The sequence below is a fragment of the Orcinus orca genome, chromosome 2 (genome assembly GCF_937001465.1).
Source record: "Orcinus orca chromosome 2, mOrcOrc1.1, whole genome shotgun sequence".
Lineage (NCBI taxonomy): Eukaryota > Metazoa > Chordata > Mammalia > Artiodactyla > Delphinidae > Orcinus > Orcinus orca.
In genome coordinates, this window is record NC_064560.1 from 72,196,722 (window position 1) to 72,485,079 (window position 288,358).

Sequence of the window (288,358 nt, forward strand, 5' to 3'; positions counted from 1 at the left end):
GTGTGACGGACAAAAGACTGAAAACTGTGGCATAAAAGCATTGCTTTGTTTAATTTCTAATTGTTGTCCTTCTCTTATTCAGAAAATGAAGTCACCTTTGTCGTGGTTTCATGAACCGCTGGGTAATCAAAATTATTATGCCGCCACCTGTTGTCTGTTAATTATTCTGAGAAGATACTCATAAATCATAACACCGGACAATTAATCAAACTGTCAGCTCCCAGGTCAAAGGTTACCCATGAAAAGTTATAGGTCACCCACCGGGTGTGAAGGAGCAGGGTTTTAGAGCATCACTCATTGTCAAGCACTGTTGGGAGAAGTGCCATTGGAACAAAAGGAAAACTGAAGTACAGAAGAATTTCAGTGAGGGGGTGGGCTTTGGGCTCCAGATTCCAGCACAAGTGAAGTCAAACCTACATTACACATGAATTGACCAGCAAGCTAGTCTGGCCGTGCCCAGCTCAGAGACCTGCTGTTCTTTGAAATCTTGTTGCCAATAGTGTTCCTTTTGGAAAAGTCTGAAGAGCTACTAGTTGGGAACATTATCTTCTCTCTTTTCTCTTCATTAGTGAGTATATTGGAGAAATTCACGTCCTGCTGCATTATTCAAGGCAATCACAATACATCAAACTGTAGTTGATTGGAGGATGCTTTGGAATGTCTTACTTCCTAAATTAATTTGGCTTGAAATATGTTTTCCTTATAGTGTGACAGGAACTTGAACTGCATTTAACATTTTCAACTCATTTATTTTCAGTCCCCTGTATTTAAAATAACATCATCACTTCAAACCAGTGTGTGTTGATGGATATCCTTGATTTAAAACCTGGCTAGGGGTAAATTATTTCTGATGTGGTGGAAGCAACTTTAAGATAAGACATAATAAAGACATAATGATGAGGCAGCTGGGAAACAGAACTAATGTTCCAGTTGAGAGACGCATTGCCTGCTATTTGAATTAAATTCTGTAAAATGGATGTTATGCCTTCATTAAAAAATTCTCTCTAAAACATTAACTTTTTTCCTTTGTGTTGTTATTTCCTGCTCAAATAATCATGGCTTTCCTCATGAGGAATAAGAGTACCATCAGAGTGTCAACTGGGGTCAGATTGTTTTTCTTTGAAAGGACACACCACCGTTTCTGTTTAAATCATACATCTCAGAACTGACACTGAAAAAGGCTATGCTCCAAAACAGAATCTGCTCCACCTTTCTCTTTCAATCTAGCAAGCCATTTTTAATTGAGGCAAGTGAGTCATAAAAATGCGCCAGGTGACATTGGAGGTCAAAGCACGTTCACTGATCCAACTTTAACCACGACTGCAAATTTATACACATGGGTCACATAGTTTAATTCTAAAATCACAACAAAATGCCTTGTGGATGCTGGAGCCACCATGGAGTGAATGCATCAGTTAACCCACTAGCAAAACTTTCTACAGACTGAGCATGTCCTCAAGTATAAAAGTCATGTTATTTGGCAATTCTCTCATCAAAATGGGATTTGTTGAAGCTTTTCTGATCACCTTTAAAATTTCACTGTGTTGACATTTGGGCATGTTCTTCCATGTTGCTGAAACAGAAATTATGAGCAGTGACTTTCCTAGTTTCATCCCCAAGTAGAGTTGAGGGCTTCTGTTCATTCAATACAGATGGATTGAGGACCTGCTAGAAGTCAGGTGATACGGGGTATAGGGCTGGCGGGAGAACACAAGCTCCTCCTGGAGCATAGTGTCCAGTAAAATACTCTGCCCAGCAGATCCCCTAACTCCTTTCCTTTGGGAAAAGTGGAGGCTGATGGATTGTTCTTGGAAGGGGGCTGGCTATCCCTTGGAACACATGCTGAGGATGGGCACTCTGTGCCAGGTATGTGGGAAATCAGGGAGTCTGGTCATCCTCTACCCACTGAGGGTGTGTCCAATCATCAGAAAAGAGCATCCAAACTCTACCCAGAAAGTTTGGGTCATGAACCAAACCTCACGAACAGAAGCCTCTGTTATGGGCTTAACGGACCACCTTCAAAATTCATATATTGAGATCCTAATCTCCAGTGCCTCAGAATGGGACTATATTTGGAGATAAGGCCTTTATAGAGGTGATTAAGTTAAAGGAAGGCTGTTAGAGTGGGCCTTAATTCAATTTGACTGATGTCCTTATAAGAAGAGGAAACTTGGACACACAGAGGGACACCAGAGATGTGCAAACAGAGGAAAGACCACGTGAAGACACAGGAGGCGAAGGCAGTCATTTACAAGCCAAGAAGAGAGACTTCAGGGGAAATCAACCCTGCCGACACCTTGATTTTGGATTTCCAGCCTCCAGGACTATGAGGAAATAAGTGTCTGTTGTTTAAGCTAGCCAGCCTGTGGCATTTTTTATGGCTGCCCAGTAAGCCAATCCCTTTCTGATGCCAGGGAAAATGTCCCTGTGGATGAATATCCAGAGGAGGAAGTCCTGAGAGCCAGGGACAGTGGTGCTCCATGAGAACCCTGGAAGGCTGTACCATTTGGGGGAACCCATGATGTGCAGATGAGCCCGCAGCAGAAGGAACAACCAGTGTGGAGAGAGACTCGGGTCTGGAAGCCTGCTGCAGGAGTTGGGGAGGCCATCCCAAGGGCAGCTCAGAGAGGGGACACTCCAGCTTCCCAATGTGGGCACAGGCCTGAGCATCACTTTTGCTCACTGGTCTCAAGAGTCCTGGACATCCCTGCTGTTCCTCACACATGTCAAGCACCCTGCAACCTATGATCTCGGCATATACTCCTCCCTCTGCCTGGAAAGTGCTGCTCCAGGAGTGCTCCTAGCTTGCTCACTCACGTTATTCAGGCTCTGCTTTAAAGGAGATGACTTCCCTGGTCATCCTTTGAAAGAGCTCTCCTGTCACTGTGTCTCCTTACCTTGCTTTACTTTTTTATTTTTCATTACTTCTATATTTATTCATAGAAGTAATATTTATTTTGATACTTTTCTACGTTACAGTGATTTTACTAGACCCCAAATTTAAAATAATACCATTACATACTGGCCACGGTTGCAGGTTATTTATGTAGGTTGGGGTTATTTATAATTGATTCTTAGCTGGAGCAGGGGATTTGGTGGCACCTTCTAAACTTGAGCTGGTGTGCATCAGGCTGCCCTCCCCTCTTTTATAACAGCTTTACTGAGATAAAATTTACATACCATACCATTCACCATTTAAAGTATACAATTCAATTTGCTTTACTTTTCTTAATAACACTTATCAGCACCCAGAATTATATATGTAGTTATACAAGAAAGTAACACACAAGAATGGGAACCTTCTCAGTGTGGTTTCCTGCCATGTCCCAGTGCCTAGAAGAGTGTTTAATGCCTGAAGGAAGACCTCCTGGTGTGGTGTGAGCATTAAGTGAGCTCGTGTACATGAAGTTCTTGCACCAGTGCTTGATACACAGGGCTCCAGAAACCTTGGCCATCGTGGATGGAGACACCAGGCGAGGGGTGTCCATCTCAGAGCTGTCGGGTTCATCAACAAACCTGTCTAGGAAAGTTGGACATTTTACATTTGTCTACTGAATGATCTCTTGAGTTTTATCCTTTATATTATAATAAAACTTCAGCTTGATATTTTCTGGCCAAAATATGAAAAGCAAGGCAGTGAGTAGCTGTCAACAAAATATACAAATACCATTCCAAGATCTCTTTGCCCTTTGCACTAAGGCACTGTAGGTCCAAGTACCACTGACCCAGATTTCCATAAGCAGTCATCTCACATATATACACTCACACCTCTCTTTATGCAGCATCATTATGAGTGTGCCTGGTTTGTCCCTACACAGCGTTATATCAATATTCTGTGCCAAGAACACCTGCTACACAGTCATTGAGAATTTCCACTGTGCCAAACATTGTATGAGACGCAAGGTATTTTCTATCAGTATCATTATTCTCATTTTTTTCAATAAGGAACCTGAGAATGAGAGAGCTTTACTGAAATTAATTCTATTCTTTTCGAAATATGGGAGAGTTCCTCTAGTGAAGAGTGGACTATTAAGGCAACTTGACTGGTGACTGGATATTCTTGTACAAATCGTGATGGCTTTGTTTGCTTTGTCATATGTTCAGTGAGGAGTCTGAACCAGATCAGAGGTTGTCAGACAGGGAAACACATCTCATATGTTTCCCAATGTTTGCTTTTGTTAATAAAGTTTTATTGGATCATAACGAAGCACATTCATTTATGTATTGTCTATGGCAGCTTTTGTCCAATGACAGTAAGCTTAAGTGTTTATGGCAGAGACCACAAAGCCTAAAATATTTATTATCTGACCCATTACAAAAAAAGTTTGCAGAGTTCTAGACAGATAAATGCTAAGGTCTTTCATGGTATTACATTGTTCTATTGTAGAAAGTCACTGCTATGTTCTCAGAATTTAGTAAACAGTCTTGCTCTAATTTCACTGACCATACTTACAAATGCTACATTACAGTTTTTCAAAGGCCCTAACCAGCAATGAGTTAGGTAGCTCAGGTAATAGAATTATTTTCCTGAGTCAGTATTGCGTTTCTAGATTGAAAGCAGAGACAGCTAATATGCCTGTTCATATCAGGATAAAGCACTGTAAGGCATTGAATTTTGCCCCCCACCACTTCCATTTTTAAAGAATATCTCTGGTATCTATTTGAAACTGAATTGTGACTTTTAAATTATTTTAAACAGTTTTTAATTGAGATGCACTAAAGTAATACGCACTGAAAAATCTGATCTATTTTGATGTAGTTTTTCTCAAAGATAATTTACACTAAGAATATAATTTTCAAAACACTATTTGAAACCTTTTACTTTAATTTGTTGTTTTTCCTTGCAATTTATTTGGTTGTTGTTATACCTAGGCAACAATGATCTTTCATCTAGAAAGCTTAATATCGCAGTAACCACACAGATACTAATGCATGAAAACAATGGGCTTATATTGCAAAAGTTGTTAAGAAAATTTTTGCTAATAGGTCTCAATTACTTTTCCTGTCTGCTGTGGTAGCTCTGCAGTGGGCTAAGTGCTGCATGCTGCCCAGAGAGTGGTGCTTGGAGGTCCCTGTGTATAATGAGGCAAAAAGATGGCCTGTGAAGGGTCATACACAAGTCATCTTTACTTTGAGGACAGGATGCATCAGCATGACCTGGTAGGAGAAGGAAATGCGTTTCTTCGTTTTCATCTCTTCTCAGCTGTGTCGGAATGGTCAGTTTCTGTCTAACAAAGTTCTTGAGCCAATCCCAATAAGTCTTCCAGTTTATTCGTAGGTTCCCAGTTAAAGTGTTCTAAGGTTCTAGAATTGCAAGAGAAGTGATAAAAGTAATAATTTCTATTTCATCAAGTAAGTCAAAGATTTATATGGTAATATCTAGGGAACCCCTAAAAGAGGAATAAGAGGAATAAAATGATATATAACTAAGGAGCTAAGAGAGGAGAATGAATAGAATAATAATAATAATAATGAAATGATTAATCCCAAAGAAAGAAAGAAAGGGGAGAGTAAAGAAAATAACTAGGTCAAATAGCAAAGAAGTAGAAAGATGATAGATATAAATTCAAATATAACAGTAATTACTTTAAAGCTAAATGGGTTACATACTCCAATTTAAAGAGATAAAAACCAAAGGCAACATATATGCAACCTTCTGAGAGAAACATCTTAAATATAAGGACACAGAAATGTTGAAAGGAAAGGAAAGTAAAAAATATACCATATGTACCTTAATTGAAAGATAAATATACTACCAGACCAAGTAGACTCTAGGGCAGGAAACATTAGTAGAAACAAAGAGGAAATTTTTATAATAAAAAAGGAGTCAAGAAAATATAATAATTTTTAATATGTGTATATACAGTAACATAGCCTCAAAATTAAGCAAAATTGACAGGATTATGAGAAGTAAACAAATCCATGATAACAGTAGAGTTTAACACACCTCAATACCTAATAGAACAAGTAGATAAAAAATTAGTGAAGCCATAGAACATCTAAAGTATACAATTAATAAATACGACCAATTTACATATTTATTATGTATAGGCATATCTTGGAGATACTGCAGGTTTGGTTCTAGACCACTGCAATAAAACAAATACCACAACAAAGTAAGGTGCATGAATATTTTGGTTTCCCAGTGCATCTAAAAGTTATGCTTACATTATACTGAAGTCTATTAATTGTGAAATAACATTATGTCTAAAAAAATGTAGAAACCTTAATTAAAAAATAATGCTCTCAGATATACGGGACCAATAGATTTGCTTGACATAGGGTAGCCATAAACCTTCAATTTGTAAAAATGCAGTACCTGCGAGGTGCAATAAAGCAAAGTGCAATAAAACCAACATGTCTGTATTAATATAACATACATATATCTATTATATATTTTATATAAGCATAGTCATTGTATCCAGCAGCCATATAGAGCAGTAAACCTAAGTCTCATCATTTGCAAGTGTACAGAGCACATTATATGACCTTGTATTTCTGTTTTTGGTGATACAGGTATACCTCTCTTTACGTAGCAGATTTTTTTTTTTTTTTTGCGGTACGCGAGACTCTCACTGCTGTGGCCTCTCCCGTTGCGGAGCACAGGCTCCAGACGCACAGGCTCAGCGGCCATGGCTCAAATAATTCCAATAATTCCACATGCTCCACGGCATGTGGGATCTTCCCGGACAGGGACACGAACCTGTGTCCCCTGAATTGGCAGGCGGACTCTCAACCACTGCGCCACCAGGGAAGCCCAGATCTTAGTATCTTACACATTCATTCTGGTTTCCTCAAACTTTCCTTTATGCCAGTCATTCAGCATTGTCTGGTGTTTGCCTTAATTTCTCAGATTTATTTATTAGTTCATTAATGGTGTGACTTTAGTCTTCTGTTAGTTTTGTTAACTATGTTTTTATTATTTAAGATTTTTATTATTTAAGACTTTTTAAAGATTTTTAGTTTTTAATATTTTTATTATTTAAGATTTGAATGTTCATTGTATTGAATTTTTATTATTGTTGTTTTTCTATTGCTTTAAGCAGTAATGAAGAATTGTCTACTGTACCTTTTGTCAACTTTTTAATAGACTGGACTCTCCATTTGCCGTTTAAGTTTAATTTTTTTCTTTCCTTTTTTTAAAAATTAATTAATTTTTAAACATTTTTATTGGAGTCTAATTGCTTTACAGTGTTGTGTTAGTTTCTGCAGTATAACAAAGTGAATCAGCTATATGCATACGTATATCCCCATATCCCCTCCCTCTTGCATCTCCCTACCACCCTCCTTATTCCACCCCTCTAGGTGGTTGCAAAGCACCAAGCTGATCTCCCTGTGCTATGTAGCTGCTTCCCACTAGCTATTGATTTCACATTTGGTAGTGTATATACGTCAATGCTACTCTCTCAGTTTGTCCCAGCTTACCCTTCCCCCTCCCCATGTCCTCAAGTCCATTCTCTACGTCTGTGTCCTTATTCCTGTCTTGCCCTTATGGCCATGAGAACCATTTTTTTTTTTTTTAGATTCCATATATATGTGTTAATACATGGTACTGGATTTTCCCTTTCTTATATACTTCATTTTGTATGACAGACTCTAGGTACATGCACCTCACTACAAATAACTCAATTTCATTTCTTTTTATGGCTGAGTAATATTCCATTGTCTATATGTGCCACATCTTCTTTATCCATTCATCTCTTGATGGACACTTAGGTTGCTTCCATGTCCTGGCTATTGTAGATAGAGCTGCAATGAACATTGTGGTACATGACCCTTTTTGAATTATGGCTTTCTCAGAGTATATGCCCAGTAGGGGGACTGCTGGGTCATATGGTAGTTCGATCTGTAGTTTTTTAAGGAACCTTCATACTGGTCTCCATAATGGCTGTATCAATTTACATTCCCACCAACAACACAAGAGGGTTCCCTTTTCTCCACACCCTGTCCAGGATTTATTGTTTGTAGATTTTTTATGATGGCCATTTTGACTAGTGTGGGGTGACACCTCATTGTAGTTTTTATTTGCATTTCTCTAATGATTAGTGATGTTGCACATTCTTTCATATGTTTATTGGCAATCTGTTTATCTTCTTTGGAGAAATGTCTATTTATGTCTTCTGCCCATTTTTGGATTGGGTTGTTTGCTTTTTTGTTATTGAGCTGCATGAGCTGCTTGTATATTTTGAAGATCAACCCTTTGTCAGTTGCTTTGTTTGCAAATATTTTCTCCCATTCTGATGGCTGTCTTTTCATCTTATTTATGGTTACCTTTGCTGTGAAAAAGCTTTGAAGGTTCATTAGGTCCCATTTGTTTATTTTTTATTTTATTTTCATTTCTCTAGGAGGTGGGTCAAAAAGGATCTTGCTGTGATTTATGTCATAGAGTGTTCTGCCTATGTTTTCCTCTAAGAGTTTGATAGTGTCTGGCCTTACTTTTAGGTATTTAATCTATTTTGAGTTTATTTTTGTGTATGGTGTTAGGGAGTGTTCTAATTTCATTTTTTTACACGTAGCTGTCCAGTTTCCCCAGCACCACTTATTAAAGAGGCTCTCTTTTCTCCATTGTATTCTCTTGCCTCCTTTATCAAAGATAAGGTGACTATATGTGCATGGGTTTATCTCTGGGCTCTCTATCCTGTTCCAATGATCTATATTTCTGTTTGTGTGCCAGTACCATATTGTTTTATTACTGTAGATTTGTAGTATAGTCTGAAGTCAGGGAGCCTGATTCCTCCAGCTCTGTTTCTTTTTCTCAACATTGCTTTGGCTATTTGGGGTCCCTTGTGTTTCCATAAAAGTTGTGAAATTTTTTGTTCTAATTCTGTGAAAAATGCCATTGGTGGTTTGATAAGGATTGCATGGAATCTGTAGATTGCTTTGGGTCATATAGTCATTTTCACAACGTTGATTCTTCCAATCCAGGAACATGGTATATCTCTCCATCTATTTGTATCATCTCTAATTGCTTTCATCAGTGTCTTATAGTTTTCTGCATACAGGTCTTTTGTCTTCTTAGGTAGATTTATTCCTAGGTATTTTATTCTTTCTGTTGCAATGGTAAATGGGAGTGTTTCCTTAATTTCTCTTTCAGATTTTTCATCCTTAATGTATAGATGCAGGAGATATATGTGCATTAGTTTTGTATCCTGCTACTCTACCAAATTTATTGATTAGCTGTATTAGTTTTCTGGTAGCATCTTTAGGATTCTCTATGTAGAGTATCATGTCATCTGCAAACAGTGACAGCTTTACTTCTTCTTTTCTGATTTGGATTCCTTTTATTTCCTTTTCTTCTCTGATTGTTGTGGCTAAGACTTCCAAAACTATGTTGAATAAGAGTGGTGAGAGTGGGCAACCTTGTCTTGTTCCTGATCTTTTGGAAATGCTTTCAGTTTTTCACCATTGAGGATGATGTTGGCTGTGGGCTTGTCATATATGGACTTTATTATGTTGAGGAAAGTCCCTCTATGCCTACTTTCTGCAGGGTTTTTATCATAAATGGGTGTTGAATTTTGTCAAAAGCTTTCTCTGCATCTATTGAGATGATCATTTGGTTTTTCTCCTTCAATTTGTTAATATGGTTTATCACATTGATTATTTTGCATATATTGAAGAATCCTTGCACTCCTGGGATAAACACCACTTGACCATGGTGTATGATCTTTTAAATGTGCTGTTGGATTCTGTTTGCTAGTATTTTGTTGAGGATTTTTGCATCTATGTTCATCAGTGATATTGGCCTGTAGTTTTCTTTTTTTGTGACATCTTTGTCTGGTTTTGGTATCAGGGTGATGGTGGCCTTGTAGAATGAGTTTGGGAGTGTTCCTCCCTCTGCTATATTTTGGAAGAGTTTGAGAAGGATAGGTGCTATCTCTTCTCTAAATGTTAGATAGAATTCACCTGTGAAGCCATCTGGTCCTGAGCTTTTGTTTGTTGGAAGATTTTTAATCACAGTTTCTATTTCAGCATTTGTGAGTGGTCTGTTTATATATTCTCTTTCTTCCTAGTTCAGTCTCAGAAGGTTGTGCTTTTCTAAGAATTTTTCCATATCTTCCAGATTGTCCATTTTATTGGCATAGAGTTGCTTGTAGTAATCTCTCATGATCGTTTGTATTTCTGCAATGTCAGTTGCTACATCTCCTTTTTCATTTCTAATTCTATTGACTTGAGTCTTCTCCCGTTTTTTCTTGATGAGTCTGGCTAATGGTTTATTAATTTTGTTTATCCTCTCAAGAAACAGCTTTTAGTTGTATTGATCTTTGCTATCCTTTCATTCATTTCTTTTTCATTTATTTCTGATCTGATCTTTATGATTTCTTTCCTTCTGCTAACTTTGGGGTTTTTTTGTTCTTCTTTCTCTAATTGCTTTAGGTGTAAGGTTAGGTTGTTTATTTGAGATGTTTCTTGTTTCGTGAGGTAGGATCATATTGCTAAAATCTTCCCTCTTCGAACTGCTTTTGTGGCTTCCCATAGGTTTTGGGTCATCGTGTTTTCATTGCCATTTGTTTCTAGGTATTTTTTGATTTCCTCTTTGATTTCTTCAGTGATCTCTTGGTTATTGTGTAGCGTATTGTTTAGCCTCCATGTGTTTGTATTTTTTACAGATCTTTTCCTGTAATTGATATATAGTCTCATAGTGTTGTGATCAGAAGAGATACTTGGTACAATTTCAATTTTCTTAAATTTACCAAGGCTTGATTTGTGACCCATGATATGGTCTATCCTGGAGAATGTTCCATGAGCACTTGAGAAGAAAGTGTATTCTGTTGTTTTTGGATGGAATGTCCTATAAGTATCAGTCAATCCCTCTTCTTTAATGTGTCATTTCTAGCTTGTGTTTCCTTATTTATTCTCATTTTGGATGATCTTTCCAATGGTGAAATTGTGGTGTTAAAGTCCCCTACTATGATTGTGTTACTGTCAATTTTCCCCTTTTATGGCTGTTAGCATTTGCCTTATGTATTGAGGTGCTCCTATGTTGGGTGCATAAATATTTACAATTGTTATATCTTCTTCTCGCATTGTTCCCTTGATCATTATGTAGTGTCTTTGTCTCTTGTGATAGTCTTTATTTTAAAGTCTTTTGTCTGATATGAGAATTGCTACTCCAGTGTTCTTTTGATTTATATTTGCCTGAAATATCTTTTTCAAACACCTCACTTTCAGTCTGTATGTGTCTCTAGGTCTGAGGTGGGTGTCTTGTAAACAGCATATATATGGGTCTTGTTTTTGCATCCATTCAGCCAGTCTATGTCTTTTGGTTGGAACACTGAATCCATTTACATTTAAGGTAATTATCAATATGTGTGTTCCTGTTACCATTTTCTTAATTATTTTGGGGGGTTTTTTGTAGGTATTTTCCTTCTTTTGTGTTTCCTGCCTAGAGAACTTCCTTTGGCATTTGTTGCAGAGCTGGTTTGGTGATGCTGAATTCTCTTAACTTTTGCTTATCTGTAGAGGTTTTAATTTCTACATCAAATCTGAGTGAGATCCTTGCTGGGTAGAGTAATCTTGGTTGTAGGTTTTTCCGTTTCTTCACCTTAAATATGTCCTGCCACTCCCTTCTGGCTTCCAGAGTTTCTGCTGAGAGATCAGCTGTTAACCTTATGGGGATTCCCTTGTATGTTATTTGTTGTTTTTCCCTTACTGCTTTTAATATTTTTTCTTTGTATTTAATTTTTGATAGTTTGATTAATATGTGTCTCAGCGTGTTTCTCTTTGGGTTTATCCTGTATGGGACTCTCTTTGCTTTCTGGACTTGATTGACTATTTCCTTTTCCATGTTAGGGAAGTTTTTGACTATAATCTCTTCAAATATTTTCTCAGACCCTTTCTTTTTCTCTTCTTTTTCTAGAACCTGTTTCATTAGAAATTGTTGTGTTTAATGTTGTCTCAGAGGTCTCTGAGACTGTCCTCAGTTCTTTTCATTCATATTTCTTTATTCTGCTCCCTGGACGTTATTTCCACCATTTTATCTTCCAGGTCAGTTATCCATTCTTCTTCCTTAGTTATTCTGTTATTGATTTCTCTAAGGTATTTTTAATTTCATTTATTGTGTTTTTCATTATTGTTTGTTTGCTCTTTAATTCTTTTAGATCCTTGTTAAATGTTTCTTATATTTTTTCCATTATGTTTCCAGGATTTTGGATCATCTTTACTATCATTACTCTGAATTCTTTTTCAGGTAGCTTGCCTATTTTGTCTTCATTTATTTGGTCTTCTAGGTTTTTACCTTGCTCCTTCATCTGTACCATTTTTTTGTTGTTGTTGTTATTTCATTTTCTTTTTATGGGTTTTGCTGTATTCCTGTCTTAGTGGCTGTTTGGCCTGAGATGTCCAGTATTGGCATTTGCAGGCACTTGGATATAACTGGGTCTTGCTGCTGAGATGAGGACCTCCGGGAGGCCTCAGTCCTACTGATATTCCCTGGGGTCTGAGGTTCTCTGTTAGTCCAGTTGTTTGGACTTGGAGCTCCCACCACAGGAGCTTGGGCCCAACCTCCTGCCTGGGAAACAAGATCCTGCAAGCTTCATGTTGTGGTTTAAAAAAAAATAATAATAAAGGAAGAAAGAAAGAAAAAAAGGGGCAGTACAATATCAAAGAATAAAAAACAAAATAGAATTAGAAAGATAAAAATTATATTAGGAAAAATAAAACTATAATTGGGGGCTTCCTTGGTGGCACAGTGGTTGAGGGTCTGCCTGCCGATGCAGAGGACACGGGTTCGTGCCCCAGTCTGGGAGGATCCCACATGCCGCGGAGCGGCTGGGCCCGTGAGCCATGGCTGCTGGACCTGTGTGTCCGGAGCCTGTGCTCCGCAATGGGGGAGGCCACAACAGTGACAGGCCTGCATACCACAAAGAAAAAAAAAAAAGAAACTATAATTGGAACAACTGCAACAAGGTAAAATAAAACCACAACAGAAAAAGTAAAAAAAAAAAAAAAAAAAAAAATTGGGGCGAACAAGCCAAAAGGAGAGAACAATAATAAATTATTAAGAATAAAATAAAATTAGAAAAATAAAAGATTTATTAGGTAAAATAAAAATGTAAAAGAATCAACAACAATAAATCAACAAGGTAAAACAGAACCCCAATCTAAAAGAGGAAAAAAGAAAAAAAAAAGCTTTGTTTATGGGGGTGGAGTTTAGGCAGGGCGGGGGTGCAATTTAGTCAGGGGTGGGGTTTAGGTTGGGGCAGGACGTAGGCAGTGCGGGGGTGACGTTTGAGCGTGGGGCAGGGCCTAGGCTCGGGACCCACATAGCCAGAAAAGGCCTTGTGTGCAGGGCCTAGGCAGGGTAAAGTTTAAGCATGGGGCAGGGCCTCTGCTTAGGACCTGAGGAAGGGGAGAGGCAACACTTCCAAAGGAGGGCCTCCAGAGTGTGGAGTTCCAGAGTTTGGAGGCAGGCCCCTGAGTGAGGTTGTGTGGATGGCGTTTAGGCCCAGCACATTGGAGGGGGTCTCAGAGGGGGTCTCTGAGTGTAGAGGTAGGGGCCTGGGTGGGAGTCTAGGGGCAGGGCTTGGGCTCTGCATGGCAGGTGGGAGGCTCCGAGGGCAGAGGACTAGGCTTGGGAGCCCAACCGGCTCCCTGGTGCCTAAGTAGACAGGGAAAGCACTTGCCATGTTCCCTTCTGTTCCTCCATGCCCCACCCCCACCATCTCCCCAAGGGTCTCCTCCATTGCTGCTGGACCCCTAACCGTGGGTGGGTCCCACTGGGTGAAGGAACTCCTCCCCTCCCCCAGCCACATCTCAGGGGTGCCTGTCCCAGAGGTCCAGCCTTTACTTTTGCTCCCTCTTCCCTCCATCCAACTCCCTCAAGACCCGCACAGCTGGAGGGGATCTTGGTGGGCAGAGGATCAGTCCCAGGATCTCAGCAGGCTGCTGGGGGCCCAAGTGCACAGGGGAAGCCTGGCCATGCTCCATTTTGATCCTCTGCCCTCCCAATGGTTCCCCAATTTCCCTCTTTTCCCCTCCCCCAGCCGCCCCTCAGGGGTGCCAGTCCCTCCGGATTCCACTTCTCCTCCCCTTTCACTGCCCCCACACCCCATGTCCTACCTGGTCCCTGAGAGTTCCTCCCATCCCCTCTGGTGCCTGGTAGGTGCCCTTGTTGTCCCTTTTTTTAATAGAATGCTTGCATATTTTCCATGGTATTTCTTTTTATCATGTCTGTAGGATATCTCTCTGGATTACTGCTTGCACTGATCTAGTGTGAGTGATTTCTCCTTGACTCACATCTAACTATATGAGTCATGTTTACTTTTTGTGAACTAATTTTCCATGGACTCATGGAGGATAGGTTTAGGGAGAAGCAGAAGCCACAACCCTTAACTAAAGCCAAGTACTGGCTTTGTTTTGGAATGAGGCTCTGAACTCGCTTCTGAAATTTCTTGACTTTCGTGTACCAGGGTTACCTAGCAAGGTGGGCAGGGCTATGCTCAATATTCAGGTCCCTCTCCCAGGACAGTGTGGAGCCTGCATCTACTGACTTGTCAGAGTCAGTTCCAATTGTTCATTTGCTCTATTTCACTCATCTCTTCCAAGGAACTGCTTCCCCTTTTCAGGAAAATGGAATAGACGGGGAAGGGTATGCCTACAGTCCACAGTTTGTTCAATTTTTAGCATAAGTCCAAAATTGCAAAAGTCAACAATACTATATATTTTGGTAGCATTTCTGGGAGATGGGTTGGAGGTAAACACCACACCTACCTTTCTCAAGTTGCACTAGAATATTCTGCTTCTCGTCACTTCACCTTTTGAGTTTTTACTATAAATACATGTCCTTTTCCTGGTTTGTTTGCTTTTGGTAAGTGTTTTTATTATTGTTATTATTATTCCTGTCTTAGGAAGAGAAAAAGGCAGTCTCTTCTTCTTCATGTTGATGTTTGTGCTCAGAAATTGTGTCTCTGCCTTTACGCTATGAAAAGGAAATTTATCTTGTTGGAGCACTTGTTTCAATGTCTCAGAGTTGGAGAAAATGGAACCACTTGTGATTACTGTAAAATGGTTCTTTGGTTACTAATTTGTAGATATCACACAAATGAATAGACAAAACTGAAGAATGATGTACGGACTAGCTCAACAGCTTTATGGTAATGTATTGGCTTCTCTGGACAACTTACCTGAATAAGCAATATCCTGGGAAAAGACTCAACACCAAAGAAATCATAATGCTTTACAAAGGATGAGAGTGGGATTGATGTGAGTTGGGGCCATCATGCAGGTTTGGAATACCAAAAAGAGACCTTGAAAAACTGTAACTCAAAAAGATACATGCACCCCTATGTTCATAGCAGCACTATTCACAATAGCCAAGACATGGAAACAACCTAAATATCCATTGAGAGATGAGTGTATAAGGAAGATGTGGTATATATACCATGGAATACTACTCAGCCATAAAAAGAATGAAATAATGCCACTTGCAGCAACATGGATGGACCTAAGAGATTATCATACTAAGTGAAGTCAGAAAGAGAAACACAAATACCATATGATATCACTTATATGTGGAATCTAAAATATGATACAAGTGAACACATCTACGAAACAGAAACAGACTCACAGACATAGAGAACAGACTTGTGGTTGCCAAGGGGGAGGGCTGGTGGGGGAGAGATGGAGTGGGACTTTGGGTTTAGCAGATGCAAACTGTTATATATAGAAGGAAAAATAGCAAGGTCCTATCGCATAGCAGAGGGAACTATATTCAATATCCTGTGGTAAACCATAATGGAAAATAATATATAAAAGAATGTATAACTGAATTGCTTTGCTGTACAGCAGAAATTAACACAACATTGTACAGCAACCATACTTCAATAAAAAAAAAAAAGACCTGAGGATGATGAGTGGCAGGCACTTTAAGGGACAGGATGGGATGCTTCATGAGACCTATGCTTCAGGTTGTCCCTTTCCTGTGAAAGGACTCCTGGGTAGAAAACACTAAAACGTGAATTAGTGTGGAGGACATAAATATTAGGAAGACTAATTGGTGCAAATGCTACCAGATTGGGAGACACTGTCATAAAGTCTAAAATTCTAATGTATCAGTTTGGTTTGTAGAAGTTTAATAAGGCTGCGGTGGGACTTTTTCTGATTTTGTAAGTTACTTATATTTATCTTGCTAGATGAATGTTTGTGAACTGTCTTAAATCTTTACTGGCAGAGGTAAAGTGTAAATGAACATGCATTATAATGCCTTAATTATGTTATTGTTTTTACTATATTTTTAAGACCAAGTCCTCTAACTTTGGGTTAGTACTAGTGCTTTTGTGTTATCTAGGTAATTAGACACACCACCACCACTTCCAATGGCTAATCAGTTTGAATATCCATTGACATCATTGTGTTACTTCTGGTGATCCTTTTTAAAAGACGAAATTTGGACTCAACTTTGAAGAAGTTGTTAGTAAAATGTCATTTAATCTTGGTGGTGGGGCAATGAGGCAGAACATTTTGCATGTTTGCAAAATAAGCTTCATTTTGATGCATTTGACTTTGCTGATTATATTAATTAACTTAACAGCAAGTCTGAAGATAATTTATGATGCATTAAAAATGATTGGTTGTTAATTGCTTCTCTGGTAAAACAGGGACTTGAATTTCAGTGTAAGGTTTGTAAAAAATTTAGCTTGCTGGTATGCAAATTCAAATTTTAGAAATGGGCCTTTGCAAACAAATGAAATCTCATGATGAGATATAATTATGCATAATATTTCCCTCAGAAAGCAGAATTTAAATATTTTACCTAAATTGGAACTTTTTTCAGTTTATGCTTATAAAGCATCTTGATTTTGTTTTTTTAGATATTTATTTTATTTTAAGATAGTATTACATTTATTTACTAAAAATATACCAAAGTATATATTTTTGTTGCCTATAATATATAAGACCTAAGCATCATGGGAAGTATAAGTCACATGTTAAGTTACTGGTCTCCAAGATTTCTTCTCTTAGAACATCTTCAGTTAATTTTATTTCAAAACTTTAATATCTTTCTTGTGTTTTCAATTTAAATTTTATTCTAATGCCTTTGCAGATTTTCTTCTCTTCCAATACAAATTGAGGCCTGAGCACTTTTCTGTGAACCATTTTTCTTTTCTTTTTTTTCCTTGTTTGGGTATTTATGCACCATGGGCAGCAATGAATTTCTGGATGAAAGTTTATGTGGATTCTTCAAGTTCATTAACCCCATGGAACTTGCATTACCTGTTACCAACAGTCAATTTATCACATAGGGGAATGTGCAAATCTCCATGGAGAAATAAGCAAAGAATGTGTAATATTGAGTATGTCGCATGTAAAATGTAGCTGACTGGTAAAAGCTAGATTAATAATTTAGAGCAGTCTTTTAAACCTCACACATAATGTGTGTTGTTTTGTTTATTGCTCTGAACATTTTACTTCTCTTCGTAGGAAGCAGGTGTGTAGTAGATCAAAAGTTAGTGGGAACAGTTAAGTAATCTACATATCTTAACCAATATAGCTACTTCAGGGTATAATTGTTATAGCTGCACAGAACAGGTTCACACCTATGTTTTTGGTCCTTAATGCATCTTAAATAGAGTCTGAGGCTGCATAGTTTCTATGAATGCATGTGTAATGTCTGTTTGATAAGTGTCTTCTCACACCCTGAGGACTTTTATAGGCAATTTGCATTTCACAATGAGAGAAATCAGCTGGAGAGGGTTTATTGTTTTGTATAATAGAGAGGAGTGTGAAAATATCCCAGTTCTACAGATGGCACTTCTCGTTAGCCTTGAACATATACATGTGCAAGAATTGTTTTATCTTAACTAATACAGCAACCAAAAAGGCTATTTTTAGAGGTGAATTCACAGTTTGGTTGGATGGTAATAATTAGTAGAATTTCTTTCAAGATAGACATAGTACTTATTTGAACTCTAGGCTGGAGAGTGACTTTGTGATCCTGGAAAGGAAATTTCCCTTTGTGTTGATCTCTTCTAAATGGTGAATTGTAATAAGCCTATAATGCAATCAGCCTGATTTTTAAATAACTCAAAAGACAAATCAAGGAGTGTGGAGCCACTGCTGCTGTGTGTGAACTTCTCATTTGTGGCAGTCATATACAGATGAAAGCATATGCATATGTGAGCCCAAAAGCTGGGTAATAAAACAAAAGCCTATAAAGAAAACCATATGCACTTAAAAATGCTATCCGTGAGCAATGAAATATCAGAAAACTTCAAGATCCCCACAATTCATAAAGTTAGTTTGAGTCTTATACCATTCCATCTACAAGTTGAATATTAACTTCTAAATTTGACACAAATATAAATGAAAATGTGACTCCTATTGATTGATTGATAGTACTCCTGCCCAATTTAAATTAGTATTTACAATTTCATGGAGAAATAATCACATATCTCTGTAAATCTCAAACTTTCGGTCTCCCTACCCATTTTTACACTTAATATTGATTGACGATTCCAAAGGCCTTTTGGTTGTGAGGGTTGTATCAATGAATGTTTACCATATTAGAAATTAAAACTGATAATCATCTTTAAACATTTATTAAATATTAAAAAAACAATAATAAACCCATTTCATGCTAACATACATAGATAATATTTTTAATGGAAAAATAAAAAGTAAAAAGGTAGCACTGATTTTTATTTTTGTAAATCTTCTTAATGTTCAGTTTAACAGAAAAGGGCTGGGATTTCATATCTGCTTCTGAAAGCAATCTGTTGTGATATGTTCTTTTGGTTGAAGTATATGAATAATGCCTAGCTTTAAACTGACATTGAATTAGAAGAGGAAGTGTTTCAACAGCCCTTTTCGATAATTGTAAATGTTGTTCTCTGATATGACACCAGTTTGAAAAATGGTAGTTTTTAAAAGGTTAATTGAAAGTAGAATCTTAAATCATATTAATAAACTCAGTTACATTAAAATTTTTCTCGTGTCTTGCACTTTGAATGGATGTTTTAGTCACACATGATTTTATACCATCATGTTTTGATTATTGGTAAGATATTAGCTCACTAAATTATGTAGATATTACAAATGTTGACATAATTTATCATACTATATAAAAAAACTGCATGTTCATTAACATTACCATTGATATAAGAAATGCCTTTAAATTTTGGGAAGACATCACACTTGTGAAGGTGAATACAAATTCTCCAGAACTGCTGTATTTGCTTAAGAGCTCAAGTTTCGTCTTTGTCAACAAAAACGGGTCAATGACTTTTCCTGGAGGGATAAGTTCACACAGTTAAGTTCTGAAAAACCTGTCTGCCAAATACTTAAAACTAAATAACTATATTTTATCTGTCATTCTTTTAATTTAAAATAACGTTCTATGACAAAAAATAGTCACACTCACAATTCAACCTCTAGTGCCTTTCCTGGGGACCACCATTTGATATGCATAAGAAGTGCTTTATACAAATTTACCATTTTGTCAAAAAGAATATTTAAAACAAAAAGCAAAAACAATGTAAAGACCTGTACTCAAGGGTCAGGATTTAATAAAGTTTATCATCTTTACTGCTTTATCAAGGACACTCTCAAGTGCAATTGACACTTTTTTTTTTCTTCTTAAAACAGGTAGTGTGTAGTGGTGAAGAATACAGTATAGTACAGTTTGGTGTCATTTGCCTCGACTCAAGCAATGGCACCAGCACATTTTTCCCCCATTTCTTTTGTACCATCAGTACAAATGTAAACATTGTGAAAACAGCAAACAATGTCTCAATATTATTAAGAAAATAGTTTTAAGCTCAAGAACCCCCTTATGTCTCAGGGACTATCAGGCGTTCACAGACCACACCTTGGAAACCGTTGATCTCCAATCACATGTAGCACAATGCCATTTGTGTCTACACAGCCTTTCCTATTGCAAGAAAATTTTCTTAGTGCTCTAAATTTCATCACTTATCTAATTTGGATCTATGACTTCAACTTTAAACATTATTATGAGTGATTTAGTAGACCAAGAAAGGATCTTGTAAAGGCAATTTTAAAATACCACTAAATACTTTTATAAATAATCCCCAAAGCCAAATAATAACATGTTTTATTTGTTATTTTATGAGTCAAGGTCAAATAAGAGAGAAACCACCCTACATGTTTTAACAGATGTAATTTAATACAGTGAAGTGATTTTAATATCAGGAAGTATTTGAGGGCTGAAAGAGCAAAAAATAATGCTTCAGTATATCTGAAATTACAACTGCAGAGCCAGAGAACTTGAGATGTCCCAGGAATATGGCACTCAAAACTCTGAAGAGTTTATATGACCTGCTTCTGCTGCTACTTCCTTTGAAAAATGTGTGTTGAGGGGGAAGGAAGCTGGGTGATGATGGCAAGTGGCCAAAAAGAGAGAAGAAAAGTTTTTAAAAAGTGTTTTTAGTCCCTTTTCTTCTTCTCCCACTTTCCGTTCTTCTTCTAACATTTCCTGTTGTCTGAATCTAAGAGGAAGTCAGTTTCAAAGAAGTCTGCAAAATGCCATTTTCTCAGCCCTGATATCACAGAGTGGAATATAGAACAGCGATTTGTAGTTGAGTGATAATAGAAAAATAACTGGCATGTTCACCCCTTTGGATACTCAGAATCCATACTCACCCTTCTACATGTGTTTGAATTACCATGCAACAACAACTTTGTGTTTTGGTCTAAGAGGAAGACAGTCCCTCATACAAACAAAGGTGCTTCCATCCTCCCTCCTAAAAGGAGAGACTCAAAATCTCAATAGTCATGGTACCTAGCTCATGGAAAACATCACCAGGAAATATATTTCTCCTGCAGTGCAGTCTCAACCTTCCAACTGAATAATTTGTAACCTAAATATAAATTTGGACACAAAATTCATATACAATTATAAGAGAATAGGAGGAAAATAAAATTAGTTTATCCATATGAATGCCATATATATAATATAGGAGGGGTGGGGGGGGGAGAAATAGGTGAGGGAGACTAAGAGGTACAAATTTCCAGTTGCAAAAGAAATGAGTCACAGGTATGAAATAAAGTGTGAGTAATACAGTCAACAACTATGTAATATCTTTGTATGGTGACATATCGTAACTAGACTTAATATGGTGATCATTTTGAAATACATAGAAACACCAAATCACTATATTGTGTAACAGGAACTAACATAGTGTTGAAGGCCAATTATATTTCAAAACAAATAAACAAACAAACTAATAGAAAGAATAGGGAAGAGGAGAGAGGGGATTGGCTAAAGGCTGTCAAAAGGTACAAATGTCCAGTTATAAGATAAATAAGTACCAGGGATGTACTGATACATGATAAATATAATTAACACTGTGGTAGGTTATATATAAAAGTTGTTAAGAGATTAATTCTAAAAGTTCTTACCTCAAGAAAATTTTTTTTCTATTTCTTTAATTTTATATTTATATGAAATATGATGGATATTTACTAAACACTGTGATAATCATTTCATGATGTATATAAGTCAAATCATTATGCTGTACACTATAAACCTGTACAGTACTGTATGTGAATTACATCTCAGTAAAACTGGAAGAGAAAAAAAATATATATATAATTATGCAAGGAACAACCTGCTATAATAATTGGTCACAAAGCTGTGGTTGGTATTTGTAACGTCTTCTTGCACTACCCATTTCTTGCCCCCTTTTTCCTCAGTCAGCACTGAATCTTCATGGTACTGAATTTAATTGGTTAATTAAATAATTAACGTTTACTGGGGTGCTGGGAAGATGGTGGAAGAGTAAGACGCGGAGATCACCTTCCTCCCCACAGATACACCAGAAATACATCTACACATGGAACAACTCCTACAGAACACCTACTGAATGCTGGCAGAAGACCTCAGACCTCCCAAAAGGCAAGAAACTACCCACGTACCTGGGTAGGGCAAAAGAAAAAACAGAAAAAAACAGAGACAAAAGAATAGGGATGGGACCTGCACCAGTGGGAGGGAGCTGTGAAGGAGGAAAGGTTTCCACACACTAGGAAGCCCCTTCGCGGGCGGAGAATGTGGGAGGCGGAGCGGGGAGCTTCGAAGCCGCGGAGGAGAGCACAGCAAAAGGGGTGCGGAGGGCAAACTGGGAAGATTCCCGCACAGAGGATCGGTGCCGACCGGCACTCACCAGCCCGAGAGGCTTCTCTGCTCACCCGCCGGGTCGGGCAGGGCTGCGAGCTGAGGCTCGGGCTTCGGTCAGAGCATAGGGAGAGGACAGGGGTTGGTGGCTTGAACACAGCCTGAAGGGGTTAGTGCACCATGGCTAGCCGGGAGGGAGTCTGGGGAAAAGTCTGCACCTGCCGAAGAGGCAAGAGACTTTTTCTTCCCTCTTTGTTTCCTGGTGCGCCAGGAGAGGAGTTTAAGAGTGCTGCTTAAAGGAAATCCAGAGACAGGGGCGAGCCGCGGCTGAAAGCGCAGACCCCAGAGACGGGCGGGAGACGCTAAGGCTGCTGCTGCCGCCACCAAGGGGCCTGTGTGCGAGCACAGGTCACTATCCACACCCCTCTTCTGGGGAGCCTGTGCAGCACGCCACTGCTAGGTTCCCAGGACCCAGGGACAACTTCCCCGGTAAACGCACGGCGGGCCTCAGGCTGGTGCAACGTCATGCCAGCCTCTGCCGCCACAGGCCCGCCCCCGCACGGTGTGCCCCGCCCTCCCCACCAGCCTGAGTGCGCCAGAGCCCGCGAATCAGCGGCTCCTTTAACACTGTCCTGTCTGAGCAAAAAACAGACGCCCTCCGGCGACCTACACGCAGAGGCAGGGCCAAATCCAAAGCTGAGCCCCTGTGAGCTGTGAGAACAAAGAAGAGAAAGGGAAATCTCTCCCAGCAGCCTCAGAAACAGTGGATTAAAGCTCTAAAATCAACTTGATGTACCCGGCATCTGTGGAATACATGAAGAGACAATGAATCATCCCAAATTGAGGAGGTGGACTTCGAGAGCAAGATCTATGATTTTTTCCCCTTTCCTCTTTTTGTGAATGTGTATGTGTATGCTTCTGTGTGAGATCTTGTCTGTATAGCTTTGCTTCCACCATTCGTCCTAGGGTTCTATCCGTCCATTGTTTTTTTTTTTTTTTTTTTTTTTAATTTTTTTCCTTAATAATTAATTTTAATAACTTTATTATACTTTACCTTATTTCTTTCTTTCGCTCTTTCCCTCTTTCTTTCTTTCCCTCTTTCTTTCTTTCTTTCTTTCTTTCTTTCTTTCTTTCTTTCTTTCTTTCTTTCTTTCTTTCCTTCCTTCCTTCCTTCCCTCCTTTAGACAACGAATCATCCCAAATTGAGGAGGTGGACTTTGAGAGCAAGATTTATGATTTTTTCCCCTTTACCTCTTTTTGTGAGGGTGTATGTGTATGCTTCTGTGTAAGATTTTGTCTGTATAGCTTTGCTCCCACCATTTGTCCTAAGGTTCTATCTGTCCATTTTTTTATTCTAAGTAATTATTTTTTAATTCAATAACTTTATTATACTTTATTTTATTTTACTGTATCTTCTTTCTTTCTGTCTTTTTTCCTTTCTTCCCTCCTTCCATCCTTCCTTCCTCCCTCCCTCCCTCCTTTCTTTCCTTCTTGCCTTCTTTCCTTCTTTTCTTCTTTCTTTCTTTCTTTCTCTTTCTTTCTTTCTTTTTTCTTTCTTTCTTTCTTTCTTTGTTTCTTTCTTTCTATCTTTCTTTCTTTCTTTCTTTCTTTCTTTCTTTCTTCCTATTTCTATTAATTCTCTCTACATTCTCTCCCTTTTATTCTGAGCCATGTGGATGAAAGGCTCTTGGTGCTGCATCCAGGAGTCAGGGCTCTGCCTCTGAGGTGGGAGAGCCAACTTCAGGACACTGGTCAACAAGAGACCTCCTAGCTCCACATAATATCAAATGGCGAAAATCTCCCAGAGACCTCCATCTTAACACCAGCACCCAGCTTCACTCAAAGACCAGCAAGCTACAGTGCTGGACACCCTATGCCAAACAACTAGCAAAACAGGAACACAACCCCACCCATTAACAGAGAGGCTGCCTAAAATCATAATAAGGCCACAGACACCCCAAAACCCATCACCAGACATGGGCCTGCCCACTAGAGAGACAAGATCTAGCCTCATACACCACAACACAGGCACTAGTCCCCTCCACCAGGAAGCCTACACAACTCACTGAACCAACCTTAGCCACTGGAGGCAGACATCAAAAACAACGGGAACTACGAACCTGCAGCCTGCAAAAAGGAGACCCCAAACACAGTAAGATAAGCAAAATGAGAAGACAGGAAAGCACACAGCAGATGAAGGAGCAAGATAAAAATGCACCAGACCTAACAAATGAAGAGGAAATAGGCAGTCTACCTGAAAAATAATTCAGAATAATGATAGTAAAGATGATCCAAACTCTTGGAAATAGAATGGACAAAGTGCAAGAAACATTTAACAAGGACCTAGAAGAAATAAAGGTGAAAAAAGCAATGATGAACAACACAATAAATGAAATTAAAAGTACTCTAGATGGGATCAATAGCAGAATAACTGAGGCAGAAGAACGGATAAGTGACCTGGAAGATAAAATAGTGGAAATAACTATGGCAGAGCAGAATAAAGAAAAAAGAATGAAAAGAACTGAGGACAGTCTCAGAGACCTCTGGGACAACATTAAACACACCAACATTCGAATTATAGGGGTTCCAGAAGAAGAAGAGAAAAAGAAAGGGACTGAGAAAATATTTGAAGAGATTATAGTTGAAAACTTCCCTAATATGGGAAAGGAAATAGTTAAGTCCAGGAAGCACAGAGAGTCCCATACAGGATAAATCCAAGGAGAAATACACCAAGACACATATTAATCAAACTGTCAAAAATTAAATACAAAGAAAGCATATTAAAAGCAGCAAGGGAAAAACAACAAATAACACACAAGGGAATCCCATAAGGTTAACAGCTGATCTCTCAGCAGAAACTCTGCAAGCCAGAAGGGAGTGGCAGGACATACTGAAAGTAATGAAGGAGAAAAACCTGCAACCAAGATTACTCTACCCAGAAAGGATCTCATTCAGATTTGATGGAGAAATTAAAACCTTTACAGACAAGCAAAAGCTGAGAGAGTTCAACACCACCAAACCAGCATTACAACAAATGCTAAAGGAACTTCTCTAGACAAGAAACACAAGAGAAGGAAAAGACCTATAACCCCAAAACAATTTAGAAAATGGGAATAGGAACATACATATCGATAATTACCTTAAATGTAAATGGACTAAATGCTCCCACCAAAAGACACAGATTGGCTGAATGGATACAAAAACAAGACCCATATATATGCTGTCTACAAGAGACCCACTTCAGACCTAGAGACACATACAGACTGAAAGTAAGGGGATGGAAAAAGATATTCCATGTAAATGAAAACCTAAAGAAAGCTGGAGTAGCAATTCTCATAACAGACAAAATAAACTTTAAAACAAAGACTATTACAAGAGACAAAGAAGGACACTACATAATGATCAAGGGATTGATCCAAAGAGCATATAACAATTGTAAATATTTATGCACCCAACATAGGAGAACCTCAATGTATAAGGCAAAAACTAACAGCCATAAAAGGGGAAATCAACAGTAACACATTCATAATAGGGGTCTTTAACATCCCACTTTCAGCAATGGACAGATCATCCAAAATGAAAATAAATAAGGAAACACAAGCTTTAAATGATACATTAAACAAGATGGACTTAATTGACATTTATAGGACACTCCATCCAAAAACAACAGAATACACATTTTTCTCAAGTGCTCATGGAACATTCTCCAGGATAGATCATATCTTTGGTCACAAATCAAGCCTTGGTAAATTTAAGAAAAATGAAATTGTATCAAGTATCTTTTCTGACCACAATGCCATGAGACTAGATATCAATTACAGGAAAAGATCTGTGAAAAATACAAACACATGGAGGCTAAACAATACACTAATTAATAACGAAGTGATCACTGAAGAAATCAAAGAGGAAATAAAAAAATACCTAGAAACAAATGACAATGGAGACACAACGACCCAAAACCTATGGGATGCAGCAAAAGCAGTTCTAAGAGGGAAGTTTATAGCAATACAAGCCCACCTTAAGAAGCAGGAAACATCTCAAATAAACAACCTAACCTTGCACCTCAAGCAATTAGAGAAAGAAAAACAAAACAAAACAAAACCCAAAGTTAGCAGAAGGAAAGAAATCATAAAAATCAGATCAGAAATAAATGAAAAAGAAATGAAGGAAACAATAGCAAAGATCAATAAAACTAAAAGCTGGTTCTTTGAGAAGATAAACAAAATAGATAAACCATTAGCCAGACTCATCAAGAAAAAAAGAGAGAAGACTCAAATCAATAGAATTAGAAATGAAAAAGGAGAAGTAACAACTTATACTGCAAAAATAAAAAAAGATCATGAAAGATTACTACAAGCAACTCTATGCCAATAAAATGGACAATCTGGAAGAAATGTACCAATTCTTAGAAATGCACAACCTGCCAAGACTGAATCAGGAAGAAATAGAAAATATGAACAGACCAATCACAAGCACTGAAATTGAAACTGTGATTAAAAATCTTCCAACAAACAAAAGCCCAGGACCAGATGGCTTCACAGGCGAATTCTATCAAACATTTAGAGAAGAGCTAACACCTATCCTTCTCAAACTCTTCCAAAATATAGCAGAGGGAGGAACACTCACAAATTCCTTCTACGAGGCCACCATCACCTTGATACCAAAACCAGACAAGGATGTCACAAAGAAGGAAAACTACAGGCCAATATCACTGATGAACATAGATGAAAAAATCCTCAACAAAAAACTAGCAAACAGAATCCAACAGCACATTAAAAGGATCATACACCATGATCAAGTGGGATTTATTCCAGGAATGCAAGGATTCTTCAATATACACAAATTCATCAACGTGATAAACCATATTAACAAATTGAAGGAGAAAAACCATATGATCATCTCAATAGATGCAGAGAAAGCTTTTGACAAAATTCAACACCCATTTATGATAAAAACCCTGCAGAAAGTAGGCATAGAGGGAACTTTCCTCAACATAATAAAGTCCATATATGACAAGCCCACAGCCAACATCATCCTCAATGGTGAAAAACTGAAAGCATTTCCACTAAGATCAGGAATAAGACAAGGTTGCCCACTCTCACCACTCTTATTCAACATACTTTTGGAAGTTTTAGCCACAGCAATCAGAGAAGAGAAGGAAATAAAAGGAATCCAAATCAGAAAAGAAGAAGTAAAGCTGTCACTGTTTGCAGATGACATGATACTCTACATAGAGAATCCTAAAGATGCTACCAGAAAACTACTAGAGCTAATCAATGAATTTAGTAAAGTAGCAGGATACAAAATTAATGCATAGAAATCTCTGGCATTCCTATATATTAATGATGAAAAATCTGAAAGTGAAATCAAGAATACACTCCCATTTACCATTGCAACAAAAAGAATAAAATATCTGGGAATAAATTTACCTAAGGAGACAAAAGACCTGTATGCAGAAAATTGTAAGACACTGAGGAAAGAAATTAAAGATGATACAAATAGATGGAGAGGTATACCATGTTTTTGGATTGGAAGCATCAACATTGTGAAAATGACTCTACTACCCAAAGCAATCTACAGATTCAATGCAATCCCTATCAAACTACCACTGGCATTTTTCACAGAACTAGAACAAAAAATTTTACAATTTGTATGGAAACACAGAAGACCCCGAATAGCCAAAGCAATCTTGAGAACAAAAAACGGAGCTGGAGGAATCAGGCTCCCTGACTTCAGACTATACTACAAAGGTACAGTAATCAAGATAGTATGGTACTGGCACAAAAACAGAAATATAGATCAATGGAACAGGATAGAAAGCCCAGAGATAAACCCATGCACATATGGACGCCTTATCTTTGATAAAGGTGGCAGGAATGTACAGTGGAGAAAGGGCAGCCTCTTCAATAAGTGGTGCTGGGGAAACTGGACAGGTACATGTAAAAGTATGAGATTAGATCATTCCCTAACACCATACACAAAAATAAGCTCAAAATGGATTAAAGACCTAAATGTAAGGCCAGAAACTATCAAACCCTTAGAGGAAAACATAGGCAGAAATCTCTATGACATAAATCACAGCAAGATCCTTTTTGACCCACCTCCTAGAGAAATGGAAATAAAAACCAAAATAAACAAATGGGACCTAATGAAACTTCAAAGCTTTTGCACAGCAAAGGAAACCATAAACAAGACCAAAAGACAACCCTCAGAATGGGAGAAAGTATTTGTAAATGAAGCAACTGACCAAGGATTAATTTCCAAAATTTACAAGCAGCTCATGCAGCTCAATAACAAAAAAGCAAACAACCCAATCCAAAAATGGGCAGAAGACCTAAATCGACATTTCTCCAAAGAAGATATACAGACTGCCAACAAACACATGAAAGAATGCTCAACATCGTTAATCATTAGAGAAATGCAAATCAAAACTACAATGAGATATCATCTCACACCAGTCAGAATGGCCATCATCAAAAAATCTAGAAACAATAAATGCTGGAGAGGGTGTGGAGAAAAGGGAACACTCTTACACTGCTGGTGGGAATGTGAATTGGTCCAGCCACTATGGAGAACAGTATGGAGGTTCCTTAAAATACTACAAATAGAACTACCATATGACCCAGCAATCCCACTACTGGGCATATACCCTGAGAAAACCAAAATTCAAAAAGAGTCATGTACCAAAATGTTCATTGCAGCTCCATTTACAATAGCCCAGAGATGGAAACAACTTATGTGCCCATCATTGGATGAATGGATAAAGAAGATGTGGCACATATATATAATGGAATATTACTCAGCCATAAAAAGAAACAAAATTGAGCTATTTGTAATGAGGTGGATAGACCTAGAGTCTGTCATACAGAGTGAAGTAAGTCAGAAAGAAAAAGACAAATACCGTATGCTAACACATATATATGGAATTTAAGAAAAAAAAAATGTCATGAAGAACCTAGGGGTAAGAAAGGAATAAAAACACAGACCTACTGGAAAACGGACTTGAGTATATGGGGAGGGGGAAGGGTAAGCTCTGACAAAGCAAGAGAGAGGCATGGACATATATACGCTACCAAAAGTAAAATAGCTAGCTAGTGGGAAGTAGCCACATAGCACAGGGAGATCAGCTAGGTGCTTTGTGACCACCTAGAAGGGTGGAATAGGGAGGGTGGGAGGGAGGGAGATGCAAGAGGGAAGAGATATGGGAACATATGTATATGTATAACTGATTCACTTTGTTATAAAGCAGAAACTAACACACCATTGTAAAACCATTATACCCCAATAAAGATGTTAAAAAAAAAAAATTACTGCTGGATTTGGAAGTACCAAGAGGTAGGCCACAGGATTTCCTAGGTTCAGACAATATCCTGCCTCCTCCATTGCACTACAATAACCTAATTTTACCCTGACAATCAGGGAAATCGCCTCAGACAACAGAATCATGGTCTTATTTGATTCAGTCAAGTGAGAAACCCAAATTGGCCAGGTGGCAGTCTCATTCTAATTCAATGAAACTATGCTGTATCCCTTACTAAAAGCATACCTCTTTGGGGAATGAATACCTCTAAGCCAGCAAAGTTCAAAAGGAAGCAAAATTTCTGTGAGTGGATCATTTAGGGTTTCTAGAGAGAGAAATCATTCCCATTTCCATCCCTTGATTTTGCAAATTCTGAATTCAGGCTATGGGGGAAACCACATGTTATACTGGTCAAAAATATAAGGGCCCTCCAGTGAGATCTCCAATCTTTCAGGTTGTGGTCTCCCAACTGAGATTTCAATAGGTTACTTTGCCATTTTATCAGGCCTGCTGCTTCTGAGTAATGGGCTACATGGGAAGATTAGTAAATTATTTATGAGCTCACAACAGCTATTTTTGCTGTTGTTGTTGTTGACAAATGTGTTTCTTGTCAGAAGAACATATTGCCCCTCAGAAGCAATGTTAGCTGGGATACTGTGATAGCTAATAAGGCATTCCTGTTGTAAAGGGCTGGCTCTCATCTATAAAATTTGTAATCTTTTCTATTTGATGAGTGACAGCCTACCCTGCAATGAATGCCATTTGGCAAGCATTCACATGAGACAAAAATATCTCCAACTTCTGTGTTTGTTTGAAGAGAGTTTCATCTATAAATCTCTTCCCAGGCCTCCTTATCATCAATCTTTTTTCCTTCAAAGTCTCTAACTATTTAGTTTCTCTGACACCGGTGAATCAATATCCTTGATCATTTTTTTCAGTCCAGATAATGTGGACAACCAAACACATTGTTTAAACTTCTCTCCACTGTGCAGATTTTCCTTCACTACTTTCTTTCAGGAACTTTCCTGTTTGTGCCTGTAATATTAAAAGCACTTCCAGTTGGTACCAACATACTGCACAGGAACATCTGTAAACAAGGTCCAAGTTTTTTCTCCTCACTAATGATGAATTTCTCATGAGGTCATAGATGCGGGTTGAGCAAGAGGAGACCAACAGGTGTAGGTGATCAGGGAGAATGAGATACATGTGACTTCAGGATCTGCTCAAAGATGATCACTTACACACCATCTCAGTTGATCGTGGAGTTGCTGCTGTGAACATCCAACTTCATGGTCTAGTGGGCCATACAACACCAGTGTATGACAGAAGGCTAATGTTGCAAAGTCACCTGAAGTCTCATGATTAGGCTTTCAGACCCTATCAGCGCCCAGGAACAACAAAAGCGTTTTCTCAGAAGGAGATTTATCTGCCAAAATTCATGGCTTTATAAATTATTTCTTTTTCTTTCTTTTCTTTTTTTTTATTTTTTTCTAAGCAAACCTTTGTGGGACTGCACTGTGATTCCTCTAATGTGGTTTATAAGACGTTCTATACAACATGCCTACTTGCCTCAGATTCATAGTGTGCTAGTGGCTCTCCTGAGTCACAGGAATGAATTAACTGAGTAGTCTGCATTATAGAATGGATGATGAAGAGCTTTATTTTTCCCTAACAACTGGCCAGTTTATAGGTTACTCAAACCTTTATAGATTACTGGCTACTTTATAGGTTTTTCTTTAAAAACTGGCCACTTTATAGGTTACTTAATTAATGGGTTATATTAGCACACTCATTGTGACCTTCATTGCCTTTAAAATCCAAAGAGATCTACCATGCAGTGTGAGATGGAGCAACTGTTTTTTACTTAGAGGGATATTCTGTTGTTTTCCAAATCATTGGGTATCCAGAAACTTCACCAAGGTGGCAGGCTTGTGAGTTTTCATATGTATTTCTTACTCTCTGCCATGTGTGTCTCTTAATATGTTATTTAGGGTGCTAGCTACTTCCTGCTCATCAGGTCCAATCGGCAATGTTGCCGCCAGTGAGAAGGAGCCATATGACATTTTGTGGGATGCGTTTACCAGCAAGACCTCTGTGAACTATCTTATGTCAAAGAGCACCAGACCTGACATAGCCCTCAGGAAAGACAGTCAAGATGTGCTGTTGTTCCTGACAGACAGAGAAAAAAACTTCTAGTGTCTCCTTGCAAATCAGTACAGAGAAAAAAAGTGTGAGATAAATAGCTGTGTGTCAGGTACTAGGAGATATGCTGACTTGCTCCAGTAAATAATTCATATCTGGAACAGCTGCTGTAATTAGATCACCTTATAATGTTTATGAAAATCTATAGTCACTCTCCAAGATCCAGTGCCTTTTTCAAGAGCCCAATGGCAGAATTAAATAGAGCTATAGTAGGATTTTACCTGCATCTTTCAAGTCTTTGGTAATGACACTGACTCCTGTAATTCCTTTGGTGGTAATAATTTTGCTTTACCATTCTGATGGAGAAAAAGATTCCAAGGGATTTATCTTGGTTATTTTTACTACAATAACCAGCTTATTGTCTGGTTCTTATTTGAGCCTATAGTTTATAACACAACACTCTAATTTTCTTTCTGTTAACTCTTCCATGCATTTGAAAGCAGCCAACCTACCACATAATCCTTGTGACCAATATTAATACAGTAACAGTAGGTGTATCAGCTGCTTAATCTTCCAAAGCACCTGCTCTGAAAGGTACTTCATTCCAAGCAACCAAAGATGATAATTTAATTCATTATGATGCCACTGCATAGCATGGATTTGGTATCTCATTTTTCACTGGCAACCAGCTCAATACTGTGCTCACAGCTAAAGATGTAACCAAATCAATCCTTGAATACTTCCTCTGAGAGTCTTATTGATAGTACCAAGCACTGTGTTAGACAGGGTCTTGTAAGGAAAAAAAGAAACCATACCAGATATTCAATAAATCTGATTTAAATTGTCTCTACAGGTGTTGAGATAGTTAGAGGCAAAAAGAAAAGGAAGGAAAGAAGGAAGGAAGGAAGGAAGGAAGGAAGGAAGGAAGGGAGGGAGGGAGATGTGGAAGCAACCAAGATAACTGATGGAAGCAGCAATCACTTCTAGGTTTGGGGAAACAAAGAAATTAGCGGAACTTCAGGAACACAGGAGTGTGGATGGCACCACTGAGCATCTGACTGATTGCTGCTTGTACCTTGGGGAAAGTTTGACAAGGCTGGTTCTGAGAAGCTGGAGGCTGGGAATAACTGATGCTACTAAGCCTAACTGGCACTGCAGTTACTAGATGTCAAAGTCCCTCTGCTCTCCTCCTCATTCCAATTTTCCATAGTGCTCCTTATTGAGAGAATCCATCAAGGAGCCAGCAAGAAAAGGAATCTGGGAAACATAGTTTGCAAAGTCCCAACCTCAGCATCACAGAGCAAACCATAGAAGGAGCTAATACATAAATGATTGGCCCATAGGGATAGCTTTCATTTTGTCGTATCAGGGGTCTGGGTCACTTACAAAGTTAATAGTAGATATTGTGGGGAAGCTGTGTGAGAAGTGTTAAGGGTATAAGCTCAGAGATGTATTCACTTATCTTCTCTCTTGCTGGTCTCCGATCTTAAGCAAATTGTTTAGCCTCAATGATTTTTAGTTTCCTCTTATATGCAATAAATAAAATTTTACCTTGCATGCTTGAAGTAATGATTAAATAACAAAAATGAGAATAAAGTGCTTAGTATTGTGACTGGTACATGGAAAACACTGTTAAATGTGGGTTATTAATTGAAAAAAATAATTCCCTACCATTTTCTTGTTATTGGTACTCTTTCAGGTTGGTAAAAGTTATTTTATTTTCTCTTATTAAATAACTTACAACGCAAAAAGACTTCATCTTTAAAGCCCAAGCAAAGCAGATGAATAGAAAAGCTAAGGCTGAAACTATTGATCCATTACTGTCATTTATTCTCCCGAAATTTTCAGCATTTTAAAACCTTGGTTTCACTTTCCATGGTGAAAATATATACTGTTTTTAGATCTTCAATTCATTTTTTCTAACAAATGCTTAGCAATGAGAAGTCATTTGTGAAAGAACTTTGTGGACTTTAAAGTATATGCAAATTTATTATTATTGTTACAATCATTATTTGAGAAACTAGCCCAGAAAAGCTGGTATTTTTTAAATCCTCATGCATATCTGTCCTTTTTATAAGGTGGTTTAAATATAATTTTGAGTTGTCTTCAAGGCATTTGCTTAAGCCATTGTCATGATTCTTAATAATCTAAACATGATAATAACATGATCATGAACCTTAATCATTTTCATTTATAAAAGCCCTGTTAGACATCTGAAATGAAAAAAAGCTATCCATAGCAATCATTCAATTCACAGTCGACTCTGCTTCATCTTCCCTGAAGTTGTATGTTGATAAGAGTTTCTTTTCTCTTTCTAGAAGAATGTTAAGGAAAGACTGAGTGACTGATCTGGAATTCGGGTTATGATGTTGACCAGGGCAGTGGTTATGTTGGACTGGGATAATCAACCACAGTGAGTCAAAAAGCATTCACCTTCACTGGTCACCTAATATGTCCTCTGAGTCACCCTATGATCCAGTTAGAGAGGAAATTGTGTATTTAGTCTAGTGATTCAGGAGTTGGGCAAGCTAATGTATCTGCAGGCATACAAATTCATTCTCAGGTGAAATAAATGAGTTTCTAATGTCTTTGAATTTTGTCAAACCTTAGAGTTTGAGCTCAGGAACAAGAATGCCTCCAAATTTTGGTGGATGGATCTCTTTGACATTTGAATATGGATATGCAAAAAAATTAGCTTGTAGGACTGGTCAATGCCAAAACTCTAGCTGAAAAAAAGTACATCATTGCTCTTATCTTACGCTTCCCTCTGTTGTAATAAATGTTGGCAGTATCAAAGATTTGGGGGAACACTAAATGTGAGAGTCTATGAAAACATCCACATTTTAGGAAAAGCAAGGTCTATTTTTCCATGGATTTCAGGAAAAAATGAAACAGAAATTCTTAATTCACTTCTGGGATTACTGTGCAAATTAATAGGAAAATACCAAAGCAAAAAAGGAGTAATTTGTGTTCCTTGTCTTTTTTTTCATATAAGTAATATACATTCCTTCAGAAAAATACGAAACTGCAGATAAACAAACACACAAAAAAGTAATGTATGGGATATGTAGAAACTTTATAACCAAGTTCTACACTACATTTTTTAGAAATCCTACATTGTACCTTATTTTATTAGTGTTAATGTTTATTTTAGAAAATTTAAAAGTACATATAAACATTTTACCTGATACAGAATCCTACCACCCCAAAATAAACACAATTACTATTTTGGTGCATTTCTCTTCACACATATATGTACATTTTGCAGCAGTACTACATTTTATTAATATATGCTATTCTTTGGAATTTTGTTCAGCTTAATTCCCTGGTCTCACTCTCCTCCTGGGAGAAAAGGGCTCATCCAGGTGCTCTCCTCAGGGTGGTGGCAGAGGCATAAGAGAACAAGTCCAACTGCCCAGAAACACTTCAGTTTTCTGCTGCTCAGTCAGCTCTCGGCCAGCGCACGTAACACGGCCAAGTCAAAATGCAAGGGATGCAAAAGTGCCCTCTCTAACTGCCAGTAAGCCACATAGCCAAGCCTAACCTCAAATAAAGGGGGATTAGACTTCTCCATGGAGGTGGGGTGGGGAAAGGACATAGATATTTTTTTACAATGAGTCAATCTAGCATATTAGTCATTTGGATAGATGCTTTTGTGAAGTCTCAGTTCAATTGTTTTGCCCATTTTTTCTGTTGGGTTGTTTGAGCTTTTCTGTACACATATTTTAGATGAGTGCTAATACCTTTCTTGGAAAAGGTCTAAATATTTTCCACTATTGCAGAAGAAGGAGGAGTAGGAAGGAGGAGAAAGAAGGAAGGAAGCAGGAGAGAATAATGGGAGGAAAGGAGGAAGGTAGGAGAAGGAAAAAAATAAAGAAAAATCACTGCCAATAATTTTATTCAGGTGAGTAAACTTTTTGGTGGTCAAGAAATTACATTAACTTTTTTTTTGATATATAGTGTGTGGTCCATTGCCCTGGAGATTAGGGGGACCTCCCGACTTGCTGAGGGATCCAGGACAGAGGGCCTTATAGGTATCCCTGAGTTTACTTACCTGGTTCAACAAGATTCAGAAACTTTCTGAATCAGCTTTCTTGTGGGTCAAGGGGTTGAGGTTCCAGGGCAGTGCACTATCCTATCATCTCAACTCAAACCTGTACTGCTTTAAGGTTTACAAAGTCCGATCCCATGCATTATCTACATTTCTGTACCCATATTTTATATGAGTGCTAATATCTCTCTTTAAAAAGATCTCATTCTATCTACTATTGCAGAAGAAGAAGGAGGATCATGCTAAACATGATCTTCCCTACTGAATGCTATATATTTACATAAACCTGCATCCATGTATAAAAAGGCATGGATTAAATAGTTATTAGCACTTTAAAACACATTGCATTGAATAATACAGAACTCTATTAATTGTCAAGGAGTTTGTCTTATTTTTTTTGTTTGTTTCTGTAATGCTTGTCTGCCTTGAAATAACTAATTCACCTTAAGCCATTTTAATCTATTATCCATTGACTTGGTGAAATGTTGTCACTTGCTTTTATGCCTTCTAGTCAGCAAAGCAGCAAGTTCTCCATCATTTAGAAGAGGTGTTCTAATGATTCCACCATGTCCTGATCAAGATGGCAGCTTGCAGAGATGTTCCTCAGAGAAGCATCCTTGGATTGTCTCATCTTCTCTATATTGTTGACACTTTCACTACTTTCCCAATGCTGTTAGAAAGGGAAAATGCATCTATATTTGAAGGAAGAGGTGGGAAGTGATCAGAACAAGAACTGGATGGGAAGTATGGCTTCTGCATATATAGCCGTGCATCCCATTTTGCAATTCTTTCTTTGGTTTCATTTTTCCATAAAATGGGACAATTAAAAATAAAAGCCATGTGCAGAGAAAAGAAGGTCATCCACAGAATGCTTACAATGTCATTTGCCTTTATGAAATGCAAAATTTTCTAATGTATATAAACTTCACCTTCTGCATCTCAGTATATAATTTTGCTTTAGCATTTCTTCCACTATTCTTTTAAGACAGTTCCTCTGCAACCTTCCGTTTTAGTGTTAACCTTTATGGTTTGTTCAGGCTTTCAGTCTCTTTCATGGAAAATCCCCACAGGTAGGGCTGTTGCACCATCAGCTTGCAGAGTCCTGCCTCCTTTTTTATTTCAGCATCATCTGTGTAGGACAGATTATGGGCACTTCTTGATTCTCATTTGAAGGAATAGGAATAACTTAGATATGTTTTAGTAAATACATCAATAGGGCTTGCTTTGCTAAAGACAACCAGAAACCCACAAAGGACTAATGCACTTTCCTTTAACCTGAGTAAGTAAAGGGAAAAATCAGTCTACTTATTCCATGAACATACCTCTCTACCTGGACCTTCTTACACCTAATATCTCAGATCAATAATAATCTCTGATAATATTATTATATATTATATTATATTATATTATTAATATTATATTATTAGTATCTCAGATCAATAATATCTCTGATCAATGCAGCCCCAACCCTCTTACTTTCAAAGCACTTAACCCCTTTAAATATATGCATAACTTACTTATTTATCGGGTTTAATGTCGGTCCACTGGGTTACAAGTTTATACAGGCCTCCCACCTCTGCACTTGTTTTTGGTAAGTTTTGTTTTATGCTGTATCCCCAAGTACCTGGAACAGTGTTGGAGTCAGCACAGCCCTTTTCCAAATGTTGACACCTGAATGAGGAGTGTGGAAGGGAGGAGTAGTTGATACTTTCCCTTTAGGCTGCCTTGCTCTTCTGCTGGATGCTTATCATCCCAGCCCGCCGCTGTCAGATCTATCTCAGGGAGCACAGAAAGTATTAGACATCCCCAGTCTATCCCAGGTCCCACGGGAAGGTGTTGGTAGCCCTCTTGAACTGCCTCCAACAAAAATCAAGGACACCTTGCATGAATATCTGTTGAATGCTTATTTTATACAGAGAGCGGAGGAGGAAAGCAGATACACACACTGAGCATAGTCTCCTCTTTCTGAGAGTGTAGAAACTGGTGGGCAGGCACTAGGAATGTTTGAGGGCCTAAATATGGTCATCATTTCCCCCAGGCTCCATTAAATATGATTAGTGGAAACAGAATATATAGGGAAAAGAACTACTGAGAACATTCAGCCTGAAGTTCTAATTCATATCCATCCAAGGCTGATTTATCTTAATGACATAGATTAAAAACATTGTTAATAGATAGTCTCTTTACTTTACTGTTCATTTGCCTTTTATTTTTATCTTTGTAATTTTGTTTCCTGGATGTATTTCCTAGATAGATATTTCCCAGCTGTTCAGTCTCTTCACATTGTGCATTTTTCCCTACTAGGCTTTTCCTGTATGTCAATACCTAGACTTTATGCCACAGAATTATAGACAACAGTTAAAACAACATACTTTTTGGTGTTTTGCTAGTTCAAATCATAGTATTGCATCTGAAACATATCACTCTGGGGGGGAGTGATAATAATTTTTTTGTATTATATATTTTTAACATGTGTTAGTAGATTTTCTAATCATAGGCACAGATTCACTGTTTTCTGTTAAACATTGTGGCTATTTCTGTACTAAATTCAATATATTTCAGTTCTTACATTTCTTTTTGAACTGTGTATGTCCTATTTACATTTACAGTTTATAGAATTGTAATAGAGTTCAGCAAAATAAAGATTTATATTTGTATTACCTTCAGGTATTCTTAGTTGAAAACATGCATGGTTTTCTAAACTGTTTTTTTCACTGCCTCATCTAGTTTTCTGTCTTGACCAAATAGAGTATGTTATGTGGCCAGTTATCAAAATTGCATGACCTTTTCCTTTGGAAAACTGTCTGAGAAAATATGTACACATATATTTTGGGCAAGTTATTAAACCTGACAGTAAAAAAAAAAACCACATTATTTCTAAACAAATACCTTAGCCCACTACCATCTATATGCCACTCCAAGACACACCGATTTGTAAGACTTTCTATTTTCTATGCTTCAAATTACTCTTAAATTACAGTTTACACAACTGATTATCAGATGGAAACATTGAAACAGAGATAAAATGTCTTCCAAACTTGATGAACCAAGAATTTTTGTCTTAAATCTGTCATTTCTCTCAGATTAAACAGCTAAATTGAGCCACCTGTGAAGAAAACAATATGATTTATTTCCAGTAAAGGTAATTCCCATTTTGATAACCTCAGTCTAAAAGCAGAAACCTCTTAAGGCACTCTCTTCTGCTGAACAATTTCTGAATAGCTCTTTATTTTCAGAACTGCCCCTCACCTTTGAGTTTTAGGGATCATCAGTGAATTTTAAGGGTCCGCTTGGATGTTGCGTTTTTAGCTACTGTTAAATTTTATTAAACAGACAATATTCTTTTCTACTAGAAAATTTCTATCAGTGTTGGGATAACACCCTAAAAGATGATTTCCATGCTCCATCCACAGTGCACTAAAAAGGAAAACACTGATGGATTAATACACTCAAGAATTAAGAAAGTTAAAAATGTAGTTGGCTATCCAAACCATGAATAAAAGTGTCAAAATATTATCAAAAAACACCCTATTTGCAGACACTGGCAGGAAGACACATCCAAATTGAGAGAGAAAGGTTTGAATTAGGTGATTTCCAACAAAAAAAGCCCAGGACCAGATGGCTACACAGGCAAATTCTATCAAACATTTAGAGAAGAGTTAACACCTATCCTTCTCAAACTCTTCTAAAATATAGCAGAGGGATGAACACTCCCAAACTCATTCTATGAGGCCACCATCACCCTGATACCAAAACCAGACATAGATGTCACAAAAAAAAGAAAATTGCAGACCAATATCACTGATGAACATAGAGGCAAAAATCCTCAACAAAATACTAGCAAACAGAATCCAACAGCACATTAAAAAGATTATACACCATAATCAAGTGGGGTTTATCCCAGGAACACAAGGATTCTTCAATATACACAAATCAATCAATGTGATACACCATATTAACAAATTGAAGGATAAAAACCAAATGATCATCTCAATAGATGCAGAAAAAGCTTTTGATAAAATTCAACACCCATTTATGATAAAAACCCTCCAGAAAGTAGGCATAGAAGGAACTTACCTCAACATAATAAAGATCATATATGACAAAACCACAGGCAACATCGTCCTCAATGGTGAAAAACTGAAACAATTTCCACTAAGATCAGGAACAAGACAAGGTTGCCCACTCTCAGCACTATTATTCAAAATAGTTTTGGAAGTTTTAACCACAGCAATCAGAGAAGAAAAAGAAATAAAAGGAATCCAAATTGGAAAAGAAGAAGTATAGCTGTCACTGTTTGCAGATGACATGATACTATACGTAGAGTATCCTAAGGGTGCTACCAGAAAACTACAAGAGCTAATCAATGAATTTGGTAAAGTAGCAGGATACAAAATTAATGCACAGAAATCTCTTGCATTCCTATACACTAATGATGAAAAATCTGAAAGTGAAATTAAGAAAACACTCTCATTTGCCATTGCAACAAAAAGAATAAAATACCTAGGAATAAACCTACCTAAGGAGACAAAATACCTCTATGCAGAAAATTATAAGACACTGAGGAAAGAAATTAAACGTGACACAAATAGATGGAGAGATACACCATGTTATTGGATTGGAAGCATCAACATTGTGAAAAAGACTCTACTACCCAAAGCAATCTACAGATTCCATGCAATCCCTATCAAACGACCACTGGTGTTTTTCACAGAACTAGAACAAAAATTTTCACAATTTGAATGGAAACACAAAGACCCTGAATAGCCAAAGCAATCTTGAGGAAGAAAAACATCACTGGAGGAATCAGGCTCCTTGAATTTAGACTATACTACAAAGCTACAGTATTGAAGACAGTATGGTACTGACACAAAAACAGAAATATAGATCAATGGAAGAGGATAGAAAGCCCAGAGATAAACCCACGCACAGATGGTCACCTTATCTTTCATAAAGGAGGCAAGACTATACAGTGGAGAAAAGACAGCCTCTTCAATAAGTGGTGCTGGGGAAACTGGACAGCTACATGTAAAAGAATGCAATTAGAGCACTCCCTAACACCATACACAAAAATAAACTCAAAATGGATTAATGACATAAATGTAAGGCCAGACACTCTCAAACTCTTAGAGGAACACATAGGCAGAACACTCTATGACATAAATCACAGCAAGATCCTTTTTGACCCACCTCCTAGAGAAATGGAAATAAAAACAAAAATAAACAAATGGGACCTAATGAAACTTCAAAGCTTTTGCACAGCAAAGGAAACCATAAACAAGACCAAAAGACAACCCTCAGAATGGGAGAAAATATTTGCAAATGAAGCAACTGACAAAGGATTAATCTCCAAAATTTACAAGAAGCTCATGCAGCTCAATATCAAAAAATCAAACAACCCAATTGAAAAATGGGCTGAAGACCTAAATAGGCATTTCTCCAAAGAAGATATACAGATTGCCAACAAACACATGAAAGGATGCTCAACATCATTACTCATTAGAGAAATGCAAATCAAAACTACAATGAGATATCATCTCACACCAGTCAGAATGGCCATCATCAAAAAATCTGGAAACAATAAATGCTGGAGAGGGTGTGGAGAAAAGGGAGCCCTCTTGCACTGTTGATGGGAATTTAAATTGATACAGCCACTATGGAGAACAGTATGGAGGTTCCTTGGAAACCTAAAAATAGAACTACCATACGACCCAGCAATCCCACTACTTGGCATATACCCTGAGAAAACCATAATTCAGAAAGAGTCATGTATCACAATGTTCATTGCAGCTCTATTTACAATAGCCAGGACATGGAAGTAACCTAATGTCCATCAACAAATGAATGGATAAAGAAGATGTGGCACATATATACAACGGAATATTACTTACTCAGTGAAGTAAGTCAGAAAGAGAAAAACAAATGCCATATGCTAACACATATATATGGAATCTAAAATTCAAACAAAAAATGGTCATGAAAAACCTAGGGGCAAGATGGGAATAAAGACGTAGACCTACTAGAGAATGGACTTGAGCATATGGGGAGGGGGAAGCGTAAGCTGGGACAAAGTGAGAGAGTGGCATGGACATGTATACACTACCAAATGTAAAATAGATAGCTAGTGGGAAGCAGTCACATAGCACAGGGAGATCAGCTCAGTGCCTTGTGACCATCCAGAAGGGTGGAATAGGGAGGGTGGGAGGGAGGGAGATGCAAGAGGGAAGAGATATGGGGATATATGTATATGTATAACTGATTCATTTTGTTATAAAGCAGAAACTAACACACCATTGTAAAGCAATTATACTCCAATAAAAATATTAAAATAAAAAGAATTAAGAAAGTTAAAAATGCAGTAAGCTCTCCAAACCATGAATAAAAGGGTTAAAATATCATCAAAAAAACACCCTATTTGCAGACACTGGCAGGAAGACACATCCAAATTGAAAGAGAGAGGTTTGAATTAGGTGATTTTATAAAATAATAAAATTACTTATAAAAATTAATGATTTAAGGAGAATTTATTAAATGTATTAAATTGAGTTATCTAAGCGTTTTTGGTAACTCATTTTTAATTTAACTAAAGAGCTGTATTTGAATTATTAACTTTTTTTCTGTGTTTGGACAAACCTTAGCTGTTTTTCATTTGGGTTTGTTGGGTATGTTCTTTCAGATGATTAATAAAATGTTATTTTGAGGTTTATAGAATGGTGTAATATAACTTAAATTGAAATATTGGCAGTATAGTTTTGTGTAGTTAGCAAAACAGATGTGTGCGTGTGTATCTACACATATGCATATAATTCATATAATTAGAATTACAATATCCTTACAGTATTCCAGAAAGAGAAGGGAATAAAAAAATGTTTGTGGAAAAAAATGTACTTCACTGAAGCAAGTTTCATGAAAATTTAGTCATGCATACCGGTTAGAGTGGACTTTGGTACCCTGATTTCAATCCTGTCGTTACTAACCTTTTTTTTTAATGTCTATAGTAAAACAAAATTACATTACTTATCCTCAGATTTCAGGATGCCTAAAATTGCACAGTAGGTACTTTTCACATATAACTCATAATTCTTAAAACAGGTGGGCATTAATTACCTTCATTTAACAGTATATAAGGTGATAACACAAAACATTTCTAAAACTTTCATATACATAGATGTTCAGTTCAATATTGGAGACAATTTAAGTGTCTATCAATAGGAGGAATGTTTAATAAACTATGTTATAAGGGAACTTATGCAGCTTTCAAAATGACTTTTACAGAGATTTTCATTAACATGAGACAATACCGTTGTTTCATTAATAAAGAAATATACCAAAAAATATATGGACAATTGTCTCAGTTATGCCAAAACACATAGGCAGAAAAATAATCGGATGACACTTAATTGCTCATTGTGTTAAGCTCTAGGTAGTTTCTGATATTTCTAAGGCTTTTTATGTGTTTTCTAAATTTTCCCCATAATTATCCCATCACCTTTAAATAATATCTGTAAAAGTAGAATTTTGGTTACCTTTTCCAAAAGGAACTGCTGAGTTTTCAAAGGTTTTATGCCATTCAGATACCTGGGGGCTGTGATGAGTGATAGGACAGGGACAGTGATGGGCAGTTATTCTTAGATCCCTATGACAACATCAGCTAATTCTGTGATGTTTTCTAGCTGGCACTTCATCAGCATATTGATTTTAAAGTTTTATCGACTCTCCTAAGACACTTCTAGGCAAGCTGTAAGCTCTTTTTGTAAGCCATTGGTCCCTCTGCTCTTCACTTCTTGGCTTTGATCGAGCTAATGAGAATTTCTTATGTGAAGCCTGGTCCTATTAGTGAGATTTCTATCCTCTGAAGAATTTGATTGTCCAGCTATGTGTAGCTTCTTAAACTTTTGCAAAGCCCAATTATTTTGTGAAAATGTAAATTCCACAGGCGTTAACTTTGCTGACATTGTGTCTTCCTCTTCACCCCATACCTTGGCTCATGTCCTTCCTGTCTGCAAAGGCTTCTCCCTCTATCCATGAAGCAGACATTTCCTGGAGGTCTAAACATGCATCAGGCACAAGACTCACTGCTGAGGTTGCAAAGATGATGAAGCCAGTCTTCAAAGAGCTCACAGTCTCAAGAGGAAAATGACTCAACATTGATATCAGTAGAATAGAATAAAAATGCTCTAGGAAATAGAAGTGAGGGTGATTTATCTCTCTAAAGAAGTTGAACTGGAAGCAACATAAGGGTGGAGAGATTATGTCATTGGCACTGAAGATAGAGTAAGATTTAGGCAAGTGGAAAAGGAGGAGAAAGGCATTCAAGTCAGAGAAAACTATGTACAAAGATCAGAAGGTGATGGGGTTTAGAGTATGCAGAAAGGAAAGGATACCACCTGATAGCTCCAGAGAATATGGTGCCAGTGAGGGAGCAGACTGCAACAAAAGTAAACACGTTGGTTAGCCCTCAAAGCTGGTGAGTTTGAAGGCTGGCCTAGATTATACTTCTCAAGCTTGGGCAAATGGAGGTATGCTGGTGATTCTTAACTTGTCAGTTTGATGGACAATATAAAAGTGTTCCCATACATGAAAAAATGGCCACCATCACTTATCATTAGGGAAATGAAAGTCGAAGGCACAATGAGATGTCACCTCACATCCATTAGGATGGTTACTATAAAAAACAAACAAAAGTCATAGAAAATAATAAGTCAAGAGTTGGTGAGGATGTGCTGAAATTGGAACCTTTGTGCACTGTTGGTGAGATTGTAAAATGGTGCAGCCACTATGGAAAGCAATATGGTAGTTTCTCAAAAAATTAAAAATAGAACTCCCACATGATCCAGCAATTCCACTTTTGGGTACATACTCAAAAGATTTAAAAACCTTGACTTAAAACAGATATTTATACACCCATGTTGAAAGCAGCAATGTTCACAATGACCAAAAGATAAAAGCAACCCAAGTATTCATGGATGGATGAAAGGATAAACAAAATGTGATCTATACACAAATGGAATGTATTCAGTCTTAAAAAAAAAAAAGAAAATTCTGACACAGGCTACAACATGGATGAGTCTTGAGGACATTATGCTCAGTGAAATAAGCCACTCACAAAAAAAACAATTATCTTGTGATTCCATATATATATGAGGTACTTAGAATAGTCAAATCCATAGAGACAGAAAGAAGGCTGGTGGTTGCCAGAGCAGAGTGGGAAGCAGGAAGTGAGAAGTTATTGTTAAATAGGTACAGAGTTTCAGTTTTGCAAGATGAAAAGAGTTATGGAGATGGGATGCATGATAGTATAAATGTACTTAACCCTGTTGAACTGTCTGCTTAAGGATGGTTAAGATGGTACATTTTATGTTATGTGTTTTCTTCGATTATTACTTTTTTAAAAGTCTATGTATTTAAATAAATATGGACACATTACACAATAAAATGCCAACTTTGGTTGAATTTTTAACACAAAACTTGAAAATATGAAGAAATTTGTACCAAGCATCTCTCTGTGTATTCTCAAAACCCCTAGAGGTACTCATTTAATTCTGTCTACTACTAGGTTTTATTAGTGAACAGCTTTGAGAAACACTACTATGGGACTTAAATTTTATCCTATGTCAATTTGTCACCAATGATGGATCTTTAAAAAGAGTTTTAATATCTTTATTTTCATCCATGTTTCTATGTTAGTTATTGACAAATGGTTTCTAACTATACATTTTTTCATTCTTTTTAAAAATTTTCATTTTATTGTGGTAACAAAATGATATGAGATCTACCCTCTTAAATATTTCTAAGCGTACAAAACATTACTATTGACTATAGGCAAATGTATGATCAGATTTGTGTTTGGGGATGGGAAGGGTGGGGGGCAGGGGACGTATAAGAGGAAGATGTTGCTGGAAACCAGTCAGGAATGGGGCAAAAACCCAGAGATGGGAACTTATCTCATGTGCTTCAGGAATAGCAAGGAGGCCACAGTAGTGGGTATGCAGAGTAGACAAGAAGAATAGAAATTCAAGTTGTAGAGGGAGTCAGGAGCCAGCAGAGAGAGAGTGGAAGGCCCACATTAAAGCATTGAGTTTTTATTACCAGCATGATGGCAGGCACTTAAGGGGAGGCAGAGAAGGGGAGAAACTTGACTTTTTAAACCAGAAATCTGAGTCATTGTTACTGTCTTCACTTTCCCATCCCCTTACCCAATCACAGTTCCTGTTGATTTGACTCCCTAAATATCTCTCACATTTGTATATTTCCAGCAACCATCATCTCTTGCCTGGACTATTACAATAGCCTAATTTTAATAACTTTCTAATTCACTATTCACCCTGCAGTAAAAAGTTATTTATGTGTAAAATCTCTCAGTGGTTCCCCACTGCTATTAGAGGGATATTTGCATCCTTATCAGGACATAAAAACTCAAACTGCCTTGGGCTTTGCCTCTATCTTCAGCTCTTTCTCTTTCCTCTGTCTTTCTGTGCTTCAGCTGAATTGACCTTATTTCTATTTTTTTAAAGGAGAAAGAGACCTTTTTGTCTCAAGACTCTTATCCCTTGACTTGTTCTTCTTGTGTTGCTCCACTGATTCGTTCAAATCTCAGCTTGAATGTCTCTTCCTCAGAAGAATATCCTGGACTCTCCAGACAGACTCCAGACACCCCCCCCCCATACACTCAGAGCACCCAGCATTTCTTCTTCATGGAATGCATCAGAATTGTAATTAATAGGATAAAACATCTGTCTTTTCTAGTGCACTCCAAGTTTCCTGAGTGCAGAGACCACATCCATCTTCACCATTGTATTCTCACAGCCTTCCACAGAATCTGGTACATAGAAGGCACTCAACAATACTTAATGCGTACCCGTTTATTGAATGAATAAATCACTCAATGAATACATTGTTGGATTCTCATAGCACTCCTGGCACCAGCACATGGTAGCAGACTATTTTATTTTCTCTTTTATCTGACCACATTTTTGATTTATCAAAAGAAAGGACCTCTTGTGTTACCCACCACATATACCCCAGTGGTCGTAGACATGAAGCTTGAATTTGGTAGTCCTTTGGAAGAATCAAATCACCATATTAGACCCATCCTGACCAGATGTAGAATTTGGTTACTATTGACAGAAAAGTGAATGAATGAGGGCCAAAGAATGATCCCTTTTAGAACTCAGTTTGGTATTTGATGCCTGTTCTTTGCTCCTGAGTCTCAAAAATTTCCTGTCCTTCAGAGTTCTACTTCCTCTCTGACTGCTGAATCTCCATCTTCATCTTCTTCCTTCATTCTAAGAATGGGCATTTCCCAGGGGTTTCTCCTCAGATATCTCTTTTCTCCTCCCCTCAGGCTTTGGAACACTAGTGCTAAATAGGCAGGTGGCCATCAAACTTGTGTAGCGAGTCTATCTACTGAGGCCCAGGATGCTTCCGCTGGGTGCTCTGGGTGATGCAGAATTCAATGTATCCAGGCTTCTCCTTCCAGCAACACATCCCCAAATACAAAACACAGTAACAACAACTTGGGGATCATCTGTGACTCATCTTTTCCTTCTTTGCCAGTGTTTCCTAACTTCTTTCACATCTGTTTCTCTCTTGCCAGTTCCTGCTGCCACCTAAAGAAAAGCCTTTTTCATATGTCTCTGAGGCTCCTGAGGTAGTTTCCAAACAGATGTGCCTACTTCCTGTATCTACTCTCCGCAAACAGTCTTCAAAAATCTAATTTTAAGTTTCCTAAAGTGCACTTCTAATTCTAGGAAGACTTGCATTGGAAATAGCAATGTGTGTCCTCGCTAATAATGAGTTCTTACTATTGATATTAAGCACTAATCAAAGAGCTTAACATGATTTAAATCATCTAACCACACAACAACCCCATGAAGCACATATTGTTATCCACAATTAAAAATGAGGCATGTGTAGCTTTAGTACTTGTTCAAGGTCATACAGCTTCTAAGTGACAGAACTAGGATCCAAGACTAAGCATTCTGGTTCTCACATCATGCTCTAACGATGAAGCAGCCTGTCTCTCTGTTCTGGCAACTGTCTATTTGTCATTCAAATTCCTTCAGTAGCTCTCTTCTCGTCACCAAATAAGTAGACACTTTAAGAACCTTTATAAGTTGATGTTAACTCACCCTTCCCGCCTCATGTCTTACTGTTCCTTTAAGTGAACCTTGCACCCTAGACAAACTGGGCTACGTAGTGGCCCCTAAAAATGCTTTACTGTTTCCGAGTAATGATTTTTACAGCTCCTATGAGCCCCACTACTAGGTACCTATCTTCATATCTTAATTCTATTCATCTTTCAAAGCCAAATCAGCTGCAATGTTGTTGATGCTTTCCCCCAATCTTTCACACTCTTCTTTGCCTTAGTCAAGACTTCATAGCAATAATTGTCTTTCTAAATTATTCAAATAAACAGATACACAGTTTCCCCACCTTGTATAATCCCTGTCCTTATAAAATAAGATCCTCGAACTGGAGCAGTGCTATTTTTGGTTTTGCCAGCCACACAGAACCCAGCACAGTGCATTACACAGAAAACTGTGTCTTGTATTAAATAAATTCCTTGACTTGACTCCATCACATAGATGCAGCATGGGTCATGAATGCTATCTCATTAACGTATGGTCATATTTCCCTCCCCTCCCCTTTTCCCCAAGCTCAACCCTTAAAATGTTTTTATTCAAAACTTTTAAAAGGTTTTGAAAGAGTCTATTTTGATGTCACAAACTTTTAGGAGTCAAATGGCTTATTAAATTGGTGAGCAGATGATTGTGTCAAAAATGATGACTGAGGGCTTCCCTGGTGGCGCAGTGGTTGGGAGTCCGCCTGCCGATGCAGGGGACACGGGTTCGTGCCCCGGTCCGGGAGGATCCCACATACCGCGGAGCGGCTGGGCCCGTGAGCCATGGCCGCTGAGCCTGCGCGTCCGGAGCCTGTGCTCCGCAGCAGGAGAGGCCACAGCGGTGAGAGGCCCACGTACCACAAAACAAAAAACAAGCAAAAACAAAATAATGACTGATACTGAGAATTACACATATTGGATGAAATATATGCATTTCTAATGAACACAAAACTACCCTCAGGGTAAAAATAAGCCTCTTCTCTCACCATCAAAATCTTGACCTTATTCAATAAAGCAATCAGTGTTTAAAGGAGACAATGAAATGTGAGCGATAGGGACTTTTTTAACGTGCACTGTCTCGCTTTATACATTACGGTTTAAATAATTATGAAGTGATGCAGGCAAAGAAGCTGCTTGATGAAGGGGTCCAAAATTCTGAAAAATGACTTGTTGCCTAGTGGAAAGGTCCTATAATTCATGAGCACATTTTAGCTGCTAATGCAGTTTGCGATACTTTATAATCCTTACACATTCCAGAGCCCCGGCTCTCAGAAGGTTAGACCTAAGGGATACACTTCAGAAAAGTTACATAAACAACTGTGAACCTTAGGCAGGGAAAATGTACACTTTGAACACGTTGAAACTCTCCATATTAAGTCAGTTTAGCACTTTGATTAAAGAGTTTAATCAATCACCATCCTAAGCTGTTTATTAATCACTTTATCAAGCAGTTGATGCATTGCCGGTTTTAATAGAATCCATTTATTTTGATTTCTACCTACTTCATCTTTCCAAAGGGCTTTGCGAATCAGTTGCGATAAAAAGGAGAGGGAGAGGGAGAAGGGGAGAGCAAGAGAGTGGGAGAGGGCGGTTACATCGAAAACCCGGCAAGAAATCTCTAACTTCACCTATACATGCTGTATTATCAACACCCTACGAAGACTTGGCCAATTTATTATGGGTAAAAAAAAAAACGCTCTGGGAAGTGAATGTTTGGGTGAACCACACGGCTTAGCTCAGATAAACACAGGCCATTCGTCTGCTTTCACACCTGACACCCTCATGATACAAGAACCTAATAAGATTAATCTCCACCCACCCATCCCTGGCCGGCCCCTCTTTGTTCCAACCTATTTGAGATCTTCCACTTTTCTTCATGGACATTTTCCTCACCTTGGGTTACAATTTGTGGTTCGAGTTAAAGCCCTTGTTTCCTCACTACAAGGAAAACAAGATTTGTGGGAAGAAAACATTTGTTATATGGCTTAAATTTTACTTAGAGACTTTTACCTTCCTTATGCCTTTAGCATGAAAGGAAGTGGGTTTGTAAGACACCCATGAAGTCAGACACATCAGGTCTGAAGGCTGGATGCTCCCCAGGTGTTCAGAATACTGTTCCTATTCTCAACAAGCTATTCTTCTCAACCAATGCCAGGAATTTAGGGGGGATACTGGTTATCTGCATTTCTTTTTATTCTGTTCTTACCAGTTTAATTCATAGAGTTGACAAGTGTCATACAGATAGACATTTTAACTCTACATTTTCTCTTTCTCCAGTTTAAAAAATTCTGTAAATATCTTCCTCTTCCATAGATTTTTCCCAAGAGGAAAATAATGTCCTGGGGGAATATTACATTTTAATATTAGTATCATAGATAGTGAGAAATAAGCAAAAGTTTAGTACATCTTTATATGACAGTGCCTGTGCTAAGTATTTCCTATATATCATTGTTCCACATAATTTTGATAACAGTCTTAAGTATTATAATCCCTGTGATTTGGAGCTGTGTTGTTCAATACAGCAGTCACTAGACACATGAGGCTACTGAACACCTGAGATGTGGCAGATTCAAACTGAGATGTAATGTTATAGAGGATGAAAAATGTTGATTTAATTTAAAACCCCCAAAATGACTCTATCATAGAGACACTCTTTACTGAGGAGACCACATAGATTATGTAAACAATTTTACATCACTTTTTATTGTCATCCAAAAATATGGGAACATTTCATTCTCCTGACATTTATTAAGCAGATGCCCTGCTATGTGGCAGGTGTACAGAGATAAAAGAACAGTCCCTGCTGTCAAGGAACTACAATCCAGTTGAGAGAAAAGAGAGTGAGGGAAGAAAGAGGGCGAGAGAGAAAGAAAGTGCCATGTGGTACTTAAAATGACAAACAAATGCACAAGGTGTTATGGGACCAGAAAATTTAAAAAAAACCCTTCTGGAGGTGGAGGACAAGAAGCTGGAGAAAGTCAGGGATTTTCTTGTGGAGGGTATGACTAAGCAAGAAGTATCCATTGTAAGAATGTCTTGTACATTACCTTGTATATCTGGGGATGGAGATGGAAGATGGGTGGGGATTGCTGGGGGAGGAGAACTACCCCAGGTGGAGGCACAGTTTAGTCAGAGACGTGCAGGTAGAGAAGCAGCATGGAGTGTGAAGAGATTGCAAACATTTCAGAATAAGCTGAAAAAAATAACAGAAAACAGAGCTGGGGAATTAGCTCCAGCTCAGAGTTTCCTTTTGGGGAGCTCTGAATACCATATAAAGGATTTAGCCTTTCATCCTGTATCCCAAAATAAATTACTGCCAGACTATAAATGGAGAGAGGTGGTGAGACTTGTATTCAAAATTTATCTCTCTGGTGGGGGTATATGGAGGATGAATTTGAGGTGTACAGGCTGGCAGGAGACCCATAAAACCTCCGGCAGCAGTATAGGTGAGGAATGATGAGGATTTGGAAAGAGGCTTCAGATTCAAGACATGGCTGGATGAACAGCCGAGGTCTGGTCAGATGACAACCAGAGTGGGTCTACTGGCTTTGGCAAGAAAGAGGTCATTAAGTATTGGAAGGCAGGTCACATGGCATTAATGAGTCACTGGAGGTAGGGAAATTGAGAGCTTAAAAGAATTTCAGTTGAGAAGGGGGGAAAAGAAATCAATAGCAGCTGGAAAGGGGCAGAGGGCACAGGGAGATTTTTTTCAAATGCATTTGTTTTTTAACAAATGTCGCCGTTTCTGAAATAGAACAAAAGGAGGCAGAGGTGGATGTGGTTATAGCTGTGTTTGTAGGCAGCACAGAAGATTGGAGATGGCTGAAGAAAGAGGTATGATTGTCCATTGTGAAGTCAGGGGAACTGAAGATACTAGGGAAGGTTTGTACTGGTCAATATGGAGAAGGGGTTCCAAAAGAAGTTCAAGAATTGGTGGGAAGTGTTGAGAGACTGGCTGAATGGTTGTCCACGGAGCTCAGACATGGCTATAGGAGCAATGGGAGCAGAATGTAACATGGCCCTGGGTTGGCAGTTGGCTTGAAGGTTGGAACAGCCAGACCATAAAAAGGGCTGGCGAATGAATAATTTAGATGGCCATGGGATCCCAGCTGGGCTTGGAAGGAAGAGAAGCTAAACAGTGGTTAATGAGTTGAAGAAATGAGAGGGATAGAAGGACAGGGTATTCCAATGATTTTAAAGAACATGTATTGCTGATTTCTTTCACGTTAAATTCCATGAATGGTTACTCTTAGTTTTCCATAGGAGAAACTGAGTTACAAAGAGCTACCTCTAAAGGAGAGTGGCATTAACTTGTGGCAATCTAGAATTTAGGGATTATAACATTTGCTTTTCTGTATACCTAGTAAAACAAGTAGGTATTAAATAAATATAAATGAAGTAAAACTACACCTGTGTGTTTGGCTGCAGCTTATTCTGCGAGTTCATGCAGGTCATACTATTATAGATACAATGAGGAAAAATATTCATAGAAGTATGAAAATGCTGTGATAATTAATTTTATTACTTAAATGTCATATGAATCAATTATTTTCTACTAATATCTCAGATTTGACCTCTACTAATTCTAGGAATTGGACAAGGCAATTGACCTCTGTGAGCCTTTCTGGGACACTTGGAAGGAAGGAGACAATTTGTTCTTTTCTTTGTGGATTCACAGTGTATGGAGATGGTTACTGCAGCTCCTATTCCTTTGGTGTACTGATTGGTGTGTGCAGCAGTGATTGGGCTTTACTGATCCTTGTATACCAATAGGTACCTCTGGCTCCTTTGCACAAGAAATGCTCAATAAATCTTTATCAAATAAATGAGTCAAGGAGTATGAAATGAAATAATTACATTAGGTAATTTATGATAATCGTTCTAGCTCAGGTGTCTCTGGTGGACTTTCATGGCATCCTCAAACAGCTCTCTGATGGATCACAAAGATTACATTCATGCTCCTCAATCTGACCATCCTAACCTGTGGATCACTGAGAAATCCCAAACACCCTTAAGGATGGGATGTTAACCCTAGAAGACTTGACATCTTTCTGTCACCATTTTTTTGGTAAGCATCTAGCCCATCTCTATCATAATTCATCCTCCGTTCACCAAATTTTACTCTCCCCTCCCAAATAGATTGTGCTCACTCTTACATCAAGAGATACAACCCTAAGTCTCACCCACTTCTGCTTCCTGCTCAAAGACTAGGATGTCCCTGTGATGCATAGTCCCTCTCCATCAGGTCTAGAAATATCTCTGGTGGTCTAGTGACATATGAGTTAAGAAGAAGAGTGACCTGATCCCTTAAACTGTACACACATTACAAAATACAGAGCAGAGAAAGGATAACAAGCAGTCACTAGTCTAGAGCACCTCTGAAATCCCTCTGAGCAGACTTTGTGAGAACCCCCTACCCTGAAGCAAAGGGATTCCTTGACCAGGGCTGACTCTGCTGCCTGTGAGGAATTCCTTTTTCCATCATTCTCTGTGGTTTCTGCTCTGCCCTATGAAAACTTTCTCCTGTCTATTTTCCTCCTAGGTCATGTCTAAAATGGGCCTTGAGGAATTTCACCTTTTGAGGCTACATAGTTTTGTAGACCGCTTTTTGTCCAAGCATTGTTAGAAAGCTCTGTTAAACAAGTCCAGTCTTTTTAGACCAAACGTGGGGATTTCTGACAACACAGTTTCTTCAAAAACTTAGTATGTTATGATATATTTATTTTTAATCAGTTCTGTGCATCAATAACCAAACCCAACATTCCTTCTAGACTGTGCCTCATGTATGTCTCATTTCTTTGTGTGAGCTCTCAAATGTGTCTCTTAATTTACTCATGGCTGCTTTCATTAGAAAGACCACATTCTTCATCTGATCTATCCTCCAAGACTGACTCACTGTCACCTGGGAAATCTTACTAGGTCTTTGTCCCTGTAAGTAAGTCTTTCTCAATCCCAGAACTTACTCTTCAGGGTCTAGAAACTGTTGGCCTTTCTCACCCTGAAAGTCTCCCTATATTTACATTTTCTCTATTCCTTTTCACTTTTGCTTGCAAAGTAGTCAATACTTTGTAGAGTTATTTTATCAAACACCTTGCCAAATGCAGCCAGTAACAAACAACAAAGAGCAGTGATGTCCTGTTTTCCAATTTCTTCCATCAGAATCACAAGCTCAGTAAGCATACAGTCTACCTTCCAAGTTATAGAACCTAGGGTTTTACAAAATATTTTATCACAACCTAACATGGAATCTCAGCTACCCATCCAGTTATATCCCTTTCTTCACTAACTTCTTACTAAGCCAAGGTGATAAAATTTGAAGATTTTATTTGGCAATTCTGTAGTTCAACGTGACATATTCCATATTAGAATAGACTAAGCCAACAAAACCAAACAAAATAAAAAAAGCAAAAGCAAAAAAACCCTGAAGGCTCAATAGATTTTAAAACACTAAATTTTGATTGCTTTCTCATGTCAGTCCAGTATGGTTGGTTAAGGGGTGATTTCTCCATGAAATTTTTCAGAGACCCAAACCCCCTTCCATTTTATAACTTTGCCATTGTCAAATCATGGCTTCCAAATACCCATGGAAGAGAAAAATTTATCATGGAGAATCTCAGGTGGGTTGACATCAGACCTGGAAGTGGTGAACATCACTTCTGGTCTCATTTCATTGGCCAGAACTCTGTCATATTGTCTCAACCTAACCCAAGGAAGTCTGGAAAATGTAGTTTAACTTGTGCCCAGGAAGGGGAAATAAGCATTGTAGTCAGTCGTTGCCATACATAGGATTAACCAAATCTCTGCTTTGCCATAAATTGAATATACTTGCTAGCAAAAGGAGTCAAAAAAGTAAAAATTCCATATTATTTCCTTTTTAGGAGGTACAAATCATTCAGTGCCCTCCCTAAACTAAGTCAACCACTGTTTGGTAGCTCAGGGATTCACAAAACTTTTCTCTGTAACATTGTTGAGCTAAAAGTTGAAGATTTTTAAATGTTGATCACTTCTCTAATTAAACATATTTTTTTTTTTTTAAATTTGAAATGCTGGCTTGTAGGGGATGAAAATGTTGCATTGCTGTAGAGATGAAATATACCCTTGTTATCCACTCATTTATATTCACTTACTCATTTAATATATGTTTGTCAAATCCTTAAAATGTACAAGGCTTTGTGGTCAGTGCCTAGGTTGTATTCTTATTACGAGATTTGAGTTATTCAGTCTGCAGATATTTATGGAGCACTAAGCTCTGCTAGGGACCAGGGAGACCGAGATAAATGTTGCATTCCTGTCCTGAAAGGGCCCTAGTTTAGGCAGGTGATCAGCAGGTAAGCCAGGGTTCTCATCAGCTTGTAAGTGCTGTGACAGGGCCATAACCTGGGGCACAGCCCAGGAGGGACGTGGGGACATCTATAATGGGGAAGTCAGTGACAATCATGCTGAGTCTTAATAGGCAGCTATGTGTTCACTGAGGAAAAAAAAAGAGAGGAAAGGAATTTCAGAAAGAGGGCCCTGCATGTGAAAACACTGAGGGAAAGAGAAACTGGCAAGAGGGCAGGAGGTGAGTCAGCGGGTGAGAGTTCCCCAAAGGCTTGCCAAAATACAAGGCTGCAAACGGATGTGACAGCCAGGTCAGGAGGAAACATAGATGCCTACTTAAGGAATTTAAACTTGAACCTGAAGGTAAGTCATAAGTTAAAGCTTTATTATTGGAAACTCTGCTTTGGAAATGATATTAATATGGATAACAAAGTAGAAGACATTTATTGAAATCTTACTCTGTTTCAGGCACTGCTATAAGTTTTTGCATATTATGAGCATATTATGCTATACACACTTCACCATAACTTTGGGAGAACAGTGACTCTCTTGTATTTGTTTTATCATTTTGGGACTGAAACTCAAAGAGATTCCATAATGCATCTGAGTTCATGCAGCTCATAATCATTGGAGGTAACAATAATGACCCACGTAAAATACCAGCAAAGAATTATGACAGCTCCCAATTATGGATATATTGGTGTGTGTGTGTGTGTGTGTGTTTCTCCTTGAGAAAAATGATGCACAGAGATTAGGCTTCCTCCTCCAAAGACTTCACAACCCCTAGATGTTACAGAGGACATTTCAATCTAGGCCTGTGTCCCTGAGAAGCTGTCATATACATCCATCTCCTTGCCCATTCCAAGCCTTCTGTGGTGAAAGAATAGGTGATGAAATACAAATTAAGAGACGCTCCTTCCATTCTGTCTGTGTGACCACCCACTGTCCTGAACTCTAGCCATGGAGCGTCTCTGGACCTTGTTCTCTTCCTCTGTAAGTCTAAGGTGTTGAACAAAACCTTTGCCAGGTCCTTCTAGTTGTACAGTATTCCATTTTCTCTTTGGGAGCCCCAGCCCACAAGATAAAAGTCTGGTGCTTAGCATGTGCATATGGCCAGGGAGGAAAGGGGAAGCCCAGCCAGAAGTGCCAGTGGCCATCTTACTTTTATGCCCACAGCAGCCTGAGACCAGTATTCTCAGAACCAAGAGTTAAAGGCATGACTATGTACACCCACCTCTCCTCTCTGTGCTTTCCCTTCTCTCCATCACTCTCCCATCATAGTGGTGGTGGGTTATTGCCTCTGAGCTCTCTTATCACCCAGGCCTGGGTTCTGCACAGCAGGATTACTCACCTTCTAACAATAAATCCTCTTCCAGCCCACTCACAACCGGTGCAGCACAGTGACAGGGTCTCCCAGTGGCAGTTCCAGAAAAATTCATTATGGCTGAACAAGGCTGCTGAGCAGCCCCATTCCAGGCTCCCTGGGCGAGGGATCTGTGGCCCAGCTGTGAAAGCCACTTCCAGGCAACTACCAATTGTAAGAGAATGCGGTGGATCCAAAAATGCTAATTAAGCAGGGGACACCACTGTAAAGCAGCAGCCTTCTGCTTCCCTAGGAACTAGACACACAAGGCTCCAGAAGCTGGCAATGTGCGTCTGGTACAATGGTTTTTGCTTTCACTTTATATTTGGTATTCAGGGTTGATAAGACATTTCTGGTGCTTTCCTTTCCTTCCTTTCTTTCTTCCCTCCCTCCCTCCCTCCTTCCTTCCTTCTCTTTTCTTTTTCTTCCTCCTCCATTTCCCCCCTCCCTTCTTCCTCTCTCCTGCCTCTTTCCTTACTTCTTCTCTTTCATGTTATTTCAAGCCATCTGTGAAAGATGGCACCCTGACAGCATTCAGGGAGCATCTGAAGTTCTTTAAGATTTCCTGAGAAGACTCAAAGCTGAGATGGGGCTTCTGTCAAAACCCATCTTAGGCAGTATCTGCATATCTGAGTTCAAATTCATTTTCTGAGGTTTGTCGCTCCTGGAGCTAGCATCATCTTTGAAAATATAACCAATCCTGCTGGCTTAAGTAGAGGGCATGATTTCCCCAACCTCTGAATAGACTCTAATTCTATGTTGGCTTCATGAGGGCTGGAGTGTGGAGCCCTGGGCCCTGCCCTGCTCTTCTGCGAAGCTGCAGAATCTCTTGGTTCTGTATTCCCCAGCATCTGCTCCATTCTCTTGCTTCCCTTTATTGACTGGCTCCTCTGTTCCTCCTAACAGTGCTCTGCATGAAGCTTTGGTTGACCACACCTACTTTTGCAAATCAAGTTCCTCTTCAGTGCAGTCCAGCTTAATTGTTAAGAACACAGGCTCTTCATTTGCAACAACTTGTATGGACCTGGAGGGCATTATGCATTTACTTGTAGAATTTTAAAAATACAACAAATTAGTGACTAAAACAAAAAAGATGCAGACTCACAGACATAGAAAACAAACTAGTGGGTACCAGAGGGGAGAGGGAAGGGGGAGGGGCAATACAGGGGTAGGGGAGTAAGAGGTACAAACTATTAGGTATAAAATAAGCTACAAGGATATATTTTCCAGCACAGGGAATACTGCCAATATTTTATAGTAACTATAAATGCAGTATAACCTTTAAAAATTGTGAATCACTATATTGTACACTTGTAATATATAATATTGTATAGCAACTATATATTTCAATTAAAAAAAGAAAGTAATTATTGATAGGTAAAATAAATAAAAAGAACACAGTTTCTTGAGGCAACCTGCTTGAGTTCTGATCTTGCTTCTGTCACTTAATAGTTGTGTAACCTTGGGCAAAGTCATTTAAATTCTAGAAGCCTCATTTCACTAACTTGTAAAAGGGAGATAAATAGTACCTACTTTCTTAAGACTAAATGAAATAATTTCTGCAAAGACCTGGTATGTAGAAAGTGCTCTTCAGAGGTTGGCTGTCAGAGGCAAGTGTCCACTTTTCCTGAACTCATGTAGTTTATGTATCTCCTAGCTGTAATTGTTACTTTTTTTTCAGTTTAAGAAAAGTTTAATGACAGGTGAGCCATCCATCTTTGCATGAATGGAGGACTCCTCTTAGCTCCAATTCTTGACTGGGAATATATGATTGAGTCAACCTGGCCTGGGGGGTGGCTTTTTGGAGAGTTGGGGTCCTGGGAGGAAATGGTAGTTCATAGGGTATATTCTCTGAGAAGACAGTGTGGGTTGAGGCAATGACTGACAATTGACATCAATATTATTGTTTTTTTTTTTTTATTTTCTACCTGTTTGACTTCATTATCCTGTAACTAGCTTGCTAGCTTGCTACTTCTATTCACGTATTCATCTAATACATTCTGAAGAATGGCAGGAAGATAAAGGAGCCCCAAAAGGAGAGAAAACCAGGATGTTATTTAACTGTTAGCCACCAGTACAGCTGCACTGGTTGTTAAAATATTGTTTTATTTACTTATTTATTTAAATTAATTTTTATTGGAGTATAGTTGATTTACAATGTTGTGTTAGTTTCTGCTGCACAGCAAAGTGAATCAGTTATACATATACATATATCCACTCTTTTTTAGATTATTTTCCTATATAGGTCATTACAGAGTATTGAGTAGAGTTAACTGTGCTCTAGAGTAAGTTCTTATTAGTTATCTATTTTATATATAGTAGTATACATGTGTCAATACCAATCTCCTAATTTATCCCTCCTCCCCCTTTCCCCCTTGGTAACCATAATTTTGTTTTCTACAGCTGTGACTATTTTTTTAAATTTATTTTATTTTTATTTATTTTTGGTTGCATTGGGTCTTTGTTGCTGCGCTTGGGTTTTCTCTAGTTGCGGTGAACCGGGTCTACTCTTTATTGCAGTGTGTGGGTTTCTCATTGTGGTGGCTTCTCTTGTTGCAGAGCATGGGCTCTAGGTGCACGGGCTTCAGTAGTTGTGATGCATGGGCTCAGTAGTTGTGGCACATGGGCTTAGATGCTCCACAGCATGTGGTATCTCTCTGGATCAGGGCTCGAACCCATGTCTCCTGTATTGACAGGTGGATTCTTAACCACTGTGCCACCAGGGAAGCCCTGTGACTCTATTTTTGTTTTGTAATTGTTTTAAATTTTGTTTGTCAGTATAATACACCTATTCCTTGAATAAATGATTTCTCTTGCCCTGCAACCCTGGTTCCCCCACTAGGAACACTAGAACTCTCCATGACCTAAAACTAAAGAAGTCATGCCTGACAGAGCACGTGCCTCCAAGACATTATGCAAAGCTATAGCCAGCATTTCATACACCAGCTATATCCTCTGCTACTGCTCTCATTCTTCTTCCTTCCAATCTCTATCCATCCAGTGGGTTCTCATTATCCTCTCTGTACTGGTGGTTGGGAAATAATTGGACAAAACAGAGAGAAAGAAGTCCATATGATGTTTCCAATGACTAGAACTGGAGTGTTGGATTGGCATAAGGACAATGGCCTATGAAGTACTAATGCCTGATCTTAGGCTTCTAATCTATCACTTCACATGTGTGCAAGTGTCTGTTTCCCTACCTCCGTAGAAACAGTGACAATTATGGACCTCTAATATTTTTGGCCATCTGATGGACAAAAAAATGCTATCTCACTGTCTCAAGTTACATTTCCTGATTACTAACGAGGTTGAACAATTTCTGAAAGAATATATTGTAAGCCAGTTTTTCCTACGTATGTTTGACTAATATGCTGTGCTCATTTTTTTTCTGTGGAGTTGCACAAGAGTTTATTGGGGCAGGAGGAAACGTTGTACCATTTAGTTAATAGCATGAAGGAGGATGGTCTTGGAAAAAACTGTAGGAGAAGGGGGGAAACTGAAGGAAAATTGTATCAGGAGGCTTTCAAACTAATTCAGTTAAAGATCTCTGTTTGTTGGAGAATTGAGATTACCTGTGATGATGCAAATGTAGGATCACAGAAGCTTAAACAAATAGAAATCTATTTGTCTCACAAGAAGGTCAGGGTTAGATGGTTATGTTGGTGTTGTTTCAGTACTTCAGTGATACCGAAACCAGTATAAAGGCAATGATTTTGGTCTTCTAATCATGTTTATGGACTCATGAACACAAGTTTGAAGCTGAATCTCCAGCCATCACACCTTCATTCTAACAAGAGAAAGGAAAAAGAGGGGCCTATAGATGGAATGTGAAAACTTTCCTAGGAATCAAAAAATGGTGTTTTATGGATATACCTAGTTGAAAAGTTGTTAGGGAGAGTGAGTGTTGGGTGAATGCACAATACACAGGCAAGGAAAACAGACACCTCTAAGACAAATGAGGTTTCTAGGATTGGAGATCGGGTGCATTTTGTCCATTTAGGAAATGTGAGAGAAGAAATAAGTTGATGTATTTTGAGGGCCTTCATATGTACAGCAGTTGGAAATAGGTTGGGATAAAATAGACATGGGAATCATATGGGTTAGAGAGTAGAGAGTAGGGTGAAAAGAAAGGGCGAAAGGGTCAAGAACAAAATATGAAAAAAGTTTTGAAAACTCATACTTGTTAATTTCTTGAATTAAATTCTCAGAATTGAATACCAGATTTGAAACTGCATTTCAAATGCATTTTTTCAGCATTGTATTGCTTTTTACAGCTTATTAATTTGAGAACAATAGACTCAGCCAATTTTTGGATAGAGGATAAAACTTTCAGAGTTATGAAGTGAGTGCTTAGATCAATAGAAGACTCTAGTCTCCAGAACTATTTTTTTTCTTTTTCACTAGCTCTTCCATGGTAACTATTCTGATTATGTATTTAAATAAAAAGATAGTAATAATGAATTTCCTGTTACATTTAACTGCCTTGAAGGATAAGAATATGCAGCAGTGTGATATGTAAAGTGTCTCTTCCTGTGTGTCCGCACGTGTGAAGGTATACGCAGTCTCCCGCCATGGAGCCTTTGTACTGGGCTTCAAAGTCATCATGCTGGAGCTCAAAGGCCTGTGGGAGTGGTACCATCTTCCTCTTTTTTACTGAAACTCAAGTGTGAAACTTCTTTGATAGCTGAGTTGGTGTTTAAAAATGTTGGTTCTGGTAATGTACTCTTCTGAATGGCCTTTCCATTTCATAATCTCATACTCAGAATACAAATGGAAAACTCTATTTACATGAACATTAAAATGGGAAATTTGTTTTTGCTGAATTATGCATGCTGCAGAGGAAACGTTGAAGCTGTCAACTATGATGAGACAGGAAAAATATAAATAGCTAACAGGTATTAAGCATCTACTTTTGTGCTAAACACTTTATATGAATGACTTTTTGCAACCTCTATAGACATCCTACATAGCCAATACTCTTATTATACCCATTTAATACATCAAGAAAATAATGCTTAGATAAATTTAGTGTTGTATTCTGTGTGCTCACCACAGTAGTAAATAATGATCTACTTTGATTTGAGAGGTAGGTTTTGAAAAGAGGCAAGGACATAGAAGTTCCCAGGATAATAACAAAAGAGAAATGTCACTGACAGGACAGGCAAATGGTCACTTGACACAGACATTGTGACCAGTGGGCTGGGTAGCAATGCCTGAGTTGCATTTCTAGAATCTAACATGGGCCATGGCTGCTTCCAACTTCTATGAGGAAACATTAATAAAAAAAATTGGGGGCTGAGAGTTGGAAGTGAAAAAAAAGTTATTGTAAATTCAGGAAAAATAAATTACATAATTTCCAACATTTCCAATTTTGTTACAGTGAGGATAGGTAATAATGATTTTAAAATAACACAGTACCCTGTATATAACACTATTCAAAAACTGTTGCATAAAGCTTGTGGAACTTCTTTGGCAAATCTAGAGTAATTATATTTTAAGGAGTATTTGTAAACTCTAGTAATTACCTAAACAAAGACAAGGAAAAGACACATGAGCTATATTATTATAGAAAAGCAGGTGTGCCATTGAAATAAGGAAACTATTTGGAAAGTGTCTTAACATCCTCAGAAGAATTCTCTGTACAGAGACTCTGCCTCAACTCAGGGCAATATTTTACTTCTCATGTTTTGTACAATTTTTCTAAACAAATTGAATTTTCAGAATAGATTTAGGTTTTTTTCTCCCACCTAGGGCTAGTTGGGGGGGATTAGGGTCTACAGTGGGAGGTGGCACATAAAAAATAAAAATGAAATAAAAAAGAAAAGCTTCAATTTTGACTCAAAAAAGGCTGAATCTGGAACAACTGTGAAGAACTGGTTGGGTTTACATGTATATAGTCTGGAGATTTGAATCTACACTTTAGAGTGATAGAAACTCCTCCAAATTCAGGGACTTAACTTTTTCCTTGGGGTCCTAATATTTCTGATTCATTTTTTTCTGTCCACCATCTTTTATTAAGACCTCATTATGTGCCAGCCCTGTGCATGGTCCTGGAGATAGAATGATGATGAGGAAACAGTATGAATAATCAGATACAGATAAGAGGGGCTAAAGTGGGACCAAAAAAGAAGGAGTAATTTCTTCTACCTGAGGACATAGTGTGACACAGCTGTCTAGGGAATCTTAGTAAATGTTGGAGAAAGGCAGCGCATTTTAACACATTCACATTTATCAGAGACTGCTCTTTGGCCTTGTTCAAAACCACCATGGATGAAATTCTTTTCTATTTGCTTTCCCTGAAAGTTTCCTTTCAGCCAGAGCTCTCTGGCTACTTATTTCAAACCCTGGCGAATCAGGTTTCTATTCATATCAGCAAACTCCCTTAAATCTTGGTGAAAATGAGGGACTCTAGACTAATAGAGTGAGTAGGTGAAAGCTGATGGAAACCAATGTCTTCAGTACGTGACTTCTTTTCACTGGTGTTCAGTAACCATTCACAAGTCACAAGGCCAAAATTCACGGAAGATTTGTATTTTGCTAACCTAGACAGATGTTTTCTATCCTTGGGGAAGATGATAGGATGGAGGCTTCCCCCACAGGAGTATGTGGGGAGGAGGCTGAATTCAGAAATTGTCAGTAGATAACTATAGTATTCATTTATTATCAACTATCCATAAAATAACTGCTGATGTGTCAAGCCCCATGATGAGTGCTGAGGACATACTAGTTGTCAAAATGGGCTTGATTTGTCCTCATAAAGTTTGTATTCATCATTTTTCAATGATTTGGATTGCTTGAGGCAAACAATTTCTCTGTCCTTCTTACAGCACTTGTAATACTTCTAAAGACCTCATGGTCCATCCTTTAAATCCCATGAAGGGAAACTTAGACTCTCAACAGCTTGTTGACAACTAGACCCCATTAAGGAGCTTCTGCAGGATCTATTATCTACTATAACTTGATGCTGAAAATGTGGTTCTCGAGGTGATAGTAAAAATGATTTAGTGTGATTAGAAATATTTTCTACAGACAAGTACTATAATATTTTGATCAATAAAATGATTTCATTGATCATTTTATTGACAATTTTATAATTGTCAATGATTTTATAAAAATCATTGAAATAAATTGAACTGTCTTTCCAAAAGACAATGTGGGTGAGAAAGGTATTGAACTAAATATGTCCACACATTTGTATTAAGAAGTCATGTTTCAGGCTTCCCTGGTGGCGCAGTGGTTGAGAGTCCGCCTGCTGATACAGGGGACATGGGTTCGTGCCCTGGTCTGGGAAGATCCCACATGCCGTGGAGTGGCTGGGCCCATGAGCCATGGCCACTGAGCCTGTGCGTCCAGAGCCTGTGCTCTGCAACTGGAGAGGCCACAACAGTGAGACGCCCGCATACTGCCAAAAAAAAAAAGAAGAAGTCATGTTTCTTACATCATACAAAGAGAACAACTGGCAGAGGGCAGAGGGCAGACAGCAGAAGCAAGAAGAACTACAATTCTGCAGCCTGTGGAAGGAAAACCATAAAGACAGACAAAATGAAAACCATAAAGACAGACAAAATGAAAAGGCCGAACACTGTGGACCAGATGAAGGAACAAGATAAAACCCCAGAAAACCAACTAAATGAAGTGGAAATAGGCAACCTTCCAGTAAAAGAATTCAGAATAATGATAGTGAAGATGATCCAGGACCTTGGAAAAAGAATGGAGGCAAAGATCAAGAAGATGTAAGAAATGTTTAACAAAGACCTAGAAGAATAAAAGAACAAATACCTAGAAGAATTAAAGAACAAACAAACAGAGATGAACAATAAAATAACTGAAATGAAAAATACACTAGAAGGAATCAATAGCAGAATAACTGAGGGAGTAGAACAGTTAAGTGATGTTGAAGACAGAATGCTGGAATTCACAGCCACAGAAGAGAATAAAGAAAAAAGAATTAAAAGAAATGATGACAACCTAAGAGACTTCTGGGACAACATTAAAAGCAACAACATTCACATTATAGGGGTCTCAGAAGGAGAAGAGAGAGAGAAAGGACCTGAGAAAATATTTGAAGAGATTATAGATGAAGACTTCCCTAACATGGAAAAGGAAATAGCCACCCAAGTCCAGGAAGCACAGAGAGTCCCAGGCAGTAAAAACCTAAGGAGAAACACGCCGAGACACATAGTAATGAAATTGACAAAAATTAAAGACAAAGAAAAATTACTGAAAGCAACAAAGTATAAACAACAAATAACATACAAGGGAACTCCCATAAGGTTAACAGCTGAAAAAATTACTGAAAGCAACAAGGGATAAACAACAAATAACATACAAGGGAACTCCCATAAGGTTAACAGCTGATTTCTCAGCAGAAAATCTACAAGGCAGAAGGGAGTGGCACGATATATTTAAAGTGATGAAAGGGAGAAACCTAAAACCAAGATTACTCTACCTGGCAAGGATTTCATTCAGATTTGACAGAGAAATCAAAAGCTTTACAGACATGCAAAAGCTAAGAGAATTCAGCACCACCAAACCAGTTCTACAACAAATGCTAAAGGAACTTCTCCAAGTGGGAAACACAAGAGAAGAAAAGGACCTACAAAAACAAACCCATAACAATTAAGAAAATGGTAATAGGAACATACATATCAATAATTACCTTAAACGTGAATGGATTAAATGCTCCAACCAAAAGACAAAGGCTCGCTGAATGGATACAAAAACAAAACCCATATATATGCTGTCTACAAGAGACCCACTTCAGACCTAGGGACACATACAGACTGAAAGTGAAGGGATGGAAAAAGATATTCCATGCAAATGGAAATCAAAAGAAAGCTGGAGTAGCAGTACTTATGTAAGATAAAATGAGACTTTAAAATAAAGAATGTTATAAGAGACAAGGAAGGACAGTACATAATGATCAAAGAATCAATCCAAGAAGAAGATATAACAATTATAAATATACATGCACCCAATATAGGTGCACTTCAATACAGAAGGCAACTGCTAACAGCTATAAAAGAGGAAATACACAGTAACACAATAATAATGGGGGACTTTAACACCTCATTTACACCAATGGACACATCATCCAAACAGAAAATTAATAAGGAAACACAAGCTTTAAATTACATAATAGAGAAGATAGATTTAATTAATATTTATAGGACATTCCATCCAAAAACAGCAGATTACATTTTCTTCTCAAGTACACAGGGGACATTCTCCAGGACAGATCATATCTTGGGTCACAAATCAAGCCTCAGTAAATTTAAGAAAATTGAAATCATATCAAGGATCTTTTCTGACAACAATGCTATGAGATTAGAAATCAATTACAGGAAAAAAAAACAGTAAAAAACACAAATACGTGGAGACTAAAAAATATGTTACTAAATAACCAAGAGATCACTGAAGAAATCAAAGAGAAAATAAAAAAAATACCTAGAGAAAAATTACAATGAATACATGACGACCCAAAATCTATGGGATGCAGCAAAAGCAGTTCTAAGAGGGAAGTTTATAGCAATTCAAGCCTACCTCAAGAAACAAGAAAAATCTCAAATAAACAATCTAACCTTACACCTAAAGGAACTAGAGAAAGAACAAACAAAACACAAAGTTAGCAGAAGGAAAGGAAACATAAATATCAGAGCATAAATAAATGAAATAGAAACAAAGAAAACAATAGCAAAGATCAATAAAAGTAAAAGCTGGTTCTTTGAGAAGGTAGACAAAATTGATAAACCTTTAGCCAGACTCATTAAGAAAAAGAGGGAGAAGACTTAAATCAATAAAATTAGAAATGAAAAAGGAGACGTTACATTGGACACCGCAGAAATGGAAAGCATCCTAAGAGATTACTACAAGCAACTCTGTGCCAATAAAATTGACAACCTGGAGGAAATGGACAAATTCTTAGAAAGGTATAACTTTCCAAGACTGAACCAGGAAGAAAGAGAAAATATGAACAGACCAATCACAGGCAATGAAATTGAAACTATGATTAAAAATCTTCAAACAAATAGAAGTCCAGGATCAGACGGCTTCACAGGTGAATTCTATCAAACATTTAGAGAAAAGTTAACACCCATCCTTCTCAAACTCTTCCAAAAAAATTGCAGAGGAAGGAACATTCTCAAACTCATTCTATGAGGCCAACATCACCCTGATCCCAAAATCAGACAAAGATACTACAAAAAAAGAAAATTACACACCAATATCACTGATGAATACACATGCAAAATCCTCAACAAAATACTAGCAAACAGAATCCAACAACACATTAAAAGGATCATACACCATCATCAAGTGGAAATTATCCCAGGGATGCAAGGATTCTTCAATATAGGCAAATCAATCAGTGTGATACACCATATTAACAAATTGAAGAATAAAAACCATATAATCATCTCAATAGATGCAGAAAAAGCTTGCAACAAATTTCAACATCGATTTATGATAAAAATTCTCCAGAAAGTAGTCATAGAGGGAACCTACTTCAAGAAATCCAGAGCAAACATCATTCTCAATGGTGAAAAACTGAAAGCATTTCCTCTAAGATCAGGAGCAAGACAAGGATGTCCACTTTTGCCACTATTATTCAACATAGTTTTGGAAGTCCTAGCAACAGCAATCAGAGAAGAAAAAGAAATAAAAGGAATAAAAATTGGAAAAGAAGAAGAAAAACTGCCACTGTTTGCAGATGACATGATACTATACATAGCGTATTCTAAAGATGCCACCAGAAAACTACTAGAGGTAATCAATGAATTTGGTAAAGTTGCAGGATACAAAATTAATGCATAGAAATCTCTTGCATTCCTACTCATTAACAACAAAAGAACAGAAAGAGAAATTAAGGAAACAGTCCCATTTACCATTACAGCAGAAAGAATAAAATACCTAGGAATAAACCTACTTAAGGAGGTAACAGACCTGTACTCAGAAAACTATAAGACACTGATGAAAGAAATCAAAGATGACACAAACAGATGGAGAGATATACCATGTTCTTGGATTGGAAGAATCAATATTGTGAAAATGACTATACTACCCAAACCAATCTACAGATTCAATGCAATCCCTATCAAATTACCAGTGACATTTTTTACAGAACTAGAACAAAAACAATGTTAAAATTTGTATGGAAACCAAAAAAACCCTGAATAGCCAAAGCAGTCTTGAGAGAAAAAAATGGAGCTGGAGGAATCAGACTCCCTGACTTCAGACTATACTACAGAGCTACAGTAATCAAGGCAGTACAGTACTGGTACAAAAAAAGAAATATAGATCAATGCAACAGGATAGAAAGCCCAGAGATAAACCCACACACTTATGACACCTATGGTCAACTAATCTATGACAAAGAAGGCAAAGATATAAAGTGGAGAAAAGATAGTCTCTTCAATAATTGGTGATGGGAAAACTGGACAGCTATGTGTAAAAGAATGAAAGTAGAATGCTTCCTAACACCATACACAAAAATAAACTCAAACTGGATTAGAGACCTAAATGTAAGACCAGACACTGTAAAACTCTTAGAGGAAAACATAGGAAGAACACTCTTTGACATAAATCACAGCAAGATCTTTTTTCATCCACCTCCTAGAATAATGGAAAATAATCAAAAATAAACAAATGGGACCTAATGAAACTTAAAATCTTTTGCAAAGCAAAGGAAACTACAAACAAGACAAAAAGACAACCCTCAGAATGGGAGAAAATATTTGCCAGTGAAACAATGGACAAAGGATTAATCTAAAAAGTATATAAACAGCTCATGCAGCTCAATATTAAAAAAACAAGCAACCCCATCAAAAAATAGACAGACATTTTAAATAGACATTTCTCCAAAGAAGACATACAGATGACCAAGAAGCACATGAAAAGCTTCTCAACATCACTAATTATTAGAGAAATGCAAATCAAAACTACAATGAGGTATCACCTCACACCGGTCAGAATAGGCATCATCAGAAAATGTACAAACAACAAATGCTGGAGAGGGTGTGGAGAAAAGGGAACCCTCTTGCACTGTTGGTGGGAATGTAAATTCATACAGCCACTATGAAGAACAATATGGAGGTTCCTTAAAAAACTAAAAATAGAATTACCATATGACACTGCGATCCCACTACTGGGCATATACCCAGAGAAAACCATAATTCAAAAAGACACATGCACCCCCAATGTTCATTGCAACACTATTTACAATAGCTAGGTCATGGAAGCAACCTAAATGCCCATGGACAGAGGAATGAATAAAGAAGAAGTGGTACATATATACAATGGAATATTACTCAGCCATAAAAAGGAATGAAATTGGGTCATTTGTAGAGATGTGGATGGATCTAGAGACTGTCATGCAGAGTGAAGTTAGTCAGAAAGAGAAAAACAAATACCGTATATTAATGTATATATGTGGAACCTAGAAAAATGGTACAGATGAATCGATCTGCAGGGCAGAAATAGAGACACAGTTGTAGAGAACAAACATATGGACACCAAGTGGGGAAAGTGGTGGGTGGGGGTGAGATGAATTGGGATATTGAGATTGACATATGTACACTAATATGTATAAAATAGATAACTAATAAGAACCTGTTGTCTAAAAAAATAAATAAAATAAAATGCAAAAATTCAAAAAAAAAGAGAACAACTGCATGAAGGCTTAAGAATAATACAGAGATGTATGTTTGTGGTGGAGGAGTGGACATTTCTCAGAAGAAGGAGAAGAGAGGCTGAAGAAGTCAGATGCCATGTATTGGGTGATATTAAAGCAGAATTTTTTAAAGTGTGTTAAATAAAATTCTAGATGCTTTAGACCAGAGGTCCCCAACCCTCAGGCTGCGGACCTCTACTGTTCACGGCCTGTTAGAAACTCGGCCATACAGCAGGAATTGAGCAGCGGGAGAGCGAGTGAAGCTTCATCTGCCACTCCCCATCACTCCTCATTGCTTGCATTACTGCCTGACCCATCGCTCACATTACTGAACTCTCCGACCCCCTGCCCCCCTGCCTCATCCATATAAAAATTGTCTTCCATGAAATTGGTCCCTGGAGCCAAAATTTTGGGGACCACTGCTTTAGAAACTGAGGGAAGAAGGTTTTCTTTAATAAAATATGTTTGGAAAGCATTACTAATATACCATATACTTATAGAATAAATTTCAGATTGGCATATTGAAGACTCTGATAAGTCATCTAAGGGGGAAAAAATCTATCAATGTTGTTTTACCTCCATTTTTCAAATTTATTTGACAATAGAATACATTTTTATCTATTTCATCAGCTATTAAAAGTAGTCTCGCTGAACACACTTTCAAAAATACACATTTTGAGGTGTCCTGAGGGGGAGGTTAAGAATTAATTTCTAAAATAAAAGAAATGATGAATTAAGAAAACATCTATTTGGGAACAAAATTGAACAAATATACATGGTTTGAGCAGGAAAGTTGACATTTTCCTGCAAAAGTAGAGGGAACTGTGAGTGGGATAAAATAGTGTAGTTATTTATATTCCACTAGGGGTGTAAACAAAAGGCATAATAGGACTTAAATATAAGGTATACTGCTTACAAAATGACAGAGCATTTTTATAATGACAGAGTATTTCCACTGCTGATGATCTTGGAATGTGAAAATGTTTCTCCATCTTTTAAGAATTCCTATGGTTAAAAAGACTGAGAAGAGGCACAAAGTCCCACTCTGAACCAGCAACAGTGATGAAACCACTTGAGAAGTTTGGTACTTCCCTTCTGGTAGATCCTGATCCATGATCTTGCTAAGACTGAAGACAGCCTGTGGAACTTAGCCAAGAACTCCATGTACCAGTGGTATGACATTGGCTTATGTGAGTTTGGGCTCTATTGATTCAAGGCACCCAGAGACTTTGTTCTGCTTGAGTAGGAGGACTGACTGATGAATTTCAGCTCTGTGTTTCTGAAGACAATTAGACAGGGGCTGCTAAACAGATATTAAAAGCTTGATATCATAATAGTGACATGGATAGGTAATATTTATTGAACTCAGTATGTGTGAGACATTGTTCTGTATGTTGATTACCACCTTTTACTTTTATTGTTTTTACGGGCAAGTTCTATTGTTTCCATGTTATAGAAGAGACTACTGAGGCATAGAGTTGCTTGCCCAAGACCACACAGCACATTTGTGAGGGAGCTGTGATTTGAACCGTCTTCTGACTAGCTTTAGAGTAGATTTAGAAGTTCTGAGGAGAGCAATCATGATTTTAGTTATCACTTTGTAAATCTTTTATTGCAGTGGGGTGCTACTCTAACCTCAGTATAGCCTGTACTTTATCTCCTTGAGGAAAGCTAATGCTAACTCAGTTGCTATGAGATCAACTCACGGATGAAGAAGTTGGTCATAAGGATGGAGGCAAAGAGACACTGATCCTGAAACCAAGCAGGATCCTGTAGGGCTCCTGGGCACAAAAGCCTTTCTGTGTCCCCCATTTCTTGATTAGAGAAAATAGGTTTCATTCAGCCTCCATGACATTCCCTGAATTCCAAGGGGCAGGTTCAAAGAGTTGTTAATTAGGGAAGGGAGAGGATGGGGAGACAAGAGAGGAACAGTCAAGAAACAATAGTGCAGCCTTGGGGCAAGGTCCTGGTTCCCCCCTCAAGGGATATACATAACAATATCTTTGGGCTGTTTTGCTGATACTGAAACCCTCACCAGGTGGGAGAAGTTAACTGTATGCTGCTCACAAGCACATAGACCCCAGACCAGTTGTAACAAGAAGGTTGATGATGTTGACTCCTGATTACCTCACCACCAACCAGTCAGAAGAATGTCCATGAGCTGGTCACACCCTCTTTGAACCATTACTATAAAACTCCTCACTACCCCCTCCAGGTCGGGACACGCAGTTTTGAGGGCATTAGACCACTGTGTCCCCCTTTGCCTGGCAAGCAATAAAGCTATTCTTTTCTACTTCATCCAAAACTCCGTCTCCATGATTTAATTTGGTGTCAGGGTAAAGAGGCCAGATTTGGCTTCAATCCTAGAGATTTAATGTAGTCTTTGGAGATGCACTAAGTCAATGAAGCAAGTAGGTCCAAGGAAATATCTTGCTAATAGACTGGGGACCTGAAGAAATCTTAAATGTGTCAGAGAAAATGAAGAAGCCTCATTCCTTACTGGAAAAGGCCCATTTGAGTCAAGTTGTTTAGTCTCCGCTGTTTTGTGGGTTTGAGGAGGTGGTGGGGCTGGAGATAAATAAGACCCTCACAATTTCACAAGTGATTGGACCCAAGGTGAAGTGGAAGCTAACAGGCTTTTGGTTTAAATGAACCATCTCCTGTGCTGGAGTTTGGAATTGGTTTAAAGTTTTAGTTTTCTCTTCTCTGACTTTAGGCTAGACCGTATAGTAGTAGCAGAAGTAGAGCACAGGGTATGTTTTACAATTTAGACATAAATAAGCAAACCATCCAACATGTTATGGATGATATGCGGGATGAAGGGATGCTATGTGGAATCCTTGACTTTGGTTTCTTACAAGGCCTCAGATAAAATTGTTTATTGCACAACCCTAAGGGCACCATTCATAATCCATCCACTGTACAAGGTGGCCCTGGTACTGACATGGTCATAACAGCATTCTGGAACGGAACAGGACAAAGGAAACATGAGTCATTTCCTTCTCCTCTTATGGCTCTCATCTGGCCACAAAAAAGACTGTGTAGCAGCTGCCAAGTAATTTCCAGAATTCTGTAATCTCTCAAATGATTTTAATAACCTTCTTGGGGCAAGGGGAAGGAAAGATCCAGCTTTTAACAGCTTATCTTTTTTTGCATTAAAGATTACATGGCATCATGGGATGAACCAACAATTCAGCCTCAATAGTATGGCATTTGGGTAAATTCTATTTTACAAACGTCCTCCCTGGAAACCAGAATGCTAGGAAAAAGAGCCAATCCCAGAAAACTGATATGAATTATGTTTTGAATAAAATGTATCTATTTGGAAAAGAAATAATCAGAAAATTGTAGAATTCTAGTCTTGATTGACAAAGTTAAGTTTTATGTAGTATATACTTTATCTGAGAAGCTGTTGCTTAGAGCAAAACCAGAACTCTTTGAGAAACATTTAAAAGATAACTCGATTTGAGTCCGATTCTCTCTTTTCCCAGATTGATACATGTGGCCTCCTACATTTAAAATGAAAAGTCCTCAGACAATCCTAATCACATTGTCAGTCAGACAATCATCTCCTGAAAGGGCCTCCTTCACCTTTAAGGATGCATGTACAATAGTGATATGTAAGCAGCTCAAAGACTCAATACCCCTTTTTTCTGCAAAGCAAGGCTGGGTTAGGAAAAAATCAATATGTTGGAAGTAAAGGTCAGACTAGGAAAAGTGACATGAAACAGAACTAAGGGAACAATATCCTTCATGAAGACTGTTTGAAGTTTCCTTTACCCTTGTGCTAGCTTTGGCGCAAATATATTTTATCCTAGAATAGAAGGCTGAATTCTTGAGGAAAAGTCATATTTTAAATATTTATCTATTTGACAGCATCCTTATTGCATATTATCTTTGTCCTATTGACTAACACTGGAAAAGAATAGTATATACTTTGAAGCGCACATTGCATGTGAATTGGAGTTGCCAGATTTTTTTTTTTCCCTTGTAAGCAATGAGATTCGAACACACATATACATTTGCCTACCTTTTTGAACAGTTCTCAATTTACTTTTTCAAGTGGGCCAGATGTACTACTATAGTCCTTAAAAGGGTCAGGACCATCTCCTTATTTCCACACTCTCTATACTTATTGCTTGGGTATAGCTTTAAAATAGCCCATGAACCCTTTTCACTCTTGCAACACATTTACCCACAATTAACAATCAAGCCGTCTTCCCTTCATTCAGGCATCCATTCTTCATGGCCTCATTTTCCCTGCCTCTCTCTTGATCTACCATTGTGCCGAGAGCTGTTTGTGCCATATCAATCTGGCCCCCTCACCAGCCGCACAAGGACTGGGGGGCGGGGGGGGGGGGAAGAAAGCGCCCGGCATTCAGATGCTGAATAACAAATTGCTCTTGAGTGTCCTTGCTTCCCCCGGCTCCCCCCGCTTCCTCAGGAAGGACAAGGAGGGCGTTGAAAGCAACCATACATTTTGTTCAGCACTCTTGAAAACAAGCGTTTCACACCTGAAGCCTTTCACGGCAGCCCAGAAGCACCCCTTCAAACCACTTAATTGCCAATTGCTTCAGGGCTCCTTGTAAAAGTCCATTATGTCAGCCAGCTCCATGGCTGAGACAAAGTATGCGAAATGAAAGTCCTCCTTCTTCCAGGGCCAATGCGGCATTAAATATCCGCAGATCACTGTTTTTCTTGTTGTTACCAAGCCGTGATTGGCTCCCATTGGAGGTATGCATAGAAACCTTCTAGCATTATTTGAAAATGAAAGTTGCAATTTTCCTTGGTTCTTTGTCAAAATAAGGTAAAAATAAAGAGGCACCAGAGATATCTAAGAAAGGGATCTTTACACACTCATTTGTTGTGCTGGGCCTGGTGTGGGGATGGGAAGGGATGAGATGCACCTAGAATAGTCCACCTATCAAAACTGAGTAGGCTTCTGTTTTGCTTTAGTTTTTTTTGTTTGTTTGTTTGTTTCCATTGGGTTTAAAAAATTAAAGTGTGTGCAAATTCTCAAAGTTAAGAGCCCCTATCCTTGAAGTCCAAAGAAACTCACAGTAAGATATTCCACACAAGAATGCTCACCTTGAATGTGTTGAAACCGAAGGCTTATTCACTAGAACTGTCTCAAAGTTGCAGCTGTGGAAATTGATTTTCAAAAGACTTGGCTCTTTCGGAGTCCTCCCCCCACTCTCACTTCTGTCTTTACTACAATTAACAACACAATCAATTTGATGATGAAGAACCCCTGGTGAGCATTTGAGTAATGAACGAAATGTTCTTGGAGAAATGTATTTCTTGTTGTCAATGCTTCTCACTCACCGTTAGGGGAATAAGGCCTCCCAGGTGAGGGAGACATATCGATAAAATATGACCTAGTGAGAGGGCCACCAAGCCTGATGGTGGAGGTGTGGGTCGATTTGTTAGGATTATTCAAGGTATGTTTTTATTTTTTATTTTATTTTATTTATTTTATTTTTTGGGGGGTACGCGGGCCTCTTACTGTTGTGGTCTCTCCCGTTGAGGAGCACAGGCTCCAGACGCGCAGGCTCAGCAGCCTCGGCTCACGGGCCCAGCCGCTCCACGGCATGTGGGATCTTCCCGGACCAGGGCATGAACCTGTGTCCCCTGAATCGGCAGGCGGACTCTCAACCACTGCACCACCAGGGAAGCCCCCAAGGTATGTTTTTAGTATACATTCTGGGTTCCTGGGATCCCATGGTTGTTCCCCTGGCACTTGGTAAACCATGAGCCTGATAGTGGAAGAGTTTGAATAACATGTAAGCATGTCCTCCAGTTTCTAAGGTGGTGTGTACTTTTTTTAGATGTACCTGTGTTACCCTGCTTTGAAAGGGTTGCCATTTTCTCTGATACTTTTGAACTGAGATTCCTTGTAGAATTCGGTGTTTTCCTTCCTGGAAAGAGCCAAGTGGAAAGCGGAGTATGGGAGGGGAAAGAAATGTGTGTATTTATTCTAATGAAACTTATGTAAGAGTTGGCTTCTATCTGGAGCCAAAATACTCCTCTGACTGTGGTGATGGAAGGATTGTCTTCTTTATGTGTAAATTTCCTTTGAGTGAATGAACTTCCTTCTACTGAATGAGCACTTCCTGGACAACCTGATTATTCTGCTTTTTTTTAATTGATCCCTACTTCTTTCTTGGGATTGCCCTGCAACTCACACCTGCCGTGGCTTGTCAGAACATTTGGTCCAAGCTTGTTCTTGTGACTTCTGAGATTAAATCACCATGAATTCTCCTCTTCCTGCCATAATAAGTCTTTAACTGTTTTGGCCATGGCCCACAATACATACACAGTAACTGTGCCACGCTTCAGACTTGCAGTGATTTAGAACCTAGAGCAATGAAAGGTACATTGTGAAGTGAAGAATGCATTCTTGTTGGTCTGTCCATATCCAAGGATTATTATAAACTGTGAGGCTCATCTCAGAGCTCCTATACCTCATGTTCCAAGAAAGGTTCCCCAACTACTGTGCTTTATTAAGGACCATATATATGAAATCCATTCTCCAATAAGCATTCGACTTATGAAAAGTAAGTAGGGACTACCCTGGTGGTCCAGTGGTTAAGACTTTCCCTTCCAGTGCAGGGGGTGTGGGTTCAATCCCTGGGCAGGGAGCTAAGATCCCACATGCCTCACAGCCAAAAAACCAAAACACAAAACAGAAGCAATATTGTAACAAATTCAATATAGACTTTAAAAAAAAGAAAGTAGGAATAACTTTTCACTCATGGTTTTTGCTTTTCTTTCTGTTCTTCCTCTTGGCTTCTTTTCTTTGTTTGCTTGCTTAGGTTGCTTCTTTTCTCTTCCTATCACTTATCAGCTTGCTCTGCAGAAAAATTTCCAACAGATTAATTTATCCTCTTATCCATGTAGCAGACTTACTTATGTTGTAGGATGTACAATGCATTTTCATTAGACCTTGTGATAATTTTAATGCTTTGCACTAAAGTAGAAAATGACAGGAAAGCAACATTGGCAACCTCCTGCTCATCTGTCCCCCTCTCCCTCCAGTGCTCATGAAATAGGGAAGTGTGGATGATAAGACTGGGAGGGAAAGCTAGTGAATTCGGTCTTGTAAAAAGTTTCATCTTAGTAAAGAAAGCCTCAGGACAATCCCTAAGTATAGTAAGGTCAGCAGACCATGGTCGATGGGCCAATTCTGGGCCGCCACCTGCTTTTGTAAATAAAACACTATAAAACACGATAGGAATATAGCCACACCCATAAGTTTATGTATTGTCTATGGCTGAGTAATTGCAACGAAAACCATATGGCCCCCAAATCCTAAAATATGCACTATCTGGCTTTTTTACAGAAAACCGTTGCTAACCCTTAGTATATAGCAAAAAAACTGCCGAGACCTCCATATACATTTCACACAGAAGAACATGAAACATTTACTGAAGACTTAATCAGGTATACTTTTGTTGGGAGTCTGATCTTTTTGTGCTAGGAGGAAAACACTGAGGTAATATACATAATATATAAGCATGTATGCATGTTTAATTAAATTTTATTTAGTTAAGGACTCCTGGTAGATTGTGATCCTTGAAGACAAGGACGTGATCTTATTTGTTACCTGAGTGTGGCCATATTTGTCAAACAGTTGCTACTTAAATGTATTCGTCATGTGGATATCCTTTGAATGAATGTTCTTTGTGAAGAAAACCCATCTCATAAACCTTGAAGTCTTTAGGCCCAGCTCTTTGGAAATGGAGATGATGAAGCAGTGAGACAATGCACCGGTAGTTATTTTTTAGGTGTGTTATGATTTCACTCTACCTCTGGACATTTCAGAGGGATTTTGATTTTTTAGTAAACAACTGCATGCTTTTCTAATGCATTTTCTTCTCTTTGTCTTCACTTTATTCCACTTACTCCAACTTTCTGGCGTTTTTGAAAAGAAGGGAACAATTTCTCTTAAGCAGTAGGTTTTATATAATTGTGTTAACAACAAAAACAACTTTCATTACTCTACAAGCAATCCGTTTCCCATGATAGAGCCTTGCTTCCTCTTAGTCAACGTATTCAATATAACAGCTGCTTTCTCAGCTATCTCTTGGCACAGGTGTACTGGTCTTCTTTGCCACTTACCTGGCAACATTTGTTGACACATATAGTGGCAGGTTTAATCAGTCTTGCCAATACCTCCTGGTGCCAGATTTGTAATCTTGCATTATTTGGGGACTACTCTGGCCATTTTCAAAAAGGGAGAATAAAGGAGTTTTCTTTTCCTTGAAAGAATGACTATCCATTGGCAACCAGAAGGCAACTGAATCAGCCCCCATGGTAGAATGGAATTCACACCACTGGGAAATTTTAAACCAAGGAAGTTTAATCTGTCTAAAATTGTTTGAACCTCTTTCTGCAGTCCAAGGAAGTTTGCTTAAATATGTCTAGACTACAGCATGCTTTCACACATAACGTTGGTTTTGATCAATGCTTAGAATTTTAGCTATTGAAATAGAAGAGGTCCTAAGATTTTTGAGTGTTATTCTGAGTCCAGAACTCTGCCTGTATTATCTAATTTCATACTCATTTATGTGTGCTATTTGATTTACTGTTAATGATTGCTCTGGGGGAAGCTGTTATTGTCCGCAATTTACAGATGAGGAAACGGAGACACATCATGACCTACTGTGTTTACAGAGTTAGAATAAGGCCATCTTTCTTCCCACTCTTTCAAGCTGCTGCAAACCAACTGTTCTATACTCCCTAGGAACCCCAGGAAATTGTGGGTGATAGTAAACTGTGTGCCAGCCTGCACCTGCAACAATTGATATCTCCATGTAAGCAACACTTTAGCTGAGATAGGCTAGATGTGGTGAATCCACATATCACCAAATGAATAAGCCAGAGAATTTTCCAAAAGGACGATAAAATACACCTGCCTGAGACCAAAAGCCTTATGGTGGGTTGGGATGGGTGGCAGCAGTGGGTCTACGATAGAATCTACAAAATGGATTGATTACATACTTTCTCTGCTTCGCATTTACTAAAAACTCTGTTGGTATTGAGCTTCAACATGTGGTCATTGCTGGTGCTTAAATATTGATTGGTACCTAGGCTCCATGTCCTCTGATCATCATACTTATAGTAATAATAGAAATAATAACAAAAATTATAATGGTTTATTTACATTAACCACTTACTATGCACTGATATTTTATATAGATTAACTTATTTATTTCTCCTCAGAATCCTATGAGTGGATAATATTATATCTCCTAGTATAGAACAACTAATGCCCAGAATGTCAAATGACTGCTATAGTTATACAGCAAGCAAACATCGGAGTAGACATTTAAATATAAACCCTTGTCTGCCTGACGCTGAGGCTGTATCCTTTACCCTGAATGAACTCATCCACACCCATGGTTTCAATTATCCCTAAAATACAGTGATGATGTCCTATGTTATTGCTCAGGGATATTCTGCTAAAGACAAGGATATTATCCACACACGTGAGTAGACTTCTACTCATTTTAAACCTGTAATCTTCTCCTCAAACTTCCTTCTTTGTCTCTTGATAAATGACATCTTCCATCTAATTGTCTGAGCATAAAGCCTAGAAATGATCCCAGCCCCATCTCTCCCACTCTCTCTGAGAGATCTCTGACAATACCATTAAGCCTTCTCTTTTATTTCCTCTCAAATCTGTCTCTCCCTCTCCTTATCATTGTCCCCACTCATCCCTGATCAGTGACTGCCATCACTTTCTGTAGGCCTCCTGCTTCAGCCCAAGTACCTGGAAATCCATTGACTGCACTCTGAAACTGGAGTGATTTGTCTAAAGATGATTCTGACTGCATTCTCCACTGTTGAAATATATTCAACACTCCCATTGACTCAGGCTCTTCCTAACCAAACACACAGTGCTTCATGATCTGGATCTTCTTCCCTGGAATAATTATCTTCCTATGTTTCTCCCACGCTAGACAGCAAGCCTCTCAGAGATAGCAGCTGCACATTGCCAGCACCCAGACTGGTGCCTGGCATACAGCTGATGCAAAATAAATTGTTGTTTAGTACATGAGCATGCTCTTAGTTGAAAGATTTTTATCAAGAATGGTTATAACTTCATACTTAAGATCTAAAGTACAAAAAATTTTGAGCTACTTTTGGTTTTATGAGCCAAATAGAAAATTTTTGCAGGCCTATTGTTCTCTTAAACTGTTTGCATGTTAGCAATTAAGCTACTAATGCAAATTTTAATATTATTGTTCATACCCCACCAACTTTTCTTCTCCGACTTGAGTGAGTGATCACTTACAGAACACTAAGTTAAAATCATTTTAAGACACATGCCTGATTTTAAAGTGAATTATCTTTTTTATTATTTAAACAAAAGCCAAGCTGTTTTTGTTTTTGTTGTTGTTGTTGGGTTCTGAAGCAGCTTCACATTATCCCTGCTCTGCAGATAAAAGTTAAGTTTCCTTGTTCACAGGCAGGATTTGGCAGTAAGCATAGAGAATTGCTTTGGCAGACTTAGTTTAATTGACTTAAACTTGAGCACTGGCTGCCCCTACATAGGAATTCCCAAAGCTGTTCTTAACAGGCCTCACAAATCTAATAGTAAAAAGGATTTGCTGATGAAAAACATCTGCCTCAGGGCCTAGTGAAGATTCCATAGAAAGTTATACTTTCCATGCTGCAAACTTATACGGATTTCCCCTGCTAATCTTTATCATGGAGAAAAACCTCGAAACATTCTTTCCCAGTTTTATCATGAGATTTTCACATACCTTCTCTCCTTGGCAGGACCAATTACTACATTGTCTCATTGTTAGAAAGAACAGAAAGCCTATCGAAGATAATTGAGTTAACCCTTACTCCATCATTGCCCTAGGACCTGAAGCTTTGGGTTTGTTTAGAAGTGAATATGGAAAATGTCAAAAGGAGAACCTGTACATTATAAGACTATTTAAACACATGCTCAAGTATATTTTAAGATGTGAATATAGCATGTTTGATAGTTTTAGAATTGTTCTGATTTGTATAGAAAGGGATTTTTAAATGAAAGAAACTACTCTTCCAGCCGTATGTCCAGTCAAATACAAGACCACATATATTGGTGTTAAAGAACATCAACAAGGTCAACTAATATAAAGCCATTCAGTGTTAGGCAGAAAGAAACATGGATGTGTCCTCAACGAGTGTTAGGTTCCAAAGTCAGATTGAAATTTAGGATCCACATTTTCTAACTAAAATGGAGGATATGCATTTCACAAGGAATGAAGAATGAGGAACTATTAGTGAGGAAAGACAAATTATGCAGTTCAGAGAGTTTGAGTTAGATTTATGACACCTACTGAAGAAGTCCCGTGCTATACTGCATCTTGCAGACAGGAGTACTTCTCTCTGGTGATGCATATTTTACACCCCCACTCTCTTGATAGGAAAAGTCTAATTTTAATGTGTGCTTAGGCATGTGGTGTTTATAGGAAAAGTTGTGTGTGTGGGTGTGCACTTAACTACTCAGGAGGGATCTGAAATATGATTCAACTTTCAGAAGGCTTTCCTACTTCTGAATACCAAGAAACCAAAACAGTCAACTGGTTGAATCCACTTACAAGCCAAGAAAAGTAACAAGCCATTTTCATATCACAAAAGTAGGGTAAGTTTTTGCCATGAATTATTTAAGAAATGCTTTCCATACCCTGAGCAGATGATCTAGTTCCTGTCCTAAATTGGCAGTTTCCTTTTCAAGACTAAATGAAGCATATTTCGATTAAAAACAAATGAAAACCAATCAGTAATTTTTTTTAATCTGACAGCTCTTCTGTCTTGAAAGTCAGGGAGAGAGGTACAGTGTTTAATGAGTTGTGCTATTCATATATCTAATAAATGTTATAAAAGCTTCATTTTATATAATCTTGATTATCTATAAATATGGGAAATATATGAAAATTTACATTTTCATAACCATTTATAATCATTTACTATTTACGTAGTTCTGGTTTCTGTTGAATTTTGGAAAATGTAAGATTTCTAATTGCTAATGAATCAGAATCCAAAATAACTAAAGGCATAGCATCCTTTGGAGGCCAATTTCATGATCTCCCCTGGCCTCTGAATGCTGACCTGTTGCTCTGAGATGAGTGAGTTGACAGGACAAAGGAAGAAGGAAGAAAGAATCTAGCCCTGTGCAAAGTCATGGTCCCAATCCCCGGTTTTGGTAGTTGGCATGATGATTGAAAATTTCTTCCACGCCTTGAGGTTTGCAATAGAAATCCCTAGGGTAGAATATAGACATGCAAAACTCATATGCCCTTGATGAGAGTTGCTTCATAAGTTTTGGCCTCCACTAGTACTTTTTTCCCAGTCCAGGGATTTGGATAATTATCTTAGTTCATGGTGGGTGGTATCTCACTGCCAAATTGTTCTCTTGAGAGTACAATTGCCTCAGGTTTTTGCAGCTAATGGTCTGAAATTTTTGGACTACTTGATTTAGATTTGTAATGCGTCTTTGTTTTATGTAGAAACTATTGGTTTTAGTACTGCAAGACCATTGTAGCCTTGTAGCTTTAAATATTTTGGACTAATTGAATTAGATACAACTGAAGGACCACTATAGCCTGGCAGCTTCTTCCATGGAAATTAACCTCTTTGCTTTGCAAAGCTTCCCCAAAGATAATAAGTGTCATGAGGGTAGGGAGCAACTCTATTTTACTAGCTTTATGTGCTCTCCCCATGATCTAGAACAGTATTTGTCACATAGGCATTCAATAGGGGTTTGCTGAATTGATTCATGCATGTGTGTTCTTGCTTCATTTTTCACCTGTAAATGGGAGTTTTACAAGATACAGATGCTTAAGATACAGAGATATTATGACAATGAAGGGAGAAAATGTACATGTGAAAAAAGTGTCCATTATAAACATATTGTACTATAGAAATCCGAAGTATCATTAGATATATATATTACAGTGAGAATGTATTGAATCTCAGTTTTCTGTCTAATTCTCTGATTAGTGCCACTTTTGGCTCTGAAATGCTGAATCAGATGACTCCCCTGACCCTCATGTTGCTTAGGACCTATTTGTCTCACCTGACTTTAACCTGTTTCCAAGTTTTCTTCCAGATTTAAACATCTGATTTCAAGCCATGATTTTATGATTTGTTTAAATGAGAGATCATGAAATAGTCATTGGATTATATATTTAAATGTATAATATATTTAAATGTTATTAAATATTTTAAGTTATACCTAAAAATAAGGATCATATATACAGAAATTAAACAAAAGAGGCTGAACATGCAATTGAGTTCTAAGTATTTTTGTTTTATTGCAGTGATGCTCTGTTTCCTGTACTCATCCTGCAGAGATTCTTATCTATGGGGCTAAAATTCCACAAGCTCCAAATAATAAGGCGGTTAGAGGGATGTTTTAGTGGTGAGGCAGCGGTAATCAACCTGGGTAACGAAATTGCTTAGGAAGACAGTTTATGATTGTTTCAATGTCAAGATGGGAGAGATCTGCCCATCTTTCAACACTCAGCTCAAGTGACCCATTCTCCCCTGACCCTCCTTCCAAAAGGAAGTTGAAGTGACCACTGCCCGCTTTGTATGTCCACCCTGTGTCTTGCAAAATGTCTCTCAAATCTCATCCAGGGATCCTCATGTTTACTTCCTTTTACCTTACTTGCCCTTTACTACTTGGCCAGGACAAGTCTGTGTCAGTGGATAACATATAATGGTGATCGGTAAGGTTCAGTGGTTAAATGAATGGAGAAACAAAATGAGTAATCTGGAGTAAGAAGCATAGGCCAAGAAGAAATACTCTGCTGGCCTAGCTGAAAATAGTTGTAACCGCAAAAACAGAACCCAAAAGACAAGTTTGGGAGATGGTCTAGAAAAATCTTTGTATTTTATGATCTCATGAGAGCTCTATCAGGGTGGTGGTGGGCAGATCAAAATGGCTAAGATGGCCAAGACAACACCAAGGAGACTTCCAATGGCAATCAAAATTTTTGATATGAGAAGGTTATTTGGATTAGATGATTTACGTTATTTAATATATATTCTTATCCAGAGTAATGACAGTAGGTACATGTATGATGTGGAACATTATGAATCTAAGAAGGGCTACAAAGGTGGCTTCAGAACTTGGTTCATTCTGCTGCTGAAGAGCAGCGGGGCTGTGGGTTGAGAGAGATCTTGCTTGAGCCCTGATCCTCTCTAGCTCTGTGGCCTAAGACAAGTTACTTAAACTGTCTCAGCCTTATTTTCCTAATTTTTTTTTAACATCTTTATTGCGGTATAATTGCTTTACAATGGTGTGTTAGTTTCTGCTTTATAACAAACTGAATCAGTTATACATATACATATGTTCCCATATCTCTTCCCTCTTGCGTCTCCCTCCCTCCCACGCTCCCTATCCCACCCCTGCAGGCGGTCACAAAGCACCGAGCCGATATCCCTGTGCCATGCGGCTGCTTCCCACTAGCTATCTACCTTACGTTTGTTAGTGTATATATGTCCATGCCTCTCTCTCGCCCTGTCACAGCTCACCCTTCCCCCTCCCCATATCCTCAAGTCCATTCTCCAGTAGGTCTGTGTCATTATTCCTGTCTTGCCCCTAGGTTCTTCATGACATTTTTTTTTCTTAAATTCCATATATATGTGTTAGCATACGGTATTTGTCTTTCTCTTTCTGACTTACTTCACTTTGCATGACAGACTCTAGGTCTATCCACCTCATTACAAATAGCTCAATTTCATTTCTTTTTATGGCTGAGTAATATTCCATTGTATATATGTGCCACATCTTCTTTATCCATTCATCCGATGATGGACACTTAGGTTGTTTCCATCTCTGGGCTATTGTAAATAGAGCTGCAATGAACATTTTGGTACATGACTCTTTTTGAATTTTGGTTTTCTCAGGGTATATGCCCAGTAGTGGGATTGCTGGGTACTATGGTAGTTCTATTTGTAGTTTTTTAAGGAACTTCCATACTGTTCTCCATAGTGGCTGGACCAATTCACATCCCCACCAGCAGTGCAAGAGTGTTCCCTTTCCTCCACACCCTCTCCAGCATTTATTGTTTCTAGATATTTTGATGATGGCCATTCTGACTGGTGTGAGATGATATCTCATTGTAGTTTTGATTTGCATTTCTCTAATGATTAATGATGTTGAGCATTCTTTCATGTGTTTGTTGGCAGTCTGTATATCTTCTTTGGAGAAATGTCTATTTAGGTCTTCTGCCCATTTTTGGATTGGGTTGTTTGTTTTTTTGTTATTGAGCTGCATGAGCTGCTTGTAAATTTTGGAAATTAATCCTTTGTCAGTTGCTTCATTTGCAAATATTTTCTCCCATTCTGAGGGTTGTCTTTTGGTCTTGTTTATGGTTGCCTTTGCTGTGCAAAAGCTTTGAAGTTTCATTAGGTCCCATTTGTTTATTTTTATTTCCATTTCTCTAGGAGGTGGGTCAAAAAGGGTCTTGCTGTGATTTATGTCATAGAGTGTTCTGCCTATGTTTTCCTCTAAGGGTTTTATAGTTTCTGGCCTTACATTTAGGTCTTTAATCCATTTTGAGATTATTTTTGTGTATGGTGTTAGGGAGTGATCTAATCTCATACTTTTACATGTACCTGTCCAGTTTTCCCAGCACCACTTATTGAATAGGCTGTCCTTTCTCCACTGTACATTCCTGCCTCCTTTATCAAAGATAAGGTGTCCATATGTGCGTGGGTTTATCTCTGGGCTTTCTATCCTGTTCCATTGATCTATCTATCTGTTTTTGTGACACAATGACCCAAAACCTATGGGATGCAGCAAAAGCAGTTCTAAGAGGGAAGTTTATAGCAATACAAGCCCACCTTAAGAAGCAGGAAACATCTCAAATAAACAACCTAACCTTGCACCTCAAGCAATTAGAGAAAGAAGAACAAAAAACCCCCAAAGTTAGCAGAAGGAAAGAAATCATAAAAATCAGATCAGAAATAAATGAAAAAGAAATGAAGGAAACAATAGCAAAGATCATTAAAACTAAAAGCTGGTTCTTTGAGAAGATAAACAAAATAGATAAACTATTTTCCTAATTTTTAAATGGTGTTGACAATAATGGTAACTCCCTCAAAGCATTTTGAAGTTAAATAAGAGGATCCATTTAAAGCACTTACTAAATTCTTAATCTGTGTGCATTTGAAACATTGAAAAATCTTTGCATAAAGTAATTATGCTGTGAGCCCTTAAGTACCTGCTTGTGAGAAGTTGGGTCATGAAAAATTTCCTGCCTTTTTTTTTCTCCATTTATTCAAAACATTTATTGAATATTGCAAGGTGCAGGGCTAGGTTTTATAAGATACACAAGCATACGCATAAGATGCCATCCCTGGGTTTCAGCGGTTTGCAATTCAGTGAAGGAAGATAAAACAATGTAATTTAAAAAAAAAAAAAAACCCTGCACATAGTAATCTGAGAAACAGAAAGAAAGGCACTGGTGGGAGAGATCAGAGAGTCAGGTTTAAGTCCCATTCTTTTGTTCGTTCTCTGGCCTTGGGTTGGTCTTATTAACTTCTTGGCCTTTGGCTTCCTCACCTAGGACGTGAGAATGTTGGTTTCCAAGATATCAAATTTCCTGTTGGGCCTGAAGTTTCTAAGCCTCAAAGGGTTATTGCTGCCATTCAGACCTATGCTGGAGGTCATTGCCTCTTCAAAAATTCAGGTAATGATTTATGGAGAGAGAGTACAGTTAGGCCTGGTCTTGAAGAATGAGTAAGACTTCTCTGGGCAGAGAAGGGAGAGTGGTCTTAGAAGACATAGGAGCAAAAGTCCAGACGTGGACAATTACAGGACTTATTTGTAGTTAGTTACATCCTAGAATCAGAGGATGGATGTAATCAAGTGATTCAGGCTCAGATTTAACTGAGTTTTATGGAGAAGCTCTCCTTAACAAGCACCAGCCTGGGGATTTCACATGCATTACCTAATTTAACCCTCCAGCAATATGGTGTGACAGATATCATTACCTCTTTTTTTTACAGATGAGGTATGGGTACACATACTGGTGATCACAAAGCCATACAGATAATGCAAGAGTAAAGTAAGTTTTCTGGAGCAAAATATACATCTGGCCCCACATCTTTCCTATAGGCCACTAGCTGTCAGCCTTCTGTATGTGGAAACTGATGTTCAGAGAGGATAAGTGACTTACTCAACGGAACAGAGTGGCTATATATTAATCTGGGATTCAAATTTGGGTTTCCTGAATCTAAGTATGGTGCCTTTGCCACTATGTGATCTTCCTACTAGAAAAACTAAGTGAGGAACCTGGAATGATCGGTAGTGTCCAGACTGGAAATGGCCTTTAAAAGCCACCCAAGGATTTAGATTGTATTCCATGACCAGCTGAAGACTTTGAGCAGGGTGGTGAAAGAATCAACGTGGTACTTTCGGTCTGTTAGAAATGTAGAGACATGGTTAAGGAAGTACAATTTAGGAGTGGTGTTCTAAGGATAGAAGTAGCAAGGCAGGTTCATAATGGAACAAAACAGAAATGGAATGTGAACCATGATATGACTTGATATTCTTAGAGCAAGGAGAGAAAACAATCAAAGATGAGAGGTTCTTGCCCATCCTTTCTTCCTATTTGAAGCATTTGATGTATACAGAGAGTAGTTGAAATCATGTGAATGGTTCAAGGGAAAAAAAGTAAAATCCCACTATGGAAACCATGTTTGTGTCCTACGATTTACCAAATCACAAACTGGCTTCAGAGCTCTCTACGACCTGTCTTCTTAAGCAAAGCAGAGACCCCTTGTTGGTTAAGAAATGTATCAGCCTTTAAGATGGGCTGGGGCTCCAAATTTTAATGCCAAAAAGCTAGATAAGTTTGAAGGAGAAACTATCTTTTTGTGATCTCATCAGTTTCTCTGTTTCAGTGGGCTCTTTTTTGCAATTGCCTATCTGTCAGTGCCCTGATAATACAGTTGCTCTTCTAACTGCAAATGGATATATATATATATATATATATATATATATATATATTTTTTTTTTTTTTTTTTTTTCCTGAGGTAGAACTTCACAAATGCTGCTTTGAATAACTGGAGACTGGCAGATCCAATGGAAAAACAAATACCAAATGTTCAAGATATATCTGACATGGATAATTTGAAGCACTATGCATCTTAGTAATGAGAGGAAAAAGTACTAAACTTCAGTAAATTACTATTATTTTTTTAAAATCTATTGAATATAAAGGTAAATTGAGAATATAAAGTGACTAACCCTTTCTGTTAGCTTCAAATATTATCAATTCAAACTCTGTGTTGAGCAAAAATTGACAAAATTGAAATGATCAGTGTAGTTTTCAGCTTAATTTGAAAAAGTTTATCTACATGTCCATCTTATTAAAAGAGCAAACCTTTCAAAGCATGGTGGAAAGTAGATGACTGCTCTTTTATCTAATGGGATCCTTAATTATAAATGGTTCATATTTGATAAAACTAGAATATACCAAAGCAAAACTGAAGGTAATATAATATAATATAAAATGCAAATATATCTAGTCTATCAGGTCCTTCAAACATAATCTGAGCTGGATTGTGTGTATGTGTCAGAGACCTCTCTTATTTCTCTCAATAACAGAAAGTCCAGACAACATGTGGAAAACTATTGTAATGTGGGAAATTGTACCCAGTATTCAATATGCTATGAATCAATGAAGAGTGGTTTGCTTAAATACTAACAAATATGATGTTAACTTTATTGTGTAGATATTTTAAGGTTAAAAGTTGTCTGGTGTTATTTTCCAATATGAACCCTTAAAATCTGAATGTAAATGGGTTTTTCCTTTTCTTTCTTTTGTTTTTCTTTTTTGGGGGGGTACTGCACTACTTTGCCCTCTGTGAATACCTTTGACTTGAAGAAATAGCAGTCTAGTACAAGGTGCTGCCATGCAGAAGGACTGTGGGCATGGGAGAGATTGAAATTGGTGAGTAATGCGATTGCTTTCTTTATTGCATCACTGCAAAGCGAAGCACTAATCGCAGAGCCAGTCTGTGTGCTTACATAAGCTCCCTGTCGAGGTGGCAGGCCTGATGGGTCCCAGATCCCCCTGCTTTCCAGGTGGGTTACAGTCTGTGCATCCATCTTTTGTGCTCTGCACTTTGATTTGGTAAGAGTTTGAGTTAAAACTTAAAGTTACAGTAATATATTTTAGCCAGAGTTAAATCAGATAAACTTAAATATTCATCTTAATGTGTATCCACTGACTAACTCCAATTTAGCTATTTCTTTTTCTAAAGAATGCTAGGAATCTTTCCAAGCTGTGCACAATTAATCTCATTTGTATTTTTTTCCTACAAGGGACAATGCAAATATATTACATGGACCCCAAACTGTTTTTATCAGAGTAAGAAACACAAGTTTTGGATGATGTGATTTTAATATGATGCATGTGGGAAAAAATATCCCACAGCGACTACTTAGTACCATCTTTTATTTATTTTTTGCCTGGAATCCTGGGTGGGGTGGGTCGTTTTCTTCATGCACTGCTCCCGTTCACATTTTTTCCTTTCTTTAAAATTGCTGAAGCTTAGCTGTTGCTATTTGGTGTTGCTCAACCCTTCTGGTCAGCAATGACTCCCAAGGGTGGAAGACAGCATCCTAAAGTTCTGAAGGAGAAAATTTAATCAGCAAAGTAATCATTTCTGCTGTGATGGAAAAAAAAAAAAAAAGAGGCCAGTGTGAATGACAAAACAGCTGTGGACCACCAAAAAAGTCAACTGGAATTGGAAGGAGGTAGACCTGAAAAAAAAAAAAAATTGCTTGGAACGCATAGCTTTAAAGGGAAAATGAATCAGAAAAGAGTTCTGAAGTGTTAGAATGCACTGCCTAATAACTTTAAATAGTCCATTGAGTCTTCCGGAATTTTTTTTGTTCTTCTTCAAGAATAATCTGCTTACATCGTTAAGACCTCAGCTAAGCTCAGTAACACAAATTACCAGATGTTGTATCCCCTAGTTTTTCCATCAAAAGACCAACCACCAAGCTTGTTGAAAGAGAAAGGTCACTGTCCCTCCCTGGCTATAAAACTATTTTTGCAACTCCTAACAAATGAAACGAGAATACCTTTCAGCTGTCGAAGGAACCTATCTCCCGTTCCTTCGAAGTCTCCCTGTTTGGCTTTGTTATTTTCTAATAATGCACTCATGTGTAAGCTAATAATGTGAACAGAGGGAAAATGAAGAGACTTTAAAAAAAAAAAAAAAGGAAAAAAAGCAGAATGAATTAGGGCAATTGAGGTCGCTCTGTTTCATTTTTGCTGGAAGGATTTTAGCTCTCCTTTTTACCTTATCACTTATTACACAATTTACAATAAAATGAGATGTGATTCCATTCTTATTGTTGGGCTACAGCCTATTGAACATGCATATATAGAATTCATTTCAGATTTAAACACTATCTTAATTATAAACTGAACAAAATGGACAACCTATCGGGTTCCCTAAATTGCATTCTAACAAATAGTTTCATTTTTTTATCACATTTCTACTGATGATATATTGGGTGTAATAATGTTCAAGGAATATTCCTTTTTACGTACTGCCTTAAATGTACCAAAGTATTTCCCATGTGACAACTAATAGTTTGTTACTGACATACAAGCTTGAGAACTTTACACATGTGGCACGCCTCACAATATTTTTCATGATGTTCTACCTAAATAACATTATCAGGAAGTCTTCATATTTTAAAATCACCTACAAATGGCACACATGTTACATAATGAAAACATAATAATTATATTACACATAATTTTTGTAATGTGATTGTTGTTTGTATTTACGATCCACATTTAGAAACTTTTCCAACAAGCCAGGCGCCAAATTGGAACTATTGCAAGAAGTAGTCTCACTGTGTTTTAAAATACAATATACATTTAATAAGAGATTAAATGTGCTTTTAAAGAAAACACATATGTACATGAACCTAAAAAGTTTGTTTACATTTACTTGCTACAAACTGAAAATTGCTGTAAAGTTATGTACATGGTCAGACGTACAGTTTTATAGTTAGTGTAGTTTTTCCAAATATAATCTGAGTTAATATAATAATATAGTTCCTAATCATCAGAATATGATGCTGTGTAATCTATAAAATCATTGATTTATATTAATATGATTTAAAATATAAAATAATAATCATGTTTAGAAAAACTGATATTAGAAATTGTAGAAAATGTACAGTCTCATAATTACACATGTATTTTAACATGCATAGCATTTGGTGAAGAATTTCTAACTTCAAATTACTTAAATGTAATTTTACATATCAAATAAGGAACTCTTTCAATGACAACAGGTGAAGCAAAATAATTAGCACTCTAATGTTAATTGTTTATTAATGTATTAAGTTTACCAAACAGCCTCATTTGCTTACTAGATACTGCTACATTTTTGTATATTACTCAAATACAATTATATATATAAATACACACACCTAACTTTAGATTTTGTTTTCTTCTCTTTAAAGTTCCCATGCAGCATCTAAAGTGTAAACCTGGCCAACGGGTTGTAAAGAATAGAGGCTGGTGTTTTCTGAAATTTGCATCCAGACCGTTAAATAAAGCTATTGTCCTACAGGGCCTTGGAGGCACACTGCTGTCCACCAGGGTCGTCCTGCAGATACTTTTTCTGAACAGTGCAAATGAAAGTCGATTCATTTCTCTCTCTTTTACTTTAAGCAGGGGGTTGTCCAACACACACAGGCGCACACACACACAAATACAATTTTTAGTCATTTTTTTCAATTTAAATGATTTGCTATCACAGTTACTCCATCTTTTATCTCTAAAATAGTTTCAACCCTGTTAATGTGTGCATGTACTTTTTTCTTATCAGCCTCTCAGCAGCATTTGTGATTCATAGCAGCCATCAAAGTGATAATAAACTCATTCACAATACTAACAAACACGGGGCTCCCAGTTATTTACGAGGCAAATTCACTGCAAGGCTGGGCTGCGGAACAGGGGAGAATCAAGATGGTGTTGATTGATAAATTGACAGGTTAATTTACAAGTGGATAATAGGAGTTAGACCCAGAGGGAAAGAGGGAAGGTCTGGAGTCTAGCTTGGTTGCACTGCCATCTGTCTTATGCCCGGAAATCTGCAGGACTACTGGCTGTCAGGATCAAATATATGCACATTCTTCATAACTTAAAGACAAAGACCTCCATTTACTGCTGTTTGATGGGTTTGTTGTCTTGGTTCTTCACACAATTGACCCTCAATATGTCAAAAACAGTGCCACGTCCCAGTATGTTTTATAAGTACCACTTAGAACATGATGTAGAATAAGTTATTCTGCCAGTTTTACAAAATAAACAATGAACAAAATTGTTTTTGAGATGATATTTCACAAATATTAATTGTCATTTGACTGTTGATGGTTGAAATGTATCCTTTCGAGTTTCAGAGACCTCTGGTTTGTTCTTCTTCTAGGGTGTACACCTCTCTCATCCCTCTAAAAAACACACCTTTTTTTTTTCCTATGGTATTAGATGCTGGCTGGTCTAGCTGTTTACAAGGTACGTTAGAAACAAATTGTATGATCATATTAAACATTTGATCATTTCTTTCTCCTAGAGTTTTATTATTGTAAACTTTGAACATATTTGAGAGTTAAAAAATAATATTTACTAAGTACTTTCAAAAACAGAATATTTTAAAAATGTTTTTCTCTTCCAAGGAAACGTATTTTATAGGTCAGCCATTTATAATATTAGTTTTGGAGGAAAAAATCTTGAACAGTCAATATTTTTTAACCTTATAGATCTGGTATCACAGAAAAGTTTCATTGTAAGTTGTCAGGATAGTGCCTCTTTTTTGGGCTAATGCCACTGTTAGATAGCAAATCTGTAACTATTACCACTTTAGAAAGAACCTTTGGTCTTTTAAAATCAGCTGGTTGGAGACTGTTAGCAGCACTTGCAATGCCCAGGGTCTTCCAGACAGCAGGCATTTGGTTCTCCCTTGCCAGCACCTATAATCACGGGGCCTGAAATTCTGAATTCTTGATCTGAACCCTTTCTCACCATATCACCCATTGCAAGTGAACACTGTTCTCAGATTTGAAAGTTCATTTAATGGTTAGCTAATGTTAAAACCACGTAGATTTGACCAAATACTGGGGAGTTCAGCACATTTTGAAAGGAAATTCAAAAAGGCTCAAAAGAGCATGTCTGCTCAGCTTTTGTAATTCATTAAGAAATGCCAACACTAATATTATTTTTAAACAGATTGTCTCCTATTAATCAAGGGATTAAAATGAACTATTAAAACTATGCCTTTATATGAATAACATGATAAAACCCATGGAAAATATCTGATCAAGAATGAATGACAGAAAAATAAAAACAAATAACTGCATGCATGGAATTTTATGGTGTCACAAGGTTAAAAATGTCCCCTTAAAGGGTAAATATCCTTTGAAAAGGAAATGCATTTATGTGTGAATGGGAGTTTGAATGCCTTTTACTGCTTTGTTTAAAAATAGACAATCATCTTTGTAATATTTTTGGCACGTTGTATGTTTTTCAGAAAAAGACTCATAAAAGATCACAATATGTTTATATTTATGAATGCTAATTTTTCTTGATGTAGTAACTGCTTTGTTAAAAGTGTGTCAGAAAAGTGTCTAAGTAATTTTTAAACTTTATAATATACAGAGTAAACCTGTATATATAGACTAAAGCAAAGTATTTAATTTTCAGAGGACTATTTAAATCTTACATTTTATGTTCTCTATATAGAGACTTAGTGACAAGGAAAATGTTATATAAAATAGAGAAATAATAGTTTATAGAAATGTGTGATTTTATACCTTATTTTATAGAAAATTTAATAGAAGATAAATGTGTTCAAAATTCAGTCTAATATTAGTTTTCTCCTATCTATAAATTGCAACGGTAAAACTATCAGAGTTATAAAGCCATAATCTCCAATATGTTATGTTTTCATAACTTAAAATATATAAGTTAACTTTCTAGAGATTTATTTTAGTTAATATTTTTAAAAGCCCATGATCCCACTGTGATGTAACTGGATTGATTTTAATCACAAGCATGTTGATAGAGGAAAGACTAAAAACCCAATGCAAGAAGGGGCAGGTACAGAATATTTTGTGTGTTTATAATTTTGAATTCTTTCTAATAAGGCACACTCCCCTCTTTGCAAGCTAAAGAGAGGTTTTCTGCCTTTTTCTCCCTTCAGGTACTAAAAGAAATTCTGAAACAAACAAAACAAAACAAAACAAAAACAACAAAAAAAGATACCAGATCTAATATCCCACCCAATTTCTGAGTTAAGCCGGTGACAGGTATGTTTTGAAGCAAGACTATTTAGACACATTGATTTTTGTTGTCATTTTCTTCTTATTTCATATGTCACATCAAGGCTTGGAAATTAGATGAATGTAAGAAGGGTCTGCTGATCACTGCTCCTCAGAAGGAATTTTCAAAGTCAGCTAGCTGTGCTTGATAAAACTGGCCCTGCACAGAGCTCCACTCTGCCTACAGGGAAGTTTAGGCGAACTCAACTTTTGCCACTTCACTCATATTACTAAGATTCCTGGTTGTCAAGAAGGCATCTATTTAACTGAAGTCTGGTAAATCTCAAAAGTAAAGCATTAAGGAAAAGAAAAATCCTTGAATCATCTTTTCCCCTCTCACTTCAAAGTCCTTTGAAATGAACGTGCAAGTCCAGTTCTGGTAAACAAATTTTATAAAGTAAGTCATGCAGGTAATGCTTTCCTCAATTGTATGCTTCCAGAATGAAACATTGACATCCAATCTTTGTGTTTTTAAGAGTTTGTAATAATAAATAGAAATCAATGCTGCAGACTGAAAAATGCATCAATTATGTTTCTTTTATCTTACGGAGTTTTTCCATGTTATGTCTATCTGTCCCCCTGAACATTTTTTCACATTGTAAAACGTACTGTAGTCTAATTGGCAACATAGATTCTGAGTGCTGATTGAGCCTAAATTTTACTTGACAGAAATTTTAAAATGGCTTTATTTTATGTGAAATATAAAAAAGCTCATGGTCCTTGAGTTTGAATAGGAAGATTATTTTTTGGTGTGTATCATACTTTATTTCAGAACAGGTATGAAAAATTTTAAAATAAATTAAGAAAAGTCCTATATAACCATTTGTCCAGGAAAGGAGCAAAGAAAAAAAAGTGACCAAAATAGTTGAAATATAATAAGTGAAGTGGCTAAATATCAAAAAGTTTAAAACTGAAAATATTTAGAAAAAAAGTGGTTTATTTCAATCCACTACAGAAATATGCTCCCTCTATACCTCTCATTCACTGCAAAAAGGGACAGTTTCACAACAGACTGGTGAAGTTGCAGAGGAAGCTGGTTCTGAGCTCTGAGGGTGGGTACTCTGCATAGTTTTGAAGCAGACGGGATTCAGGGTTCCTGGACAGGGTTCCTGTGGATTTAATGGCCAGAATCTCAGTGATGAAACATTGCATGGAGATCTGGAGAGGAGGAAAGGATCATGAATGTCATCCTAGTGTAACAGAGAGATTTCCTTTTCATAGCATTTACAATTCCTTTCCTGCCTGTGGTCGATCTGGAGTCTTTAGGAAATTTTATTTGAGCCCACGGGGAGAGAGTGCTTCCTAAGCTGCAATTTCCTATGATTTGAAATACGGCATCTGCAGGCCTCCCGTGTAGGATCACTCCGGGGGGAGGGGGGAAAAGCAAAACAGGGTTTATCTTCAGTAAAACTTGGCTGAATACCCCATCATTTTTAACTCAAATTCCCCTTACCAATATATTTTCCTTTAAAAATATGTCCATGTAATTGTATGGATGTTTTTGGACAGTGGTATATTAGACTATGTTAATCGTTTATTAACATGATATTTTTAGCCTAAATGAAATATTTCTCCTAGTCATGTTATTTGAAATATTGAACTAAATTAGTAGAGGAGAATGTTAATGTATTAATATAAATGAACATTTATGAAAACTAGGATTGAGGTCAAAACAGTAAATCAGAGAACAAATAAAAAAAATTACAAAGAATATCCTGGAGTAAGTAAATCAGATAAATTTAAAATTCGAAGCATGGGTGATCCTGTAATCCTCCCTTCTCCCCAGTCTTTACAGAGGAGGAAGCTAAGACCCAGAAAGATAAAATGAGGTCTGAAATCCTCATGGGTAGTTCTTGCCAAAGCAGTGGCCAGGATCCAGGTCTGGGGATTCTCAGACTAGCTTGATTCCCACATCAGCCTGCTGGGGACAGTTCCCGTGGCTGTATAATTATAGTGGCTAGAAGGAGCAAAGAAATGTCAGCTTGCCACCGAATCTCAGTTTTTGCATCTTGAAAATGGAGGCAATTTCACTGTCTTTTATTTCTAAACGTTGAAAACAATGTTTTCAAATTTTAACTGAACATTGAATTCATGGAGAAAAAAACAAGAGAAGAATAATTAGATCTGATATAATTTATGATGAATGATGATTCTTTCATCTATCAGTAGGAATACATGGTGGGAATGCAGGTTGACCATGGCAATTATCATCCTAGAGCATATATTTGCAAAGTTATGGGATAATTATGGCCTACCATCTCTCTCACACATTCACACACACACACACACACCCCACAATCATGTGGGTTCTTCTTAAAAAGATCCTTCTGCCATGTAACTATTTTGAATTTCTTCAAATAGTACTAGAGTTTGTGGAATAAGGGCCACTTCTTGGTGAATTCTCAGGATGTTTGAATCTGTTCAGAGAATGAGGCAGTGTGTGTGTGTGTGTGTGTGTGTGTGTGTGTGTGTGTGTGCGCGTGCGTGTTTTGAGAAAAGAGGGTGGTAGGATGGCCATTGGACAGTTGAGAAAGGAACCAGCAAGTAGGTGGAATGAAATGAGAAGAGATTTAGAATAGTTCAATATAAGTTTTTAAAATACTTCTTAAAATTGGTATAGGGTCAATAGATAGAGTCATGATAAAAATACCCGTGAAACTGGGATTGAGTTTAAGTCACGTGTAATCCCAAGAACAACTGGAAGACAGAAACTTCTGTGCATGATTGGGCTGCTCTGGTAGGACTAGGTGGCCCCATGGTTCAAGAAGTAAATGGGTTCCATTAAAATGTCACCCAACGTGTAGTCAAAGTTATGTATTGATATTATTCATGGTGTTTTTCTGTAGCTCTGTTTGGTGATGGTGGTAATGATAAGGAAGATGATATCCTTGTTATGTTCTAAGCACTTTGTGATTTTGTTATCAGTTTGGATTCTCCAGAGAAACAGAATCAGTAGGAGTGAAAAATGTTTTATTACGTGGAGTCGGCTCATGTGATGCTGGAGACTGAGAAGTCCCACAGTCTGAAAGCTGGGGACCTAGGGAAGCTGGTGGTGTAATTCAGTCCAAGTCCAAAGGGTCAGAGGAGATGAGATGAGGTGTCCCAGCTCAAGCAGGCAAGCAAGAAGCTAAAAGGAGTGAATTCTGCCTTCTTCTATCTTTTGTTCTATTCAAGCCCCCAGTGGATTCAATGATGCCCACCCACACTGGGGAGGGCAATCTACTTTACTGTGTACACCAATTCAAATGCTAGTCTCATCTGAAAACACTGTCACAGACATAACCAGAAACAATGTTTAATCTGGGTACCCCATAGCCAGTCAAGTAGACACATAAAATGAACCGTCACACATTTCATCTTCACCATTTGTGATAGATTCTATTACCATTGACATTCCATAAATGAGCACATAGACCTTGAAGACATTGGATAAGTTACCCAAAGTCACCAAATGAGTAAGTGATGGCAGTGAAATTCAAACCCAGGGATCTGGTCTACAGACAAATGCTTAATCCTACAAAATACTCTCTCTGTCAGTGAAACAGAGATTTTTCTTTTTTTCTAATTATGGATTATTAGCAAAGAGAACTATGCTTTTGGCAAATTGCCAGGAAACCCTTTGTCTAATTGGCATGAGGTAAATTTAACTAGATAGTTTCCAGAATTGTTCACCTGATATTCTCTTCTCCCAACCTCATATCCTGCATTTTACTTACATTTTTACATTGTCTACCCCCACCCCACCCTCTGCTCCATGATAAGGTTAGGGAAGGAAACAGTTTATATTTCTTGATTTGGTTTGTTTCTTATTTATTTATTTCCTTATTTATTATTTTTTATTTATTTTTATTTTTTGGCCGTGCCACGTGGCTTGTGGGATCTTAGTTCCCAGACCAGGGATTGAACCTGTGACTTCAGTAGTGAAAGCATGGAGTCCTAACCACTGGACTGTCAGGGAATTCCTTTGGTATATTTCTTGATGAATTCCTCAGGATATATTTTTCTATTTGTTGTGACCACTAGAAAACTCAGAACTAAGTTTTGTGTCCATTTGCTATAGTTTTTTTCTCAGACAGCTCTTGATAAATAATGATGTGTGTTTTGGAAGATATTAACGTCTATGTAGGTAAATTTTTTTCTACCTCCAGTCCTCTGTGGAAGGAAGAGACATGGTTGAAGAAATATTTAAATAAATGAACTTCAAAATACCCAGGAAAATATTCCAAGAAGTGAGTTGGGAAACTGACAGTATTTTTAACCCACTTCTTTCTGAGGACAGCTAGCTCATGAATCTATAAAATGTAAATGTCACATTCTGTTTTCTAATTATAATAATAATACATATCCATGATAGAAAATCTCACCACACAAAGGGAATCACCACTAATACAGATATCCTTTCATAAATCTATAGCTAATAAAAATCAGTAATCATATATTATTGTGTGCATGTGTGTGTGTGTGTGTGTGTGTGTGTATACGAACTACATTCGAGATCATTCTATGGTACTATTTTATAATGTGATTTTTTTCCATATAACAGTGTATTTTGAATATTTCCCACATCTTTATGTATTCTTCCAATTGTTTTCAAAGAATCTCACAAAGGGATTCACTTCACTGCTGGCCTCCTATAAGTAGGAGTTCACACTGTGCATTTAAATATTTATTTACATGTAGTACCATAATCCATGCAATCTTGCATAGATCCCCCTATGTAATTAAGTTCATGGACTATTATTGGGGGGATTATTTCTATTTCCCAGCAAATCTGAGAGTATCTTGAATAGAGAACATGCATTCTTATACAATAATTATATCAATAATTTCAAACACAGTTTGCAAGACTCCTTACCTGAATTGCTGTCACGCCTTTGGCCATAGGGGCATCTGAGACAAGAGCTGTGCTTTATTCTCAGCTTTCATGGGACTCCAAAAGAAACAATCTCTGAGTTGAGGAGAAACCATTTAGCTGAACTGCAGTCTAATCCCACCACTCCCTTGGCCCTGCTGCCAGTACTGAAGGCTCACATTCCAATCTTCTCACTTCCCAGCCTTTAGAGAATAGATGCTACATGCATAATAATGGTAACCTGCTCATTCTCTCCTCCCACCCAAGACATACAAGCATCTCAGGAGCTCACTCTTATGTCCCTGGAGAAGATGACCTTTTATTTACTTTAGTATAAGTTAACTTTAGAACTCTGTTCTTTTTACTGGTCTTCCAATTCTTTCTAGAAAGTTGCTTCCCATTCCCATTGAGTTTCTCCAATGGTCTCTCAGCCCACTCCAATCTCAAATGTCACTCCTCTCCATATTAAATTCTTGTTTTACACTTTCCATATCTTTTGATCATCTTTTATTAGGAAGTGTGTATGTTGGGAAGATAGGTTAACAGAGTTACTTCCACACCAGCCAGTTGACAGTGAATCAGAGTTGAAGTTGAAATTTCACCAAGAACAATTGAGAAATATGATTAAAGTAAGATTGATTAGCGCAAAATATTTCTGGAGCATAGCTATTACCTTAGAGTGTTTACATATGCCTAATACAGCCAACGATTTTCTAAGAAGCTCAAAGTAGGTGTTATGGCATATTTTTTTTTTTTGAGAGCACTGGACGTAATTAGAAGTGTGTAGAAAAACCGTATTTGACTTGTAAAGGGATCGTGATTTGGGGGAGAGGGATACAGCCTCATAAAAACTTAAATAAAAATTTGGAATGCTACAATGATTGCCCTTCAGAGGCAACAAAATCCTGATTAGTATATTTAACACTTAGTTCACAACTTGGTTCTCCAAGAAACTTCTCCATCTTATATTGTGTCATCCTTGGTCTCTTCTGCTTCAGGTCAGGATCTGTCAACACCTAAACGTAGTCCTGATGCCTTGTTCTCACACACATGGCTCTATTGTTCACAGATCCTTCTGATTAAATGACTTTGTTTATCAAGAACTAGGCTGTGTTTCATCTTCTATAATCACATGTCTCCTGGGATGCACCCACTACTGTGCTTATACCCTGAAGGTACTGGCATCATAGGGATTTTGTCCTTAAACCTCATCTAACTCACGGTAACCATGTTTTTTAGTACTTGAATTCAATTTTCAAATGGAATCTGACACGGAACCTCAATATAAATGATGATAAAAGAAGGTCAATAAGGGATTTTTCAACCCATGCCTACTTAGACTCTCTCTTGACCTATTCCATTTTTTTTTTGTGACTCCAGCAGCACAGGAATAGAACCATATGTATGGTTCTGTTGATAACACCTTGAGAATGACTGATCTCATGTAACCTCCTAATTTTAGGGGGAAAACTGAGTGTCAGAGAGATTAAGCTATAGAACCAGGGTGAAACACCAATTACTAGATAAAGCTGAGTCTAGAGGTCAGGTCTCCTGACACTGCCCATTAGGCCTTTCTTTTTAACAGGTGCAAAACAATGAGACTAAATAGGAAAAATAGAAAACATTGCCCCAGGATGTTGAGAAAAGTTTTATTTTCAAGGTCCATGTAGACACAGGAACATTTGGTGCTGAGGGTTTTATTCACGTCTCCACACTTCTTCATTTCCCTATTTTCTCTCCACTCTCTGAACTTACTTAAGAATCATATTAGTGGTCTTTGAGATCCATAGACAGATAGATGGCTCTGTTGGATACTAAATACCATTAGTGTTCATTTAGGACTCTACTATTAATATCATTTTGATGATAGACACTAGCCTAATAAGAATATCAATCATATAGATTAGATTCTTTTTTAAAAAAAAAATAAGAATGGCGTCAAATCTCAAAATGTTGCCTATGTGGATTGTATGGTATCTCTTCTCTGAATCTCAGGACAGAGAGAACCGAACAGAAGTAGAGCAACCCTCCTCTGAAATACTCTCTGGAATATTGAGAGGAGGGTTAACACTTTGAAATTTAATAGGACTGGTAAACAGCAGCTTGTTAGAGTTAAATGCTATTTCTACTTGGGAAAAAACAGTGGAGATAATGAAGATTTCCGGAGTTTCTTGTTATGTCACTCTGTGTTTTTTGCAAGGTAGATGATTAATAATGGTTAGTAGTAGAATGAGGGTGGTGGGCTGTCTTCTGTCCCAGGATGCCTGATCTTGGGGCAGGAGGTGGAAGTTGGTAGACTACTTTCTGACAATTCTATTCAAAGCTCATTGTAATTTACTTAGGTTTCATGTGGACAAGAAAAAACATGTCAGAGAGAGACACACAATTGAAATATTGAATCATAGAATATTGCACATGAGCTAGCTCTGGGGCAAATGGTTTTAGATTGCAAGGAAAATTGGTGAGTGACGTAAACATGGAGGGCACCTGCCTGGCTATCGTTTGTGATTTCTTTTCAGCTGAAGCAGAAGGGGAGATTTAGCCATTGTTTGTTGTGGCAGAAAATCATCTCTGATTGTTTGCGGGGTAGAGGATTGGAGTCAAGCAGATACAACAAATCTCGAAAGAGAAATCCTGACCTGCGTCGTGTGGAGCTGTGTTTGCCTGATGAATCTGTTATAACACCATCTACCCTTACTCCAAGGTAAGGCTTTTTCAAATCAAGAAAAACAAAAGTAAATATTAGAACTAAGTCCTAGCAAGTTTGAAAGTAGCCCAGCTACACGAAGCTACAGGAAGTGTATTTTATTAGAAATGCTTCTTAAAGATAACTGGAGATAACTTGGCTTTTTCCTGTCTCATCTTATCCCCCAAGACAAACTAAGAGTTAACTCTTACTAGTGCAAAGGTGTCATATTCAGCATGGAGCAAACCCTCGGATCCTGTGGTGTTCATCATGGAACTCTAAACCTGACACATATGAGATGAGGCAGAGTCCTTAAATAGCATTGACCTTGATGTCATGTAGGCCTGGGTCCAGATTCTCTTCTTCTCTCCTCACATACAAGCTGTGTGACCTTAGACATTTTACTCAGTTTTTATTTTTCCATTTCTTTAGCTGAAAGTGGGGATAACTGTACTAGATTCATAGAGCTGGCATGGCGATTATAAAACTTTAAATGAAATAAATACGTATGAAGCTGTCAGTAATGGTAGCCATGTTTACTATATTGCTTGCCCCCCAAATTGTCTCTCTTGTGATGGCTTTCTGGCTATGGCCCCATTTCTAATTTACTTTAAGTTCCTAAGTTTGGAGTTACTTTGTCCCTTTAGACAACAATTTTAGGATTTTTTTTTTTCTCCAGAAGGACTCAATAGGGAATAACCTAGAGTATCTGGATGAAGTATGAGTCCTTTCTCATATCTGCTCTGATGATTCCCAGATTCTATGCCAAGGAACATCTTGAAAAGCAAAGACCCTGCTGTGGGCTCTCCTAACTGTTGGAATTCTAGGGGAATTCTGTAGTTTACTGAAACTTTAGACATCACTAATCTATAAAATGAGTAACTTCAAGGTCCAACTTGTAAGCTAAAATCCTCAGTTGTAAATCAAGAAAATATAATAATAAACTATTAACCTGTTAAATTACCATTATGGAATCAAGTTTTCTCCTCCTTAATGAAGTCATTTCTAAGTATGGTACAACACTTTGTCTCCAGGTAGCCTGAGTTTTAGGAACATTGTAAACTTGTATTTTTAATTTGCATCCCCATATGCAGTCTATCAACATGTCAATTCTTTCAAGACTTCCTTCAAAATACAGCCCCAATCTACCCACTTCTCCCCAGCAGCATAGGTGATGTCCTTCTAGACTAGTAAAGTCACCTTCAACTTTGGTTACACGTTTTTACTCCTACCTTTGTACAATATTACTCTTCCCAGAGCAGAAGTAAATAATCTTTAAAATAGAAATTAGATTTTGTCACTCCCAGTCATAAAGATTTTGATATTTTATTGCATTTAATGATGTCTAAATCCATTACTGTGTCTACGGAGCTTCATATAATCTTTCTTTCTGCTTACCTCATCTCCAATTCTTCCTAACTAACAATCTTCCCTAACACAGTGAACCCTTTGTTTTCTCAACACACCAAGTTCCTGTTGGTTTCATAACTTTGTTTTGCACCTCCCTCTGGAAAAGGCATGCTTTCTTCTCATCTGCCTAAATATCACATCTCAGAGACTGGTTTCTGGAATACCTTATCAAAAATAAGTACCCTATTACTTTGTTTTGGTTTCTTTATATGGTTTATCACAGTGGTCCCCAACCTTTTTTGGCACAGGGACTGGTTTCATGGAAGACAATTTTTCCACCGACTGCAGGACGGGGGGATGGTTTTGGGATGATTCAAGCGCATTACCTTTATTGTGCACTTTATTTCTATTATTATTACATCTTAATATATAACGAAATAATTATACAATTCAATATAATGCAGAATCAGTGGGAGCCCTGAGCTTGTTTTCCTGCAACTAGATGGTCCCATCTGGGGGTGATGGGAGACAGTGACACCCGAGGTGTGTTGCTTATGTCCACTCTACTCCGTAATCTTGTTTTGGTTGCTGTCACTGCAGAAAACCCTGCTTCACAAAGATAGGATGTTGGAAATGGAAGCAGGCTTTTCAGTGCTTTTGTGGCAATCTCAGGATATTCCGCTTTGACTTTAATCCAGAACGTATGGAGATTTGAAGTTGTCTCAAACATACTTTTCAGGCCACTCTCATTTGCGATCTCAAGAAGTTGATCCTCTTCTAGCACGGACAAAGTCGATTCACCTGGCTTATTCACAAATGGGTCGCAGATCCATTCCTTCCCAGTTCGGGGGTCTTTTGTGGTTGGGAAGTAATGCTCAAACTCTTGAAAGCCGAGATAGGTGATCATGCACCAGCTGGGAGAAAGAAGGCCCTGGCTCAGACTCTTTCAAAATCTCTGCTAATGTTTGAAACATGTCAAAAATTCCAGTGTTCACTCGTCACCCCTGTAATTCCAGTTTGGCTTTGAATGCAGCCACTTTATCGGCCTAATTGAACACAGTTGTCATTCTCCCCTGAAGGGACAGATTGTCATTGAGCGGGTTGAATATGTCACACAAGTAAGCAAGTTTTGCGACCCATTCTGTGTCACTGAAATGTGCTGCCAGCGGTGACTGTTTTTCTAAAAGAAATCTCTGGAGCGGCTCTCACAACTCAAGAACTCTGGCCAGTGATCTACCTTTAGAAAAGCCATCTCACTTCTGTGTACAGGAGAAGACATGTGTACTCTGCATCTATCTCCTCACAGAGCTGCGTGAACAGACGTGAGTTAAGGGCATGTACTTTAATGTGGTTGATAATTTTAATCACATCCTGCAAAACGTTGTTAAGTTCAGGTGACATTTTTTGGCTAGCCAGTATTTCTTTATGGATGACTCACATTCAGAAGTGACCTCTTTGACCCGAGCAGTGAAACCACAAAGCCGTCCAGTCACGGCAGCCACTCCATCCATGCATATACCGACACAAAGTGACCAATTCAGTTTTCCTGATATGTAATCATTCAAAGACTTGAATAGTTCTGCAGCTGTGGTGTTGGTTGGCAACAAAAGTGCACATAATATATCCTCATGCATATCCTCCTGAAAAATATATCACACAAAAACAAGCATTGTTGCCTTGTTGTCAGCATTGGCAGACTTAACCTGGATTACATATCATGGTGACTCATTAATCCTCTCTAACAATTGTGCATCAATATCCTCTGCTATTTCATCAATTCGTCTAGTTATGGTGCTAGCCAAAAGAGGAACATGTGCCACCTTTTGAACTGCAGCCTCTCCTAAAAGTTCACGACCAATATCCTTAGCAGTAGGCAGAATCAACACTTCACCAATAGTAAAGGGCTCAGCTTTAGCAATGTGGTTAGCCATTATGAATGATGCTCTCAGTGCAGACACATTCGATGAAGAGGTGGCCTTCAATAATTGCTTCTGTTCTTCATGTTCACTTATTTTTCTTTTGAAAAACTCCCAAGGCTTGTCTTTTAATGCAGGGTGCTTGGTCTCCATGTGACGAAGCAGTTTTGAAGGTTTCATGGCTTCGTTGGATAGCCAGTTGCCACATATACAAAGCAGTCTTGGAGAATGTGAATCACCTGTTGCAATAAACCTGTAATATAAGTAGGAATCTTGGTATTTTCTTTTAAATGCAGCTTTCTTTTTGCTAGCAGTCTTAGAGTTTTCATCATTGGGTCTTTCCCCCTTTTCAAAGAAGCTCTCCAGCGATATTTGTTTTTTACTCATTTTGGCTAGGGTTAGCTTGTGGGCTTACCAAAACTGAGACAAGTGAGCAGTGTGGGAAAGAGGCATGAATGCAAGTGGTAAATAAAATAATGGGCAGGCCATGGGAAGACTAAAATAAGTGTCAGATTCTGACTTAAAGCCTGCCACCAGATGCAGCTTAATTGTCAATTGCCACTCACTGATAGAGTTTTGATATGAATCTGCAAGCAATTAATTTATTATGGTCTCTGTGCAGTCAAACCTCTCTGCTAATGATAATCTGTATTTGCAGCCACTCCCCAGCACTAGCATCACCATCTCAGCTCCACCTCAGATCATCAGGCGTTAGATTCTCATAAGGAGGGTGCAACCTACATCCTCTCATGCACAGTACACAGTAGGGTTAGTGCTCCTGTGAGAATCTAATGCCGCCACTGATCTGACAGGAGACGGAGCTCAGGCAGTAATGCCAGAGATGGGGAGAAGCTGTAAATACAAATGAAGCTTTGCTCGCCTGCCACTCACCTCCTGTTGTGCGGCCTGGTTCCTAACAGGCTGCGGACCGGCACCAGTCCATGACGGGGGGTTGGGGATCTCTGGCTTATCACATTTAAGTTTCTTTAATGGTTAATGTATTGTTCAAGTTTTTATTATTTTCATATAATTACAAACGTGATAGGATCCAGGGAAGGCAGTGGAGTGGCCAGAGTCAGTGGTGTGCTCACCCTTTTCTGTGGGGGTCAGCTGCAGGCGCCTGTGCAGTGACAGAGGCCAGTTGCAAAACACATGTGGTGTTGGGGGGCCAGGGCAAACAGCAAAGGCTGAAGCTGACTGTGGCCACACTGGAAGCTTTAGGGACCCTGCCTGTCAGTATGCACCAAGAGTATGTGGCTGTTGTTCATGCCATAGGCACATGTCAGCGAAGACTGGTGTCAAGAGTCAAGTTAAGGGTGTGCATATATACAAATGGAAAGGCTCCCTTTAGGTGAACACAGTAATGCAGGCTAATGATAGGACAAAGGGTCAAATCCAGGCCCATAGGCAGCTGTGTGGCACTGGCTGTGGTATGTACTTCTGTGACTGGAGGATCTCACCATGGGTACAGGGCAGTGGAAGCCAATGATGAGGCTTGGGGCATGCAGGTGCACATCTGGTGGGACTAGTTGTTGGTGAGTGCAGTGGTGCATGTCAGTGACAGGAGATAGGGCCAAATCTAGGCCCACAATCAGCTATCTGGGCCTTGGCTATCTGTGTGCACTTCCATGGCTACAGGATCTTAATGAGGGTGTGCATGTGGCAATGGAGGCTGGTGATGGGTGTCATGCTGGCTTGGTGCAAAGACACAGCTGGAGGGGACTTCTCTGAGCATGTGCATAGTGGTGGGAGTCAACTGTGGGGATCTAGGCTGGCATCTTGCTCTCTCACAGTTGTAGAGTCCTGGGCTGGCTGTCAGCAAAGGTTCTAGACTCCAGTGGGGGCAGAGAGGAAAAAGTGGGAAGGGTCTCAGGCAGCTGATGACAGCAAATGCAAATAACTGTGGGGCAAAAACTAGTGAAATCTGCAGGCAGTCCATAGTTGCTGTGATGGCCAGTGGTTCCTTTAGTGGCAAAAGTTGCTGAGGTTGTCTGCAGAGTGTCACAGGAAACCATGGTCACTCCCACTGCAAAGCTGATATTGGTAGCTCCTGTTTTTCTCCTTTGTTCCTAGTTTTTTCTGTATGTCTCAGTTTTTCTCCTCTCTGGGTGGGATGAAACCAAAGCATTTCCTTTGTGTGGTGTCCCAAAAGACTGAGGAAGCTGGTCACTCACCCTGCTCAAGTTTTTTTGTTCCACTGTGTTGCTAAAGTTTCTTAAATGGACACCAGAGCTCTTGCAGAGCTGTTTTCATTTCATGGATAGTTGTCTAATTGTTGATCTTTGTCAGGGGACAGAATCTGGGGTTTCCTACTCCACAATCTTGGTGATGTCACCCTAATAGGTAGCTTTTTATCAGATCATCAAGTTATAGATAATTTCTAGTCTATACAAACTACTTAGGAAAATAAAGAAGTACAATAATTATTTTGTGAAACAAGTACAAAAATTCATCAAGCAGTATATAAGAAAAAAAGTATAAACCAATCTCATATATGAACATAAAATTTAAAATCCTCACTAAATACTAGCAAATGGAATTCAGCTTTGTGTCTATTTACACATGTACATCTATCTATCTATGTATCTATCTGTATCTATCTATCTATCTATATCTATCTATCTATCTATCTATCTATCTATCAAAACATCTTAAGTGTGTTTGGTTAACATAATGATAAGCTACTATAAGAAAGAAATCCCAAATGTGGGCTTAAATATGGAAGGTCATATGCCTTTCACAGGGGGAGTGGTCTTTTTTATCAAGTGGGTAAAATCCATTCGTTATTTAGGGAACTATGTTCTCTCCCTCTTCTTGTTCAACCACCCCACAGGGCACTGGTGCATGGACTAGTGGAATCAGCATCCCCAGGAGCTTGTCAGAAATGTAAATTCTCAGGCCTCACCCTGGATGTATTGAATTTCATATATTGGTGGGGCCAGACTTGCTTTAATTTCTCCTGGTGATTCTGCCACTCACTAAAGTTTGAGAATTGAGGGGAAGAGCCTGCAACCTTCTTTTGTAAAAAGCCAGAGATTAAATATTTCAGGCTTTGTGTGGCAGATGTTTTGTGTCACAACTACTCAACTCTGCTGTTGTAAAATAAAAGTAGAGGTAGACAATACATAAACAAATGGGAATCATTGCATTCCAATAAAACTTTATTCACAAAAACAGCTGGAGAGTCATATCTGGCTTTTTGCCATAGCTGCTGAACCCTGTCCTAGGGTATTGTCCTCAGCTACATAGTCAAAAATGGGCTTTGTTCTTGCTTATTGGAAGGGACAAGAGAGAAGCTTCAAGAAAATTGCTTGGCTTTTAAATTGATTTGCATATTTCAAACATCACTTATGCTCCCACTTTGTTGACCTGAATTTTGTTACATAGATATACCTAACTGCAAATGAGACTGAGGAATGAATTCTCTAGTGTGAAGTCATGTACTAACTTATATCCTATTACTACAGAAGAAGGGGAAAACAGAATTTGTTGGAAAAGTAGCCAGGTCTGTCCTGATGGACAGTAGTAATCCCCCCACTCACCCCAGTCAGGAACTCCATGATGGTTTAATATTAGAAAATCTATTTATATCCACCATAGGGTATGACACATCAAAAAGCTCCAGGACACAGCCCATTCACAGTGTAAATAATGGGATAGTTTATGGCAATGGCACCATCCTAGGTTTGCATGAAGCGTGGTTTGCACAGACAAGTATGGTAACCCTGATCTTGGGTTAACAGATTAAATGTGAAAACCCATAGGATCATCTCAATTTCTCAGTGCAGAAAAAGCATTTAATAGAGTTCAACATTTATTCATGATAAAAACTCACATTGGATTTGGAAGAGAACAGAATTTCCTTAACTTGATAAAAGATACAGTTCAGATATCTACAGAAAACATCAGATTAGGTTGTGAAAGTAAAGGAAGCATTATCATTAAATTCAGTAATGACAAGAATGCCCATTATCAGTATCTCTACTAAACTTTGGAACTGGATGCTTTAACCAATGATAAGAGAAAACAATAAGATAAAAAATTAGAAAGAAAGAGGTAAAAATACACTTACATCCAGAAAATGTGGATTGACTAAAAGAAAATCTACAAACTGTTAGAATTCGTATAAAATTATACTAAGCTCACTAGATAAAATATAATTATAAATAATAAATAAATTCCTACTAACCAGACATAACTTCTTATAAAATGCAATACAAAAAATATATCCCGGGCTTCCCTGGTGGCGCAGTGGTTGAGAGTCCACCTGCCAATGTAGGGGACACGGGTTTGTGCCTCGGTCCGGGAAGATCCCACATACCACGGAGCGGCTAGGCCCATGAGCCATGGCCGCTGAGCCTGCACATCCGGAGCTTGTGCTCCGCAATGGGAGAGGCCACAACAGTGAGAGGCCCACGTACTGCAAAAACAACAACAACAACAACAGCAAATATATCCCATTCACAATTCATACCACTATGGAAAAATTACAAAATACCAGCATGGGCTACAAAAGAAGACATGAACAATAGAGAGATACATAAAGATTTCCATTTGTCTCCAAGCAATCAATAAATACATCTCCCATAAGAGTACCAACTTTCTTTTTAGTGAAACTGTACAAGCTGCTTTTCAAATTTATGTGGAGTGGCTAGGTAATTTTTAAGGACAAATAGGAGTCTTTTCTCACCAGTTTTTACCCTTTATTATAGTGGCTACAAAAGTAAAACAGTGTTACAGAAATAGTGTATAAAGCAATGGAGTAGAATGGAGAATTCAGAAAACAGGTTCACCTATGTATGAAAATTTGATCAATGATAGAGTTGGTATTATAAATAAATGGTGAAGAGGGACAGTTCAAGATGGCGGTGTAAGAAGAGACTGAACTTACTTCCTCCCACAGATACAACAGATATACAACTACATGTGGATCAGTTCCCTCCGAAAAGAACCTGAGAAATAGCTGAACACCTGCTCCACAGCAAAAGAGGAAAAGGACTGCATGGAAATGGGTAGGAGAAGCAGAGACATGCTCTTGACAAAATCCTTACCACAGGCACGGTGGCACACAATAGGGGAGAATCTCACCACATGGATGTTTTTTCTGCAGTAGTGATGGGTTGGCACCCCACATTAGACACCCCATCCCCTGGGATCTACTCCAGAAATGAGCCACCAGAATGCCTGGCTTAGAAAACCAATGGGGCTGACATCCAAGAGTCCCAGACTATGTAGGAAACTGAGACTATCTTCTTAAAGGGCTCATGTGCAGCCTCACTCATCCCAAGACCCAGCAATATAACAGCAGTTCAAAAAGTACTCAGTCTGTATGTGAAGGGGAGTCATTTGTGAATCTAAAAGCATTGGCTGAAGGAGCAGAGAACAGTGGAAATGCTCTGCAGAGGCAGAGACATTGGCACATGCCATTGTTGCACTTCCCACCAAACTTGCTAGCATAGTCAGAGATAAGCAATCATGGCACTATCCTGTCACATTGCTGAAGCCAGAGAGTTATGAACATTGCAGCACTCCCCCACTCCCTGGATTGGGTGGGTGGGTACAAATGGTTGCAGTATTCTCCTGCTCCCTAGCTAAAGTCTGTGAGTGCAGGAGGTGGTGACACTCCACAACCCTCTGGCTGGGGCTGGGGAGTGCAAGTGGCTATGAAAATATCCCTCTCCCAGCCTAAAGCAAACTGGACAATCCCTTGCCCCTTGGCTGGGGCTGGTGAGCACAAACAGTTATGGCATTCTCCCACTCCTGACCTAAAGCCCACATGCACATATCCTCATGCTGAATTGCTGAAGCTTATGGGTACACACAGTCAAGTTACTTTCCCACTGCCTTCCTGAAGCAAGAGAGAAAGGCCTGCCCCCTACACTCTCCAGCAATCCAGCCAAAGCCCAAGGGCATGCACAATCCACACAGGGAACACCTCTTGATTGGCTGACCATGGTGTCCAAGGGGTTTGGTGTTCCTGAGCTCCACTGGATTGTAACAATTGGAAAGACCATTATTGGCAGGCCACGCCCCCCAGGGCACTGCAAATACAGCAGACTGAAACACAATACCACTTTTTTCTTGGGAAAAAAGCCTATTTATTTACCCTGGAGCTTTACCCTTAGGGATAGGCTATGGATATTAAACACTTCTAGAGGATAAGGAGGTACTCCTAGAGGATGTAAATAGTGAGACACCATTGGCCTCACTACAGCCTGATGAGACTACCCAGAAAGAAACTTATACACTATTCAGGAGTCCTGATTCTTGCCGCTGTCACCCAGGGGACACTTCCAGATCTCCTGGTCTGGAGGCCAGCAAGGATTATGACTGTAGCCCCATAGGACTGTATCTATCTGCATATTTTAAAGTCTTCTGTCTGAGGGTTTGGCATCCAATCAGGCTGAAACTTAGGTAAATGAGATTTGTCCCCTTGGAACACTGACAAATCTCAGCACACACTTAACAGGGGCACAAAAATAAATCAGGCATTAAAGATACACACAAGGATTCAAGAGACAACTGAGATCCAGGGCCAGGCTGAAAAAGAAGTATCATCACCTGCACAAGGCCACTTTTTCCTGAGAGAGGTAGCAGTTTTGCCTAATACATAGAAACAAACCCAGAGAGCCAAAAATATAAGGAAATAGAAAAATATGTTCCAAATGAAAGAACAAGATAAAACCTCATAAAAATAACTTCAGGATATGGAGATAAGTAATCTATCTGATAAAAAATTCAAAGTAGTAGTCATAAAACTGCTCACTGAACTTGGGAGAAGAATGATGAAAACAGTGAGAATTTCAACAAAGAGAAAATTTAAGACAGAACAAATCAGTGATAAAGGATATGATATCTGAAATGAAAAATACAGGAGAGGGAATCAACAACAGCTTAGATGATACAGAAAAATGGATCAGTGATCTGGAAGACAGAATAGTGGAAATCACCCAATCAGAACAACAAAAGAAAAACAAATTTAAAAAATAAGGATAGTTTAAGGGATCTGTGGGACAACATCAAGCATACTAACATTCACATTACAGGGGTCCCAGAAGGAGAAAAAAGAAGAAAAAAAGGAGCAGAAAGCTTCTTTAAAGAAATAATGGCTGAAAAATTTATTAATCTGGGTAAGGAAAAATAAATCCAGGTCCAGGAAGCACAGAGAGTCCCAAACAAGATGAACCCAAAGAGATCAATACCAAGACACATTATAATTAAAATGTGAAAAGTTAAAGAAAAGTTTCTAAAATCAGCAAGAGAAAAACAGCTAGTTACATTTAAGGAACCCCCCATAAGGCTCAGTGGATTTTTTTAGCAGACATTTTGCAGACCAGAAAGGAGTGGTGTAATATTTTCAAAAATGTTGAAAGGATAAAAAACTGCATCAAGAATACTCTATCTGGCAAGGTTATCAACTGAAGGAGTTGAAGGAGAGATAAAGATTTTCCTACATAAGCAAACACTGAGAGAGTTTATATCCACTAAAAAGTCCTTACAAGAAATGTAAAAGGACTTCTTTAAGTGGAAGAGGATCAACCACTTGTAAAGCTAGTATGAAGTTTACCGGACAAAAGTAGTAAAAACAACTGTAAGTACAATAAATAGTTAGGGGATACACAAAGTAAAAAGACGTAAACTATGACACAAAAACATAAAACATGGGGTGATGGGTAAAAATATAGTGCTTGTAAATGCACTTGAACTTAAGAGACTATCAACTTAGAATAGACTGATTTATGTAGATTGTCATATATGAACCTCATGATAACCACAAACCAAAAACCTATAATAAAGAGACAAAAAAATAAAGAAGAAGGAATTGAATTAACACTGAAGAAAACCATCAAACCACAGGGGAAGAAAATAAGAGAAGATGAAAGGAGCAAAGAAGTACAAAAACAACCAGAAACAATTAACAAAGTGATAATAAGTACATACTTATTAATAATTACATTAAATGTAAATGGATTAAATTCTCCAATCAAAAGACATAGGATAACTGAATGGATTTAAAACAAACAAACAGAAAAATAAACAAAAGTAAGACCTATCTATATGATACTTATAAGAGACTCCCTTCAGATCTAAAGACACACACAAATTGCAAGTGAACGGATGAAAAAAGATAATCCATAGAAATGGAATTGAAAAGAAAGCTGAGGTAGCAATACTTATATTAGATAAAATAGACTTTAAAACAGAGACTGTAAAAAAAAAACATAAAAAGGGCATTGGTAATGATAAAGGAGTGAATCAAACAAGAGAATATAACATTTGTAAACATTTATGTATCCAACATAGGAGCACCTAAATATATAAAGCAAATATTAACAGACATAAAGGGAGAAATTGACAGTAATATAATAATAGTAGGGAAATTTAATACTCCACTTACATCAATATATAGATCATCCAGACAGAAAATCAATATGGAAATATTGGCCTCGAACAACACATTAGATGAGATTGAGAAACATGCAAAATATTCCAAATCATATCAAGTATTTTTTCTGACCCCAGTGGTGTAAAACTAAAAATGAAATACCATAAGAAAATCTAGCATCTATTTATGATATAAACTCTCCAAAAATCGAGTATAGAGGGAACATCTCGCAACATAGTAAAGGCCGTATATGACAAATGCATGACTAACATCATTCTCAATCGTGAAAAGCTGAAGGAACAAGACAAGAATGCCCACTCTTGCCACATTTATTCAATAAAATTTTGGAATTCCTAGCCACAGCAATCAGACAAAAAATAAATAAATGAAAGGCATCCAAATTGGAACAGAAGATATAAAACATTCACTATTTGTAGGTGACATAATACAATACATAGAAAACCTTAAATAATCCACCAAAAACCTATTAGAAATAATAAATGAATTAATTAAAGTTGCATGATACAAAATGAATATGCAGAATACTATTGCCTTTTTAGACACTAATAACAAAACATCAGAAAGAGAAATTAAGAAACAGTTCCATTGAAAATTGCATCAGGCGGGGGACCTTGAAGATGGTGGAAGAGTAAGACGCGGAGATCACCTTCCTCCCCACAGATACACCAGAAATACATCTACACGTGGAACAACTCCTACAGAACACCTACTGAAGGCTGGCAGACCTCAGACCTCCCAAAAGGCAAGAAACTCCCCACTTACCTGGGTAGGGCAAAAGAAAAAACAGAGACAAAAGAACAGGGACGAAACCTGCACCAGTGGGAGGGAGCTGTGAAGGAGGAAAAGTTTCCACACACTAGGAAGCCCCTTCGCGGGCGGAGACTGCGGGAGGCGGAGCGGGGAGCTTCGAAGCCGCGGAGGAGTGCACAGCAACAGGGGTGCAGAGGGCAAAGCGGGGAGATTCCCGCACAGAGGATCGGCGCCGACTGACACTCACCAGCCTGAGAGGCTTCTCTGCTCACCCGCTGGGGCGGGCGGGGCTGCGAGCTGAGGCTCAGGTTTCGGTCGGAGCACAGGGAGAGGACTGGGGTTGGCGGCTTGAACATAGCCTGAAGGGGTTAGTGCACCATGGCTAGCCGGGAGGGAGTCCGGGGAGAAGTCTGCAGCTACCGAAGAGGCAAGAGACTTTTTCTTCCCTCTTTGTTTCCTGGTGCGCGAGGAGAGGGGTTTAAGAGCGCTGCTTAAAGGAACTCCAGAGACGGGCGCGAGTCGCGGCTAAAAGCGCAAATCCCAGAGACGGGCGCGAGCCGAGGCTCAAAGCACGGACCCCAGAGACGGGCGGGAGACGCTAAGGCTGCTGCTGCTGCCACCAAGAAGCCTGTGTGCGAGCACAGGTCACTCTCCACACCCTCCTTCCGGGGAGCCTGTGCAGCCCGCCACTGCCAGGTTCCCGGGATCCAGGGACAACTTCCCCGGGAGAACGCACGGCAGGCCTCAGGCTGGTGCAACGTCATGCTGGCCTCTGCCACCGCAGGCCCGCCCCACACGCAGTGCCCCTCCCTCCCCCCCGGCCTGAGTGCGCCAGAGCCCCCGAATCAGCAGCTCCTTTAACCCCCATCCTGTCTGAGTGAAGAACAGACGCCCTCCGGCGACCTACACGCAGAGGCGGGGCCAAATCCAAAGCTGAGCCCCTGTGAGCTGTGAGAACAAAGAAGAGAAAGGGAAATCTCTCCCAGCACCCTCAGAAACAGCGGATTAAAGCTCCACAATCAACTTGATGTACCCTGCATCTGTGGAATGCATGAATAGACAACGAATCATCCCAAATTGAGGAGGTGGGCTTCGAGAGCAAGATCTATGATTTTTTCCCCTTTTCTTCTTTTTGTTAATGTGTATGTGTATGCTTCTGTGTGAGATCTTGTCTGTATAGCTTTGCTTCCACCATTCGTCCTAGGGTTCTATCCGTCCATGTTTCTTTTTAAAATTTTTTTTCTTAATAATTAATTTTAATAATTTTATTATACTTTACCTTCTTTCTTTCTTTCCTTCCTTCCTTCCCTCCTTTAGACAACGAATCATCCCAAATTGAGGAGGTGGTCTCTGAGAGCAAGGTTTATGATTTTTTTCCCCTTTACCTCTTTTTGTGAGGGTGTATGTGTATGCTTCTGTGTAAGATTTTGTCTGTATAGCTTTGCTTCCAACATTTGTCCTAAGGTTCTATCCGTCCTTTTTTTTTTTCTAAATAATTATTTTTTAATTCAATAACTTTATTATACTTTATTTAATTTTACTGTATCTTCTTTCTTTCTGTCTTTTTTCCTTCCTTCCCTCCTTCCTTCCTTCCTCCCTCCCTCCCTCCATCCTTTCTTTCCTTCTTGCCTTCTTTCCTTCTTTGCTTCTTTCTTTCTTTCTTTCTTTCTTCCTTCCTTCCTTACCTCATTTCTTTCTTTCTTTCTTCATACTTCTACAAATTCTCTCTACTTTTTCTCCATTTTATCCTGAGCCGTGTGGATGAAAGGCTCTTGGTGCTGCAGCCAGGAGTCAGGGCTCTGCCTCTGAGGTGGGAGAGCCAACTTCAGGACACTGGTCAACAAGAGACCTCCTAGCTCCACATAATATCAAATGGCGAAAATCTCCCAGAGACCTCCATCTTAACACCAGCACCCAGCTTCACTCAACAACCAGCAAGCTACAGTGCTGGACAACCGATGCCAAACAACTAGCAAAACAGGAACACAACCCCACCCATGAGCAGAGAGGCTGCCTAAAATCATAATAAGTCCACAGACACCCCAAAACACACCACCAGACGTGAACCTACCCACTAGAGAGACAAGATACAGCCTCATCCACCACAACACAGGCACTAGTCCCCTCCACCAGGAAGCCTACAAAACCCACTGAACCAACCTTAGCCACTGGAGACAGACATCAGAAACAGTGGGAACTACGAACCTGCAGCCTGCAAAAAGGAGACCCCAAACACAGTAAGATAAGCAAAATGAGAAGACAGAAAAACACACAGCAGATGAAGGAGCAAGATAAAAATGCACCAGACCTAACAAATGAAGAGGAAATAGGCAGTCTACCTGAAAAAGAACTCAGAATAATGATAGTAAGGATGATCCAAAATCTTGGAAATAGAATGGACAAAATGCAAGAAACAGTTAACAAGGACCTAGAAGAAATAAAGATGAAACAAGCAATGATGAACAACACAATAAATGAAATTAAAAGTACTCTAGATGGGATCAATAGCAGAATAACTGAGGCAGAAGAACGGATAAGTGACCTGGAAGATAAAATAGTGGAAATAACTATGGCAGAGCAGAATAAAGAAAAAAAGAATGAAAAGAACTGAGGACTGTCTCAGAGACCTGTGGGACAATATTAAATGCATCAACATTCAATGCACCAACATTCGAATTATAGCGTTCCAGAAGAAGAAGAGAAAAAGAAAGGGACTGAGAAAATATTTGAAGAGATTATAGTTGAAAACTTCCGTAATATGGGAAAAGAAATAGTTAATCAAGTCCAGGAAGCACAGAGAGTCCCATACAGGATAAATTCAAGGAGAAATATGCCAAGACACATATTAATCAAACTGTCAAAAATTAAATACAAAGAAAGCATATTAAAAGCAGCAAGGGAAAAACAACAAATAACACACAAAGAATCCCCATAAGGTTAACAGCTGATTGCTCAGCAGAAACTCTGCAAGCCAGAAGGGAGTGGTAGGACATACTCAAAGTGATGAAGGAGAAAATCCTGCAATCAAGATTACTCTACCCAGCAAGGATCTCATTCAGATTTGATGGAGAAATTAAAACCTTTACAGACAAGCAAAAGCTGAGAGAGTTCAGCACCACTAAACCAGCTTTACAACAAATGCTAAAGGAACTTCTCTACACAAGAAACACAAGAGAAGGAAAAGACCTATAATAACGAACCCAAAACAGTTTAGAAAATGGGAATAGGAACATACATATCGATAATTACCTTAAATGTAAATGGACTAAATGCTCCCACCAAAAGACACAGATTGGCTGAATGGATACAAAAACAAGACCCATATATATGCTGTCTACAAGAGACCCACTTCAGACCAAGAGACACATACAGACTGAAAGTAAGGGGATGGAAAAAGATATTCCATGCAAATGGAAACCAAAAGAAAGCTGGAGTAGCAATTCTCATATCAGACAAAATAGAATTTAAAATAAAGTCTATTAGAAGAGACAAAGAAGGACACTACATAATTATCAAGGGATTGATCCAAGAAGAAGATATAACAATTGTAAATATTTATGCACCCAACCTAGGAGCACCTCAATACATAAGGCAAATACTAACAGCCATAAAAGGGGAAATTGACAGTAACACATTCATAGTAGGGGAATTTAACAACCCACTTTCACCCATGGACAGATCATCAAAAATGAAAATAAATAAGAAAACACAAGCTTTAAATGATACGTTAAACAAGATGGACTTAATTGATATTTATAGGACACTCCAACCAAAAACAACAGAATACACATTTTTCTCAAGTGCTCATGGAACATTCTCCAGGATAGATCATATCTTGGGTCACAAATCAAGCCTTGGTAAATTTAAGAAAATTGAAATTGTATCAAGTATCTTTTCTGACCACAACGCCATGAGACTAGATATCCATTACAGGAAAAGATCTGTAAAAAATACAAACACATGGAGGCTAAACAATACACTACTTAATAATGAAGTGATCACTGAAGAAATCAAAGAGGAAATAAAAAAATATACCTAGAAACAAATGACGATGGAGACAAAACGATCCAAAATCTATGGGATGCAGCAAAAGCAGTTCTAAGAGAGAAGTTTATAGCAATGCAAGCCCACCTTAAGAAGCAGAAAACATCTCAAATAAGCAACCTAACCTTGCACCTCAAGCAATTAGAGAAAGAAGAACAAAAAAATCCCAAAGCTAGCAGAAGGAAATAAATCATAAAAATCAGATCAGAAATAAATGAAAAAGAAATGAAGGAAACAATAGCAAAGATCAATAAAACTAAAAGCTGGTTCTTTGAGAAGATAAACAAAATAGATAAACCACAAGCCAGACTCATCAAGAAAAAAAGGGGGAAGACTCAAATCAACAGAATTAGAAATGAAAAGGGAGAAGTAACAACTGACACTGCAGAAATAAAAAAGATCATGAGAGATTACTACAAGCAACTCTATGCGAATAAAATGGACAATCTGGAAGAAATGGACAAATTCTTAGAAATGCACAACCTGCCAAGACTGAATCAGGAAGAAATAGAAAATATGAACAGACCTATCACAAGCACTGAAATTGAAACTGTGGTTAAGAATCTTCCAACAAGCAAAAGCCCAGGACCAGATGGCTTCACAGGTGAATTCTATAAAACCTTTAGAGAAGAGCTAACACCTATCCTTCTCAAACTCTTCCAAAATACAGCAGAGGGAGGAACACTCCCAAATTCCTTCTACGAGGCCACCATCACCTTGATACCAAAACCAGACAAGGATGTCACAAAGAAAGAAAACTACAGGCCAATATCACTGATGAACATAGATGCAAAAATCCTCAATAAAAAACTAGCAAACAGAATCCAACAGCACATTAAAAGGATCATACACCATGATCAAGTGGGGTTTATTCCAGGAATGCAAGAATTCTTCAATATATGCAAATCTATCAATGTGATAAACCATATTAACACACTGAAGGAGAAAAACTATATGATCATCTCAATAGATGCAGAGAAAGCTTTTGACAAAATTCAACACCAAATTATGATAAAAACCCTGGAGAAAGTAGGCATAGAGGGAACTTTCCTCAACATAATAAAGGCCATATATGACAAGCCCACAGCCAACATCATCCTCAATGGTGAAAAACTGAAAGCATTTCCACTAAGATCAGGAACAAGACAAGGTTGCCCACTCTCACCACTCTTATTCAACATACTTTTGGAAGTTTTAGCCACAGCAATCAGAGAAGAAAAGGAAGTAAAAGGAATCCAAATTGGAAAAGGAGAAGTAAAGCTGTCACTGTTTGCAGATGACATGATACTCTACATAGAGAATCCTAAAGATGCTACCAGAAAACTACTAGAGCTAATCAGTGAATTTGGTAAAGTAGCAAGACACAAAATTAATGCATAGAAATCTCTGGCATTCCTATATACTAATGATGAAAAATCTGAAAGTGAAATCAAGAAAACACTCCCATTTAACATTGCAACAAAAAGAATAAAATATCTAGGAATAATCCTACCTAAGGAGACAAAAGACCTGTATGCAGAAAATTATAAGACACTGGTGAAAGTAATTAAAGATGATACAAATAGATGGAGAGATATACCATGTTCTTGGATTGGAAGCATCAACATTGTGAAAATGACTCTACTACCCAAAGCAATCTACAGATTCAATGAAATCCCTATCAAACTACCACTGGCATTTTTCACAGAACTAGAACAAAAAATTTTGGAATTTGTGTGGAAACAGAAAAGACCCCAAATAGCCAAAGCAATCTTGAGAACGAAAAATGGAGCTGGAGGAATCAGGCTCCCTGACTTCAGACTATACTACAAAGCTACAGTAATCAAGACAGTATGGTACTGGCACAAAAACAGAAAGATAGATCAATGGAACAGTATAGAAAGCCCAGAGATAAACCCACACACATATGGACACCTTATCTTTGATAAAGGAGGCAGGAATGTACCGTGGAGAAAGGACAGCCTCTTCAATAATGGTACTGGGAAAACTGGACAGATACATGTAAAAGTGTGAGATTAGATCACTCCCTAACACCATACACAAAAATAAGCTCAAAATGGATTAAAGACCTAAATGTAAGACCAGAAACTATCAAACTCTTAGAGGTAAACATAGGCAGAAATCTCTATGACATAAATCACAGCAAGATCCTTTCTGACCCACCTCCTAGAGAAATGGAAATAAAAACAAAAATAAACAAATGGGACCTAATGAAACTTCCAAGCTTTTGCACAGCAAAGGCAACCATAAACAAGACCAAAAGACAACCCTCAGAATGGGAGAAAATATTTGCAAATGAAGCAACTGACAAAGGATTAATTTCCAAAATTTACAAGCAGCTCATGCAGCTCAATAACAAAAAAACAAACAACCCAATCCAAAAATGGGCAGAAGAGCTAAATAGACATTTCTCCAAAGAAGATATACAGACTGCCAACAAACACATGAAAAAATGCTCAACATCGTTAATCATTAGAGAAATGCAAATCAAAACTACAATGAGATATCATCTCACACCAGTCAGCATGGCCATCATTAAAAAATCTAGAAACAATAAATGCTGGAGAGGGTGTGGAGAAAAGGGAACACTCTTGCAGTGCTGTTGGGAATGTGAATTGGTTCAGCCACTATGGAGAACAATATGGAGGTTCCTTAAAAATCTACAAATAGAACTACCATATGACCCAGCAATCCCACTACTGGGCATATACCCTGAGAAAACCAAAAGTCAAAAAGAGTCATGTACTAAAATGTTCATTGCAGCTCTATTTACAATAGCCTGGAGATGTAAACAACCTAAGTGCCCATTATCTGATGAATGGATAAAGAAGATGTGGCACATATACACAATGGAATATTACTTAGCCATAAAAACAAACGAAATTGAGTTATTTGTAATGAGGTGGATAGACCTAGAGTCTGTCATACAGAGTGAAGTAAGTCAGAAAGAAAAAGACAAATACCATATGCTAACACATATATATGGAATTTAAGAAAAGAATAGAAATGTCATGAAGAACCTAGGGGTAAGACAGGAATAAAGACACAGACCTACTGGAGAACGGACTTGAGGATATGGGGAGGGGGAAGGGTGAGCTGTGACAGGGCGAGAGAGAGTCATGGACATATATACACTACCAAACGTAAGGTAGATAGCTATTTGGAAGCAGCCACATGGCACAGGGATATCGGCTCAGTGCTTTGTGACCGCCTGGAGGGGTGAGATAGGCAGGGTTGGAGGGAGGGAGACACAAGAGGGAAGAGATATGGGAACATATGTTATATATAACTGATTCACTTTGTTTTAAAGCAGAAATTAACACACCATTGTAAAGCAATTATACCCCAATAAAGATGTTAAAAAAAATAATAAAATAAAATGAAATATAATTGCATCAAAAAGAATAAAATACTCAGGAATCAAATAACTGAGGAAGTTAAAGATCTGTCCCCTGAAAACTACAAAACATTGACGAAAGGGATTGAAGACAACACAAATAAATGGAACAATATACTGTGCTCACAGAATAATGTTATAATGCCCCCTACTACACAAAGCAATCTACAATTTCAATGCAATTCTTATTAAAAAAACAGAAATGGCATTTTTCTCAGAACTAGAAAAAAGTACAGTAAAATTTGTATGGAATGACAAAAGACCTGAAACAGACAAAATCTTGAGAAAGAAGAACCAAGTTGGAGGTATCATGTTCCCTGATTTAAGCTATTCTGTAAAGTTATAGTAATCAAAACAGTATCCTACTGACACAAAAAAAGACACATAGATCAATGGAACAGAATAGAAAGCCCAGAAATAAACCTTTGCATATATGCTTGATTAATTCATGAGAAAGAATGTAAGAATGTAAAACGGAGATAACACAGTATCTTCAATAAATGGTGTGGGGAAACCTGACTTGAACAGATACATGCAAAATAATGAAACTGGACCATTATTTTACATCATATATAAAAAATCAATTCAAAATCAATTAAAGACTTAAATGTAAGACCTGAAACCATAAAAACTCTTAAAAGTAAGCTCTTTGAAACTGGTCTCAGTGATATTTTTTGGACCTGTGTCTTCAGGCAAGGTCAACAAAAACAAAAGTAAACAAATGGAACTACATCAAACTAAAAAGCTTTTGCACAGAGAATGAAACCATCCATATCATGAAAAAGAAACCTACTGAATGAGAGAAGATATTTGCAAATCATACATCTGATAAGGCCTTAATATCAAAATTATATAAAGAATGTATACAATCTAATATGAAAAGAAAAAAAAACACACACAAAGGACCTGATTAAAAAATGGGCAGAAATCTTGAATAGACGTTTTTCCAAAGAAGACATACAAATGGCCAACAGGCCCATGAAAAGATGGCCAACAGGCACGTGAAAAGATGGTCAACATCACTAATCATCAGGGAAACACAAATCAAGGCCACAGTGAAATATCATTTCACACCTGTCAAAAGGGTGATTATCCTAAACAAAAACCAAAAAATAGACATTGGTGAGGATATGGAGAAAAGGCAAATCTCATGCAGTGTTGGTAGAAATGTAAATTGGTGCAGTCACTCTGGAAAGCAGTATGGAGGTTCCTCAAAAAATTAAAAATAGGACTCTCATTCAATCCAGCAATTCTACTTCTGAGTATTTATCCAAAGGAAACAGAGATACTAATTCAAAAGATAAATGCACCCCTATGTTCATTGCAGTATTATTTATAAGAGCACAGATAGGCAAACAACCTAAGTGTACATCAGTAGATGAATGGGTAAAGAATACGTGTCATACACACACACACACACACACACACACACACAGTGGAATATTATTCAAGTATAAAAAAAGAAATCTTGCCATTTGTGACAACATGGATTGACCTAGCTGCTATGCTAAGTCAGACAGAGAAACACAACTACTGTGTGATTTCACTTGCATGTGAGATCTAAAAACAAAACAGAAATAGACTCACAGATACAGAAAAAAAACCGGTGGTTGCCAGAGGAGACAGAGGTTGGGGAATGGGCATAATAGATGAAGGGGGTTAAGAGCTATAGACTTCTGGTTATAAAATAAATAAGTCATGGGGATATAAGATACAACATAGGGAATATAGTAACCTTATATAGTGACAGATTGTAACTAGACTTATTGTGATGACCATTTTGAAAGGTATATAAATATTGAATCACTATGATGCACACCTGAAACTAATACAATATTATATGTCAATCATACTCCAATAAAAATAATAAATAAATGGTGAAAAATGAATTATTTTAGGTCATTTTGTTACTCATAAAATATTGTATCTCTTCTATAATCCCTGTCTGTAGATTTAAAAAGCAAAGGTAGGAAGCAAAACTTTAAACATTAAAAAATTTTAGGAGTCTAACTTTATGATATTGGGGTATGAGAATAATTTATATAAGAATATGTAAATAATAAAGGATAATATAGATAACTTTATCCACAATGAAATACCCAAAATCCTACTTTTTCCAGAAAAACCCACAAAGTATTAGAAAAACATATACAAAGTTAAGAAGCATAATCTGCATCTCAAGAGAGCGCATATAGACATAACAATCAGGAATTGACAAAGAACTTCTAAAACTTAATAAGAAAAAGACAAGTATCTAAATAAACACTAGGTAAATACCTGATTATACGATTCACATAAAATAATACATACATGACCAATAACTATCAGAATACGTTTTAAAACTTACTAACAAATAGGAAAATGGAAAATAAAATTATGAGATATTTCACAGACTGAAATAATTTCAAAGTCTGTTAGTGACAAGACTTGGTGAGAAGATGGTGAAATAAGCTCAAAGATATCCAGCAAACATGTAAATTGCTACTACCAATTTCTAGAGCAATCTGATAATATCTACTGCAATTGAAGATGTACATACACCTTGATTTAATATTTCCAATTCTACTAGAAACTCCTTTATTTATGTGCAGGGAGACATATGCAAGAAAGTCTACTGCAGTATGATTATTATCAAAGAAAAATTGGAAAGTACCTAAATGTTTACCAAAGGCAAGTGGATATATAAATTATACCTATGAGAAGGAATACTACACTTGTTATAATTAGTGATTTAGAACTATATTTATTAATGCAGATTTTAAAAAAGAAACCATAATATTACACCAATAAAAGAAAAATAGTGTTGTGGATATTGTTGTATCATCCATAAAAAAGTCAATAATCATACAATGAAATAGTATATATATTTTATGGATATTGACATATGTAAATATGTAAAGCAGGCAAGGTTAAAGGACTTTCCTGAGGATTATAAACACAGAAATAAGGAGAGCAGCTAATATTGTAGGTAAGGGATAAAATGGTAATGTGTTTGGAAGGAAATAAAGTTGAACAGATTTCAACTTTATTTGAAATGTTTTATAACTTAACAAGATCAAAAACAAATGTAGTGAAATGTTAAAATGTGATAAGTTAAAAAGCTGGGAGGTGGATACAGAGATGTTCGTTTTATTAGTCTTATAACATTCTAATTGTTTTACGATATATTTAAAGTTTTCCTTCAGCATTTTGTTAAAACATATTTTTATATCCACTCTACCACCCCCCACATTTTCCATCCACTTTTAAATAAAATACAGGCTGTTCATTTCTGGAAAAAGTTAAAAACAACATCAATAACTCACTAAAAAGCAGCATTCAAATTTCTTTGTAATAGCACACATACAGTTTCTTCTCAGTTATGTCACGTAATTCCTTATTTTTTATATAACATTCTTGTTGCATATTGAAGGATTTCCCCCATTTGTTGATTCCAGAACTTTTGTCTTGATTGGTGTTTGTCATTTGGTCAAATATTCAAATTGGAATATTTTCTTATTTGCTTCAGTATCCTATGAATCAGAATATAACAGAGTCAAGTTTAGAGTACAAAACCAGCTCAATAAATATTTGTTTAATACTCTTTTTTTTTTTTTTAGATTCTATATATATGTGTTAGTATACGGTATTTGTTTTACTCTTTCTGTCTTGCTTCACTCTGTATGACAGACTCTAAGTCCATCCACCTCACTACAAATAGCTCAATTTTGTTTCTTTTTATGGCTAAGTAATATTCCATTGTATATATGTGCCACATCTTCTTCATCTATTCATCTGTCAATGGACACTTAGGTTGCTTCCATGTCCTGGCTATAGTAAATAGTGCTGCAGTGAATATTGTGGTACATGACTCTTTTTGAATTATGTTTTTCTCAGGGTATATGTCCAGTAGTGGGATTCCTGGGTCGTATGGTAGTTCTATTTTTAGTATTTTTAAGAAACCTCCATACTGTTCTCCATAGTGGCTGTATCAATTTACATTCCCACCAACAGTGCAAAAGGGTTCCCTTTTCTCCACACCCTCTCCAGCATTTATTGTTTGTAGATTTTTTGATGATGGTCATTCTGACTGGTGTGAGGTTGTAGTTTTGATTTGCATTTCTCTAATGATTAGTGATGTTGAGCATTCTTTCATGTGTTTGTTGGCTGTCTGTATATCTTCTTTGGAGAAATGTCTATTTAGGTCTTCTGCCCATTTTTGGATTGGGTTGTTTGTTTTTTTGATATTGAGTTGCATGAGCTGCTTGTAAATTTTGGAGATTAGTCCTTTGTCAGTTGCTTCATTTGCAAATATTTTCTCCCATTGGGGCAGGACAGGAATAATGATACAGATGTAGAGAATGGATTTGAGGACACGGAGAGGGGGAAGGGTAAGCTGGGACGAAGTGAGAGAGTGGCATGGACTAATATATACTACCAAATGTAAAATAGATAGCTAGTAGGAAGCAGCCGCATAGCACGGGGAGATCAGCTTGGTGCTTTGTGACCACCTAGAGGGGTGGGATGGGGGGGTGGGAGGGAGACGCAAGAGGGAGGAGATATGGGGATATAGGTATATGTATAGCTGATTCACTTTATTATAAAGCAGAAACTGACACACCATTGTAAAGCAATTATACTCCAATAAAGATGTTAAAAAGAAAAAACAACATTTGCGTAATACCTCATTGATTGAACATCTTAACCCAGTGATGAATTACATACATAATATGAATATTCATTTAAAACATTTGGCAGACTGAAAATTATGAAGAGCAAAAGTAAGATAATTTGTAATTCCATTACCCAGCTATAATTTCTCTTAATCCATTGATATAGTTATTGTCACACATTCCAATAGATAGTAAATAAAAATGCAGGATTCCCAGTTAAATTTAATTTCAGATATGTAATGATTACTTTTTCAATGTAAGTTAGCTCCATGCAATATTTAGGAACTACTTGTACTAAAAAAAGTATTTGTTGTGTATCTGTAACTCAAATTTAATTGTGAATCCTGTGTTTTCACAGAGTGCTTAAGTTGATTCTGAAATTCTGGCTTCCCTCAAGGCCTCTGCCCAAGTACCTAGACTAGTTTAACATCGAGACTGGCGGCTAATAGACCTTGAAATTGCCTAGTTCATGTAGCTGGAACTGAAACTCCCACATAGAGTTAAATTGTTTTAGAAAAGAATCTGTGGAAAAACCAGTGTAAATTCATGAACATTCTTGGAGAAAATAAAAATCTCAGTAATTTTCCTGATAAATATGAAAGACATACATTTTTTTTCTGCTGCATAGATTGGGACATATGATCTCAAAATTTTTAAATTTATACATAATTTTTAACCATTGGAAACTGAGAATGTAAAACCAGTTTTACATCTTTCCCAACTAACAAGGTCTAAGGATGAAGTACTTGTTGGTTGGCCGCTTTCACAGTCTCTGATCTCAGTGTCCCCATGAAGACCTTGCTCAACCAAGCATGGGCAACTGATAGCTTCAGGTGTCAACTTTCACCATGCTCCTCGGTGAGGAAAGTGGCTCTCCTCAGCTTTCTGTCACACATCATCACTGAAACTTGGAAAAAGAACTATTTGTACTCAGTATCAACAAAATGGAAGTAATTTCTCAAATTCTCACTTCTATCCCAAGCCGTCTCTTCATAGGAACACAGAAGCAGTCTGTCAGGCTGAGGTACAGAGGAGAAAAATGTGGAAAAGGGCAAACACCATGTCATCACTTACATATGCATACTTTCCTCATTCATTACCCTCACCCTGAAAACACATGTATACCACAACCTTTCTCCCTTCCCCTTCAATAAAAAATAGAAGGCCCTTAGATTTTTGGAGGAAGAAGATCCACTTTACTAAAGTAGCCAAATTATATTTCAGCTGAACCAGGGTATCCAATACTCATATGATATTTATTTTTCCAAAAACATGGCTGGTATTGGTGAAGATGGAAAAAGTGATAGGATCTCCTGATTCACCAAGTCTTCATTTACTTGATATTGCAGTCTTATCAAGATGGCAGAAATTTTATCCTGAAAACTAGAACTAATGTGGGAGAAAACAAACAAGAGTAAATAAAGTGAACTTCAAAGGAGGGAGCATGGTCTGGAGAGAGGAATCACACTGTCATCACATCACACTGATCCTAGATCAGTGTCAACTCATCAGACAGTTTCCTCTCTAGTTGCCCAAACAACACACAACAGAATCTCTGCTGATACTTCTCATCCCTGTACTCACAACTTGCAGGAACTGAAATGGCTCCTTCCTTTAGGATGATTAGGTGGGCAATAGCGAATATTATAGAGAAGCATGACTGGGTACAAGCCTGTGAAAATTTCCCATAACCTTTTATTGAGATTTGATTGCAGAATATCTTGCCTTACATGGACAGTAAGGATAATTCACTAGTGTGATTTCATTACCCAGAAAACATCTTCAACAAACATACCACCATCTTTCATTCATGAGACTCTTGGGGAAAATGCAAATACACTGCTACAGGGAAATATAATATCTTACAAGCTGAGTATCGCTCATCTTTCATTCTGTTCCACCATTGTATAGCTCTATGATCTGCCTCTAATATAAATTTTTTCCCCAGGAAAATACTTTAGTACCTTAAACTGTCCAAAACCCATTTGATGTCTAGACATTCTTTTTCAATCATCAAATAACGAGTCTCTGGGGAAAGACTTTTCCTACTGATGTGCTCAATAGATTGTTCTTGACTAGCTGGTTTCTGTACCAGCTGTGCTCTCCATCTCACCTGCACTTTAAAAGATTTCTCAAAGTCACATCTAATTAACACTGGCTCTGAGTATAAAAAGGCTTTGTTATGATTTCTTATACTCAATGCAGGTAAATTTTTTAGATCTTTCCAATCTATTAAATACATTGTAAAAATGGCAAAGCCTAATATCTAAAATATGCATATTACTTAAACTTTTTAAGTGTCTCTTTGCCATTTTTTTGGGGGGGGAGGGATATTTTTCACTACTTACTTGCAGTTCATGCTGTTTGTAACCAGCTCTCCCCTTTTCAAAAATCACATACTTCTTACAATGTGAATTTTCATCACAGAAAAACATATTTTTAAATCCCTCAGAATCCAATATTAAGGTACCAGATTATATCAGCTGTTTAATATTTTTCTCAGAATCCTTTTTGAAGTGTTGTATTTATGTACCTGAAAATGTCATTATAGTTTTGAAGAAAACTCTATAGATGTTTGAATTTGAATAGGTTTCTGAGCAAAACAAAAGCTTGAGGAAATGAAATGGGAAAAAAACAACTTAAAATCTTCCTATAAGGAACTTTTTATTCAATTGATCATATGAATAAACCTGGATACCTTATCTTATTAACTATTCCTCATTAACCAGATCTTCAAACCTGTCATTCACATGCTGCCCTAGTTATCTTCCTAAAATCTAAGTCAGTTGACATTTCTTCCATTCCTCATAGTCTTCAGGGCCTGGGCAGCCTGAAGTATAAAGTTGAGATACATTAAAATGACATTCAAGACCTTCTGTAATCAAGACTCATAACCTTCTGGCTTCATAGCCTGCCAAATTTTATCAATTTCACTGCTTACACTCTGTATTCTCACTGTATAGAAGGCACATTCATAACTCTGTGCCTGTCCTCATGGTGTTTCTAAAATTCCCATGTGCAAATGCCACTGATTGATGGAGTCTTCTGGTTGCTGTGCTCACAATCTGTTCTTCCTTATTCTGCTTCAACTGTAAGATGTGTGATATTTTTTGAGACAGATTTTAACTTCTGTTTTAGTTATTGATTTGTGGTTTCCTCATTGCAAACTAAATTGTCTGAGAAAAATTAGTTTCTTAGTCAGCTTCACATTCTGCCTGTATCACATACAGTGCCATTCAGATAAAAGGTCCTCAATGCATATTTGTTGAATGATTCAGAAATGACACTACTTACTTAATTGGATGTCTTATTGGAATCATCATTATTTTCAAGAGTGTTATTTTCTATTTTCATGTCTATGTTCTTTCTTTCTTCATGTCAAAGAATCCCGAATAATGAACTGTTCAGTTATCAGGAAAGCTATGTGAATTTTATTGGGTCTGACCAAAACTGGGAGGCATTCAGATAATGACTGGAGCACAGAGATGGGTCCAACAGATGGGAAAGAGTGTAAGATAAATGTTAATTGTGGTCTCCATATCAACAGGTATGAGAAGGTGAAAGTGTCCTTCAATTTTTGAGAAACTGAGAGGCTAGCTGGCCACCTTAGGTTACTTCAAAAAGACTAATTCTCATAATCTACCTTCCTTTTTCTAAGACCAAATCCCAACCTTACCACTCAGGACTATGACTGATAAGGGTTATGACTGACCCTTTCAAAGTGTCACAATCTCCTTCCCATCAGTGAAATCAGTGAGCCCATCCCAGTCCATTAAACAGAGAGCAGTTAGTCTGCTGAGCCTACTGTGGAGCATCTCCACCCACTGGCAATGCTCACCATGAAATGGAGAGGATGTGATGACTGGCCAATGATCCTAGAACAGCTTTCAGCATAGTCTGTCTGCAGTTCCCACCCCCACCCCACCAAAACAAACAAATAAACAAACAAACAAAAAAACACCTATGTGTTTATAATTAGTCCAGCTTTCCCTTCTCACCTGAGAAGACTTAATATTAGCAGGCTTTTTTTTTTTTTTTTCATTCTCTTTAGCAGGTAGACCTAGATTGAATGAAAGAAGTTGGTGAGAAGATGAGAAAATGAATTCACAGCTACTAAGTGTATAGATCTAGATGTGGGATCTAGTTCATAAGCTGTGTAAATGTCCAACTTTTAGAGATTAGTACAAACTCTTGCCAAAATTTGGTATTTTCAGACTTTTAAACGTATGCCAATAAAGTGAATATAGTCATCCCTTGCTCTCCACTGTGTATTGATTCCAGGATCCCCCTCAGATACCAAAAGTTTCGTATGCTAAATCCCTTAAATAAAATTGCACAGTATTTGCAAATAACCAACACACATTCTCTCCTATACTTTAAATAATCTCTAGCTTACTTATAATACTTGTTACATTGTAAATGCTAGGTAAATAGTTGCCAGGCATAGCAAATTCAAATGATGCTTTATGGAGCTTTCCAGAATTTATTTTTCCAAATATTTTTCATCTGCTGTTGGTTGATTTCACTGATGCAGAGCCTGTGGATATGGAGATCTTACTGTAAATTGCTATTTCATTATTTTTATTATGGATTTAATTTGTTTATCTCTAATTACTAATGAATCTGAGTATGAAATAGATGTTCATGTCCTTTGCCCTTTGTTTTTAGGGAATATATATATATATACATATATATATAATATTCAGTATAATATGTCATTTAAATGTATAAATAAATACTTGTATTTAAATAAATTTATTAAATATTTAAATAAATATATATACAAATACACATTATATTGTATAATACATGATGTTTTTCCTTTGAAATTTGCTCATACTTTTAAATACCTTATGACAGGGTAATATTTTCCATGTTTTATATATGATTGCATATTTTTAACATTTTCAAACATGTTTGACATGTTAATTAAAAGATTGTCCTTCTAAATATTTTATGTCCTTAATACATTTTTCATTTGTTTTAACTATCAATTATTGTGGGTGGTATATTAGAGTTACCCATCACTATGTTAATATAAATTCTCACTATAATTCTGTCATTTTTCCTATCATAACCTAAAGTATATACAACTATATATATAACATATACACATGACTAGATAGTTTGGTTCATATCTGTATTTTCTTATTGAAAATATTATTTTAGTATTGTTACTACTTCTTTTTTTTATCGTTAGTGATATCTTTCTCTTAAAGTCCAATTTTCTGATTTTAATATATCCCACCTGCTGATTTTTGGCTTCTACTTACCTGTTTTATCTGTTTCAATCCTTAACTTTTATGCTTTCTGTGTTCTTATTTTTATTTTTAAATCTACTTTGACAGTGTGTAATTTTTAAAGAAAAAGTTCATTACTACTGATTATTTGGATTTATTCTGTGCTTTAAATTTGTATCTCCTCTCCATTGTTACACTTTTATCTCCTTTCTTGCAATTTTCCAAATCCATATGTATATTTTCTTTTTATTTTTATTGCATCTTCCCCTGCCCGCAGGGGTTTAGATATTATAAATCTTACTTCCTTTTCTTAGTGGTTCTGTTGTAGGTTTTAACCTGCAAACTTCATGTAAGAAAGACCAAGGAAGTATTATCAGCCTCCTCAACAAATGACTTGGGATATTTTAACTCCAATCACCTCTCTCTCTCCTTACTTACAATATCTGTTCATAACTTTCGTTAACACACAAATTAGGCACTTTATCATTATAAGTTGAATAGTAATTTAAAAGACTTATGCAATGTTAAGTATTCAATTACCATTCCCTTTTCATCTCCGAATGTCCTTTACAGCTTACTTTGTTTCTTCTTGATACATTTCTTTAGGAATTCCATCTTTTGGTGGAAAACACTTCCAGTTTCTGTCTTCTTGAAAAATTGCTTCACTAGAGTTAACAATTTTAAATTACAGGTGATTACTCCCAGGCTTCTATAATATAATTTTTCATTCTTCAATATTTCATTTTTGCTGTTGGGAATTTGTCAGCAAAAATATCATTTCTTTGAAGGTAAGTTATTTTATATTTTTTCTCTCTGTTATTAAATTCACTTTTTTTTCTGTAGGATTCTGTAGTTTTACTACAATGTATCTGGGTGTGGATTTTTTTTATCTTGCTTGGGACTCACTGGGATTCAATAATCTGAGGATTCATGTGTTTGAAAAATTACAGGAAACTTTCAGACATGATTTCTTCAGGTACTATTTTCTTTCTCTTATTCTCTAAATTTTCTCCTTCTAGAAGTATAATTAGACATGTATTTTTGATTAGACATATATTTGGTTAAACTCTCCTCTCCATATCTATCTAACCTCACTTTCATATTTTCTGTCTCTCTGGACATTATCACTAATAATTCTTCAGATTAATCTTTCAGGTCAGCAATTCTCTCCTTTATTGTGTCTAAACTAATATGTAAACAAGTCACTAATTTTCTAATTGAAATTATTATATTTGTCATTTTTGGAATTTTTTTTAATTTGGTCATGTTTGGTAGCTATTTGCTCCAAATTCATTTTTTTCCCTTGTTTTTCAAATGTACTTGTTTTTAGTTATATATCCAATAATTATAATAATTGAAGTTATTACAGATCTAATTTTGTTCTTGGTTGTTTCTGCTGACTCCCACTTATGGTGTCTTATTTTCTTTTTTATATTGAGTTTTTATTATGAGTTTGTGTTTTGTTGAACAAACTATATAAATTTTTTGACACCTGCTTTGAGGATGCTTTCCACCAGGGAAGATTTATTTTTTTCTGCCAGGTGTGCAAGGACACCAGAGATCTGGTTTGTTTTAAATTATAGCTCTATGTTTGCAATTTTTAAAGGCATGAAAAAAATTGTAAACCCAGTCCCCAGTCTTACATGAAGGCAGGCCATTTGTTATGTTGTTGATGTTGCTCTTTTCTTTTATCTTCCAACCAGAAGCAAGCCTCATTGTTTCGTAGACTGTCTTAAATGGTTGCTTTACCTAGTTTAATCTTTTTTTCTGAGAGTTCCATCTTTATGTAGGTTCTGTCCATCAGTAATTTTAGAATATTGTCTGTAGTCACTCCTTGCCACTGGTACTCAAGCACCTTTGTCTATCCTCAGGATAGCAAGTTGCTTTATTGATAGCTTTTCTCCTTAGTCTATGTTCCTTTCTCACTGATGACCTCGGATTTCCCTTATTTTCTTTCAGATATATCTAATCATTTAAATAACTTTTTTAAAATGTTTTATTAAATATTTAATGGATTTTTTTAAGTAGGGAGAGGTTGATATCAGTGTCTCTTAGATACTATTCTGTTCTAGAAATGGAAGTCTATTTTTTTTTCTGAAAGTAATGGAAGGAATACTAAACCTGAAAGTTTTCCTTAGGTGCTTTGATGCAGAAAAGATTTTAAAGAATTTGTTCAGAAGGACCAATTTTGTTAGGTCACAAAATTGTACAAATTCAATGGCACAATAGAATGTAGTTCCTCAACTGAAAAGTCTGAAATTTCAGTAGTTATAATCCAAAGAGAGAATTGTCTGCAGCTTGTATAGAAGTTTAGAGCTGGGTATAATGTGGATTGACATAAGAAGGGAAGGTTTACTTTTGGAGATAAAAATAAGGGATGGAGCTGGCAGAGGTAGTTTTCTTGGTCACATCTAACTTGGAGAGTGAGAGAAGCATGGCTGAAAGGGCAGGAATGGACTTTGAGTTGTGTCACCCAGACTTGTACTTGAATGACGTTGATGTTTTGATGAAAATTTTATTTATTTAAAAAAATTCCAGTGAAAAAAAATCCTTTTAGATTTTTTGTTTGTTTTGTTTAGGTTTTTTTTAATAAGAAAAGCCTGCACCAGACATTTCACAAGATTCAACTGCATGGAGTGAATAAGTTAGTCAGCGTCAAGAACTACTCCTGACATAAAAGTTCTCTATAGGAGTAGAAACAGCCTTTGAAGCACTCTACTTCACATTACCTCTCTCTTTAACTCAAAAAGCAGACAAGTATATGACTTTTTTGACAATTAAATATAATTATCCTCACAAAGAAAAAAATGTTTTTATATTTTCTATACTTCATTTGAGTGACTTATGAGCTTACCTGTTTCAGTGAGTGCATTTGATGAGAATTTTTTTTACCACTATATCATGTGCTTATGTAGTATGAAGCCAATTGTAAATGTAGAATTACTTTTTTTTTTTATGTTTTAAGAATTTATTTTTCTTCAGGATACATTTAAGTGATAAATTATTCATTGCAAATGGATATTTGGGGAGCTAAGTTCTAATTAGGAAACTTTTTACGGATTACTCCTCAATTAGTTGATTAGCATTAATAGTAGTATATTTAAATGATGCAGATTTAATGGTTTAATTTCACTAATGGGGTTAAAATAATAGATGTATCAATTTAAAGAACAAAAGGAATTTTGTTTCCAATAGTGGACGCTATTTCACTGGAGGAGGGGGCATTCAGTATTTGAACCCATTTGTTTCTCTGATTGATAAACCCATTGTGTTAGAACAAGTAAAATATTAGGTAGGCCTCACTCTAGAGGTTTATGCTGCTAGACACTGTTTCTGCCCACTCCCTGGAAGCCAAGTTTAAGGCATGGGAGATGTTGTTTTGTTAGGCTGTAAGCTCTGACTAGCTTTTTGTAGTTTAGGGAGTGTGGGAGGCAGAATTCCAAAGATGTTCTCCAAGATTCCATCCCCTGGTTATACAATCAAACGCTAATCTCAGTACTACTGTGAGGCACTTTGCAGATGGAATTAAGCTTACTAATCAATTGACCTTAAAGTATAGAGATTATCTTGGTTTATCTGGATGGGCTCAATGTAATCACATGAATCCTTAAAAACAGAAGAAGGCAAAAACGTCAGAATGATGAGGCAGGAAAGAAAGGCAGAGGCAAGGTGAGGTAGAAGAGGAGGTCAGAGAGATTCTAAGCATGAGAAGGACCTTACTTGCCGTTATTGGCTTTAATGATGTAGACAGGAAGCCATGAAGTAGAGAAGGGTTGTAGCCTTTAAGGAGCTGAGAATGACCCACATTATCGACTATCAAGAAAATGGGAACCTCAGTGCTGCAACAAACGGAACTGAATTCTGCCGACAAACTTAATGACATTGATAGCAGATTCATCCTCAAAACCTCCAGAAAGGAATGCAGCCCTGGTGACACCGTGATTTCCACCTTTTGAAACCCATAGCCGAGAACAGGTCAGCCATGCTGTGCCTAGCTTTCTGACCCACATAACTGTGGGTCAGATAAAAATAAATTTGTGTTGCTTTAAACTGCTTGTGTTTGTATAATTTACTATGCTGGCACTAGAAAACAAATACAAAAAGTAATGTAAAAGCATAGACACCGTTTATAAAGTACTTATGGCAGAGACAACAGTATTGGAAGGGGCAATGGCGTCAGTGTCCCCCGGGAACAGCGTCGAAGAATGGTGACCTACCTGTTTCATTCCTGGGCTTTAACTTTGCATGTCTTTCTGCTCCATAACCACTTTTGGTCCCTAACCATTTTCTACTGTCAGTTTTGCCACAAATTCATTCCAGTAAGTTTCTATTCTGCTTAAATTAGACAGAGTTGTTTTCTGTTGCTTCAGATCAAGAAATCTGAACTTTGATCAAGTTATTGGGAATAGAGAGTGGCTTATAAGCAATGGAAACCATGATTAACAATGGTATTCGGAATGGGTTACCTTAACTATTTGGAGCTAGTATAGTCTTCTAGGTTGGAAATATGGAAACACATGATATGTAATAGAATACCACAAGTGATGGCCTGTGGTCACCTAGAAAAGGCACTTCCTGAAAGACAAGTGTTTGAATGGCCATTTTGCCACTGCCATGAATGAAAGGCAAGAGCAAGCCCAGGTGGGTGCTGAAAGGTGATGACAAGCTAAAATCTTGAAAAACTTTGTTTAAGGCATCAATTAAAATCCAGAGACTTTCTTGATTTCATCTAAGGCTTCTATAGAGTGGAAGCTGCCAAGTTTAATGTTTGAGTTAAATTACAGTATCTACTGAATTCAAAGCTTCACTATATATTTTATGTCAAAGTTTGGAAAATGGTTAGAAAGGATTAGAACACTAAGAATTAAATTGAGGATATATGGGAAGATTCAGAGATCTTAAACCAGGGGTCCCCAACCCAGTCCTTGGCCTGTTAGGAACTGGACCACACAGCAGGAGGTGAGCGGTGGGGGAGCAAGCAAAGTTTCATCTGTTGCTCCGCATTGCTCCCCATCACTCCTCATCATTCACATTACCGCCTGAACCATCATTCCCCTTCCGTCGTGGAAAAATTGTCTTCCACAAAACCGGTCCCTGGTGCCAAAAATATTGGGGACTGCTGCCTTAAACTTCTCCTGGGGACCAGAAGAATCTCTCATCTCTTGTTTGGTCTCATGCTGACACGGAGATGAGGTAGCCATACCCTAAACTCAGTGTTTAATTTGCAGACACTGAATGATAATATCAGTTAAATTCAAAGCTTCACCAGATCTTAGATCAATAGGATAGTGATTGGAAAAAAATAGAATTTAAATGAGAAAATATGGGGAAAATTCAAAGGTTTTGCAAATCCCTTGGAAGCCCTCTTTCCCTGTTGACCAGACTTTCACTGTTGCATGAAGGCATTTTAAGTAACTCCCTTTCCTAAGTTTTTTACCTATAAGCAGATCATTCTTCTTAGCCATCTGTTGTGAGCATTGATTCCTAAACCCTTCTTACCTCCCTGAATGTAACAAACATTATATCCCAGAATACTTATGGAGAAAACTATAAAAGCAAACCTTCATGAGAATGCTTTTATGTTAAAAAAACATATATGGTTTTAATAATTCCTGTTGACCAAAATCTGTACAATATGTGTAGGAATGGATCTGAGCTTGTTCTTAAAATGAGGGAAGATCCTTACTTTTGATTTGATCAAGTTAATTGATATGATTTCAGGATGCTGGTTGGATTTCCTGGATTTTCATTATTTGCTTCAATAGATGCCTAAAATTTGAAACCTGGAACTCAAAGGTAACCTGAACTTAAAAGAAAGAAAACAGATGAAATGACAAAAATTTCCTTGGTATAATACATAGAAGAAGCCCCCATAACTTTGGTATTGGAAGATTGGGGTGCATTTACCATGTGTTACTATAAATCATTTCCTAACTATATCCCCTGAGAAAGACCAAAAGATACTTTCTTTACCAAGACTTTGAGAAAAATATTGTGTCATGAAAGTACCAAGATCTATGAAACGTGCTTATTGATAATTTGTTTAGGATTTAAGATGCTTATGAGAGGGATTGTACTAGAAATAGGTTTCTGGTTTCAGTGGGTAAGAGAATTACAGAGGAGCAGAGGCCAAGTAGTTGCATTTAATCTCCATGATAAAAAGGCCAGTATGGTAAACAAACCCTCAAGAGTCTTTGACCCTGGCTAATCATTTGGAGATTCCTTAGGACAAAGCCAATTCAAAGTTTCTAGAAGATTCCTAAGTGATATGCACAATACTTTGTGAATGTTGGGGGAGGGTGGAGCTTCATGTCTGATGAATTTTGGTCAAACTTGAGAAAACACAGTATAAATTTGTTATCGTAAACCCAGTCCCAATACCTGAATCAGTTGCTAGACCCAGTTCTCCTTGAAAGAAATAGAGGCAGATATCATCATGATTGGACCTTGTAATAATATCAAAGTATGTACCATGTTTCTTTCTCCAAGTCTTTCTCAAAGGAATATGGAGCCATTTATCACTGGGAAAATGAAAGTATCCAGACCTTTTGCAGATTAGTAAACACTAACTCAGTGCTAACACTATTGTTCACAAAAGTCCCAAATACCACCGTGGTTCATAAATATCAGATAATAAATAAATATTTGGCTCAATGGACTTCCAAATCATTCTATTTTTGAAATACAGCACACACACACACACCCCAGTACTAGCAAAATCTCCACTAGTTTTGATGAGCCATAAAGTGGTTTCCCCTGGAACTTCTTGTTCTTAATGAAATGTGGTAAATTAAAAAAAATTAAAACAGTAAATCCCTAGGGAAATCTTTTCCTCCAAAGTATGATTAGTGGTGCTATCAAAGACTTGAGAAATACAGGAGTGGTGATCCTAATATAACTCCACTTATGCCTCCAGTAGCAGAGGTGCAGAAAGTGAGGAACCTCAGACAATAAGCCTGAATTATCTCAAGTGAAATAGATTTGATTCTAAGGGTAACTGCTGTTCCAGATGTGATTTCTGTGCTGGAGAAACTCAGCACACTCACTGGCACTTGGAACTCATTTGTGGATTTGGTAATATTTTCCTCTCTCTACTAATAAATAGAAAGTATCAACAGAAGTTTGCCTAAACAAACAAGGACAGTGATATACCATAAGTGTCTTGTCTTTTCTTTTCAACCATGTCCAAATTAGTTTCCAGGGTCTTTGACTGTCTCATCATTCCCAAGGACATTTTGATGGTCTACTACATGGATAATTCCATATTAATAGCATCTGGAGAGAAAGAATTAACAGGTATCTTAAATACTTTGGCAAGATATATGTAGGCCATAGGTTTGAAGATAAATTTCACAAAAATACAAGGTCTCACCACTATCGTGAATTTTCTAGTGACCCACTGCTCTGGCTAATGGTTTGTCCATGTGGTCAGGGGATTAGAGGGGCAAGTTTGAAAAACTGTAGCAAGGGCATTTAGGGAGGAGGTATGTGTCTTTCAGAAAACTTATAGATTGTGAGGTTATTTTGGAATGTTTACCAAAGGTCACACTCACTGCAGAGGAGGCTCTTACTAATCAGTAGTGATTTTCTTGAAGTATCCTTCTCTTGCTCTGTTATGTATTTTAAGTGGCCATGGAACAAGGTTCCATGATGGCTCATGATGGCTTAAAAACATGCACCATTCAGGCTATGCCCACTCATGGATGTGCAAATTACCATCCACTATAAGTAACACTAAAATACAGATATATATTACATCAAAGAGGACCATCCAGGTGTCCGTAACAGGGTAATAACGTCAAAACCCTTCCAAGATAGGTTGTATCAGTTTTATTCACTGGCATAGATATTTAATATGGATTTGTATCCTTGCCCATCAAGCATCTTCAAGGAATACTATAAGGGTTCTTACTGCTCTAACATTGTTACAGATTTCCACATATTATTTCTTCTACTGTGGAAAGTACTTGAGAGGAAAAAAGGCAAAGGACTGATATGTTTTGAATCATTAGCCTTGTTATATTTGATATAACCCAGAAGTATCTTTCATTATAAAATCTTTGAATGGCCTATTGAAATCTCAGTTACTTAAAAAATTTTTGCTTCTCATTCCCATAAATTTGGAGTGTGCTGTTTTAGAGATATTAGGCCATAAAGGAAGCATATTTCCACCAGAACACAACATTTCCATTGCTATAGAAGCTCTTTTCATAACACTGTCATTTTCAGCTTCATATGACTCTAGAAAAAAAATGAAATGCTAGGCATTTTAGTATTGGTTGGCATAACTGATCCTGATTCTGAAGAAAAAATAGGGCTATTACTTTACAATGAAGAAGGAGAATTATGTGTGTAACCTATGTGATCTCTCAGGGCACCTTCTTATTTATGATAGTGTAGTTCAATGAAAGAAAAAAATCATAAACTAGAAAGACTGCCAAAGGCTTGGATGCAACAACAATAAAGGTTTAGGTAACTTGTTAGGTTAACAACCAAAAACAACCTACTTGGTCAGCTGGGGTGCTGGTTGAAGGCAGAGTATGCAGAATGAGTAATGAAGGAGAGAAGTCATAAACAGAGGCTCTGCTTTCATACACAGTTGTAGAAATGAGGGTAATAATGCCTACATGTCTGTTTTTGCCATATGATGAATATATTTACATACCTTAATCTCCAATTTATTTTTATTTTCCTTCATTATTGTATATGGTGTATGCTACTTAACATTTGGTTCATGAAAGCAGAATTTCAACATGGGATGGTGCCTGCATAACAGGAATGGGCATTAGTGGATTTTGAGCTGGAATGAAATAACTGATGAGACAGTACTTTGTCTCCCTTTGGTGAAAGAGTGAGTATGCTTATTGTTGCATGGTTGTGTGATGTTCTGAGTATCCTTTTTCTTTTCCTTTCTGGAAATCTAAGCATAGGAAGAAGTATTTACACAAATGACAAATGGTGATAGCCCTTTTTTATTCTCTTGTCTACTCAGCGTCTCTATGCCCTTTGTAGTTCGGACAATTTCCCCATTGCATTGGTTTGGTGGGACTCCATTTCAGAAACAAAAAGGACCATGCAATTCTCTTTTCTCGCTCCATAGTAGCTGGAGTGAGGTTTTGGTCCTAGGCTTAGCTAACTGGGAATATATATTGAAGGAGTAATGCAAAGATAAGGGGCATTTTAGAAATAATTTAATTTGGTTTCAGAAGTGTTGAAATCAGTGGTGGGAGTTTTGCAGTTCCAGAAGTGAACTACCAGAGATAATAGGGCCAGTGGAGCCAGAAGAGTTTTCTATCCAGAGCCTTTTTCCTGGGCCAAGCCCTGGTCTATGTTTTCTACTTGCCATCAGGCTCCATACAACACCCTGACTTCAAGACTTTGAGCTCTCTAATAGCCTTTGTGGTCGGGTTAACAGGATTGATTTCTGTGGACTCCAACTTCAGTAAGTACAACAATACTATTTGTGTTTTGTTAAAAATTGTATAGTTTTATATGTGTATGTGTGTATATAGTTATATATATGTATAGTTATATATATAGTTTTATATATACATTTATATTTATATATAACAAATTATCAAGTTATAGCTAAGTCATCATAATACTATTTTCATTTCTCTTTCCTTTCTTAAACCTGACACCCAATATTAATATTCATGAGAAGATAATGGCTAGATCATATTTTTCCTGTAACGGTATTCCTCCCCTGAATGGGGAGCTACTGTTTATTTAACTTAAGTATAAAATTCATTTTAATTTTACCTTTCACAGTCCAGTTCCTGATATTGATCACAAAGCACATGCCTGCACGTGACACTGTGTTAAGTGTGATGTAGACAGAATAAACAGACACAGGAACCCTCTCTCAAAGTCCGCTTGCAGCCCAAGAGAACCAGTGTGATTATAAATAAACATGAACATTCATAGTGTAGAACAGAGATGGGGGAAATTAATATTTTTATCTATTTATTTGATATGGTGTACAATGGCTGAGTGTCAGATTTGGGAGAGAAATCATGTTTTTATATGAGAAAAGAACATGGAAAATATGAGAGCTTTTTATTTTATTTTTTCCCAATAGTCAGTGTAATTATTCAACTTGGTGGTAAACTTTAAAGATTCAAAATGAGTTCTTTCTCTATTCATTAAGATAGAATCATGAATGTTTGGCATAGACAGCATATGTCTGTGCAGGACAATGTGCTATGTCTGACTGCTAATAAATCCCTCATGAAGTTGAGTCTTCTGTCTTTATGACATTTGAGCTCCTGGCATACTAATTTTATCTGACACAATACAGTCAGATCCTCCGGATGTGTCTTCATATTGATCAGTTTCATTTAAATAGTGGGTATTTGTTCCTTTAAGACAGTATCCTAGAAGTACCTGTTGGATGAGTAGTGGCGCAAAACATGCATTTATTTTTACATGGTTTAATAGATACAGTTTGAGTTCTGAATAATTAAATAATCTTTGATCTTATAAAATGTTTACAATTGGAAGTATTTTTACCAGAGATTAAGACTTCAGAAGGAAGTTGAAATATTATCATTTATGCTTAGTGTAAAATTTGAAAAAGATCAAAAATAGTTGACATTATGCCTGTTGAATCCCAATTAGTCACCTGATCTTTACAAAAAGTATCTAAAATAAATGTGCAAGGACTCTTCATTGCCTACAGACATCAATTCCTCCACACTTGCCCTTCTGCTGAGTACCCATTTGCTTCAAGAGAAACTGTGCCCTTCTCCAAGGCAAGAAAGAAAATGCTGATTGACATGGATTGACCTAGAGAATATCATGCTAAGTGAAGTAAGTCAGAGAAAGAAAAATATAATATCACTTATATGTGGAATCTAAAAATTAATACAAATGAATCTATATACAAAACAAAAATGGATTCACAGACATAAAAAACAAATTTATGGTTACCAAAGGGGAAGGGAGGGGGAGGATAAATTTGGAGTATGGGATTAACAGATACAAACTACTATACATAAAACAGGTTAGCAACAAGGATTTACTATGTAGCACAGGGAACTATATTCAATGTCTAGTGATAACCTGTAATGGAAAATAATCTGAGAAAAAAAATATAACTAAATCACTTTACTGTACACCCCAAACTAACATAATATTGTAAATCAACTATATTTCAATAAAAAAAGAAAATGCTGATTGGTTTGAGTTAGCCATAGTGGTTCTATTATTGTGTTGTCAGTAATTGGTTCAGAAGTGAGCTTGTGACACAGCTGTGGCCAGTGAGACTTAACTAGATATTCTGAGGAAGTTTCTCTTGTTGCTAAAATGGAAAGAAACACTGACTGCTTTTGGCAGTTTTCCTGTGAGTATATGATGCTTCAAACTGCTGCAGCCATACTGCAAACAAAACAAACAAAAAAAATTCATGAGGAGAGAGGCCAATATGTCAAGGTTTGCAGAGCAGGAAGACAAAAAGAACCTGGCTTATGGACTATATCATTAAGCTTGTGAATTATCCTTGCACTGCCCTATCCTTGGACAGATTATTATGTGACATATGAAAGTCATTATTACAATAAACCATCTTTTGTTATGTTTTCTATACTTGTAGGTAAAATGTTCTAGCTAATTTAATAAATGTTTTTATTACCAAAAGAAAACTAAAATTACTATTCAAGTATATGTAGATTAGAGTGACTCAGTTTTAGGGATAGCATTGATTTGACTCTCTTAGGGAAACAAATCCTCTAAAAAACTTTAGTACTTTATCACTGGTGTGTTGTTACACCATTGTTGAGAATCTCTGAGAATATGCTGGAGTGGATAAGGGGAACTCTACATTGTGCTCTAGTCTGTCATTGACTATGATGGCTTGGATATTGTTAGTATCATCAATATAAGTTGAAGTAATGAACCATGATACTTTCTGGACCTCAGCTTTCTATCAGTGAGATGAAATGATTATATGTTAGTTTATTAAAAATCCATTCCAGCTCTAAATTTATTTATTCTGTTTATTTCAAAATCATGATAATTTGATTGTTTCTTGTAAGAAATAATTTACAAAAGTTCCTAGAATCCTGGGAAATTTTATTTATTTATTTATTTATTTCCTTTTCTTTTTATGAGATGAATAGTTATGTACTTTGACACCAGCATTGACACAGGCACTGGGGATAAAACACTATACAACAAAAATGTGATCCATGCCCTTGCTGATCAATGGAAGAGAATCATTTACAAAACTACAAATATAAACATTTAGTGAGATCCACAGGGTCTGAGAATACATGCCCAGGGAAATTAACTTGAATCTGGGATTTTAGGGATATGTAGAACTTAACCCGTCTGAGGGGGCTTCAGGCTTAGAGAGAGTAGCAGTATGGATGAATGTACAGTGTAGAGTGAAGGTTGAATACATTTGAGAAACAGAAAAGATTCCAGTGGTATTGGGGCAGTGGGAGGAGATGTGTAATATGAAGTTGGGTAGAAAGGTAGGGACTGGTTTTAGAACACTGTTAAAAATTGTCTATTTTATCACTTTCCTTTGGAAAATGGTCATTGTCTTTTGGGGTAAAAGAGGAAAAGTTGGAGGGCTCCCTGCTTTTGTCTCTCCAGACATACATGCTCTTCTCTTGTGATCTTCTTTTTACTCCTGAACATGGCTCAACCACTCTTTGAACATAATATCTATCTTTGTGAAAGCTGCATTTTCAATATCTTCACTTCTAGTGCTAGGTGACCTTACAAATGAGGCTTACCAGTTCGGCAGAAGAAATCAAAGTGGAATGAAAAGGAATAGTTTAGGAATGGTCTGGCATCCAGATAAATATTTTCTAGGCAACTGAGTGCCCATCCCCTGTTTTTAGTGTGGTAGTCACTATACAATGATATAGAATAAACAAAGCAGATCCTAAGAGGAAGCATTATATTCATGTATTTTTTTAACACACTAAAAGGCAATCAATTAATTATTTACTCACACCCATACTAGGCAGTTATTGCCTGGCCTAGGAAATGAGATCAGTACAATCAAGAAGAAAACTCAAACACTCTCTTATACTAGCCATATTGACTTATTTTTATCCTAGATTAGCCCTCATTGAATTTGAATATAGTTCCTATCTACTTAAAAAATGAGTTGACTTGTATATAACTAACAAGTACCCACTGTATAGCACAGGGAACTCTACTCAATTCTCTGTAATGGCCTATATGGGAAAATAATCTAAAAAAGAGTGGATATATGTATATGCATAACTGATTCACTTTGCTGTACACCTGAAACTAGCACAACATTGTAAGTCAACTATACTCCAATAAAAATTTTTAAAAATGAGTTGACTAACATTTGGATGAAATGTAATTTTTCACATTATATTGATTTCAGATAACAACTCTTAAGATTCCAAGATTCTTTCCTTACTTAGATATTTTCTATAAATATTTTTTTCTTTATTTTAACAATTATTTTTGAAGTTTTATCATTTTTTTCTTGAGATTTCCTTTAGGGCTTCTAAGTGTTGGTCATTGAGTACTTCTCATTTTTTCCTTCAGTTTTGAGTTAACTTTTGCTAATTTCTTTCAGTTTGGGGCTTTTGTTGTCAATAGTTTCTACCTCAATAAAGGTAGAACAAGAAGATTTATCATTCTTAATATAAAGCACATGTGACTCAAGCCCTGGAATTCTCTTGTTCTCATTTTAACAGTGAATCATTGAGTGTGACATGTATCCCTGAAAGAGTGTGTTTTGATAAATATTAGTTCTGTGGCATGTACTGTGGTATATGTATATTTTACACCAGAGCTTCTGTATTTGTCAAGGAAAAAAATGGGACACAGGTCCAAGAGACTACAAAGTTAAGTGGAAAATGACAGAATAGAGCCAGGAATCTGAGCTGATTGTTGGCAGTATTACAGGAAAGGAAAGACAGAATCTTGGAGTTCCATGCTACCCAGGCAACCAGGACTGAGAGACCAAAATGCCAGAAAGAATTAAATGTGTTTAGGTGAGCTTGTTATTCTGTTCCACATTTCCCATGAAGGCATTTGCTGATTCATAACTAAGCCCAACACAAAGTAGCAGTTAAAAGTCTAGGAAATCAAGCAGAAATTATGGAAGTCTCATGAAGTTGAGAAGATAAAATTGGAAGCCAGGAACCTCAAGAAAGGGTGTCATGGTAAATAGTCCAGAATTCCAGTTAGGACCATCAGAGGGCTATGATTGAGAAGTAAGTTTTCATTTAATATAGTAGCCAAAAGCTATAATGTGGCCATGGAGCATGTAAAATGCACCCAGTCCAAATCGAAATACACTGTAAGTGCAAAATACAGAGCAGATATTGAAGCCTTACTACAAAAAAGAAGAATATGAAATATCCCATTAACAAACTTATATTGATAATGAGCTGAAGCAATAATAGTTTGGATATATTTGGCTAAATAAAGTAATAATAAAAGTTACTTTCTCCTTCTCCTTCCTACCATTTAAATGAGCCATTTAATGTTTGAAATGATATGTGTCTCATATTTCTTTTGAAATGCACTGTGTAAAGGTGAGTCAGAAAAAGACTAGACCTCATAAAGACTTAAAGCAAGGTTTTAATCTGATCACTTCTAGGCTAGATTTAAGATGATCTTCACTCTTGCTAACTACCTATCAAAAATCAAAAGAAAATACTTTCTGGAGGGAGATGGCTGCAGCCAAAACCTTAGGCAACTATGTAACATATATTTTAAATTGTCATTTAATCAACAATTTTCAAACATATTAAAAGGTAGAATTAAATGATTATAAGACAGCAGAAAAAAAGAAACATGATAGAAATAAACACATACACCATACTTCAGAAAATGATATTATCAGACATAGACTTTAAAATAAGTGTGATTAATATGTTTAAAAAATAGATGCCAAAATGTATAATTTAAGCAAATAATCTACAATGAAAAAATCAAAGGGAAAACATAGCACTGAAAAATAAAATAAGCAACATTAAGAATTGAATAAATGGGTTTAATAGCAGATTAGATACAGAAAAGACAATTCACTAGAAGAGAGCCATACTAAAGCATAAAGATTAAAAAAAAATACATAGGATAACACAAGCATATTTGTAATGCAATGAAAAATTAGAATATGCTTGCAATTTGAGTATCTTAAAGGAGGAGAGAGAATGGTCCAGAAGCCATATTTGAAGTCATACTGGACAATAATTTTCTAAAAGTGTTGAGAAACATCAAGCCTCAGATTTTAAGAAGAATTATAAGCATAGATCAGGATAAACACAAAGAAAGCTGCATGCTAGCACATCAGAGGTAAAATACTAAAAATTTTAGATTAAGACAAGGAAATACAGGAAGGAATGAAGAGCAACAAAAATAGATACTAATGGTAAAATATGTGTGTATATCTAAATGAACTTTAAATATACAAAATAATAATACATTATTTGAAGCATGTAAGGCCCTTGAACTCTCAAAGAAGTGATAAAGTTTAATTTATAGATTAATTTATATTAGCTTCTAAAACCAAGGATGAATGTAGTTATCTCTAGGCTAAAAAATGAAAGAAAAGTGAATATGTAAGTAACAAGCTAATAAAGGATAAAAATGCTTGATACATCCAAACAAAGAAAGAAGAAAGAAGAAAAATTAAAATATGTTGACAATTAGGAAAAATAATAAGAGGAGGAATTTAAATTTAAATATATTAATAGTAACAAACTATATTATGTATAAATAGATTACTTGTGTCAATGAAAAGATTGGATAAATCTTAAAGATGGTATACATTTTTACAAAGATTGGATAAAAAATGTGGATAAGGCTTCCCTGGTGGCGCAGTGGTTGAGAGTCCGCCTGCCGATGCAGGGGACACGGGTTTGTGCCCCGGTCCAGGAAGATCCCACATGCCGCAGAGTGGCTGGGCCCGTGAGCCATGGCCACTGAGCCTGCGCATCCAGAGCCTGTGCTCCACGACGGGAGAGGCCACAACAGTGAGAGGCCCGCATACCACAAAAAAAAAAAAAAAAAAAAGGATAATTATACATATATGAAATAAATATACATATATATGAAATATATAGATGATACATATGATGATATATATGTGTAGGATATATAAAATATAGATATAATCTATATCTATATAAATAATATCTATAGATAGATATAGATATAGATAATAATGCTTAGGAAATTAAAATAGAAAGTTTATGCCATGCAAAGACTAAACAAAAAAATTCAGATGTAGTGAATATAATAGCAGACAATGTAGATTCCAAGCAAAAATACTTTGTAATGATAAAATATTCAATCCAACAAGATGATAAAAATTCTAAATGTGTATGCACCTAAAATTATAGCCTCAAGAAAAAGAAATTCATAAAACTAAAAGGAGAAATAGACAATTTACAGTTAGCTTGTGATTTTAACCACCTTGTTCAGTAACTGATAGAAGAAACAGATTAAAATTACTTATATCTCATAGAGTATAGATGATTTCAATCACATGATTATCAAACTTGACCTTATTTACATACATAGAAATCTGAACTCAACAGCTTAAGACCATATGCTGAGCCATAAAGTAAGTCTTGACAAATTTCAAAGGATTGAAATCACAGAAAGTATATTCTCTAACCACAGAGTAATTATGCTAAAATCAATAGAAAATAAAGCAGCAGAAAAAGCTTTAATTTTTCCAATAGTCTTCTAAAGAATCCATAGGTCAAAGAATACATTAGAAAATATTTTCTGCTGAATGATGATCAAACTGCAAATTTTCAAGACATGTGGGATGCAACATAAACAATGCCTAGAGGGAAATGATAGTCTTGGAAGCATATATTAGAAAAGAAGAATGGCTGAAAATCAATGAGCTAAGTGTCTTCTGATGACATTAAAAACAGAAGTACAAATTAAACTCCCAAAAATGTAAAAGAAAGGAAACAATGAATAAGAGCAGACTTATACTCATAAAATTAAAAAAAAATACACTATATAGAAAATAATAAAGTTAAAACTCAATTTTTAAAGACTGCTAGGATAAAACATAAGACAAATGAACAAAATAAGGAATTGGGGGAAAAACAATATTATTAAGATATAATATTATGAATAATTTTATGTCAATGATTTTTTAAAATTATATTAAATGGACAAATTCCTAGTAAAATATAGCTTTCCAATCTGATACAAGAAGTATTACAAGCACTAATTATTTCTATATTTATTAACTATAGAAAGTTTAAAAATAAACTATGAATCTGTGGTGTTAATTATCAGGATATTGGTTATTTTTGTCTAGGAGGGTGGGATAGTAACTGGGAAGGGACTTGAGGAGAACTCCTGATTTATTTTGTTTGTTTTTTTTTTTTAACATCTTTATTGGGGTATAATTGCTTTACAATGGTGTGTTAGTTTCTGCTTTATAACAAAGTGAATCAGTTATACATATACATATGTTCCCATATCTCTTCCCTCTTCTATCTCCCTGCCTCCCACCCTCCTTATCCCACCCCTCCAGGCGGTCACAAAGCACTGAGCTGATCTCCCTGTGCTATGCGGCTTCTTCCCACTAGCTATCTACCTTACGTTTGGTATATGTGTCCATGCCTCTCTCTTGCTTTGTCACAGCTGAACTCCTGATTTATTAATAAAACTTCATTTTTTGATCTGAATGGACAATAATATATATTTTTAAAGTTTACATATACAATTATCCCCCCTTATCCACATGGGATACATTTTAAGACCCCCGGTGGATGCCAGAAACCACAGATAATACTGAACATTATATATGCTATGTTTATTTTTATACATACATACTTATGATAAAGTTTAATTTATCAATTAGGCACAGTAAGAGAGTAACAATGAATATTATATAATAGTAAAGGGGACAATCCATCAGGAAAACAGTTATTAGTATATATGCAGCTAACATAGGATCACCAAAATATATAGAACAATTATTAACAGAACTAAAGTAAGAAATTGAAAACAACACTATAATAGTAGGGAACTTTGACACCCCACTTACATCAGTGGAATAATCATCCAAACAAAAAAATCAAAGAGGAAACAGAGGCCTTAAATGAAACATTATATCAGATGGATTTGATAGATTTGTACAGAACATTCCATCCAAATGCAGCAGAATATACATTCTTCTCAAATGGACTTGGAACTTTCTCAAAGATAGACTGTATGTTGAGATACAAAAAAATCTCAATAAATTTAAGAAGACTGAATAATATCAAGCATCTTTTCCAATTATAATGGTATGAAACTAGAAGTAAACTACAAGAAGAAAGCAGGAAAAATTACAAATTTGTGGAGACTGAACATCATGTTACTGACCAACTATTGGATAAACAAAGAAATCAAAGGTAAAATAAGAAATACCTGAAGACAAAGTAAAATGAAAATCTGACACACCAAAATCTATGGATACAACAAAAATTATACTTAGAGGGAAGTTTACACAAATACAGGCCTACCTCAAGAAACAAAAAAAAATCTCAAATAAAACCCAACCTTACTCCTAAAGGAACTAGAAAAAGAAGGACAAATGGAGGCTGAAGTCAGTAGAAGTAGGGCATAATAAAAAGAAGAGAATAAATGAAATAGAGACTTAAAAGACAATAGAAAAGATCAATGAAACTAAGCTGGTTCTTTGAAAAGATAAAATTGACAGATTTTTAGTTAGACTCACTAAGAAAAAATGAGAGAATGTTCTGAAAAATAAAATCTGAAACAAAAGAAGAGAAATAACAGATGCCACAGAAATACAAATGACATTAAGAGAATATATGAACAACCATATACCAAAAAATTGGACAACCTAGAAGAAATGAACAAATTCTTAGAATCATATATCCTTCCAAGAATGAATCCTGAAGAAATAGAAAATCTGAATAGACTGATTGATTACTAATAAAGAAAGTGAAACAGTAATTAAAAACCTCTCAAAAAAAGATGTCCAGTGCCAGATGACTTCACAGGTGAATTCTATAAAAATATTCAAAGATTTAATACCTACCCTTCTTAAACTCATCTAAAAAATTGAAGAGGAAGGAATGCTTCCTAACTTATTTTATGAGGCCAAAATCACCCTGATGCCAAAACCAGACAAATACAATGCAAAAAAAAAAAAAAAAAAAAAAATCACAGGCCAGTATCTCCAACAAATATAGGCACAAAAATCCTCAACAAAATATTAACAAACCAAATACAGCAATATATTAAAAGGATTATACACCATGATCAAGTGGGATTTATTCCAGGATGCAAGGATGATTCAACATCCATAAATCAGTCAACCTGATACACCGCATTAACAAAATGAAAGATAAAAACAAAATATGATCATTTCAAAAGATGTAGAAAAAGTATTTGATAAGATTCAACACCCATTTATGATAATAACTCTCAAAAAAGTACATAAAGAAGGGATGGACCACAACATAATAAAGGCCATATATGACAAAATCACAGCTAACATCATGCTTGATTGTGAAAAATTGAAAGCCATCCCTCTGAGATCAGAAACAAGACAAGTATGTCTACTCTCACCACTCTTATTTAACACAGTATGGAAGCCCTACCCAGATAATTTGGCAATAAAAGAAAAAACATACAAATTGGAAAGGAGGAAGTAAAACTGTACTATTTGAAAACGGCATGATTTTGTGTATAGAAAACCCTAAAGAGTTAGAAAAAAAAAAAAACCCTATTAGATATAATAAAAAAATACAGTATAGTTGCAGGATACAAAATCAACACTAAAAATATATTGTGTTTCTATACACTAACAATGAGCTAAAAGAAAAGGAAATTAAGAAAACAATCCAATTTACAATTGCAAAAAAAAAGAATAAAATAACCAGGAATAAATTTAACCAAGGAGGTGAAAGACCTGTACTCTGAAAGCTATAAGACATTGTTGAAAAAAATTGAAGAAGACACAAATAAATGAAGCAATACTTCATGCTTACTGATTGAAAGAATTAACAATGTTAAAATGTCCATATTACTTAAAGCAATCTACAGATTCAATGAAATCCCTATCACAATCCCAAAGCAATTTTTCATAGAAATAGAACAAAAAATTCTGAAATGCATACAGAACCACAAAAGACTTTGCATAGCCAAAGTGATACTTAGAAAAAAGAATAAGCCTGGAGGTAGCACAGTCCCTAATTTCAAACTATATTACAAAGCTACAGTAACCCAAACAGCATGATATTGGCAGAAAAACTGATACATAGATCAATGGAACAGCATTGAGAGCTCAGAAATAAACCCACACATATATGGAAAATTAATTTATGAGCCAGAAGTAAAGAACATACAATGGAGAAAGGACAGTCTCTTCAATAAATGGTATTGGGGAAACTGGACAGCCACATGTAAAAAAATAAAACTAGACCACTATCTCACACCATACACAAAAATCAACTCAAAATGAACTAAAGACTTGAATGTAAAACCTGAAACCATGAAACTCCCAGAAGGAAACATAGGCTGTATAATTTTTTTTTATTGGTCCATATGTGACCCATCTTATTTTAATTAATTACTTAATTATCAGATACTGAAATCTAATTAGGAATCCTTCAAATGTGTAGTTTTTTTTTAACATCTTTATTGGAGTATAATTGCTTTACAATGTTGTGTTAGTTTCTGCTGTATAACAAAGTGAATCAGCTGTATGTATACATATATCCCCATATCCCCTTCCTCTTACACCTCTCTCCCACTTTCCCTATCCCACCCCTCTAGGTGGTCACGAAGCACCGAGCTGATCTCCCTGTGCTATGTGGCTGCTTCCCACTAGCTATCTATTTTACATTTGGTAGTGTATATATGTCAATGCTACTCTCTCGCTTTGTCCCAGTTTACCCTACAGTCCCCCATGTCCTCAAGTCCATTTTCTATGTCTGCATCTTTATTCCTGTCCTGCCCCTAGGTTCATCAGGACCTTTTTTTTTTTTTAGATTCCATATATATACGCATTAGCGCACTGTTCATGGGAATGTAAATTAATAGAGCCACTATGGAGAACAGTGTGGAGGTTCCTTAAAAAACTAAAAATAGAACTACCATATGACCCAGCAATACCACTACTGGGCATATACCCTGAGAAAACCAAAATTCAAAAAGAGACATGTACCATAATGTTCATTGCAGCACTGTTTACAATAGTCAGGACATGGAAGTCACCTAAGTGTCCATCGACAGATGAATGGATAAAGACGATGTGGCACATATATACAATGGATTATTACTCAGCCATAAAAAGGTGAAATCTTGTCATTTGCAACAACATGGATGGATCTTGAGGGTGTTATGCTAAGTTAAATAAGTTAGATGGAGAAAGACAGATATCATATGATTTAACTCATATGTGGTATATAAAAATCAAATAACAGCAAAAAATAAATAAATGAAAAAACTAAACCAAAAGAAAACAAACATGTAGATACAGAGAACAGAGTAATGGTTACCAGAGGGGAAGGGGTCAGGGGATGGTGAAATGGGTAAAGGGCATCAGCTGTTTTGTGAGGGACAGAAAGTAGATTTTTGGAGGTGAGCACCCTGTAGTGTTTACAGAAGTAGAAATGTAATGTTATACACATGAAACATTTAATGTTATAAACAAATGTTACCTCAATAAAAAATTAACAAAAAAAGAGATTGACAACACTAACTAATAATAAAATAGAACAATTATAACAATATGCTGTAATAAAAGTTATGTGAATGTGGTCCCTCTCCCTCATTAAATATCTTATTGTAAAATTTAATGCCTTTTCCATCTTAACTAAGCACTGTGGCTGCTACTGCTGCAGTTTGAGGTGTGACGGCAAATGTAGCACAAATTTCTTTTTCCTCCTTCACAATTTCACTGATAGAATATTTGTTCTTACCGGAGATATTAGCAACCTCAGCAAACAATTTGTTTTCTTATTAACTAGAGAACTTTTACCTTTTCAATTAAAGGAAGCACCTTATGGCTTCTCTTTGGCATGTGCGAATTGCCAACATCACTACTCTTATGCTTTGGGGCCATTATTAAGTAAAATAAGTGTCACTTGAACACAAGCACTGCAGTGCTGCTACAATCAATCTGATAACCTAGATGGCTACTGAGTAATGGGTGGGATAACTGGAGAAAGGGATGACTCATGTCCCACCTGGGACGAGGGGGAGGGAATGAGATTTCATCATGCTATTCAAACAGTGAACAGTTTAAAACTTATTTTTTATTTCTGCAATTTACCATGTAATATTTTCAGACCTTGGTTGACTGCAGATAACTGAAACCTCAGAAAGCAAAACTTTGGATAAGGCGGGTATACTTTTCCAAACTATGGTTAAGGAAAAAACAAACAAACAAACAACAAAACAATACTTCAATCAACCATGTTAAAGGAAAGACAAATTATCCTTCTACAGAAAATTATATTACAAAAGTGTTGACACATGAAAAGCCAAAGATATGTAACCAAAAATATAGGAAAACAATGTTAGAGGTGTGTGGCAGGTTCTTAATTGATAAAAATAGTATGCTGTTTTTCTGGAGAAGTTCAGCATATATCATTTAGGATGCTTTTACTTGTGCAGAACAGAAAAAACAGCCCATTTGTTGAAACAGTAAGAAAGGGAAACCAGGATCTCACAGAAGAGGAGGTTCAAGATGAGCAGACTTAGGGTTATGCAGACCCAAGCTCCTCCCTTCTCTCAGTTTTGCTCTACATGGACTTTAACTTCACCCCAAATCTAGATACTGTGGTGACTTGCAATGGTCCTTATCAGGGTTTATGGTTTCTTTGTGCATGTCTGGTGACAGAGAGGTGAACTGCCATCATTTGGCTCCTTCTTTCTTTTCTTCTTTTTTAAATTTTCTATAATTTTACAGTGATTGATAATTTTTGACTTTGGGGTTTTATTCCAACATAAAGATTGTTTAATTTTTCCTTTTAACCATTAACTTTTTCTTCTTTTATTACTATTTTTTAAAATTGAAGTCTAATTCATATACTGTTAACACATCTTAGTTTCAGGTGCAGAACATATTGACTCAATATTTGTATACATTTTGAAATGATCAATGCAATAAGTCTAGTTAACATCTATCACCATACATAGTTACAAATATTTTTTCTTTTTTTCTTGTGATGAGAACTTTTAAGACCTACACTCTTAGCAACTTTCATATGTGATACAGCATTATTAACTGTAGTCACCATGCTATACATTACATCCCCATAAGTTACTTATTGTATAGCTGGAAGTTTGTACCTTTTGTCTCTCTTCACCCATTCCCTGTCCAATCCTCCCTCCCCTACACCCTGTAACCACCAATCTGTTCTCTGTTATCTATATGCTTAGTTTTGGGCTTGTTTTATATTTTTAGATTCCACACGTGAGATCATACTGTACTTGGCCTTCTCTGTCTGACTTATTTCATTAAGCATAATGCCCTCAAGGTTCATCCATGTTGTTGGAAATGGCAACTTGGATCCTTCTTAAGAGCATTGTCCCTAACGATTTTTCTTAAGAATTGTCCCCAACTTCCAGAATCTCATTAGTCAGAACTGGATCAAATGGTCTATCTTTAATCAGTATGGAATAAAAACATCCTTAGAGCAATCAGACCCATCCTTGATGGTGGAACTCAGCTTCTCTAAGGCAACAGACTGTATGAGGGTGGGCTGGGGATATGAATAAAACAATGGGATGATGAATAGTGAGTACCTCAAGCAGTCATTAGGGTCCTCTAGGAAATATGGATGCAACATCCATTCAACAATTTCATTCATAATTGTCCCCTTCGTATTTCTGTTTTATTCACTAGGATATTTTTGCTTACTTCTTACTTCTTGAGAATTGTGCCTTGAATATTCTCTGCCATTAAGCATCCTTGACTTAGATTTGTCTAAAAGACCTTTTAGTACTTGCTTTAAAACCTGTGTAGTTATACTTAAATTCTTGCATTAAATTTTTATATGAAATATTTTCATTTCCCAAGTTATAGACTAACTTCAATCATATTTATATGTGCATTTCATGTTGGCCTTTGTTTTCTTAATGTCATTCCATTGCATTGAGTACTTAGCATTAGTCCTACTCTCACACACCACACATTTTCTTGGAGCTGAGAGCAACGCTCAGAGGGGAGATTTGGGATAAAGTTATCTGGAAAAAAAGGCAAAAGCAGTAGATAAAGGAGTGTTGGGAGCTGGATTCAACCATCCTGCTAAACTCAGAATTCTGGCACATTTTGCATCAAAAGAAGTTAATATTCCCAGAATGTACTTTAGGAATTTGGGGCAGCTTCTGAGGCATGGACCAAATATCAATATGCCCAAAGTTCTTTAACATTGTCAGTGCTGGAAACTTTCCTCGGGATCCAGTCTAAAAGAAGTGGATATTCACTAACCACACTGTGACTCAATCAGCAACAGTATAAAGTATCTGATTCCATTTTTTTATTTGTAATAGATAGGACATATCCTCCGAACTTCATGACTTTCTTGTATGACATCCTATTATCCTGTTACCTGCCTATCCCAGACTGTTGTTATCAGGCTATCAACCTTCACTTATCACAGATACGTGTGTACATATACACATATACAGGAAATTGGAGATACCAAAAATGAAATTAAAAGTATAATTATTTCCATTCAAAATATCCAGTTTTACAAAATAATTCACAATAACATTATTTATAATGAATTTCCCTATGACTCTGAAATAGAATTTTATTGAATTAATGCTCCATACCAAAAAAAAAAAAAGAAAATCAAAGTTTTGCAACAGGATGAAAGCAAATACTAATTATTATAGAAATTATTATCATTCAAGTCTTAACTGTATACTGTAGAAAAAAAACTGGCTTTACTTTTTAGATAGTGTTTCAACATACCCTCTGCTGTCTGGGAATAAGATATTGGGTCATTTATAAAGGTTCAAAGAGATCTTTAGATTTCCAAACACACAAAAAGCTAGAAAAGACTATGTATAAACTCTTTACAAAGTGGTGAAGATGACTATAGCTGGATCTACTCATGCAAAATGTAGGTTTGAAGCCTGAAATTGGATGTAACTTTAAAAACAACAGCTTGGTTGCCTCCCTGAGCTCCCGTGGAGACAACATATACTCCAAAGCTGGGTAAATCTGTTGTAGATCTTAGCTGCAATTTATAGGTGGTGCATCTTTGGAAAAGTCACATCATCTCTCTTGGCCTCCCTTTTTTATTTCACAAGATGGAGATAATTGGTGAATTGAACGTGGCCTCTGGGATAAGTCAAACCCTCAAATTTCAAAAACTACTGATCAATAAAGGTGTGATTTATGGCAAGCTCCTTTACTTTCTCAAATGTTTCCCATCTACAAAATGGGAGTGATGCTTAACTTGCAGATTTCTTGAGAAGATTAAATAAGATATGTATTTTTCTTGTAGTACATGAAACCCAAAAGCATTTGATAATAGCAAGAGGGCTCTACCACGGGTTAGGAACTATTTGAGGAACTAACAATACATAGGTGAAAGGCAGCAGAACGTTTAACTGCAAAGAACTCAGCAAAATTAAGTTCCTGTAGGGTTTAAATGAGATAGTGTCTGTAAAGAAAACTAGCACATGTGAGCACTCAATGCATGTTACTTTTTACTTTTTTTTTTTTTTTTTTTTGGTCCACGCTGTGCAGCATGTGGTATGTTAGTTCCCGGACCAACCTGTGCCTCCTGCAGTGGAAGCGGGGAATCCTAACCCCTGGACAGCCAGGGAATTCCCAGTTTTTAACTTTTTTAAAGTTTATTTTATGGAAGTTGACTCCTGATGCTCAAAGGCTACATTTAGAGATGTTTAATGAATAAGATCTCTAAACAAATAATTTTCACTTAATATTTAAACATAATTTTAGAAAATGTTGCAGGGTGTGTAGATCTCATTTATAATGGTGGTAGTTGTTTCTGGGCATCTATGGTTGCCCATGCACTTTCATTCCCACTACATTCCATAATGTTCTCCACAACTTCATGAGAATGTATCAGCTGCATTTTACTAAGAGAAGCTCAGAGAGGTTAGGTAGCACGCCTGAGGGCATGCATCCAAGCTTGCGCACACATGCACGCATTGTGACGCTCACTGTGTCCTCTCCCTTCCCGGGTGCCAGCTGTCTGGTGCACTGGCACTTTAGGTGCAGCCGAGGGCACTTGACCTTTGTCCATCCCATTAGATCATCAGAGCAACCAACAGGGCTGTGACACTTAAGGTGGCAAGGCAGCTGCAGGCTTGCCCACCTGACAGCTGGATTTGGAAATAAAACGGGTGCAAGGTAATGACTGCACTGCCCAGGGATTAGAAAGGCTGGGGCTGCTCTCTGAGGCTCCCTGCATCCGTGTGCGCTGCTGCTAACTATAGTATTAGCAGGAGTAATAATAATGTCACGGTAGCTTGGTAGTAACAGCAGTGGTAATGCTAGCCGCAGTGGAAGCAGCAGCAACACTAGTAGTGGTGATAACAATAATAAAAGCGGGAGCAGCAATCACAATAATAATACGCCTTTTCAGGAAAGATGGTCTAAAAGGGTTAAGAATCATAGGAAGGCGACAGTCTGGACGGGCTGACAACCCCTAGCGGGATGGAAGGGTATAAAGATGCCAGGAAGTGGCTGGGGAATAATAAAATAAGAGGGAAGCTAAACCAGTGACCCTTGTCGGCAGTGAAAAGCGGCAGATTAGAAAATGTTTCATGCTAATTTCCATGGAGATTTCTTTAATTTATAGAAGATTGCTTCCCAGCCTGGCCTGCCGCGCGCCGGCAGTGTCCTCGGTGGTCGCGCTGCCTGGATGCTCTGCAGCGCGCGGGTCACTCCTGCGCCTCCGACGTCTCTATCAGCTCCGCCCGCGCGCTCTCCTGCCCCTGCTCTCGCTTTTTTTTTTTTTTTCTTTCCGCCACAGTGTTAGCATTCTTGTCACATGATGGCTTCATCGGGCCCCCTCTTCTCCTGATCCTTTCAAGCTCTTTCTCCTGCCTGGCATATCAAAGGAGATTTGTGGGTCACCGAGCCGGGACGCCGCATATGAAGTCATCAGCCCGCTGGGCACCACCTCGCTCATTTGCCGCGTTGTTCTTGCGAGACGCTGGGGGTTGCTGGGTCTCTTCAATAACTCGATTAGTAGTTAAGCGACATATGTGAGCTTTGAAAGATATTATATATATATATATATGTATAAAGTTAGAGACAGTCCGAGAGTTTAGTCTCACTCTCCCAAATGAAACTTATTAGAGCATAAAATAAAGGAACACATCATAGGACTTAGAAATGCTTTACAGAGTTATTATTGTTTAGCATTATGGTTATTATTTTAGGATTTATTTAACAATTTAAATATTAAACTCAGTGCTAATTCAGCCACAAAATTACGAGCTGCAATTGTTTTTGGTATGTATATATGTGCACAGGCCTTTTAAATAAAAACTGTTTTAGGTTTACCAAATAATTGAGATTTGAATGCTTTTGCCATAACAGTAAAATACATTTTAATTGCAAGTGTTATACAGGTATCTGTATATGGATGGATGGATATACCGTATAAGATGTAATCTCTAAAATAAAAACTCAGACATAGAGAATGGGCTTGAGGACACAGGGAGGGGGAATGGTAAGCTGAGTCGAAGTGAGAGAGTGGCATGGACATATGTACACTACCAAATGTAAAACAGATAGCTCGTGGGAAGCAGCCACTTAGCACAGGGAGATCAGCTCAGTGCTTTGTGACCACCTAGAGGGGTGGAATAGGGAGGGTGGGAGAGAGACACAAGAGGGAGGAGATATGGGGATATATGTATATATATATAGCTGATTCCCTTTGTTACAAAGCAGAAACTAACACACCATATAAAGCAATTATACTCCAATAAAGATGTTAAAGTAAAATAAAATGAAATAAGCCCCAGAGACAGGCTGAGTATTTAAATGGGTTTCCAGGTAAAGATGGCTCTTGTTTGCAGAATTCTGTAGGACAGATGAGAAGACTGCTCCTTCCTACCTCCTCATGATCTTGCTCATGCTTCATCCAGCTCTCTTAAGGCAGGAAATGGGCATAATTCCCACTGAAGCTCTAACTAAAGCCTTAGGCACTGGCTTCAGTGGAAGTTGGAGTAAAACTGTTCTGCCAAGTCATTTTTGATCAAAGACTCACAGCCTTGGCTGCTATTATAGTCTGTATTCCTTTTAACTGTGTTTTTTCCTATACTTGAAACTTTGTTTCTCCTATACCTGAATGGATACCTTCCAGGCTGTATTTCCAAAGGGTCACTGCCACGTTGCCTTATTTTTGCAGGCACAATTGTTATGAATATGCTTTAGTTAGTCACACCTTGAAAAGTCAGGGCAAGTTTCTTTGGCATTAATTACCTATCGTAAAATTCTGCCTTTAAAAAACTGAAGTGTCCGCTGAAAATTTTGCCTAAAGACGTAAATTCTCAATCAGTGAGGTGTGTTTGGGGAAGTACAATGTGGGCTTTGCACTGAAATTCTTTTTGTAACTAAATGTAGCAATAAATTGTATATCTTATATATTATATTTGTATATCATATAATATCAAAAAAGATAACCTTTTTCTATGTCATGCATAGATTAACTCACAAGTACTATATTTAGCTAAAGAAAAGTTCTTGAGGTCCTTTTCCAGAACTTTGCTGTTTAATCACTAAAAATTACTCAGAGTTGAGATGGCAATTATGTGACATTCCTGCCACCATTTCCTTCTACCATGCCCGTGGCAGAGGTTGGCAAAGAATCCTGGTCGGCATGTGTCTAAACAGCTTCTTCAACCCACCAACCAGGAGCCCAGGGCCTATACATCAGATGAATTCTATTTGTCATCCATTATTCAGGTTAATAAGCATGCTTTGTAATTGTGAGCTAATAAAATTGTCCCTTATTATCAGTTCTTGAATATTTACAATGTAAAGTTTTTATTTGATGGTACCTATGACAAGAAGGTTGATTTTTTTAAAAATTATTTTGGCTGCACCATGCCACACGTGGGATCTTAGTTTCCCAACCAGGGATCCAACTCATGCTCCCTGCAGTGGAAGCATGGAGTCTTAACTACTGGACCAACAGGAAAGTCCCAAGAAGGTTGAGTTTATGTATGTTTCAACCCCAGGTGATTTTGGACAGATGTTAGACTCTACTTTGCTGTTTCACTTTGACAATATTCAGAACCTCATTTGTAGAATGTAGAGACCCTTTAGATAAGTTCCTGCATCTGGAAGCACTGCCTGTAAACTGGGGTTGGATTTCCAAAATGAGAAAAGACATACATTTCCAACTGGCTGCCATAGTCACTTGCGGCCTCCAGATTTTGATAACACGGCTACAAATATTTACACTGAAGAACTGTGATTCATAACCAATTATAATATTTTTAATAATAGCATATTAAAATCTTTCTCTCTAACAAAATGTGGAAGGTATTAAGGAGTTTTTCTTTCTTTCTTTCCTGTTTCAAACATACATACATTTTGCATCTCAGAAATTTCTAATGAGGCATGGTATCTATGGTAGAAATATTAGTCTGGAAATGGAGCATATGCTTGGAATTATAGGATTTGGGATTTGATAACCCCTCAATCATAACAGTGGTCATGGGTCATGTCTATTAAAATGAAACCTTAGCTGTCATGTTGAGGGAAAATACCAACATGTTTGCTTTACTTTGTTCTCATTAAGCTCCTGTGTTTAATTTTGGTCTCTCATATTCATCTCTCTTTGTCACCTCCTCAAAATTTCAGATTACTCTTGCATTTAATTCTGGGCTTAATGACTGTACCTTCTCACAGGATCAAATACCATCATCCAGAGTTAAAGTTAGGCAGGATGGTAAGTGTTATATCATTAATTTCATAAATATGCAATAGTAAAATTAAGTGTTACCCAGTGCTGTCAGTGTTCAGCAAATTCCTTCATGTATGCTAGAATATATTAACTGACAATGTGCCTGGGATATTAGATATTCACACTTTGTAAGAAGATTTTCCAAAAGTGATTTTGCCCCCTTTGTTTAAGGGTTGTATGGATTGTCAAGATAGGAAATGAGAAAGGGGGATTTTATATCACATCTTAGTGCCCAGACCAGATATGTCACCACTTTCCACTGTCAGTGGAAATGTTCTTAGTGGACTCAGAATCCTTATGACACTTTGATTCTTACATTAATACTGATGAGAGCTGAGGTATAAGCCAGGAACTATTTATTAGTGTCTTAATGCAGATAATATAACCAAAATAATCTCAATATTTAAGCAGTGTTTTAGGAGCTTTAGGCCTACTTGCCTTATTTGGATAATCCTATTTTTTATCTCTTTTGGGAATCTGCAAATTTCCATTGATTGATGTTGATGACATCTCCAGTCTTGCTTATGTCTTTTGGAGTAAAAAGATGGAAAGCAGTAGCTGGGCCTAAGATGAGAGAGGAGCTGGGAGCAAACAAAGATAGAAAGTACAAAACAAAGAGAGGAAACATTGCTAGTAGAAAGGCTTTTAAGATTTTTAGTACATATAAGTGTGTTTTACCCCTCCTCCCATCAGTGCTTCCACTTGACTCTGCCTATTCATCCAAAAAAAAAAAAAAAAAGAGAGAGAGAGAGAGAAAAAAGCTTTTGAAGGTTGAGTGAGAAGAATACCCCCAGATGGCACCAAAAATGGCACATGAAACTTACCAGAAATGGCACATGACTTACTTTTTAACTGCTTTCAGAACCCAAGAATAAATGGGTAGGGATAACAGTTAGGGTTCTGAGAATAGACCCTACCCAAAGTCTGGCTCCTGGGCCGGGCTTCCCCAGCCTTGGCACAGTTCATATTGGTGCTGGATGATTCTTTGCTGTGGGCTGTCCTGTGCACTGCAGGATACTTAGCTGCATTTCTGGCTTCTAACCCACTCTCACCACTGTGGTGAGATAACCAAAAATGTCCCCCTCCAAGTTGCCAAATGTCCTTGGGGAAATCGAGGAGGCAAAATGGCCTTGTGTTGAGAACCACTGTTTTGGGATACTTCACTTTTTCACTCACTGTGCATTTTCCCATCTCTTCTCTTCTCCATCCCTTTACCACTAACACCCTCTCTAGCTTCCTCCCTTTCATCTTTTAGGTCTCAGCTGAGTAGGTAGCTCCTCTAGGAGGTTCTCCTTGACTTGGAAGGATTTAGGTGCCTTACCTGTGCCCCAGACCTAGCAGGCATCAATCAGTCTTTACGGCCTCCCACCCAACCCCCATGGGAGTGCTACGCCCTTTACAGGAACTGAGTCTGCCCTCCAGGTACTTCTGCCCCGAGCATTGTTCCTAACACAGGAGAAAAAGTGCCCACGGGATGGATGCTGAGCAAGCAAAAGTGGAAGACTGAATTACAGGTGTGCTTTGCATATATGGATCCCTATTTTTTTTTTTTTTTTTTTTTTTTGCGGTACGCGGGCCTCTCACTGTTGTGGCCTCTCCCGTTTGCGGAGCACAGGCTCCGGACGCGCAGTCTCAGCGGCCATGGCTCACGGGCCCAGCCACTCCGTGGCATGTGGGATCTTCCCGGACCAGGGCACGAACCCGTGTCCCCTGCATCGGCAGGCGGACTCCCAACCACTGCGCCACCAGGGAAGCCCTGGATCCCTATTTTGACCAGGGCAAATGCCAAAGCAATCTTCCCTTTCTTAGTAAAGCCTGAGCCTCTTTCAGAGCTACTTTATAAAATTCGCTCCACAGCAGCATAATGACGAATGTAATTTCTAAGGTGACTGGCTGCTTTATTTGGCTGTTATTTTCCCAAAGAACTCATTTAGGAATTTAGGTTGATAAAAATGTCAGCTCTGCTGGTGCTTTTCACTTCAATATGGCATATTTCCCTGGTCTCCAAACCTTGGGGAAAACGCTCCCCTAGAGAGCCGGAGGAAAGGGAAGCAGGCCTCTCCTTGTGCCAATGTTTCCTGCCCTCTTCTCCAGGCAGTCTGCTTGTAGAGAAAGAGGACTTGGCAGGCAATGAGGCCTTTCCATGGGCATGCGCTGGAGAGTTTCCACCACAATGGCAGGATCACACCTTGTGTCTGGATCCTCTCCTGCTTCATTAAGATTTTTCTGTGTTGTTCCCTCTCATTCTTCTTAGGAAGTGGGCCATTTCAAACGGAGTGAGATGACTCTAATTTTGTGCTTTCAAAAACACACAGGCAAAATTTAGATACATATAGATGCATGGACCCAGCATATGAGCTGCACTGACTCCCAAACACTGCAGAGAATGATGTCTGAGCAGGATGTTCTCTCCCTTTCAAGCCCAGGAGCCTCTCCCTCTCCTTGTCCTTGAAATATCTCAGCAGGAAATGTAGTTTTAGCAAAAGTAAAGGCACACCAGAGGACAGAAATTTAATGTAAACAAGGCATAAAATAGTGAGAAAAAGATTTTTCCTCTTGCTTTGGTATCTCCCCCTACCTTGCCTGCTTACCAAAACAAACAAACAAACAAACAAAAAGTAGGTCAAGTAACATACCTTCAGAGGAAGAAAGAAGGCTGAGACAGAATGTTCTCAACACTGTCTTGAGTTGGCATGGTCATCCAGTATCTGTGTCTCTATCTCCCTCCATTTGTCAAAAATACAATGAAACAAGCTAATGAGTGGTTTCCAAATTGCAGGCAATCAAGAATGCCCCTATTTTAAGTAACAAAACCAAGTAACTGAGTACCAAAGGACCACATCCACTCTTGTGATACATGACAAGTTTGTGAATTAGTATGTTTCCCTTAATGATAATTCTTGACATTTATTGAACATATGTTGTGTGCTAAGTCACGGAGCTAAATCAAGAAGTCACTGAGCTAAGAATATTATAAATATCATCTCATTTCATTACAACAGCCACTTACAATTATCGTCCATCCACAGGACTAGCGGAATAAAATAGTGCGCAAATTGCAAGAACCAGGCACATGGAGTTCAACTTGGCTGTTTAATTATTTTTATTTTTTAATTTAACTTTTAATTTTGAGATAATTATAGATTCACTTGTAGTTGTAAGAAAAGAAACTTAGAGATTTGTGATCTGTGTACCCTTTGCCTGATTTCCCCCCAATGGAAACATCTTGCAAAATTTGAGTACAGTATCACAACCAGAAAATTGATACTGATCCACGGATTAGAAAATGCCAAATTTGTTTTCCGGAGTGGCTTTACAAGTTTACAGTTCTACTAGCAATGTATGAATGATCTGATTACTCTGCCTCTTCACTGGCATTTGATGTTTATCATTATTTTTAATTTTAGCCATTCTGTTAGGTCTGTAGTGACATCTCATTGTGGTTTTAGCTTTTTTTTAAAGTTTTTTTTGATGTAGACCATTTTTAAAGACTTCATTGCATTTGTTACAATATTACTTCTTTTTTATGTTTTGTTTTTTTGGCCACAAGGCATGTGGGATCTTAGCTCCCCGACCAGGGATCAAATCACCACTCTCTGCATTGGAAGGCGAAATCTTAACCCCTGGAAGGCCAGGGAGTCCCTCACTGTGGTTTTAATTTGCCTTTCCCCAGTGGCTAAGCATCTTGAACATCTTTTCATGTTGTTTACCTATCTTGGTATGTAGCTCTCAAGTTTTAAAATTTCTCTATCTCCCTCCATAGATGGATTTTTTAAGTGATATCCATGTATATGAATAAAGATGTAAGGGGCATCTTGTTATTTGTCATATGGCACTCAGAAGAAGATGATTAAGGTGCAGTCAAAAGAGATTCATGGGAGCCAATATCATATGGTCTTTTTGGATCTTTTGCCATGCACAAAGCTGTAATGTAGGCAGTGGGAAGAATTACTCTCTGTCTATATATCTATCTATCTTTCTATCTATCTATCTATCTAATCTCAAGACATTTAGGATGCTATTAATAGTAAAGAGAAAGTTCCTGGAGTATCTAGTTTTTGTTTTGTTTTAACTTCAATAAAAATGTGCTTCTAAGTGCTTGTTATCATATACTGATCCATGATCCAATTTGAAGGTTTGTTTCTTTGTTTTTTTCTGTAGAGGGAGAGATCACTGTGGGGTAACCCTGCTCTTTCACTGCATCTGGGTCGTCAGAGAGGTGAAAGCTATAGTCAATAGATCCCAGCAAATAGCATGCTCTCTGGTGAAATCCCCCACTATTTTCCTTTATTTCTAAACAGTTCTATGTTTTTGGTGTTCTGGGTAACCCTCCAATTATCACCTTTAGAGCTAGGTCAGCAATCTTTCTGGTGAGATCATGAGATAAAAATACTTTGATATAAGACAAGTCACAGTGTGACTTCCAGTTGGTTAGTTAACATCTCTGAGTCCACTTTTCTCAACTGTGACTCAGGAATAACACTTCAGATTGTAGTTGTGAGGATTAAATGGGATGGTCATGTACAGTGTTAAGCATAGGTTCTGCTCATGATAATCACCCCCCACACCCTGCCTCCCAATGACATTTCCATTTCTACCTTTTCTTGCCTCTTGCTTCAAGCTCTGCATACTGGGAGCCCTGATTTTCCACTAACAACGGTATTAACTACACCAATTTGGTATAACCAGTCCCTATTGAACTCACTCAGGCACCTGGGGATTAAGATAAGTCTCCTGCTGCCATCACACGCCAGCTAAGTTTTTCCCCAAGCGCTCTGAACTTATTGCATCAAGTCACAGGGTAGAGACATTTTACTTTGGAAGACTGGCCTATCTACTCCAACTTTCTTGTTATTTCCCTTAAAAAGCAAAAATTAAAGATTAAAGACTGGGGATTTCCCTGACATATGCTACATCATGGATGAACCTTGTAGATATGCTATTTGAAGTAAGCCAGACATCAAAGGACAGATCCTGTATGATTCCACTCATGTGAGGTACTTAGAGTGGCCAAATTCATAGAGTCAGAAAGTAGAATTATGGTTGTCAGGAGCTGGGGGGAGGAGAGAATGAGGAGTTAGTGCTTAATGGGCACAGAGTTTCAGTTTTCCAAGATGGAAACAATTCTGGAGATAGATGGTGTTGACTTTGTACAAAACTGTGAATGTACATAATGACACTGAATTGTACACTTAAAAACTGTTAAAATCGTTAATGTTATATATATTTTATGGCAATTTAAAAATAAATCAGTAATGTTTTGATTTGTTTTGTTTTAATGGCTACCTACACTTGAATATGTGCAGTGGCAAAGACCTCACTTCAACAGGAAATCCAATTTAATTTTGGATAGCTCTAATTGCCATAAGATTTTCCTTTTGCTGGACTGAAATGTGTTTCTTCTGAACATTAAGCAGTGACCTTAGTGCTTTCCCTTTGAGTTGTGCAAAACATCTTCCACACAATTGTGTTTAAACATCCAAATTTTGGTACTGCATTTTCCCTAAGCCCCTTGTTCTAAATAAACAATCCATTTTCCTTTTCCATTGGCTCTTCATATGGCAGATGTTTCTAGACCTGGCTATTTTATCATTCTTTGCTTAATTGATATTCCTATAAAACAACTATTCCCCAATTTAAAAAAAAAACAACACAAAAAACAAAAACTTGCTGCTGGGAACTGACCACCATTCACTTGAGGTGAATGTATCATAACCTTCATGTTTGTGGATACTATGGTTCTATTAATGCATCCTAATATGGCATCCAACTTTTAAACACTCATGGCAGAGTTTTGTCTCAGTTATAACTGCTCTGTGGCCACTTAAAACATTCTCATGTCGTAAGTTGCCTACCTCCAGATGCAGAGCCTATCTGCTGATTCTCAGTTCATTTGTCTATTCCTCCAGCATGGTGGAAAGCCTTCTACTCATGCCAGGTTTGGGGCCCTGGAGATGCCATTCTGATTCCTGTTGTCAAGAGCTCATGGTATTTTGTGAGTTAGGTGGGAGGGGTGATGAGCAGCATACAACATGAAGCTGATAATTAGCCAGCAGGAGAGATATGCAGTGATAAAATATGGACCAGATGCAGGGGTAGTATAGGAGATGCAAGTGATGGGTTAGGACAGGAGGAGGCTTAGGGCAGGTTTCCTGGAGGAGAGGTCTGACAAGGGATAGTATTATCTAATATTATAATATTATGTTTGCTTAATCCTTCAGAGGCTGACCCTTGTCTATTTTGAACCTACTTCTTTTACCTTTCCCTCTTAGTGGCATGATCTCACACACTCTGAAAGTGATGACCCAGCTGTGGCTAATTATAGCCCAAACTGAAACTCACTGAGCCATCCTTTTGTCTAATTTAATTTCTGGTGCTACATCTTCCACTCTGGCTTTTCTGTAAACTTTGTCCAGTGTTGGCCCCTAATCTTCAGGAATAACAAGAAAAATATTGTTTTCATTTGCATATGCTCAGGCACCCAATAGGTGCTCAGGATAAATGTCTAGGGAATGAGTGAACAAATGACTGAGTGAACAACATGTGTGCTAACTTGTGATCATCTAGGGAGTCATATGTCTCTTAATTTTGATGTCTCAGTCTTGTCCTTAGGGAGCTACTGGGTAAAATAATAATTGTGACTCTTCACAAAATTAACTCAAAATGGATCATAAACTTAAATGTAAAATAGAAAACTATAAAACTCTTAGAAGATAATAGGAAAAAACCTAGATGACCTTCAGGATAGCAGTAAATTTTTAGATACAATACAATCCATGAAAGAAATCGTTCATAAGCTGGACCTCATTAAAATTAAAAACTTCTGCTCTGGGAAAGACAATGTCAAGAGATTGAGAAGACAAGCCACAGACTGGGAGAAAATATTTGCAAAAAACACATCTGATAAAGGACTGTTACTTAACATGTACAAAGAATTCTTAAAACTCAACAGTAAGAAAACAAATAAGCTGATTTAAAAGTAGACTGTTGACCTTTATAAGCATTTCACCAAAGAAGATATACAGATGGCAAATAAGCATATAAAAAAATTCTCCATATCATATGTCAGCAGGGAAATTAATATTAAAACAACAATGAGATACCACTACATACTTATTAGAATGGCCAAAATTTGGAACACTGACAACACAAAATGCTGGCAAGGGTGTGGAGCAACAGGAACTTTCATTCATTGTTGGTGGGATGCAAAATGGTACAGCCACTTTGGAAGAGAATTTGGCAGTTTCTTATAAAACTAAACATACTCTTACCATATATTCCAGTAATCACACTCCTTGATAGTTACCCAAAGGAGTTGAACACTTCTTTTTATATAAAAACCTGCACACAGATGTTTATAGTAGCTTTATCCATACGTGCCAAAACCTGGAAGCAACCAAGATGTCATTCAGCAGATGAATGGATAAATAAACTGTTGCACATCCAGACAATGAAGTGTTATTCAGTGTTAAAAAGAAAGGAGCTATTAAGCAATGAAAAGATGTGGAGGAACTTTAAACGCATGTTACTAAGGGAAAGAAGCCTATCTGAAAGGCTACATACTACATAATTCCAACTATATGGAAAGGGAAAAACTATGCAGACAAAAAGATCATTGGTTGCCAAAGGTTAGGGGTGAAGGAGGAATGAATAAGCATAGCAGAGAAGATTTTAAGGGCAGTGAAAATACTCTGTATGATACTATAATGGTGGATACATTTGTCCAAACCCACAGAATGCACAGTACCAAGAGTGAACCCTGATGTGAACTATGAACTCTGGGTGATTATGATCTGTCAATGTAGGTCCATCAATTGTAACAAATGTATCACTCTGGTGGGGGATGTTGATAATGGGGTGGCTATGAATATGTGGGGGGCAGAGGTCATATGGGAGATTGCTGTACCTTCCCCTCAGTTTTGCTGTCAACCTAAAACTTCTTTTAAATAGTCTTAAAAAAATAATAGTAATAATTGTGGGTTCCCAGAGTTTGGAAACCATTGTTGAATTTGAATCTGAATTTTAACCAGAAACTTGAAAGTTTGTGGTGCTCACATTCTGTTAGACAATAAACCAATATTTAATACCTGTTTGTGTCAGGGGATGGCCAGTGCCAAAATAAAAAAAAAACTGGGTTGGCAGTGGGGTCAGGTGGAGGGAGCATGATGACGAAGCTAGCAGTACCTTGCTCCCTGTGATTTGTCAGAGAGCTTCTCTGAAATGGTCAAGTGAGGAGAGACCTAAGTGGAATCTCTGGTCACATGACAGAACAATTTTAGGAAGAACAGTGTATACATTTGTAAAATTTCTTTTAGCTTTTACTGGATTTTTTTAATCATACAAAATTTATAGAATAAGCATCATATTACTTAAAGAAAAATGCAAATGGATAATCAAAAATGAAGAAAAAGAGCCATAAGTGTAGAAAAACATGTTGTCTTGCTATTCATTATAAAGCATCCTGGAATTAAGAGTGATCTTTATCTTCTCTTTATTTTCCAATTTTTCTTTGTTTTTTTGCTTTTATCATGAACAAGAATTATATATTAAAAAAATAAATACACTATACAAAATGAAGTTTCCCTCAACAGAGAAATTTAAACTTCACAAGCTTAGATTTTATGGGATCAGTAAGCACAGAGTAGACTAAAGTCAGCCCTCCCTATATGCCAGTGCAGAACCAAGGATACGGAGGGCCCACTATTTTTTTTTTTTTTTTTTGCCATTTTATATAACAGACTTGAGCAAACAATGGATTGTGGTGTCTACTAGGGTCGTGGAACATATTTCCCATGGATACTGAGGGGCAGCTGTGTATGGCAGAGTCAGCTTGCTGTGACAGAGCCGGCCTAAGTTTTGTCAGGTTTCTCTGGAAACCTCTTAATCTTTAACCAAGCCCTGACAAAGTGTAAAATGTAATAGGGAACTGAGGAATGGTCAGCTAGCCATCCAAAGCTAACAGAAATCCTGAATAGAGAGAAAGAGAGAGAGATAGGGCATGAGGTTGGGGGGCTGGGGAGAGAGAGAGAGAAACAGAGAAACAGAAACACAGAGACAGGGAGGGAGGAGTGGGGAATCATTTCACTGCTTTCAGGTTAAGTGAAGCAGGACACCAAACCCCTTGCCTTCTGGAGCCATTCTCTCAAAACCCATTCACAGGTTTACCTGCGATATAGACAGTGAGGATAAAACAATTCTCTTAAGTGTTCTTCGCTGAGGTGAGTTTTATAGCTTAGCTGGGAATTGCCCAGAGAACACAGACACTCGGTTTCTAAGCCTAATAGCATGTGGGAAGAAGTGTTGGTAGCCTTGAAGGAGGATCTTTTCTCTTGACATTTTCTGAGCACCTCTGAACACTCAAGGGCTGCTTAGAGCTCAGATAAAAATCTGCTCTTTGAGATATTTATCTGCACTAGTTTTAATCTAAATCTTTCACACCACCCATCCCTGCAGAGGGGTCATAAGCCTTCATTGAGTTCTTTTTAGCCATTGGGCTGCTCTTTGATTATTTTGGAATTTTACAGCTAGAGTAAATTTCATTTCATATTTTGTTTGAAAATAACAAAAAAATAGATATTGGATCTTTTTCTTTCTTTTGGGCTTTTGGCTCCTCAATAAACCTTTACATTTTTTCCTGTGCACTGAGATCCTCCAAGTTAATGCACACACTCAGAAATTTTAAGTATAAGCAACAACATGTCAATGAACCTTAGGGGTGTTTTTAAAGAATCATTTAGTAGGTGAAATCCTCCTTTTGGTTCTAATGGATCAATACTCATATGACCCTCTTGCATGAAAGCATTTTAATTTCCTCAGGATTCAAGTAAACTGCTTTCCTTTGGAGACTTTGAATATTTGAATGTAGAACACTGGCTCCTCGCCTGGTTCTAGTTGTTGGGCTAGTGGGATATTGTAAAACACATAATGATACTCTGTATGGAGAAAGACAGGATATGGCTTTTCCATACTTTCAGCAAGTGGCACTTAAAGTTTTGTAGATGGAGCTGGAGCCAGGGTGTCTAGAACACCAAGCTTTCTGACGGTCTAGCTTTTAAGTGCAGCATTTGGCTTTTCATAGTTGGTGACCCTTGGGGCTTGTCCACTAACAGCATCCTCTGATATTGGTGCTATATGTTAGGACTGTCACAGGAAGTCTAAATTAAATGGCAAGTGCCCTCATGCCTTAGATCTTCTTCGGAATATCTGCACAGAGATGGGCCCTCCCTGAAGGAGGAAGAAAAAACTCCCTTGGGGAGCCAGAAGTCAATAAAGTACAGGATCTGTACCAAATTGACTGTACCCATAGAAAGGCATTGGCTGCATAAGGTATCAACTAGAGTTTTATTAATAGGTGCAGTTTGGAAGCTTAGATTGACATTGATTTTAATGAGGAATTTATCAATCAAAAATTAGCCCATAGTCATTTACTATTGATTCCAAAGTAGGGATCTTTAGTGAATTATAACAGCAAACTGGCTTTGGTATCTTAAAGGAAAGTTAGTGTCTTTTAGAGAAAAATTATTGCTTTGGCTTTTGAAATTTTATATTCATGTGCTTTATTCTTTTACTCTTTTTTTTTTGGCTCATATATTCAAGAGAATGAGAGAGTGGACAGGAAAACATCTGGAAGAATCACATCATTCCTAGTGTTGATGTCAATATGATGTCATAAATATATAACATGAATCTACTTACCATACTATGTGATATACAGTTCCCTCAGAGACTTATGGGGAAATGATTTTCCATAAATGACTTATCATTTAAAGCATAAGGGAACTTAATATGTAAAGAAACCCCATGAGAGGGCTTCCCTGGTGGCGCAGTGGTTGAGAGTCTGCCTGCCGATCCAGGGGACACGGGTTCGTGCCCCGGTCCGGGAAGATCCCACATGCCGCGGAGCGGCTGGGCCCATGAGCCATGGCCGCTGAGCCTGCGAGTCCGGAGCCTGTGCTCCGCAACGGGAGAGGCCACAGGCCACAACAGTGAGAGGCCCGCGTCCCGCAAAAAAAAAAAAAAAGAAACCCCATGAGGAATCTACGTGCAAAGTGAAGGACTTGCTTGCAATGTGAAACATCTCCTGCTTTACAATCCGCGGTCTTGAAAATTGCAATTCTAGATCTGAAGATTTCTACCCAAATGGTTTACACCAGTTCCCTAATGCATGTACAGTTGCTTCTCTGTCATACCCATCTGTGTGGGGTGTTCTGATTTGTATATGTCTTTTCAAGTAAAACATGGTCAGAAGAGGCTTCCCAGGACCACAGAACCCCAAAAAATCAGCTCCATATCCCATTCTAGCACTTTCTATTTCCTTGCCCTATTTGATTTTTTTATACTTACCACTATAAGACATATATATATATATATGACAATACACAAAATCATATGTATTTTTTCTCTCTGTGCCTCCTTTCTCCTTCAACTAAAATCAATTGGAATGGAAGACCTTGCTTTCAGAAATTCAGTCATTTTGTTCATGGTTGTAGCCTTGTTGCCTGGGATGTAGTTACCCTCAATGCATATTTTTTAAATGAATCAGTGGTTGCTTTGCTGAGGTTAAGTAGATAGGTAGCACTATTCATGCATCAAACTGAAGCAGGTAATACTGAGCATATATTTACAGGCAGAGTCTTATTAGCTGCAAGCAAGATGCTTTGACCAGGTCTCTCAGATGGCAACAGTGAAACAGTTAAGAAGGAGAGCTGGAACTCTGACTCTGAAGCTTATTGTGCTGTGGCCCTCGGATAGTTGCTTCATCTCTCTGAGTCCCACTTTCCTCACCCCTTAAAATGGGTTTTATTAACTAAAATTAGAGTTGTCATGTCATCTAACAATCCCACTTCTGGGCATATATCTGGACAAAAACACACATGCACCCCTATGTCCATGGAAGTACTATTCGCGATGGCCAAGACATGGAAGCAACATGAATGTCCATCAACAGATGAATGGATAAAGAAGATATGGTACATATATATAATGGAATATTACTCAGCAATAAAAAAGAATGAAACAATACCATTTGCAGCAACATAGATGGACCTGGAGATTATCATACTAAGTGAAGTAAGTCAGAAAGAGAAAGACAAATACCATATAATATCACTTATATGTGGAATCTAAAATATGATGCAAATGAAGTTATCTATGAAATAGAAACAGACTCACAGACATAGAGAACAGAACTGTGGTTGCCATGGGGGAGGATGGGTTGGGGAGGGACAGAGTGGGAGTTTGGGATTAGCAGAAGCAAACTATTATATATAGAATGGATAAACAACAAGGTCCTACTGTATATCACAGGGAACTATATTCAATGTCCTATGATAATGCATAATGGAAAATAATACAAAGAAGTATATATATATATATATATATATATATATATGAATCACTTTGCTGTATAGCAGAAATTAATCCAACACTCTAAATCAACTATACCTTAATTTTTAAAAAGATGGATTTCATTAATGGTGATAGCTGTGAGACCTTTATGATGATTAAATGAGCAACTATCTACACAATGTTCATAGAAGTGCTTGGCACAAAGAAGAGCACCATAAATGTTAGCTATTTTATTATTATTGTTGTTGCTGTTCATTTATTTCATTATTGACATTTTAGGCTATTTTACTCAAAGGTATTTTATGCTAAAAATGCAAATCAAAGCAATTGTTAAAGCCGGAATTAAGGTATAATAAGAGTTAAGCCACTGGTGTATGAGAAGATAATTTAACAATTTAACATTACTACTTTTGCCCATGAGATGTTTAATGACCACCAGTGGGGAGTTCTGCCTTCTTTCTACAAGACTTCCCTTGCTTCATTTGCAAAATAGGTGCTTACATACACAAGATTTCTCTTTAACAGTGCTTTCCCAGTTCAGCTGCCATTCTTCTGATTAACCAACTCTCTCTTTAAAGACTCAAGTCATGAAGTTATTTTTTGTGGCATTCACTCAAGTATAGAAACAAGGATTGCCAATGCTTTTCCAGCAGGCTTCATTTCATTTTCATCATGCAAACTTGCAGATGTTGTTTACATGAAAGACACATTTGTAGAAAGAAGGTAATATTGACAGATAACATCTGCTGTAAGGAACAATTCTGAAAAGTGTTGTTAAGCTAATTCCTTTATTTTGCTGTAATTTCCCACAATTGTTAGGGCCTTAGTCATGAGTGTTTAACTCAAATTAGAACATAATTTTTGGTAAGTTTTACTCTCTTAAACTGTTCTTTCTGATATTTAATGCACATAAGCACCCAATCAATCAATATGTTTAAAACTTGTGTAACTTCTGGGTACCTAAAAGCTTTCAAAGACTTCTAATTTCTAGAATAAAACCCAACTCTATGTATGTTCTATATGGTTATATGTGATTTGATATTTCCTATTGCTTTCATTTCTTGACACACCCTTCTTGCTTTCCCTACGGTGCTCCCCTGACCTGGTTTTATTTATTTTTAAAATTGAGACATAATTGACATATAACATTGTGTAAGTTTAAGGTGTATAATGTATCGATTGGATACATGTATATTGCAATAAGATTTCCATTGTAGCATTAGTTCTATTGTATCACATAATTATAATTTCTTCTAGTAGTAGGAACAGTTGACAGTTCATTTACCATCTCAGAGTTTTTACATTCAGTGTTTATCTCTCTGGACACTCAACCCCAGATTTTCACATGGCTTATTCCTTCTTATCATTCATGCCCTGACTTAAATACTAACTCCCTGGATTTTCTCTTCCATATAATACAAAGTAGCATACCTCTACACCAGTCATTTCCTAATACATCTTCCTTCATTTTCATCATTATTCTTAGCATTATCTGAAATTATTATCAAATATATATACATACACACGTGTACATACACAGTTATGCAAATATGTATAAAATGTATTTTAAGTTACTTCATTTTATCTGTAAGACTTAAGACCCACAAAACCAGAATCCTTCTATGCCTTTTCCCTTGCTGTATCTCTTGTGCTTAGAACCACATTTGTTGGCCAAGTGAATAATTATGTGGATGCCAGGTACTATGGGGGATACAGAGAAGTTTCAAAGGGGATTTTAGCTCTTTAGAAGCCTTCTGTATAATAAGAGAGTTAAGCCACTGGTGTATGAGAAGATAATTTAACAAGTCAGTATAATTAAGTGATGAAAGCTATAAATACTGGGAGATCTGAAAGCAGAGAAATCACTTTACACTGATCAAGGGTGGATTGATAGTGGTGGTGGGTTTTAAGCTGGGCCATGAAAGAAGAGTGGGGTTTATAAAAAGAGCATAGTCATAATTCAGCTCTTTATTTCATAAATCCAAGCATAAGTCATTTCATTTTAATTTCACCCTATGTGTATTCAGTAGAGCCCAGGTGAATCAAAGGAAGAAAAAGCATGTTGGTTTCATTTTTTGTTGCTGTCCTCATGGATCTTACATGAATTAGATGATCCCCCAAGTGGAGTTCTGCCCAGCTTTACAGCTCTGTCATATGTCCGTTGCCCTTTACCTCTTATGTTTTAGATGTACTGTTTCCCCCACCCTGTAAATCCCCTAGAAAGTGCCCTGTTCATCCTCTTTTCTGGACCTTCACTCAGGCTTTTCACTGGGCCAGCCCTCTCTCCTAGCCATGCCATTTCACCTAAGGCCTTCCTATCCTTCACTTTGTAGTTTATGACTCCATAGCTCAGAAGTTCCCTCAGTTTTCCTCCAGACTAGCCTTGGTCTCCTGCCCTCTGCTTTTACCATCCTGTGCTTCTCTTCTATTGCCCAGCACAATTCTTTGTTATTACCTGTGGAATGATTGTATCTCCCCCAAGACTATAGCCCATATAAGGATAGGGATTCTGTTTTCATCATTTCTGTGTCTCATGATCAGCACAGTGCCTGGCACATCAGAGGAGTTAAGTAAGTGTTCCCCAAATTGCTGAATGAATGTGGAGGAGAGGTAGAAAACTGTAGTCCTTACATGGGATGTTGGAATGCCGAACTTGATGTGAAAACATTTCTACCATCATAAAATGTTGCTTAATGGAAACCAACATGAAAATGCCAACACTACCTTATTTACAAGGCGCTTTGTTCACTAGAGCTATTAAAGGGCCATCTTGATGGAAAGTTGTGTATAATTGTAGGTATTATGCCAGAGACCACTTACTGTTAAGGATGCCAGACCAAAGAGGCAGTACTGTACTCTGGAGACCTTCACCCAACAGCATTATTAAAAGAATCTGTAAGGGTTAACAGATGGGAGGTAGCTCATTAAAACCAACCCTAAATGCTTTACTTTGACCACAGACTCATAACATGGAGAATTCTGGGGAGCCTAGTGAAGTCCGAAGTGCATCCTTCAGGCTGCCTTGTTAGGCTTGCCAAGAGGGTGGGCACTTTGAATAACAGTTAATAGCAATAATAGCTAATGCTGATGGGGACCTCCTCTCCTCTGCCATGCACTATTCTGGGTGCTTTATACATATCATTGTCAATCTTTACAGAAAACCTTCTAGGTTTAAATTTTATCATCTTCAAATACAGTCTAGGAAATTGAAGGTCAGAAAGACTTTGTGGTCACAGGGAAGAAACTGTTAAAGACTGTCTTTTCCCCTTAAACAATGACAATTGACAGGGTGTCCCAATTGCTCTAATGGTGCTCCTTATAAGAAAATACTGTTGGCTGATATAACATATGCCTCTCACTCCCTTGAATCTAAGATACTGTGCAGTGTAGAATGTGTCTTCAACTCATGACATGTTTGGCTATGTGCAAGTGCCCCTAACCTCTCTGTAAGAAGAGAGGGATCTATCTCATAAGCTTGAGGTAAGGATTAGAAGAGTTGGCACATGCACAGCAAATTGGATCACGCCTGGATCTTCATAAGCACATGAGAGATATTAGTTATCATCCTGAGGCATTTGAGGTGAGTGCCAGTTTGTACATTTTTATCCATTCCTTTGTCCCACAGCCATTCACTGAGAACCACTCCATGCCTAGCCCTGTTTTAGTTTTCAGTGACTGAAGAGACCTGCTGCATTTCAAGATCTGTGCTCATGATCTTGACCATTTTAACAAAATCTTTAAGTTGGATAGTGTAGTATTTTAGAAAATCAAAAAAGTCTTATTTCATCTGAATATCTTACGTTTTTTTTTTTTTTTTCTTTTTGTGATACACGGGCCTCTCACTGTTGTGGCCTCTCCCACCATGGAGCTCAGGCTCCAGACGCGCAGGCCCAGCGGCCATGGCTCACGGGCCCAGCTGCTCCGCGGCATGTGAGATCCTCCCGCAACGGGGCGCGAACTCGTGTTCCCTGCATTGGCAGGCGGACTCTCAACCACTGCGCCACCAGGGAAGCCCTATCTTACGTTTATAAGTAATCAATTTTATTTTCTCCCTTAATTCATGTCTTTGGAAGCCTGTTGGCTTTGTTTTAAGATTGATTGGGCTGTTTTGGCAGAAACAGTGCTTTAAGGAACCAACAATCTTTCCACCAGGCACTCAACTCGTCAAATGTTGGTTTCTAGTTCATTGTCCTGATTTTGACAGACAGTTGTCTGTAGACAAAATACTATTTCTTTCAGTGTTGCGTCTGGGTGTAATACTTTGAAGATACATGAAACCTCTGCTAGGTATCCCTATTTTAATTAAAATTCGAGTCAATAAGTTACTATGATCTAAATATAATAGTGTAAAATGATCTCCCTCCTCTGGGGATAGGGGAGATGAGAGCTGATCTTGTCTCCCTGATGCTCCATTACTGGAAGATGCCTTGTCAAGTGACTCAGGATGTTAGTTCCCGAAACAGGGTTACACTTTAGTTAATGGGAATGAAGTAGCTTTCTCAGAACAATTGGAGATCTACATATGCACAGTAATAGATAAGTTTTATTCTGGATGTGTTAGAAAAGGGAAGTGGGTGCTTGGTGAGGAAGACTCAGCTCTGCTTCCTCTGCCTGAGCAATGGGAACAGAGCTTCCCCGAGCCCCCCTGTCCCACCCTGTGGCATCTGTAGTCACTGAGACATGGGTGCCCACTTCCTTAGCACCCTGGAAAAAGCCAGTGGAGGAAAAAAATTTAGTAGTCAGTGGATTGTCAGTACTGAAGAGGCTGGGGATGAGAGATCATCACCACAAGATTATAAAGGGTTAATGCCTGGGAAACGAATATGCTATAGGAGACAGCACTCTTGAGTACAGGGCAGTGAGACTGGGATGGTAGGTTGGTCAGGAATATACTGAGAAGGGCAGGTGACTTGGGCATCAGGGCAAGACATTATGCTGAGAAGAAGGAACCTGAAATATTTCCCTTGTGCCCTATGTATTCTTGGTCTATGAACTTATATGCATTATGCATTTAATATTCCCCATTCCCTGCATAGCCCTAAGTATTAGATGCTCACTCTGAGGCACAGAGGGGTTAGTAACACAGTTCCTACTGGCAGCTGTGTCCAACTCCAAAGCAATTTTCTCCTGTAGGAGGCAACTGGGAATCACGGTGGTGGGGATGAGAGTTGAGTAGCAGAGGACCATGACATGAGTGCAATATGATTCCAGTTCAAGAAATCACGCTCAAGATCTTATCCACAGGGCTTCCCTGGTGGTGCAGTGGATAAGAATCTGCCTGCCAATGCAGGGGACATGGGTTCGATCCCTGGTCTGGGAAGATCCCACATGGCACAGAACAACTAAGCCTGTGCGCCACAACTACTGAAGCCTACGCACCTAGAGCCCGTGCTCCGCAACAAGAGAAGCCACTGCAGTGAGAAGCCCGCACACCACAACCAAGAGTAGCCCCAACCCACCACAACTAGAGAAAGCCAGCGTGCAGCAACAAAGATCCAACACAGCCAAAAATAAACAAATAAAATTAAAATTAAAAATAAATCTTATCCACAAAGCCAGTGCAAAAGAACATTAATTCATTTTCTCTCATCTAAATGTTTTTATTTCAGAAAAGGCTAAATATAATTAATGTAAGGTTTGATATATTTGCTTATTAATAAGTGAATCCCTAACAAGATTCTAGCTTAATGAGTTACAGATATCTGTGGGGATGTAAGAAGGCCAGAGTGTGATATAGTCAGATGAGACTAGATTTGTTTTTATGTCATATCCTCTCCCTATCAGTATGTTACTTTTGTGGTAGATTTCTGAGTCACACCAATCAATAGAATTATCCTCTTCTTTCTTTCTGTGCCTTCATTTAAACATCAAGGTGAAATTCAAAGGCTTGTAGAGACTACCTGGGTTATTCAAAAGATCACTGGTCTTCTGGGAATTGCCTTTGTTTTTTCATCACTGCATTTTATTGCCCAGATTTGGGTTGTGTCCCCCCGATCACCCTTGTCTTCCTCCTCACACCCTTTCAGGAACTGAGCACAGCACATGCAAACAGTTCCTGTAGACATGGAATAAGGTGAGGGGATAAAAAACAGGGGTTTGTTTGTTTGTTTTTTTGAGCTGTTTAATTGCAGTCTTATGCGGGAACTCCCAATGATGACCAGAGATTTTATAAAACATTGTAGCCTCATTCAACAACAGACTACTAATTAGTTCATTTACTTGGGTACTAAACTCATTTAAGAAAAGGAGCAGAGCCTAATTAGAGAAATCTCAAAGGATATTAAACCTCAATCCTTTAAAGTTACAGTTTGAAAAAAACACAAATTCACAAAAGCATACATATTTGCACACATGAACTTGCATGCACACACGTACTGAAACCGAGAACTCATATGAATAGTACTCCCAAGTGTTTGGTGATAGCTGTTAATTAGAAAGGACTTCAGTCACTATTGTTGGCCTTATATATAAAAAAAAGACATGGCTAACATGAAATATATTCACACTGAACCAAACCATAAATTCATTCTCCCTTCAATTTCAGAATCTTTGAAAGATATGGTGGAAATTAGAGGTTATTCAAAAAAAAAAAAAAAAAAAAGACATTGGTGTGCTATTCTTCCATCATTATAGTATTTTTTCTTGCATTTAATGGGATTTTTTATGCACCTCAAATCTTATTTAGGCTGATGCTTGTGTTCTGGAAGACCAATCATTTCATTTATTTGTATAGTCACCAGATATTTTCTCAATGGCAGTTATATTCCAGGCATTGTACAAGGCACTTTGTAGGGGGTTACCACCCAGAACCAGACATGAATCCTGCCATCTCAGGGGCAGATATATATCAGTTCAATCAACAAATGGTTAATGATTGTTTGCAAATGCAAACGTTAATAAGGGATCATCCTTTTAGAAAGTGAGACAGAAATAGAAATAAGTAATATACACATACACATGCATATATATATTTCATTCTATTATCTACTATTCTGTTATAATTATATTCTAATTATTTTATTAGACAGATGATAGATAGCTAAATAGATAGATGGATAGATAGATAGATAGATAGGTAGATATAGAAATATAAAGACATATGCAGAAAGGAACTATCCAGTAGCCATATTAATAGTGTTTTGGAGACAATTCTCATATGTGTGGATTTCTTTGAAGCTCACTTTCATGCTTCTCCTCTCGCTCCCTCTTTCTGTATTTCTCTAACACTTATTGCGTGAAGACCCTCTGCCGGTCACTGTATTGGCTGTGTGCCATGTTGAGTACTTGTCATTTAATATTCTCAACCATCTTATGAAGAAGGAGCCATTATTTCTAATTTGTTATGAAAAGGAAATGAAAACTAAGCAAGTTTAAAGAACTTGCTATGCACATGAAACAAGCAAGTGGTGAGGGCAGGATACAGATTCATACAGCCTGACTTCAGAGGCCCCCTACCCTGTTCTGAATTGGGATGTATAACTCTCTATAATAAGATAAATTATACATCAATGGTATCACATCAGTGATATTTGTATATAAAGTATTACTAAACCAAATGTGAAAAGAAAAGTCTGATTACAACATATTATTACCTTAGTGGTTTCTCAAATCACTTTTTCTTCCTGTTTTCTGAGGTTAATTACAGTCATATGAAAACACAGAGACACGGGGAGAACATGTGAAGATAGAGGCAGAGACTAGATTGATGCAGCGACAAGTCAAGGGATGCCAAGAATTACAGGCTGTCACCAGCAGCTAGGAGTGAGGGATGGAACAGCTTCTCCTTCAGAGCCTTCAGATAGAACCAACCTGGCCGACACCTTGATTTCAGAATTCTAACCTCCAGAACTGGGAGATAAATTTATTTGTTTAAGCCACCTAGTTCGTTTTAATTAGGAAACTACATAGTCATGGCTTAGCTTTGTAACATATATTATATATTACATTATATACAGTATAAATAATTTGCACTATGGGTTTTTAAATGTGAATTTATTTTTGTCAGTGTAAGCTCTGAGGAACAAATGACGAATTAATAGGGGCAAAGTAACACTTTGGAGATTAAATATTATTTTGGTAAATCTGAACATCCTTAATAATTATTAAGAGGCTGCTCTATTTGTCATAAATGTGCATGTTTAATTAGTCAGCTGGTCTCACTGTTAATCAAAGAGGGGGTCAGGGGTCATAACCATCAGCTACACAGGAAAGATTCATTCCCTCTCCCACATCCTGAGAACGGACTTCCTGGCTTGCAGCCACGGCAAATGTTAACATGTGTATGGTGTGCATTTTTGCCCAAGTGGAAAGAGTAATTTCTGGTTATAAAAGTAATGCCTGCTCTTTGCAAGGAATTTAGAAATAAAAAATACATATATTAAGGAAAATAAAAATCCCCTGTAATCCCATCATCCAGAGATACCAAAATCAAATGTGCGTATATGAATACCTACAGTAGGTGTGGTCAAGAATAAGATTACTCCATATATAAAAATATTTTTCATCCTGCTGTGTATTATGGGGATTGTTTTCTGCCGATAAATTATGACTAGATATTTTTTAAAATAGATCTTTATTGGAGTATAATTGCTTCACAATACTGTGTTAGTTTCTGTTGTACACCAAAGTGAATCAGCTATATGCATACATATGTCCCCATATTCCCTCCCTCTTGAGCCTCCCTCCCACCCTCCCTATCCCACCCCTCTAGGTGGTCACAAAGCACCGAGCTGATCTCCCTGTGCTATGCTGCTGCTTCCGACTAGCTAGCTATTTTATTCTGTAGTGTATATATGTCGATGCTACTCTCACTTCGCCCCAGCTTCCCCCCCCACCCCTTGTCCTCAAGTCCATTCTCTATGTCTATGTCTTTATTCCTGCCCTGCAACTAGGTTCATCAGTACCAATTTTTTTTTTTTTTTTTTAGATTCCATATATATGCGTTAGCATACAGTATTTGTTTTTCTCTTTCTGACTTACTTCACTCTGTATGACAGACTCTAGGTACATCCAACTCACTACAAATAAATCAATTTTGTTTCTTTTTATGTCTGAGTAATATTTCATTGTGTATACGTGCCACATCTTCTTTATCCATTCATCTGTCGATGGACATTTAGGTTGGTTCCATGTCCTGGTTATTGTAAACAGTGTTACAATGAACATTGGGGTGCATGTCTCTTTTTGAATTATGGTTTTCTCAGGGCATATGCCCAGTAGTGGGATTGCTGGGTCATATGGTAGTTTTATTTTTAGTTTTTTAAGGAACCTTCATACTGTTTTCCATAGTGGTTGTATCAATTTACATTCTCACCAACAGTGCAGGAGGGTTCATTTTTTACCACCTCCTTTCCAGCATTTATTGTTTCTAGATTTTTTGATAATGGCCATTCTGACTGGTGTGAGGTGATACCTCATTGTAGTTTTGCTTTGCATTTCTCTAATAATTAGTGATGTTGAGAATCTTTTCAGGTGCCTCTTGGCCATCTGTATGTCTTCCTTGGTGAAATGTTAAACCATGCATGGATACAGCGTAATAGATTTAACCATTTTCCTGTTGGTAAACACTGAAGTTGCTGTAGTAATTTTTGCTGCTTTGAACCATCTAATCAATTTTGTGTACGTATGTTTGTAAAACTGATTACTTCCTTGGAATCTACATAGTTTTACAGGGAGCTGTGAAATATTTACGGTACCTAGTTAAACTACAGGTAGGCTAGACAAGCAGAAAAATGTTAATCTTGGAGAGCTTGGGCTCTGTTTAACTTGATTGTTTCCCAAAACCAGATGGTTTCTTTGGTCTGCCTGTCTCCAGATGATACCATTTATGGGAACAGAGCTCTTCAGGGACAAATAAGAATAAAAGGCATGTTTATGTCACTAAAAGATCTTATAGCTCAAATATAACATGTGCAATGAGTGAGTGATTCTACAACCTGATTTTCACCCACACAGGTCAGACATAATGAGTAGGGGTGTGTGTGTGTGTGTGTGTGTGTGTGTGTGTGTGTGTGTGTGTGTTGGAAGGTCCAGGTCGCTGATGACTAATTGTAACAAGGTCAGTGTGAATGGGGTGAACTTACTGGGATGGATATGAAAGGTCTGAGACATCTGAGACGGATCAGCAAGGGGCATAAGATTGAAAGTGAGAGGGAACAATCGTGGAACAGGGGAGGCTTGGATCTGTCTGTGGTTCAGCTGCCACATCTTTCCTTCTGGGAAGCCTCCCCTCTCCTCTTTGGAGGGAGTATTTATCTCCCTGATAACTTTCAGGATACTTCTGACAGCCTATGGATCTCTACCGCTCCTTGACACAATTGGAAGCATTTTTCAATATGTGAATATATACGTGAGAGTACTCTAGAGCGTGTTAAAGTGAAGTTGCTGAAATGGGCCCAAGGCAATTTAGGGGAAAGCTTTGAGGAGAGAGAAGGGAAGGAAACCCTGAGAACCTTGCACAGGTACTTTATGGGAGAGGTGAACTGCAATGAGGCACTTTGAAGCTCAAGTGTGTTCCAATTTCATGAACAGATAACAGGGCTGGAAGGTTGGTGCTCTGCCCCCTCAGCCTTCTCCTGTACGTGACTGGTACCCTAGGTCTTTCTCTTCAGAATTAAACCTAATCTTAACTGTCAGATTAATCCTGTTCTCATGAGAAACTCTAGAAGCCTTCATTTAGGAGTCCAGCATCAGTACGTGTGACATTGTATCTTAGTTCTAGTAGCCCTGTCCTCTCCTTTGCCTAGATCCTTGGGTAATGGGTGCACTCATTTTCTTCCCCAGGCCTCAGTCGTTGCATTGAGAAGCTGCCTGGAGAGCCATTTCTTCTGGAACTATGACTGACCTTGCTCTGTTTATTTCCAGCACTGGGGACCAACCCAGGAGATAGAATATTCTCTCTATTTTGCTTACTGCTTTATAGAAGTATTATTAACACAAAATAGATGTCATATATTTAAAATGTGCAATTTGATAAGTTTTGATATATGCTCACAATCATGTAACCATTACAACAATCAAAATAATAAACCTATCTATTACCTGCAAAAGTTTCTTTTTACCCCTGGTTATCCTTCCCTCCTGCCTTCATGCAACCACTGATCTTCTTTCTGTCACTGTACATTCATTTTCCTTTTTTCAAATTTCAGATAAATGGAATCATGCATCACGTACTCTTTTTTTTGGCCATGCTTCTTTTACTCAAGATAATTATTCTGAGATTTATTCCTGTAGTTGCATGTGTTAATAACATAACATTAATTGTTAAGCAGTATTCTATGTATTATGTATCACAATTTCTTTATGTACTCATCTGTTGATGAATATTTTGAATTGTTTCTAATTTTTGGTTATTACCAAAAAGAGCTGCTATGAGTATTCATGAACAAGTCTTTGTATGAACATATGTTATTGTTTCTCTTTGACAAATAACTGGAAGTAGAATGGCTGGATCACATGACAGGTGTATTTTAACTTTTTAAGAAACCACCAAATTGTTTTCTAAAGTGTTTGTACCAGTTTATTTCACCCTCAAAAGTATATTAGAGTTCCAGTTTCTTCCAATCTTCATCAACACTTGGTATGGGGATTTTATTAATTTCTCCGCTGTAGTAGTTATACAACAGTATCTAACTGTGGTTATAATTTGCATTCTCCTAATGACTAGTGATGTTGAGCAGTTTTTTTCATGCACTTATGTGTTATCTTTATATCTCCTTTGATAAAATGTCTGTTCAAGTCTTTTGCCCATTTTTATTGGGTTGTTTGTTTTCTTATTATATTTTGAGAGTTCTTTATACACTATGGATATAAGTCCTTTATCAGATATAAATTGCAAATATTATCTCCAAGTCTATGGTTTTTCATTTCATTCTCCTAAAAAATGTGTTTTAAAGAGCATGCATTTTTACTTTTGATGAAGTTCAATTTACCAATTTTTTTCTTTCATAAATTGTGCTTTAATGTTGTACCTAAATACAATCTAACCTAAGATTAACCCCAGAATTTTCTTATGTTTACTCTACAAATTGTATAGTTTTATGTTTTATCTTTGTATCTATGGTCCATTTTGAGTTAATTTTTGTAAATGGTATGAAAAAAGGCTTGAAGTGGGATTCTTTTGGTTTTTTTTTTTTTTTTGGTTTTCTATTTTTCACATGGCTATCCAATTTTTTCAGCACCATTTGTTGAAAAGATATCTTTTCACCAACTAAATGCTTTTGCATGTTAGTTAAAAATTTGTTGTTCATATATGTGTGGGTCTATTTCTGGACTCTCTGCTCTTTTCCATTGATCTATTTGTCAAAAATATTGATGTCAGTTCTACATTGTCTTGAAAATTAGGCCTTTGTAATAAGTCTTGAAATCAGGTAATTATAGTCTTCCAACTTTATTCTTCTTTTTAATGTTGTTTTGGATATTGTAGGTCCTTTGAACTCCTTATGAATTTTAGAATCAGTTTGTCAATTTCCACAAACAAAATTGGCATTTTCATTTAGACTGTGTTGAATCCAAGATCAATTTAGGGAGATAAATAAAAGGTGGCATATTCATACAATGGAATACTATTTGGCAATGAAAGTAATTATGCACTGACACATGCTACAGTGTAGATGAATCTTGAAAACGTTTAAAATATTTATAAACAGAAACCTCAATTAAATAGAACTGGGAGATCTGAAGGGGGAGTTCTCACACTCTGAAGACAGCAGAGGATCCTCCAAAATAAGAAAGACTCCTCCTCTTTCCTGGCAAGGACTCAGCCAATAAAAAACCATAAACTTTGTGTTTACCATAACCTTCCCAATTTCCTTTTCCCTCCCTGTAAAAATGCTCCCATTCTCTTGCTGGGCTGGGATTTGCATGTCTCACCATAGTTACAGACCCCAAATTACAATTCTCTTCTGATCCGTTTTTTGCTGGAGAAATATCTGGCAGTCTATTTATTTTAGGTCAACACATGATAAGTGCAAAAAGCCATTCACAAAGAACCACATATTGTAAAATTCAATTTTTATGAAATGTCCAGAATAAGCAAGTTTATAGAGACAGAAAGTAGTTTTGTAGGGCCAAGGAGTTGGAGGGGAAAAGGAGTGATTGTTAGTGAGTACAGGGTTTCTTTTGGTGGGACAAAATATTTTAAAATTAGATTGTGGTGATGACTGCATAATTCTGTCAGTGCACTAAAAACCATTTAATTCTACACTTTAAATGGGTGAATTGCATGGTACTTGAATTATATCTCAATAAAACCTTTTTTGTAAAAAGATCAACTTGCAAAGAACTGATATCTTAACAATCTTGAGTCCTTGGCCCATGAGTATGGTATATATATTCTTTTATTTAGGTCTTCTTTAGTTTCTCACAGCAATATATTTTGGCTTTCAGGTCTTATATATCTTTTAATTTTTTTCATATTTACTCCTAAATATTTCATATTTTTTCTGATATTGTAAAGTGTATTTTTTATTTCAAGTTTTGGTTGCCCATGTGTAAAAATACAATTGATTGATTTTTTTTTTTTTTTTTTTTTTTGGTACACGGGCCTCCCACTGCTGTGTCATCTCTCGTTGCGGAGCACAGGCTCCAGACGTGCAGGCTCAGAGGCCATGGCTCACGGGCCCAGCCGCTCCGCGGCATGTGGGATCTTCCCGGACCGGGGCACGAACCCGTGTCCCCTGCATTGGCAGGCAGACTCTCAACCACTGCACCACCAGGGAAGCCCTACAATTGATTTTTGTATGTGGATCTTGTATCCTGTGACTTTGCCTTTGCCAAACTCACTTATTAATTCTAATAGCTTTTAGGTAGATTCCATAGAAACAGACAATCACACGGTCTTCAAATAAATCTCTCTCATGGACACACTTCTCTAATAATGAGTGCATTCTGTACCCCTATCTCTCTAGTTCTCTTTGCCTCATCATGATGCTACTGATAATGTATTCCCAGATTATGACTGCCAATGAAGGCTGTTCTGAACATTGGGCATTACATTATCCTGATTCCATAAACTATCTTTTAGGAAAAAGGAGTTCCCAGGCTAAGTAGCTGGCTCCAAATTAGCCAACTTTATAAGAGCATTTAGTTTTTGGTCCTGAAGGCTCCCCATCTGGTCCATGTGATTGTCTACTGATGGTTCTGAGATCTTACTTTGATGGATAAAGAAATACAGAGAACCATGTTTAATACTACAGGATTTTCTTGAGAAGGATTTTTTGTTTTTTTGTTTTGTTCAATCTGGGAGAACGTGGGCCATATAAAATAGCATAAATAAAAATACAAATTTCTGGTTTATCTTAAAAAAGAGAAGGCCCAGCAAACTTGGATATATATTTCCATTTGCTATGGCAAGATAAATGCTACTCCTGAGTCACTTGACTGATTTAGGTCATTTACCTGACCCTTATATTTGCATTTGAGTTTCAAGTTCTGCCTTCATCATGTGGAATTGCCTAGGCTTAGCAAGAGACAGGGACTCATTCATTTGTTTATCTATCAGTACTCATTGAGCTTATAGATTGCATGCCAAACACTATGGGAGTTATTTTCTACAGACAGAAAAATTAACACTTACTCCCTGTTTCCAGAGAGCTCACAATTTAGGTGGAATCATTAAGATGCTATTGTTATATATCTTTTTGAATTATAGTTCTTTCAGGATATATGCCCAGGAGTGGGATTGCGAGATCATATGGTAATTCTATTTTTAGTTTTCTGAGGAACCTCAATAGAACGGATGGACAAAAAGATCCTACTGTATAGCACAGGGTCCTGGTAAAAACCATAATGGAAAATAATATAAAAAAGAATATATATGTACATATATACATATACATATATCTCTCTATATATATCTGAATCACTTTGCTGTACAGCAGAAATTAACACAGCATTGTAAATCAACCATACTTCAATAAAAAATAAATAAAATAAAATATCAGTTTTGGGATAGATTAAAAAAAAGATGTTATTGTGCTGTGTCATTTCAGAATATGTTCCTAAATGAATATAGAATAGGGGGTGGTGGTCATAAAGAGCTTTCCAGAAGAAGTTAGAGTCTCTGGAATACAAAGAATTGCTAGGTAGAAAAGGAGGAGAAGATGATGTACTGGTGGAGGGAACAGTATGCGGAAGGCACTAAGGCATGAACTGAAAATACAAGCGTTGGGACTTGCAATTAATTAATTATGGCTGGGACTGAAAGGATGGGGAGGAACTGAACTAGAGATAAAAGCTCCAAAACAGAAGTGACTATTAAAAGAGAACATTGCTTGCTGTTAAATTAATTGCCTCCAGTAAGCCCAAATAACTCTTACTTAACACAAGTGGATAACTGTTTTCCAACCAGAAAGGAGATTACTGGCTGCCATGTAAGATTCATAAGCTCCACCTCCATCACTCTGTATCTCTTCTGGAGATTTCTGTTATCATGTGGCGTATGTGCATGAGTTGCTCACACATTTCAATTTGCTTTATTTTTTTCACACGTTCATTTTTTTTTCCTTTTGTAGAAATAATTTTCTTGTCTCCTCTCAATGTAAGTTAAAGGTACAGAGGTTTTTTTGGAAAGAATGAAAATGATGAGCTCTCAAGCACTAGTAACCCCAGACAAACAACTGAACTTACAAAATTTCTATTTCAAACATGGTATTCCAACAGTGGGATTTCTTCAATGCTTTTTTTGTGCTGGTTTCATCATCAGTGAGGCCATTTCCCACCCTCACTCCCGTTCATCTCAAAATTTCTTGGCAACATCCCGGTGAAATAAAATCCCCATTAACCCTCATTAACCCGGTAACATTTTCTAGGGGGAGGTGTTTCCCAGTATCATGAGAAGAACTTAGGTTGTGATGAGAATACAGTGTGAGTTGAAAAGTCTCTAATATCAAATCTAAGATGGGGGAAGGACAGACAAAGGAAAGGAAAGGAAGCTTAAAGTCACAAGGAATGATAATGTTGCAACAAATGTGAATTTATTATTATTTACCTTCAGGAAACAGGAAAACGGTTCATATCTTCTTCCTTAATTGCTTGGTTGACCTCAGGGGAAAAAAAAGAGAGAGAGAGAGAGAAAGATAAAGAAGTCTAAGTTAAATGCACAACATTTCTTCTGAAAATGCTCAGCCCTTGCCCCCAGGTGCTTTCCTTTTCGGCTGAGTACCCATGTGGTTTCTGCGTTTTCTGAGCAGAGAGAGCCGGAGTTGCTCTAATAGCCCTTGAGAAAGTGCTTCAGGAGGTATTTGCAGAGAGCAGGGTGCCAGGCCACAGCCTTGTCTCCTCGACATGTCCCAGATATTGAACCTTCCAGTAACTACAATTACAACCCAAACCACAAAATGTAGATTTACAGATTGTTTTCAACAACACCCATTCAAATTTACTTATATTTACACTAGAAAAATTAGGGTAAGTGCTATTGTGACCAGAGAAACAGACCAGGATCAATAACCAACCAATTCTTGGCTAATAAAGCACTTCTCTAAGGTCTACGGTTGCTCTATTCTGACTTTGAGGTTGGCCTCTAATGTCTTATCCATTGACTTTTCCCGTAAATATGTCTAATCGAGGCTATGCAGGATTCTAAAGAGAAATGATACACTCGGTTTGGTAAGAATTGCTAATTAACCAAGTATGTAAAACCCGTAGCTGTAGCTGCTGTGACTCCCAGCATTGCTCTTGTGGTGAAAATTTATACACAAGGAATTAAAACATCAACTTCCATTTTAGATATAGAGACTCTGCGTGTGTGTGTGTGTGTGTGTGTGTGCGTTACTTCTCCCTCTTCCAAACCCTAATGGTTCCAAAATCACTTTTAAAAAAGGAACTTAAAAAAAATGTCTGTAACAGTATTTTCCAATGTTATAAACCTTTAACCAGGAAAATAACATGCAGGATATTTTCATGTTACACAGGAATTCTTCAATCATGCTTAACCTCAGTATGTACAAAGTTATCTGGTTTTACAGCCATGAAAGATTACATTTCATATTAGAAAGGTCAAGAGAGATTAATTTGGGTCCTTGTATACTTGAATCATTCATTTTGTTCTGGTAACAGAGCAGGGTATTTAATCAAACCTAAAGGAAATAAAATAATGAATGACAAGGGAAAGGAACAGTGAGAGATCAAGAAAAGGTTTCTGAATAGATATTTCCAGGTGGGAGTGTCATGCCACAATGATGCCTGTTCACGCAAAGGCTTTTTGACAAAGTCACCTCTGCCAGGAGTGCTTGGTTGATATATCCTGCCTCCCCTCACCCCTTGTGATCTCTGTTCCTTTGGTCAGAGGCAACAATCCCCCGCCAGTTTGATTAGAGTCTAGTACAGGGGTGCTGTTTGAGATTACCATTACCACAGAGGCCTGTTAGTGTGGCTCTCTTCTGCCCTGTTCCTACCTGACCCCAGGTCACAAGGAAAATAAGGTGAGAGTGTGACTCGGGGTAAAGCTCTCGCTGGTGCTGGGGTGGGGAATGCACAAAGAAATGCCTGCCTTGCAAACACCCTGGCTTTACTGGTATCCTGGGACTCAAGTTTTCCATCAGATTTATTTCTCTCCTCCACTTTTTATGGAAGGAGGGCAAATCATAGCAGTGTTCCATTTGAGCGGGGAGAAAGGATTGGTTTATTTAAGTTGAAACAATACAGGCTATGCCTACCAGGATGTCATGAAGACACTCTTATGTGGTTTGAACTATGACGTACTTAATGGGCAAAGTATAGATTCCATAGTCTCCATGTACCTGTGTCCTGGTTGGACCAATCTGAAAGTGTTAGAATATTATAGTCTAAGAGCGATATAACATTTTAATACAACTTAATAAAACAAACCAACATAATATGTTTATTGCCAATTTGATCTTCAGGGAAAACTTGAGAGAGAGGAACTATTTTTATTCCAATATACAGATGAGGAAATTACAAAGTTCCATTCTCAAGGATTTCACAGTCATATGGAGGAAACACTGAGTGATACTAGTTTATGACAAAGGATGTCATACAGGTATTTGGACAGCTGCTGAGGGACGACTGCCCTACACCTGCCTACACCAGGTTTAAGTTTACGGTGCACATTGATGGAACAGAAATCATTTAGAGCAAGGGTCCCAAACCCCTGGTACTGGTCCATCACCTGTTAGGAACCAGGCTGCACAGCAGGAGGTAAGCAGCAGGTGAGGGGGCTAAGCTTCATCTGCCGCTCCCCATCGCTCCTCATTGCTTGCACTACCGCCAGAACCATAGCCCCCATCGCTCACATTACTGCCTGAATCATCCCCCCACCACCCCGTGGAAAAATTGTCTTCCATGAAACAGGTCCCTGGTGCCAAAAAGGTTGGGGACCGCTGATTTAGAGAAATGAGGAGTCCTCTATTATGAAGTATCACTGATGAGTCCCCAGACATTTGATCTTGAAAGTTAAAAACCTGTATCCATTAAAACACAATTAAAAAATTAAAGAGATAAGCCAGAAACTAGAAGAAGATATTTTCAACCTATATAACAGGCAAAGATTAGAATTTAGCATATACAAAGAGCTCCTACAAATAAAAAGATAAATATATCTAATTAGTAAATAGACAAAAAACATGAATAGGAATTTTAGAGGAGAAGTGGATATTGCCATTCAATATGTGAAACATTCATCTTAGCTTTATTAGTAATAATGTAAATGTTAAGACCACAAAGAGAGATCATTTTGTACCACTACACTGGCAAAAATCAAAGGAGTCTAAATAAAACTCTTATATATTGCTGGTAGGAGTATTAATTAGTGCAACTACTTTGAAAACAATGTAGAATGATCTTGTGAAGTTAAACGTTCACGTACCCTAAGACCCAGCACATGTGTCCCAGGAGATATGCCTGTGAATCTTCATATCAGCACTGCTCATAAGGGCAAAAAGCTGGAAACAACCCAAATATCCATCAACAGGAGAATGGATAAATAAATTGTGGTATAGTAAACATGATGGAATATCTTCAGTGGTAATAATAAATAAGCTATAGCTACAAACAACAACATGGATTAATTCTGGAAATGTAATATAATTCTGGAAACACAATATCACACAAAAATAGCAACACAGAGAAGACTTCATACAGTCTGATATTTGCATAGTAAATCTTAAATATAAGTACAATTAATCGATATATTTTTAAAGCATAATACATATGTGATAAATGCATTCTAACCAGACAAGGGAAAATAAACACAGATTTCAGGATGATGAGTGCTTCTATAAAGAGGTAAGGTAACAGGAGGGGGAAGGGCACATAGCTGCAAGTTACTGGTGATAAAAGCTCATTGGCAACTATATTAGAATCTCACACATTGACTGGGAAATTAGACTAAATGATATATAAAATATTTTTTACAGTGAGCCAAAATGCTCTAAATAGGCAAAGTACATCCTTTCATTACAAATTAGTAAACTGGAAATGATGTTAAACAGAAGTTACCTAAATTCCTAAAAAAGTGTCATTTTGAATTGCTCAAAGAATGCAAGAGTGAAACCCTCAACACAGATTTTTCATGAGCCCGCAATATGAGAACAATAGTCAAACTTATCAAATATGACAATGTTAAATGGTAAATTTACAATCTTATATGCTGAAAGGAAATACATTGAACTATTCTTTTAATAAATATTAAACTATGCCCTAAGAATATAAAGAACAAAGCACAATGAATATTAAAGCAAAAAGCAATGAATTAAAAATAGGAAGAAATACAATGTATTAGTGCAAAAGCTAGCTCTTTGAGAAAAAAAATGATTTCCTGGGAAATTCAACAACAGAAAACCTGAAAGAAACACTCAGATGATTAGCAAAAGAAAAGAGATAGAACAACTGAAATGAAATTAACATAAGAGATGACCCGGATTCCTTCTGCTTCGGACCACTCTGCCCTTACACGCTTTCTTCACTCTTGGTAAACAAGTAGGAAGGATACAGAGGAGGGGGGTGCTGCTCTGGTCTTTGTTTTCATCTTCTCATTGATTCGATTATACAATAATGTAGCTAAGGGCACCGTATTCTTTGTATATTCATTAGAATACTGGGAGGTATATATGAATTTTTAAAGACAGAGTTCTGAGTCAATTCTTAGTTATTGACAGCCCCCTTTGCCCAGAGCACTGGGCCAGGCAAAGTTCAGGAGCAAAAGAGGGAGGGAGGCCACAGCACCTACCTTCAAGGAGCAGACTAGCCTGGGACTCTGCCGGCAAGGGTATTCCCTGCCTAACCTAGCCTCTGGCAGATTGATTCTCCTGATAGAAGAAGGAAGAACAAGGCAAGGAGAAATAAAAGTTCCTGATAGCCAATGACCCTGCCCAGCTTGGGACTTCTGGGAAGGCCAGCATCCCTCCCCTCTTTTCCCACTTCCCAAACTGAGTGGCAGGTATGATAATCTGCAGTGAGGGTTTCAAGAATCAGAGTAATCATATGATAATCATAACAGATAGTTGAAAAAAAAAAAGATACTTTTAAAGAAAAAGAACACAAAGGGCAAGTTATAATGAATATATGTATATAAGTAAATAAAGGCTATAGAAAAAAATGCCAGTTTAACAATAATTATCTCTGAGTGACTGTAATTTTCTTCTTTTCTATATTTTCTAAATATTCTACCATAGAAATTTATGAAGTTATATCTGAGAAAATTATTTTCACACTATTTAATATTCTCAGCAATTTTTCATTTATGTAAAATAATTTTCTTTTTAGCCTCACCTTCCTGGGGGCCTGCTCTTTCATTTGCTGTGTGAATATATAACCAAAACTCTGTAACTTCTGGCCTCCAATTAAAGAAAGGATTGGGTCTAAGGGAAATAGGTTCAGCTGGGAGTGCTGGTCAGTGAAATGAGTCAGGGGCAGTGAGTGAGGAATAATGGCACTGCTTACAGTTGTGTTCTTGTGAGCAGAGTGAAGAGAATGTTGGGGCAATTATCCAGTGAATAATAATAATTATAATCCTTATATCCAATATAAGGATGGGATCCTCAGAATCAAAGATTGAACAACTTAGGACTTCGCTCTTGTTGCTATTTTCTAAAGAAGTGATTCGCAAATTTACCTCCACTTTAGAATCCCCTGGCATCTCTCAAATCTCCTGCTGTCCAGAACACATCACAAATCAATTAAATCTACATCTCTGGGGCTGGAAACCAGGCTTCTGGACATCTTTAAATTTTCCAGTGATTCTAATATGGATCCAAGTTTGAGAACCATCCAGGTTTTCTTTGCATGGAAGAGAGATAATTAAACAGTAATCCCTCTTGATTTGCATTGTTCAACCGGGTAGAAGCAGTTTAAGGAGTTGCTATAAGAGCAACATCACATTTTGACCTCTTTGCAGGATCCATGTCTAAGGAGTTGGACCATACCACAGGCAGACTTCACTACACGTGTATAAAAAGATCATGTGATATGTTAGAAAAAGCGCAAGCTCTGAAGGCAAACAGACCAGAGCTTCACTTCATTACCTGGGTCAGACCCCTGATGTGCCCCAGCTCTTACTGCAGCCAGGAGTGTCCAGGTCCACAGAGTCCTGGACAGTCCATAGTACCTGCAACCTGAGAGTACCTGGCCTGCCTCCGGCTGGGCTACTCACCTCTTCCTGAGCCCAATTAGTGTAGACCACTGGGGACTGAGAGCCCTGGAAAAGTGCCTTCTCCTTTCTTCCCAGGCTGGTGTTTTGAGACCTTCTTAAGCCTCCTCAGAAGGTCCTGTAAGCGTTCCATGGTAGACACCTCCACGTGCTTCCTTGGTTTTCTTTCTTTCTTTCTTTCTTTCTTTCTTTCTTTCTTTCTTTCTTTCTTTCTTTCTGCCTCATACCCTGGCCCTAGATCATCATCCTGGAGATTATATCCTCATATACGCTATCTACATATAACAGGTCACTCATCTCAGTCTTTTGTTTCAGGGGAGCCCAAGTTTGGACACACTCCCAGTATCTCATGTACAGAGTTAAACATTTGGAGCATAAATATAGTAATATATTTTTTGCATAGGTTGCTGTAAGAATTAAATGAAAAAATAAAAATGATAAATAACATATAATGACTAGCTCCATGTACTAGGCATATCTACTCCATAAAGAAGGTGTTTTTCACCAGTTCCAGGCACAGAAACTGAGGTATAGAGAGGTTCCCTAACTTTCCTGGGACTTAAATTCAGTGCTGTTCAACTCCAGAACTGAGGCTTATACCTTACCAGAATGTTTTCTTCCCTTCATTTACTACCTTCCCGTGACCTTTCAATCTCCCAAATAAAAGCCAAAAAAACGCACAAAAAACAAAAGATCATAAAACAAAAAATAGAGCTGCTTCTCATCTCAAGAGAAAAACTTCTTAATTGGCCAGAACTAGTTTGAGATAAAAGCTGTCCTTGTGTGTCCATGGCATGTCCTTACTTCCTCTTTCCACTTCTCTGTGCCTCAGACTGGGAGTGGATGCTACAATCCAGACTCATGGTGTAAGGGATACAGAAACACCTTCCACAGTCAACTCTCAGCCCAATTTATGCTCAATGCGCTATGCTATGCAGAGTCATAAAAAGGCAGAGGATTCAAGCTCACCCCCACTATATACAGCTGTAGGAATGAAAATTACATTTTAAAAATTCCAGAAAAATTCTTAGTCATTTCGGTCTTTTCAAAAAGCTAAGTATTTTTAATGTCATCTATCTTATCATTGTCTGATTTGTTAATACCTTTGCATCAGTTTAAAATAATGAAAGGCAGCTTTGTTGTCATTGGAAGACATAGAACTTAAGCATTCTTCTAATACCAGCTGTATGCCTGTGTGAAACTTATTTTGTCTTAAAAAAAATGAAAGGGTTCTACTGACGTCTATGTTATGGCATAGAAAAGGTGTAAGAAAAGAGTTCTTGTGGTAGAAATACCACACATGAGGCAGTATTTGGTTTAAAGGGAGAAGAACTCAATATCTACACAGAAGTGAGGGCAAGATTTGACTACCTATGATGTGAAAAGCTCTGAGAAGAGGATGGAGAGGACAACCATACATCTTGGTTTGCCTGGGATACTTGGTTTACCTAGCTCAGAACTAGTTACTAGTTACTCTTCTTGTCCTATTATCCAAAGCACTTGTCCCAGATGAGTATTTTTAAAGTATTATTTTCTCATTTTTAAAATATTATTACTAATCATGGCACTGCAGTCTTGTCCAGGGCTGTGTGAGATGCATGTATGGTAAATGTATCAATAGTTCTTATTCTAAGGCTTAGTCAAATCTTAAAAACAACCGGTGATAGCTCTCTCCTGACAAAACATAACTACCACCTCCTTTTCAGGGACGGTATACAAGAAGCTCCCTGTTAATAAGTGTACTGGGCATGGGCAGCTGGGACATCTAGTGCCTTGAAACCTCAAGTTCTGGAGGGAGTGAAACTGAACAGGATCCTGCAGGGCCTTCCCAGGGACACATCTGCCACCCTGCCCATGCCCCTGCATCCTGTTTGTAGAAAAGCTTTAGCTTACCCAAGTTCCAAAGAACAAATTTAATCAGTAAAGTGAAAAAATGTAGAAGCAAAGGAAAATAGTCAAGCAAGACAAATTAATAATAGTTTAGCCATAAAACAAAGTCAAAGACCTTTAGTTCTTCCTTAAGGACTTATAGATAATATCTTGAGCCACATCCTTGAATTGTTTAGTATTTGCAGATATTAAGACCCCCATAAGGTGGAAGACTTTAACTACCTGCTGACCACCAGCATGCAGACCTCAGACCGGAAAGAACCAGAAGGTTGATGATTGAGATTACCAAAATCTCACCCTGTTCCCTCACCATCAAACAATCAGAGAATTGTGCATGAGCTGATCAGGTACCCTGTGACCCTCTCCCTCACACTGTCTTTAAAAATTCTTCCCTGAGGGCTTCCCTGGTGGCGCAGTGGTTGAGAGTCCGCCTGCTGATGTAGGAGACACAGGTTTGTGCCCCGTTCTGGGAGGATCCTACATGCCTCAGAGCAGCTGCACCCGTAAGCCATGGCCACTGAGCCTGCGTGTCCAGAGCCTGTGCTCCACAACGGGAGAGGCCACAACAGTGAGAGGTCTGCGTACCGCAAAAAAAAAAAAAAAAAAAAAACTTCCCTGAAAGCCATCCAAGAGTCTTTTGAGCATGAGCTACCTGTTATCCTTGCTTTGCCCTGCAATAAACACTGTACTTTTCCTTTGCCATAACCTGGTGTCAGTAGATTGGCTTTCCTGTGTGCTGGGTGATCAAAACCAAGTTTGGTTTCATAATGGAAGAAGCATCCAATGCCACTGGTCCTGCCAGCCTTTGAATATGTATGATGGCCTAAGAATCCTGGTTGGTGGCTCTATTGGAAACTTAGGAAATTATAGATTAGTTACATATGAAATCTGAGTGAGAAAGAGGTTAAGCAATACTGCCATAAAGTGTATAGAGAGAGTAGTATAAACCCTCTTGCAACTATGGTTTTATCATTTATAACATGGTGTAAATTTACAACTATTCCTTTATTCTATTATTGATATTATCTCATTTTGGGGCAATAAACCTGTTCAGTACCAATGACTTCAAAAACAGGAAGCATATATTGAATAAAAAAATCAGGCTCAAGGTCTAAATTTCTGTTGGAAATTTGCTGATAAATGACTAATTTGACAAAATGTCAACATTTGTCATCTGCCATGAAGATCCTGAGGATATCACTGATCACATGAAAACCAGAAGACACAAATATGCTGACAAAACATCAATATTCAACCTCAACAGTTTGTAGTGATGTTAAAACTGTGCCAAAAAATGACCATTTAATGAATGCAACTACAGAAGATAGGTTTATAGATTGTTTTGTGGCACATGACTTCCACTTGAATCGTATAACTGCTCTCCACTGAATTTGCTCATTTTTTTTAATTGCAAGTTGTGTAACCAAGACTTGTGAATTGTACAAGAAGTCAAGAGAGAACTGCTAATGTGTCATCTCTGTTAGAAAATGAAGAAAACTGCAAGGGATGAAGACTCCAGTTTTATATCAGTGTCATCAGATGTTTTAAGTAGAATTTAGTTAATTTCAATATTGTTTTATTTTCATCCAATTTATTGAATCAAACTAAAGCTACTGAAACATATTCTATCAGAGATGAAATACCTGACATTATTATGCATGTTACAGTCAATTCAGTCAAAAATTTCAACATAGGTAAAGATTTTGTTGATTTTGGGGTAACAAAACCAATTTAAATTTGGTGTAGTGTTGTGGTGAAAGTGATGTTTTACTAATTTAATAAATCTATGGTGCAGAAATATTTTTATCAGATTGGTTATGGTACATGCATAGTTCATAATTCATCAAAACAGACTGCTGTAATGTGCCAAAAAATAGAAGTAGCTGTTGTTATAATTGACAATTATTTTTAAAATTGAGATGTAATTGACATATAATGTTATATTAGTTTCAAGTGTATTACATAATTATTCAATAATTTATACACTGTGAAATAATCATTAAATAAGTTTAGTTACCAACCAAGAATTGATATTTTCATGTGTACAGAAAGTAACTAAACTACAATTTTGTATATGAGACAAAATTGATGTTGAATTTTAAGAAAATGAAATGGCAGTATATACTTTCTCTCTTTGCTGCCCCCATTACTTGATTTTTTAAATATTTTAGATTTATTGAAATGTATTTATAAATAAACATATATGACCGACAAAGGTTGTAAAATTTCAGGAAAAGCTTTGTTTGCATTTCGTTCAATATATTGAAAAACATTAATCAGAATATTCAACCAATGGAACATCAAAAGCTTTACTGATAACAATAAAAAAAACTGGCAAACAGGAAAACAGTCAAAATCAAGACTGAAACTGAACAAAACAAATAATGAGAGTTGAAATTGTACATGATTTAATTTTGAAATCTATGTTCTTTGGAATATCTTGATTTTGAGAAAGAATTTTCAGTAATGTTCTTATATTAAATTGGATACATTTTTATTCTGTACTGGAATGGAACAAAAGTGAAGAGGTCTACCATTTGTAGTACCTAAGTTTGGTGAAATTATATTTAAAAGAATCATAAATGGAGACAATTTATTTGATGAGTTTCATCTTTGAAAAATAGTTGCTTTAAAACTGAGAATGGAAACAAAATGAAAGTGTTTATAAAAATATCTTAGCCTAACCATTTATTTTCAGGTTAGAAATTAAATTTTCTTCATTTAATAGAATATACTCTTCACTTACCAGGTACATCTGCATCTGTAAGAAAAGTATTTTCTTAAAAAACTGCATGTTCTATATAGTAACAATAATAGAATGTGCCAACAATTAAAATTATTAGCATAAAGTTCAGCTCTGTAGAAGATCATAGGCAACTTTATGAAAAAGGTAAAAATAATAAAACCATGTATATAGCACACATTATTCTAAAGAGCACCAATGACATGGTACTAGAGACAGCTAAAATCAGATTAAAATATCAAATATTTAGCAAGTATAATTATTCTGCTTGTTATTTTTTAATGTTTAGATAATCAAAATAATACATGTTAAAATGTACCTAGCTTGATGTTATTTTTATTTTTCAGACAGAATTTCCCTTTTCAAGATAGGTTTTGAATAAAACTATTTTATAGATCCACCAATGTGGTGAAGCCAATTGGTGCCAATAAATAATTATTAAAATATATAATTATAATTGTTTTTATTTCCCTTTCACTGAAGGCTCTCATTCAAGGACATAGGTTAATTATATGGTCACCCTTCAGGAACCTCAGAGTCTAGCTCAGTGGGGGCTGAACATGTATGCTGAAGTCATTGAAATAACCACATGAGGCAACATGGGAAAGGTAGGACAGACTCAGTGATTAGTTGCTAAGAGAATGACTCAGATAGTGATGCTTGAAGCTCACAGGACAGTGAGGTCACTGCTGGATTTGAAAGTTTTTATAGAGATGTTTACCTTGGGTTAGGCTCAGGAAGTGAAAGGGATCTGGTGAGACTCAGGAAAACAAGGCACAGTTTGGAAGAGAACTTCCTGGATGACCACAGTGCAAATAGCAGACAGTCAGGACTCAGCGAGATGGCTGTTACTGGCTTTCCTAGAACCTATCACTCTCTCGGGATCCAATAAAGAACATTTGTTTCAGGAAAGAGCCAAACTCCTTCTGCTACTCATTGCTTCCAGCTTGGTCTTTCACAGTCCCCTCAGGCTCTTCTTATCTCTCTATGAGTAAGAGAACATTTCTTCACTATGGCTTTTCTTGAAACTGTCATTCAATTTGGAGGCCTGAATATATAGTGATGATGATGGTAGTGATAATGCTATTCTATGACCCAAATCTCCTTGAGTGTTTGCTTTAGCCATTAAAAATGAAGAGTCATAATGTTACAGTTTCCCAAGGCCAGGGTGAAGCCCCAAGTCCTCCAGGAAACCTGGCTTCTGTCAGCATCAGTACAAAGAGTATGATTTTTTTTCTTTTGAAAATAACTTTATTCTTTTGGCAAAATAATATTTATTGTACAAATGAAAATGATAAAAATGGTAACCATTATTAGCACTTTGGTGAATATCCTTTCAAACATTTCTCTAAGCATATATATGCATGTGTGTATGTTTTTTATATAAGTCAGATCATACTATGCATTTTGTTTTGTAGTTTTCCTTTTCACTCAACAATATTAAATGGATGGCTCTCCATGTCAATAAAAATGGTTGCACATCATTGTAGGATCTACATTTTGTGCATGCACCATGTTTGACTAAATGTTCTTTGGAAGAGCATCCATTTTCTCTTATGAATAATGCTGTACTGAATATCTTGTGTAATCCTATCCAGCTTGTATGATTATGTCTTAATTTGAAATATTATGGTAGGGTAGCAGGGTCAAGACATATATGCACATGATATTGGATACATGTGGTCAAACTGCCCCCTGGAAAGATTGTCCTATTTATGTGTATGTGACATATACCTCAAGCAAAAGCACATGTTTTCACACATACAAATTAAACACTGAGTTTTAATAATGTTTTAAATCTTTTCTATATTAACAAAAATAATATTCCATTGTCTGTATATCAGTGAGGTTGATCACTACTGCACATTTACTAGCTATTTGTATTTCTTCATTCACAAATCATCTCTTTACCCATCTTCCTCTTGGACTCCTCCCCATCTTTATAGGTATTTATTATATATGCCTCTAATTCTGTGGCTTGTATTTCAGTTTTGCTGTAGAGAAGTTTTTGACTTGTTTGGTTTTAACTTGAGGTAGACAAATATATCAGCTGTTTCCTTTTGTGCTTTCCAATCTTTATTACATGCTTAGAAAGCCCTTGTCAACCACATTAATAAACTTGCATCTTTTGCTTTTGCTGCTCATCAAATGCTGCCTTAAATTATTTGTTATTCTTTCTATGCATTTTACCCATATTCCCAAGTAGATCATTGGTCAAGGAGTAGAAGTTATCTTATTTGTTTCCCATAGATGAAGATCCTAGCTTAGCACCTTGTATATGGGAGTAATTCAGTAATTATGATTGATGAACCCCCACATATCAAAAATATATTTATAACTAACATCTGGTGTTGTTGAGGATATGGCAAAAAAGGTATTTTTATCTTCTTTTGGTTGGGCTTTAAATTCTTAAAATCATTTTGGAGGACAACTGGTAACATATACCAAACCCCTTTAAGATATAACTTTACCCCTCAGAATTCATTCCTAGTCAGAGATATATAGAAAAATAAATATACTAGGGGAATATACTTCCTCACAGATTTATTTATGGCAACAAAAATTTAAAAATATCCTAGAGGCATTGCATAATGTATGACGTATTTATAGATTATTATACTGTAAAATAATGTGGTTAAAGAAAATTACTTTTAAATGCTCTTGATGTAATGCTAAATTAAAATTTAAAAAAACAGAAATTGTATTTCATCATAAAAGTATTATATGCCCATAATAGGGAAAGTTCATATGGTATAGAAGGGAATCATTTGGAAATTAAAACTTTTTTCACCCCTTTCTCCCAACTCACTCCCCAGAAATAACAACAATTAATAGTTTGTGTACTTTACTTGGTAAATGCTTCTACATTTTAAATAATGCAAGTATATGCATCTCTGTTTCCTGATTTTTTTCTGAAACCTTAGGGATCTGAAGCATTTTCACTACTTCCTAGTTCCTCTCCATTTCTCTTACTTTTTGAAGGTCAGAAACATCACAAAAATGTGTCTAGAGGTGTGTCTTTTTTAAAAATTTCATCTAATTCTCCCTGGAGTGGAGATGATGGTGACTCATTTAAATCTAAAGACTGATGTATGTCTTCTGCTCTGAGCTATTTTGTTTTATTATTTCTTCATTGTTTATCTTTTGTTCTGGAACTTTTTCTACATAGCTTTTGGGAGAAGATGGGTAGAGCTTCTATTTTATATTCTTACTAATATTTTTATTTCTTTTCATTTTACTCCTGGCAATGGGAAATTTATTTATTATCTTCCAGGTCCCCAAACCAATTTTTAGTTGTCTGTATTTTTATACAATCTATTCATTGAACTTGGGAGGACCATATGTTCCAAGAATTCTTGTTATTCTTTGGCTTTAACCACACCTTCTAGTTTTATTGTAGCAGTGCCTAAACTGAGAAGGTGGTCTCAGGGATGAAGAGAAGGAGAGTGTAATGGAAAATCTAGAGGGATGTTCAACAAGACTGCAGGTGTCTGGATCTGGGACTTGAGGAAGAGGAACACTCTCTAGTTTCTTGTCCAAGTTCAGTGAGAGCTCTGGCTTTTCAGATGTGTAAAGGGCTGAAGCTTACTAGCTTTGAATTCTTAAGTGTGTGGCTCAGAGCCTGCTGATCTGAGGAATGAAATAAAAGGCAACATTTGATGAACATTTTAAAAAGGTACAGGGAAGGATGATACACAAAGAATTTACTTCCTTGAAGTGGCAGTGTTTTAGTAGGTTGAGTATCTTTTTGGGATAAGGAAGTGACATTTTAGGTTGAGAGATGAAACATATGCAGATAGAAAAACAAGAGAAACATTTATAGATAATGATGATGATGGTGATGGTGATGATAACTACTCTAATTTACCAAACATCTCCCTTGTGCCCAAGCAGTGGGGTCCAAATATTTACCATATGTCCAGGCACCAGGGGTAAGTAAATATCTACACTGAACTTCAGTCTCATATGGTTCTTGGTGGCTATTATTTTCCCCATCATTTATAAATATAATAAAACCAAGCGTTCAAAAGCAAACACAGCAACAGGTAAGAAAGCTGATTTCCCTAATGCCAGTATCTCTTGCTCTTGGATGCTCCCTGTACTTCCTCAAGGTATCCAGCTTGACTAGAATAAGCACATTATGCTTGTAAATGGGGAAAGAATAGTAAATGATTTTGTAGGCCATGCTCAGAAATAGAGATTTTATTTATCAGGCAATGGACAGTCACTGAAAGTTCCTGAGCAGAGAAATGTTATGAACATGGATAATCTGCCTATGCTATGCTAGTGGATTGGTTTTGGTGTAATGGAAAATAAAAAGGCTAATTAGGATTTGTTGCAGAGTTGATGGAGAAATCATGAGGTTTGAGACTGGAATTGTATAGCAGGAATAGAGATAAGGGAATTGTATGTAAAGGCTTGAGTGTGTGAGGTGTAGCAGAGAAGTAAAATCACCTAGAGCTGGGGACAAGCTTGGGGATTCTTGGAAATGTCAATTGCTACTTTGAGAAATGTCCAGAGGGGTCACTGGTTTGAACAGTCTTGTGTTGACTGTCTGTTGATGACTAGAATGTCCACTTTGCCCACCTCATTAGACATAGTTAATGTGCGATTTTCTATTCCGTAGCAAGAGAAACAAATTAAAAAATTGAAACAGTAAAACAAGAGTTTATACCTCATCAGATTGGGTATAAAGGAAAACACTTCAACATAATAAGCTATGATAAACCCATAGCTAACTCAATGTTGGGAAGTTAAAAGCTTTTCGCCAAAGATCAGGAACAAGAAAAGGATTCCTTCTCTCCACTCTTAATTTAATAAAGTTCCGGAAGTCCTAGCTAGAAAACTCAGACAAGACAAAGAGAGAAAAGACATATAAATGTAAAGGAAGAAGTAAAATTGTTGTTATTTGCAGATGATATGATTTTACATATAAAAAAATCTCAAAGACCAAACAAAAAACTGTTGGAACTAATCAATGAATTCAGTAAACTTGCAGGATATAAAATCAACATAGAGAAATCAGTTACATTTCTGTACATTAACAATGAAACATCTGAAAAAGAAATGAAGAAAACTATTCCATTCACAAGCATCAAAAATAAATTTAACAAATGAAGTGAAAATTATGTACAAAAAATACCCCCAAGTCTTTTTCCTTTTTAACATCTTTATTGGAGTATAATTGCTTTACAATGCTGTGTTAGGTTCTGCTTTATAACAAAGTGAATCAGCTATTCATATACATATATCTCCATATCTACTCCCTCTTGCATCTCCTTCCCACCTTCCCTATCCCACCCCTCCAGATCGTCAGAAATCACTGAGCTGATCTCCCTGTGCTAGGTGACTGCTTCCCACTAGCTATCTATTTTACATTTGGTAGTATTTATAAGTCCATGCCACTCTCTCACTTTGTCCCAGCTTACCCTTACCCTTCCCTGTGTCCTCAAGTCCATTCTCTACTTCTCTACCTCTACATCTTTATTCCTGTCCTGCCCATAGGTTCATCAGAACGATTTTTTTTCTTTAGATTCCATATATATATATATATATGTTAGTATACAGTATTTGTTTTTCTCTTTCTGACTTACTTCACTCTGTATGACAGACTCTAGGTCCATCCACAGCACTACAAATAACTTAATTTTGTTCCTTTTTATGGCTGAGTAATATTCCATCGTATATATGTGCCACATCTTTATCCATTCATCTGTTGATGGACACTTAGGTTGCTTCTATTTCCTGGTTATTGTAGATAGAGCTGCAATGAACACTGAGTTAAATGACTCTTTCTGAATTGTAGTTTTCTCAGGGTATATGCCCAGTAGTGGGATTGCTGGGTCGTATGGTAGTTCTATTTGTCGTTTTCTAAGGAACCTCCATACTGTTCTCCATAGAGTCTGTATCAATTTACATTCCTACCAACAGTGCAAGACAGTTCCCTTTTCTCCACAGTCTCTCCAGCATTTATTGTTTGTAGATTTTTTGATGATGGCATTCTGACTAGTGTGAGATGATACCTTATTGTAGTTTTAATTTCATTTCTCTAATGATTAGTGATGTTGAGCACTCTTTCATGTGATTGTTGGCAATCTGTATATCTTCTTTGGAGAAATGTCTATTTAGGTCTTCTGCCCATTTTTGGATTGGGTTGTTTGTTTTTTTGATATTGAGTTGCATGGCTGCTTGTAAATTTTGGAGGTTAATCCTGTGTCAGTTGATTCATTTGCAAATATTTTCTCCCATTCTCAGGGTTGTCTTTTTGTCTTGTTTATGATTTCCTTTGCTGTACAAAAGCTTTTAAGCTTCATTAGGTCCCATTTGTTTATTTTTGTTTTTATTTCCATTTCTCTAGGAGGTGGGTCAAAAAGGATCTTGCTGTGATTTCTGTCATAGAGTGTTCTGCCTATGTTTTACTCTAAGAGTTTTATACTGTCTGGCCTTATATTCAGGTCTTTAATCCATTTTGAGTTTATTTTTGTGTATGGTGTTAGGGAGTGTTCTAATTTCATTCTTTTACATGTAGCTGTCCAGTTTCCCCAGCACCACTTATTGAAGAGGCTGTCTTTTCTCCACTGTATACTCTTGCCTCCTTTATCAAAGATAAGGTGACCATATGTGTGTGGGTTTATCTCTGGGCTTTCTATCCTGTTCCATTGATCTATATTTCTGTTTTTGTGACAGTACCATACTGTCCTGCTTACTGTAGCTCTGTAGTATAGTTTGAATTCAAGGAGCCTGATTCCTCCAGCTCCATTTTTCATTCTCAAGATTGCCTAGGCTATTCGGGGTCTTTTGTGTTTAATAATTTCAAACTGAATTTTTTTGTTCTTGTTCTGTGAAAAATGCCATTGGTAGTTTGATAGGGCTTGCAATGAATCTGTAGATTGCCTTGGGTAGTGTAGTCATTTTCTCAATATTGATTATTCCAATCCAAGAACATGATATAACTCTCCATCTGTTTGTATCATCTTTAATTTCTTTCATCAGTGTCATAGTTTGCTGCATACAGTTCTTTAGTCTATGTAGGTAGATTTATTCCTAGGTATTTTATTGTTCTTTTTGCAATGATAAATGGGAGGGTTTCCTTAATTTCTCTTTCAGGTTTTGCATCATGAGTGTATAGGAATGTAAGAGATTTCTGTGCATTAATTTTGTATCCTGCTACTCTACCAAATTCATTGATTAGCTCTAGTAGTTTTCTGTTGGCATCTTTAGGATTCCCTATGTATAGTATCATGTCATCTGCAAAGAGTGACAGCTTTACTTCTTTTCTGATTGGATTCCATCTATTTCTTTTTCTTCTCTGATTGCTCTGGCTAAAATTTCCAAAATTGTGTTGAATGATAGTGGTGAGAGTGGGCAACGTTGTCTTGTTCCTGATCTCGGTGAAAATGGTTTCAGTTTTTCACCATTGAGGTTGAGTTTGGCTGTGGGTTTGCCATATATGTCATATTTACATGTTGAGGTAAGTTCTCGCTATACCTACTTTCTGGAGGGTTTTTATCATAAATGGGTGTTGAACATTGTCGAAAGCTTTCTCTGCATCTACTGAGATGATCATATGATTTTTCTTCTTCAATTTGTTAATATGGTGCATCACGGTGATTGATTTCCGTCTATTGAAGAATCCTTGCATTCCTCAGATAAACCCCACTTGATCATGGTGTATGATCCTTTTAATGTGCTGTTGGATTCTGTTTGTTAGTATTTTGTTGAGGATTTTTGCATCTAAGTTCATCAGTGATATTGGCCTGTAGTATTCTTTCTTTGTGACATCTTTGTCTGGTTTTGGTATCAGTGTGATGATGGCCCCATAGATTGAGTTTGGGAGTGTTTCCCCTTCTACTATATTTTGGAAGAGTTTGAGAAGGATAGGTGTTAGCTCTTCTCTGAATGTTTGATAGAATTCACCTGTGAAGCCATCTGGTCATGGACTATTGTTTGTTGGAAGACTTTTAATTCCAGTCTCAATTTCAGTGCTTGTAATTGGTCTGTTTATATTTTCTATTTCTTCCTGGTTCAGTCTCAGAAGGTTGTGCTTTTCTAAGAATTTCTTCCAGGTTGTCCATTATATTGGAATATAGTAATCCAAGTAATTAACTTGTAGTAATCTCTCATGATCCTTTGTATTTCTGTAGTGTCAGTTATTACTTCTTTTTATTTCTAATTCTGTTTATTTGAGTCTTCTCCCTTTTGTTCTTGATGAGTCTGGCTAATGGCTTATCAATTTTGTTTATCTTCTCAAAGAACAAGCTTTTAGTTTTATAGATCTTTGCTATCATTTCCTTCATTTCTTTTTCATTTATTTCTGATCTGATTTTTATGATTTCTTTCCTTCTGCTAACTTTTATTTTTTATTGTTCTTCTTTCTCTAATTACTTTAGGTGCAAGGCTAGGTTGTTTATTCGAGATGTTTTCTGTTTCTTAAGGTGGGCTTGTGTTGCTATAAACTTCCCTCTTAGAACTGCTTTTGCTTCATCCCATAGGTTCTGGGTCGTTGTGTCTCCATTGTCATTTGTTTCTAGGTATTTTTGTATTTCCTCTTTGATTTCTGCAATGATCACTTCGTTATTAAGTAGGGTATTGTTTAGCCTCCATGTGTTTGTATTTTTTACAGATCTTTTCCTGTAATTGATATCTAGTCTCATAGCATTGTTGTCAGAAAAAATACTTGATACAATTTCAATTTTCTTGAATTTACCAAGGCCTGATTTGTGACCCAAGATATGATCTATCCTGGAGAATGTTCCATGAGCACTTGAGAAAAATGTATATTCTGTTGTTTTTGGATGGAGTGTCCTATAAATATCAATTAAGTCCATCTTGTTTAATGTATCATTTAAGCTTGTGTTTCCTTATTTATTTTCATTTTGGATGATCTGTCCATTGGTGAAAGTGGGGTGTTAAAGTTCCCTTGCTATGTATGTGTTACTACCGATTTCCCCTTTTATGGCTTTTAGTATTTGCCTTATGTATTGAGGTGCTCCTATGTTGGGTGCATAAATATTTACAATTGTTATATCTTCTTCTTGGAACAATTCCTTGATCATTATGTAGTGCCCTTCTTTGTCTCTTCTAATAGTCTTTATTTTAAAGTCTATTTTGCCTGATATGAGAATTGCTACTCCAGCTTTCTTTTGGTTTCCATTTGCATGGAATATCTTTTTCCATCCCCTTACTTTCAGTCTGTATGTGTCTCTAGGTCTGAAGTGGGTCTCTTGTAGACAGCATATATACAGGTCTTGTTTTTGCATCCATTCAGCTAATCTGTGTCTTTTGGTGGGAGCATTTAGTCCATTTACATTTAAGGTAATTATTGATATGTATGTTTCTATTCCCATTTTCTAAATTGATTTGTGTTCGTTATTGTAGGTCTTTTCCTTCTCTTGTGTTTCTTGCCTAGAGAAATTCCTTTAGCATTTGTTGTAAAGCTGGTTTGATGGTGCTGAACTCTCTCAGCTTTTGCTTGTCTGTAAAGGTTTTAATTTCTCCGTCAAACCTGAATGCGATCCTTGCTGGGTAGAGTAATCTTGGTTGTAGGTTTTTCTCCTTCATCACTTTAAATATGTCCTGCCACTCCCTTCTGGCTTGCAGAGTTTCTGCTGAAAGATTAGCTGTTCACCTTATGGGGATTCCCTTGTGTGTTATTTGTTGTTTTTCCCTTGCTGCTTTTAATATGTTTTCTTTGTATTTAATTTTTGATAGTTTGAGTAATATGTATCTTGGCATGTTTCTCCTTGGATTTATCCTGTTTGGCACTCTCAGTGCTTCCTGGTCTTGATTAACTATTTCCTTTCCCATATTAGGGAAGTTTTCAACTATAATCTCTTCAAATATTTTCTCAGTCCCTTTTTTTTTCTCTTCTTCTTCTGGAATCCCAATAATTCGAACGTTGGTACATTTAATGTTGTCCCAGAGGTCTCTGAGACTGTCCTCAGTTCTTTTCATTGTTTTTTCTTTATTCTGCTCTGCAGTAGTTATTTCCACTATTTTATCTTCCAGGTCACTTTTCCATTCTTCTGCCTCAGTTATTCTGCTATTGATCCCTTCTAGAGAATTTTTCATTTTATTTATTGTGTTGTTCATCGTTGTTTGTTTCATCTTTAGATCCTCTAGGTCCTTGTTGAATGTTTCTTGCATTTTGTCTATTCTATTTCCAAGATTTTGGATCATCTTTACTATCATTATTCTGAACTATTTTTCAGGTAGACTGCCTATTTCCTTTTCATTTGTTAGGTCTTGTGGGTTTTCATCTTGCTCCTTCATCTACAGTGTGTTTTCCTATCTTCTCATTTTGCTTATCTTACTGTGTTTGGGGTCTCCTTTTCGCAGGCTGCAGGTTCGTAGTTCCCGTTGTTTTTGTTGTCTGTCCCCAGTGGCTAAGGTTGGTTTAAGGGGTTGTTTAGGCTTCCTGGTGGAGGGGACTAGTGCCTGTGTTCTGGTGGATGAGGCTGGATCTTGTCTCTCTGGTGGGCAGGTCCATGTCTGGTGGTGTGTTTTGGGGTGTCTGTGGACTTATGATTTTAGGCAGCGTCTCTGCTAATGGGTGGGGTTGTGTTCCTGTTTTGCTAGTTGTTTGGCATAGGTTGTCCAGCACTGTAGCTTGCTGGTCGTTGAGTGAAGCTGGGTGCTGGTGTTAAGATGGAGGTCTCTGGGAGATTTTCGCCATTTGATATTATGTGGAGCTAGGAGGTCTCTTGTTGACCAGTGTCCTGAAGTTGGCTCTCCCACCTCAGCGGCACAGCACTGACTCCTGGCTGCAGCACCAAGAGCCTTTCATCCACACGGCTCAGGATAAAAGTTAGCAAAAGTAGAGAGAAAGAATTAGTAGAAGTAGGAAGAAAGAAAGGAAGAAAGAAAGAAAGAAAGAAAGAAAGAAAGAAAGAAAGAAAGAAAGAAAGAAAGAAAGAAAGAAAGAAAGAAAGAAAGAAAGAAAGAAAGAAAGGAAGGAAGGAAGGAAGGAAGAAAGAACAAAAGAAGGAAAGAAAGAAAGGACAGAGGAAGGGAGGGATGGTGGGAGGAAGGAAGGCAGGAAGGAAGGAGGGAAGGAAGGAAAAAAAGACAGAAAGAAAGAAGATAAAGTAAAATAAAATAAAGTAAAATATAATAAAGTTATTAAATTAAAAAATAATTAAGAAAGAAAAAAAAACGTACTGGTAGAACCTTAGGACAAGTGGTGGAAGCAAAGCTATACAGACAAAATCTCATACAGAAGCATATACATACACACTCACAAAAAGAGGAAAAGGGGAAAAAATCAAAAATCTTGCTCTCAAAGTCCACCTCCTCAATTTGGGATGATTTGTTGTCTAAAGGAGGGAAGGAAGGAAGGAAGGAAGGAAGGAAGGAAAGAAAGAAAGAAAGAAAGAAAGAAAGAAAGAAAGAAAGAAAGAAAGAAAGAAAGAAAGAAAGAAAGAAGATAAAGTAAAATAAAATATAGTTATTAAAATTAATTATTAAGAAAAAAAAAACGGACGGATAGAACCCTAGGACAAATGGTGGAATCAAAGCTATACAGAAAAAATCTCATACAGAAGCATATACATACAAACTCACAAAAAGAGGAAAAGGGTAAAAAAATCATAAATCTTGCTCTCAAAGTCCACCTCCTCAATTTAGGATGATTCGTTGTCTATTCATGTATTCCACAGATGCAGGGTACATCAAGTTGATTGTGGAGCTTTAATCTGCTGCTTCTGAGGCTGCTGGGAGAGATTTCCCTTTCTCTTCTTTGTTCTCACAGCTCACAGGGGCTCAGCTTTGGATTTGGCCCTGCCTCTGCGTGTAGGTCGCCGGAGGGCGTCTGTTTTTTGCTCAGACAGGACGGGGTTAAAGGAGCCGCTGATTCAGGGGCTCTGGCTCACTCAGGCCAGGGGGAGAAAGTGGCGGCAGAGGCCGGTGTGACGTTGCACCAGCCTGAGCCTCGCCATGCATTCTCCTGGGGAAGTTGTCCCTAGATCCTGGGAACCTGGCAGTGGCGAGCTGCACAGGCTCCCCAGAAGGGAGGTGTGGATAGTGACCTGTGCTCGCACACAGGCTTCTTGGTGGCGGCAGCAGCAGCCTTAGCGTCTCATGCCTGTCTCTGGGGTCCCCGCTTTTAGCCGCGGCTAGTGCCTGTCTCTGGAGCTCCTTTAAGCAGCACTCTTAATCCCCTCTCCTTGCGCACCAAGAAACAAAGAGGGAAGAAAAAGTCTCTTGCCTCTTCGGCAGCTCCAGACCTTTTCCCGGACTCCCTTCCAGCTAGCCGTGGTGCACTAACGCCTTCAGGCTGTGTTCATGCTGCCAACCCCAGTCCTCTCCCTGCGCTCCAACCAAAGCCCGAGCCTCAGCTTGCAGCCCCGCCCGCCCCGGTGGGTGAGCAGACAAGCCTCTCTGGCTGGTGAGTGCCGGTCAGCACTGATCCTCTGTGCGGGAATCTCCCCGCTTTGCCCTCCGCACCCCTGTTGCTGCGCTCTCCTCCATAGTGCCGAAGCTCCCCTACTCCGCCACCCGCAGTCTCCGCCCACGAAGGGGCTTCCTAGTGTGTGGAAATCTTTCCTCCTTCACAGCTCCCTCCCACTGGTGCACGTGCCGTCCCTATTCTTTTGTCTCTGTTTTTTCTTTTTTTCTTTTTCCCTACCCATGTACGTGGGGAGTTTCTTGCCTTTTGGGAGGTCTGAGGTCTTCTGCCAGCGTTCAGTAGGTGTTCTGTAGGAGTTGTTCCACCTGTAGATGTGTTTCTGGTGTATCTGTGGGTAGGAAGGTGATCACATCTTACTCTTCCGCCATCTAGGAGTGCTTTCTTCATTTGATATTATGTAGAGCTGGGAGGTCTCTGCCAGACCAATGTCCTGAACCCGGCTCTCCCATCTCAGAAGCACAGGTCTGACACCTGGCCGGAGCACCAAGACCCCATCACCCACACTGCTCATAAGGAAAGAAAGAAAGAAAGAAAGAAAGAAAGAAAGAAAGAAAGAAAGAAAGAAAGGAAGAAAGGAAGAAAGGAAGAAAGGAAGAAAGGAAGAAAAAGAAAGGAAGAAAGGAAGGAAGGAAGGAAGGAAGGAAGGAAGAAAGAAAGGAAGAAAGGAAGGAAGGAAGGAAGGTAGGAAGGTTATTAAAATAAAAAATTATTATTAAAAGTTAAAAAGTTAAACTAATAAAAAAAGGAGAAAAAAGAACGAAAGGAGAACAACCAAAGAAAAAAACAAATACGCCTATGATAACAAGCTCTAAAAACTATACACAAAAAAAAATTCAAAACACAGACAGACAGAACCTTAGGACAAATAGTACAAGCAAAGCTATACAGACAAAATAACACAAAGAAGCATACACATACACACTCACAAAAAAAGAAAAAGGAAAAAAATATACATATCTATATATTTTAAAAAAAGGAAGAATAGAGCACCCAAATCAATAAACAAATCTACCAATGGTAATAAACTCTAAATACTAAACTAATATAAACATAAAGCCAGGAACAAATTAGATGCAGAAAGGAAACCCCAAGTTTACAGTTGCTCCCATAATCCACTGCCTCAATTTTGGTATGATTCATTGTCTATTCAGGTATTCCACAGTTGCAGGGTATGTCAAGTTGATTGTGGAGACATAATCTGCTGCTTCTGAGGCTGTTGGGAGAAATTTCCCTTTCTCTTCTTCGTTCGCACAGCTCCTGGAGTTCAGCTTTGGATTTGGCTCTGCCTCTGTGAGTTGGTTGCCTGATGGCATCTGTTCCTGCCCAGATAGGACCTGGTTAAAGTAGCAGCTGATTAGGGGTCTCTGGCTCACTCAGGTCAGGGGGAGGGAGGGGTATGGAATGCAGGGTGAGCCTGCGGCGGCAGAGGCTAGCATGCCATTGCAACAGGCTGACGCGAGCCATGTGTTCTCCCGGGGAATTTGTCCCTGGATCACAGAACCCTGGCAACTGTGGGCTGCACATGCTCCCCGGAGGGGAGGTGTTGAAAGTGACCTGTGCTTGCACACAAGCTTTTGGTGGCTGCAGTAGCAGCCTTAGTGTTTCATGCCCGTCTCTGGTGTCCACACTGATAGCCGTGGCTCACGCCCATCTCTGGAGCTCATTTAGGTGGTGCTCTGAATTCCCTCTCCTCATGCAACCCGAAACAATGGTCTCTGGCCTCTTAGGCATGTCCAGACTTTTTCCAGGACTCCTTCCTGGCTAGCTGTGGTGCACTGGCCCCCTTCATGCTGTGTTTATGCAGCCAACCTCAGTCCTCTCCCTGGGATCTGACCTCTGAAGCCCGAGCCTCAGTTCCCAGCCCCCACCCGCCCTGGCAAGTGAGCAGACAAGCCTCTTGGGATGGTGAGTGCTGGTTGGCACCAATCCTCTGTGTGGGAATCTCTCTGCTTTGCCCTCTGCACCCCTGTTGCTGTGCTCTCCTCTGTGGCTCAGAAGATTTCCCTTCACCCACCCACCCCCGTCTCCACCAGTGAAGGGGCTTCCTAGTGTGTGGAAACATTTCCTCCTTCACAGCTCACTCCCAGAGGTGCAGGTCTTGTCCCTATTCTTTTGTCTGTGTTTTTTCTTTTGCCCTACCCAGGTATGCTGGGAGTTTCTTGCCTTTTGGGAAGTCTGAGGTCTTCTTCCATGGTTCAGTAGGTGTTCTGTAGGGGTTGTTCCACATGTAGATGTATTTCTGATGTATTTGTGGGGAGGAAGGTGATCTCCACATCTTTCTTCTCTGTCACCTTGAAGGTCTCCCCCCAAGTCTTTTTTGAAAGAAATTGAAGACACATACAAATGGAAAGATACCTTGAGTTCATGGATTGGAAGAATTAATATTGTTTAACTGTTCATACTCCCAAAGCAATCTATAGACTTAAAGCAATCCTTATGAAAATTCCAATGGCATTTCCACAGGAAAAAAAAAAAATCCTAAAATTTGTATAGAACCACAAAATACCCCAAATATCCAAAGCAATCATCAGAAAGAAGAACAAAGCATCAAACTTCCTGATTTCAAACTATACTACAAAGCAATAATAAAACAGTATGGGGCTTCCCTGGTGGCACAGTGGTTGAGAGTCTGCCTGCCGATGCAGGGGACATGGGTTCGTGCCCCAGTCTGGGAAGATCCCACATGCCGCGGAGCGGCTAGGCCCATGAGCCATGGCCGCTGAGCCTGTGCGTCCGGAGCCTGTGCTCTGCAATGGGAGAGGCCACAGCAGTGAGAGGCCCACGTACCGCAAAAAAAAAAAACAAAAAAACAAAAGAAAAACCAGTATGGCACTGCCGTAAAAATAGATACATAGACCAATGGAACAGAATAGACAGCACAGAAATAAACCCCCACATCAACTAATATCTGGCAAGAGAGCTAAGGACATCCAATGGAAAAAATATAGTCTTTTCAACACATGGTGTTGAGAAAACCAGATAAACACATGCAGAAAAATAAACTTGGACCTGTATTTTATCCCATTCACAAAAATTAACTCATAATGGACCAAAGACTTAAACATAAGACATGATACCTTAAAACTCCTATAAGAAAACATGGAGGAAAATCTCCTCAACATTGGTCTTGATATTTTTTGGATATTACACCAAAAGTACAAATGACAAAAGCAAAAATCAACAGGTGGGACCACATCAAACTTAAAGGCTTCTGCACAGCAAAAGAAACAATCAACAAACTAAAATGTAACCTACAGAATGGGAGAAAATATTTGAGAAACATACATAAGATGAGGGGTTAATATCTAATATATATATAAGAAACTCATACAATTCAATAACAAAAAAATAAACAGTCCAATTTTAAAAATGGGCAAAGGAGCTAAATAGACATTTTTTTACAAAAAATACAACCAGATGGCCAACAGGTACATGAGAAGATTCTCAACATCACTAATCATCAGGGAAATACAAATCAAAACCACAATAAGATATCCCCTCAGACCTGTTAGAATGGCTATCATCAATAGAATAAGAGATAATAAGTATTGGTGAGTATGTGGAGAAAAGGAAACCCTTGTATACTGTTGGTGAGAATGTAAATTGGTTTAGCCACTATGGAAAACAACATGGAGGTTCCTCAAAAAATTATATAGAGAACTACCATATGATCCAGCAATTCTACTTGTGGGATATACCCAAAGGAAATAAAAACAGGGTAGTGAGGAGACCTATGCACTCCCATGTTTATTGGGACATTATTCACAATAACAAAGATACGATGCTCTGTACCATATGAAACATTCGGTGCTCTTCAATGAATGAATGGCAAGAGGGAGGAGATATGGGGATATATGTATAATTGATTCACTTTGTTATAGAGCAGAAACTAACACACAACTAAACTAAAGCAATTATACTCCAATAAAGATATTAAAAAAAAGAATATGTGATATATATATACTGATATATATATATATATATATATATATATATATATAAAAATATCATTCAGCTATGAGAAAGAAGAAATGCTTGCCATGGTTGGAACTTGAAGACACTATGCTGTTAGATAAGTCAGACAAAGACAAATACTATATGATATCACTTATATGTGGAATCTATGAAAGCCAAAGTCATAAAAACAGAGAGTAGAATGGTGGTTCCTAGGGGATGAGGGTGGGAGGATAAGAGAAATATTTTTTTAAGGGTACAAACTTGCAACTAATAGATAAATAAGTCCCATAGATCTAAAGCACAGTATAGTGATTATAGACAAGAATATTGTATTATAAATATCAAAGTTGCAAGACCAGAACTTAATTATTCCCACCCCCCAAAAAAGAAATGATAATTATGTGAGGTAATAGAGGTGCCAGCTAATGCTACAATGGCAACCATATTGAAATATATAAATGTATCAAATCAACATGTTGCACATCTTAAACTTACACAGCATTATTTATATGTCAAATATATTTCTATTAACCCCCAAAACCCACAGGGTTTTATAGTATTTACTTATTGTGTAATAAATTAATATATTCTTCTCTCTAATGTATAATTTTACTCCAGTTATGCAGCCTATATGCTACGGTTCTTTATGTGACTGCTGCTTTGATTACCTGCCTGGTAAGATCCACTGCAGCATAAGACAATTTGAGCATTCTATATGGTTGAGTTTACTTCTCTGTGTAGTACCTCTTTGAGTACCTCTCATCACTCGAAAGATGTTGGATGTGGATTTTTTAAATAGAGTTTTTTGAAACAATAAAGTGTCAACAGGGTCAATAATACCTACTGCATTCTAGGAACCCTAGTGACTGTCCAGACACCCAATCCAAGTTTTGCCTTTTCTCTTTTGTTCCAGCTGGCTAGCAGTACCTCTTCCTCTGTTAGTTTTGGCAAGATGGTAATAAAAGCGGGGGTGGTGGTGGTAATGGAAATGGCCAGCCGTTCAGTTACAGCTTATTGGACAGGTCAATGCAGGAAAACATGCATAAGGCATCTTACAAAGTACAGGGGAAAAGCACAGTTCTAAGATTGCTTTCTTATTACCAAGGAGAGGATGCAATGTAGACTGCATTGCCTGGACTGCAGTCCACAGGTGGGCAAGAAGAACCAACCAACTGACCAGACACCAATCCTGATGACACTTGCAAGTCTGGCAACTTTCATTTCCTCTCCTCTATTCTGTTTAAGGTCAGACTTTCAGGTGCCCCTATCAGGTGCCTGACTTTATCAGGCAGTTCCTCATAGACGTACCTGTACACACAGATACAGTTCATACTCAAATGTTTTTTTGCAGCAGTAGAACAAGATGCATCTAAAAATTCACCTTTCATTGGCATTTTTCTTATCAGGATTTTCCCTCACCTTCCTGAATGCAAGTGGTGAATTTAAGGATCATGTGGCTTCCGGTGAAGTGAACGGGCTGTCTTCCAAAGCTTTCATAAAAGTGACTCATTTAAGCAGCGGGACACTTTCTTGAGATGTTGAGGACTTCGAAATGGATTTTGCTCCTGTAAAATTGGTAATGCTTGCAACAATGCAGAGATCTCTTACCACAAAAAACAAGGCAATTAATGTGTCTTTAATTTGCACCTAACCAAACAGAAAGGGCGCGTTTACTCCATGCGACATGTAGACAAATTTTTTTAAAAAAACAAAGTTTCATGCTGTGACTACAATTAGTGTAATTGTCAGCTCTTCTCTAAAAACAAATATGTATTAAGAGAAACGCCAGCATTGTGCCCTCCTCTGGTGTGAAAATGAGACAATCAAAATCTATTGTAATTACCTCAGTGATATTATAATTAGCAATGATTAAGTTATTCCATGCTGTTTTTTTCCTCTTGGCTACAATTAAAAAAGTATATATCTTTCTGCAGCACATTACTGCTGATCATTTTACCTCAATACATGTCTAGTAAGTGGATAAATTAGAAGTAATTTTAAAGCGCAACTCCGTTAAAACATATATCTCTCTATTTAACTGCCTTAACCTTGTAGAGGCATCTGTGTTCTTTGCTGCTTGGTAAAAAAAGTTTCTTCCTGGTTTCTTGCTCAGGAATCAAATATGTTTTTTGTTTGTTTGTTTGTTTTTAAATTACAGATAGCTGAATGATATGATTAATCATTCATTTCTTGTCAGGCATGCCCACCTAGCTCAAAATTCCTGCACTGGGCAACAACCAGGTTTTAAAATAAATTACTGAAAAGGCAGCCAGCTGTACTATCACAGAAAGAAAAGGTCCTGAGTAAATGTATGTCTTTCTAGTTGGATTAGGAGAAAAAGTGAATTAGGCCATAATTACAAATATGTCTTTTTTATATTACACATAACTTTTTTTTTTCTCATAGATACTTTCATGTCATATCTTCTTACTTACTGTTTGTTTTCTTTTTTTAACATCTTTATTGGAGTATAATTGCTTTACAATGGTGTGTTAGTTTCTGCTTTATAACAAAATGAATCAATTATACATATATATATGTTCCCATATCTCTTCCCTCTTGCATCTCCCTTCCTTCCACCCTCCATACCCCACCACTCTAGGTGGTCACAAACCACTGAGCTGATCTCCCTATGCTATGCGGCTGCTTCCCACTAGCTATCTATTTGATGTTTGGTAGTGTATATATGTCCATGCCACTCTCTCACTTTGTCACAGTTTACCCTTCCCCCTCCCCATATCCTCAAGTCCATTCTCTAGTAGGTTGGTGTCTTTATTCCCATCTTGCACCTAGGTTCTTCATGACCTTTTTTTTCCCTTAGATTCCATATATATGTGTTAGCATACAGTATTTGTTTTTCTCTTTCTGACTTACTTCACTCTGTATGACAGACTCTAGATCCATCCACTTCACTACAAATAACTCAATTTCATTTCTTTTTATGGCTGAGTAATATTCCATTGTATCTATGTGCCACATCTTATTTATCCATTCATCTGTTGATGGACACTTAGGTTGCTTCCATGTCCTGGTTATTGTAAATAGAGCTGCAATGAATATTTTGGTACATGACTCTTTTTGAATTATGGTTTTCTCAGGGTATATGCCCAGTAGTGAGATTGCTGGGTCGATGGTAGTTCTATTTTTAGTTTTTTAAGGAACATCTATACTGTTCTCCATAGTGGCTGTATCAATTTACATTCCCACCAACAGTGCAAGAGTGTTCCCTTTTCTCCACACCCTCTCCAGCATTTATTGTTTCTAGATTTTTTGATAATGACCATTGTGACTGGTGTGAGATGATATCTCATTGTAGTTTTGATTTGCATTTCTCTAATGATTAATGATGTTGAGCTTTCTTTCATGTGTTTGTTGGAAATCTGTATATCTCCTTTGGAGAAATGTCTATTTAGGTCTTCTGCTCATTTTTGGATTGGGTTGTTTGTTTCTTTGATATTGAGCTGCATGAGCTGCTTGTAAATTTTGGAGATTAGTCCTTTGTCAGTTGCTTCATTTGCAAATATTTTCTCCCATTCTAAGGGTTGTCTTTTGGTCTTGTTTATGGTTTCCTTTGCTGTGCAAAAGCCTTGAAGTTTCATTAGGTTCCATTTATTTATATATATAGATATTTTTTCCATTTCTCTAGGAGGTGGGTCAAAAAGGATCTTGCTGTGATTTATATCATAGAGTGTTCTGCCTATGTTTTCCTCTAAGCGTTTGATAGTGTCTGGCCTTACATTTAGGTCTTTAATCCATTTTGAGTTTACTTTTGTGTATGGTGTTATGGAGTGTTCTAATTTCGTACTTTCACATGTACCTGTCCAGTTTTCCCAGCACCACTTATTGAAGAGGCTGTCTTTTCTCCACTGTATGTTCTTGCCGCCTTTATCAAAGACAAGGTGACCATATGTGTGTGGGTTTATCTCTGGGCTTTCTATCATGTTCCATTGATCTATATTTCTGTTTTGTGCCAGTACCACACTGTCTTGATTACTGTAGCTTTGTAGTATAGTCTGAAGTCAGGGAGCCTGATTCCTCCAGATCCATTTTTTGTTCTCAAGATTGCTTTGGCTATTCTGGGTATTTTGTGTTTCCATACAAATTGTGAAAATTTTTGTTCTAGTTCTGTGAAAAATGCCAGTGGTATTTTGATAGGGATTGCATTGAATCTGTAGATTGCTTTGGGTAGTAGAGTCATTTTCACAATATTGATTCTTCCAATCCAAGAACATTGTATATCTCTCCATCTGTTGGTATCACCTTTAATTTCTTTCATCAGTGTCTTATAATTTTCTTCAAACAGGTCTTTTGTCTCATTATGTAGGTTTATTCCTAGATACTTTATTCTTTTTGTTGCAATGGTAAATGGGAGAGTTTTCTTAATTTCACTTTCAAATTTTTCATCATTAGTGTATAGGAATGCAAGAGATTTCTGTGCATTAATTTTGTATCCTGCAACTTTTCCAAATTCATTGATTAGCTCTAGTAGTTTTCTGCTAGCATCTTTAGGAGTCTCTATGTATAGTATCATGTCATCTGCAAACAGTGACAGTTATACTACTTCTTTTCCTATTTGAATTCCTTTATTTTTTTTTTTCTTCTTTTGGATTCCTTTAATTTTTTTTTCTTCTATGATTGCCATGGCTAAAACTTCCAAAACTATACTGAATAACAGTGGTGAGGGTGGGCAACATTGTCTTGTTCCTGATCTTAGTGGAAATGGTTTCCGTTTTTCACCACTGAAAACAATGTTGGCTGTCAGTGTGTCATACATGGCCTTTATTATGTTGAGCTAAGTTCCCTCTATGCCTACATTCTGGAAGGGTTTTATCATAAATGGGTGTTGAATTGTGTTGAAAACATTTTCTGCATCTACTGAGAAGATCATATAGATTTTATCCTTCAATTTTTTAATATGGTGCATCACATTGATTGATTTACATATATTGAAGAATCCTTGCATTCCTGGGGTAAATATCACTTAATCATGGTGTATGATCCTTTTAATGTGCTCTTGGATTCTGTTTGCTAGTATTTTGTTGAAGATTTTTGCCCCTATCTTCATCAGTGATATTGGCCTATAGTTTTCTTTCTTTGTGACATCTTTTTCTGGTTTTGGTATCAGGGTGATGGTGGCCTCATAGAATGAGTTTGGGAGTGTTCTTCTCTCTGCTATATTTTGGAAGAGTTTGAGAAGGATAGGTGTTAGCTCTTCTCTAAGTGTTTTATAGAATTCGCCTGTGCAGCCATCTGGTCCTGGGCTTTTGCTTGTTGGAAGATTTTTAATCACAGTTTCAATTTCAGTGCTTGTGATTGGTCTGTTTATATTTTCTATTTCTTCCTGATTCATTCTCAGAAAGTTGTGCTTTCCAAGAATTTGTCCATTTCTTCCAGGTTGTCCATTTTATTGGCATAGAGTTGCTTGTAGTAATCTCTCATGATCCTTTGTATTTCTGCAGTGTCAGTTGTTACTTCTCCTTTTTCTTTTCTAATTCTATTGATTTGAGTCTCCTCCCTTTTTTTTTTTGATGAGTCTGGCTAATGCTTTATCAATTTTGTTTATCTTTTCAAAGAACCAACTTTTGGTTTTGTTGATCTTTGCTATCGTTTCATTCATTTATTTTTCATTTATTTCTGATCTCATCTTTATGATTTCTTTCCTTCTGCTAACTTTGGGGTTTTTGTTCTTCTTTTTCTAATTGCTTTATGTGCAAGGTTAAGTTGTTTATTTGAGATGTTACCTGTTTCTTAAGGTAGGATTGTATTGCTATAAACTTTGCTCTTAGAGCAGCTTTTGTTGCATCCCATAGGTTTTGGGTGGTAATGTCTCCATTGTCATTTGTTTCTAGGTATTTTTTGATTTCCTCTTGGATTTCTGCAATGATCACTTCGTTATTAAGTAGTGTATTGTTTAGCCTCCATGTGTTTGTATTTTTTACAGATCTTTTCCTGTCATTGATATCTAATCTCATAGCCTTGTGGTCAGAAAAGATACTTGATACGATTTCAATTTTCTTCAATTTACCAAGGCTTGATTTGTGACCCAAAGTATGATCTCTCCTGGAGAATGTTTCATGAGCACTTGAGAAGAGTGTCTGTTCTGTTGTTATTGGATGGAATGTCCTATAAATATCAATTAAGTCAATTTTGTTTAATGTATCATTTCAAGCTTGTGTTTCCTTATTTGTTTTCATTTTGGATGATCTGTCCATTGGTGAAAGTGGGGTGTTAAAGTCCCCTACTATGATTGTGTTACTGTCGATTTCCCCTTTTATGGCTTTTAGTATTTGCCTTATGTATTGAGGTGCTCCTATGTTGGGTGCCTAAATATTTACGATTGCTATATCTTCTTCTTGCATTGATCACTTGATCATTATGTAGCATCTCTCTTTTCTCTTGTAATAGTCTTTACTTTAAAGTCTATTTTTTCTGATATGAGAATTGCTGCTCCAGCTTTCTTTTGATTTCCATTTGCATTGAATATCTTTTTCCATCCCCTCACTTTCAGTCTGTATGTGTCCCTAGGTCTGAAGTGGGTCTCTTGTAGACAGCATATATACAGGTCTTGTTTTTGCATCCATTCAGTGAATCTGTGTCTTTTGGTTGGAGCATTTAATCCATTTACATTTAAGGTAATTTTTGATATGTATGCTCATATTACAATTTTCTTAATTGTTTTGTGATTATTATTGTAAGTCTTTTCCTTCTCTTGTTTTTCCAGCCTAGAGAAATTCCTTTAGTGTTTGTTGTAAAGCTGGTTTTGTGGTGCTGAATTCTCTCAGCTTTTGCTTGTCTGTAAAGGTTTTAATTTCTCTGTCAAATCTGAATGAGATCCTTGCTGGGTAGAGTAATCTTGGTTGTAGGTTTTTCTCCTTCATCACTTTAAATATGTCCTGCCACTCCCTTCTGGCTTGCAGAATTTCTGCTGAAAGATTAGCTGTTCACCTTATGGGGATTCCCTTGTGTGTTATTTGTTGTTTTTCCCTTGCTGCTTTTAATATGCTTTCTTTGTATTTAATTTTTGATAGTTTGAGTAATATGTATCTTGGCATGTTTCTCCTTGGATTTATCCTGTTTGGCACTCTCTGTACTTCCTGATCTTGATTAACTATTTCCTTTCCCATATTAGGGAAGTTTTCAACTATAATCTCTTCAAATATTTTCTCAGTCCCTTCCTTTTTTCTCCTTCTTCTGGGACCCCTATAATTCGAATGTTGGTGCATTTAATATTGTCCCAGAAGTCTCTGAGACTGTCCTCAGTTCTTTTCATTCTTTTTTCTTTATTCAGCTCTGCAGTAGTTATTTCCACTATTTTATCTTCCAGATCACTTTTCCATTCTTCTGCCTCAGTTATTCTGCTATTGATCCCTGCTAGAGAATTTTTAATTTCATTTATTGTGTTGTTCATCATTGTTTGCTCTTTAGTTCTTCTAGGTTCTTGTTAAACATTTCTTGTATTTTCTCTCTTCTATTTCCAAGATTTTGGATATCTTTACTATCATTATTCTGAATTGTTTTTCATGTAGACTGCCTATTTCCTCTTCATTTATTTGGTCTGGTGGGTTTTTTCCTTGCTCCTTCATCTGCCGTTTTTCTGTCTTCTCATTTTGCTTCACTTACTGTGTTTGGTGTCTCCTTTTCTCAGGCTGAAGGTTTGTAGTTCCCTTTGTTTTGGTGTCTGTCCCCTGTGGCTAAGGTTGGTTCAGTAGGCTTCCTGGTGGAGGTGACTAGTGCCTGTGTTCTAGTGGATGAGGCTGGATCTTGTCTTTCACGTGGGGAGGTCCACATCTGGTGGTGTGTTTTGGGGTGTCTGTGGCCTTATTATAATTTTAGGCAGCCTCTCTGCTAGTGGATTGGGCTGTGTTCCTGTCTTGCTAGTTGTTTGGCATAGGCTGTCCAGCACTGTAGCTTGCTGGTCGTTGAGTGAGGCTGAGTCTTGGCTTTGAGATGGAGACTTTGGGGAGATTTTCATCATTTGATATTACGTGGAGCTGGGAGGTCTCTTGTGGACCAGTGTCTTGAAGTTGGCTCTCCCACCTCAGAGGCACAGCACTGACTCCTGGCTGGAGCACCAAGAGCCTTTCATCTACACAGCTCAGAAAAAAATTGAGAAAAAATAGAAAGAAAGAAAGAAAGAAAGAAAGAAAGAAAGAAAGAAAGAAAGAAAGAAAGAAAGAAAGAAAGGAAGGAAGAAAGAAAGGAAGAAAGAAAGAGGATAAAATAAAATAAAAGAAGGTAAGATAAAATAAAATAGTTATTACAGTAAAAATAAAAAAAATAATTATTAAGAAAAATATTTTAAAAAGTAAAAAAAAAAAAAAAAACGGGTGGACAGAACCCTAAGACAAATGGGAAAGCAAAACTATACAGACAAAATCAGACCCAGAAGCATATACATACACACTCACAAAAGAGAAAAAGGGGAAAAAATAATATATCTTTGCTCCCAATGTCCACCTCCTCAATATGGGATGATTCATTGTCTATTCAGTTATTCCACAGATGCAGGGTACATCAAGTTGATTGTCGAGATTTAATCCGCTGCTCTTGAGGCTGCTGGGAGAAATTTCCCTTTCTCTTCTTTGTTTTCACAGTTCCTGGGGTTCAGCTCTGGATTTGGACCCGCCTCTGTGTGTAGGTCGCCTGAGGGTGTCTGTTCTTCGCTCAGACAGGACGGGGTTAAAGGAGCCAGTGATTCGGGGGCTCTGGCTCACTCAGGCCCGGGGGAGGGAGGGTTACGGATGCGGGCGAGCCTGCGGCAGCAGATGCTGGCATGACATTGCACCAGCGTGAGGCGTGCCGTGTGTTCTCCCGGGGAATTGTCCCTGGATCCCGGGAACCTGGCAGTGGCGAGCTGCACAGGCTCCCCAGAAGGGAGGTGTGGAGAGTGACCTGTGCTCGCACACAGGCTTCTTAGTGGCGGCAGCAGCAGCCTTAGCATCTCCTGCACGTCTCTGTGGTCTGCGCTGATAGCCGCGGCTTGTGCCCGTCTCTGGAGCTCCTTTAATCAGCGCTCTGAATCCCCTCTCCTCGTGCACCAGGAAACAAAGAGGCAAGAAAAAGTCTCTTGTCTCCTCGGCAGCTCCAGACTTTTTCCTGGACTCCCTCCCAGCTATCCGTGGCTCACTAACCCCTTCAGGCTGTTTTCACGCCGCCAACCCCAGTCCTCTCCCTGGGATCTCCCGAGGCTCAGCTCCCAGCCCCTGCCCACCCCAGCAGGTGAGCAGACAAGCCTCTCGGGCTGGTGAGTGCTGGTCGGCACCAATCCTCTGTGCGGGACTCTCTCTGCTTTGTCCTCCGCACCCCTGTTGCTGCGCTGTCCTCCGTGGCTCTGAAGCTTCCCCACCACAATCCGCAGTCTCCGCCCACGAAGGGGCTCCTTGTGTGTAGAAACCTTTCCTCCTTCACAGCTCCCTCCCACTGGTGCAGGTCCCATCCCTATTCTTTGTCTCTGTTTTTTCTTTTTTCTTTTGCCCTACCCAGGTACGTGGGGAGTTTCTTGCCTTTTGGGAGGTCTGAGGTCTTCTGCCAGCGTTCAGTAGGTATTCTATAGGAGGAGTTCCACATGTAGATGTATTTCTGATGTATCTGTGGGGAGGAAGATGATCTCACATGTTACTCTTCTGCCATCTTGAAGCTCCCCCCCTGCTTACTCTTGATGGAGAAAATGAGTTTATGAGAAAATGAAGATTTGATTACAGTTTGAAACTTGATTCAGTTTGTGAGGCAAGAGGTGGTTATAGTGTGACCTTTGTTGAAAACGAAACAACAGGTCCAAAGTGGAGTCACTTGTGCTAAGCCCATGTCACCAAAGTGAGACTTAATACTTAATGTAATTGCAGTTTCAACCTCCCCCAGAATGTAATCTTAACCAGCCAGTCTGGAATCTCCCGGTCAGCACGAGTGATGGAATCACCTGGTAAACCCTGTCCATCCCCTAAAGGAAGGGGACCCTGTCTGAAACAATCCCCTCTTTCCTTGTCCTGCCCACTCTTCTGCCTATAAAAGTCTTCCATTTTGTATAACTCCTACGAGCTCCTTTCTATTTACTAGGTGGGATGCTGCCCAGTCCATGAATCATTGAACAAAGCCAACTAGATTTTTAAATTCACTCAGTTGAATTTTGTGTTTTAATACCTTATTCATCTCAAACATTTAAAGCCAAGGAGACTCATTTGCCCATATATCTTCCTACCAGAGTTTCTGATTTTCTCTGTAATTTTTGATTAATAGACATATTCACAAACTTGTATGTTCTTTGGAACACTTAAAATAACTTTGCTCTAGAAGTAACAAAATAAATGGCAGAAACACATTTTTTCCCTTTGTTTGCATTGTTACTGGTAAACAGTTCCTTGTATCCTTCAGTTATTTTTTCCCTATATATGCATGTTTGATTTGGTAGCAGCTACTACAGCAACATCTACAAGGGATCTTTGGATGTCCAGGGATACTGACAAGGGGCATCCCTTGCAGCAGATCCTCTCCAGATCACAGTGAGCAACCAGCAGGTTTTAGGCATGGCATGCATTTTTGCTGAGAAGTTACATTCCCTGAGGTTGGGGATGGAAATAAAGGGCTTAAAGGGGATTAACTTTTGCTATTTCACTGGGAAGTTAACTGAAGCAGGAAAACATACTGATATGGTAAAAAAAAAACCCAGAAACATGTAGAACTTTCCCATATTCCCATTCCTGTGATATGGGACTTGCAGAAGGACAAGAAATGGAGGGACAAGGGTGAAGAGTGGGGGAGTCAGAGTCACAGGGACCAGGCCCACTTGTGAAATCATTCTCAGCTACTACTGGTTTACACGAGATGCCATTTTGAAAAAGTAGGTTAATTTTTAAGAATTTGGGGTACCATGGGAAAGTAAAATAATGAACATTCATGTTCTAAGTCCTAGAAAATAATAAAACTATTTAGGACTGTTTCCTAGAAGTTCCAGTCCTGGGATCCTTTTTACAAGGCCAACTTCATGGGTGTGTGACCTCTGCAGTGACATAGAAGGGCCATGTGCTTGTTAAAAGATCTGCAGTAGCCATCTTGAAATTCTTAATCATGTTTTGAACAAGGGACCTTGTGTTTTCATTTTGCCTTGGGTGTTGCAAATTATGAAGCCCATGGTGCCTTCTTATTTTTCACCTTTCCTGTAGCAACAGAAGGAAGTTCAGTTGTCAACAGCCACTCCGCCTTTCATCTGGAGGGTTTTGAGTGACATTGCTCAGAACTGGTGTGTCACATCAAGCACCTCAGAGGACATGGACGTTCTGGATTTCTATCCTTCAGATATACCAGGAAGATGTACTTGCAGGGGATGGGGAGGGAGTGTGGGTAAATAATTTACTTATTCCAAACACTTTCTCTTACTATTTTCTCAGGCACATTCTACTTGTGCACACAAGCTGATTGAAAAAAATAATAATAAACAGTCCCACCTAGTGTTATATCACACATGCATGCACACAACGGCTGTGAACAGAGGTTGCTCAGATCCAGACACTGTAAAATCTCTCCCATAGTGCTAATGACAAGCTTGTTCAATTCCCATCGTGCTATGAAGCACTTTTCCCATTCGTGTTTATCCTCACGTGTTGATGGCAGGTGGGAATTGGAAACCCCTAGCACTCCAAGATGCCCATCAGTGCTCCTGTTTACAAAGTGGCACCCTCAGGAGTGAGCTGCTGGGACACTTGACAGCCCTGAATACTTGTCACCCCTACACAGCTCCGTTACTCTGAGTTTTGTTTAATACTTCTTATTTATTAGCAAGTTGACAGCTATTTTAGTTCATTGGATATTGCTTTACTGGGAGAAATGAAACAGGAGCATGGGAAAGAAGACAATTCTGCCTTCTAGTGTTTTTGAAGTAATGTGAGAGGCAAGGAAAGGAGATGGTTCCACCAGCATAGGACATACATAATGAGTCCACCTGGTGGGAAGGAACATGGTTTATTTGGAGCTGGACATTAAAGTTTATGGAGTGAAAGAATCAGGCATCATGTTTATGAAACTTCCAGGAAGTGATCTCTCCCCTTCCAGAATGTGATACTTTCCCGGAGGCCTTCTTTTCACTTCAGGGATTCTCCCTGGCTGCCCGCATCCCTTCACTTCTCTCTCTGCAAAATCATACTGGGCTTCTGTTTTCTCTTCTCTCTTAGGGGTTAAAAACACTAGTGATCTTTAAACAGTTAAATCAAACAGGACCTGGGCATCTCGAAGTTTACTGAAGTTTACTGCTTCCTCATTCTAAAGTAAATATGTACTATATGACTGAAGTCTGCTCTTCTCCACATCAAATGTTCTCTTTGCCTTCAAGTTGCTATGAATGTTTTCATCCCCTAAAGATTCATATGTTCAAACTTAACTCCCAGCTTGATGGTATCAAGGAGATGGGATCTTTGGGAAGGAATCAGGTCATGAGGGTGGAGCCCTCATGAATGGGATTAGTGTTCTTATAAAAGAGACACAGAGAACAACTCACCCCTTCCACCACATGAGGTTATAGAGAAAAGACAGTCATTATGTTACCGAACCCAGATCCGGCTGCTCGCCACTCGAAAGCCAATTCTTGAGAGAAAAGTATTGGTAAGAAAGGTAAGGTTTCTTTATTTCAGAGGCCAGCAACAGGAGGAGAGGGTGGACTCCTGTCTGAGAACCAACTCCCAATGGCTGTTCAGGGGACAGGGGTTTTTAAAAGGGAGTTTCAGGGTTGTACAGGCAAATGGAGGGAGCAGAACAGCATAGTCAGTTCTGACAGCTATCTTGAGATCAGTAATGTGGTGGTCTGATCAGTATCATCTTGATTGTTTTAAGTGCAGTTAATCTTTAGTTCCAGAGTTTTTCCCATTTCTTTGAGGTCAGTTTTTGGAATTGTGTGAAGTGGAGTAGCTTATGTCATGGCTTCAATTTAGTCATCATATAGTCATCCTCCTCCACCTGGTGGGGGCTTCAGTATCTGCAAAACAGCTCACAGGATATGGCTCAGAATATTATCTATAGGTCTTAAGGAAGAACTAAAGATCCTTGACTATGCTTAATGACTAAACTATTATTATTTGGTCTTCTTTGACTGTTTTCCTTTGTTTCTGCATTTTGTCACTTCTCTGATTAAACTTATTCTTTAGCTAAAGTTTTTCCACAGACAAAAAGCAAGCTGAGGACATGGGGGGCAAGGACTATAGGGTCCTGCTCCATATCAATTATGAGGAAGCAAATCTCACCATACACAGAGTCTGCTGTGCTAGGATCTTGGATTTCCCAGCCTCCAGAACTGTGAGAAATAAATGTTGTTTATAAACCACACAGTCCATGGTATTTTTGTTATACCAAAAGGGACTAAAATAAAAGCTCACATATGATATAATATAATCAAGGCTATCTGGGTTTCATTTCTCTGCACACAATCTAGGCTGTCTAAACTCATACAACTATTATATTTTACTTTTAATATAATATTAGAAAATCCTTTTTGAAGTGAGGCATGCTATATTAACTTCATGAACTAATTAATTAATACAAATACACCACTCTAGAATTTGTTGGGCTAAAGATAGAAGTCAAGTAAATATACCATAAGTGTAGAAGTGAAGTAGGATTATTGCAGTTGTAGTTTTGGATAAGCTAGTTTTTAAATTAAAAAAATGTTAGCATATTGTAATACATGTAAACTTTCAGGTACACAGCCTGAGTTCCAATCCTAATTTTACCATTTGTTGCCACACAGAGCCTGGGTTGCCTCAATGATAGAGATAAAGATAGTAATGGTATTTGTTTCTTTGGAATAATTTGGAAACAATTATTTAATAGACATGAACATTTGGATAGTGCCTGACACATAAAAGTTGTTCAATAAAAGTCAGCTATTGATATTGCCCCAGGTAACAATTTTTTTTGTTTTGTTCTGTTTTGTTGTCGGAACAACTTTGCTTCACCTTAATAAATTCAGCCTATTAATTTAGCCCATCACTACCCTTGGGACACTGATCATCACCCAATCCATTAGCTATATGTCCCCAGCTTTTGTTAACCCTAAATTTGATTAGTGTTAGAGGTAATTTTTTTCCTTCTCCTAAATTCTTATCATGATTTTGCAGCTCTCACCTTATTAAATTATTAATAGTTTAATAATGATTAAATATTGCTTTGTGCTGTTATCACCGTTTTTCACTATTCTATAAGCTTCCAGGCTGCAGAGAGTTCAGAAAATTCTTTGCACCACTATGCCCATGTGAAGCATTCTGCATATGGATAAGTTTTCACTAAATTTTTGTTGAATTAATAAGTGTAAATTCACTTTTATTTTGTCCAAGTTATTCATTCGTCTCTGAATTAATTTAACTTAAGATACACCCTATGAGAAACCTTTGATTTGTCACCCATTTACCTGGTGATTTCACTATAATCTGGAATAGAGGCTCAAGCATGAGGAAGTACATTATTAAAATGTTCACCATCTCAGTCTTTCAGTAGATAGAGATCATATAACTCAAGGTAACCCAGTTCAATCATAGCAGGCATTCAACAAATATTTGAATAACACATAAGCATTAATACCAATTAGCATTTGTTTCACAAAAATACAATATAAAATGAATATATATCTTTTATGAATTTGTGAATATTTTATGTGCTCTGTACATGCAACACTAGCTTTACGACAAAACACTGTTTCTTGTTTATATGATCTTGAAGAATCTTTCTCGTATTGTGTCCTACCCTCAGCTTATTTTAATTTTTATTCCTTCCCTATTCCTTCAAAACTATTCTTTCCAAACTCATCAATGAACATAGAACTCTTCATTTCATATTCTACCCACTTTATACCTCCTGTCTCTCCAATTTCAGTAAATGTCACCAACATCTACACAGTTGCACAAGTCAAAAATCTAAAGCTCTTCCATTAATCTTTTCTGTTTCTCATCTCCTTACCTTCAATCCATCAGAAAGTCCTTTTTGCTCAAATTCCAAAACATATCCCCAGTAGGCCCACTTTTCTCCATTTCCTCTGCACCCCTGCCCAACTGTGATCATCTTTTTTTAAGTCTCCTGCCTCTCATTTTCCCTTTGCTTCTACTCTGATCCATCACACTATATGAAAAAAAACATGAGTAAGATATAGTCAGTTCCTTCTTAAAAATCTTCAACAAAGTCCTGTCCAGAGCAGAATCAAGTCCAGATTGCACAGTATGATATTTCTGGACCTGGGAGATGGAGCTTCTGTCGACCTATTCAGTCTGATCCCCTCCACCCCAAAACCTGCTCCCATTGCACCCATTCCTTTCACCACAGAGATTCCATGCTGAAGGGTCTTTCAACTCCACATTCCTCTCACCACTTCCCATAGCATGCTAACCTTTATATTCACAAGGGACACTCAGCTGTCCTTCATGTCACTGCTGAAGTGGCACCTTCTTCATGATGGTTTCCTTGACCCTGCTTTTGAGCTGTTTCCAAACCCTACATGTGTCTTTTTTTGTGGTGCTCATTACACTCCATGATGATTGCTTCTTTCCTCTTCTAAGCCTGCCTGGAGTTACCTGGAGAAAGGTTTAATTCATCTAAATAATTAGGGATATATGTCCTGTATCTTGCATACAGTATGTGTTCAACAGGGTTAGCGCCTCTCCTTTTTCAACCTAGTGAGGTGGGACATAGTTTATTGGTGGTCATAGCATTGAATGAAATGCATATTTGCAATGAAAATTGTCATCAACTCACTTTGTAGTAATAATATTTAGCCACACATGTTAAATGTTATGAACATTAAACTATATTTTAACTTTTCAGAATTAAGCACCATCATAAAACATTTATCCCAATGTTCACTTAAAACTGCATTTATCCCACTTTACCACTTTTTAAGGTATGGTTTTGCTATCATCACAGTCTAAACCCAGACACTGTCATTTCATCTTAATCTTCAGATATTTACATTTCAGTCATCCTGAATGATATCTGTGTCTATGTTCACACTATTCCTTCTTTCTGAAATGTCCTCTCTCAGTTTCTCTGTCAGTTTAAACTTTACTCTTTCACATTTCATCACAGTTATAATTTCCTCCACGGACCCTCCCTGGTTGTTACCAGTCAGACCTAACCACTCCGTCCCCTGTACTGCCTTCCTGTCTCCATCCATCTCTCTCATAAACTGGGTCCTGTCTGATGTAGTTGTGCTTGTCCACTGGATGATTAGCTCCTAAAGACAGGGCTGTGTCCTACCCATGTCTGTGTCACCTGTACCCTGAGTAGTGCCTGCTACAAATTATGCTTCATCTTCACCTGCCATGCTTGGGATAGTTATTGGGCTCAGTTTTCTTCACTGTAGGAAACAGGTCAGTGACACTGCTTCTATCATCCAATAGATCATACCTTTGACCCTGATAAATTTTTTTATGAACTATCTCTCTTCTTAGTTGCAATCAGTCATTATGTGCCTGGAAATATTTCCTTAGACTATGGACTGAGTAACTCTGAAAAAATTCATTGTGTTACATTAAAAAAAAAATCAAAGCCTATGGGCAGGCAACAGTTGTGTCATCTTTACATCTCACATGCTTGGAAGAAGTACATTTTACCTTCATAGCTTTTTACACTTTGGTACTTGAAATATTCATGCTGGGTAACCTTGAATTACATTTTAAGTGGATTTTCCTATATGGAACTAAATTTAGGGTTTGCTTCTAACTTGTAAACATAAGGCACTTAGTTGCAATTCTTGGGGCTATGTACTAGCATTTTTATTATTATTTAAACTGAATTCTGTAATTGAAATGAAATACTCTCTTTCTAACACTGATAGAAATGTGTATGGTGGATCTTAGTTTGGCTGGAACTCATTTCACTCAAAGGAAGAAGAAAAAACAAATAGAGGTAAAAATAAAAGTGAGGAAACGATTCCAACAATACTCAGCTGATGTCATTGCCACCTAAATTTTGGACAAATTGTTCCAGTGTCTGTGAGATCAAGAAGGAACATTCAGTCAGAAAGAAAGTCTCCTTGTGATTAAGATGAGAAAAACTGTATCAAGTAGCCAGGGCTTTGCTACCTTCTGTCCATAAGAAAGAGCAATCCCATTAAAGTAATAGCTAGAGATGGTTCACTCCATCCAAGGACTGATAATGAGGTAGGTTTGTTCTGGGTATAATGAGTCCTCCACCTTCTTTACCTCCTTATAAGTTGCTGACATGTGTTGAGGAGAGAGTCCTTGTAGGTATAATTCTGACACTTAAAACTGAAAACAAAACAAAATAAAATTAATTAATCTTAAATATCTCCAGCTGGCACCTTGAGATCAGATTTCTAGTTTCTAGAACTGTGAGACAATAAATATCCATTTTTCAAGCTACTCATTTTGAGGTACTTTGTTACACAGCCCCAGAAAACCAATACACCAGCTAATAGTACTTTGTGGCAAAAACAAAGTGATATTGGAAGCTAACCAGACTGATATTTAAGTATGTCTCATAAACTGTCTCAGAAGAAGATTCTGAGGATTACATGCAAACATTGTATATAAATACAAATATCAACATATCTTTATTTGTAGAGGACAAGAGGAAGATGTCTGTTATAAAAATATTTTCACTGAAATGTTACAGTTATAATTTTATCCTGAAAGAATATAGGGTAGTTTTGCCTCAAATATATTCTGAATAGAAAATATAGCTCCCAATTAGAAATCTCTCCTTTTATATTGTTGTGAAAAATTTTTATGTCACTGACCATACCAATTTCTCAAAATAGGTTAGCCTGTGAGAAAGATAGTGGAGAATTCGAGTTTCCTCTTTGCTAATAAGACATGAGTAATAACCAGAGTTCTCAGTTCAAAAGTTGTTAGTCAAATCTGCCTACAGCAGAAATAAATGTGATTCTTTGGGAGGAAAGATGCACCAAGCAAGGAGAAAACAATTCTAGTAACATCTTCTTGCTCTGACTCTCAGAGTCGACACACTTTTTTTTACCCCCAAACCATAACATGTTCCTTCTAATCAAGTTTTAGTTTGTGCATTGTTTTTATCGCTTATATGCAGAATCTTAAAAAAGTGATACAAATGAACTTATTTACAAAACAGAAACAGACACACAGTCTTAGAGAATGAACCGCGGGGGAAGGGTGGGGGGAAGGGATAGATTGGGATTTGGGGATTGACATATACACACTGCTATATTTAAAATAAGATGCCTTTACATGGGAAAAAAGTGCTCATAAACTTGGCTAAGAAATTCATGGAAGAAACTATCCTTCGGTTATAATCAAAATTCTATACTAAGATTAATGTTCAAGATCCCTTTCTACATCTTTAACATGCAAGAAGACCATGCAAAATGATATAAAGAAAAAAGGTTAAATGTCTAGTAAGAGAACTGAAAAAAAAGCAAATTGTTTCTAGAGCCTTAAAGAAATTTAACTGACGGTGCATATTCTTTCTACTTTAAAGTGTTGAAGTACATACACTTTTTCAGTAGTTGTTTTTTTTTTTTAAGCATGTAAATAGAAGTGTCTCATGACAACTACATTTGCAGCTACAGAAATTTGTTCACACAGTACCTGTACATCCCTGCAGGATAGCTCTACCACACTGCTTTGCAGAGATTTATTTATTATGTCTCTCTATTCAGATTATCAGCTCCACAACAGCAGGGACCATACTTTTTTTTTTTTTTTTAACTCCTTTTTAAACTGCTGGATGTGTGGTCCTGGTCTATCAGCCTCAGCATCAACTGGGAACTTGTTGGAAATACAGAATCTTGGGTCCTATCTCAAGCCTACTGATTGAGAGTCTGCATTTAACAAGATACCAACATTCCAGGGGATTGCTATGCAAGGAGGAGAAGCACTATGCTAACTTTATGCACAGATGTTGCCTTATGAAAATGTTCAGACAGTGTTTATTGTGTGACAATTTCTATGTTAATGAATCTGAGGTCTAGCGCCTGTTGGTGTAGGCTCATCATGGAAACTTTCCCCTTCCCTTCTCTGCATTTTAGAGAGCTTAGCTAGCGTCTTTGTGTCATTTGACATGATTGAGAAATGAAAAGAAATAGGGAACTCAGAGATCTTTGAGAATGGAGCATTGTGCCTAGGGTCCCTTAAACAACCCCTCTTCCTCAACTATACAGGTCTAACTTTCAAGCCTGCTAGCCCAGACCCCCATACACCCCACCACTAATGCTAATGCTCTCAGCTTCATTTCTCTTTTCTTCCATGGGCTGGTGGAGACTGGCCTCTAGAATCACCCCTCATGGCCCGGATGACATTAAGATAATTCCCATTTCCCTGGCACATGAAAAAAGATAATTTTCCTCTTTCAAATCCTTTAGTGTGTATCAGTTACCTCCAGGGTTGAGTATTAAAAGCCTTTCACAATCTGGACTTTCCTGGTCTTTGGATTCTCACTCCTCTCTGCATCTCTATCCACCATCTGTGCTTCATTTACTTCATGCTGCTTATAAGAAACTCCAGAATGCCATGCTCTTCCAGACCACTCCACCTGTCTACAAGGCAGATTCTACACTTTCTAAGAGGACTATTCTAATATCCCCTTGGGTAAGATTTACTTGTTATTCTTTGGTGCTCCATAGTATGTTGTATCTCTTCAACCATTATTTATGGATATTGTACCTCTCTTACCTGCTGGTCTTTCCTACTAAACTCTTTGAGGGCAGGTATTTCATCACTTTTATATCTTGGTCATCTGGGAACCATTCAATCAGTATCTGTTGATGAACAAGTAAATAACTTTTCTCACTGCTTTTGCTGAAGTCAGTAAGTATCATCTACTATTTCTTTTACTATGACTACTGCCATTACTACTACATTTACAACTCTAGTGATAAAAACAGATGAGCAGTCCCTTAATGGCAGGGGCTGTATCATATTTATACCTGTACCCTTGTACCAAGCAGAGAATCTAGGGCATGGGAGGTGCTCAATAAAAGCTCATTGAATAAGAGTAGGTTTTCATATTCATAATCTATACAACAAGCCAATAAAAATGTAATTATCATCATGCCTTTTAGAGATTTACTTTAGTATCTGGTTTTTACAAATTTTACCGTTTAGTAAAGTAAATCAAGCACAGGCTATTTGACTCCAAATGGCACGCACTTTCTATTGTATCAGATCACTGTACATATGTTCCTTTAGCTCAGGTCATCACCACTTACTCTAAATATAAACACGGACACACATGGTGTATGTTTTAGAGTATGTTTTATATTAAACAGATCTTTCTCTACTGTCCTGGTGGCAATATGTAAATCAATATTTATGATCATGTGAGGATACACAATTGAGTTACACAAAAGCTTTTGAAATTCAGTCCATTCGTTAATAGAGCCAAAACTGTGTGTGAGTTCCTCAAATGTATATTTGTATTTACAATTAAGAAAGTAAAAAAAAAAATGTAGCTATGAAGGGAAATCCTATTTATTGCATGCCCAATAAAAGAAAGCTTGCCAAAAGTGGTGATGCTGGGTTGGTATGCTTTAATTTGGAAAGAAATATGGGGCAGTCAAATGAGATTATTTTTCCTACCAATTAGAAAAAAAATTAACCTTATGTTGATGGAGAACAGATTTGTTCTGTTTCACTTTTGTTACACATGCTGGGAACTCCAGTGGAGAAGAAATTGCACTGCCTTGAAAGTATATCACAGGAGGAATTTAACCATTACCCATATTTTGACTTGCAAATAAATTTTAGCTAGCATTTGACCAAAGCTCTGATCTTTTTTCTTTTATAATAATTTTGGTACAACTGGCAACTTTATGATTAAGGATTGCAGCCTCTTATTTCTGATACTTGGGAGAATATTATATGAAATGAAAGAGAGGATTGAATTATTCATCTTGCAACAGTTTCACTGATGGTGGCATTCATTGAGAAAATGAATAGAGTATTACCCAGCTAAAACTATTTTGAGACTCTACATTGTTTTATTCATTATTTAAATTTTTATCTGTGCTAAAAGAAGACATGGACATTGTACAAGTTTTCATTCCATTTTGATTTTATGAACATTTTGAAAATATTACCAATAAAGTGAAACAGTCAATTGCTTAGAATAAAATATGCAAGTTCTTTATGAAATAGTTTTCTATTAGTTTTTGGAGACTAACATAAAGAATGGATATGTTTTAAAGAAAAAACACTTCATTGAAGTATTTGCAGAATCAGTGTTCTTATTTGTATTCTGGCTTTTGGTCTATATTTGATATCTGTCAAAACCCAGAAAAATGAGAGCAATAAACATACATTTTGAGAAGTAAGAAAACCATGTTTTGGCTAACTACTGCCATATATTATTTTTTAAATTCTTCACATTATAATTTTTTTGTTATTCATTATTTTAATTTTTTTTTTAGCTCTTCATGTTACTATTATTCTTAATTCTTCACGTTTCTACATTCTTCTAGGAAATCTAACCTTATTTATTTGCCTATGCTCAAGTATTGTTTACAAGAAGTTAGGACAGAAAAAGCAGACCCTTCTATGTGAGCTGACTGTGAGAATTTATTTAAATTAGTGTTCTTTAAAGAGAGGTGCAAGATCTATTTGAGTGTGGAAAAAATACATTAAAGTGTATGATTACTTTTATTCAATATAATAAGAAAATTAAATAATATTAATATTTAATATGTGGATTCACACTAGGTTTCTCACCATTTATCAATATGTCAGATATTCAACAGGTGAGGAATTCTGACTTAGAGCTCTCTTCTAGCCTGTTGTGATATGCTGCAATTCACATGCTCCTGCTTACATGCATGTGTAATCTACATAAATCTAGCTTTAATTAACTAACTTTCATAAAATGGACAAGAACTAAAAAAAGAATTCTTGAAAAAAATCTATCAAAAAAAATAATGCAAATGTATGTGCTCAAAAAGAAAAAGACAGAACTCAACAGACACACCTTAAGGTAAGGAGGAGATGGAATTTTGTAAAGAGCATTTGGAAATGTTTTCACTATTATGTGTTGTTGTTTATCAAGAGATATGTGTACACATGTAAATCCCCCCATATCAACATGCATGGACACACACACACACACACACACACACACAAACACATGCACATATACTCACACCTACACAACACAGACACAAAACCTCAGAAATATCATTTTTCTAACTGCTTTAAAATATCATTCAAATTACAATTTCAATGGATTTTGAACCCATTTGTTGAGTATATAAAAATGAAACACATTTTGATTAGTTTGCACGATGAACTGATTGACAAAAACAGGATAAAAATTTGTTGAATTTCAATAAACTTTGTATATCAGTGGATGATATTAACAGAAAGTGGCACATTTTTGTGAGATATTTTTCAACTCTGACAGCTATCGTAACCAGATAATTGGAACAAACTGAATTTAAAAACATAACTTAAAATGTTTGTAAACTTTGAAAGAAAAATAATATTTCTGCTTTAGCCATGCTGTTAATAATTTTAGTGAATGCAAAAGTTGTTTAGAGTGTTAATAAACAAAAATCCTGTCTCATGTTAATTTTATTTCTTATTTCCTATTATTGTATACATAATATGCATACAGCACGAAAATATGTAATCCATAAAAAAACCTTTCTATGCATATATTGAGATTGAGTGAGTTTGTAGGCCACTGGGAAGTATCAAGGGCATCAATATTTGACTGTAGGTTGGTCTCATCTCTCTGTATTTGATAGCAACGATTATGTCTTCTTTGTAGTGTGGCACAGTATTGAAAAAGTTGATTTATCAGAGATGTTAACAAAAAAAGTTACAGTAGAAACATTTGATCCTGGAAACACAGTGTGATGATTTCTTGTGCAGAGATTTATGCTATTAATTTTCTTAAAGAATATTATATAATCCATGCAAAATATTGTAAAACTACACTAATTCAGATTAATTAGGAAGAAAAGCCTATCTACTTTATTTTATTACAACAAAGTTACAAAATTTCTTTTAAAAACAAGACAGTGTCTGCTATTTTCTGATACACATAGTGAGTTAAAGAAGCTCTGAAAAGTGGGGCAACTTTCATGATTTTCAGTTTGCATACATAAATAATAATTCCATTATTATGTGTAAATACATGCCTCTCTAATGTTTGAAATTTTTTCCCTTAAATAAATATTCTTGCCTACCGTTGTGTGTACATTGATAATTTGTCCAGCAAAGTATTTTATGCAAAGATTTGTTTCAGCCTAGTCACAGTCTTATTTATTATAAATTCTAGATTAGCAAAGTAAAAAGTCCTTAGACTTTGCTGAACTTCTCTTTTTAGTTCAATAATCATGATTTAAAATTTGAATTTCTGTTTCAGTCTCCCAATCTCCTAAAAGATATGGCCTTTCTTGTCATACCCATTACTCCTACCACTATAAAAGTGGAGAAATCTAGCTCTATCTTTCAACTAAACTGTCTCTTTTTCACCTTAGAAGATTGTTAGCCATGAAGTCAGGAAGTGTAGATCTTAAAATGTCTCTGAAGGCAATAGGTGTTGAATAAGCTGTTAAACAAAAGAATTGGGAGTCCTTTGTCATCATCTGGAAGCAGCATTGATTGATATGAACAGGGCTCAGCATTGGTTTTAGATAAACAAGACAAAGACAAAGATTGAGAGTAACTGTTGAGGCTAAGGTGTAAGAAAAAAATGTCAACAAAATAACAAAGAACTTTGCTATTTCTCTATGGCCTTTCCTTATGGTCAGGTTCACATCAAACAACCCGTGCACTGAGCTACCTGTTTCATGGGGATGGTCAAATCCTACATAGGTATGGTGTTCACTCACTTTCCCCCTTCCCATCTCACAGTGTAACAGAATGCAGAGAAAACCAAACAAACTGTACACACTTTGCAAAGTTTAAAAAAAAAGATACAAATGAACTTATTTACAAAACAGAAACAGACTCCAAACACAAATTTATGGTTATCAAAGGGGAAACGTGGCGGGAAGGGGGACATATACATATACACACTACTATATATAACATAGATAATCAACAAGGGCCTACTGTATAGCAGAGGGAACTCTACTCAATATTCTGCAATAACCTATATGGCAAAATAATCTGAAAAAGAATGCATATATGTGTATATATATATATATCTATATCTATATCTATATATATATATATATATATATATATATCTGAGTCACTTTGCTGTACACCTGAAAGTAATGCAACATTGTAAATCAAATATACTCTAATATAAAATGAAAATTAAATTGAAAAAAAAATAAGCTTGCTATCACTAAGTATAAAGCTGGCAGCTCCTCCAAAGGAAGGCAATTCATCCCTGTAAAGTTCCATAGAAAATCATACACAGATAATTGCTAACATCCATACAGAAGATGTTGCTCCACACATAAGAGATTGGTAATACAAAAATCTGAATATTCATTTGGTAAAATTTGACCTGTTCCAGTGCAATTTGTAGCCCTCCATGCCCCTTTCTGAAGGAGAGAAGTGGGATAACTCCAATTTAAAAGTGACCAAGAATGACTAAGTTTGCAGTCAGCTCAGTACCAGAAAAATCATTTTTCACTTTCAGATGCCCATCTCCTCTTTCCCTGGATGTTTCATGCATGAGTCCTTTACCTGGGCAAGCTTGCTAAGTGCTGGATGATAGAAAATCCTAGCTCTAGCCATTACTGCTGTTGAAATGCATTCCTCCTAAAGCGCTGCCAGGAACCCCTCCTCAGATATATATTTTTTTAACATCTTTATTGGAGTATAATTGCTTTACAATGTTGTGTTAGTTTCTGTTGTATAACAAAGTGAATCAACTATATGTATACATATATCCCCATATCCCCTCCCTCTTGCGTCTCCCTCCCACCCTCCCTATCCCACCCCTCTAGGTGGTCACAAAGTACCCAGCTGATCTCCCTGTGTTATGCAGCTCTTCCCACTAGCTACCTATTTTACCTTTGGTAGTGTATATATGTCAATGCTACTTTCTCACTTTGTCCCAACTTGCCCTTCCCCCTCCCCATGTTCTCAAGTCCATTCTCTACGACGACATCTTTATTCCTGTTCTGCCCCTAGGTTCATCAGAACCATTTTTTTTTTTTAGATTACATATACATGTGTTACGTACAGTATTTGTTTATCTCTATTTGACTTATTTCACTCTGTATGACAGACTCTAGGTCCATCCACTTCACTACAAATAACTCAATTTTGTTTGTTTTTGGCTGAATAATAATCCATTGTGTATATGATGTATCCATTCATCTGTTGATGGAAACTTAGGTTGCTTCCATGTCCTGGCTATTGTAAATAGAGGTGCAATGAATGTTGTGGTACATGACTATTTTTTTTTTTAAATTTAATTTAAGGTTTTTTTTATACAGCAAGTTATTAGTCATCAATTTTATGCACATTAGTGTATAAATGTCAATCTCAATCGCCCAATTCATCACACCACCACTCCCACCCCTTCGTGGCTTTCCCCCCTTGGTGTCCATATGTTTATTCTCTACATCTGTGTCTCAATTTCTGCCCTGCAAACCGGTTCATCTGTACCATTTTTCTAGATTCCACATATACGCATTAATATACGATATTTGTTTTTCTCTTTCTGACTTACTTCACTCTGTATGAAAGTCTCTAGATCCATCCAAGTCTCAACAATGACCCAATTTCATTCCTTTTTATGGCTGAGTAATATTCCATTGTATATATGTGCCACATCTTCTTTATCCATTCATCTGTTGATGGACACTTAGGTTGCTTCCATGTCCTGGCTATTGTAAGTAGAGCTGCAATGAACATTTTGGTACATGACTCTTTTTGAATTATGGTTTTCTCAGGGTATATGCCCAGTAGTGGGATTGCTGGGTCATATGGTACTTCTATTTTTAGTTTTTAAAGGAACCTCCATAGTGTTCGCCATAGTGGTTGTATCAATTTACATTCCCACCAACAGTGCAAGAGTGTTCCCTTTTCTCCACACCCTCTCCAGCATTTATTGTTTCTAGATTTTTTGATAATGGCCATTCTGACTGGTGTGTGATGATATCTCATTGTAGTTTTGATTTGCATTTCTCTAATGATTAATAATGTTGAGGTTTCTTTCATGCGTTTGTTGGCAATCTGTATATCTTCTTTGGAGAAATGTCTATTTAGGTCTTCTGCCCATTTTTGGATTGGGTTGTTTGTTTTTTGATATTGAGCTGCATGAGCTGCTTGTAAATTTTGGAGATTAATCCTTTGTCAGTTGCTTCATTTGCAAATATTTTCTCCCATTCTGAGGGTTGTCTTTTCACCTTGTTTATGGTTTCCTTTGCTGTGCAAAAGCCTTGAAGTTTCATTAGGTCCCATTTGTTTATTTTTATTTCCATTGCTCTAGGAGGTGGATCAAAAAAGATCTTGCTGTGATTTATGTCAAAGAGTCTTCTTCCTACATTTTCCTCTAAGAGTTTTACAGTGTCCAGTCTTACATTTAGGTCTCTAATCCATTTTGAGTTTATTTTTGTGTATGGTGTTAGGGAGTGTTCTAATTTCGTTACTTTACATGTAGCTGTCCAGTTTTCCCAGCACCACTTATTGAAGAGACTGTCTTTCCTCCATTGTATATCTTTGCCTCCTTTGTCATAGATTAGTTGACCATTGGTGCATGGCTTTAACTCTCAGCTTTCTATTTTGTTCCATTGATCTATGTTTCTGTTTTTGTTCCAATACCATATTGTCTTGATTACTGTAGCTTTGTAGTGGAGTCTGAAGTCAGGGAGTCTGATTCCTCCAGCTCAGTTTTTTTCCTTGCAAGACTGCTTTGGCTCATCGGGGTCTTCTTTGTCTCCATACAGATTTTAAGATTTTTTGTTCTAGTTCCATAAAAAATGCCATTGGTAATTTGATAGGGATTGCATTGAATCTGTAGATTGCTTTAGGTAGTATAGCCATTTTCACAATATTGATTCTCCCAATCTAAGAACATGGTATATCTCTCCATCTGTTGGTATCATCTTTAATTTCTTTCATCAGTGTCGTATAGTTTTCTGCATACAGGTTTTTTCTCTCCCTAGGTAGGTTTATTCCTAGATATTTTATTCTTTTTTTTTTTGCAACAGTAAATGGGAGTGTTTTCTTAATTTCTCTTTCAGATTTTTCATCATTAGTGTATAGGAATGCAAGAGATATCTGTACATTAATCTTGTACCCTGCAACTTTACCAAGTTCATTGATTAGCTCTAGTAGCTTCCTGGTGGCATCCTTAGGATTCTGTTTATATAGTACCATGTCATCTGCAAACAGTGACAGTTTTACTTCTTCGTTTCCAGTTTGTATTCCTTTTATTTCTTTTTCTTCTCTGATTGCCATGGTTAAGACTTCCAAAATTATGTTGAATTATAGCGGTGAGAGTGGACATCCTGGTCTTGTTCCTGATCTTAGAGGAAATGCATTCAGGTTTTTACCATTGAGAATGATGTTTGCTGTGGGTTTGTCATATATGGCCTTTATTATGATGAGGTAGGTTCCCTCTATGCCCAATTTCTGGAGAGTTTTTATCATTAATGGGTGTTGAATTTTGTCAAAAGATTTTTCTGCATCTATTGAGATGATCATGTGGTTTTTATTCTTCAGTTTTTTAATATGGTGTATCACATTGATTGATTTGTGTATATTGAAGAGTCCTTGCATCCCTGGGATAAATCCCACTTGATCATGGTGTATGATCCTTTTAATGTGTCATTGGATTCTGTTTGCTAGTATTTTGTTGAGGATTTTTGCATCTATATTCATCAGTGATAATGGTCTGTAATGTTCTTTTTTTGTAGTATCTTTGTCTGGTTTTGGTATCAGGGTGATAGTGGCCTCATAGAATGAGTTTGGGAGTATTCCTTCCTCTGCAATTTTTTGGAAGAGTTTGAGAAGGATGGGTGTTAGCTCTTCTCTAAATGTTTGATAGAATTCACATGTGAAGCCATCTGGTCCCAGCCTTTTATTTTGGAAGATTTTTAATCACAGTTTCAATTTCATTACTTGTGATTGTTCTGTTCATATTTTCTATTTCTTCCTGATTAAGTCTTGGAAGTTTATACCTTTCTAAGAATTTGTCCATTTCTTCCAGGTTGTCCATTTTATTGGCATAGAATTGCTTGTAGTAGTCTCTTAGGATACTCTGTATTTCCGTGGTGTCTGTTGTAACTTCTCCTTTTTCATTTCTAATTTTATTGATTTGAGACTCCTCCCTCTTTTTCTTGATGAGTCTGGCTAATGGTTTATCAATTTTGTTTATCTTCTCAAGGAACCAGCTTTTAGGTTTATTGATCTTTGCTATTGTTTTCCTTGTTTCTATTTCTTTTATTTCTGCTCTATCTTTATTATTTCTTTCCTTCTGCTAACTTTGTGTTTTATTTGCTCTTCTTTCTCTAGTTCCTTTAGGTTCAAGGTTAGATTGTTTACCTGAGATTTTGTTGTTTCTTGAGGTAGGCTTGTATAGCTATAAACTTCCCTCTTAGAACTCCTTTTGCTGCAAACCATAGGTTTTGGATTTTCGTGTTTTCATTGTCATTTGTCTCTAGGTATATTTTGATTTCCTCTTTGATTTCTTCAGTGATCTCTTGGTGTTTTAGTAACGTAGTGCTTAGCCTCCATGTGTTTGTGTTTTTTATGTTTTCTTCCCTGTAATTCATTTCTAGTTTCATAGCGTTGTGGTAAGAAAAGATGCTTGATATGATTTCAATTTTCTTAAATTTACTGAGGCTTGATTTGTGACCCAAGATGTGATCTATCTGGGAGAAAGTTCCATGAGCACTTGAGAAGAAAGTGTAATCTGCTGTTTTTGGATGGAATGTCCTTAAAATATCAATGAAATGTACCTGTCTATTGTGTCATTTAAAGCTTGTGTTTCCTTATTAATTTTCTGTCTGGCTGATCTGTCCATTGGTGTAACTGAGGTGTTAAAATCCCGCAGTATGAGTGTGTTACTGTCGAGTTCCTCTTTTACAGCTGTCAGCAGTTGCCTTATATATTTAGGTGCCCCTATGTTGTGTGCATATATATTTATAATTGTTATATCTTCCACTTGGATTGATCCCTTGATCATTATGTAGTGTCCTTCCTTGTCTCTTGTAACATTATTTATTTTAAAGTCTATTTTATCTGATATGAGCATTGCTACTCCAGCTTTCTTTTGATTTCCATTTGCATGGAATATCTTTTTCCATCCCTTCACTTTCAGTCTGTATGTGTCCCTAGGTCTGAAGTGAGTCTCTTGTAGACGGTATATATATATAGGTCTTGTTTTTGTATCCATTCAGCAAGCCTGTATCTTTTGGTTGGAGCACTTAATCCATTCACGTGTTAGGTAATTATCGATATGTATGTTCCTATGACCATTTTCTTAATTGTTTTGGGTTTGTTTTTGTAGGTCCTTTTCTTCTCTTGTGTTTCCCACATAGAGATGTTCGTTTAGCATTTGCTGCAGAGCTGGTTTGGTGGTGTTGAATTCTCTTAGTTTTTGCTTGTCTGTAAAGCTTTTGATTTCTCCATCGAATCTGAATGAGATTCTTGCCTGGTAGAGTAGTCTTGGTTGTAGGTTCTTCCCTTTCGTCACTGTAAGTATATCATGCCACTCCTTTCTGGCTTGTAGAGTTTCTGCTGAGAAATCAGCTGTTAACCTTATCAGAGTTCCCTTGTATATTATTTGTCATTTTTCCCTTGTGGCTTTCAATATTTTTTCTTTATCTTTAATATTTGCCAATTTGATTACTATGTGTCTTGGGTGTTTCTCCTTGGGTTTATCCTGTATGGGACTCTGTGCTTCATGGACTTGGGTGGTCATTTCCTTTCCCATGTTAGGGAAGTTTTCGAGTAGAATCTCTTCAAATATTCACATTATAATATGAATGTTGTTGCATTTAATGTTGTCCCAGAAGTCTCTTAGGCTGTCTTCATTTCTTTTCATTCTTTTTTCTTTATTCTGTTCCACAGCAGTGAATTCCACCATTCTGTCATCCAGATTACTTTTCCATTCTTCTGCCTCAGTTATTGTGCTATTGATTCCTTCTAGTGCAGTTTTCATTTCAGTTATTGTATTGTTCATCTCCATTTGTTTGTTCTTTAATTGTTCTAGATCTTTGTTAAACATTTCTTTCATCTTCTCGATCTTTGCCTCCATTCTTTTTCCGAGGTCCTGGATCATCTTCACTATCGTTATTCTGAATTCTTTTTCTGGATGGTTGCCTATCTCCACTTCATTTAGTTGTTTTTCTGGGGTTTTATCTTGTTCCTTCATCTTGTACATAGCCCTCTGCCTTTTCATCTTGTCTATCTTCCTGTGAATGTGGTTTTTGTTCCACAGGCTGCAGGATTGTTGTTCTTCTTGCATCTCCTGTCTGCCCTTTGGTGGATGAGGCTATCTAAGAGGATTTTGCAATTTTCCTGATTGGAGGGACTGATGATGGGTAGAGCTGACTGTTGCTCTGGTGGGCAGTGCTTATTAAAACTTTAATCTGCTTGACTGTTGATGGGTGGAGCTTAGTTCCCTCCCTACTGGTTGTTTGGCCTGAGGCAACCCAACACTGGAGACTACCTGGGCTCTATGGTGTGGTTAATGGCAGACTCTGGGAGAGCTCACACCAAGGAGAACTTCCCAGAAATTCTGCTGCCAGTGTCCTTGTCCTCAGAGTGAGACACAGTCACCCCCTGCCTCTGCAGGAGACCCTCCAACACTAGCAGGTAGGTCTGATTCAGTCTCCCCTGGGATCACTGCTCCTTCCCCTGGGTCCCGATGCACACACTACTTTGTGTGTGCCCTCCAAGAGTGGAGTCTCTGTTTCCCCCAGTCCTGTCAAAGTCCTGCAAACAAATCCCATTAGGCTTCAAAGTCTGATTCTCTAGGAATTCCTTCTCCCATTGCTGGAACCCCAGGATGGGAAGCCTGACGTGGGGCTCATAACATTCAGTCCAGTGGGTGGACTTCTGTGGTATAAGTGTTCTCCAGTCTGTGTCACCCACCATGCAGTTATGGGATTAGATTTTTCTGTAATTGCACACCTCCTACCATCTCATTGTGTTTTCTCCATTTTCTTGGATGTGGGATAACTTTTATGGTGAGTTCCAGTCCATGAGTCTTTTTTTTTTTTTTTGCAGTGCATGGGTCTCTCACTGTTGTGGCCTCTACCGTTGTGGAACACAGGCTCCAGACATGCAGGCTCAGCGGCCATGGCTCACGGGCTCAGCTGCTTCGTGTCATGTGGGATCCTCCCAGACCAGGGCATGAACCCGTGTCCCCTGCATCGGCAGGTGGACTCTCAACTACTGCGCCACCAGGGAAGCCCTCATGAGTCTTTTTGAATTATGGTTTTCTCAGGATATTTGCCCAGTAGTGGGATTGCTGATCATATGGTAATTCTATTTTTAGATTTTTAAGGAAATTTCATATTGTTCTCCATAGTGGTTGTATCAATTTACATTCCTACCAACAGTGCAGGAGTGTTCCCTTTTCTCCACACCCTCTCCAGCATTTATTGTTTGTAGATTTTTTTGATGATGGCCATTCTGACTAGTGGGTTTTGATTTGCATTTCTCTAATGATTAGTGATGTTGAGCATCCTTTCATGTTTTTGTTGGCAATCTGTATATATTCTTTGGAGAAATGTCTATTAAGGTCTTCTGCCCATTTTTGGATTGGGTTGTTTGTTTTATTGAAATTGAGCTGCATGAGCTGCTTGTAAATTTTGGAGATTAATACTTTGTCTGTTGCTTTGTTTGCAAATATTTTGTCCCATTATGAGGGTAGTCTTTTCATCTTGTTTATGATTTCCTTTGCTGTGCAAAAGCTTTTAAGTTTCATTAGGTCTTGTTTGTTTATTTTTGTTTTTATTTCCATTTCTCTAGGAGGTTGGCCAGAAAGGATCTTGCTGTGAGTTATGTCATACAGTGTTCTGCCTTTGTTTTCCTCTAAGAGTTTGATAGTGTCTGGCCTTACATTTAGGTCTTTAATCCACTTTGAATTTATTTTTGCATATGGTATTAGGAAGTGTTCTAATTTCGTTCTTTTATAGGTAGCTGTCCAGTTTTCCCAGCACCACTTATTAAAGAGGCTGTCTTTTCTCCATTGTATTCTCTTGCTTCACTTATCAAAGATAAGTTGATCATATGTGTGTGGGTTTATCTCTGGGCTTTCTATCCTGTTCCATTGATATAAATTTTTGGTTTTGTGCCACTACCATTCTGTCGTGATTACTGTATCTTTGTAGTATAGTCTAAAGTCACAGAGCCTGATTCCTCCAGCTCCATGTTTCTTTCTCAAGATTGCTTTGACTATTCAGGGTCTTTTGTGTTTCCATTCAAATTGTGAAATTTTTTGTTTTACTTCTGTAAAAAATGCCATTGGTAGTTTGATAGAGATTTCATTGAATCTGTAGACTGCTTTGGCTAGTGATTTTCACTAGGTTGATTCTTCCAATCCAAGAACATGGTATATCTCTCCATCTGTTTTTATCATGTTTAATTTCTTTCATCAGTGTCTTATAGTTTTCTGCAACGAGGTCTTTTGTCTCCTTATGTAAGATTATTCCTAGGTATTTTATTCTTTTTGTTGCAATTGTAAATGGTAGTGTTTCCTTAATTTTTCTATCAGATTTTTCATCATTAGTGTACAGGAATGCAAGAGATTTCTGTGCATTTATTTTGTATCCTGCTACTTTACCAGATTCATTGATTAGCTCTAGTAGTTTTCTGTTAGCATCTTTAGGATTCTCCATGTATTGTACCATGTCATCTGAAAAGAGTGACAACTTTACTTCTTTTCCATTTGGATTCCTTTTATTTCTTTTTCTTCACTGATTGCTGGAGCTAAAACTTCCAAAACTATGTTGAAAAAAAATGGTGAGAGTGGGCAACCTTGTTTTGTTCCTGATCTTAGAGGAAATGCTTTAAATTTTTCACCATTGAGAATGATGTTAGCTGTGGTTTCTCATATATGGCCTTTATTATGTTGAGGTAGGTTCCCTCTATGCTTATTTTCTGGAGAATTTTTATCATTAATGGGTGTTGAATTTTGTCAAAAGCTTTCTATGCAACTATTGAGATTATCATTGGTTTTTCACCTTCAGTTTCTAATATGGTTTATCAAATTGATTGATTTGCATATATTGAAGAATCCTTGCATTCCTGAGGTAAACCCCACTTGATCATGCTGTTGGATTCTGTTAGCTAGTATTTTGTTGTGGATTTTTGCATTTATGTTTATCAGTGACATTGTCCTGTAGTTTTCTTTCTTTGTGACATCTTTATCTGGTTTTGAGATCATGGTGATGGGTGCTTTGTTGAATGAGTTAGGGAGTGTTCCTCCCTCTGCTATATTTTGGAAAAATTTGAGAAGGATGAGTGTTAGCTTTTCTCTAAATATATGATAGAATTCACCTGTGAAGCCATCTGGTTCTAGGATTTTGTTTGCTGGAAGATTTTTTTTTTTATATACAGTAGTTTTTTATTAGTGATCCATTTTATACATATTAGTGTATATGTGTTAATCCCAATCTCCCAATTAATCCCACCACCATCACCCTGCCCCTACTTTCCCCCTTTAGTGTCCACACATTTGTAATCTATATATGTGACTCTGTTTCTACCTTGCAAACCAGCTCATCTGTACCATTTTTTGTAGATTTTTTTGGAAGATTTTTAATCACAGTCTCAATTTCATTGCTTGTGATTGGTCAGTTCATAGTTTGTATTTCTTCCTGATTCAGTCTTGGAAGGTTCTGCTATTCAAAGAGTTTGTCCATTTCTTCCAGGTTATCCATTCTATTGGCATATAGTTGCTTGCAGTAATCTCTTATGATGCTTTGTATTTCTGCAGTGTCAGTTGTTCCTTCTCCGTTTTCGTTTCTAATTTTGTTCATTTAAATCTTTTCCCTTTTTTTCCTGATGAGTATGGCTAAGGATTTAGCAATTTTGTTTGTCTTCTCAAAGAAACAGGTTGTAGTTTTATTGATCTTTATTATTGTTTCCTTCATTTTTTTCATTTATTTCTGATCTGATCTTTATGATTTCTTTCCTTCTGCTAACTTTGGGTTTTCTTTTTGTTGTTGTTGTTGTTCTTCTTCTTTCTCTAATTTATTTAGTTGTAAGGTTAGGTTGTTTGACATTTTTCTTGTTTCTTAAGGTAAGATTGTATTGGTATAAACTTCCCTCTTAGAACTGCTTTTGTTGCATCCCATAGGTTTTGGCTCATTGTCTTTTCATTGTCGTTTGTTTCTAGGTACTTTTTTATTTTGTCTTTGACTTCTTCAGTGATCTCTTTGTTACTTAGTAGCATTTTTTTTTTTTTTTTTTGCAGTATGTGGGTCTCTCACTGTTTTGGCCTCTCCCATTGTGGAGCACAGGCTCTGGACGTGCAGGCTTAGTGGCCATGGCTCACAGGCCTAGCCGCTCTGCGGCATGTGGGATCTTGCCAGACCGGGGCATGCACCCGCGTTTCCTGCTTCAGCAGGTGGACACTCAACCACTGCGCCACCAGGGAAGCCCTACTTAATAGCATATTGTTTAGCCTTCATGTGTTTGTATTTTTTACAGTGTTTTTCCTGTAATTGATATCTAGTCTCATAGCATGGTTGGAAAAGATACTTGATATGATTTTAATTTTCTTAAATTTACCGAGGCTTGATTTGTGACCCAAGATTTGATTTATCCTTTGAGAATACTCCATAAGCACTTGAGAAGAAAGTGTATTCTGTTTGTTTCTGGATGGAATGTCCTATAATATCAATTAAGTCCATCTTGTTTATTGTGTCGTTTAAAGCTTGTGTTTCCTTATTTATTTTCATTTCAGATGATCTCTCCATTGGTGAAAATGAGGTGTTAAAGTCCGTTGCTATTACCATGTTACTTCTCCTTTTATAGCTGTTAGCATTTTCCTTATGGATTGAGGTACTCCTATGTTGGGTGCATAAATATTTACAATTGTTATATCTTCCTCTTGGATTGATGCCTTGATCATTATGTAGTGTTTTTCTTTGACTCTTGTAATAGTCTTTATTTTAAAGTCTATTTTGTCTGATATGAAAATTGCTACTCTAGCTTTCTTTTGATTTCCATTTGCATGGAGTATCTTTTTCCATCCCCTCATTTTCAGTCTGTATGTATTCCAAGCTCTGAAGTGGGTCTCTTGTAGACAGCATATATATGGGTCTTCTTTTTGTATCCATTTGGCCAGTCTATGTCTTTTGTTTGGAGCATTTAATCCATTTTCATTTAAGGTAATTATCAAAATGTATGTTCCTATGACCATTTTCTTAATTGTTTTGGGTTTGTTTATGTAGGTCTTTTCCTTCTCTTGTGTTTCCTGCCTAGAGAAGTTCCTTTAGCATTTGTTGTAAAGTTGGTTTTGTGGTGCTGAATTGTCTTAACTTTCGTTTGTCTTTAAATGTTTTAATTTCTCCATTGAATCTGAATGAGATTCTTGCAGGGTAGAGTAATCTTGGTTGTAGGATTTTCCCTTTCATCACTTTAAATATGTCCAGCCACTGCCTTCTGGCTTGTGGTGTTTCTGCTGAAAGATCAGCTGTTAACCTTATGGTGATTCCCTTGTATGTTATTTGTTGTTTTTCCCTTGCTGCTTTTAATATTTTTTCTTTGTATTTAATTTGCATAGTTTGATTAATATGTGTCTTGGCTTGTTTCTCTTTGGATTTTTCCTGTATGGGTCTCTCTGTGCTTCCTGGTCTTGATTGACTATTTCTTTTCCCATGTTGGGAAGTTTTCAACTATAATCTCTTCAAATATTTTCTCAGACCCTTTTTTTTTTTTTTCTCTTCTTCTTGTGAGACACCTATAATTTGAATGTTGGTGCATTTAATTTATCCCAGAGACCTCTGAGACTGTCCTCAATTCTTTTCATTCTTTTTTCTTTATTGTGCTCTGTGGTAGTTATTTCCAATATTTTATCTTCTAGGTCACTTATCCTTTCTTCTGGCTCAGTTATTCTGCTATTGTTTCCTTCTAGAGAATTTTTAACTTCATTTGTTGTGCTGTTCATCATTGTTTTTTTTGCTCTTTGGTTCTTCTAGGTCCTCCTTAAATGTTTCTTGTATTTTCTCCATTCTATTTCCAAGATTTTGGATCATGTTTACTATCATTATTCTGAATACTTTTTCAGGTAGACTGCCTATTTCCTCTTCATTTGTTTGGTCTGGTGTGGTTTTACCTTGCTCCTTCATTTGCTGCATAATTCTCTGTCTTCTCATTTTGTTTAACTTACTGAGTTTGGGGTCTCCTTTTCACAGGCTGCAGAGTTTTAGTTCCCATTGTTTTTGGTGTCTGCCCTCAGTGGTTGAGGTTGGTTCAGTGGCTTGTGTAGGCTTCCTTGTGGAGGGGACTGGTGTCTATGTTCTTGTGTGTAGGACTGGATCTTGTCTTTCTGATTGCACAGTGCCACATCTGGTCATGTGTTTTGGGGTGTCTGTGAACCTAGTATGATTTTAAGCAGCCTCTCTGCTAATGAGTGGAGTTATGTTCTTGTCTTGATAGTTGTTTGGCATAGGGTGTCCAGCACTGGAGCTTGCTGACCGTTGAGTGGAGCTGGGTCTTAGTGTTGAGATAGAGATCTCTCACTGATTGATATTACATGGGGCTGGGAGGTCTCTTGTCGTCTAATGTCCTGGACTTGGTTCTCACACCTTGGAGTGTCGGGTCTGACACCTGGCTGGAGCACCAAGACTCTGTCCTGTCAGAAGAAAAGGAGGAAAAAAAGGGAGGAAAAATAAATAAAATAAAATAAAATAAAGCAAAATAAATAATAAATTAAAAATAATAAAATTAAAAAATAATAAAATTAAAAAAATATAAATCAATAAAAGATAAGAGCATCCAAACTAATAAACAAATCCACCAATTATAACCAGCACTACAATCTAAACTAAGATAAACCTGAAAAACAGAAACAAATCAGTCACAGACAGCAATCCCCAAGCCTACATTTGCTGCCAAAGTCCACTGCCTAAATTTTGGGTACATTCAGATATTCCACAGATGCAGGGTTCATCAGGTTGATAGTGGGGATTTAGTCTGCTGCTCCCGAGGCTGCACAGAGAAATTTCCCTTTCTCTTCTTTGTTCGCACAGCTCCCAGGGTTCAGCTTTGGTTTTGGCCCACCTCTGTGTGTAGGTCACCCTTAAGCACCTGTTCCCTGACCAGACAGGAGGAGGTTAAAGCAGCGGCTGATTAGGGGGCTCTTGCTCTCTCAGAATGGGGAGAGGGAGGGGTATGGTAGTCATAATTGGAATGCACAGTGAGCCTACAGCGACAGAGGCCAGCATGACATTGCAACAGCCTGAGGCATGCTGTGTGTTCTCCCAGGGAAGTTGTCTCTGGATCTCAGGACCCTGGCAGTGGCGGGCTGCATAGACTCCCAGGGGAGGATGAAGGTAGTGACCTCTGTTGCACACAGGATTCTTGGTGACAGCGGCAGCATCGTTAGTGCTTCATGCCTGTCTCTGGGGTCCAAGCTGATAGCCGTGGCTTGTGCCTATCTCTGGAGCTTGCATAGGTGGTGCTCTGCCTTCTGTGGGACCACGGGGAAGGAATCCCCTCTCCTCACACACCCTGAAACAATGGTCTCTTGCCTCTTTGACAGGTCCAGACTTTTTCTCTGACTCCCTCCCAACTAGTTGTGGTGCACTAGCCCCCTTCAGGCTGTCTTCACACAGCCAACCCCAGTCCTCTCCCTGGGGTCTGACCTCCAAAGCCTTAGCCTCAGCTCCCAGCCTCCACTGCCCTGGTGGGTGAGCAGATAAGTGTCTCAGACTGGTGAGGACTTGTCAGCACTGATGCTCTGTGTGGGAATCTCCCTGCTTTGACCTCTGCACCCTTGTTGCTGTGCTCTCTTCCATGGCTCTGAAACGTGCCCCCCTCCCACCCCCCATCTCCACCAGTGAAGGGGCTTCCTAGCATGTGGAAACTTTTTCTCCTTCACAGCTCCCTCCCAGTGGTGCAGGTCCCATCCTTATTCTTTTGTCTCTGTACTTTTTTGTCTTTTGCCCTACCCAGTTATGTGGGGATTTTCTGGCCTTTGGGAAGTCTGAGGTCTTCTGCCAGAGTTCAATAGGTGTTCTGTAGGAGCTGTTCCACATGTAGATGTAATTTTGATGTATTTGTGGGGAGGAAAGATATCTCCACAACTTACTCCTCTTCCATCTTGAAGGTCAGACCCCCTCAGATTTTTATCTGTTGGCAATTATCTTCCCATCAGACATCTTGTATACCTAAGTGTGTGGACTATCTCACTTGTTAGTGAAGCACAGTTTATTTCCCATCACCTCCTACATCAACACTCTTGGTGTAGGTAATCTCACTTCACTCTTAATTGGAGCATAGACTTATACTGGCCTCCCTAATGAAATTCTTAGTTAGAAAATACAATCTGCAAGACAAAAAGTAAACATAATGAATTTTAAGCACTGTACAGTAGACACAAAAAGCATCACTGATTGACTAGAATATGGTTAAATTCCAGGTTAATATTTATTTACAATATGTCTTGTCTCTAATATGCTTAAATTGAGTAAAGTTAATCAACAAGAGATGTTATCTTTTAGAGGCTGGGGAATAAAGTCCAAGCCAGTGCTTATGTTTCCATCCCTGAATACGATTAAAAAATTTTGAGGAGAAAGCAGTCAATATCCTAACGTATTAATTCCCTTAGACATTTCCCCCAGGGCCTTCACCTTCTGACCTAACTTTCTGCACTTCCTCTTTCATGCTCCCAGGATTCCAGAGAGGTTTCTCCACAACCAAGCACCACCATCCATTGGAGCTTAAAATACACGTTTGTTGGAATTTAATGTTTAGCTTCTCAACCAAACTAAATAAATGTCAGCTTGAAATTATTGAACATGGTATACTTTTATGCAAAAAGAATCAGTTTTGGAATTTCCTTAATAATGTTAGAGTTAGAATAACCTTTACTGTGTATTCATGATTTGGTTTATGTGTCACAAAGATATGGGTTTTAGCTCTCACAGGATTTGACATAGGACAACAACACATATTAATAGATATCAGGGATTTGGATTCAATTAGATTTATATTTAAATCATGGTGTTCTCCACTAAATATCTCTAAGATCTTCAGCAAGTCACATAACCTCTTAAGCCTTAGTTCTCACACTTATAAAATAAGGGTAGCATGCCTTCCTGGTAGAGTTGATGTGAGGATTAATTACGACACTTAGTGTAAAACACTTAGCACATTTTCTGGCAGAGAATACTATTACTGTGAGACCCTGGTAAAGTATGTAGGAGAAAATTAAAAGTAACGTTTCTAGGGAGGATTGGTTCAAGATGGTGGAGTAGAAGAACATTCTCTAACTTCCCGCTATGAGACCACTGGAATCACAATTAACTGCTGAACAATCATTGACAGGGAAACACTGGAATTCACCAAAAAAGTACCACACATTCAAAGACAAAGGAGAAACAACAATGAGATTGTAGGAGGGGCAAAATCACAATAAAATCAAATCCATAACTGCTGGGTGGGTGGCTCACAAACTGGAGAACACTTATACCACAGAACTCCACCCACTGGAGTGAAGGTTCTGAGCTCCATGTCAGGTTTCCCAACCTGGGGGTCTGGCAACAGGAGGAGGAATTCCTAGAGAAACAGATTTTGAATGCTAGAGGGATTTGACTGCGGGAATTCAACAGAACTTGGGGAAACAGAGACTCCATTCTTGGAGGGCACACACAAAGTAGTGTACGCATCGGGACCCAGGGGAAGGAGCAGTGAGCCCGCAGGAGACTGAATCAGACCTACCTGCTAGTGTTGGAGGGTCTCCTGCAGAGACAGAGGGTGACTATGTCTCACTGTGAGGACAAGGACACTGGCAGCAGAAGTTCTGGGAGGTACTCCTTGATGTGAGCCCTCCCAGAGTCCACCATTAGCCCCACCAAATAGCCCGGGTAGGCTACAGTGTTGTTGCCTCAGGCCAATCAACAGGAATGGGAACCCAGACCCACTCATCAGCAGACAAGCAGATAAAAGTTTCACTGAGCTCTGCCCACCAGAGAAACAGTGAGATCTACTCACCACCAGTCCCTCCAATCAGGAAAATTGCAAAAATCCTCTTAGATAGCCTCATCCACCAGAGGGCAGACAGGAGATGCAAGAAGAACAACAATCCTGCAGTCTGTGGAACAAAAATCACACTCACAGAAAGATATACAAGATGAAAAGGCAGAGGGCTATGTACCAGATGAAGGAACAAGATAAAACCCCAGAAAAACAACTAAATGAACAGGAGATAGGAGACCTTCCAGAAAAAGAATTCATAATAATGATAGTGAAGATGATCCAGGACCTCAGAAAAAGAATGGAGGCAGGGCTTCCCTGGTGGTGAAGTGGTTGAGAGTCCGTCTGCTGATGCAGGAGACACGGGTTTGTGCCCTGGTCCGGGAAGATCCCACATGCCATGGAGCAGCTGGGCACGTGAGCCATGGCTGCTGAGCCTGCGCATCTGGAGCCTGTGCTTCACAATGGGAGAGGCCACAACAGTGAGAGACCTGCATATCGAAAAAAAAAAAAAAAGAATGGAGGCAAAGATCGAGAAGATGAAAGAAATGTTTAACAAAGACCTAGAACAATTAAAGAACAAACAAATGGAAATGAACAATACAATAACTGAAATGAAAACTGCACTAGAAGGAATCAATAACACAATAACTGAGGCAGAAGAATGGATAAGTGGTCTGGAAGACAGAATGGTGGAATTCACTGCTGTGGAACAGAATAAAGAAGAAAGAATGAAAAGAAGTGAAGACAGCTTAAGAGACTTCTAGGACAACATTAAATGCAACAACATTCATATTATAGGGGTGCCAGAAGGAGAAGAGAGAGAGAAAGGACCCGAGAAAATATTTGAAGAGATTCTACTCAAAAACTTCCCTATCATGGGAAAGGAAATGGCCACCCAAGTCCAGGAAACACAGAAAGTCCCATACAGGATAAACCCAAGGAGAAACACCCAAGACACATAGTAATCAAATTGGCAAAAATTAAAGACAAAGAAAAATTATTGAAAGCAGCAAGGGAAAAATGACAAATAACATACAAGGGAACTCTGATAAGGTTAACAGCTGATTTCTCAGCAGACACTCTACAAGCCAGAAGGGAGTGGCATGATATACTTAAAGTGATGAAAGGGAAGAACCTACAACCAATATTACTCTACCTGGCAAGGATCTCATTCAGATTCAATGGAGAAATAAAAAGCTTTAGAGACAAGCAGTAGCTAAGAGAATTCAACACCACCAAACCAGCTCTACAACAAAAAGGCTAAATGAACGTCTCTAAGTGGGAAACACAAGAGAAGAAAAGGACCTACAAAAACATACCCAAAACAATTAAGAAAATGGTCATAGGAACATACATATTGATCATTACCTTAAACGTGAATGGATTAAATGCTCCAACCAAAAGACACAGGCTTGCTGAATAGATTAAAAAACAAGACCCATATATATGCCATCTACAAGAGAACAACCTCAGACCTAGGGACATATACACACTGAAAGTGAGGGGATGGAAAAAGATATTCCATTCAAATATAAATCAAAAGAAAGCTGGTGTAGCAGTACTCATATCGGATAAAATAGACTTTAAATAAAGAATGTTACAAGAGACAAGGAAGTACACTACATAATGATCAAGGGATAAATCCAAGAGGAAGATATAACAATTATAAATATATATGCACCCAACATAAGAGTACCTCAATTCCTGAGGCTACTGTTAACAGCTATAAAAGAGGAAATCAACAGTAACACAATAATAGTGGGGAACTTTAGCACTTCCTTTACACCAATGGACAGATCATCCAGACAGAAAATTAATAAGGAAACACAGCTTTAAATGACACAATAGATCAGATAGATTTAATTGATATTTATAGGACATTCCATCCAAAACCAGCAGATTACACTTTCTTCTCAAGTGCGCACAGAACATTCTCCAGGATAGATCACATCTTGGGTCACAAATCAAGCCTCAGTAAATTTAAGAAAATTGAAATCATATCAAGCATCTTCTCTCACCACAATGCTATGAGATTAGAAATCAGTTAGAGGGGAAAAAAAATTAAAAAAAGACAAAAATACGGGGGCTAAACAATACATTACTATTTAACCAAGAGATCACTGAAGAAATCAAAGAGGAAATCAAAAAATACCTAGAGACAAATGACAATGAAAACACGATGATCCAACACCTAAGGGATGCAGCAAAAGCAGATCTAAGAGGGAAGTTTATAACAATAAAATCCTACCCCAGGGCTTCCCTGGTGGCGCAGTGGTTGAGAGTCCGCCTGCCAATGCAGGGACATGGGTTCGTGCCTCGATCCAGGGAGATCCCACATGCTGCAGAATGGCTGGGGCCGTGAGCAATGGCTGCTGAGACTGTGTGTCCAGAGCCTGTGCTATGCAATGGGAGAGGCCACAACAGTGACAGGCCCACGTACTGGAACAACAACAACCAAAAAATCCTACCTCAAGAAACAACAAGCATCTCAAATAAACAACCTAAACTTACACCTAAAGGAACTGGAAGAACAAACAAAAAACAAAGTTAGTAGAAGGAAAGAAATCATAAAATCAGAGCAGAAATTAATGAAAGAGAAGCAAAAAAGGCAATAGCAAAGATCAATGAAATTAAAAGCTGGTTCTTTGAGAAGATAAATGAAATTGATATAACATTAGCCAGACTCATCAAGAAAAAGAGGGAGAGGTCTCAAATCAATAAAATTTTAAATGAAAAGGAGAAGTTACAAGAGACACAGCAGAAATGCAAAGCATCCTAAGAGACTACTACAAGCAACTCTATGCCAATAAAATGGAAAACCTGGAAGAAATGGACAAATTCTTAGAAAGGTATAACCTTCCAACACTGAACCACAAAGAAATAGAAAATATGATCAGACCACTCAGAAGTAATGAAATTGATACTGTGATTAAAAATCTTCCAACAAACAAAAGCCCAGGATAGATGGCTTCACATGTGAATTTTATCAAACATTTAGAGAAGAGCTAACACCCATCCTTCTCAAACTCTTCCAAAAAATTGCAGAGGAAAGAACACTCCCAAACTCATTCTATGAGGCCACCATCACCCTGATAAAAAACAGACAAAGATACTTCAAAAAAAGAAAATTACAGACCAATATCACTGATGAATACAGATGCAAAAATCCTCCACAAAAGACTAGCAAACACAATCCAACAACACATTAAAAGGATCATACACCATGATCAAGTGGGATTTATCCCAGGGATGCAAGGATTCTTCAATATACTTAAATCAATCAATGTGATACATGATATTAACAAATTGAAGATTAAAAACCATATGATCATCTCAATAGATGCAGAAAAAGCTTTTGACATAATTCAACACCCATTTATGTTAAAAACTCTCCAGAAATTGGACATAGAGGGAGACTACCTCAACATAATAAAGGCCATATATGACAAAACCACAGCAAACATCATTCCCAGTGGTGAAAAACTGAAAGCATTTCCTCTAAGATCAGGAACAAGACAAGGATGTCCACTCTCACCACTATTATTCAACATAGCTTTGGAAGATTTAGCCACAGCAATCAGAGAAGAAAAAGAAATAAAAGGAATCCAAATTGGAAAAGAAGAAATAAAGCTGTCACTGTTTGTAGATGAAGTGATACTATTCATAAAGAATCCTAAAGATGTTACCAGAAAACTACTATAAGTAATTGATGAATTTGATGAAGTAGTGGGATACAAAATTAATGCACAGAAATCTCTTGCATCCCTATACACTAATGATGAAAAATCTGAAAATCAAATGAAGGAAACACTGCCATTTACCATTGCAAAAAAAAAAAAAAAAAAAAAAAAAAAAGAATAAAATACCTAGGAATAAACCTATCTAGGGAGAAAAAAGACCTCTATGCAGAAAACTATAAGACACTGATCAAAGAAATTAAAGATGATACAAACAGATGGAGAGATATACCATGTTCTTGGATTGGAAGAATCAATATTGTAAAAATGACTATACCACCCAAATCTACAGATTCGATGCAATCCCTCTGAAACTACCAATGGCATTTTTCACAGAACTAGAACAAAAAAAAATCACAATTTGTATGGAAACACAATAGACCCCGAATAGCCAAAGAGGTCTTGAGGTAGAAAAGAGGAGCTGGAAGAATCAGACTCCCTGACTTCAGACTTTATTGCAAAGCTACAGTAATCAAGCAATATGGTTGTGGCACAAAAACAGAAATACAGATCAATGGAACAGGATAGAAAGCCCAGAGATAAACCCACGCACCTATGGTTAACTAATCTATGACAAAGGAACCAAGGGTAAACAATGGAGAAAAGACAGTCTCTTCAATAAATGGTGCTGGGAAAACCAGACAGCTACATGTAAAACAAAGAAATTAGAACACTCCCTAACACCATACACAAAAATAATCTCAAAATGGATTAGAGCCCTAAATGTAAGACTGGACACTATAAAACTCTTAGAGGAAAATATAGGAAGACATAAATCACAGCAAGATCTTTTTTCATCCACCTCCTAGAGCAATGGAAATAAAAAATAAACTAATGGGACCTAATGAAACTTAAAAGCTTTTGCCCAGCTAAGGAAACTACAAACAGGACGAAATGACAACCCTCAGAATGGGAGAAGATATTTGGAAATGAATCAATGGGCAAAGGATTAATCTCCGAAATATATAAACAGCTCATGCAGCTCAATATTAAAAAAAAAAACAAAAACAATCCAAGAATGGTCAGAAGACCTAAATAGCCATTTCTCCAAAGAAGACATACAGATGGCCAAGAAGCACATGAAAATCTGCTCAACATAACTAATTGTTAGAGAAATGCAAACCAAACTACAATGAGGTATCACCTCACACCAGTTAGAATGGACATCATCTGAAAATGTACAAACAACAAATGCTGGAGAGACTGTGGAGAAAATGGAACCTTCTCGCACTGTTGGTAGGAATGTATATTGATACAGCCACTATGGAGAAGAGTAAGGAGGTTCCTTAAAAAAACTAAAAATAGAATTACCATATGACCCAGCAATCCCACTACTGGGCATATACCCAGAGAAAACCATAATTCAAAGGACACATGTACCCCAATGTTCACTGCAGCACTATTTATAATGGTCAGTACATGGAAGCAACCTAAATGCCCATCAAAAGATGAATGGTTAAAGAAGAAGTGGTACATATACACAATGGAATATTACTCAGCCATGAAAAGGAACGAAACTGAGATGTGGATGAATCTAGAGGCTGTCATACAGAGTGAAGTATGTCAGAAAAAGAAAAACAAATATTGTATATTAACACATATATGTGAAACCTAGGAAAATGATACAGATGAGCCATTTTTCAGGGCAGAAATTGAGACACAGATGTACAGAACAGCACATGGACACCAAGGGGGAAATATGGTGGTGGTGGTGGTGGTGTGATGAATTGGGAGATTTTGATTGACATGTATACACTATTATGTATAAAATGGGTAACTAATAAGAACTTGCTGTATAAAAAATATAAATTAAATTAAGTTATAAAATAGTAGCCCTTCTAGTGACTGATACATTCATGATTGCATCCATCCATTCTTTCAACATCCATTCATATATTCACACATTCACCTAGAAAGCACATTTTATTGTGAATAATATATACCAGGTCTGTTTTGGTGCTGGGAACAAAAATGAATAGAAGAGTGCTGTGAATGAAACTGTGTCCCCCCCAAAAATTCATAGATTGAAGCTCTAATCCCCAGTGTGCCAATGTGACTATATTTACAGATAAGGTCTTTAGGAAGTAATTAAGATTAAATGAGGTCCTGAGGGTAGAGAGCCTCTTTCTCTCTCTCTGTCGCTCTCTCCATGTGTACACACTGAAGAAAGGCCATCTGTTGAGGAGTGGGTATCTGAAAAGAAGGTAACCACCTACAAGCCATGAGAGAGCTCACGAGGAAATGAATCAGCCAACACTTTGACCTTGGACTTTCTAGCCTCCAGACTGATGAGAAGATACATTTCTATTGTTTAAGCCACCAAGTCTGTGTTATTACATTATGGTAGCTTGAGCAGACTAATACAAAGAGAATCTCTAATTCCCTACTAACAAACTTAAAATGCTAAAAAATTTATAATTTTTCTCATTTATGAGACACTGTAGAAAGTTTGATTATTTAAGAGTTGATAAATTTAGAATCACCAATATATTGGAGATGAGATCTCACTTGAGTAAGCACTTGAATAGGTATTTCAAAGATCTATAAAAAAAGAGATCCTTATTTCCTTTCAATCACATGATAGTTGTAAGCTCACATTTCCCTTAAAAACCATCACTGAATTAATAGTAAATTCTCCATATCTAAACTAGATTTTAAAAGTGAACAACATTGGGGTTTCCACTTCTGGGTAGATGGAGTAGATGTACATTTCTCTATTACTCTCCTTAAGTACAACAGAAATATTCCTGGATATTATCTATATGACAAACATATGAAGACACAGAAAGGTGGAGAGAGGAAGGCAGAATATTTAGGGTTCTCAGGACAACATGGTGGTGAATTCCTTGGTTTTTCTTCTTGTCTTATATCTCCCAGACTGGATGCTGGAAAAGCAGATGATCTTGTTCAGAAAAGTCACTAATAAATAGGAACAAAAACAACAATAAACTAGAAGGAGGAGAGCCTTAATTCCAGAGTGCTATAGTATATTATTTAAAATGTGAAGATTTAACAAACCAACCCAATCCAAAAATGGGCAGAAGACCTAAATAGATATTTCTCCAAAGAAGATATACAGATTGCTAACAAACACATGAAAGGAGGCTCAACATCACTAATCATTTGAGAAATTAAGTCAAAACTACAATGAGGTATCACCTCACACTGGTCAGAATGACCATCATCAAAAAATTTATAAATAATAAATGTTGGAGAGGGTGTGGGAAAAAGGGAACCCTCTTGCACTGTTGGTGGGAATGTAAACTGTTACAGCCACTATGGAGAACAGTATGGTGGTTCCTTAAAAAACTAAAAATAGAATTACCATACAACCCAGCAATCCCACTAATGGACATATACCCTGAGAAAACCATAATTCAAAAAGAGTCATGCACCACAACGTTCATTGCAACTCTATTTACAATAGCCAGGACATGGAAGCAACCTAAGTGTCCATCGACAAATGAATGGATAAAGAAGATGTGGCACATATATACAATGGAATATTACTCAGCCCTAAAAAGAAATGAAATTGAGTTATATGTAATGAGGTGGATGGACCTAGAGACTTTCATACAGAGTGAAGTAAGTCAGAATGAGAAAAACAAATACTGTATGCTAACACATATATATGGAATCTAAAAAAAAAAAAAAAAAGAAAGGTTCTGATGAACCTAGGGGCAGGACAGGAATAAAGACATAGACATAGAGAATGGACTTGAAGACACAGAGAGAGGGAAGTGCAAGCTAGGATGAAGTGAGAGAGTGGCATGGACATATATATACTACCAAATGTAAAATAGATAGTGGGAAGCAGCAGCATAGCACAGGGAGATCAGCTTGGTGCTTTGTGTCCACCTAGAGGGGTGGGTTAGGGAGGGTGGGAGGGAGATGCAAGTGGGAGGAGATATGAGTATATATGTATATATAGATGATTCACTTTGTTATACAGCAGAAACTAACACACTATTGTAAAGCAATTATACTCCAATAAAGATGTTAAAAAAATATATAAATAAAATATGAAGGTTTTCAGCAATAATTAGGAGATATTCAAAATATCAAAAAAGTATGGCTTACAAACAAGAAAAAAGCAGTTTAATACAAACTGTACCTGAGGAAGCCCAGACATGAGTTACATTAGACATAAAATTTAAATCAGTTATTTCAAGCATGCTCAAAGAGTTAAAGAAAACCATGTCTGGAGAATTAAAGGAAAGGATGAAAATAGTGTCTCACTGAGTAGAGAATATCAATAGACAGAAGCTATAATGAAAACCGAATAGAAATTCTGCAGCTAAAAAGCACAATAAATGAAATTTTTAAAAAATTTACTAGAACTGAGCAAGAGGAAATCTGAACTGGCAGAAGAAAGAATCAGCAAACTGAAATATAATGCAATAGAAATTTTACCACCCAAAGAGCAGAGAGACAAAGGAATAGACAATAAATGAACAGTGCCTCAGAAAAATATGAGACAATTAAGCATATCAGCATAAGTATAATGGGAGTTTCAGAAAGAGAGGAGAGTGAAAGGGAACAGAAAAAATATCCAAAGAAATAATGACTGAAAACTTCCAATCTTCAGCTCTGATGAAAAATATTTAAATACATGTCTAAGAAGTTCAAAAAACTCCTACTAAGATCCAGATCCCAGATGCCATGGTGAAAACATTGAAAGACAAAGGCAAAGAGAGATTTTTGAAAGCAGCAAGAGAAAAGTGGCTATGTACAGGAAATCTTCAATAACATTTACAGCTGAGTCTATTGCACCAGAATAAAGAATAAGAACAGCACAATCATCTCAATAGATGAAAACCATTTAACAGGACCCAAACCCTTTTATGATAAAAAAAATTCAACTAACTAGGGTTAGAAGGGAACTTCCTCAACTTAACAAAGTCTATGAAAAATACACAGCTAACATCATCGGAAGGAAAAAAGAGTAAAACTTTGACCTAAGTTCATGCAGAAAATAAAGATGTTTGTTATTACCACTTCTATTCAATATTGTCTTGGAAGTTCCATCCAGGGTAAAGGGAAAAAAAGAAAGCTAAAAGCCATTCAGAGTGGAAAGAAGAAGTAAATCTATCTCCATTTCTAGATGAATTGATCTTGTATACAGAAAAGCCTAAGGCATCCACAAAATTACAATTAAAACTAATAAATGAATTCAGAAAGGTGCAGGATATAAGTCAGCATACAAAAGTCAATTGTATATCAATATACTAGGAATGAACAATGCAGGGATTGCCTGGCTAGCTCAGTTGGTAGAGCATGAGACTCTTAATCTCAGGGTCGTGGATTCAAGCCCCACATTGGGTGAGTACTCTTTAGAAATGAACAATGCAAAAGTAAAACCTTGAAAAGAATTCTATTTACATTAGCATCAAAAAAAAAAAAAAGAAATAATTAGATATCAATTTAACAAAGAAAGTTCAAGACATACACTGGATACTCTAAAGCACTGTTGAAAGTAAAGTAATGAAAGAAAACCAAAATAAATAGAAAAACATTAGTCTCTGAATCAGTATATTTAATACTGCTAAGATGACCATACTCCACAAACCCATGTACAAATTCAGTGCGAGTCATCCCTATCGGAATCCCAGCTGCATTTTTTTTCAGTAATTGGGAAGCTGATCTTAAAATTGAAGGGACTCATCTTTGCTCCCCCTAAAACACTTCTTGAAAAGGGAGGACAAAATTGGAGTACTCTTACTTCCTGATTTACAAACTCACTACAAAGCTACAGTAATACAAACAGTGTGTGCTAGAATAAGGATAGATATATAAATGGATGAAATAGAATTGGAAGTAAATAAACTCTTACATTTATGGTGAATTAATTTTGGACATAGGTGCCAAGATAATTCAATGTAGGAGTAAATCTTCTTCAACAGATAGTGTTGATACAACACTTACATGTTGATACATGTAAGTGAACAAAGTTGGATGCCTATCTCATATCACATACAAAACTAATACAAAATGGACCATAGACCTAAATGAATGAGTGAAAACTATACAATGCTTAGCATAAAATATGAGTAAATCTTTGCAATCTTGGAAAGTCAATAGTTTCATAGCTAAAACACGAGAAGTAAAAGTGACAACAACAAAAAATTAAGTAATTGAACTTCATCAAAATTAAAAACTGTGCTTCAAAGACATCACAAAAGAGAGAAAATAATCAATGGAATGGGAAAAAAATATTTGAAAATGATATATATGATAAGGGACTTATATTAAAAAAATAAAGAACTTACAAGTCACCAATAAAAGGACAAATAAGAAAATTTAAAACTGGACAAAGAGTTTGAATAAAACTTTCTCCCAAAAGATTATTTAAATCATCAAGTGCATGAAAATACTGCATGAAAATTCAATTAATCCTCAACATTAATAGTCATTAGGGAAATAACAAATCAAAGTCACAATAAGACAATACTTTACATTTAGTAAGATAACTATATAAAAAGAGAAAAAATAACAAATGTTAGCATTGTTGTGGAGAAATTGGTACTCTTTTACATTGTTGGTGGGGTTGTAAAATTATGCAGCTGCTCTTGAAAACAAGTTGACAGTTCCTCAAAATGTTAGACATTGAGTTAACCATATGATGCAGCAATCTGCTTCTAAGTATATAAACAAAACTATGATCTTGTGTATACTGCCTCTATTTCTTAATAGAGTGTTACTGTGAAATCCAAATTTTATGGCTTGATGGGTCAGACAACTTCCCTTCATGATGAGCAACTGAAATCACATGTTAATTTGGTGGCCCATGTAAAATTTCAATCACTGCTAATGACCAATAGCAAGTCAGAAGCTGTTTCTCAAAGTGAAAAATTGATATCTGCAGCAGATGGCAGAGCGTTGGTGTAAATTCTAAGGGTTTTCCCTGTGATTCAACTATAATGTCCTATAAAAGACTCCAAACATCTCTATCTGCCATAGACACTTTGGATCTAGTGGATTATATAGCCCTAAGTGTCAGAATAGCATTTACAGTAGCCTGGACTTGCAGAGCCTTCTCTTGTTCTGGGTTCCATTCAAAACCAGCAGGTTTGTGAATCACTTGGTACATGGGCTAGAAGAGCACACTCACACAAATGAAAAATATGTTGCCTCCCAAATCCAAAGAGATCCACTAAGTATGGTGCCTCTTTTTGAGTTGCAGGAAGAACTACGTGCAACAACTTTCACCTTGGAAGGCATGTTTTGACATGGTCCAGACCATCAAAGCCCTAGAGATATTATAGACATAAAATCTCTCTGAATTTTTATCAGGGACATTTTTATCACACTCTCTGACACACGTGTCTTACCAGTAAGTTTAGAGAAGTTGTTATTTCTTGCTCACCATATCTAGAATAGTGAATAATATCCTTAATGTAATGAACCAGTATGATGTCTTGTAGAAGGGAAAGGTGATTAAGATCCTTGTGGACTAAATTATAAGTCTAGAGAGTTGCTATATCCCTGAAATAGGAAAGTAAGGTGAATTGTTGACCTTGCAAGGTGAAAGAAAACTGCTCCCAGGTTTTTTTTTTTTTTCAACATCTTTATTGGAGTATAATTGTTTTGCAATCCCAGGTCTATTTATCAGGTATTATGAACAAAAAGCTTTGCCAGATTAATAGCTGAATACTGGGTACCAGGGGATGTGTTAATTTTCTCAAGCATCAAAATCACATCTAGAACTGCAGCTGTAATTGGAGTCACAACCTGGTTAAGTTTACAATAATTCCCTGTAATTCTTCAAAATCTATATATTTTCTTCATAAGACAAATCGAGTTGAATGGGAATGTGGTGGGAATTACCACACTGCATCCTTCAAGTCCTTGATGGGAGCACTGCATCCTTCAAGTCCTTGATGGGAGCACTAATCTCTGCAGTCCCTCCAGGAATGCAGTATTGATTTTAGGTTACAATTTTTCTAAGTAGAGGCAGTTTTTGTGTTTTCCACTTGGCCTTTCCTAGCATAATAGACCTCACTCCACATTTTAGGGAACCAATGTGGGGATTCTGCCAGTTGTAGAGTATGCCTGTTACAACCATGTATTCAGGACCACAAGATAGAATTATGGACTCAGGTTCAAAATCCGTAGGACAAGCCATCAAGAAGGGCAGCCTGGAAACTCTCACACAATAGCTGATGCTGCAGTCTACAGCTAGAATTTCTTCTTCCTCAGGCAAACCTCAGTTCTGCTCTTAAGGCCTTTCAAATGATTGTATCAGGTTTACTCAGATTATTGATAATCTCCTCTACTTAAAATCATATACCATATCCTGGGCAAAAAGCACATACCAAGAATTGCTATCATGAAGAATCTGATCTCTAAACCTATGCAACTGAACTAGAAATTAAAAGCAGAAAGGTAGGGACTTCCCTGGTGGCACAGTGGTTAAGGATCCTCCTGCCAATGCAGGGGACATGGTTCGATCCCTGGTCCGAGAAGATCCCACATGCTGCGAAGCAACTAGGCCTGGCTGCCACAACTACTGAGCCTTTACTCTGGAGTCTGTGTGTCACAACTACTGAGCCCGCGTGCTACAACTGTTGAAGCCCTTATGCCTAGAACCCATGCTCTGCAACAAGAGAAGCCACTGCAATGAGAAGCCCACACACTGCAACGAAGAGTAGCTCCTGCTTGCTGCAACTAGAGAAAGCCCTCACACAGCAATGAAAACCCAACACAGCCATAAATTAATTAATTAATTAATTAAAAAAAAAGAATTTCAGGGGATTAAAACCTGTTCAGATAAACACCCATCACCCAGCTACTCTGGAACTTCTCTCTGCTAGAAGTAGTGTATTCATTTCCTAGGGCTGCCTTAAAAAAAAAAAGGCAGAAAGGTAATAGGAAATTCTTCAAATACATTGTAATTAAACACGACACTTCTAAATGATCCATGGGTAAAAGAAGACACCTCAAGAGAATGAAAAAAATACATTGAATTTAAGATGAAAATAAAATATATTCAAATTTGGGGGATACAACTAATGCAGTGCTAAGAGGGAAATTTATAGCATTAAATGCTTATATTAGGAGAGAGAAAAAGTCTCAAATCAATAACCTAAGTACTTACCTCAAGAATCCAGTTAAAAAAGAACAAAATAACTCCCAATCAGAAATAAATAAATAAATAAAAATTTGAACAGAAACCCAATAGAGAAAAATCAATAAAACAGGATGTGTTCTGTTTTATCAATTATCAATTGATATAATCCACCATATTAATACACTAAAAGAAGATAAATCACATGATTATATTAACTAATGCAGAAAAGGCATTTGACAAGACTCAGTATTCATTTATGATAGAACTCCCAGAAAAATAGGAAGAGGGGGAATTGCCTCAACTTTATAAAGAATATCCACAGGTAGCATTATATTTACAGTAAAAGACTAATGCTTTGCTCCTAATATTAGAAACAAGGCAAGGGATGTCTGTTCTTACTACTATTACTCAACATACTGCTGGAAATTTTAGCCATTGTAATATAGGAAAGGAAAAAAATGCACACAGTTTGGGAAGGAAAAAATAAAATTACCTAATAATTGTCTACATAGAAAATCCTAAGTAATCTACCAAATAAATGATAGTCCTAGAATTAATAAGTTCAGCAACTTTGCAAAATATAAGATAAACACACAGAAAATCAACTGCATTTCTATATACTATCAATGAATATGTGGACACAGAATTTAAAAGACAATAACTATTTACAACGGGAAATTTTAGTTATTAAATATGATTTACTTTGGTGTGAATCTAACAAAACATGTATAGAACTTATATGTTGAAAACTATAAAATGATGATGAAAAAAATCAAAGGTCAAAATGAATAAAGAGGCATATCATGTTCATTCATTAGAAAACTCAACATAAGACAGATGTCAATTATTCTCAAATTGAAACATGGGTTTTATAAAGTTCTTACCAAAATCCCAGCAAGATTATATTTTTTATAGATATAGACAAGACTAACAATTTTATGGTACAGCAAAAGAACTAGAATAGCTAAAATTATTATTAAAGAAGAAGAATAAATTGTAAGAAATCAATCTACCTGATATCAAGACATTATATAGCTATAGTAAACACGACTATAATGGAATGATAGATATGGATCAATAAATCATACAAAATAACCAAGAAATAGATCCATAGAAATAAGGCCAACTAATTTTGACAAGTGTGAAAAAGAAATTCAATGGAGAAAAGATAACCATTTCAACAAATGGTACCAGATTAATTGCATATCCATAAATCACAAAAAAGAGCTTCAACCCAAGACTAATATATATATATATATATATATAAAATTATTATTGGTGTATAGTTGTTTTACAATGTTGTGTTAGTTTCTACAGTACAGCACAGTGAAATAGAGTCAATATGTCAATCTCCCAATTCATTCCACCCTCCCTTTCCCCCCTTGGTTTCCATACATTTGTTCTCTACATCTGTGTCTCTTTTTCTGCCTTGCAAACTTGTTCATCTGTACCATTTTTCTAGATTCCACAAATATGCATTAATATACAATATTTGTTTTTCTCTTTCTGACTTACTTCACTCTGTATGACAGTCTCTAGGTCCATCCATGTCTCTACAAATGACCCCATTTTATTCCTTTTTATAGCTGAGTAATATTCCATTGTATATATGTACCATATCTTCTTTATCCATTTGTCTGTTGATGGACATTTAGGTTGCTTCCATGACCTGACTATTGTAAATAGTGCACCAATGAACATTGGGGTACATGTTTCTTTTTCTTTTTTTTTTTTCTTTGTGTTACACGGGCCTCTCACTGTTGTGGCCTCTCCCGTTGCAGAGCACAGGCTCCGGACGTGCAGGCTCAGTGGCCATGGCTCACGGGCCCAGCCGCTCCGCGGCATGTGGGATCCTCCCGGACCAGGGCATGAACCCGTGTCCCCTGCATTGGCAGGCGGACTCTCAACCACTGTGCCACCAGGGAAGCCCACATGTTTCTTTTTGAACTATGGTTTTCTCTAGGTATATGCCCAGTAGTGGGATTGCTGGGTCATATGGTAAGTCTATTTTTAGTTTTTTAAGGAACCTCCACACTGTTTTCCATAGTGGTTGTATCAATTTACATTTCCACCAACTGTGCAAGAGTTTCTCCCCTTTTCTCCACAGTCTCTCCAGCATTTATTGTTTTTAGATTTTCTAATGATGTCCATTCTAACCAGTGTGAGGTGATACCTCATTTTAGTGAAGTCCTAGCCATGGCAATCAGAGAAGAAAAATAAATAAAAGGAATACAAATTGGAAAAGAAGTAAACCTTCACTGTTTGCAAATGACATGATACTATACATATAAAATCCTAAAGAAGCCACTAGAAAACTACACGAGCTAATCAATGAATGTGATAAAATTGCAGGATACGAAATTAATGCAGGGAAATCTCTTGCATTCCTATACACAACAAAAATCAGAAAGAGAAATTAAGGAAACAATCCCATATACCATTGCAACAAAAAGAATAAAATACCTAAGAATAAACCTACCTAAGGAGGTAAAATACCTGTACTCAGAAAACTATAAGACACTGATGAAAGAAATCAAAGATGAGACAGATGGAGAGATATACCATGTTCTTAGATTGGAAGAACCAAGACATATTTTATACATAATTAACTCAACTGGATCAACTCAAAATGGATCATGGACTTAAATGTAAAATGTAAAAGTACAGAAGTACTAGGAAATAATGGGGAAAAAAAATCTTTGGGTTCTTAGGTAAGTAAGTGAAGAGTTCTTAGACTTCACACAAAAAGCAAATCTATGTTAAAAAAAAAAGCTGACAATTGGACCTCATCAAAATTAAAATTTTGGGGGGCTTCCCTGGTGGCACAGTGGTTGAGAGTCCACCTGCCGATGCAGGGGACACAGGTTTGTGCCCCAGTCCGGGAAGATCCCACATGCCGCGGAACGGCTGGGCCTGTGAGCCATGGCAAAAAAAAAAAAAAAAAAAAATTGAAATCTTTTGCTCTGTGAAAATCATCTTTGATAGGCTATAAAGACAATCTAAAGTCTGGGAGATAGCTGACAAATAACTAGTATCTAGACTATATAAATAATTGTCAAAACTCAACAATAATACAAGCCAGAACAAAATAACAACAAAACTAAAAAGTTTAATTTGAAACTGGGCCAAAGAAATGAGATATTTTCCTGAAAAGTATATACAGATAGAAAAATATCACATGAAAAGATATTTAACACCATTAGTCATTAGGGAAATGCAAATTAAAATCACAATGCAGTAGTCCTATAACTTGTCATGATGGTTAAAATAAAAAATAATGACAACAACAAATGCTAGCAAGGAAATGGTGAAAGTGGATCATTCATAACATTGTTGGTAGAAATGTAAGATTGTAAAGTCACCCTGGAAAACAGTTTGGCAGTTTCTTATAAAACCAAAGATGCAACTACCATACAACCCAGTAATTACACTTTTGGGCATTTATACCAGACTAATGAAAACTTGTGTTCACTCACAAACCTGTACATGTATGTGCATAGGAGCTTTATTCATAATTTTCCAGAACTAGAAAAAACCCAGGCTTATTTAATGGGTCAGTGATGAAAAAATATGGTATATTCATACCAGGGAATACCACTAAGAAATAAAGGAAATGAACTACTTATATTCATGATATCTAGAGGAATCGCCAGAGAATTATGCTGAATGAAAAAGAAAAAAAATCAATCCCAGAAGGCTACACACTATGATTCCATTTTTATAACATTTTTGAAATGACAGAATTATACCAAAAAAAAAAGAAGATTAGTAGTTACTGAGGGTTATGAAGAGGTTGTAGGCAGGAGAGAAGTAGGTGTGACTATAAATGGGAACCACAGGCATCTTTTTGGTGATAGAATGTTCTGTCCTTTCACTGGCTGAATCTTAATATCCTGGTTGTGATACTGTACTATAGTTTTTCAAGAACCAGTTACCATTGGTGGAAACTGGTTAAAGGGTACACATAATCTCCTTGTTTTATTTTTTACAACTATATGTCAATCTAGAATTAACTTAAAACAAAATGTTTAGTTTAAAAATGTGAATAACATTAAAAATTCCTTTTGTGCTTGAAGGAGAAAAAATGAATTGTGGAATGTACTCAAGTAATCACTAGGTGTACCATTTACTACTGACTCAGTGTTTTAAATATCCCATTACTGTAAAGACCTTAGACAAAGATAATAAAATCAATCCTAATTAATTCCTTCTGTGTTCTTACACTCACAGTATGTATCTCCTGAGATGTTTCAGTCTAATTTGACAATAATGGAGATGGAAAACAGTAAGATGATTTTGACTTTATAGAATAATGTACACCAGTCCTACATAATAAGGTTTTCTATCATCAAAAAGTACTCGTGCTTTTATAAAGCAAGACTGGGAAGTTCTAATAGTTTGTCAGGATCAGCTCATCATCGTGACAGATTTTATATGAATTGCATAGGCATATAAAATAACAATATTATACTATTTTTTTCTAAGTCTAGGTTGTGGCTAGATAATATTTCATGTAATTTTACAAATGATAAGAATGGTACAAATGTGTCTTTTTTAAGTTGAGGTATAAGTTGCATGGATTGAAATAAATAGATGTAAAGTATACAGTTGGATGAGTTCTGACAAAAGCATACTCCCTTATAACCCACATCCCTATAGAGATACAGAACAGTCACATCACTCCAGCAAGCTTCCTCCTACCTTTCCCCTCATCAACAACAACTTATCTGTTATCTCTTTCAACATGTCATTACTTCTTCTGCATCATGTCCTATCAAGTTTCTAAACTGTTATTTTATAAAATCAGGTTAGTTGTGTTTTACTTATCAAGTTGTAGAAGTTCTATATACTTTATGGATACAAATTATTTTGTGAGGTATAACTACGGTGCAGTCATTAAAATTTTTAAATTTTTGATAAAATTTTGGTTTTTATTTATTATTTTTAATAGATTACCAATAATCAATGATTAATGATTACCAGGTTCTTTGAGACTTCTCAAAGGTTTCCAGGAAATCTTTGCTTATCCCCAAATTATGAAATATTCTCCTATATTTTCTTCTAGAAACTTTGTTATTTTAACTTCTGTTTGAAGTCTGTGACCTCTCAAATATTAATATTTTTGTATGGTGTGAGAAAAAGGTTGAATTGTCTTTCTTTCTTCAATATGAACATCCAGTTGTTTCAGGATTACTTTTTGAAAACAATTTTCTGTCTCAAGTTTATTGTTTTGGCATCTTTGTGTAAATTCAATTATTCATATAGCTATGGCTCTATTTCTGGACTCTATTTCATTTTAAAACAGTCTTATTGAAGTATAAATCACTTACAATAAAACATATATTTAAACTGTACAATTTGATTGGCTTGTCATATATATGTATATATGGCAAACCCATCAAATTGTATACATATATATATATATATATACACCTATGAAACCTTAACCATCAAGATGTTAAGCCTATCCATTAACTCAAAAGTTCCTTCCTGCAATGCAATAATTCCTCCACCTTCCCCTCATGTATTCACCCATGCCATTGCCTAGCAACAACTGATCTACTTTCCTTCCCTAAAGGTTAGTTTGTATTTGCTAGAATTTTATATAAATGGGATCATACAGCATGTATTCCCTCTTATCTGTCATTTTTGCTCAGCATAATTATCCTGATATTAATCTATGGTGTATCATATATCAAGAATTCACTTATTCATTTTCATTGTTAACTAATACATCATTGTATGATAGATACACCATAGTTTGTTTATTCAATCAAATGTTGAAGGACTGGGACCTCCCTGGTGGCCCAGTGGTTAAGACTTCACCTTCCCACGCTGGTGTTATGGATTCAATCACTGGTCAGGGAGCTAAGGTCCCACATGCCTCACTACCAAAAATCCAAAACATAAAAAAACAGAAGCGATGTTGTAACAAATTCAATAAAGACTTTAAAAATGGTCCACATCAAAAAAAAAAAAAAAATCTTTAAAAAAAAAGTTAAAGGACATATGAGTTGTTTTGCAGTTTTGTCTTTTACAAATTAAGCTGCTATGAACATTTATATATAAATATTTTCATAGACTTACACTTCAATTTGCCTTTGGCAAACAAAGGGAAATTGGAAATTGAATGGCTTAGATAATATGGTAAGTGTTGGAAGTCCATGTTTAACTTTTTAAGGAATGCCAAACTCTACAAAGCTACATATTTGTTAAGTAGCTCTCTTACCTACCACTTCATCTTTGCTGGAAGTGAAAGATTCATGCTCAATGTTGATGTTTGTATATCTTTATAACAGTACCAGACCATTGGTCCTACAGAGTGTTTTCATATCAGAAAAAATTTACTTTTATTTTTCATGACTCTTTTGCCTGTGCTGGTCCCTTTGTATTTCCATATAAATCATAGTATCAGCTTCTTGTTTTTCACATGCACACAAAATCTATGTTTGCATTTTTATTGAGGTTGTATTGACCCTGTAGATAAATTTGGAAATAATTGATATCTTAATAGTATTCAATCTTCCAATAAAAAAATATGTTCATGTAACCATAACTTAGGCCAACTTTAATTTATCTCACCAAGGTTTGTGTTTTTTAATGTAGAAATTTTGAACATTTTTAAATTAAATTTGTTTCCAGATATTTTAAGTGTTTTGATGCTATTGGAAATTGTATTGTGTTTCTTAATTTTCTAATTGTTTATTTCTAGCATATAGATATAGATCTGTACATATATAGATATATAATTATACTCTGCAATTTGCTTAAATTACTAATTTACTTGCACTTGTTTTTTTGTGTATCATTTAAGCTTTTCTATGGAAATAAAATTTTATTCTCTGATAAACAAAATTGTACTGGCTAAACCCTCCAGTAAAATGACAAAAAGTTATAGGCACCCATTTGGAAATGAAGAAGTAAAGCAATCCTATTCTTATTCATAGGAAATAGATGATACAATCCTGTGTGTAGAAAATCTTGAGGCATCTACATAATAACGACTGGAATTAGTAAATGAGTTTAGCAAAAAACAGATCAATATACTGAAAGACTGAATTTGCCAATAAACAATGGACAAACTGTATATGACGAGAGAATTCTGCCACACAGCCACTGAAGCAATCAGTGTAAAATAGTCAGGAACTAATCAATGAATACACTCTTATTTTTTGTTTCCACTTCCATCTCAGGATCAATTAGACAAAACCAAATATGCTCACTAAACCAAATACATAAAACAGTCCTAGTTAGCCCACCAACAACTTCTCTATGCCAGCAAACCCCCTGTCAGAGCATACCCGAAGCCCTTCACTGTTTTCCTCTAACATCTTCCCATTCCCCTGCTTGTCTTTGATTTTCTGACAAAACAAATGATGGTAGCTAACTCCCTTATTTTATAGCAAGCTCTGAAGAAATTGCTTCTGTTTGTTCTCATTTGGGAGTCTTCATTTATTTTCACAATATACATTATATTCTTATATATTTGCAGCAAATAATAGGAATATGAATTAAAATTAACTACATTCATCATAGCATCAAAAGGAATAAAATACTCTGGGGGAAAATTTAACAAAGGTAGCACAGCATCTGTACACTGCAAGCAACAAAACATTGCTGAGATAATTTAAAAAATATAAAAAAATAACAAATGGACAGATATTCCCACTTTGTGAATTTGAGGAATCAGTACTTTTATAATAAAGGAATATCTTTCAGAATGGTGGTAGGAAGAGAGAGATAGACACTCATTGCAGTGAAACAGTTATTTAACTGCTGAAATTTACAAAAATAACCTTTTACAGTTCGGGGGATTGTCCTAAGATAACAAAGCAAATAGAAGAACATACATTCAAGAAAATCTCAGAAAAGGGAGAGTCTATGGCATTTGAGCCATAAACTATATCCTCTCCTCCTGGTCTGGCTCAGTATGTTAGAAGCTCCACTCTGGGTATATGCAGTCAAAATGATTGGGCTCCCTCTCCACATAGTTTTAGTCTAGGTACTATAGTTTCACTCTGGAGAGGTTGGCACAGAACTCTTTCACCACCTCAACTTCATTTGTAGAAGTTCAATTTTGGGTAGGCTCAGTGAAGAACACTAAGTCTCTCTTCCTGCACTCTGCATCCTTGAATAGGATGGAAACTCTACTCTAGGGATGACAAACTCAGCATATGGACTTCAAACACCACTGCTACAGATTGATGGTAGGGTGAAAGTTCCATACCAGGAAGACAACCCAAGAAATCAGGGGCTACTGTCCCCACACAGAGCCTCACTCACAAAGCAGGGTGTCACTCTGGGAGAAGCTGGTCATTATCCTGCTCCTAGCTCCAGGACAGTGGCATAGAAACATGAAGACAGTTCCTCATCCAATAGAGAATATCACTAAAGAGATAGAAAAACTTTAAAAAGAACTAGATGAAAAAAGTTTGAAAAGTACAATAACTAAAAAAAAAAAAAAATCATTAGAGGGGCTCAAAAGTAGATATAAGCTGGCAGAAGAAAGGATTGACAAACTTAATAATAGGTTGATAGGAATGATGAAATTTTCAAAAGAGAGAAGTAAAAGAAACTCAGAAAAAAAAAATGCTAAGATACCATTAAATGCACCAATACACACATAATAGGAGCCCCAGAAAGAGAGAAAGAGAAAAATGAACAAACATTTTTTTCAAAGAAGTAATGGATGAAAACTTTGTAAAATCTGATGAAAAATATTAACCTACTCATCCAAGAAGCTCAGCAAACTCTAAGTGGGTTAATGTAAACAGGTCCAGAACCCAGAGACATAATAGTCAAAATGTTAATACAAGAAAAAAATGTTAATAAAGACAAAGAGAAAAATTTTAAAGCAGCAAGAAAAAATAACTCCTCACAAAAAGACCCCAAAATATTAACGTGTTATTCATCATAAGAAATAATAAAAGTCAGAGGGAGTGGGTTGACATATTTAAAGTGTAGAAGGAAAAAAATGGCCAAATGAGAATTTTATTTTAGTCAAACTACCTTTCAGAAATGAATAAAGACATCCACAGATAAACAAAAACTGAGAAATTTACTTGATAGCAGACCTGACCCATAAGATGTTCTAAAGGAATTTCTTCAGACTGAGAGCAAGTGACACCAGAGAGTAATTTAAATCTACACTTTTAAGAAAAGAGCCCAGGAAAGATAGTTATATAGGTATTTTATTTAATTATATATATCCTTTCCTTTATTTTTATAATTGGTTTAAAAACCAAATTAATAAATAATATGTATATAATTGTATTTTGATGTCTATTACACATAAAACTATAATATGTTTGACAATAAGCACAAAGGAGTTGAGTGGGAAAAAACATGAACTGGAGAAAGAAAATAAAACCAAATGATAAGTCAAATCCACAGGAGAAATAAAGAGAACCAAAAAGGGAAAATAAGAAAACTATATGACAATATAGTTTACTGTCATATAGTTTTCTTATTTTAGAAATATGTTCTTCTTTCTTCTCTAGCTACTTTAAATGCCTAAATCATAAAAAATAATATTTATAATGATATATTGTTGGATTAGTCACACATATAGAAGTAACAGTATAAAAATAACAGCAAAAAAAGAGGGAGTAAAACTAGAGCTATTAGGAATAAACTTTCTGTCTTACTGAAAATTAGTATAAATATGAATTATATCTATGTTAAGATGAATATTGTCAGCACTATAGCAACGACTAAGAAAATAACTCAAATACTTGAAAAAAAAAGGATCACATGAATTAAAATAATACTCTAGAAAATATCTGTCTAATACAAAAGAAGGCAAAAAAAAGTTAAAGGAACAACAACAACAAATATGAGGCATATAAATATCCAAAAGTAAAACAGCTGATAGATAAATCAAGTCATACTAATAATAACGTTAAATGTGAATAATTTAAACAATCCACTCAAAGGTAGAAACTGTCAGACTGGATTAAAAAAAAAAAAAAGACCCAATTATGTGCTATCTTCAGAAGTCACACACTTGATTCAAGATACAAATAGATTGAAGGTAAAGGATGAAGAAAGATATAATATGCAAATAGCAATCATAAAAAGCTGGAATGGCTATACTAACATTAGCCCAAGATAAACTTGAAATAAAAAGAGAAAATAAAACATGAATAGAGATAAAGAAAGGTTTTAGGGTCAGAAAGATAGAAAAATAAAAAATGTATGTCCATCTAAAAGCAGAGCCCCAAAATATGCGAAGAAAAAACCTTCAAAATTGAAGAGAAAATAGAAAATATAACAATAATAATAGTTGGAGACTTCAAAACTCTATTTTTAATAACTTAAGGAATAAATAGAATACTCACATGGATATAGAAGACTTGAAAAATACTCTAAATCAACTAGACATGACTTACCCCTTTAAATCACTGCATCCTGAAATAGCAGAATACAAACACGGAATATTCACTAGGATTGACCACAACCTAGGCCATAAGATAAACACCAAGAAATATGAAATAATTGAAATCATACCAAGTATATTCTTCAACAAAAATGGAATAATTTTAGAAATTAAGAAGAGAAGGAAGTTTGAGAACTTTACAAATATGTGGAAATTAAGTTAGAGTTCTAAAAATACCAATGGATCAAAGAAGGTAAATTAGAAAATATTTGAAGAAGGAAAAGATAAGCACAACATACCAAAATTTATGGGATGCACCTGAAGCAGTGTTTATAGGAAAAACATGTAGCTGTAAAACAACTTTATTTAAAAAGAAGAACTATTTCAAAGAGTGTTAAGCAAAATAAAGACCCTCTTTGAAGATGCCCACATCTTAATCCCTGGCATCTGTGAGTATGTTATCTCTCATACTTCATGCCAAAAGGCAACAAAATGTGAAGATAGAATTATGTTTACTAATCAGCTGACCTTAAAGTAGTGGGATTATTCTGGATTATATAGGTAGAACAAATGTAAGTACACAGATCTTTTTTTTTTTTTAACATCTTTATTGGAGCATAATTTCTTTACAGTGGTGTGTTAGTTTCTGCTTTATAACAAAGTGAATCAGTTATACATATACATATGTTTCCATATCTCTTCCCTCTTGAGTGTCCCTCCTGCCCACCCTCCCTATCCCACCCCTCTAGGTGGTCACAAACCACCTAGAAGAATAGAAAATTCAAATATTCTATTGAAGAATAGAAAATCAATACAGAAAAATAAATGAAAACCATAGGTGATTTGGGGAAAGATTTTAAAAATTCACTAACTTTTATCTAGACTAATCAAGAAAAGAAGGAGAGAAGATTCAAAGTATTAAAATCCATAATAAAAGGTAGAACATCCCTACTGACTTTACAGAAATAAAAAGAATAAGGGAATACTAGTAAAATTGTGTGCCAAAAATTACATGAACTAGATTAAATAAACAAATCCATACAAAGACACAAACTACCTAAAACTACTCAGGAAGAAATATATAACATGAATAAACCTATAAAAAGAAAAGAGAGGAAAGAGATTATTTAAGAATTTCCTACAAATAAAAGCCCAGAAACAGATAGATTCACTGGTGAATTCTACCCAACATTTAAGAATCGATACCAATTCTTCATAAACTCTTTCAAAAACAGAAGAGGAATTATTTCCTAACTCATTTAATGAGAACAGCATTACCTTGTTACCAAAACCAGATGAAGATATCATAAACAAAAAAGAAAATTACAGACCAATATCCTGTATTGGATATTATGAATATTATGAATATAGACACAAAATCTTCAACAAAATACTAGTGAACAAAATACAGCAATACCTAAAAAAAGGAGCAACAAGCAACAAGCTTATAATAACAACAAGCGAGCAGGATTTATCACAGATGAAAGATGTTTAATATCAAAAGTTAATCAATATAATATACCATATTAATAAAGGACAAAGCCATGTGATTATCTTAATGTCAATGGATGCAGAAAAAGCCTTTAACAACACCTAACAACATTTCATGATATAAATGGTGAACAAACCAAGAAATGAAGGGGATTTCCTCAGCCTAATAAAGTCATCTGTAAAAAATGCACTGCCAAGATCATAGTCAATGATAAAAGACTGAAAGATTTTCCCCTAAGATCTTGAAGAAAACTAGTATGCTCATTCTAGGCACTTCTATTTAACATTGTACTAGAGGCTCTAGCCAAAGCAATGGAGCAAGAAAAATAAAAAATGTTATATAAATGTGAAAAGAAATAAATTATCTTTATTTGCAGATGACATGATCATGTATGTAAAATAGGCAATCCCTATCAAAACTCAGAAAGCTTTTTTTTGGAGAAATTGACAAGCTGAGCCAAAAACTTTATAGAAATTCAAAGGACCCACAATAATTATATATAAGAAGAATTTTGGAGTTCCCACACTAACTGATTTCAACCTTAAAGTACAGTAATCAGAACGGTGTGACATTAGCAAAAGAATGGACATATATATTAGTAGAACAGAATTGAGATTACAGGCAAATTCTGAGTTATTCAGACATTCAACTGATTTTTTTCAACATTTCTAAGACAATTCCTTGAGGAAAGGGGTAGGTTTTTCAACTCATTTTTTCTGAGAAAATTGACAAAAAAAAAAAAAAAAAAGAAAGAACAGAACCCACCCCCCAAAACATGGGTTGCTATTTCATGTAACATAATATACAAACTTTAACTCAAAATGGATCATAGACCCAAATGTAAAGTATCACAAATCATAATACTTTTAGAACAAAATAGAATAGGGTGTTGGATTTAAATTAAGCAAAAATTTCTTAGCTATGACAACAAAACTATAATTCCTAAACTTAAAAAAAATAATAAATTTAACATCAGTGAATAAAAAAATGCTGCTCTTGGGGATTTCCCTGGTCATCCAGTGCTTAAGAATCTGCTTTCTGATGCAGGGGACGTGGTTCAATCCCTGGATGGGGAGCTAAGATCCCACATACCGTGGGGCAACTAAGCCTGGGTGCCTCATCTAGAGAGCCTGCGTGCTGCAAACTACAGAGCCCACCCACTCTGGAACCTGCACACCACAACTAGAGAGAAGCCCAGGTGCCGCAATGAAGAGCCCATGTGCCCACAACTAAGATCTGAAACAGCCATAAATAAACAAACAAACAAACAAACAAATAAATAAATAAATAAAGCTTGCTTGCTTGCTTGTTAAAAAATTACACTGCTCTTGAAAAGGAAAAGTCCACAGAGTGGGAGAAAGTATTTGCTACTCATGTATCTGATAAAGGACTTTTGTCCATAATATATGAAAAACTTATAGAGCTCAATAAGAATACAAAGCTAATAAAATGGACAAAGTTATTTCACCAAAGAAGATGTACAAAAACTTGTTCATACATGAAAACATGCCCAACATCATAACTTGTTAAAGAAATGAAAATTCAATCTACAGTGCAGTACGGCTACCTCTCTGCTAGAATGGCTACATTCAAATCGGTTGACAATACCAGGTGTTGATGAGGGTATAGAGAAACTAGGACCTTCACACATTGCTCCTGGGAATGTAAAATGGTACAGACACAATGGAAAATAGTTTAATAGTTTATTACAAAATTAAGCATAGACTTTAATATACCATAATTTCACTCAGGAAAAAACAAAAACATATGTCCACCCAAAGATTTTAAGATATAGAGTTGTCTTATATACACCTAAAAGATAAAAATGCTCCCCATTAAGTTATGGCACACCCTCAGTTGTAGGATGCATTACAACATGAAAAAATGCAAATCTTCTATTGATGAGACTTTCATTTATTTTGCACCCCTCCCAAAATATATTTTATTGCCAGTATTCCAAATCACACCATTTGGGGTTGGGGATGATGGTTACTATTGGCTTCAAATGAGTCAAATTGACAGCTTTCCATTTGTTAAAGAAAAAAAAAAAAGGAAAAGATTATATTTTGATATCTTTATAATGGGAAGGAATGTCTTAATCTACAGTTTCTTTAAGAAAATTGTCCTCTTCATCCATCCTTCAATCAATGTAATACTATAAGAATAGGCTTTTCAATATCTTACAAAAGTGATTCATTCAGTTGAATATATTTGTTATCGGTGATGAAATTATTATTTAATTACTGTCAACTCTGCTTCAAATATTACTAGTAAGAAATCCTAGAACACTGACAGTAGAATGTAATTTATTAATCAATTTCATAGTACTGCTCAGCTAAGCATAAATTTACCAATTAAAGTAAATTAAATAACTAAATCTGGAAAGGTATATTCGTAGCATTAAGTATTTTGACCTTATATAGAGAATCACAATATTCATGGCCAGCTAACACAATTTTTCTAGAAGAACAAAGCTTGTTCAGTGCAGAATAATTGGCTTTATATTAGCATCATCACTAAATAGTTATTGGACTTCCTCCCTCTCACTCTGCACCCATCATCCAACCTCTTCCCCTCTCATTTTTTCCCATTCTTTCTCCCTCTATTTCTTGCTCTCCCCCTCCATTCTTTCCTTTCTTTTGTTTCTTTTGCATAAAGAAAGAAATTGTTTGCTAATATCCCTTGATAATTTTGATATTCCTTAAAATAGTTATAATAAAAAAACTTCACTCTTCCTCACAATTTAAAGGGAGAAATAAGAAGTACTGATTAATTTTTAATTCTATATTCAAAATTGTTGTTGTTGTTGTGATGGTGGGGAGACAAATTTATCTTTGGTTTTGGGGCATTCACTATAAAGGAAAGATTGAGAAATTTACATATTGTACCAATGAAATATTTCCACTCTGACTTGATTAGACACTTAATATTCCCGAAGATTACTTAACCAGGATTATCTCTTTATTGTAACCTTAAAATATTTTTCTAGGTGATTGGATAAAAAGCACATATTAATAAGCTCAAACTAGACATTGCAAAAGCATGAAAACAAGTTATTTATCACATTCTTGGCTCTTCAATCTTCAGAGCCTGTCGTTCAGTCTAGCTTCAGATGCCCACAGGAAAACCTAACCCAGGATGCCAGGTTTACTTTCACGTATGGAGTGTCAGGCCATTTGTCTAAAGATGGGGCCACCATCTCAAATATACCAGCTTACCTGTACTTTACTTCCCAGCATAAGGTCAGGCAGCTTTGCATAATGTTTAAGGGTTTCTCATGCCACCTCTGGCTTTCTTCTTGCCTAGAGAAAGAGAAGTGGCAGAATATTTCTTTTCAGTTGAGGGAGCCAATCCAGACACCTTAAATGGTGATAGAAATTTGCTGCAAGAAAAATATGCTGCAAATATATCCTTATAACAAAAAGTGATACCTGTGGATATTAGACACATTTGTACTGATGTTTTAGAGGAATGGGGTATATTAACATAGAGTAGATGTACTGAAAATGTGTCTATTTTTCTGTGGACCAGATGCATGTCAGCATGGGCATCTGGGCTGAGAACATGGAGGAAAGTGCCAATGAGGGGTGGGCAAAACTGGGGGATTCATGCCCATAGTGACAAAGGCTTAGCATCATTATTGACTCACTAGAGAAGGTTTTAGTGCAGATTATCATTTCAATACGAAGAGAAAGTTCTAACCATATCTTTCATCATTAAAAATGAGCTTGGGTTGTCTTTATCAATAGTTGAGATTTCTATCATATGTGATTTCTCACAATTTACAAATTCACTGGTTATGTTTATTAGTTTGGGACTCTGCTGACCAAGTGCATAGGGCAAGTAGCTGACCTCTCCATTAATCAAGTAAATGCAATTAGAGAGATAGTATAGCCGATGAGCCCCAAGTAGTAATATTATAAGAATTAGACACCCTGAATATTACAACTTGGCTTGATCTCTAGATATAAGAAGCAAAAACATTTTTGTTAGAATTCCAAAATGGTCACTTGTTGTGAGACATTGAGAAATACTCTGTACTTAAAAGCTCAATTTCTTCATCAATGTAATGGGAATCACATCATCTTTGTTTTCTTTATAAAATTATTTTACAGCTATAATGGAAACATCTCTGTTAAAATATTTATAATCTCTAAAGTTTTAATCTTGTATACTATTAATAAAATACTAAAAGTAATAATAGCATTAATAGTAACTAATTGGTAATAAAATTAAATTTATGGACTGTACTCTGTAAGTTAGGTGTGTATAGATCATGTAATTTGGTTCTTGGTATTATGCAGAATTGAAGACATTACCAATAGCAGATGAAGTAATGAGATGAACCCAGGATACTTGGATTAAAAGCTAAAAAATACATTTAAAATAATTTAAAATCAATTTTAAAAATGCTTATTTAAATATCAACTTTTAAGAATAGATTTCATACTGTAAATTAATAAGATTTGGTATTACAGTGATAAAAAGTTGAACGGCCCTGAGTGGAAGGAAAGGATGCAGTGAAGGCCTGTGATGGTCCCAGGACCTCTCTTCCTCCCTGTGTGGGGTCTCCTTGGGGCAGAATCTACAGGGGATGAGGGAGATCTGAGATAGCATCCAGTAGGAGTTCCTCATACCAGGATATGGAACAGTTTCAGAGCCAATGGATTGAGTGTATCAGTTGAGACAGGATGTGTCTTTACACTACATTCTAGCTTCCCTAAGAGAAAAAAAAAAAAATCTGAAACATGATCAACCCACATGCCAAAGTGTATGTTCAAAACCCAATTTAAACCTTATCAGCAGGTTAACATTATTTTTCCAAATATTACATAGTCTTCTAATTCATCTACTGCCATGATTGTAAGATACAAGAGAAGACAAAGTACATAAGCTCATAGCATCAAATTAAGTCTCATGCCCTTCTTGGACTCACAGTTCTCCCTAACTCCTAGTGATTTTTCCCAAGACAATTAAAAGGAAGACTGAGCAGGATCATAGGGGAGTAACAGATGATTATGACTGTAAGAATGAAACACCACTCCAGATAGAATAGCAATGTGCAGCTGGAATACAAAGAACTTGAGCCACGTGACTCTCTTCTTCACATAGGACTTCAGAATGAATCGACGCTTGAGGTGCCTCATGTATTATCATGGGCTGCAGTTGTAAGTTTGGGAAGATAATTTGTGGTTTCAAATTTTTGTAAACTAAAATACTTCCTTCTCACTGAAAACTGCTTCCTTTGGCCCAGCTGGAATGGACGCTTGCCAGAGAAATGGAGAGAAAGAGAGAGAGAGGAGAGAAAGAGAGAGAGAGAGAGGGACACGAGCACAATATATTAGAAGAGCAAAGGGAGAAAAAATGAGGAGAGAAGTAGAAAGGATTAGAGAATGATTTCTTTTTTTCTTGTGGAACTGTCAGTTTTCCCTGACACAAAGGAGAGTGCTTTGTCATTGTTTTCTTTATAACATTGATGAATTTCTTATTCAGTGGGTATTGGGTTTTAGTTAAACATGACAGGAACAGAGATTTATAGGTGGCCATCTCAGAGGCTGTTTGAAAGGCCCCATAATGCTTCAGGGCACGGATGTGATTTCAGTGTTCACTTCTGGTAAATAGCCAACAATTTCATACACTCCACCCCTTCACCCTGATTAGAGAGCTCTCCTTGAAAAATGGAAGTATACTTGATGAAATTCAAAGCAAAGGCAGAAGAGGGGGTAGGAGGTAGGTTTTTATAGGGGTTTTCTCTTGTTTTCTTTTCAACTCACACATTCTTAGAATAAATGGTGGTATTCATCCTGTCCTTGTGTTTATTATAGAGAAAGGCAATATCCTAGATGACAAATTGTATTCTAAATACCATTATGCTTCTCGTTACAATCTAATAGTTTTAAAATTCTATTTATGTGTGTGTATGTGTGTGTATACACATAAAATAAATGTCTCTTGGTGAAAGCAAAAAAAGGGAAGGTAAGGAACTGAACACAAACTAGTTACTATGAACATAAACATATCACTAGATGCCCCCCCTTCTCTTACTCTATCATGTGTGATATGTACAATCTGTTATAGTTTTTTTTTAACTCAAAACTCATTGAAAGCTTTTATTATGTTATTATAAAACTTTGTTTAATAACTGTACCATATTTACATAATCCTTTGATTTCAAATTGCCTATGTTTTCAATTTTTCACAATTTTGTATAGCACAGAAATTATAATTACACACAATACTTTTTCTTCAGTTCCCTTAGTCAGTATTCCAAAAAGTGCACTAACTTGGTATGAACATTTTAAGAACATTTGGTTCACATTGACAAATGGCTTTTCAAAATATTGGATCAATTTACATTTCTATAATACCCTCTTTGCCTTATCCTCACTAGCAGGCATTATTTTTATATTTTAAAAAATATTTCTCCAGTTATTTTTTAATGTTTAAAATTCACTAGTAAGACTGAACAAGGCCATTTTTATTACCCTTTACCAAATAGTTTACCTCAAAATGTCTTAGTGAAATCTTAATACTTCTATTTGTAAATGTTATGTATTAGAGATTCCATCACAGTACATTCAATTATTTACTTCCCAGATTCCCTTTGCATTTAAGTTTTGATTATTTTAAAGACTTTGTTTATTTGCAGCTATACTAAGATCAAAGCATCAGATAGGGCTCAGTAGCATATTATAAAAGTGATAAAAGTTTAAAAAGTTATAAAAGTTATAAAAGTTCTTGCCTTCAACAAAGGGGAGGCAAAAAGAGTTAAACCTGCAAATACGGAAGAAGAAAACAACTGAATGAACTCCCTATTTGGATAAAAGAGTAAACCCCAGCAAAAGAGTAACTTCAAACCCAAACTATAATCTTCAGATCCTACAATATGCCTTTGGGTTCCATGGGTTAAGTTTATCAACTTGCAAAGTGCAAATAACAGCTAATGTTTCTATAGTGCAGTATAGTTATACTATTTTTCCTTTGTCTCTTTTGTGGGAAACGGGGGGAAAAAAAAGGTTGTGTTTGGCCCTTTTGGCACTGATTAGATGTGAGAGAAAAAAGGGGGCAAGATAGAGTCTCCAGAGGGGAAGAACCCACCCCGCTGCCTCCCAAGGAGTATTTCTTCCCCTTACCTGCACTTGTCATAAGCTATCTCATCACTAGCAGCAGCCCAGCTCAGCTGGTGAGGAAAGACAGACACGTGGTGAACCATGCTAAGTGGGGGCACATTTCCACACTGTGCTCACTCAGATTCTGGCACATTTACCTTGTCTAGGAACCTGATTGTGGCAGAAGCAATGCCCAGAGTTCACAAGAGCAATCTCCCACAAACATCAGGGCTGTGCTGGAATTAACTATTTTTAAATCATTTCTATGAAAGCATATCTATAATTTAGATAGTAAAAATGGAAAGAGCTGGAAAGTTCCTTAAGTGGGCTACATTCATAAATGTGTTCAGAATCAAAGGGAAGAAGTCTAACCATCTGAGTCATCTAGAATCTTTCTCTCATTTAACAAATATGGGTCAAATGCGTACTGTGTGCCATGTACTGTACTTGGCTCTGAGGCTAAGAATAAAGATGCCTCTGGTCCTGACTTCTCTTTGTTCATCAGTAGTAATGACACATACAGGAATAATCACATATTTTTACAAACTATTTTTTTTGAATGTTCTCTCTTCCAAATGTCCAAGATTCTTCTCTTTATATTATATGTAATCATTTAGCAGAAAAATAATTTGAAATTCATGAAAACCTTTTGGGAGCATCTTATGAAACTGATTTTAAGCATGCATATCTGGAAAGAAATGTCTACTATTATGCCAAAATTTGCATTAACTCCATCAATGTCCACCAAAGCCACTTTACCTTCTCAGTAGATATCTTCCATCTCATGGTCTCTACATCTCTCGACCCAAACCACTGAGCTATACATCTATGACAAAGATGGTTTGATTTAGTCTGAACAGGAAGGACCCTGGACAGCAAGTAGATATGCATTCAATGTATTCTGGACTTCCAGCCTGATTGACATTTGGCTTTCAGCGTGCCTTCTGATAGCAGGATTTTGTTGATAGGATTTCT

The 288,358-nt window shown here is 37.1% G+C and overlaps 1 long non-coding RNA gene and 1 other non-coding gene across 2 annotated transcripts; both read left to right on the forward strand.

Annotated features, from left to right (window-relative positions):
* Positions 1-84,348: 84,348 nt before the first annotated feature.
* On the forward strand, positions 84,349-219,340 carry LOC125963421 (uncharacterized). The gene is made up of 3 exons (XR_007475384.1): positions 84,349-84,457; positions 205,518-205,561; positions 219,213-219,340. It is a non-coding gene; the product is annotated as an uncharacterized LOC125963421 (long non-coding RNA).
* Positions 219,341-264,586: 45,246 nt separating this feature from the next.
* Positions 264,587-264,659, forward strand: TRNAK-CUU (transfer RNA lysine (anticodon CUU)). The gene has a single exon. It is a non-coding gene; the product is annotated as a tRNA-Lys (tRNA).
* The last annotated feature ends 23,699 nt before the right edge of the window (positions 264,660-288,358 follow it).